We start from the raw sequence: 273,890 nt of genomic DNA, 5'->3' as shown, positions 1-273,890 counted from the left end.
CAAAGCGGTGCTAGCCCTTTCAGGAAGAGCTGTAAGATCCGAGTCTGAATAGATAGTATCCAAAACAGTCTCAGCATTTTCCAGATCAGACTTCATAAAAAGTCCATGCCTTACCAAAGACAGTGTATGACTCCACAAAGAAATACAGAGGTTAGCACTAGAGGGAGGTATTTCCCCATGTACCAGGGATTCAAGGCAGCTGAAAAACAGCAAAATCTAGCAGCAGAGAAAGGGTATCTGTAATATTAAACTATGTTAATCAACTGCAATTAATAAGAGAGAGCTGCAACTCATCGTAATCAGCTCCCATCAGTTGCCAGTGATAAAGATATTACCGAGCAACAGATAATGAACTGATATTTAAACTGAATTACATTATTTAATGTATAGAAAGTTTCACAGACTCTTACAGTGCAGATTGTTTATATGTTTATTCTAATGAGCAAAGGAGCTTCAGAGCAAGATCCAAGGAGCAGGAGCTGGGAGAGGAAAATCCTGTCTCCTAAGGTGGAGGGGAGTGTTAAAGAGTCCTGGCACAGCAGCAGCACCTGATACTTTGGGTTAAGACGTGTCTGAATGTACAAGTTGCAGCGACTTACTGAATGCCCTAATTACATAGCTACCAAAGAGCGATCAGTGGCAATGATCTGTGCAGCGGCTGCCAATACTTCAGCGCCCGTGCGTTTCTGACGTAGATGAGAAGGGCTTTTAATTTCTCTTCCAAGCCTGGAAGAAACTCCTTCTAAAATCTGTAACATAAGAGGAAAATAAAAAAATTCCAGCAGCTTGTTCCCGTGCCCACCCGAAGCTGCAATACTGCGTGGATGTCTCACAGCCTGGCATTTCCTAGGACGTCCATCAGCTCCTGGAAGAAAGGAATGCGCTAACTAACGATGGTAATTCCAGGTTAGCAGGGGGGCAGTGGTGGAGCAGGGCACAGGGCAGCACCTTCCGCTGCTCTCATCGTAGCCACCCTGCGCTGGGATGAGGGAGGAGGTGGGAGCAATGGAGAGCTGGCACTTCAGAGCAAGAGCACTGCCGTGGGAAGTTCCATAAGGGTTTTTGTCCCACGGCCACGCTTGATGAAGGGCGGTCCTGCCCTGTGCAACACGTGCTCAGATCCCAACGGCCTCAAAACGGGGGCCTGCAAGGGGGTCCTGCAGCGGGAAGCTGGGCACAGAGCTGAGGAGCTCTGGGGAGTGGGGGGGGGGGGGGGGGGCGGTTGTGGCTGGCCATGAGCCCACAAACGCTGTTGGTGACGTACACTGAAAGCAGGCTAAAACCAGCGCCTGGTCCCGCAGCGATGCTGACCACGCTCGGCAGCCCTGGGGGATGTTGTGGATGTGAGCCCAGTGCCGGTGATCGCTCAGCTCGCAAACAAAGTAATTAAAGATCGGAGTCCCCGAGCGTTGTGCACGCGCAGTCCCCAGGAGCCGCAGGGCCGCAGGCTGTGACAATAGCGCGGGGCCACCTGGCTAACCTGTGACACGAGGCAGGCGGATCAATCGCTTGATCTCCAGTACAAACAGTGTGTGAGGGCGAGAAAAACTGAGGCTCTAAAAATATGCAGATATTGGTGAATTAAGAAGGACACGTGGCTCCGGCTGGGTGAGAACTGACAAAGAAGAAATGGAAGTGCTGGCTATTGATTACAAACACTAATTTATTAGTAAAATTATTTAAAGTAAAACATATTACATGTTACTCTCTCTACCCACTTCTGGTTTTCAGACAAGTCGGTCACTAGCAGGTGTTCAGCCCGTCTCAGCACGACCCTGAGCAGGACGGGAGGGAGCACCCTCTGACCTCGGCATGGACATACCCGCAGCACAGCGCTTGTTTGTACTGGCCTGGTACCTGCGATGCTAGCTCTGTACTTAACACGTCTCTGCTATGTTCATCTATTCAAGTTCACCTACTCAAACTTCAAAATGGCTCAAAATTGTTTTTCTTGCAAATGATTAAATATTTCCCAGGAAAATGCGGTCTGCTGACAGTCATCTTGAAGGACAACAACTGTTTTATGGTAAAAGAGTGGATGGAGAAAGCTTGATCGTTGGAGTTTTATTACTCTGTAGACTTGCACCTGCCTGGCTGTACAGTCTTGGTCTAAAGGCTGCAAGTTGTGTTTGCTGAGACTGAAGACTCGCTAGCCTTTGTCAACCTTCTCTGAGTTAGTTAAGGGCAGGAATAAAATATTGTAGGGAAGGAAAGGTTCTGGTTTGAGAAACAGCTGCAAAATTGAACCAAGTCCAAATCTGTAGCAAAGATTGATGTTCACATAAACAATTACAGCTGTAGCTTAAGTGTTCCGTGATAAGCAATGGTACATATCAGCCTTTCACTTGCTGTTTCTGTAATAAAGTTGTTATAGCTACATTAATTAATCTAAGGGCACTTCTAAGCATCATTTTATCCATCCACCTCTCTGAGGAAGCAGTACCTCTGGAGTTCTTAATAAAATAATAAATAATAGCAGTATAAACTCCTGGCTGCTCCCAGCTCCTCCAAGACTGCCAAGAGAAGTCACCGTAGCCCCCACAAACACCACTCTGGCTGCGTCCTTGCCCTGACCTCAGCATGGATTAATAGAGCCGATGATTTATTCCTTCAAAGAATATTCTTTTAAATAACACTGCCACGCACTCAGCTTCGGCTGCTTTTCAGGAGAGTGCTCCAGAGGATGTTTTGATGCATTCGCATCACCTCTGTAGGGATGATTTGCACAACGTTCACTTGGAGAGTTCATCGGCAGTGCGTGGACACACGCAAGCGGCAGGAATTTGGACAGAGTTGACGAACTGTTATTATTTACTGCACTAATCAGGGGGGTTATTTTTTTTTTTAATGGAGCTTTTTTTTTTTTTTTTTTTTTTTTCCAACAGAAAAATGCCATCTGGATGGAACCAAGACGTCTTGCAGGGACCTGCTGGTTTTGCTACCCCTTTCTGACAGAAGCCAGGCGCGTTTCCCAGGGCAGCCTGCCCCACTCTGCCACCACCCAGCCCAGCGCGCCCGCAGTGGCAGCCCCATCCCAGGTCCCACTCGGTGCCCCCACGTAGCGCCCGGCCTGCAGCGGGGCTGGGATGGGGCCTGGCACCAGCGCCCGGCACTGAAACGAGGCGAACAACTGCCTTTGTTTGCTGGGCATTGAAAAGTGCTTGGCATTACAGGCCTTCCTGAGATGAACAATATATTTCAGCTGTGCCAGAGTGATCGCTTCAGATGATACAGATTTAGGCTAAAAAAAAACCAACAACAACAACAAAAAACACAACAACAACAAAACAACTATGCTATTTGTTCACATTTTCAAGACCACTATCATAACTTCTTGAAATAAATAAATAAATAAATAAAATGCACAAGTGAAAGCTTGGGTTTTCACCCAAGCCCCAGCTCAGCCCAGCCCGGTCGGTTTCCTAACCAGACCCAGAGCAGTGCGGAGGCCTGTGCTGCGTGGCCTCGCTGTTGGTGATGGGCATGCCCCTGTCAGATGAGAGGGTGCACCAAGTCACCCTGCTTCAGCAGCATTAGCTATGCATTGTTAATGTGTAAACAATCATTAAAACAATTAAAATGGCAAAAGTGACACAGGTCCGGATGTGTACTGCAGGCTGCTGCTTCTCTCTTCACTCCTGTTCATGCTTGCGCCTGTGGAGGATTTTCTCTTCCATTTCCATGGAGGGTTTTGCACAGCTCACCTTGGATAAAGTGCAGACACCCAGGTCTGCACCGTGCATGAGTGTTGGAGCTGGTGGCTCAGTGGCAGAGCTGCTCCAAGCAGCCCGTGGGACAGCAGGGTCTCCTAGGGGGAAAAAGCCTCCTCAGGAGCTGCTCCCAAGGCTGGGAAGCCTGCAGATTCTGTCTTACAATCAACAGAACTGAGTGGGACCCAAAAAAAAAAAAAAAAGAGGAGATTAAGGATTTTTATTATTATTATTATTATTTTAATCATTAAAATGCTAACCAAAGGAAAGCTGCACACTGCTATGCAGCTCCTATTCTCAGCTATTAGCACTATCAGCCACCTTTTCCTTACTTCTGATGGTAATTCTTCCCTTCGGGTCCCAGATCTCTCTCCTGGCAAACACCAGTGGTGCTTGAATGCAAGTGCTGCACACGCAGGGAGAAGTAAGAGCATCCATGCAAATTGCGCTTAAACCACTGTTTCACCTTCTTTTGAAACTCCTGATTTTAGAGAATTACTTTACATCGTACTGATCTACAAGGACAAAAATGTTGGGCTCGACTGTTGGACTGTATTTCTCCCAAGTGGGAATCTTGCCCCAAAACCAGGTCTGTGGAAGCTGTGGTTTGTTTCTCTGCGGGGTGAGCAGAGCGCAGCCTGGTCGGGCGCAGCTGGGGCTCCACGCGGACGGAGCGCACTGGGCCGGCACAGGGACACTCATGGGGGCAGGAATGGGCATTTTGGGGCATTTGGGATCCTTTTGGGGTGTTGTGGGGGCGGCTGGCCGGGCGAGGAGCCCCGCGGGGCCGCACAGCGCTAGATGGCATTGTTACACCAGCGCTGCGCCACGCCGGCCGCTGTGAGACCCAAATTAGTAGACAATTATCCCTCTTCCACTCCTCCTTTTATGTGATGAAACTGGTTACTTATAGCCTGCAGGATAAATTCTATAGGGTGCCTGACTCAGTCAGGGCTGTTTCTTCACAGGCTCTCTCTTCCCAGCTTTCACCTCAATCTGTCATACAGATTTGACACTGCATCGTTCCAACAGTGCTCAGAAATGACATGTATATAATGTGGAATATTGTGCACATTTACAGCCAGGATTTTTTCCCCTTAAAACATTGCTTGCTATATTCTGGCAGTCGTTGTTCTGGAAATAAAATAAAATTTGAAAAAAAAAAAAAAAAAAGCAGAGGGTTCTTTTCTTTCTGTGTATCAGTGACCATATTAAAGAAAAAACTTTTATTCAGATGCTAATGCTATGCAGGACGGTGTGCATTTGATTTTTAGTGGAGGCTGTCAGGACTTGCAATTGTCCGGTAGTTCCACGCTAATTAAAAAGACGACGACGCTGTGCAACAGCACACACTGCGTGCACCCGACGCAGGATGTTTTTATGATTCTGTTCCATTAATGCCTGATATTATAAATCAAATTAACTGGCATTTCTATTAAGAAAAAATCCTTTAAAAAAAACAACAAGACCAGCTCAGTAAGTCTGAGAACCCTTTTCCTCGAGTGAATTAAATACATAACAGCAGCTTTGTTTTCCTGTGCTGCCTCTATAATCATCCTTTTCCTGCCCTATAATAATAATCAGAGACTGAGTTCAATTATTTCATTCAAGAAAACAAAACAAAAAATCACAATTGCATTTGAATGACTTCACAATTCAGTTCCATTTGTGAGTGAACATTGCTCTAATTCTACATCTGGTTAAAAGCAAAATTTCAGCAACACTCCTTTCACGGTGCGTGCATATGGCAAAAACACAAATATGTACATACACACTCCTGTGATGTACAGAAACACACGCAGGTGGCAGAGATACTGACAATAATTGCAAATCCCTCCGAACAACATTTCCTGTAAGATTTTGAAAAGCAAGTTATTTTGGCACCCACTGAGTAACTCAAGATGCAGCTTTACTCCGGCTGTTGATTTATTGGGGTTGCTGGTTTTTTTTTTTTCCTCCCCCGTTCAATATCTTTTGTTCCCCAGGCTGTGATTTGTCGCCTGAACTCCGGCGGTCCTGCAGCCCGGCTGCGCCAGCCTTTCGCCCGGGCTCCCAAGCAGACGCTGCGCATCGGCACCTCCGCTGTCACAGCAGGAACAAACCCGGGGGCCGGGGGGCTCCAGGGAGGGCGAGCAAGGAGTTAAACCTTTGGAGCGAACTTTTAAATGATGCAGTGTGTGCTGGAGAGAGGGATTTCTCGTTAATGCTACTCACGTGAAGGCAAACAAGGGCTGCGCACGGGCTCAGCTTCGTGCGCCGGTGGCCGAGGGCCGGCACGTGGAGCAGCTCGGGAGGGATGGAGCCAGGCCAGCCTCGGGAGCGGGAAGCCCTTGTGGGTGAGGTTTATTTGTCACCATCAGAAGGCAAGAGAAAAGAAGGAAAAAAAAAAGGCTGCTGATCAGGGTCCTTATTCTGGTGGATTTTTAGCACACGTTTTGTGCCAGCCCAAATAGGACTGGGAAGATCCCTGCAGAGCTCAGCCAGGTTTGAAAGCTTTTGAAATAAAGTGCATTATTAAATTCCATCTTTTAATCCCTATTTTTAGCACTCAGTGCAGAGCCACAGGCCCGGTACAGCACACGGCTTTGCACTGTCAGGATCCTCCGCGGCGTTTGCAAACACCACGAGAAGCGAGGTGGGTGCTCAATGCTGCTGCGAGGCAAACGCTGCCCCAGCGGGGCTGGTGGGCCAGGAGCAAAACCGTGCGCTGCTCGCCATAACTCGCTGCTATCTGTACCTGATTTTATTGTTGTTTACATACAACTTGTGGTCCTACCCTGAACTTGCACAGCTGTGATTTTTGCTTTCTGTTTTTAAAGGGTCATCCAGGATTTAAAATCCTGGGTATACTATATCCCCATGCATATATATGGGGAGAACTTTTTCCTTTTCTTTAAGAATACTGCCTTTCTCCCTACAGAAAAAATAAATCTACTGCTTGCCTTTAGCATCATCCTGATCTCCTGCTCCCACACCCTACACTTTAATTTCACTCTTAAAAGCATGAGGAAAACAAATCTTCCCGAGCAAGACTGATCAGCGTGGTGGCTTCATGCAGACTGTTGTACAATAAAAATCCCAAAGTATGTCAATAGAAGGCTCACAAAATCATAACAAAAACCAAACGCTATGCAAATAGCTGCACGCTCCGAAGGCACGCGGTGCAAAGCCCTCCGACACAGCCACCACAGCCGAGGCTGCTGCTTCAATAAAACCCTTTCAGCGCCTCCGCCAAACTTTGTCCATTATTTTTAAAGAAATCATCACCGCTGCGGCTGCGGCTATTATTAGCCCGGGCACGTGCCCCATGCTCACACGACTCGCCGGCACTGCTGCAGAAGTCAGGCTGAGAAATGGGAGCGCGGGGAGCCCGCTGCGGGCTGCTCACCGGGGAGGGGGCGAGCTGCCTGCCGCAGCCCGGCCGGCAAGCCGGGAAGGCTCGGAGGGGAAAGGGATCCGTGCATTATTTATCGATGGCTGCTCGCGGCCGTCACACAAGTTAATCAGCTCTGATAGCACGGATGAAGCCAGCTGCAGTTCTTGCAGGCTGATGGGGCTTGCTCTGCTAAACGCTGCGCGCTGCAAATCAAAGTTTTCATTGCTGTGTTCAAAGAGGGAACATCATTTAGTGTCACTTTATTAATCGCCGTTTATCTCTGGATAAACACAAGTTTTGTTCGGGCACTCCGAGTGTGTTTATTTTTACTTCCAGTCTTGTCATGGTCTGCAGAAATCTAAAAGCCAGATATAGACCTAAGTTCTGCTGAACCACGCAGGGAATACTTTTAACTGTAATTGTAGAAGAAATGCTCTGTCATTCTGTTTGCTTTTCCTTAGAAACTTCATTCTGCTTAAAAATAATGTTCTGCCTTAGAGGAATGAAGCGAGGGAATGAGAGATCACACAGAGAAATCTCCGCTTATGAGAACTAACACTTTAAGTTCTGCTGCTTGATGATTTCCATGTGCAGCCCCAAACACTTTTCTGACGCAGGAGGCTTCAAGCATTTGGAGACTGCCCCCACACCTGCAAGCACCCCCCTGTGCTCACTGCCAGCACCCCAGGGGAACAGGGGCAGCACACAGAGCCAAACAAAGTAAACTAGCCCGTCTCCATCAGCTGGCCAGCCGGTTGTGCTGATGCTGGCGCATCAATTCAGCAACTCTGGGACAGCTGGAGGCGGGGAGCCCCGCACGCAGCCCTGACCGAGGGGCTGGCTGTGCAGCCACATCCGTGGCAGGCTTTGTACCTGCGGCAGCGAGCGGCAGCCGGGCCATTTGTGCTCTGACGGCAGCTGTCAACACGCGGTGTGTCTCTCAGCGCTCGGCACAAGGTGCGGGTAAATGCTGGGTTTCTGACGGGCTGCTGCACGCTCGCCGTGATGATACGCGTACGGGTAAACATCTCCCATCCATCAGAGGCATCTCTGGAGCGCCCACCAATCACCATAGTAACTGAGAACCAATTACAGTAATTAAGATTCACAGGGAGTTGTCCCTTATAATCAGGAGCTATTCTAATTTTTAATTTATTTATTTATAGGCCTCTCTGGCGCTCGCAGCATCCTCATGCCCGGTGAAGCTCCGGCGTGCTTCCCTCCGAGGCACCGCGACCTTGCGCATTTACTGGGCACGGGGAAGGCTGCGGTGGGACGGGGAGGCACCCGGAGCACCCATAAAACACCCAGCCACCTGCAGCAGTCGCTGGGGGACGAGGAGGGGGCACCAGGATGGGTGGTGCCACACGCCTGGAGCTGGTGGCACCACACTGCCAAGGCAGCAGGCACAGGCAGCTGCCAGGCGGCAGGAGCGCGCCGGTGGCTTGGCAGGGACCGCATGCGGTGGCCCTGCCAAGCCAGAGGAGCCCTGGTTGCTGGGCTGAAGCAAGGCGCCTGTGCAAAACCCCATGCTGAAGCCAACATGCTGAAGCCAATATGCCTTTTTTCCTTTTTTTTCTAAATACACACTATAACTGCGGCAGCAGCGCTATTCGGGCTGAGGCAGCGCAACACATGGGAGGCCGTGGCAGCATCTTCCCTTGGATTCGAAGCGTGCATATGGTGGGGAAAATGCAAGGTTAGCGTGTGCTTTCCTTCCTGACTGCCTAAATCTGCTGGTGTCATCAGGTGGTGTGATGGCATCAGACACAAAATGACAAAAAAAATAGATTTACGAAAAAGACTGTCTTAGTCTCGTTTTTTTTTTTTTAATTATTATTATTTTTTTCTATAATATTTGTTAATGGTATCAGAACACTGTTAGGTAATTTGACCCCACTTCCCTGAGCCAGACACAAATTAGATAGGGAGATAAAACAAAAATATAAAGCTACTGAGCTTATTCTGCACACTGAATATATCAATAAAAAGCCTTTAAGAATCCTATGCATAAGTAACAATGCATACCGTAAGTCAAATAGCTTTTATTTCCCATTAAAAAAGGTGGGTGCTCCAAAATCCCCATCTAAGATCCCGTTCAAAGCCCCAAACCTCTCCTTCCCCAGCTCAGCTCTCTTCAGTGACTGGCACCAGAGACGTTCCTGTTGCGTAGAGTCAAGTGGGGTTGTGCTGGGTTACATTGCATCACTAGGCACAAGACATAACCACATGTAAAATGACATAATGCAAATTTCAACAAGATGTGGGTTTCTTCCTACACACTGAAATGCTTTCCAGAACTTGTACACCGCTGACTTTCTGGATGACGACTGAGGACGGGAGGTGCTTTGGGGGAGCACCACGCGCAGCAGAGCCTCCACCTCTCTCGGGGGCATCACTGCGAAGGCGCCTTTATCACAGACTTTCCCTTTCCCTCAGTTACATCACTTACCTCGTCTGCTCTTCACCTGGCTCCAAACAGCTCCAAACCTGGATAAGACCACAAGCCATGTGAGTACAGACCAGCAGATCTATACGTCTGGAAATGTGCATTGCAGGTGGGATACCCATTTTCAAAACCTACTCCTACGTAGGTGCAAAGGAGGATGCTCCTAGACGCTCAAAGAGCTGCCATTAGAAAGCCATCTCTCTTACCCTTTTGGGGTAAGGGAGTTTCTTTAAGAGAGTTTCTTCTAAGAGGGTTTCTTTATTTTCCTTAAATAAATCAAATAATTCTGAGAAGGATCAGCTTAGCTCTGGGGAATATCAAAGCTTTTTATAATTATTAATATACTTACTAATTATAATTATCTTTTATAGTTTCTTCAAGATTCTTTCATATCTAACTGAAGCCATTATTTGACTGGTAGCTCAAAATCTAATCACAGTTTTTGTATCACCGAACGTTAGTAAAAATGTGGAATTTTTCACTGCTTTGGCTACCTTGACTCTGTTGATATAATTTAAGCAAAAACAAATAAGTAGAAAAAAGCTTGTCACCTTTAGACAGTATATAATATCTGTCTGAGAAGGCAATCAAAAGAAAACAGCATGTTATTTACAAGAAGTGAAATATCAGGCTTTGATCTGGCCTAGCATGTCAGGTATTCCTCTAGAAAGTTGTTACATACATTTCTCTTGTTCTTTTGCCAGGGTTGGGAGGTTGTTAAATACCTTTTATACATCACTTGTCTGTACTTGAGGGAAGAGTAATAGGGTGCCTGAGATTACTCCTACATAGCCCTTTCGTTGTTCATCATCCAGGATCTAGTTTGTGGGAAGAAAAAACACAAACTGCACCGAAATCCTGGAGACACATGGGTGAAAGAGAAGCAGACTTCTGACAGGTGCACCAGGAATGCCTTTTAGGCCATTTTAACACACACCTGAGTGGAAGGTCTCAAGACCGCACTGCAACCAAACCCCAATGTGTTCACAAAATAAGACCAAGGTTCGGAAATAACAATTCTCGAGGTGTTCCAGCTCTGTTTTCTGCTTTAAAACTAGCACAGAAACATGCTGTTAAACAGCAAGGGCACATCTCACATAAAATCTTCTCATGTGAGATATTAAAAAGCTCACGTGGTAAAGGTCAGGTCGTTCCTGGCCACCCACAGCCACCGTGGGAATGAACCCAAGGCAGTACCTTTCATCCGGCACTGGGACAAGCGCCAGGATCTGCAATCTTACTTCGATTATCCAGGATATTGTGTCTGCAACATTTATAGCGCACCTGGCACCGCACTGGGCTATGCGCAGTCAGCAGTGGGAGGTGCATCTCCTTGCCTATCTGCCCAGCTTAGTGGTTAACCCTGGAGGAAAAAACCAGCATCTAAAGAACTGAACATCACTGGTGGCTTTTATTTCATTTCTCTTTATTTGGGATTCTTCACAGAAATAGAAAATTTTGGCTTATAGTTCCAGTCACAAAGTTCATCTAATCTACACTCATTTTATAATGTTTTGGGGTTTGTTTGTTTGTTTTTTGAAAATAAAAATAAGGCTTAGAAATTCATACTTAACACCATTCTTATTTTTTTTTCATGCTTTAGGGTCCCAAAATAATGACTTCGTCTATTTTTAATGGGTCATGCAACTAAGATGACAACACTTTCTCTACCAAGCCTTGTTGGGAGAAAGGACTCCACCGGGTAGAACATGAACACCGTGAACATTCACATGAAATATAAAAGTGGTGAGATGCAAACCAAACCTGCAGCCGGTGCTTCAGCTGGTATAGGTTGAATTGCTGAAGGCTGTGGAGCTGCTGTACCCCGCGTCAGCAGTGCAGCTGGCCTTTGTGCCTCGCTGCTGGTATCGCTGCGGAGGAAGGGCTGCGAGGGCGAGTCCTGCACTTTTCGTGCCTGATGCACAGTCCGCAGCTGCCTGGGCCCTTCTCAGCAAGGAGCTAATTGCAGAGTCCTCCAGCAAGTTCTCATGTTAGTAAAACTTCATTATTTCATCAAAACATACAAAAGAACATTTCCTGGTCTATGCTGAACTGCTATAAATAATTATACCAGAGTATTCCTGGCAAATCAGTGAACAAAGCAGATCTTTACTCATTCGCTGGGCTTGTGGTCTTGAATTTCTGCATGCTACACATTCCTCCCCTTGGTGCACAGACTGTCCTGGATACCTGTATGCTGAGCAAATAAGCAAGACAGACTATTTGTCCACCTACTCATTATTTTCAACATGTAATTTACAAAGCGTGAAACAATGAGACTACGTTACTGATTAAAAACTGTTCCTGGAGATTCACCTGAATGCAGACATGAGTCAAGACCTCATTTCCTCCCTTTCCTTGTTGTGTGTGCACGTCTATGAGAAGGGAACCAGGGGATAAAGGTGACTGGACTCAGGATATTAATGTTTTGGCTGAAATCTTGATATCGAAGTGTACTCTGCAGTGTTGCTTTGGATGCAGAGACGTATGGCCCTGTACTTCAGTAGGTCTATGGCAGTAAACTTGATCAGAGAAAATAAATATTTCTGATGGATACATGGGCAAAGTGTTAGACTGATCAAACCCGTGAACTGGCCATAATTCATAGGGTCATAGAATCATCTTGGTCACAAAACACTTTCAAGAGCATCAAGTCCAAACCTCTATCCACTGATAAGGCCAAAAAATGTATCTTTTCTGTCTGCAGAACACATTTTTCACGTGTTTTGTTTGTTTGGGCTGCTGCTCACTGGCTTGGTAGGAGCCACATCTGCCTGGAGGAACAGTGCTGCGACAGAGCGCTGGGGGTGAGCGTTGTGGTGCGTGCAAGGTAGCAGCTCTTCCACGGTAATTTCAGTAGTTTAAGCAAGGAGCATTTAAGACCCTGGATAAAAACTGCAAACAGGACTTGTCTCAGCGTGTGAAATGCAATAGTTCTGTGCTCCTCCACACCAGAGGAGCCTGAAGTTAGCAAAATAAATGCCAGGGCTGCTCATCTAGTTCAATGTGTCTGCATGTCTGAAACCCTCAGATCTTAGTAGCTTGATTTGATTATCTTGATTATCAGCATCTGCTTTAGTGGCTTACACTATCAAACAGAAGACATCAGTTTAAATTATGGCTTCTGTCTTTTACCTCCTGACAGAGCTGCCGTGCTCATACTGCGGAGGAGGATTGTAAAAGCAAAAGAGAGAGGATAAAACTGCATGTGTGTTAGGCCATCCAAAACAGGAGGGAAAGGAGGGGAAGCCCTCAGAAACTGTGGCTTCAGGTCCCTGCCCCAGGAGAACCTACCTGGAAAGGTAATTTCCTGCACAATGTCAGCACGTGGGAGCTCCTCTGCTCCTCCAGAGGCTGGTGGAAACCTAACCATGGTGGTGAGATGTCCCAGCAAACGTTCGGCCACACCAGTAGCCATTCATTTCTCATCTGGATGCATTTGGATGCCTTTGGAGCCCTTCCCCAGGCTTAGAGAATGTCAGGATTCCCTACGGCAGGATCTCTCCTTTTAGCTTTAATGGCTTTGCTACATTATTGATCCTTCTTTCCAGTCTTTTCAAATCTGCTGGGATCTAGGAAAAGTTATTTATGGAGAAGCAGTTGTGACCCAGCTTGGAATCAGACTTCTGTTGGCAGAGGTGGCAATGTTCAGTCTGGCATGTGGAGAAGGGCTGAAGAGAGGGAAAATTTGTAGGTAGGACCTGGTTCTTTCTCATATATTTTGTAACAAAGAATATTTGCCTCACTGGAGTTGGGGTGTTACTGTAAAGGAAATGTCAAATATTAATATTTGCAAAAGCTCTTTTTCTGGTCCACAGATCACTGCGTCCAACCCAGAACATTGTGAATAGGCAGATCTGGAGCTGGAGTTATTTCTGATGTTCCCTGGGGTTTTCTTTTTTTTTTTTTTTTCTGGGCCCCTCAGTCTTATCTCCTTTTCTTTTTCACTTTTTTAAGATATCCACAACTCTTCATTTTACTCAAGGTTTTTTCCTCTAACCCATTCTCCTTTTGATTTCCTTTTCTTCATTTTCCCAAGCTCCCTGCCCTTTCTTCTCATATCATACCATTCTATTTTTCACATGCATGAAAATAGGTGTGTTTCCTTTCCTCAATGCTAAAGGAGTTGGCTGTCATTAAAATCACCAAGCAAATTTCATGTAGGAATGACACTGATACTTCAAGGATCTTTGTCTTTTATTACTCCAATAATCACTCCTTTAACAAATGCCATACCCTTACTACAATGTTTATCAGCGCTCATTTTGTGGCCTTAATTCCAGTTTGTACCATTCCCTGATCCTTCCTTCCTCCTTCCCCAGGGCATCCAAAGCTCACCAACCTCCTTGGGCCAGACTCTTATCTCCAGTATTAAAGACAAGCAGTTGGTGTGTAGTCACTTGGGTGATCATTCACACAAATCAAAAATATTTAGTTTGAAACATCAAACATGCAATGTCATGTTCGTTAAAAAAATAAATAAATAAATAGACCAACTGCATAACCTCTACTCCTTCAGGTGTGGTCCTTTAAAAAACTCTAACAATTATGAAGAATGATCAATTTTATTGATAGTTTGTGAATGGACAAAAGAGCTAAATCTGACAAATCACTAGTGATGGATAGTTCAGTGTATAAATGAAAGAAAAAATGTAAGGGAATGATTTGTATTAGATTTTCAAACAGCCAAGAGGTTTTTAAATATTGTGTGTTTTTGTTGTCATTGTTTTGTTTTTTGTTTCTAAAGAACTTAGAAATAAGCTGCTTATCTCAGGCTCTGGGACTTGTTGTCACACCTAACAAACAAGCAAGCCAACAAACACAACCGGCAGCAGAAGAGGCAGGACACAACGTCTCTCAGCTGAAGTGCTCACGGTCCTGAGCTGCTCCCGTAGCAGCCAGGCAGAGGAGGGGTCAGGGCACACCTCTGCCTCTGCAGACCACTGCTGGCATGGTGAAGGTGGGTTCAGGTTGTGATTACTTGTTCGGTGGGGCTGCTTTGTGCCCTTCTCCACCTGGGTCAGCCCCCAAAGGTGCAGGAGCATGGGGTGACCAGAGCTAGCAGCAGGGCCAGGGGTCTGCGGTGAGAGGGAACGACTTCAACTCCAACCATTTCCACATGCTAGAAAGCAGTCCTAGACATAGCCAGCATTTCTTCATGACATAAGGACCTAAGATATGAAGCTTATGTACAAGAGAAAGAGATTCTGGATTGTTTCATGAACTTTAAATAATAAATTTTCATTCCGAGTACTTTGACTAAGATGGTATGGACTATGGCTTAAAGTGTACATTGAAAGTCAGAACTATTTCTTTGAGTCTTGAAACTGTCTATTTCAGAAATATAGAAGATAAAATTTGTAGTATGCAACATAAGATGTTTGGTAAAACTGTACCATATTCAGAAAAATGAACCTGGATTTATTTTCCCTGAATTTTGCCAACATTAATGGAACTGTAAATGAAAGGTTAGGTCTTCCCGTCACATAACCGGACAAATCTGCGCCAGTCACACTCCCCGCTGTCCCCTCTAGCTGCACGTGCTGTTCCCAGTGTCAGATGTCGATGCACATTTCAAAGAGCTTATGATCCCTTTTGGTGCACAAGCCAAAGGAACTGGTGGAATAAAAGGGAATACTGTGAGTACAAAATTGACTCGCGTACTGGGAGCCCCACTCGACAGCAAAGCTGCAGTGCTGCTACTTCCATTCCAAGGGTTTAAAAGGAGAAAAAAGATACAACTGAGCTGGTACTTGAAGATACTTGATGATCCTAGACATTGTTAGTGTGAGATACACCGGAGAGGAAATTTGCAGCATCTCTGACACCTCATCAGAGACGTGAGAAGCTGCTGAAGACAGCAGTACAGGTGTTTAACAAAGGTTTCAGTTTCAAAACATCCTTATAAACCCTCCTGTGTGTTTTGTTACAAGAGCAACTGGACGTGCTTCCACCTGGTGCTGGCAGGAGCCAAGGGTGGGGCAGCCCTGCAGACGCAGCCCCTTGCCTCAGAAAAAGGAGCAATATCATGGGTGCTGAACAGTCTCCAAAAAGCCATGGTGCCCTGACACACAGACAAACCATGTCACAGCATCCCACATAAGCATGGTGCATTTTCAGCTCATGGGTGTTTAAGGGCATTTCTAACAAAGCCAGCCTGAGAACAGCAAGATGGACAGTGTATTTCAGACCATGTACGTAGATATATAAGTATTTCAGTGAATTGTCTCTACCACTGGAAATCAGAACACCACGACAGCCCAATTTCCGTACTTGCAGTACTGTACAGCGCCGGCGAGCGTTATGTGAGCGGCGAGCAGGTAGGTAAGTCCAGTTAACAGAGGGTGCCAAGAGCTGAGAAACGAAGGTGGCCTCATCTCCCTCCTTGGTGCCCCGCTGCCATCAGTGAAACATTTTCTGCATTTCCACAAGCTCTTCCTGAGCTCATGCCCATGCAGCAGCCCCTGGGGAGCCCCCGGTGCCCAGGCACACGTGGGACCTGCCCACCTCTCCCCATCCTTGTTGGATGACCCTGAAACTCAGTGCAGTCAAAGCTCACCTGGCTCCCTGCCGAACCCCGGGGCTGCTCTTGGCACCCGCCCTCCTGGCAGCGCTTTCTGGGGCACTGGGGCAGCTGAACACCACGGTGCAGCCCTAAAAAACTTGGTAGAGGCAAACAAGGCACAAACACTTGGCAAACAGAAATCCCTCCTGCAGGAACCTGATCCAGACGCGTGCTCATTTGCTTCAAAAGAGAGTTCTGCTTTAAAGAGGGGGGAACTGCATGAGGGGATGGGAAGGCTTCAGTCATGTAGAACAGTCTCCGAGAGGTACCTGCTGCTCATTAAGAGGTAGACTTCTCTCGGGCTGTGTGTCATGTCAATCACTGCTTTTTTTGCAGACCCAAAGCCTTCTCTTCCTCTGTTAGAAGCTGTTATCATCTTCAAAGCCATATCAAAACAGCGTTTGTTCTGCACTTTGATTTCCCCCACACAGAGAATTCAAAGAGTACAGGTCTATTGGAGAGAGGGAAGGAGAGGAAGCGTTTCAGATGCTGTGTGTTTCCTCTGCATGTCGGCGAGTTGGGTGCCCGGTGATTAGCACAGCACCAAGGGCACTGGTTGGGGCAGCAATTTGCTCTCTCTTACTCAAAGTCACATTTGTTTGGGAACAGAAAATGGTCACAAGGCACGAACTCAGTATATCTGACACAAACCATGACAGTTGTTCAAGTTTTGTAAAAGGAAGTTAATATATAAATGATCCCAGTGTGTGGAGTTAAAGCCTAAAGGCATCATGCATCAGTGGCACATTACCTAAAGGTGCACGTGTTCATGTGACTGCCACAGTCAAAAAACAAACAAACAAACCACACACACACAAAAAAACCAACCAACCAAACAAACAAACAAAAAACAAACAAACAAACAAAAAATTCACATTAAAGAAAGGCAAATGAGAAATTTTATTTCCTGACATTGTGGAGTTAGATATCCAATGCCCACTGATTTTCAAGGTAAACCAGACCATGTTGCCTAAGTGTGCTGTGGCACTTCCACAAGCACCAGCCTGGTGGTACTGATCATTAGAAACACAAACAAAAACACAAATAAGTAATAGCAAAAGGTTAGGTTTCTATACACAAAAGCAAGCACACAGAAATACAAGGAACAAAAGAAATAATAATAAAAAAGCTCCACCCAACTTCATAAAAATTTAGATAACGTGCCTTGAAATAACAGAAAAACCTGGCTTTGCTAACACCAAACTATATTTTCCTTAGGTCAATTCAAGCCAACATAAAATTACCAAATTCCTTATTCCATGGCTATTGGTTGTTTTGCAAAGAAGAACAGATATCTGAAAGATTAATAAACAGTAAACAATCAAAAGAGAACTAAACAGTAAATGTGTATAACTGTCTGCATGTTGCTGGCCGTACTTTAGGAGACAGCCAGGGAGATAGAAATGCCTTTGAAACTCCCCCTTGGGGAGCTCGGTCCTTTAGCAGCTCCCTATCACCACAGACCATCACGTTACAAGAGCTTAGTCTTTCCCCCCCCCCCCCAAATGAATAACACAAAGATTCAACATGGGTCCAGAAGCATTGCAGGCCGTTGTCACCCCACCAAATATCCCCTTTAACAACATTCTACCATCTGCTGGTAGCCACCGTTCCTGGGGCTAGTGGGGGCATGCTTTTCGTGGGCAGGTGCAGTGCTTTCAGTGTTAACCAGGAAAACCAGGCTTTGGTTCTCCTGCCTTCTTCCAAAGCTCTTCACGGTCTCATCCTCACCACCTTCCTTCTTCCTTAAATGCACCACTCCAGCCTCATTCCAGTCCAATCAGCCTGTAATTCTTCCTTTTGATCTCTCTTTCTGTCTTCATCAAACCTTGTTCGCACCGATTATGGTCACCACTGTTTCTTTGCAATATGCTCAGCATGCTGTTAAAAGTTTATTTACAGACCTATTGATGAATGCATCATGTGTACAGGCCTATTGACGAATGCATAACAACGGGAACTGAGGCGCATCAGAAAGTTTATATCTTCCTATTTTATTTGCCCTTGTTAAATTGAGGAAACAATTATTTTGGACAAAATACTTGTACACAGACATTTCTTTTACATTTGTACGTTAATCGCTCAGAATTATATGGTCTTTATTTTGCTCTTTACCTGCACAAAGTAGTTCTTAGCAGTTTTCTATAATTCATCGAGAGCTTTGCTGCAGTGCTGCTGCGTTCTGAGAGCCGCGTGGCTGAGCAGAGCGATGCAAAGTTTGAGGTTTTCCCCCAGAAGCTGATGAACATAGTGTCACGCAAAGATCGCACTGTGGTAGGTGCGACTTGCCATTGCGCATGTAGGTAAAACACAGACGAGAGCAGTGGGTTGTACCTGGTTTTGCAGCACCCACAGGGCTGAAATCCGATTTTAGCTCTCTGACTTTGCCATGGTCCGGGTCTGCACACACGCTACAGAAACACACAGCTGTCAGATGAGAGAGCCGCTCGCGAGCACGACCAATAAGTCCGCCTGAAACAAGAATCCAGAAACTTTATACAAGGCTGCGTCCCATGGTGGGTTTCATAAATCCCCCTAAAACACTACTCTTTTTGGTTTGGGTGTTGTTGTTTTGGTTGTGGGTGTTTTTTTTGTCGTTGTTGTTTTTGTTTTTTATTTTTATTTTTCTAAAATAAATAATTATTGGCAGATTATTATTTTTTAACCTAAAGAATTAACAGACTTGAATCCTGAGTGTGCACATTCCACTGCTTTCTTACTCAGAGAGAGGTGGGTTTATTTAGTTATTAGAGGATTTATTTATGTACTTTCACTATATAGCCCAATTAAACTTGACAGCTTATTCACAATGGATTCCAGCCCGATGGCAGCTGAGACACACTACATTAAGAAAGACAGCATAATAAAGGATATAACTAGCTGAATTAGCTATCGGTATATTTTGTGCTCCTTTGTTTATGATTCTTGCCATCTGATAATCACAAATCTTACATTTGGGTACAGGGAGGCGTGTTCTGTGCATGGCACATAACTTGATGTTTAACCAGCTGGCACCACTCCATACTGTATGTGGTAGAAACCCACAGAGCCACACGCATGCCTTATTAATATTGACACGTCTTTATTACGAATAGTTGGTGCTCCCTCCCTCCCTCCCCCCCCAGGCTGCCCACGGTGGCTGCAGCCAGCACCGTTTACGGAAGGGTTTGACTACATGGGGGCTGTGGGCTCACTCACTTACTTCTGTGCAATTCTTTTATTTTTTTGTATTTTTTATTTTTTTATCCAAAATGATGCAATTTTGCAATAAGGAAATGTAAAGTTTACCTACAAATAAGTAAATAAGGGCCTGGCTGCTGCTCAGGGAGCTGCTGCTCCACTTAATGCTGCTGGGTGTACCCACAGGAGAGAACAGCCTGGCTTCAGAAACTGCAAACAAATAGAGCATGGATGAGGGAGCTCAGAGAAGAGCATTGTGAACACTTCTGAAATAATATTAATTTAAATAGCTATTCATGCTGAAGGAAAATCTGCTGCGCACGCTGGATATTCTCCCCCATAACAATGCTCATATGGAAGAACTTTGAGATTCGAAAGCAAGGTGCTCGATCTTTCCATGTTTTTTAAATCTAGATGCACTCACTGCAAAAATATCATTACTCCTAAAAACTTTGCTTCCTCCTAAAGCAGCTCTTCAATGCGAAGCTCAGCCCTTGTCCTGCAGCTCTGCAGGGCCCTCACGCTTGTCCCAGCCTCCCTGGAGCATCGGGTGAGGATCCCTGGGGTGATCCCAACTCCTGACACCTCTGGCCTCCTCAACAGCGCCAGGAGAGCACCTCTGCTATGGGCCAAGCCTCTCGCTTTATCCACCCGCACTTTGAATTCATCATATTTACATCTGTTAATGCTTCTCCTTCAGGGTAATCACAGGGGGGGATTAATTGTACTCATCAGTTTAATTATGTCAGCTCTGAATTGCTTCACTTTTTAGCCTAGGCTGTAGTGTCCAGCACAACTCTTACCCCAAGGAGTGAGCACATGCATTTCAAAGAGGCTTTCTGCTTTTCCTTAAAATATGAGCCTTGAGCACCTTTGATGTGTAACTTTCCATCTTCTTTGCATTCATGGTCTGAAAAGGAGCTTATTTCCTTTTTCCATATGTACTTTCAGTTTACCAGCACTGTACTGATCGCGCTGGTCTTTCACCATGAGGCTTCTCCTCTGCGCCTGGATTTTCCCTGCTTGTCTCTGAGACTTGCTTTTCCAAAGACCTTAATGATTTCTCTGCATCTTGTCACCTTCTGCTTACATTTAAAGGCAATCTTCTCGAAGCACGCAGCCCTTGCTCTGTGGTTCCCCAGCAGAAATCCCTCTAAACCCCAGACCAGTCAGGTTTTCTAATTAACAAACGTGCAGCACAGGTAACCCAGCCACCAGCTTGTTTCCCCCCGCAGGGAAGCTCCCTGGCTCTGCCAAGGACCAGGAGCTATGCTAGTTACACAATTCATGCTTGGAGGATGCTACAGACACCACACAGACATTGCATGAATGCAACACTTCTGTGTGTGTTAGTTACTCCGTCAGCTCCTCTAGGTACAGAAAAGAACTTTCTCCTAAGCATGGTTCATGAACAAGCATGGGAGACTTAAATCTTTTCATCACTCTTCTTCATTTTGCAAACTATTTAGCTCTCAGGGCAGAATATTCATTTTTGAGGTAATTTCTGACTGCCTTATTTTGCCCAGGACGCCCAGCCCTGGATGTGTTGGCTGCTGGAGCGGGTGGCAGCCACCCACAGCCCACATCGGGGTCCCCAGCAGGGGCAGGTGCTGGCAGCATGAGGTGGTGGTGCAGGGGAGTTTGGCTCTAAATTAGTGCAAAGTCAAGGTTTTTCTACAATAGCACACCTGGGCATGTTTACAGCAAGCAGCCTTTCCAAGAGTTAAACAAGTTCCCTCAAAACCTATCGGCCATGGGGAGAGGGAGAGAGGGCTTGGGTGGCGGCTGGTGGCCCTCCTCCCAGCAAACCCCAACATCCCTCTGCTTGCTGCGGACCTGGACCATGGGGTAGGGCTTATATATGTATATAATTATGTTATTCATTTCAGCTCTCTTTGCAGTAAATAATATTTGTCGTACAGAGATATTTGAACCCCATACTCCTGGATCCAGGGCTGGAAAGCTCCAGAGAGGATCCCTAATTCTCTGCCAGTTCAACATGTTTAAGTTTAGGTTCATTTTCTCGGTGTGTGAATATAAGCTGTATGCACTTTCTGACCTCAATGATAATAATTAGAACTCACCTCCAAAAAGAAAAAGAAAAAAAAAAAAAAAGAAAAAAAGAAAAATTAAACCAAATTTGGCTATTCTTGAGGTTTCCAATTCAAACATCAAAGTACTTCCAAATAATCATGCTGTTTTATAAGCTAAAAATATTGGCCGCTTCAAGGAGAGTTGTTGTTTGAACACATCCAGAAGAAATACAAAACAGGCAAGGAAAGCTTATGCTACATAAATTTGATTTTTCAACAACCCACACTGTGTAAGCCACTTACAATGTATGTGGACATAGTACAGAAAATGGGAATAATGATACTTCCTCTCTTTTGTGAAGTACTTTTTTATAAAAGCATTATGTAGGGCTTAGCCATATTAAGAATGTTTATAGAGAAATAAATTGAAAATCATGAATTATTTCAGTCCCTTGCAGTGCCCCAAATTGAATGTGGTTTCTATTAAAGCATTTCTCTGGAAAAAAATTTCTGTAAAAGCTGGTTATCTACCAGATATTTATTAGAAGCATGCTTCTAGGAATTAATTCTCTTTTCTATAAACCCTACAAATTCTTATAGGACTCAGTGGATCGTTTGCTCTGATGTGCTCAGCCTTGACTAGTTGACAGTAGCCAAGCCTTGTGTCTGTTTCCATTTCTGTAGTAATAGGGTAATTTTAACTACAGTGCTTGTTCACAGTAGAAAATGTTCCTGTGGCATACAGCACTAAAACCTCCTACTGGGAAGAATTGGCACTTAGGCTATCACCATTAAAATCTTATTAATTCTAATTATTATGCCATTCCCTGAAGAATAAACCATGTTGCATCTTCATAAAGTGCGTAACGGGTACCTATTTCCCTGCTCTCCTTAATTCTAACACATGGTATTTGCTTTCACTCCCACTTTCTAACTCCCTTTATTCCAGCTAGCTCTCACAGCTAACGTGAGCTGAAGATGGCTTTCTGCTGAATGACTTCCAGCCCTTAGGCCATTGCTGGATTTATTAATGTTTATGCACATTCCCACAGCCTGCTCTGGAAGAGGGTTTGGTGGTGGTGTGGTTTTTTTTGTTGTTGTTTTTTTCAGTATCTCTGAGCATAATAGTATCCGTGCCACACATTACGAGACAGATTTTCTGTGTTTTTCCCAGCTAAGGGTGAGATGCGAGGATCCGGTGTCCCATTAGCCTGACAGGCGCTCGCAGGGGAGGAAGCTGTCAGGTGTAATTTTGCAAGCACCTGATTCCTGCGGGCCAGCGCCACACCACAGCACCGCAGACATCAGGGGCCAGGCTCCAGGCACTGGGAAATTGCCCCAATTTCAGGCAATGGGCTCTCTCCTCCTGAGCAGGCAGCACCTGCCCGCTGCAGCTCTGGTGGAGCAGAGCAGCCCTGAGCCCTGCCTCTGGTCCAGGCCCTGCAGCTGGGACTTGGTCCCACCACGGGCAGCTGTGAGGAACCTGCTTGGGAACTTAGCCTGGCGCTGAAAAAGGGAGTTTTGATCATGAGATACCAGCAAATCTTGCTGTAAACTGCACAGTCTCCACAGACCTACAAAAGACTCCCATGTTATATGTTTAAATATGAAAGTATAAAACATATATAGTTTATATTATTTTATATGTATTTTATACATTCTTTCTAAACAGGCAAATTCTGCATTTACCAATTCTTCATCCACCATTTCTCTGTATAACGTCAGGTGCATGAATAGCCCCAGTGAAACCAGTGCATGCAGTTCGGAACAAGTTCAGTTCCTGTCCCAGCTCAGGCTTACTGGGCACAGTATAAACTTAGCTGCTGTCACTGCTCTGTATGCAATTCCCTGAACTTCAAGTCATATAAAACCATCAGAGTTTCTTAAGTCGGGGGGGTTTGTTGCAGCCAAGGGTGTGTTTCCACTCGTGAGGCAGAGGACAGACAGAGACAGTGTCTCTGTCCTGGCTGCCTCCATGCTATCCTGGCACTGCCTTCCCGTGGTACCCAGCAGCACCCGACTGGGCTCCCAAACCCTGCCTCCGCGCCCAGAGTCCACACGGACCAACACAAGGTCGGGCTTTGCACCTATCCGAAGCAGGTCTCAGCCTCCTACTGTAAAATATGCATATAAAACACACGATATTTCTAAATCATCCCGTTTTTATGTAGATGTAACACTCTGTCACACAATACACTTCCATACAATATTCGTCTATACAGTGAATTAACAACACCTTTTGACAAAGTGCTATCTACTGCCACCATCACCATGTGATAAAGGTACTTCTACATTTTTCATTATTCAAGCACACTCCCAAGCACCCAGAATGAGCAGTGAAATACTTAATGAGACATTTATCTAGTCTATGTATTTTACATTTTGCTGATAGTATAATGAGGCAGAGGTACTGAAATGAAACATCCCTAACATTTCACATAATTTTCCACTTCCACTCCACCATTTTTAGTATTGCTTTTGGGTTTTTCACTGTTCGATGTTTTGAACTTTATCATCACTATCAATAATCACTATGTCAAATGCAACACTCTGCTACGCTTTTTTGGCTGAAAGAATGCCTCACCATTTATCTTCAAGCATATTAGGAAGATGATTGCAGTCTAATAAATAAAGCATCAATTTCTCATTCAGTTTCAGTTCCTCATGTAGATTTTTCCCAGTATTGTTGCTGCATTTTTAGTTACCCAAACCTTTATCAAAGCTATTAAAAACATATTCTCCACTGTTCCTGAGAAGCTTTTAAATCCTATTTCTGCCATCTCTGTTTTCCATAGAACCCAACGCCCTTGACCACCAGAAATTCAGATTTTTTTTATTTTTATTTTTTTTGTCTATTTTTTCAGTGATGTCCTAATTAAAGAGAAATAAGATTTATGGGAAGATACAGTTTATTAGACTAATTTATATAGCTGTAAAGCAGCCAACTTCTTAGGCACCCAAGTCCTCATTTAAATCGCTGTCGTTAATGTAACTGTTTATGAATTGGTATTTTCTTTGACTACTTCTTAATATTATTTATATTGATTGTGCAGTTTATTTGTGCAGCAATCCTAAAGAAGGTCAGAGAATATCCATACAACCATATATTTTATTTATACGATACTCTTGTCTATACAAAGAGCACTGAAGATTTCCTTCATGTGAAAAATTGTATTGAGTACTAACTGTATTTAAATCTTTCTGAAACTGGTAGAATCTTTCAAAATAGAAGGGACCACCATCTGCTTTTCCAACAAATTCCAGGATACGTTTTTATTTATTACAGATGTATTCTCTGTATGTAGTCTCCGACAGGATATGCAGGTAACTCATCTGTGTGCCCTGTAAAACCCAATGCAGTCTTCTAATTTTTAAAAAGCTATTCTAAAATTTCTGAATATGTGCAAAACCTTTTTTTTTTTTTTTTTCTAGCTGTTATTTGGAATTAATTTATCTGTCAGACTAGTAATTTTTGTGGCCAATACCCAAAATCTAATGACCTGCTGAATCCCATGGCCATGGCAAAGGCAACCAGGAGTATCACAATGATGAAAACCAGGTGCTTCTTAGAGTGGTTGAGACCATGGGGACCACAAGAGCTTAACACATCCCCTTCTCTGAGTCCAACACAAAGCTTTTTCATCCTTGTTATAAAGGAAATGCAGCTCAGAGGCCCTGCACCCATCATGCCCACAGAAAAAGCATAAGAAAAAATATATGTGCACTGGAACAAGAGGTCAAAAGTGTTCTGCTTATGTCCCAAAAACAAAGGAGATTTGAATATATATATATATTATAATTCATGTATTACTCGTGTACAGGAACATTCCTACCATACTCATTCTTCATTTGAAAATAATTAGAATAAAATAGCTTTCAACAAAAAGATTATACATAACACCTCTGATAAAATATATATATATATATATAAATACAAAACCCAACTTGTTTAGAATATTGCATTTATTTTCTATTATCTTTGTTGTTTTGCAGTATTTCTCATCCTTGTCCCCCCATCTCCTGATATAAAGTACATTAGTCTCCCTTTCCATTTCTATACTACTGGTACAAATGTCAGACTTAAGAAAACGATTGCTTTTGCACATGGGAGGCCTTCATAAGCCTGATGTCAGCCTATGGATTAGCTCGTTTCCCAAATGCAGTCCCACCTGGCCATAAAGCCCACCCAGTTTGATCCCATCCACCCTTCAGGATGAAGAGAATTGGTGAGGGTTCTGGTGGGGGCTGCTCATCCCCGTGACAGCACTACAGAGTGATGGGACAACCTCAAACTCCATCACACACCGCAAAAGGCAATTACCAGGATAATATTTTTTTCTGTCCTCAGTCTTCTTAAGGTACAACGCAGCCTAGACACGCAGGGGCCCACTGTCACCTTCCTGTGGGCCAGGGAGCGCGTTGGCAGCAGGGAAACGTCCCGCCACCCCCGGCAGCCGACCGCCCCCTGGGAGCCCCTGGCCCCTGTGCCCCTGTGCCGCGGTGCTCACGCAGCACGGCAAGGGTAGCTCAAGCAAATCTGAGCATGGACATCCTCCCGCATAGGGCGGATGGGTTTCCAAAAGCACAGTTGCAGGCAGCTCCAAAACAGCCTAGTTATTAGGCATGCCTTTAAAACCTTGAGTATTTAAACTGCAGAGAGCTCGTACAAGCCAGTCTTAAAAGATGGTCAGGTGTCTTTCCTGAAGCACCAGCTGTATGATACAGTCCTGCAAGTAATTTTCTATCTACATAGAAGTGCCCCACTCTAATTTCTGGGCACTATATTTCCTCAAGAACTACTATTCTTTCCTATAATAAGATCTGCAGCTAACCAAAAATCATGGAATATGGCTTTGGCCAATATCAACATCCTTCTGCAAAAGGTGTACTTGAAAAAGGGAAATACTCTAGATGAATGAGATTTACAAAATCTGCCCTCAACCAGTGATGAACTGGAACTTTTCAAAGGCTTCCTCATGTGCCACATACAAAGTGGCAACATTCAAAATTATTTTTTAAAGCATTTGACACTTTCAACAAACAGATTTTACTATTTTTCTCATCATACATTTTCCACGTACTGTGTTTGTACTTTCCATTCCAGTAAATAGATTATTAATCTTACTACCATATAAAGGATAGGTTTTGTAGCCTTTTTTCAATATGTTCCAATATAATGAATTATAACTAAAAACCCCGAAGCCTCCAGTTGAGAGGCAAAGATTACCACATCTGACAGGTTCTGGTTATAAAAAATGCAAGTTAATTTGCTGGAGTGTTATGTATTTAAGCACACTGCTCATGTTTAAGTTTATTTGGTTACATCCGAGTAATTTAGGTCAACCGAGTCAAATAATACAATGACACAGAACTGAAGTCTAGAAGATTTTTTGCCTCCTGTCTTAGCCCTTCATCTTCAATTGTCAACATACTCCAAACTTCACTATCTCTGTCAGAATTGACATTGGAATCTGCAGCAGTATTTGTCTTAATCCAATATTTGCCTCATTCCCACTTCTTACTCTCAGTATTTGCCTTATTCCCGAGTGTTTTAATTTTTGTGTTTGTCATATGCCTTCCCTGTTCCCAAAGACTCATCTGATCTGGTTTCCTCTCATTGCATCTGTAAATGACGGTGCGGTGCGTGCATGTGTAATGCAGGACGCGGCACACGTCCAGGACGAGGACCCGAAGGCCAGGCCGGTGCACCCGGAGCTGCTCCGCGCCCCTCGGTCAGGCAGGGATGAGTTTTTTGTTCTCAGCGCCCACTTGATGTATTCTCCACATGCAGAGTGCGTGCACATGGGCGATTCGCTACCCGGCCCCTAATGAAACGTCCCGGAGGCAACTGGGCCCCTCTCCCGAAGGACTTGGCAGTCCCAGCGGTGTTGTGGGCACAGAGGGGAAGGGGGAGCAGCTGGGTGACTCGGTCGACAGCTGCACAGAGAGGCCACCATTTCCTAACGGCTGTGATCAACAACGGCTCGACATGCCTCTGTGTAGTCTTCTCCTTCCTACATCTCCATCAGTCCACTGAGGACATGGCATTTGTCGTGCAAATCCACCATGTGAGCCAGGAAGGGGAAGAAAGAAAGAAAGGGGTCTTTAGCCTCAGGTCAGGGTTGAGATTGAAAGAAAGGGAGAAAGAAAGTGATTGAGAGAGACGCACACAAATCACCTGCAAAAGGAAATCTCTGGGTTTACATGCCAAAGACAGCCCAGCAGCGGGCGGGCAGAGAAACCCAAGGACCAGGCACGCACCTCGGTCTGGGCTGGGCAGCACTGGCGGTGGCTGCAGGGCTCCCCGGCTCCCCAGGCAGCACTGCTGACTCAACTGGGGGCGTGCAGCCACAAGAAGGGGTCGCTTACACAGGTCTGAACCTCCCAAAGCAGGCAGTGGACTCATCACAGTCAGCACCACGGGGTAGAGGAGCTTTGCTCCCTCTCAACCCCTAACATTACTCTGATGCCCAAAGTCCATTGACCCAGGCAAAAAGCAGAACTTGTCATCTCACTGGTTCTTCACATAAACCCATCTAGTGAAAAGCTGACTTTTTCACAAGGTTTGAAATATTAAAGTTATTTAATATCTGAGATGTTTACTTTACAAAACACAGTTATGCATCGCTGACGTGACTCATGTTCACACATTTCTTGTGGGAATTGGTTCCTATGGGATCTGCTTCCCGTGGGTCTAATTCTGCTTCAAATCTTCTGCAAAAGGAATCTGCCAGATTCCTCCACACAGCACTTTGCTGACACCATGCTGAAAGGAACAGAGATTATGAATTTTATGCCAGAAGGCTATTAATTCCAGGTCTCCTACTATGTTAAATCTGTGTCAGTGCTGCAGTAGTGATGTAGAGTATAGACTTTCAGTGCAAATAAAAGGATCTTTGCTACCATTTCTGTGATACATGTTCTTGGTAAACCTGTCTATACATCCAATTAATTCCATCATAATTATCAGTTGTTTTATTATTATTCTCTTGCAATTATTATTTCAGAACTCTCTAATGTCTTCAAGAGAATGAATATTCCCTTGACTAAGACAGTTACAGAATGAAAAGAAAAAGCAAGAGAATGAGGGAATGGAGAAAAAGCAAAAGGAAATAAAGAGTAAGAGGAATGGACATTAGCCAGTAATTGTTCATATCATAAAAAGAGACAGAATTTTACCAGACCATTATACACGTCTCATTGTCTTTGAGATGCATACATACAAGCACAGCAGACCTGTAGTACATTTTAACCCTACTAGACACAGGAACAGCAGAGGGGGTAAATGTGGAGAGGGCCTTGTTCAGTGCTTGAGTAAGATCTGATAGAAAGTACCTGGCTGTGGCAAAAGCGTACAGGAGATGGGAAATGCAAGGTGGAATAAGGCACTTGCAGTCATTTATGCCACCTCAATAAAAGATACATATCCAAAGTAGTCAGTCTCCAAGCCTAGTAGTCCTTGCTCCTGCTCAGAGTTTTCAGGGTGCTCTAGGGTTTTTTGAGTGTTTATGGTCTTGTATGACCTGAGACTACTGTGGGTGGTCCACAGCATGTTCCTGAATCCAACACACATGTAACACCTTAGAGGAAAGCCATCCAGCTGGAAGTTGATTTTCTTTGGGGCCAGCTCAGTACTGCAAACGCTCTGTTTTCACTTGTTTACACTTTGTCAAGATTGCAGACTTTCTTGAAGAAAATTCTGCCTGAGCTCTAAATATTAAAATTACTTTCCCAAAGCCTAATTCCATCTAGTATAGTCAGTTTTGTTGTTGTCAGTGTTAATTTAATGGAATGAGCATTAATCCCTTACACCCTTACAGTATATAATGCACAGAGCCTCCCTGTCCTCCCCCTGCCTGCTGCTACCAGACTCACTTTAACCATTGCTATCATTATAAGCAAATAACAGGGATGGTGCTAGTGTGTTGAGTTCTCTCTCTGAATTAGGCAGATTTTTACTGCAGCTTTTTGGATTACTGAGCCCAAATGCTGCAGTAATAATAAAGAAGTATTAATGTTATTAGCTAGTATTTTTCCCTTTGGATGTTATTTAATACTCTTGTCTCTCATCCTCTCATCTCTTATTACAAATCATAGCTTGCTTTACATACTAAAAGGCATGCTGACAAGCTTGACAGTGAAAATTAATTGATAGAAATGACAATAGACTTTTCTTTCTATAACGAAAGTACACAATACACTAAAATATCTAAAATACTTCCAAACTGGAAGATCCTTTATGAGGTTTTTCTTTTCTTGTTCTTTTTTTTTTTTTTTAAATCAGAAATAACCTTAACAACCCAAGGAAATTCTGCACATCACGCCATCTCCTCCTATTGAGGGAAGTAGCACTGCCAGAATACACAGTACAATACGTCATGAATTCACATGCATAAGCATTTTGAAAATCCTTCTTGGACAAGGTTTCTATTTAATTGGCTTAAAAAGCCACTCTTCTCCCACACAGTCTTATGCAGAGCCATCTGTGCAGGGAATTAGCAATCTGGATAAATAGTCTGTGAAGGAATTCGCCCTGCCTGGCGCGGCTGGACGTTGGGGAGCTGAATTCCAGCAGCTGTGCTGACCGCTGCGCCGAGCTCACTGAGGGGCTGAGCAAATAAATTATGATGGAATAAAGGGCTCAGAAATGCACTCAAAATTCAAGCCATACTTGAAAAGACCTGTTAGATGCTGGGGCTGAAGGGAAGAGTGAGAGCGAAGGAGCACAGGGGCTGTTGGGGAGCAGAAGTCAGGCTTTCCTATAGTTATTTTTGTGTGGACATGAGAGCTCTCGTGGTCTACGCTTCTTTGTTTGCTAATAGAAGGAATTTAGAGACTTTAGTGCCTTTCTAATTACAAATGAGATAAGGAAAAGACCACACAGACACTGCTATTGGGCACATAACATTGCTGTTGCTGTCTAAGAAAACAGATGCCACTGGGCACCGCTGCCTTTGGGCAATTGCACCGTGGCTCCCAACAGCCCCAGCACTGTAATGCCGACAAGCAAGCCCAGCCTACAGAGGGAAGCTCCTGCTCTGGCACATGCACATTCTGGTTGTGAAACATAAGCGATAAAAGAAAAAGAATATAACCAAAACAAATTTAAAGGGCATTCATGGCGCATTTTGCAAGCCATGAGGCCTTTAATCAGAGAACCAAAACTCGCCAGCAGGAAGCGTGCTGGATGTTGGATTCATGGTTATTAAATTTGCACACAGATAACTAACAAAGCCAAGATTTCAGCTTCTCCCTCCGCACCCCTCCTAATTCTTACACGGACAGTTGGGAAATCATTTTCTCCTGACTGTTGAGGCTGTAATAGAAGAATTCGGTTGCTCTGAAGCTCCTGTCACTTTGCGAGTGAGACGTTCCCATCCAGCCGCGAGACTCCGCCGGCTCCCACAGGGACCATATGGAGTTTTCTTGCAGAAGAAAGAAAGCAGCATCTTACCCTAGTTTTAGTATGTCACATATTTAAATGCTTCTGAGCAAAATCCAGTGGGCATGCCCTAGGGATTATTCCTCAGATTTAGGATGAGAGGAAGCTACCACGCAGCCCAGGCTGGTGCAGGAATGCTGCCAGCATCACCCTACACATTGACAAAGGTGTGGCGGCACCTCCAGGGCTCCTGGAGCAACAATAAATATCTTCTTCACGTGGGGCACATTAACACAGCCTGTGCCCAAGCTGTTTGATGCCCGTGCAATGGACCAGAACTTTCTCTGGACACTGGCATTGTTGCCATTGCAGTAGAATAATGCTTGAGCTGGCACTGCAGTGGGACACTTCTTGAACACCCTTTTTGAAGCAAGACTTCCAGGTGTACTCTTAATATTTTTCCCTGCCAAACACCAGCCCCAGGCCTGCTGGAAGTGGCAGCGGTGCCTGGGGGTCCTGGAGCTGCACAGCCCCCCACGACATCACAGCCTGCAGCCTGCGCTCCCTTCCCGGCAGCCAACGCAGTGCCCGTGTGCCATTTCCTCGTCGGCGTGCTCCTTCTCCATCTCAGTCCAAGGGAGTAAAAGTATCAGGCGCCTGCTATCCAATCCAGTCTCCCCAGCGGACACTAAAAGGATAATAAAAGGATAATTTACTAGTATTCATTCAGATAATCCATCTTGAGCAGATTTTGAGCTATCTGCATATGCCTAATTAAGATTCACTGCAGAGCGTCTGCTGGCGGTGCCACGGCGGCTCCCGGCGCTGCGCCTGCCGGGGCCCTCGCCCTGCTCCGCGGCCCCTCCGCGCCCAGAGGCTCCCCTGGTGGGACAGAGGGCTGCAGGCAGGGCAGGGCCGCCGCCAGCCGAGAATTTGCAGAATTTCTCTACTTCATTGACGGGAAAAAATCTTTCCTGTGTTAGCAACAGTTTCAAAGAATATACCCCTAAGGGAGTCATCCCTTCAGCAATATAAATTACTTTAAAGGGGGAATCAGCCCAGGCAATTAGACCTTTTAGAACAGGTGACCACCCTCCTACGTATTAAATCTTTGAAGGCAAAACTGCCTCTCCCATCCCCAGCGATGCAAGGTGCTTGAAGTGTCAGTAAACATACAACCATAATTACATGAGCTGCCTCATTTCACCAGAATCTTTTCAAGATTCATCATCTGTGCATTGATTTTGGATCATAGGACTACATGCTTTTCTCTTTTGTTAACACATTTTTAAGCAAGATTTAACCACACAAAGATAATTTGCTCCTGAAGATTTTGTCCGTATTGCAATGACAAACTCTGCCGGTGTTGGGAATGCGACCTCCTCATCATTACCACCTCCTGATCTGCCCTTCTCCTGCAGCACAGCTTCAGCTGAAGGCTGGAGAGCTCTCTTACACCTCCTCTACCTACAAACCACCCTCCCTGTCGCTCCCGTGGCGCTGTGACCCGTTGCGGAGCGGCTCATGGACCTCCGCACTGCACCGTGTCGCTGAAGCACCAGGGCTCAGTGGTATATGGCATCTCAAAGTCTCTTCAGCCCTGGTTCAGTGATGATTTGAGAACTGACAAAGAGAAAAAAAAAGAAAAAAGAAAAAAGAGATTATGGGCTGAAATTAACAGGGAACAACATGTATTTTGATAAATATTTTAGCAAAAATAGCTAGCAAAGAGTTCGGTTCTCTTGCTCCTAGGGTTCTCCAGCTGAGGCTGCACCGCCAGCTCACTGCCCCTCCGAGCGCGTCGGTGGGACAGCCCCCAGGCAGCCTTTTCCTTACCCTTTTCCTTCTCTGGCTCTGGGGCTCGCACAGACAACTGTTATTCTTCCAGCATACCGTATCTGTGCAACATCATGAAGAGGAAATAAGTAAATACATTTTTGTTAGAAGGATCAGGCCCTGTGGATGAGCACTCACTTAAGTGGTTGAGCCTCAGTTAGAAGGAGATTACAATTACTAGCAAGTCATTACTTAAAACCGGGATAATTTTTCAAGCAAGCATGAATGCATCCGCACATTTCCAGCCAGCAAATAGGTTTGAAAACTCCCTGAACTGGAAAAAAAAACATGGTGAGTCTTGACCATATGCTTTTCTCTGATCGTATTTAAAAATATATATATATATTTGGTTAGACTTATAATCTAAAAAGTGAAACACGATTTTAAGTTTAACTGTATATCAATGCTTAGATGTTTAGCCTGTGGCTAAACAACATTTTCCTGTTCACAGTTATGATTTCATGTTTGGCTATAATAAAAAGCCTTGATAAAATTATAGGCATTCACAGTGCAAGTACTGTCATACCATTGGTTTATAGCTAAGCATGCGTTACACCAAAAAACCTTCGGCACGCTACTAATCTCCCAGCGCAACATTTCACAATAACCAGGCTGCCACCGGTGCGTTTTGAGGTGACGGTAGGGCCCTCCCTCCCGTGCAGGGCCCACGCGACCAAGCACTCCTCCCAGAGCTCAAGGCGTTGCAGGACTAAGTGCAGTGCTGGCTGACGGAGCAGGCTCCCTCCCGCCCTCACGCACCGGCTGCAGGGTTTTTGCTGTTTTTGCTTCACCCCTGCCACCCCTACCGGGCAGGCAGCCCCAGAGCTCCTGTCTCCCCCCGGGGTCAGTCCCTCCTCTGCCTGCAGAAGCATCTCAGGTCGCCTTTGGCCAACTCTTTTCTCCTGCTGGAACAGTCCCAGCAGAGGTGCAGGGCCGGCTTCAAGGTTTCTCTCTTCCCAGCAGAAATCCGTCCCTCGTATCGCCCCGGCAGCGTGTTGGGTGCTCTCTGCTCCTCGCTCCTTTCTCTAGGAGCCGCCCTTGGTTCCCGTGCTTCCCCAGCGCCACAGAACGACGGGTCGCTCCACTCCGAGGTGCCAGTAAACGGCAGCGCCATGGCGAAGCTAAGTATGCTGTAACCGGGAAAAAAAAATCTCTAATCAAAGTCTTTCAAATTATATGGAATACTGACAGCTTTTTACGCTGTTTTAATTAAGTACACTGTAATTTAAACCACTGAACCATAACAACCCAACGTTTAGTGTTATATCCCTAGGAGAACTTTAAAAATATGCATAATTCTGCCCGGAAGGTAATTGAGGGATATTTTTGGGGTGGTGGGGGTAATTAAAGGTTATACAGGAGAGTAATAGGAATTTTACTTGGGTACTGATAGTGTTAGCAACTGTGCTAAAACCTCCTCGGGAGGTGATTCACGTTGCAGGCTGAGCGCTCCTCCTGTTATTTTTGAAGGCGGCGAGCGCTGGCGCCGAGGTCTGTCCGCCCCCGTGTCCGACGGAGGAATTTTCACCGCGTCCTGGCCAAAACCACGCCAGGCTTTAAGAGAGACGAGAGGAATTAAATCACCTCCAGCCCACCGGCAGGTAGGAGAGGTGCTGCTCAGGCGGCCGCGTCAGGGCCCTGCTGTCCTGGAGGAGAGGAAGAGCAGGCGCCCGTTTCGGGGACGGGGCTGGCACAGGCGCGAGGTGGGCCGGGGGGCAGCTGCGTGGCCCCAGACCCCACAAACCGACGCTGCTCGTGGCGAACCCAGCCCCGAGCCCTGTGTGGGGATGGCCGGTGCAGAGCTTTCACATCAGCTCCACGGCAGGGAGGAAAAGCATTATGTGAGGGGTGTTTAAAGCCTCATTCCTAAAAGTGCATCCCAAAGCACTCGCAATACATCATTTTAGGGGCAATATTTGCTATACATTAAGCAGAAAAAGGTGCTCGCAGCCCCCGAAACCTGACGGGCTGCATAGATATAACTGCCATAGTATGTACAGGGAGATTCAATGTGAAAAGTGGAAGATAATGTGCTCACACACTAATGGGCACTGAACTAGACACAGGCTCATTTTTCACATCATGTCATCTCTAAGGTTTGAATAAAAAGTAATGGCTAGAATGAGCCTGGATCTATCTCAGACATTATCATTTGCCTCCTCAGTTTTATTTGTGTTGACTTGTACAGTCTAAAAAGATGACAGTCTCCGGGCCCCTGGATCAGTCTGAGTGATAATACACAGCACATTACACTGCTGGTGACAGGTTCTGTTCTCCTCGCTGGCATATGAGCGCGGCGCATCTCCCTCCGTCATCTCAAATGCTATAAACTGACAGAATAAAGAATCTTGCAGAGGGGACATCACAAACCCTGTCTGTTATGATTTTATGAGATAAACTGGAGTTTCTAGGGTATCTTGTTCAGGAAATTAGTGTCAGTCAAACTTTAGGGGATTTTTTCTTTTTCTTTCTTTTTTTTTTTTTTCCAAAAAAAAAAAAGATAAATAGCAGGCTCTAGAAAAGTGGCTCTCTCTATTTATATCACCACACAATCAAAGCCTAATTTCAAATCATGGAAAAAAATTACCCATTTTTAAAATAATAATCCTATTATTCTGGTGAGGATGAAGGAAACGTTTCTGATTTCATCTGAGCGTGAGTAAACAGCCATGTATTCTTATCATACTTTTAACCAAGCTACACAACAGAATCTTTTTTTTTAGGTTATAACAGTATTTTTTACTCTTAAAATGCCTTAAATATCCTCAAATACCAACGGCCCTAATCCTAGAAGTTGCTCAAGCCATTACATTCAACTATAAATTCATATAACCTGAGACTTCTCGGCTGAACCTTGCACGTTCAGCCCCGTGGGCATAATGCTTAATTAAGTGTAATATCCTTATTTAAGACAGGCGTTCTCAGTAACTCTGAGAAGTGTTCCAGAAATTATTTTCAGAGATTTTTACTTACAGGAACACATAGGGAAAAAATATTACCGAGATAATCTACAATCTGTAGAGGCTTACTGCTTTACAGAGATATATGAAAAATCTAATTCTTTTGTTTAACCTGGAAGATAATTCTAAGCCTGCAGCTAATGAATCCCAGCAGGTTAGAGGGGTTTGGGATTAATCTCTGCTTTGCTAATCCTGCTGCGGCAGGGGGAGGGTCCCCGCGTCCCACCGCTCCCTCTGGCCGCCTCGGCGTGGTGCCTCCCGGGGGGTCCCCACCCGGTCCGTGGGGGGACAGGGGGACGGGGGCACGGGGGCACGGGGGCTGCTGCCATCTGCATCCCAGCGAGGGCAGCAGCAGGAGCCCCACGGGTCCTGAGGTGCTCCTGCCGGGCTGCCGTGAGGCACAACCGGGCAGGATTTTAGAGCTGCTGCTGCTCCCTAAACCCACCGAGATGCTTCTCTTACACTTTCAAAAAATATACATTTCAGAGTCATAAAAATTTACAAGTACTTGAACCATAATCTGCCAATTGTGGCAGCTGTTTCCCATGTAATTTCAGATACTTCTGTTATAATGAATGTGTCTCACTTGGCTGAAGTTCCTGTGAGTACTTAACTCAGACTGTACATGGTCCTTTCCAGACCAGTTTCCTGCTCTGAATTTCCTCTGCTGTCTGGATGAAAAGATGTCACAAAACATGCAAAATGTATAAGATATACAACACTGACTCCCATCTCTGGTTTAGTAGGATTTCTCTTCTAAGGCTGCTTCCGTTTACCGCCAGGCAGATTTCTCACACCACATTCACGTACAAGTGTTACATGTATTTTATAAGGAATAGGAATAAAATCATAACAAAAGTAAAAACCATGGGGAAAAAATGAAGAAACGGAGGAAGCAGCAGGAAGCATAGGATTTATTTATTTTTTCTTCTACAAACAGTAGACAAAGTGGACTTAAAACATTTTTGCACAGTCACATTTGTAAGACCCAAATCCATAGCGAGTGCTGGCCTCCCAGGTAAATCGTTCTGCTGCAACATGAAAGTGCTGCTTTGGGGAGCTTCTGACAAACCTCAGAATCTGATTTTTGTTAGTTATTTCCTTAGGAAAACAAACTATCATACATAAGTGTGCATGTGAGTAAGCCAGGTTGGAAAGCACCAGAGAATGTGCACAAGTGACAAGAACATGTGCCTCGTTAATACCAGCAGACGGTTCGGAGCCCTCCGTTGTGCTCAGCCCATGTTTCACATCCCAGCGGGTTCCCTGATGGCACCCTCCCGCGTCCCCAAAATTGGGGATATTTTTTTTTCCATACCTCATCTTTGAGGCCGTTTGGTCTACATTCGGCTGAGTAACAGCCCGTCTGTAAATAACTCTTTGCTGTGTCTCGGGCAAAGGAGCGGCGTTTCTGGGTGCCTTCCAGCAACACAACCAGGCTGCAGCGCTAGGGCAGGGCTGAGCTTTCCGACCCCACTTTGCTCCAAGGGTGTCCCAGGGCATTGGCCACAGATCTGAAAACCAAGGAAGCTGCAAATAGGTCTCTGGGTCCATCCGGCACCTGAAGAATCAAGCTGCGAAAAACGTCATGTTTTAAATGTGATGGGACACAGGGCTTTTGGTGACAGCACCTACTTGGCTACCCAGCCCCTGGCTCTCATTTGGGGGTTGTTCTGGGGGTCTGCTCTGACACTGTGGGCTGGCACAAAAGCAGGCACAGCAGAGGGGCAGCACCATGGTGGCCAGGGGATGCACACAGCGTGAGCTTCCCAGGAAGGGCTGCCCCAAATCTGCCCCATGCTCCGGCCACACGCCTGGGACAGAGATCTGGGACAGAGCCCCCTGAAGCGCTGGCTTTGTCCCCCACGGGGACCTGGCCATGGCACCCACCAGCACGTGCACAGGCAGTGACGGTGACCGTGGTGAGACCCAAAGCTTTTCCTCCGCTGTAGACTTTTTTACATCAACTGCTCGGCCCACCAAAAGACAAGCTCTGGAAAGGCACGTGCTCCCTAAAATGAGCAAGGAAAGCAAGAACCTACCTGAGACAAAAGGTCTACGTGTGGGTCCCCGGCCGAGCGGCCGTGCTGCAGATCCTGGAGGTGGCACGGTGACAGTGCCACGGTGACCGGCTGCCTGCAGAGACACATGGCGTGCGTGCCCCAGCACCAAACGGGCGGCTCCTCAGGTCACCGGGCGAGGACAGCAATTAATGGAAGGGAACTATTAGACAGCACCTGCGAGCAATTCTATTTTAGAACTTGACCTTAATTTCATTCACTACTGAAACCGGCTTTTTAATCTTTACCAAAAAAGTAAACTGTGCTTTCTTAAATTTTCTTACAGATTTTGGTGGCCTGAGCCGTGCCCGTGTTTCACTCCCCCAGACAGGGAGCGGGGCAGAGCCGCCGGGGGCAGCACAATGGCAGGTGTGTCCACCGATCTAGTGCGTTTTGAAGGGAGAATTTTAGCAAAGGGTGTCCTCAAAAGCTAGCATTGCTATAGCAACAGTCCTGCAGTTGGTAGCACCAGCTGCAAGAGGGATGCACGCTGGCAGGTTGATCTGTTTGGTTGCTGCCCCCGTGCCGCACCACGAAGGGAGACGTCCCAGCTGCAGGACCTCAGGACCCTTCCCACGCCCCCCGAGCAGATGAGGGCTGTCCCGTGTGCTGCAGGGCCAGCACGCACACCCTGCCGTGCCTTTCCCCTAGCCAAATGGCTTTGTGCACCCATGCCCTGCAATATACTGCACACTGGAGAATGATAGAAAAATGCAGAAAACTCTGAAGCTGCTTACCCCGGGAGCAGGTTCACCTAGTTCGGCACCACAACCCCGTGCAGGTACCTGGCAGAGGCTCGCTTCCCCCAGGCTGGCTTTCGCTAGACAAAGAGGAACCTGCCCAAAACAATCCGGTGTGGGATTACATAAGGCCCTTTCCCTTGGGGAACCTCTGCTGCTATTTAGCTGATTGCAATTTCTCATCACAGCAATTCTCAACATCATCATTATCAGAACAGCAATCAAACACAAACAGGAGCTGGTTCTAAATGAGAGATGGATGGGTAATGAAATAATTGCTTTGCTTCGAAGCCCAGGGACACCCCCCAGCCCCCAAATACCTGACCTTCTCACGGGTATGTCAGGTACCAGGGTTTCCATGCTTTACATCACTCCTAGATAGATTACACCCATAACTCTGCCTTGCCCAAGGCATGGTGGAAACCCCAGCTAATCTCTAACTCAGAAAATTTCCTTTGTAATTTCCAATTTGGAAATATATACTATTAAAAAAATGTATTGCTTTATTGTTATTTCCCTGTGTGCTGCCCAGTGCATCAGCTGCACAGTGGCTTCCTGTTGCTGCCCACTGACGTGGCTTTTGGCACAGTCCCGTCCGTGCGTTCCTCACACCTGCACACGTGCTGCGTTACACGCCGAGCAGCTTCTCAGGTGTGCTAACTGTTGCACTGGGAAGCGTGAGGTCCTGAAAAGTTAAAGATAATTTATCACCCAAGGAAAAGCCACCATTCCATGCCCCCACCAACTACAAAGGTGTATCCATTTAGTGCAGTACCAGTCACACCTCCGCTGGCCAAAAAAACCAGTCCTGGCTAGAATTAAATATCCTTCCCTTACCCAAACGGAGACTGTCCACCAGTTTTTGAAATTAGGCATGCTAAGCACCCAAACATCCTGGAAATGTGATCATTTTAGGAAAAAAAGGTTAATCTTCCTGGAGACTTTTTAAGCTGTACGGTGTTTAGATTTACAGATATATCTTTAAGTACATTTCTAATGACCCCTGTATGCCAGAAGTCTTCATTCACTGCTCCTCCCCAAAGAACCTGCTTTTGTGGCATGTTCCAGTGTCCACGTACACCTTTGTAAATCAAATAGCTTTGCCCAAGGTACGGTCATCTCTGGGGGCTGACTGCAGGCTCTGGTACCGCTGCCATCTCCGTATCACTGTTTGTTGTGGCTTACCCCAACATTTCCACCCACACCCCTAACTCAAAACCTGTACGTGTCCATCGAGATTCCTAGGACAAGTTCCTTTTTTTCTTTTCTTCTTTTTCATTTCTTTTTTTTTTTCTCTCTCTCTCTCTTTCTCTTTTAAAACCCAATCCTGTCTGGAGGAGCAGGGAAATGCTGACAGGTGACTTGCCACTTGCCACAGGTGCATTTTCTTGACACAGCAGAAGTTAAAGCATTGCAATAAACTTCCATTTACTCTGTGCCACCTTGTCTCTGCCAGGCTTCATCAAGGAGCCCTCAAAGATCAGTGAGGGGTAAGAAGTACTCTTCTGACTTAAGGTTTTGCTCCAAATTTAATATCCCAGCCAGGTGTTTATAAAGACCCTCCTAAAGCAATGGCAATGGGCCCTGCTCAAGTTTTCTTTCCATGTTCCAGCTCGGGTGGTGGTGGCGGTGCCTGGTGTCAGCAGGAATGCAGGGTGGGTGCCTAGGGGTGAGAATTTGGGTCAGCGGGCTGCTGTCTGGGGGGTCAGACCAGCTCTGAGCTCTGCTGAGCTGGAAAGGGGCCGAGAGAGCTGGAGCCAGGCAGGGACGTCGCCCCGCTGCTGTGCAGGAAATTCGTGGAGGCTCAGATCAACAAAGCACTTGAGCACATGCTGCACTCCAGGCGTGCAAGGGCTCCCGGGGGGATCCATCTCCTCCTCCACGTCAGGCACTTGCTCAAGTGCCCTGCTGAACTGGGATCCTGCGCCTGGGATGCTTGAGCTTCACCAGCAAGCCTCTGCGTTCGGCTACCTGCTGTACGATGAATTCTTTTCACAAAGAGATAAAATCAGGAAATGCTGAAAGTTTGACTTCCTGGGAGTGATAGAAAGCATTGACTGGTTACTGGGAGCTTATTTGGTGGCTTTGGATCACTTCCTAAATCAGTAATGCCCCTGGCTTTGATACCAGAAACCAGCATCTGCCCAAGCAGAGATTGGGCGTTTCCACGGGGGCCGTGCATGTATATTTAGATGTATATATATGCCCTCAGATACCTGTATACACATATATGTATGCACATTTATAACCCAACAGTCAGGGGGATTTCTTTCTCCTGAATTTGAGAAGAAATTAGCAGAATTCACTGTAAACTTTCCAACGTGCACCCCAGCCTAACAAGTGAGAAAACACCCGTCTTTGGCACCAGTCCTCGATCCCCTTGCAGCTGGGTCCCTGCCCCGCCAGCGAGCACAGCAAGCCCGCGCTGCAGCCCTGGGAGCAGTGCCACCACGGGATTTTGTTTCCTGAGCAAAAAGGAGAAGCAGGCAGGCGGTGCCACACTGCCCTGGAGATGGGAAAGAGCACGGTGCATCGTAAGGCAGCGTGAATGTAAATATAGATACCCACATCCTGCAAACATAATGCTGCACGGCAGGCATCTCGGGCAAAAAAACTGTAAAAAGCCATCAAATGTCACAACGGAGCTGTGATAGCCGTCCTCCCTCCATCCTGCAGCAAATTTTAAACACCGAGATTTGCAGCAAACGCAAAGCTCTCCGTATCCAGCTGCAAATAAAGCCCAGGTTAAACGAACGGCGTCCTGGCTGAAGGGCCCCGGCTCTTTCATCCCCTTATCAGCCTCACATGGGCAGCTGCAAGGTAAACATGAAACAGTGCCGCCGGTAAATTCTGGTTTTGAATCCTGACAGCGTATTTCCAGACGTATCACATCTTAATCAAATTTTAAAATAAAACATCCCAGCACCAGGCTCCGTCATAAACCTAAAATTATATAACACACATGTTTTTATGCTTTGTCAATTACATTTGAAATAGGGACTGTTTGTTTCAGCCCCTCTAAAAATGAGACGAGGATGAGAAAACAACCTATTTCCTTATTAGGTTCAGGAGTCAAAGGACTCAGCCAGGAGCCGCAGGCTTCAAGAGCATAGAAGATTAAGACATATATTGGATTCATGATGGAGGGCACAAAGTTCATTTTCAAAATAAAACAGAATTTTATTCATATTCCTTTTAAAATTCAGATTGCCATTTGCCAGCTGACCTGTGACATGGCAGCAGTGTATTACATTTTCAATGAGCAGTCTGTCTGGAGCTGGCAGGAGAGGAAACTGCTTCCTGGTCGCATTTTTTCACCACCCTTAAATACTAAGAATTTGTCAGAATTGTTGTTGGAATTGTAGCTGGTGCAAACAGGGACAGGGTAGCATATTTATTTTTAATAAGGAGACATGCAGAATAGCAAAGTGGCTGGCATTGTGCACTGAATAGGGCTAATGGAAAAAAAAAAGAAATCAGAGCTCAGTTGCAAGTTGTATGTGGAAATCAGGGGTGGAAATACTTGGCAGCTACACTGAAAATAAAAACAAAAGCAGACTAGGGGAAAAAATACATCTATATTTAAAAAATAAAATGCAAAAGCAGCTTAAAGCAAGTTTTAAGAGTGCGCAAGTCAAGCCAAGGTTTTCTATAGCGAGGAGCTAGATTTATCTAGCTCACCATCTGTCAAAATTATATCACAAAAGGCACATATGCAAAGATACAAGACTACTGATTTTCATATATATTAAAACCCACAACTACTGTGGAAAATGAGAGTCTGCACACCGCGATGCCCAAAAGCTCCCACTTAAAACTTTTGGGGGCTTTGCTCTAATTCAGCTGCTTCTGCCACGCCGGAACAAAGGGGGATATTCTGCGAGGACCTATGGATGCAAACATACGTAGCTGTTAATAACACTACCGAAATCCTCCGTGCCCTGGATGTCCAGCCATCTGGGAACACCCAGCAATATTGCATTTGCACCGCGCGTGCTCGGTGCAGCAAGGGAGAAGAGGAGGAGGAGGTAGAGGAGGAGGAGGAAGACAAGGAGGAGGAGGAGGAGGAGGGCCATGGGCGGGTGCCCCCTCCGAGCCACCGGCTGGCTCCTGCCACTATCAAGTGGCCTGAGCAAGCAGTGAAGAGGATGAGATGCCCCAGCCAGGCTCCCGTGGCAGGGCTCTGCGCCCACCGCTGGGGGTGGTGGGGCCCGGAGGGAGCCCTGTGTCCCTTCCCGTCCCATGGCCCCGTGCCCCTTCCCATCCCACGGGCCCCGTGCCCCTTCCCATCCCACAGGACCCGTGTCCCTTCCCAACCCACAGGACCTGTGTCCCTTCCCATCCCACAGGCCCCGTGTCCCTTCCCATCCCACGGGCCCCGTGTCCCTTCCCAACCCACAGGACCCGTGTCCCTTCCCATCCCACGGGCCCCGTGTCCCTTCCCATCCCACGGGCCCCGTGTCCCTTCCCATCCCACCGCCAATTACAGGCGCGTCAGGCGGCTTTTGTCACCGCAATCAAAGGCGCAGAACAAACTGCGCTGCTCTCTGATAACTTAATCAAGAACTCTCTGCTTCAATCTACCTGTGGATAAAATTCAGTGTGTATTTTGACACGGAGAAACAAATCCACTTACCGCAGGTGAATTAGCTAATCATATATCAGTAAAAATACATCTCGTGCACAGCGTAAAGATGATGATGATGAATATAAATTCTCCACACGCTGAATTTTAAAATTTTCCTAGCCTAGGCTCTCTCATGTAAGCCATGTTAACCCGCAATCTGTAAATACTTATATGTTGACAATGTATAAGCAGTATAAGCAATTTTGCTGGCAATCTATTTTACTTTATGAACAGCTGAGCTCTAAAGCAGAGCGCTCCCGCGTTAGTGCAGAATTCATGGCAGAAAAGCATGAGGGATGGCTTCTCCCTGCTGCTCCCAAATGTGTTTGCATACTTGATCATTGTGGGTATTGCAGCATTATTTTTGATATTACAGCCTGAGTTATGAGCGATGCAAGGAATGTCACCCCACCAGAGCTCCTCCGTGGGTACATGCAGGGAGGAATGACATACGACTGCTCACATTTCTCATCCGTGAGTCAGATTACATCACCTTCACCATAACATATTTTTACCCGATGCAAGAGGACTTAATTGACCACAATGCCACTTTACAGATATTCATGAAGTACAGCCAGCCGGTATAACCACTGATTTTCAAAAGTCCGAATCTGATAAAAGTGCAAATAGAAAAAAAAAACACTTTTACTTTTTGCTACACCAATGCATTTCAGATCCTAGTTTTTAAGTACTGATGCTCATCATTTAAAGTTTGGGTTCGATTTAGAATATAAAGGATTTTAAAATGCCAATGTGCAAAACCATGCATTTACTTCATGTTAATGAATAAAACTATGTCTGGTGGAAGCAGGAGGTGTTAAGACTAGTTATATATTAATATTAACTGTGTTATACTACAGGTATATACCACTGCTGCATTTCGGAGGAATCGCAATAAAAATGTCTAACTGCTGGACAGCTGGCAGCATTTAAATAGCTGGAGCTGCCTGGGAGAGGCGCGGTGCCTGTGGTCCCGGCACGGCGTGGTGCTCGGGGGCAGCACCTCGGGGTGCAGCAAGGCACCCATCCTGCCGCACAGAAGGGTGCTGGAGAGCCTCCACCCAGGCCAAAACAAGGGAGCTGAGCTGCTCCCCTCAGCTATTTCTCCCAAACCCGGCGCTCGCCTCCTCGTCGGTGCAAAATACAGAATCCTTAATTGGTGTGCGCTTCTCCAACATGTTTTTAATGAAAACACAGCACATAACTCTTGGTTTGTTGGCTGGCAGAGCCCAATTTACAAAAGTGGGAGTGCAAGATAAGAAAAGAGTACATCTGCAAAGCAGGCTGTGCAATGAATCACACAGTGCCAGAGTTGAGCAGAATATAATTGAGTCCAACATCTCTGAGCACTTTCACCATAATTAATGATAATCTGTAACAGAGGAATCTGAGATTCCAGTTCAGAGAACTGTTTAATTAGGCCAAGTAATGAAAGCAGAAGCAGTACAAGAATATGGCCTGCCTCATGATTAATGATTCATGCTACTGAACACAAAAGTGCCGCACCGTTAACTCTAACGGATGCTGCATCTCTCTGGCATTTACAAAATAGTGAAATGCATGCATTTTTGTATTTTAAAGATGTAACTGGCAGTATCCTTTTCTGAGCTATTTACATGATAAATATGGTTGCAAAGGTAACCGTCTTCCTCTCGGGTTCTTTGCTCTGGGGTACTTCAAGATAAATATGGTATCTGCCTGAGCACTGGCATTAAGGTAAGGTCTCCTCTACTGCTCAATAATTAATATCTTCACTTTTAAAGTTAGTCAAACACTGATGTTTTTCTTTTGTACTTTGATAACACAGATGAGCCCCAGTGAAATGATGTGCTCGCAGTGCAGCTACAGAGAGACATTGAGTTCTCTGGAATGGAAAAAATAGTTCAGTTCATAAGGTACAAAATGTAAAAGAAGAAGGAAAAGATGACGAGATGGTAAGTTTTTTTGCGGGTTTCCACTTTTGCTGGGTCAGGGTGCAAAATGTAGAGCAATTTGACACGGAATTGCCCTAGAAGTGTAAGGGACATGACAAAAGAAGTGATAAGACTGCCTGGGGCTTTAACTTACAAGCCAGCAAATTATATGGGTTTTATGTGACTATTTACTCCGCCATTCAATGAAACAAGGAGTACTACTTATCATGGGCATTGCAGAAGCCCACGGTACATATGCAAGGTCTGAGATAAGAACACTTTTACAAAGAAGCATGTTCACTAATGTCTCCATTCACCACCAGATTAGGTCTCCTTGGGTGCCTGCTTCAGAAGCTGCCACGCTTCAGCACCCACCGCGACTAATGCTGGTGCCGGGGACATTATCTGCTCTCTGGCATAATGGACCAACATTTCTGTCCTGCCGCTGTCCTCGCCTTGGCGGGGGGACCTGCACCCTGCCCTGGCTCTGTCCCCTTGCCTGCTCCCCGTGCATGCAGCCCCGGCCCTGCCCAATGTGGGGGCAGCCCTCGGCATCGCAGCACAGGGTCGGTGGGAGTGTGGACGGGGTGAGGGGCAACTGGGGCTCACTGGAGGTGGTCCTGTGCTCCCCCCAGCCCCCTGCACTGCTCAGAGTGGCCTAGGGCATTGCACAGCCCCGTGTCCCCCCCCCCCCAGCTGCCTGCCTCGGTGCCCCAGCAGCGAGAAGCCAGTCGGCGCGCTGCCCCAAAGAAGGGGAGCTTAAAAACCTCGCACCTGGAATGAGAGAAGAATGGATGTGCTTCCATTGTAGTATCAAACTGTGAGCAGGGTAATTTGTGAATCTTTAACGGGCAGTTTTAAAGAGCCCGTAAACTTCTGTGTGAGATCACAGAGGCTCTGAGTCTGACGGGTGTGCTCTGAAGACGAGCTGCCAGCCGCGGGGCAGGCGGGCTCGCGCCTGGGGGAGCGAGGGTGGCACGGAGGAGATTGGTGGTGAGGGGCAGCGGTGGGCCAGGTCGTGCTTAACGAAGATATGACAGCCACAGAAAGTAAGGGAAATCCAGCAGGTGGGGCATACTCACATTTTCAAAGGGGCGTTCAACAAGGCTTCACCGTGCAGGTTAATGCCAAGCTACAGGAGCAGAACTGGCTCAGGAGCAGGCCTCAGCTCGCAGCGGGCCTGCCTCGATGGGATGGGATGGGATGGGATGGGATGGGATGGGATGGGATGGGATGGGATGGGATGGGATGGGATGGGATGGGATGGCGGTTTCCAGCCCCACTGGCTCTAAGAGCCTTGCACTGACGTGCTCGTCATGCTGCTGGCTGCCCCGCGCCCCCTCCTTGGGGAACATGTCCCATCCCTAGTGAAACACTTTGGGTGGCGGATAGCTCAGCCCATCTGTCTGTGAGAGGTACCGATGGCTTATGCTTACCAATAGCTAATTAAAACTGTGATCACTGCATCATGTCAGAATCTTGGAAATTAAGCTGTTTCATCCTGAAATCATCTTCAAAGCTGCCATGATCTGTCCCATCCTGTAATTTATTCTGCATTTCATCTGCAGGTGATTTTAATATTTAAATTACAGAGGGCTTTTTCCCCACCAAAAGATATAGGTAACTCTGTGCTCATCATTATCTGTCACTGGTGATCTCTGCGTTATCTGCAAATTCGCAATGAATGTTTTTGCAAATGAAACTCAACTGCTCGGGAGCTTAGAAAGGAAATGTAGAAATGATACAGCCAGAGAAGTATTTTTAAAACTCAAGTTAGCATCCTTATTTTTTTCCCATCATTAACCCAAGAAAAATTAGCACGATGACGTCTGGCCTCACTGAGAAAATAAACAGAAAAGGAAGTGTTGAAATCAGCCAGAGTTTTTCACTTTCTGATGCCAAATACTGACTTATTTTAGGTTTCTTAAAAAGTATTAAACAGAGTTCAAAGCTTATGCCACTGGGAGATGAATGCAGTGAGCCTGACTTAGCCGCCTGTGAGAATTACAGTGCAAATATGGCCAGGGTTTCCTGGAGTTTGTTCCTGTGAAAGTTACTCAGACAGGAGAAGCTGTAATTCACAAAAACCCATCCCTGGAGTTGTTTTTGCAGAGCCCCGTAGCACGGGAGGGAGGGGACAGTTCTCTCTAAATACCTGCAAGGGCTGCCCCCAGAATGAGAACTCCCGCACCGAGGCCTGAAAGGCTCAGGAATATCTCCACGCATATCACTGAAAACACAGAGCCCAAGAAAAAACAGTGATTGTAGAATCTGGTTCGTTGTATGTCTACTTGTTTGCACTTGGCCTCCAATGGCTTGTTCGGGGAGACAAAACATTGCTGTGCTGCTCCCGTGTCGGCGGGACATCCATTCAGCCCAACCCGAACCTTCACCAGCAGGTCGGTGGTGGCACCCCCATGTTCTCTGTGCACAAAATGGGTTGCTCGGTGTTTGCCCTGTGGCTCAAAGGCTCCTGTGGACAGGGAGAGATGAGGCAGCTCCTCGTACCCACGGGCCAGGAGAGCTGCACAGTCTGTGGGTGGATCTGCAGAGTGCCAAAGAAGCTCAACCAGTCCCTTCCACTGGCTAACGCTATCATTTGAACAGCTGGATTTATTGACTTTGCAAAATCAATAGCTATTTTTATTAATCATCTTTAGATAGCATGATGCTCCTACTATATCTCTTTCAGTGACTAATACAATAAATTTCCCCTTTTGATGTTCCCTGACATTTGAGCAAATTAAATGGAGCATTAAATATGATCCTCTTTGGGACAAAAGTGGGCAGAATCATTTGTGACTACTTTATTAACTGCTAGGAGAATACTGGCAGCACCTTCAAAAATGTTGTTCAGCAAGCAATATTTATTATTATTTAAATTTTTCAGAGCAGTGCTATATTACTATGGATCAAACGGTTTTAGTTTTGCCCAAATGGAAATATTTCCATATTTACTTTTAGTTTGAACATGACAGCAGCCAAGGAATCATGGTCCATCTTTTCCATGTGTATTACAGGAAATATTTATAAAGTATGCTTTGTTGTTAAAAAGGATGATATCATTTAAAAATTTCACATCTAAGTAATCTCACTATATATATATATATATATATATAAAGTTTAATTGATCTTTCTGAAATGCAATTGTCCTATAATTTTTTTTATTTTATTTTTTATTCTGGAAAAGTGACGCCAGCCTGCACACTTTGTACAAAGAAGAAATGGTCCATTAAATTCTGTGGCTTTGGAAAACTGCTGGGGACAATTCGCTGAGCAGGGCTCCCTGACCCCCAGCCGCAGCCCACGCAGGTCCGCAGGGATCCTGGCGCTGTGTCAGTATTCCGCCAAGCTTGCCCTCTGTGTATTTTCCACCAGCTATTCCTGGTATTTGAATTTGAATTTCCAAATCACATTAAAAAAATAAATAAAAAGAACAAATTACACCACTTAAACATTCACTTTATCACCACCTTACAGGGGAGGTATTTTGGGAAGAAAGATGGCAAGAAGTAAATTACACAGCACTCACTGCGGGTCAGAGCAGCAGAAGCAAGATTCAGCTATTTCTGTCCATCTACTGTTTATCAATTTTTGCACAAAACATCCATTCAGCACCTAGATGTGCCTAGATTATGTCTTGATATGAGATTATTGTTACACAGCTTTCTTCTACTTCCACTAAAATTGAAAGTAAAATTCCCATCATCTCCCGCAGAAGCACAAGTCCTTTCATAATCGCTAGCTGCTTCTGCCGGGCAAACATTGAAGTTTCAGATTAGGGAGATAAGAACCAATTGACATAAAATAAGAACTGTCCTGAATTTTATTCCTGGGCCCAGAGTGAACCCAGACATGAACTTCGATTGAATCTGGAGTATGAAAAGAAATTACCGCTGACCTCCGTCCAGACAAACTGCCTCCGCGTGTAGAAGTGATACAGGTGTGTTAGCACAGCACTCAGCTTGAGCTAATTAGCCCCGCATAGAAACTAATTAACCTGGGATGAGCATTGTCTGGGTAGGACCATGCCCCTTGCAGTGCCCAGGAGGCAGAGAAGGGCAGTGGGTGCGTTCCTGCCCCTCGAGCTCCCTCCCCGGTGCAGCGGCTGCTCAGCCTCTGTGCCTGGGCCTCTCCCCCGTGCCTCAGGCCTCCCGCACCCCGCAGCCTCTTCCCAGAGCCTCGTGTCCTGCTCGGCTGTGGATTTGGGCAGAGATGCCTTGTGGCCCTGTATTTCCTCCTGCGCATCCTCCCTGCAGCCCTGACTCCTCTTCCAGCGCCCAGGCTCCTTTGCTCAAAACTGCAGCTTTCCCTCTGCCTCATACCTTTAAGCGTAAAATAAAGGCTTTGCCCGCTTAATTGCTATTTATTGTTGAACAGTTGGCTTTCTATGCTTTTGCTAAGGCTTCTAGCCCTTCCCCTTTGTCACCTGCACTGGGTGAAATACAAAAATGACAGCAATAGCCTTAACACGCTAATAGCCAGCCTCAGGCAGCTGTAATGTGTGTGATTTAAAAGTGTGAAAAAGAATTTTAAAAAGTGGACGAAGTATTGAGGCTGCTGCACCCCATGAGGAGAGGAGAGGACAGAGCCCAGGACAGGACAGCGCAGGACAGGACAGGATAGGACAAGACAGGATAGGACAGGACAGCCCCTTCCTGGGCTCCCCTCCCTCGCCACAGGTTAATTTGCAGCCTGCTCTGGAACTGGAACCTCCTGTGCCCAAATTTTTCCCACTCTCCCTAACAGCGCTATTCTTTGCTGTCTCTGCTGCAATTAAAGTTACCTGGACAGAAGTAAAACGATGTGTCTGTGGCACGTGTTAGTGACAGGTTCTTAAAGCTTGTCTCAAATTAATTTAACATGGGGCAATACCAGGAGGTTTGAGCAGAAAGCTGTGGTGCTGCAGCCTCTGCTTCCCAGCTGCAGGACCCCACGCAGTCAGCACCAAGGCCGTGCCACCAGCCGGTGCCTCTCCTCCGCCTGCAGCGCGAGCAGCAGCTGCCCCAGGGCTCTGCCTCTCACGACTGCGGTGATGGCCACCACCGAGCAGCATGGTACCTCTGGGTTTTATGATTTCCGTTTTATTTTCTAGCTTTTAGTTTCCAAGCCTACATGCGTAAAAATCAATAGTAGAATCTTATACATATAGGAACTTTAATCTTTTTCTCCTAGCCTTGTATCAGCAGTGGTGTGAATCGGGAAGCTACTGAAAGTTCTGATTTATTCTATAAAGAGCTGAGCTCCTGGAAGCTCAGGTTAACAGCACACTCTTTGCCATCTCAGTTACATCTGGAAACACCTGTGTGCAGGTGCCACTGCCACCTCTGCACCCCAAGTGCACCTTGATGCCAGTCACTGTATTTGGGCTTCAAGTGAAGTTCACAGCAGAAATTCATCGGTTTTCCCTTTCTTTTCTCTTGACTGGTTTAATTCCCAACTGCAAGCTAGCCGTTACTAAAGCCTTGTTAATCATGTGATACAAAATGAACACCGTAATTCTGAATTCAGCACTTGCAGAGATTCACGAGGCGGTGTAAAACATCCGGGTGTGAAGTGCGGCCAGTACAGCGCATCTCTGTGCCGTCCCCTCAGCCCCAAGGAAACCACAGCGCCAGAGCAAGCCCGCAGCGCTGGCCTCGGGCGCTCAGGCTGATGGGCTGTGCAGGCTATATAAATGCTGACAGGTTTTACGTTGTTTTATACCGCAGTAGGTATTTTAGGTTCAGCTACTAAAATGTTTAAACCTCCTGAAGCTTTACGCCTTCATTTTCTTTACCTGTCAGAGACAGAGCCTCGTGTTGTGCTGTGAAGCAGGGGGGTCTGTAGGACGCGAGGTGCCAGCAGCGCTGCCTCTCCCTCCCCAGGCACGGCTCTCAGCAGCAGCCCCCGAGCCAGCCCGGGGCTCCCTGCTTGAGCAGGCCTGAAGTGGTGGTGGGATGGGATCAGAGCGCATTGCCCTGGCCAGGAAAAAAGGTCTATTTTACCCCAAGTCAGTAGCCTGCACACAGCCCCCCCTGTTCCTCATTCCCCATGGAGATGCCAAGGGGTCAGTGCATCCACCAGAGCAGGGCGGGCTGAGCAGGGCGATGTGCACACCTCTCACGCAAACCCACCAGGACTCACACTGCGCCGTTAAACTGTCAATCCCCCCGGCCCACTGATGAAACATAATTTCAGGAAACAGTAACAAGAAGTGATTTGTCAACTTTTGTCATGAATTCAGAAATATGCTGAGAAAAGGTGCCGCAAGGCGATGTGAGGTGAGTATGCAGGCACCATCAGCTTTCACCAAGAGCAAAGTTACTTCCAAAGTCTTTCCTTTGCTGATTACTTTCTCTTCAAAGCGTCCCTGAAACACCGATATTAATACACTAATACATTACAACCTCTGCTCTCTCCTGCTGCAGTTTCTTCCCGTGGACAATGCCTTCCTGCAAGGCAGGCCGCCCGCAGCTGCAGGGAGCCGTGCTCCTGTCCTCGCCCAGCTCCAAGGGGTGTTACAGCAGCAGAAGTGGCCTCATTTTCCAGCAGGCAACAAGATGGCACTGCCTAAGTGCCCCGAGTACTAGCTGAACTGTCCCTCACCCCAGAAAAAGGCAAAACAGCTGTGTACAACACTTCAAAAGGGTAAAAAAGTGCTTAGCCATGTCTGCTAGGGGGGGTTATTTAGGTAATTTTAAATGTTTTAACATTGTGAAAAGAAGAAAGAAAAAAAAAAAGATCGTGAGCGAGAGCCCATTTCTGCTTCCTAGAGCAGGACGGTGCGAAGGACTTGAGGATCTTCACAATATCACAAGAGTCACTGAAATTAGCTTTCTGCAATAAGCCCAGTCATGTCACCAGGCTCCTTTTAGACGATCTAAAGATTAAAGGCTCTATTCCTGGAGGGTTCCTGTGGCATTTACTCAGGGATTTTTATCAAGCTTTATGTGATGGGCTACCTAACACACCTCTTCCAACCTTAACAGCTAACAGGAATTTGGTATCTCTCAACATGGATTTCTTGCTGTACTGCAGAATATTTGGCAAACATCTTGAGACTGTAACTAGTCAACGGAAGGGAGATAAAATGAAAGAAGGGGAGAAAAGTGGCAAAAGATTCAGAGCAAACATTTAGATTCGGAAGCAAAGTATGTATGTATACAAAGCCAGTACGTACACTAAATCCACAGCTTTAGCTACGGCGGCGTAATTCCCCATGCCAGGCTCACGCCCAGACTGGGTTTCTCAGCCACGGCTGGGGCTGTGCGACGCAGCCCGCGGCCCCACACTCTGCGAGCCCAGGGCTGGGGGCTGCCCGAGCGGGGCCGCCGGGCCCAGAAGCTCCCGGCAGGCTCAAAGGAAGCAAAAGCACAGCAGAAACGCGAGTTTACTGGGACGTGTGGCTGGCTGCATGTAGGGTGCCTGTGGTGCCCCACGTCCTCTCAAGGAGGTTTACAAACAGCCCCATAGGCTTCTGCAGAGGACACTGCTGGTGATTCTCTGTTGATCATACCCAAACTCTATTATTCTCTAGCCAAAGGCTATTCATCCTAGCCAACAACTAGGAACTGTTCCATGAGCATATAGAAAACGCAGTGATTTTCCAGGACTTATCCATCACCCTGCTGCAAGGGCTTCTCACAGGCTCCTCTCCGTGGCCAGCAGCACCGGCCCCATCCCAGGGAGGACACTTTCGCTCCGTTATGGCAGTGAGAAGTCCCGCTGCGTGCAACTGTGCTGCTCAGCACTGGTGTACAAGCAAGGAAAGGCCAATCCATCTTGAATAAAGAATAAATTGACTGAAGAATCAGCATTTCCAGCAGGAGAACATTTTATGGGCAGTATTGCTTCTGTGCAACAAACTGCCTAGCTCCTGTGCATTGATGGAGACTCTCTTTGCAGGTAAATGCTGTGTTTTTCTCAGGCTTCTCACCACGGCAATGAAAAACCAGTAAGACTGTAAGCTGCTTCGATTTTCAATCCCCTTCCAAACAGGACCACAAAGTACCAGAAGTACAGGCACACACAGTCCTCCTGAAGGCTCTGGAAACAGCTATTTCTTCAAAGTCACCAGTGCAGGTTTGAGGTGCTTTCAGATTGGAGCAGAAGAGGCCATGAAAGTACTTAAACACTGGTGAGCAAAGTACATATACATATGTATATGTATATATATGGTAAAGCTACTTGCTTAGTAAGCTTTGAGAGCTGGAAAAAAAATGATGAGAGGTATGAAAAGTATTAAAAAACAGTCTTGATTCAGGCCCAACCTGGGTTCCTTGGGAGAATTTCTTGTAAGACCTCACTGCGGTGCTGAGAAGACAGACAGCCTGCAGAATGAGTGCGGAGCCTCCGCCGCAGCCTCTCCCCTTGTGCCTGCTGGCAGCTCGGCCCCACGGCAGCCCAGAGCTCTGTGATGGTGCTGGGGAAGGAGTCCCCATGGAGGAGGGCAAGCTGCCCCGTGTTTCTGCAACGGCCGCCACCAACCCATGAGGAAAGCACCCGAAACGTTCGCCCATGAAGTGCCAGCTGGCAGTGTGACAGGCGAGTGGCAATCTGCACAGCCCAGGGCGTGACAACATCCAGTGCCAGGGGACAAAATGAGCGGTGATGCTCGCCACCAGGTATGCAGGGCTTTGGGGGAAAGGAAAGCACGTGGGGCTGCAAATCCCAGCCACGGGGAGAGGCGCGGGGCCCCTCGGCGCTGCCCACCCCGTGCCGCTGGTGCCAGCCGGGGCTGAGCCCCTTCCTCGACCCCAGCCGAAGGCACGGGGCCGGCGGCCGCTTAATTCCTCACTGCGGATTTGCTCGGCTCCCATTATGAAATGGTGCAATTACTGCAGGTCATGAACATCAAATGCCACTAACGCTTCCAGCTGTGCCTCCGCAATAGCCTCCCGACAGAAGTACTGCAACATGGTAATAATAATATCCCAGCTGCAGCCACAATCACTGAAATCACTGACGGTGTCAATAATGTATAAAACCCCATGGAAACTCAACTGTACTTGCCAAAAGGCATTCATCAATTTCACCGCATTTTATCTACCATTCAGAATGGACTGGTTTTATTGTCGGACTTTTAAATAAATGGGGAGGGTAAATAGGCCCTGGCTGAATTGCTCTATCTCCAGTAAAAGGTATTATATAAAGTTTTACCTTAATACTTGAGCGCTCAGGAGCCCCAGCAGAGGGGCAGAGCGCGTGCTGGCGAGAAGGGGAGGCCGAAGGGGATGGAGTGGCCTCTGCGGGTGGCCCCCAGCAGCTCCAGGCAGGTTTTTGGGGCAGAGGGCTGCCAAGAGCCTCTGCAGGGACAGCGTGGCCCAGAGAGGGAGAGCAGCTGGAAATGGCTGGGAGAGAGCGGGGAAGAGCTCACCCAGATCAAAGGGAAGCATCAGCCCTGGGGACTCGCACGAGCTTTTATTTAAGTCTTTTCTAAAAAGAAAAAAAAAATCAATTTAATTAACAAAATGGTTTACATTAGAATTCATCAAAAATGCCCTTCAAAGGAAAAAAAAAAAAAAAGGCTTTAAATTGTGTGGTATTTTTATAAATACCTCCACCATACCTGACACGTTCTCACGACTCCAGCGAAGGCAGTGAGAAACCATTTCCTTTTTTCTGGCCAGCACTTAGCCAGAGCTTGCACCAAGCCCACAGGAAACACTGCCTCTAATCCTCTGGGAGACCCTCAGAGAGCGAGCAGGAACGTTGGGCAGGATTTCATCCCGACAAGCCTTCTCCCCGACCCAACTTTGCAGGTTCGGGCAGCTTTCGGGGCTCCGTCGCAGGCTGGGCGCAGCTCCCTCCCGGCTCCTGCCCTCGCGCACAGGCAGACTGAAGGAAGCAGCTCCAGGTTGTTTCCTCTTTTTTGTTTGTTTTTGGGGGGGTTGTTTGTTTGTTTAATACGTCTGTTAAATACCTCTAATACCTCTAATAAGCCCTATCTAGTATTCTCTATAACTCTAATTTATTGTTGCGGTACAGGTTTTCACTACAAAGCATCTTAATGATTTTTCTCTCAGAGTTAAATTGAGGACCAGTTTCCCAAAATATGTGTGCGTGCAACGCTCTGGGTTATGATTAGAGAGATGGAGGGAGAGAGAGGGAAAAAAACCTGTAATTATCAGTGATAGCTATTTCACTGCTTTTATTAATGCAAGTGCTAAATGAGACTATACATTAGTGCCGATTTACATTAGCCTTCTTAAACTGTGTGGACAGGTGTACAGGGGAGCAGTGAATTAAAAACAGAGGAGAATGTAATTTAACATGCAATACCATTTATATCCACACATACCTAAAAGAAAGGAGTTAAATCTAAAAATATCTATGAAACACTTTCCTCACATTTCAGCTTGGTGTTTCACAGCAGAAATGTGAAAAAAAAAAAACACATAGATTTTTTTGTATTGACTTGAAAGAAATTTGCCCATTTAAAAAGCTATCTGAATAGGGGATGACACACTCTACCCGAAACGTGATTAGATGTATCACTTATAATCATCCTTCCTTCTCTGTGTAAGCACCGTGTGCCCCAACAGTGCCAACGGGCCGCCCTGCAGTCAACAGCAGCTTTGGCTGGGCAAGGAAAACATTTGCCAGCCTCCTTTTATTTTGGCTTTTCTAACCCAAAACCCAGCGTGGTGAATAGGAACATCTTCAAATGAAAAGGCTGAGGAACAGTTGCAATTTTTTTTCCGTGTCCACATGCCATCATATCCACGGGCTGATTCAGCCCTCAGGGATGGAAGCGTTCTTTGGGCATTAAAGCAGATGCTTGGAAGTGGCAACCTCCTTCAAACACCTTAAATAAATCTTCTTCTTTCTTTTTTTTTCTCTCTTTCTTTCTTTTCTGACCTGGATCTGGCTGCCAGTGCACATGAAAGAAATTACGAGAGCTTCTCAGTCACTGCTACTCTGGTTCCTTTTGCACTACAGCATTTGTCATTGCCAAAACAGCAGAGTTTAATTAAGTGTTGTGAGCAGCCTAGTGAGAAACACACTTTAAATTAAACCTCTGTACATGCAGCTATTGGTTCTTTACCTCCTGAACAATCAGCGGGGTGTTCGGCATAAATTCCTCCTCTCAAGGGAAAGGCAGCTGTACGCACCTCTAGCAATTCATAAACGATCCTGCTTTCCCAGAACCATATCTTATTAAAGCGCATTTAATTATTTCTTAGTTTTAAACACCAGTAGATGAAGGCGATAATTAATGTGCCTACCACTAAACATTTTATTTACTCTTGATATATTAATGGTATTATCAAGAAAATACGCTACAGTTTCAGGTTTAACAAAATTACATGGCAAATTATCTTTTGATGCATCAAACAATCGTTAATATAATGGAATAAATTATTTTAACACCTCAGTAGTAACGAATGGGTACAAGAGCGTAAGGACTTTAATTTTTCAAAACGTTTTTACACTTACCGATTCCAGAGGATACTTAAATCAACAATATAGGAGTTAAGAATAAGATGGGGAAAAAATATCAACAACAAAACAAACCTCAGAAGGTATTGACTTTTTTTTTTTTTTCCTACAGGAGATAAATATTTCAGTTTCACTGGTCTTTCCAGGAGAAAACACCCTACTGTATAATGATCATACTAAAAATAATAATTGTTAGTAGCAGGTAAGGAATATTTCAGTGACATTTAGGCATTTTTCTTGCCATCTGCAAACATGCATTTATCTCAGGAAACCCGAGCCTGTGCTTGACACAGACACGTACAAACGCGCTCGCTGCGTGCAGCTCCCAGGTGCGTGTGCGTGCGCCGCCCGGCCCCACGCATGCCCGGAGTCCCGCGTGGAAGGGGCAGGGGGGGCCACGCGCCCGGCCCTCCTCCTGCACTCCTGCTTGGCTCAAAGGGGAGGGAAACGGGTGGCATCGCTTTATTCTCCGCCGTAATTTCAAATCTATTTTTAGCAACCCCCTTGATGATTTCTTCCGGAATAAACGTGTGCCTCAACACCAAAATGAATTTTCCTTAAAAAAAAAAAATTCAGGAAATTATTCCAGTTGATAAGGCAGTGGCATTTTTGCTAAAACATTTCATAGAGATCTTGAAATTGAAATACGGATATGAATCTTTCAGGCTGCCTGAGCCCAAGGTCTGCAGGACCAGGGGAGCTCAGCTCTTCCCCTGGCCTGAGCAGCTCTGCTGGGGCACTGGGTGTTCTTCAGCTGCAAGCAAAAATGCATGCATTTGTGCTCATGTGTGTTTTCTGACTATTCCAAGTAAAACATGTTTTCTAGAGACAGCTGCCCATGTACTTTGAAAGTGGAGGCTGCTCACGTTTCCTGCTCTTCTTTGTTTTGCAGACGGGAGCTGCCAGGCACCTTCTGCACATCACGTCATCGGGTGTGAAATTAGGAAGACCAGTTTGTTTTAAGCACCGCGTTGAACAGCAAAGCAGCGCTATTTCCACAAATACTTCTGCCCAGTGAAACAGCGAGGACGGGCAGAGACGGGGGTCTTTTGTCCTGGGGCCTGAGGCCATGCTGATGGGCAGTGCTGGCTGCCTTGCACCGCGACAAGCCCCTGGATGTCGCACGATGTCACGGTGACAACTCTTGCCTCCTTCAGAGCCTGTTTTCTCTGGTGCTCTAGGAAAATAGGAGATAGAATAATTAAAAGCCAATATAATTAGCCCTTAAGGGAAGATGGCCTTCTTTGGGGTTTAGTTTGTCTAAAAGATAATGGCCATTAAAAGGAAAACAGACTGGCTAAAATTGCATTTAACAAGAAGCAATGGGGAGTGCATGAGGATGTCGAGGAATCTGGAGGAAAACTAGCTAGGGCGTACGGCTCCACCCGCTGCCTCCTCCACAAGTAAGCAAATACAGCCGGCGGTACCAGCCGAGCTCCACTCCAGCAAAATGCTGTTTTTAAAAGCCCCGAAGCATTTTTCTAACTCATCCCCAGGGACTTACACTTAAAAACTGGTGTATGTGCAGAGGTTTCCTTCGCACACCTAAAGCACAGCGGGGCCGGCAGCCCGGGGCCTGCGCCGGCACCTCCGCCTGCTGCCGCAGCAGGGCAGTGCCCCGCGTGGGGCTTCAGCACTCCCGGCGTGGATTTAAGGGGGGTGCGGTTAAAGTGACTGGAGAAAATAAAAGTGATGAAGAGGCAGTGATTTATACGGCTGTGCAGCTGTTGACCACTTTGTTTAGGCACTTATATCTATATTTCCTCTTATTGTGTCTCTCTCAAGTGTTTGCTAGACTAAGATGGAGGCATTAATTGAATTCAAGTGTAGAGACCTGAAGTATTTTTATTATTATTTTTAGTTCTCTCACCTTTTATTTCCATTAGCAAAGAAACATAATCACTGTGGGGATTTATGGCTAAAGGATGCAAACAGAGCTGGTAACAGTTATTAAAATAAAGCTACTTACCAGGAAAAATCAAGCCCCCAAAACATTTAAACTGAAAAAATATAGCAGCACAAAACCTCGATAGTCTCCCAGCTCTCAGAGCCACAACGGTGTTTGAAGTCCTTTCTCTGTGCGCATCCTGTACCACCGTACCAGTCTGTTTTCCTCGGAGCTGCTCCTGCTCAGCCCGCAGCAGATCAGCTGCCTTCACCCTGCTCATGGGGCAAACGCTCTGGGGATGCTTTAACAACAGCGTCCGGGGCAGGCACTGCCGGGCACCCCATGGCTGGAGGCTTCACATGGGGGTCCAGGGTGCGTATGCCCGAGACAGAGCCGCCCCTCGCTGCGCCCCTGCCTGCTGGAGGAGCAGGAGGGGTGGGAACACCATGGTCCCACCTGCCTGGGGCTCCGTTTGGCCACGTAATGCACGTATTTGGTGTGCTCGTAACACTGAGGTTAAAATAGCAAAGGGGAGTGTAGAGCACTGCCATTGCATACGGAGCAAAATGGGGCTTCCCGGTCCCAACAGCCGTTCCTGGTCCAAGTGATGCCCTGGGTGCCCCATGGGGGTCCTGGGCACACAGATGGGGGCTCAAGTGGTTTCAGCTCACACATAACTGGTTTACCTCCTCAGAGAGGGATGGGCAAGAAGTGGGGACCTGCATCTGCTGGGGGGCTGCATCTGCTGGGGAGCCAGGCAGCTCCAGGACCTGCTGCTGCCAGCGCCCTACCCGTGTGGGGCAGCTGGAGAGCTCTGTCTGGCCATGCGTACCGACGGGGTTCCACTGTTCTGAGCAGACAGATGGGAAAAGGAGCTGCTGATGGGAGAGGGGAAGCGGGAAGGAGGTGACAGCACGCGTGTCACCATGCAGGGCCCCACCACACGCTGCTGCTCTGCCCTGCCGAGCCAGCTGCCCCCTCCGAGGTGCGCACACACTCCGGCGGTCCCTCCCTCAGAGAAAACAGAGCAGGCAGCTCTCTTAAATATATATGTGTGTAGACACTTATATACACGTATTCTACAAATTTCTGTGAAAATAGTCCTCTTTTAGTTTTTCCCCAGCCTCACCTTACTGAACCACCCGGCCCATGAGGACGGCTGTACAGGAGGATGGCGGAGGAGCCCCGAACATCAAACAAGGCTGTGTACTCTGCAAAGCAAACCTCGTGCCTGCTCCCACCCACTCCTGGGGAGCATAACCTTTACTGCACCAGCACCTCGGCCGCCGCTGGCTCGTGGTTGTATCCAGGCTCTCCCGGTGCAGGCACAGCAGCAAAGCCATCTGTGTTGGAGAAAATCAGCAAACAGTTTAAGGACTTCATCTAAAATAGTGTTTTCTAGTCTGTGTTAATGGCTTTGTGGCAGGTTTCTGAGCAGAAGACAAAATTTTAGTAGCATAAGTAAAATGCAGCTATAGAAACTGGAAAAATTGCTGCATTTCATGCTGCACACATTGCATCGTTAGAGTCTGAAATTTGTATGTGATTCATCAAAGGGGATTTCATATTGAAATGCACAAACATATGTTGCATGTCCATAAACATGGAATCCTCTAACATAACTTTAAAAAATAGGATATCATTAGATTACTAAGAAATAATAGGAAGGGAACACGTTTTTCGGTCTTACGCTGAACTGCCTCCTACTGCTATTGATTTCAGTTAAACTATTCAGAGGAACAGACAGGTGCCTCCAGAGGGCAACTCCGAGAATCTCAACTAGAAAGCCCCCAGCTTGGCTGTTTAAAGAATGGGTATCCGCTGCATGAAAGCAAAAAGCTCCTACACCTTTGTGAATATATATTCCTTAGCTCTAAAATGACATATTCTGTTGTTATCTTTCTATTATTTAACACTACTAATTTCTTTTTCTGTTAGTCTAGAATGTAATGTAGAGGCTGTTGAGATTTTTTTTTTCCTTGAGAATGTTTTTGACCTCCTGGGATGAGTTGTGAGCCCTTCCCTGTGCCAAATAAGTGGACACTGTCAGACTACTTCAAGCATAATGTTTTTACAAAAAAAAAAAAAAAAAAAAAGTGGATTGGCAGGTCTATTATTAGGTATTTTCTGATGTAATTCCCAAAAGATGATTTCTTTAAAGAGACTTCCTTGGAAAGAGAAAATAAAAAGTGTCAGGGGGTGGAGGAAAGAAAAGAGCAGTGGAAGTGGCAGAATTATGACTGGCCCCGTCCCAGCAACAAAGACGCGGGATGGAAGGACACAGGAAGAACTGGCACCCACACTTTTGCATCCTCTTGGTTTGTAGAGTTCTGGTGGCATCCAGGTTGGAATTAGCACAGGACAGGCATCTGGAAAGCAACGCCGCGTGTGCCCAGCAGACGGAGGCTATCGCCATGCAGGAGGCATCGCACTCAGATTTTGATGAGCTGAAAACGAAAACCTCCCAGAGCATGTGGCAGCTCTGGGGACAGGAGCACTGATCATACCAGACACAACTGGAGAGCTTTGAGGACTAAATTCTGTGGAGGAACTTGAGGTGAAAGAAATAAACCCACGGTGTCTAAGACCTGTCCTTTTGTCTGCTCTCTGCTGATGCCACTGACCTCAGACCAAGGTCCAGGCCCCTCTGAGCCACACAACGAAAATGCTGAGTTTTCCCAAGGGATGTCTACACCCTTTCTCTCTCTTTCCCAGCACACGCCGGCTGTTTGCAGCACGAAAAGATTTCCAATTACTTTGCAGCCCAGCTAAGGCTGGTGCCAGCAGGACACAGCGCTCGGCCACAGAGCGGGCAGGTACTGACCCCGCTCCGTTAGCTGCGCTGAGCGACAGCAGTGCTGCCCTGGGTGCTGGTGGCAACGGATGGTGTTTAAAGAATGCAAGCAAAAGGCTGCCAAGTAAACTGGTCAAAATGCATGGCTTGCATAGCCACCGTGGATGTAAAGATCAGGGGCTGTGCCAGACAGGCTTCTCCTCTTCTACTCAGTTCTGTAGGGGCATGCAATACATAGTTTTCTCAAACCTTATATATTCTCTTTGGTATATATATATTTTTTTTTTTTTCAGATTGATGCTTGGCTCCGATTTTTAAATAAAAATGCAAATACTCAAAACCAGCGATAAGTGTCCTGCTGTGTCATGGAAGTGTTACTGGTATCATAAATACAGCATGTCTATCTGACTGTTATCCAAAAGAAAAAAAAAAAAAAAAGGGGGAGAAGAAAAAAAAAGGAAAGCAAAGAGGTGTGCAGGGTTTAGGTGTGGCAGAAGCTCCTCTTTGTAAAATGGCCCCAGAGCAGCCCCATGTTCTGCCACGACACAAGCACTGCCGCTGCTCTACGTTTGTCCTTCCAGTGTTAGACCTCCTTCTGAACAGCAAGCAGCGGTGTAATCTTTACACAGCAAATCTGTCCCTTTATTTATTTATTTATTTAATTTGCTCGCAGTGTTAATTACTGATTCTCCAGTCCATATTGCCAGCTTGATTATTCTGGCTTGCTTCAATTCAGTGAAATGAGTTATGCCATGGCACTTAAAAAGTCGCGAACACTCACCCTTTTTAGTGGTGTTAGGCTCACACGTCGTAAATGTAAGCTGACACGAGGACTTTGCTCGCCGTGAAATAAGAAGACAGGGCCACCACGATGGGGAGAGATGGCCAAAGCCTTTATCGCAGCTGACAAATCCTGGGGTAACCTAAAATGGAGTTTCATCCGCAGCTTGCACATGGAGACGCATTTAGCTTGACAGCCAAGTCTTCGGTAGACTCGGGGTTAAATAAAAAAGCACAGCCGTTTACATGAACCTTAAACAAACTTACAGCAGCATTTTTCTTTTAGTCGACTGACATTTTTCTTTATGTTTCGTCAGTCATATCTGAGCGATCAGACAGCCACTACACGTGGTACACCCACCAGGATTATTATCTAGACCAAAGGCCCAGAGCTCATTGTAGCAGGCATGTAATTCTTTACAATGTATGCCACGTTAACTGTGTTGGGTTATCTATTCAACAGCTGACTGAGCCGGGCTCTCAAGCTCTTCTCAACAACCATGTAAGAAGCGATGACAATTGTACTACTTCATAACCGCTGCATGCAACTCTGACACACACTTCACAGCAACCAGTCATCTATATAAACCAATTTCAAGAGCAAAATTGCATGGTGCCTCCACTCTGTTATAAACACAATGATATCCACTCACAGCTGATAAATGCACTGCATTTCTCCGGAGCTTTAAAGAGCGAGTTCCCTGCGCCCGCCAGCTCTGCGCAGTGCCTGGGTGCTGCCTGGGGCAGCTCGGCAGGGCTGGCGGCCTGCGTGCTCAGCAGCAGTGTTCTGAGCGCTCAGTGGCAACGCGCGGTGTGCTGGGCGGCGATGTGATCCGTGCTGGGTGGCGATGTGATCCGTGCTGGGCGGCGATGTGATCCGTGCTGGGTGGCGATGTGGTCCGTGCTGGGTGGCGATGTGATCCGTGCTGGGTGGCGAGGCGATCCGTGCTGGGTGGCGATGTGATCCGTGCTGGGTGGCGATGTGATCCGTGCTGGGTGGCAAGGCGATGCGTGCCCAGCGGAGCTGCGAGGCGCGCTCGGTGGCGATGCACCCAGCCCCTCAAAGGCACGGCCTGATGGCTGGATGAGAAAACAAGGTTACACATAATTAAGGCTTTAAATACTTATCGACTCCTCAGCAATTTTCAAATTAATTACTGTATCTTTTCATAGGATTACATGCCATATAATCCTTATTATGGAATAAAATATCTATAGCAACCACAAAGTCCTTGAAAAAATACTTCAATACCAAAGACTGTAACAAAGGGGTAGATTAATGACTGTCAAACAAATTAAAAACATTTTACCAGCTATTATAGCTGTGTAACATGGTTCTGTGGAACCTCAATCCATTTTCCAGCACACCTCATTGAGGTGACGTTGCCGTGGCTTTACCAGGGATGTGGAAGCTCTCAGTTTGGGAGCAGTTTTTATGGCAGCATCCCACCCGTTCCAGGCAGCAAACGGTATTCCTCTGCTGCAGGCAACGAGACAGCCTCTTAGCTTTTGCATCATGTGCCGTGAACAAAACACATACCACAATATCATATTCCAAAGAAAAGATGAAATATAGCTATAGGAATCTTTATTTAATGAACCCTGTAATTGAATACCAAAACAAATAGGTGTCCTGATAAAACACAGAAATGGTTATTTTTAATTCAGAAAAAGGATACAATCAATCCCTGTTTGTTTACAGCTAAAAACAGCAATATGGAAAAACACAGAGGTAATACTGTCTTGCCATATATTGCATAATAATGTTAATATGTCAACATTGATCCTTGTTATCAGTCTGCCACATTTTCCAGCCTTCCCCATGGAAAACAGACCTGAACTGGGACTTTCCAAGCCTCTGGGTGCTGGCACGCAGGGCGTTTGGGTGGCAGCTGCATGTGGGTGCTCACGGCCGGGGCTGGCAGAGCCGGGGGTGCTGGGCTGCCCCAGCCCCAGGCCTTGGCAGCAGGAGAGGTGAATCTGGACCCGTGGATCAGGAGATGCGGCTTGGGCTGATTTGGCGTCCTGCAAGAAGGAGGAGGAGGATGCACGGGTGTGAGGGTGGGCCTTACAACCGGGCATTAGCTTTGCTGTACTTCCTTTACAAAGCGCTGGGCAGCTTTAAAAACACAGTTTTAGACAGGAGGTACACTGCCCTTCGGGGTGAGCTCAGAGCCTTAACTCAGCCTCCTGTACCAGAATTTGTTTTTAAGGAAACAATTATCGACGACCCCCGTGTAACCGACTCCTCATCCCGAGCCGCTGCATGGCGGGATGCAGCGCAGCAGACAGGATTAACTTTGCTTCATAGATTTGTCTGCAATCCTCATTTTACTCTAATTTAACCTTTCCTGGTTAATTTACATCGGTTCAGCTTGCCAGCCTGTACCTGCCAAAGTGATCATCCTCCATCAAGTGTCTGGGCGTGGAAAGGGCTGCTCTCTGTCGTCTCCCTAACCGGTATACCTAATTAAAGTCCTTAAAAACCTTTAATATGACAAGACGAGACAGGGATCGGAAAGGAAAATAAGAGAGGCTCTTTCAATGACTAATCACGCCAGCTTTCAAACCCGTACCACAACACAGCATGGGCTCCAACTTCCCGCACCCGTCCCTCGCCGTGCCCTTCTCTGCCCTTCCCGGCCGCGGGGCCGGGCTCCGCGCGTCCCGCCGCTAATGAGCACAGCGCTTCCGAGGGAGGGGAAGCAACGTAAACATATAAAGTGCTCGCAATAAATGATTAAATTGTCCTCCGGGCACATTTTGCATATGAATATAAAAGTTGTGATTAATAGGTTCTAGCACATTAACAAAGGCTTTAGCAAACACCGTCCGGCGTTCCCGTATTTGCCAGCCCTTTCTGTTTTAAATAGAGCTGTAGCAGGCTGTTTGCTGGAGGCCCAGACTCCGGCCAACAAGGCCATCAAAGCTGGGGAGATTGCCGCTTTCTCACCCAGTAGGATTTTTCTTCTTTGTGAACCTAAATGCCCCCACTAGGCTCGCGATTAAGAGCGATTTTAAAAAATATGCAGAAAACAGCGTCCCGTGCCAATGAGAAATTGGAATTGCTCTGTGCGGGGAAACAATGCGGCCGGAACAAAGGTGACATCTGGAGCGTGGCGCTGCGAGCCCCCTGCCCCGTGCCACCCGCGCGGGGACACCGCGAGCCCCCCGCTCCTGCACGGGGGGACCGTGCTCGGGCAGCAGTGCTCTGCTCCCCCCTCCCCAAAACTCCTGGGCGAGCCCCCCCCGGGGCTGGGACAAGTCCTGCTGCCAGCACCCACGGCCCCTGCCCGGCTGGAGCGATGGACAACGGAGAGGAAAGGTTGGCAGAGCACCCACCCGGCCATCCGCTGGAGCGCTACGGGGAAATGAAGAGAAAACGTGCTTTCGGACAGAGAAAATCCTGCTGCAGCAACAACTACTGCGTATACTTCCCGTTTTTTCTTGATCGGAGGTTTTTAATCCTCTCCTAAGCACTTTTAAAGTGCCCAATTTTTGTCTCATTTGAATTTAAATCAGCCTGTATGGAGAACTCGGAGAACTTTTATTTTTTAAGCACGCTTGTTTGGCAGGCACATTTTCCCAAGATCACCCAGCTTTAATTTTAAATTTCAAAAGCCTTGTGTTTAATCCCTTGAGCTGGCCTGGTACCTTGCACCATCTGTTCTGGGGTTTTGTTATAACAGAGAGCACCTGCAGAGTTTTGCAACATTTCAAGCTGTCTGTGGACAAAAATCAAAATAATTATAATTTTCATAAACTAAAGACTACGATTCAGATGCCGCAGCCCCACCTAACAGATACTTTCCCAACGCGGCCCTGCAGTGGGAGCATTTCTCGTGGACGGGGTGCGCTGTCCCTCCTGCCCTGGTGGCGTGGCACCAGGAGGAGCCGGGCAGCCCTGGATGGCGCCGAGCATCCCCGCGGCACAGCCGGAGCTGCCCGCCCCACACGGGCAGCGGCGCCCGACGGCCGCGGTCTGGAGGTGCCACCACCGCGCGCTGGGGGGAAAGAAGATTTGCCGCTGCCTTGGACAAACAAAAACTCTATTACTAAGACGGTGTTTGTTTAGACTTCATTATCCAGAGCTCTTTCTTATGGATAAATCCCTCCTCAGGGCACGCTGGCCAAGTTTTTCTGGAGTGCGCATACCTCACTGTGGGCAAAGCGAACTTCCACTCCCAGCTCTGCACAAACGGACCGCCACATGGCAGAGTTGCAGCATCACCACTGCGCTCGGACAGCTGCCGAGTGGCATCTGACGAGAGCAGGAGGTGAAGCACTACTGACACTGCAGATGGCCCCCAAGACCTCTGGCTGGCGTCCGTGTCCGAGGCGAGGTGTCAGCCCTTGAGCTGTGTTTCTAACAAGGACGATCGCAGCTGAACTGGGAGTCGTCTGCTGTTCGGGCCTGGCTGAGCAGTGGGTGAAAAAGGAGTGGAGAAGGGCTGGAATAACAGCGCAAATGTTGTCATTGCACAGCTGCGAGCGGCACTGTGCCATGCTGGTGCAGAGGCGCTCCAGTAGAGCCACACATTAGGCCACGTACTCAAACCGATTGCCTAAAATACCTGTTGGTTTCCAGCCTCACCAAGCCAAGGGGTGCAGAGGGGTTCGGCGGCCACCTCTGCCAACGGTTCCCAGTTCAGCCCAGGGTTAGCTCGGGAACCTCGCCCATAAAAGCCACACGTTCCCCATCCTCTTCACCACAGTTCAGCAGTTTTGTGCAGTGCCTTGAAATACCGCAGGGAGCTCTCCAGGCTTTCTTACCTACGTGGCTCAGACGTGCCATTGAAAGACCTCTTCCCTGCTTAGGCTGATGTCTGAAGCCTTCTGTCCTCTTGCACCAGCGCAGGAGGGAGCTGGCAGGAAGGGCTGGTTCCTGCTGAAAGCACCACTGGTCGCCCTGGCACGGCTGCTCCACGGCAGCACTCCTGGGCAGAGCCACCGCTGAGCCCCAGCACCCTGGCAGGCAGCCTCACAAGTGTATAAATACATAAAATAACAGAAAACAACAAACTAAACTAAACTAAAAAAATAAAATAATAAAATAAAATAAAATAAAATAATAAAATAAAATAATAAAATAAAATAAAATAAAATAAAATAAAATAAAATAAAATAAAATAAAATAAAATAAAATAAAATAAAATTAATGTACCCTACTATAAAATAATACAATACAATACAATAAAAATCTTGATCCTTCTGTAAATTCAGTCTAATTTTCCCCGGCAGCTGGTGCAGCAGGAGCGGGTCGCCCCGAGCAGCCCGTGGCTCCCCAGGAGGAGAGCGCCTCTGGGGCTGGCTGTGCACAGCAGGACACGCCACCCATCAGTCAGTGCTCGTCCCACACGTGTGACAGTAAAATCACAAGTGACGTAGCTGTACCTGCACCAGAAGAGTTTGATACGGCAGCCTCTTCCAGCACATGAATGGAGGGTCCCTGGGTGACCTGCTGGGACAGACGGACCTGCCTTGCTCAGCGGCGCTCCCAAAGCTCGGGTCCTGCCAGGACAGAGCCCCCTTCCTGACGCGGGTACTGCGTGCAGCTGGAGAAAACGTGGTAGCGATGCCCAGCTTCCAAATCCTGTGAGAACTCAAATTAAACAAGGGCTGAGTCCTATGTCCAAAACACTAGCAATATTGTAGAGCTGATAGCAGCTTTGCAGACCTGTGGCAGAGGCAGCACATCACCTTTCAGTTTTCTGCCCCCAGAAAATAAACTACTATTTTCCCCGTTGCACCTCTTATTCCTTAATTCACACCTTCACCTCCAAACAGAAGGAAGAATTTCCTCTGCTCTGAAGACTAAAATCCACGTGAATGCTTTTTTTATGCTTAACTCTCTAAGCTTATGGTCTTTTTTTCGTTTTTTGTTTTTGTTTTTTGTTTTTGGGGGTGGTGGTGGGGGAGGAAGGAAAGGGGAATCAATCTCCAAACATTGAAAAATTAAAAAAAAATGATGAAAAGTACCAAGAACCTCATCATTAAATTTTCATGAAAGAGACTGAATATTGTATTATCCCTCTTGTGATTTTGTTGTTTTTTTATAGTCACATTGAGGAACGTTAGGAAATATAACCAAATAGGATTATGATATCAAATGTTGGTGATGTTTTATGCATTTTATCTATTTTGCAATGGACTAGTAATAATGAGGGGCTAATGGAAACTGTAGACCCAAAATTTATAGCAGCTTCTTCAAAGGAAAATTCTTTTGCTACGTGGATCTTATTTGTGTGGGAAAACCCAATTACTCTAAGGTTCTTGTACCGTACTATTTTCTTTTATGATGCTTTTTGCTGTAAGTGCTTATTATGATTAGATAACCCAGTTACAAATAAACTGTGACCCTCCGCTCTTATCTCCAAATTCGCAGCTTTCCAATTTGTCACAGCTAGTTGAGAACTTGACTTCTTATTAATTACTACCATGGGGTCCTACAGGGAGTTGCAGGGCTACAGCATCATCTCTGCTCCCATGAGGTATCATCTTTGAACATCTCTGAAATCTAAATCTTTGTAGAGGCAGCTGGCTTCTCACTGGGGAAAAAAAAAAAAAAAAAAAAAAAACTCTGAAAGATTTTGGACGTATATTTTCAGTAGATTTGAAGAGCCAGTAGGTGCCAAACCGTGGCTTACAAGGTGCAGGAACCTTAGCTACATACATGTAGAAAACAAATGGTATTCATGGCCTCAGGAACATCAGGACGCTACAGTGAAAAGTCTCAGGAATCAGAAGACCTCATGTACGGCCCAGCAAGGCGCGGTGAGGAGCACTCACATGCTCAGATACCATTTCAGCCCTGCTGAAGTGCTGGAACCCATCCTCTTCCAAGGGCAGCTTCGTCCTTTGTGTGGCCACGAACAGCGGCCTTCCTGCACCCATCAGCCAGAAGAGCTGCCTGTCACCTTCTTCTCTCCCCCGCACTCCGCTGCCGCTGGCTGCGCACATCTGCCTTGCAGGGCACCCTGCGGAACGGGCGCCAGGCTCTGCAGCAGGCCCTGAGGCGGGGGGAGACAAGGGGATTTGGAAAACAGGAGACATTTACTTACAGCTGCTTAACAGAAAATAATTCCAGCAATGTAAAAATTGCATAAAGTCTTCTAACTACGAAGACTTGACAAAGAAACCCATCTGATTATTCCTAACACCTGCTAATGGTCAGCAGCATTTCTAAAGTTAACAGTGAGACGATAAATACTCAACTACCCTCTAACACAACTCACTAAGCCCCAATTTCCAAGTCAAACAAATAAAACCTGATTTGCAAGATACACTATTAAATATTTTATCCATTAGGCACTGATTAGACACATTATTAGAATAAAATCATTCTGCTGTCCAAACTGAGCACCTTCTATTTGTACTATTTCCAGTGCACTCAAAGAATAATATTCAACATCAGTTAATGACCAGTTCTCATCCTGAACTCACAATGTTCGTTTGTGATGTCTAGAACATATTCTTGTTGCATCCTGAATGATAGATGAACTGGAATCCAAGCTAAGTTATGGCAGCTCCTTTATTTCGTTAGTTTGTTTATTTTAATTAATGTCATCAACAAGAATATATCGATTTAGTTAGTTGTTTTTAAGGAATTATCATAGCTGAAGGTTGCGGCTTTTTAAAAATCTTTGCTACTGTGTGCAAGAAGACTTTGCCTTAAAAAGAAAGGAAAAAAAAAAAAGGACGAAAAAAAAAGACAACAGAAAGAAAAAGGAAGGCTTCAATCAGTTCTAATGCTACCAAAATCCATAGTGCTTAATTTATCGAATCTCCTGTTAGTGAATGAACAAAGGTAAAAATAACAGGCTAGTTATAAACTAGTACTATGATGATGACATTGTGAATTATTTAAAAAGGGCATATTCAGTGTGACCATAGAGCCATCAATCATAATAGACATTGATGAGAAAAAGAGGTTTCAGTCACTTCCTATCTGCCAGGAGAACAATTCTATCTCACAGGTAGCTGTGAAGTGCCGCTGACCCGATGTCACTCGCATTGTTGCTCTACCCTTTGAACGGGGAGAGCAGATTCTCTCAATATTAGAATCGAATGAGTAAATAAATTCTCAGTTCACTGCCACACTCCTTCAGAGTGCACACTTCAATTTGTCTAACAATGGAGAGGACAGAAAAGCAGAAATCTCTTAAAGCACGGATGAATTTTTTATGGCTGCTCAAATCCAGCTGCAAAGAATGGGGTTTTAAATGGTAGCGGCTCTGCTTTTAGCAGGAGCCCCTAGAGACAAAGTCTTCTGGAAGCGTTTTGTGTTGAATTCAGCCCTTCCCGAGCACGCCTTTTGCTCTCCCTTCCTGGCGGAGCCGCTTCCACCAAATTGTTCCATTGTGGCGCCCGCATTGATCCCTGGAGGTGAGGCGAAGACACCCCCTCCGCCTCCCCTCGCTTCCAGCGCTTGGGTTCTGTAAACAGCCAGCAAGAAACCTGGTTTAATCACCCCGAATGCGCCGATGGCTTTAAAGTGAAGCAAATATTGCCGCTGAAAAGATGACTGTTGAGCAAGAAGGGAGAGAAAAAAGCACTCCAACTTTTAATTTGCGCTGGATTAATCTAGAAGAGACTCCTTCACCTGATGCCCCACATAATTACATCCGAAACTTTCCCGCAGATCGCATGCTCCGCCGTAGCTGGTTACTCTAATTAGCCCGCGCATCTCTGCAGCCGTGAGGAAGAGGCAGGAGAGGGAAGAAATGGCACGGGGCTCCGGCCTCGCCGAGCAGGCGCACCCCGGGGACACCTCCCTGCTGCTCCGGCACCGGCCACCTCCGGCACCCCCGGGGCACCCCAGGCACCCACGGCAGCTGCGGGGTCACCTCCTGCCCAGCCCCGAGCACCCCAAGCCCCCCAGTCCCCCATCTACACCCCTGCCTCCCCCCGCCCCGCCGTGCCCCCAAGGCGTCCACGCGGCCCTGCGCCGCCTGGCACGGCCGCGTAATTGTTACCGACAGGTAAATCAGAGGTAAAAGGGAGCTAATTAATTTTCCAGCTCGGTTTTATTTTACTGTTACTGTTTTGAGAAAATATAACTAAACCCCATTAGTGTTAAGGTAAGACCATGAAACAACATAATATAATGCAAGAAAGACATTTAATAGCGTAGAGGAATGTTAAATTACTAATTAACTCCAAGTTACTGTATAAAAAAGCATAGTAATTTACAGGATTATTGCAATATGCAGCTTAGATTGCCACAAGGGTCAGCTAGGGAGCATTTCGTTCTATTTCTTTCAGTGTGGTGGTTATTGTAAAATTCTTCTCACATTAAAATGTACTGTCCTTACCCACAGTTCATTGCTGCTAATTAGCGGCAGTTGAGATTTCCCTAGCAGTCATTTTTTCTATGTTAAGCTGCCAAATGTTACCAACTGCTCAAGATGCTCCATGCACAGTGTCCGGCTGCCCACCCCGCTCCGCAGCGCCGGCTCCGTGTCAGGTTCAGCACCTGTGCAAGGAAAACACTAATCAAATTATTTGTACTGCTTTTTGTTATATAAAGGCAGGTTAGCTGAACTGCTCTGGTGGCTTTGGCTAAGCTACGGAGCTCAGAAATGTGTATTTTTTTCCTCCTTTTTCCTAAACACACAATATACTGCTCAAACGCGCCAAACTGGAAGCTCTCCAATATGTGTGTTTTTTTTTCAAAAGCGAGTATTTCCGCATTCTATTTAAACTTTTATTTAAACAAGAAAGCGAGAAAAGGCATCTTTTAGTTTTTACCTAAATATATAAGAAGAATGCTATAACTTTGATTAATAATTGATTAAATAAACCATCCACACATCAAAGGCAGGAAGAAGAGCTGTTCCACAGAAAGGCTAGACTATCAAATAGCACTTTGTTGTCTTAAACACTGCTCAGATCTGCAGCATTACATAGCTCGTTGCACATTAATGTTTGAGGGTATAAATGGCAAAGTTTTCCAAAAGGTTTTTTATTATTATTATTATTTTAAGAAGCAAAAGAATTTATCTATTCTTGGTTTTTGTTTTGTTGGGTTTCTTTTCTTTTTTTTTTTTTTCCTAATTAAACACTAACAGTTTGAAAACAGAAATTTGGATGGAAATTGTATAGATTCATCTTCTCCTCTCTCTTTTGTTAGCTTTATGACTAATTTATGTTTAACCTTCTTGAGAATCCATGGTTGCAATACACTTTCTAAAAAAATTCAAAGCAACTTTCACTGGTGTCCAATACCAGGGCAAAAGGTCTTGAGAGCTATGAAGCGGTTCAGAATTGAAAGAGGTGACACGATCTTCTTCACCTCCTCTTCACAGTAGTAAGAGCAATCAGGAAACAACTACTAATTGCTTCATCAAAATTAAGCTTCTCCATCTTTGTACCAATTATTTCACCATTGCTTTTCGTGTTTCATGTGCCTACTATCCACGCTAAAAACAAATCAGGCCTCTGAATTGCAGTGCGCTTCCTGGAATTGCTTAATAAAAGAGGGTTTCAGATTTCAGCTCTCATCTCTTCTATACACTGGCACTCTTTTCTTTACATTTCCAAAGTTGGTTGAAACAGAGAGCACCTGAATATACTTGTACTTCATTTACACATGAGAAAGGATTGTAAAATTTACTTACGACAAGAGTGAAAAATTCATTCTGCTGACAAGAATAAATCCATTCAGTCAGTGATCAAAACAGTAGCCCAAGGGCAACAAAGAACAAGTGTCAGCCACATTTGCTCTGAAGTTCCACAAAAATCTCCCCTGGGAATTCCAATCACGATGCTCTATATCTATATTTATATAAGAGGTCCAAAAAAAAATTATATATATATATATTTATGAAGGGATTACAAAGGTCAAAGAGACTAGATTTTGAGTACCTTAATTAGATTCAGAATTTTTTAACTGTTTTATTTTTTTTCTCCAAAATATCATGGCCACAGTATTTCAAAATGAAGTGCATTACTCTCTGCTAAGGATATCTTTTTTTTTTTTTCTTTGTGAAGTGCAGGGATCTGCATCTAGTGCCTATAGTACACATATATACGCATATTTATTTGATGTGTCTCTGTCCTGTAATTTCAGTGATATTCCTAGAATTCTACTTCATTCTGGTAGTAAAATTAAAAATATATTCTTGTACATCACAAAGAGAGCAAGAGATGAAAGACCGAAGCTAACGCTGTAGATGAGCGGTATTTCTTTCACCGAGCCTGGCCAGCAGCTCACACCTTAACAAAGCACTTGGATGTGTTCAACATCGAGCGTGTGCTTAAACACACTTCTACCTGACAAAAAGCGGAGGCGAGCACCCAGGTGATCTCCGAAGCCGGGGGAACACGGGCAGGTGGTGGCAGCTACGGGCAGGCTCCCGCCGTGCGTGGGGAAGCTCCTGGCAGGGCGAGATGTCCCCGCGGAGACACTTGCTCTGGGATTCCGCCCCACGACGGCTGGTGGCCCAGCACAGCACAGCATCACACCAGCGCCACACGTGAATGCTCTGGGGCTTCTCCCTTTTACCCTACACTTTATACTACAGCATTGGTTTCAAATGCCTCAATCTTTTGCCAGAATCTTGGGGGGAAAAAGAAAAAAAAAAAGTTAGATAAGTAACAGGATTATAACAAAAATATTCAGATATATGTTTAATATAAGCATTATATTTGTGTGTTGATGGGGAAGTTTCAACGCATGTGGGCAGAGAAGGTAACTATTCTCTGTGAGACTCCAAAAATTCCTGGGTGCAGCTGATAATCTTTGATTATTTTTCCAAAAATGAGATTTTTTCATGCTATCTAGCTAGCAGATACAGCCAATGACAAGCCCATTTCCATACTGGCAAGGTTTCTTATTACTTTGAATTATTAAATCCAGCCCATGGTTACAGATACTGTACGCGTTCATGGAGAGAAAGTACACACGCACATTCACAAACTTTACATGAAGATTGAAAAGCAAGGCAGAAGAATAAATAGACCAGTGGGGAAAAATAAAATATTTAGTACCTACTTTTCATTTATAGGTGGTACAATAGGTCACAGTTCTCCACTTTTTCCGCACTAAAAAGTAAAACTGCTTTGAAAGACAAGAAACAGGGGGTGCCTAGAATTTGACAAGGCTTTATATGTTTCTATGAGCTTAGATTGCCCCAAAGCATCCCATAGGTGTTGTCACCAGGGCAGTGTCAGCCAAAAAAAATAAAGAAAACAGAATCAGTTATATGCTTTTCAGGGGCTTTTCTTTTTTTTTTTTTTTTTTTTAACTTCTTTATCCCCACCTCTGTGACACAACCCAAGATCCTGGGTTTCCCTGGGTTGTGCCCACTCTCGGGAAGTCGCCCCCAGGGGGACCATGGTGCGGCCCCGCTCCTCTCCCCAGGGTGCTGGGGATGGACTGGGTGCAGCAGCAGCCACGCACGCTAAGCCCGGTGCCGGCCGTAATTGAACTGGCAGAGACGTCACCATCCATCTATAGCACCCGCTCCTCGCCGCGGCAGCCCCGGCGCAGATAACTCCAAAAATAATCATACTGATGCTGCACACTGTTACCAGTCAATTAGATCTAGCGATTTGAGCCCAAGCGTTCGGTAAACAAGCTCAGGAAAATGCCTAGGACCGGCATACTTATCTGCTTCTACACACTCAAAATGATTTTCCACTTCCCATATGGAAAAATGATAATGTATAAAGAAGAGGATGATAGTGAGTTTCCAGAGCGAGTCCATACGAGCGGCATTGTTATTCATAACATTCGTCATTAATGCGTTAGCATCTCCAATAATGGAGAAGCAAGCATCTCCCATGGCAGCAACACCTCCTGCAAAACGCTGAAACCTTACCCGAAATGTGACAGGAGTCACTGGATATATTACCTAGTTAACACAGGCCTGATTAACCAGCACTAGTCAGAATTACACATGCAGCAGTGAAAAAATCACACGAAGAAACGGAAAACGATTTGTCTTCCTGAGCGAGTACATGACTCGCTGTGGGTTTCCACTTGGTGCATTTTTCTGTTCTCTGCTTGCTCGGGAAAACTTATAGTTTCAAGTAAACTCTTATTCATGAATGAAATGCACAGCAACTGTACAGAACATACAAACGAGGCATATGTGGTTAGAATTAAAAAATGAATGAGAGTGGAGGATGACACGATCCATTCATTTCTGCCACATGTGCCTTAGCACACCAGGATTATTTTCACATCGTGTTTTTTTGTGTCAACAGCCGTCTGCACCACGGCCTCACCACTGCTCCACGGCCGCACCTGGCTTGGGAACGGAGGGCTCGATCCCTGCTGCCTCCAGCGGAGCAGCCAGCAAAGGGAGCGGAAGGAGCAACACTGGCAAAGCTGGCGAGAGTTGATTTCCAGTGATGTGGCAATGTAAAATTCGTATTTTAAATTTTCTACAAAAATGCTGGGTTCAAACCATACTGAGAACTTCAAAGCATCATTTTCTGTTTTTATTTCAACTAGTTTGAGTTTATTTAAGGCATGATTGCTCTAAAGTAAAGTTGTATGTAAGCTATCGATGGGAGCAAAATGTTTCCTTCCTATAATGACAAATTAATATATGCACAATAGAGAGAAAGAAAATTCTTCAAATCACAGAAATTCTTTGTGAAGATAAAATCTGTGTGTTATTGGAAGGGATTATCTAACCCAATGCACAATTTGTTATTTTGACTTTTTAAAATGTTAGAATAGTGTATATGGGGACTGCCTGCATAGCTTATGAGTATACATTTCGTGTGCATTTACTAAAAGGGAAATATATTAATACCAGCAATGTACAAAACTGATATATATTTTATTCTGGAAATTTTGAAACTGTTATTTCCTAAATGTGGATTCTTCATGCAAAATGAATCTGTGAGTGTATTTCAAAGGTTTCTCATCTAGTGAATGTGAAGATCTGTGCTTTCAGGAAACACTTCCAGAGTAGCAGGACAGCCCTCGGGAGAACAAGCTAACGCAGTTAAATGAGCTAATCAAGTGTTATGCCGGAGGTACACATTTACATGTATTGCACTAAATAAAAAAATGCAATTCATTACACTTTAAACAAACAACTTGCCAAGTCTTAGGAAACTTAGAAATAGTTATAAAATTGCTCACTTGATTTGAACATACTAAGAATATATTAGCATGATTATAAAAGATTTGGTTGTGTTTTTGTTTGGTTGGTTTTGTTGGTTTTTGTATTGCATGACTTAACTGTGACTCAAAACATGCAAGAATCATAGCCAGATAAAGTTTGAAAGGAAACTGATCTCAAATCCCAGCTAACAGCCAGTATATTCTAGGAGCTGCAGGATTTTAATTTCACTGTTGGATCAGAAAATCAAGTGTCTGCACTACTGTAATTACTAATTAATGCACTAGTTGGTCTGTGCTAGATAGACCAGGACAACATATTTTTGGGGTTTCCTGTCTTTTTTCTTTTTTCTTTTTTTTTTGTATTTCAGAAATTACAATCACTTTTTAAAATGATTTGAGCCCACCTCCTACGCTTACACTAAAATTCAGGTTTTTGCTTCCAACTAAAGAAGAAAGTTAATTTCACTGTAAAGAACTAAGTTAATTTCATTGCAGGACAGCAATCACAAACGGCACCCAGTTCTTTTTTCTGACCATGCTCCAGGTTCATAGATCATACCTGCTCCTCTTGCCCTTCCAGAAGAAGTTACAGAAGCTCTGACTAATGGTTTAGACAATTTATGCTTTGAGCTTCAATGACCTTTTACCTTGATGCTCTGAGACACCACCATAGCACTTACTGCAACGAGACGCTGCTCCGCGCAGAACCCGTTACCTGGTTGGAAACTTCAGTATCCTGACTCACGTCAAATTTCTTTTGATTATAAGTTTCTTTTACTAATAATTAATAATCTCCTCTTTCTTTCCCCCCTCCCTCCTAAAGCACTTAAATACAGGATTATTGGATGCTGTGCCTCAAGATACATTTTTTGGGTGATTGCTATCTTCATAAATCATTATTTGCTAATGAATTGCTAGCTCGTTCTCTACACTGATCAAAGTAATCCCTCAATATTCAACATTACTTTCCTTTCAGCTTAGATCTGCTGTTCTTACCAGCTTTCACTGGAGATCACAGAATCACAGAATGATTAAGGTTGGAAGGGATCTCTTGTCCAACCCCCCTGCCAAGGGAGGCTGAGCATATACATAAAATGTATCTCAGATTTTTGCTAACTGTTGTAACCACACTTCTCTTGAAGGTGGCTTTGGGGCACCTCTCAGATGTAGCACTGTCCTTTTTATTAGATCTCTCTAATTTTGCACTGTGTAAAATGGAAGTTCTGGTATTTTTAGCAAATAGTGTTGCTCTTTAAGAACTGTGAGGAGATGGAGATCTTTATCAATGCATGCAGAAGATGATTATTACCTTCATGAGTAATGATATCAGAATGTCTGAATATCTCTATTTAATGGTACTTCAAAACTATGTTGACAGCTTTGCTGACATACTAGAGTTTTAGAGGTGCTATATAAAAATTATCTAAACACAGCCAAATATTAGGATTTTCAAACCAATCCTGGATCACAAAGTGATACACACGCATTTCTGTCATTATTGTTAATGAGGCCTCCACCGTAACGCTAAGAGAATACAGACATTCAAAATCTCATCAAAATTTTAAACTATCATACCTCACCCTTTTAGGATTATGCTTTTTCTCTTAAGAAAAATCTGTAGCCCATTTCACACATGCACTTTGTGAAATAATTTCTAGCCAGACTTTCACCTGAAATCCTGAAGTGCACAAGGCCACAATGTTTCTCCTGACATCACTCATATGCTTTGTGACCAGCACCACCAGCCTCAGCTCTTGCCACTTCATTTCTCTTCCATCTCTTCCCAGCTTGAAACAGCGCGTAGCTCACCCTCAGAGGAAGCTCCCTTTCCTTGCAATCTCATAAGCAATCCTGAGGCTGCTTCTCCCACTGCAGCAGGGAGGCTTACCCACCTCAGCACCAGCCCCCGGATTAGTTGGTTTTGTTCTACTCGTGACATCCAGTTCATGCCCTGGAATCTTTTTAAAATCCTTCATGCCAAATCGATGAACTTGGGCTCTGAATTTGTGCTCTTCTCTTCTCTTCCCTTCCCTTCTCTTCTCTTCAAGTAATGGATTTTAACAATTACATTTTAACTCTTGATTCACAAAAAGAAAATTGAAAAAATGAAATGTTTTGAATTTATTCCCTGAAAGAGGAGAGAGTAGGGAAGGAGTTGGACTCTTTACCTCTTTTCTTATCTGTGACTGGAATTTCCTGCAACTCTGCTCCAGAAAATTCCTCCTAAATTTTCAGTAAACCTCCAAACACATCTTTTTTGGGGGAGGAAAAAAAAAAAAAAAAGTACAAATGAACTTTGGCATTATTACCATTCATTATCATTCAGCACCTTAGATTTAAAGGTGCTGAGCATGGAGGTCAGTGCGGAGGAGCGCCTGCAGCCCCGCAGCCCCCAGCAAAGGGCCCGGGGTTCAGGCTGTGCCAGGGCTCACTGCAGAAGCACTGAAATGCCTTTGGGAGTGGATTTTGTTCCCTCAGCACCAAGCGCTGGTGCGGGTTCTGGTCCTTTTCTCTTTTATACAGATGTTTGTTGTGTTTTCTGGGCTGTTGCCCACCCACACAGACAGATCTTGTGACTTCCTTCTGCACGGTTTCACAAGTGATGAGAACAAGAGAAAGGGAAGGGGAAAAAGGGAAGCAGTGAGAGCCCACTCCCCCCATCATGTCTCCGTGTGCCTCAGCTGCGCATCATACATGCGGAACATTGAACCGTCCTCTTAAATATTACGACATGGAGAAAATCACATTGTGCTTTAACCTATCAACAAAGGAGCAAAGCAATTACAGAGCTAAACACAGTCGAGGAAGACCCAATAAAGAGAAATCCAAGAAAATTTGGTGAAAATTCTTAAGGGGCCTTACAATGTTTAATCATGCTTCAGGCCTAAATTAATATTCTGCTTCTAATTCAAAAGACTGAACCACAAAGGTACATCTTTTGGGTATTTTTAATAACCATAGTACAACACTCTGTGAATTAGCAGCTGGTCTGACCGGTATTTTACTTTTTCTTTGCTTACTCAAGTAAAGCAGTTAATATTAGTATAATCATCAAACTAACATTAGTCAGACAGAAGGACAGATTTTTTTTCTGTATTGTAATGCAGAATAAAAAAATTAAACTAAGATTTATAAATTCCTTTGTGTGTTAGTTTAAATAATTTTTCTCATGCAGTTTCAATAAAACAAAAAATCTTTGTTGTATTCAGCCATTTCATAAAACAAACAATAGATTAAAGAGTACCTAAACACATGGAAGATGGGAACCTGCCGCCCACTGGGTGAGAACAAAGAGCCGATCACATGCTACTACCCACGGCTACCAGAGTGGCATGAAAAATATTTATGAAAATAAGTCTGTCCTGTTCAGTGCTGGTAGAACGATGCGCTCCACTATGCTGGAAGTGCAGGTCAGCAGCATTTACTTCTGTCTTTTAAAACAGACCTAAACTTCTGGTTGCCATGCCTCCTGCTTCAAGCCCAGCTATTTTTAAATCTGGCATTAGGTCAGATGCTTGGTTTTACATCTGATTTGTGGAATAACCACTCTAACTAATATTTATTCACCTAAGTTTTAGATGGATTTGAATAATCACATGCAGTTGTCAAGGAGAGAGAGAATTTCCCTTAAATAAATAAGAGTCAGAGACTGGAAACACAAAATTGTTAAACAAAATTCCATTGTAACTCTAATTAGTGAACGTGTCTCTGCCATTGAGGAATGCACCGCGACACCAAGATCAGCTCGCAGACAACCCAAAGCTGGCCCCACCTGCAGTTTGGGGGTTTCTAGTCTGGACACTGATGACGAGCCATGAACTTTGGCACGCAGTCCCCATTTTCATACAATTCCTCCTTGATAATCCCTTAAAATTGCAGCCAAAGGCTCCTGAAGCTGTCTGTGATAAGAAAGCAGTATAAACACTGGCTTATGCTGTTTCTCCTGTAAATCTCAAGTCATATTTTTACTGTATATAGTCACCTTGATCCTGCTGGAATGGTAACCGGCTTTACTGGAGTAGAGCAGGGCGACCACATGCAACATCTAACGTAGTTCATATTTCTGCTCATCTCATATTGTCTTGCATCTGCTGCAGATAGAAGAAAATAACAAATGTATGTAAATGGCAAGGTGGACAGACAAGAGTGGATGGGATCTATCATTTTGAATCTATGTGAATCCCTTAGTGTTAGTGCCCTCACTTAATGCTTGCACGCACTTGTACCTCTGCAGCTCTGTATATGTTATGCCACCCTATGTCAAAAAATGGTCTAGCATATTTTTTCTAGAGAAAAAAATTTCGCAGATGCTCCAGACCTCTTCAGAGCACATCCCCAGCGGGCAGCTGCCCTGGACCCCACACAGACACGGAGACCCACGCGAGCATAGGAGGCAACGGGTCAGGGACAGGCTCTCGCTCCCTTATCCCCCACTGTGTCCTGAGAACACACCATGCTGAGAGGGATGTTTGCTCCCTGCAGCAATGGCAGCACAAGCCCCAGCACAAAGCCAAGTGAGCCAAGCTCAATCCCTGCTGTAGGCAACCACTGGCTGAGAAACTTTGCACCAGCCCTGCAGAGTAGAGAGCGACCAGTTTGCAGTTAGACCTCTGTGGTGTGCTGGGAGACGTGCCGCAGGTAACAACTTCAATATCTTCATGGATTAATGCGCCAGTGAAGCACAGCTTATGCTCGTGTTTACACATAGTCTTAGCCAGAGTCCCACGCTCTGTGCCATACTGATTCCCTCTGCATGGTGCCATCTGCTTCCAGGGAAAACAAAGAGAGACCCAGCACCAGCCACGGGAGCCCCTGCCCATCCCAACCCTGGTAAGGAAACCCCCTGATCACTTGCCAGCCTTCAGCAAATCCTTTTTTTTATTTCAAGGAAAAAGCTACACTTCTACACTACTTCATACCCACACCTGGCTCAGCAAGGTATACTCTGCCTGCCTTTTGTTGCACGGGCAGAGAACAGAAGCGATGGGCCACGATCTCAGCCAGCTACGAGCGGGGCTCCGTGTCGGTGTTGGACCAGTCTGCGCTGGGAGGGGCTGACGTGTAAGGAGAGATGGGTTTGACAGAGGAGAGAAAGACTTAGTTATGCAAAGGGTGATGAAAAGAGACCAAAATAGCAATGAGAAAATTCAGAAAAGATCTAAAGTGTAACATTGCAATAAGCCCTTTTGTGCACCCAAGTGTGCAGAAACATTCAGACCTCTCAGCCTTTGCAGGCTCACTCACCAGTATTCCCAGTAAAATTCAGGCAGATTTAAAGGACCATATCACTTTGTCACGTTTACTTCATATCTACTTGAAAACATGGTTCATGCTGTAAAAGGATGACCTGAAAAATCAGGCTTAGTTAAAACAAACGATTAAATTAATGTATACATGGGGAAAAAAGGGAAGGTCATAAGAAACTCTTTGCAAATAATCAACATCTGATGATCTGAAAATCCTAATCTGAGCTCGATTAAGGCAGAAAAGATATTTTGTGTCGATAAATAGGCCATAAGGAAGGTATAGGTACCCTGCTTAAGGGCCTGGGGTGCTCTCTGCATGCGTTTGGAACAGATCCCCCGTGCAGCGCGACGGCTCCGGAGGCGCAGGTGGGGCGCGGCGGTGGGGAGCGAGGCGAGGCCCCCACCCCGGTCACCGGCAGCTGCTGCAGGGCAGAAGCCCCGCGAGATGGACCAGCACTCTGATCCAGCATGGCAAATCCTCTGCTCCCCAGTAATATCTGCAGACAACATAATTTAAGGTGTCCCTTCCATTATTCAAATGCATAAATTGCTACGGGGTGAGAAGACAGCGAACGCGGCGTGGAGCAGAAATAGGAGGATGCTGGCGAAATCGAAGGAGAAGGGGCTAACGGTTTGCGTGGGTCTGAGAAGGCAGCCCCCAGAAGGATACCATATGGGAATATGTTGGATTTGGTGACCTGCTAAGGCACCAGATGGCCTGGGCACCACATCGAGGTGGATCACACAAGAGAGATCCACACAAGGGGAGTCAAATCTCATGAACAAGACCATCTTTTCTGGGCCAAAGCATCCCAAGCCAAGGGTCTCACAACCTGACCCTGCTTTGCAGCACTTCACCCTTCCCCACTCAGCACACAACAGCTTCCTCCTTCCACTTTGTTCTGGACAGACGAAGGTCTTGGTCACTGCTTCTCAGACTTGTCCCATCTCCTGCTGCCTGGATTCTGCAGACAGGAGCCATCTCTCTGAAAATCATGTCCTGTTTGACTGGCTTGTCAAATATATTCCAATGAGTACTGCTGTAAGCACGGAAAAGTCTGACAAAGCAGCATGAGTGGGAACCCACTTAAGTTGTGAGATACATTTTGAAACACAAGATTCTGAAAAAATAGCGCAGCACTAGTGGTTATCTCTGCCATCCTTCACTTGCACAGCTCAGACCTCAACCTGAGAATCTAGAAACCTACCCGTATCTCAGGTGAAAATCTGATTTTTGTTGTTGGTTTTGTTTGTTTGTTTGTTTTTTGTTTGTTTTTGCTCTTCAGGAACTTCAAACACTTCAAGTTAGGAAATGCTGCAAAGCCCACACCACAAACACTGGCTTTGCTGCTGACCAGCATCACCCACCGCTGTCCTTGAGGCCTTTTATCTGCTGATTGCCTGCAGCCCCACGCTTACAAGGTACATCCCAGGGTCTCCTCCGCATCCTTGCATTGCATCTCACACAACCTATCTCACAATCCCCAGTACCACCACAAAAAAAAAAAAAAAAAAAAAAGGATAAAAAGTAATGGCTGGAAAGAAGCAGAGACTTCAGAGACTGAAAGACACTAAAAGACAGCCAGAGAAAATTAAAGGAAAACACTTTGCTAGCATTAGCCAAGGGAGGACGGCCAGCCCACCAGTCTGAACACATTCATCTCTCTCTGTTGCAAATATTGGAAGGGATTTTGAGCAGAGATGGTCATTAAACAGATTTTAAAAATCTCACTGAACTAAAACTGTAGGTTGGACCCCTCCTTCTGAAAGTTTTTTTCATGGCAGAGGAAACCTGAAGCCAATTATCTGTCTCTTGAAATCCCCTTCAAAGAGTCCAAAGCAATACTAACCATCTAGTCACACGTTTGAAGCATTTTGCCTTAAATGTGATACCTTTAATACTGTATCTGCAAGTGGTTCCTTCGTTAGATGGAGCAGAAGTGAGGAGAGCCCACGGTGCCTGGCACTCTGTGCCCGGAGCTGTCCCCCCACCACCCCGGCACAGCGCAGCGGGTGCTGCCCCTCGGCACGAGCAGGCTTCAGGCAGGACTCCACACGGCGGGGAAACCCCCTGAAAAAAAGTCATCTTCAGAAAAATAAGGTTTGGCTCACACAGGAAATAATGCAGGATGAAAGTGCATTAGTAAGTCAGGGGTCTAAATCCCATTGAAAAGACAGGTGCTAAAGGAATGCACATGACGCTGACTTCTTGGAAACGTAGCTCGTACTGTCTGTATTTTAATGGAGCAGGGCAGGAACTACAGCCCCAATCGAAATGAGACGCTGGCCGGCAGCCTGCGGGGATGCCACGGGCCGTACCACTCCTCCAAATTGCCTTTCACGTGGCAAATTTCCTACTGGCTCCTAGTGATGTAACTTTCCAGGATCAGCCCTTCATGGAATGACATGAGAAACAGCAAACACAAAATCAGGTGTAAGTCACACGTGGCGTGGTGTAGTTATGTTCAACAGCCGATTTAAGGCAGCCGGAGGAGCCCAGCCTGCTATGAGCAACGTCGCATGGCTTTAGCAACCCAGGAGGTGCAGAAGACGTTTTCCCAGCAGCTGGCCCTCCCTAGGTCTCGCTGCCCTGGGCCAGGCTGGTGGCTGCCCTGCAGCTCCCAACCCCTGCTGGGACCCTTTCCACCTGCACCCCACCTGCAGAAGGCTTGGCTATTACCACCACGATGTTCTCATGCCACTCTCTGCTGTTCCTTGGCCTGGTATATTTGACCACATTAATTATAAACCACACCCCAGGTTACTTCTCTTACATTTTATCTTCTCCGCACTCAGTTTCATGCTCTTGGCACTTCCAATTCCTCAAACATTGCGTCGGTATAAATAGTTTGAACTATTTAAAGAGATTTCTAACATATACGCATACAACGTTACTATACTTAGTTTCCACTCTTCAAGTCTTCTTCACTGTGATTTTATGTGGTTTGCTGTTATATAGGAAAAAAAAAAAAAGTATGGCAAATCAAATCCCCTATATTTCACAGTACATCTTCACAATTACAAGCCTGGCTTGTGTCTGTGTTCCACTTTGCCTGCCCACCCAAGATGAAGATACGATGCTGTGGATGATTATTTAGTGCATGCACACACACTTTGCAGTGCACATGCACTTTGATACAATGCATATGCATTTCATATTGTACCGGAACACATACACAAGTACTCATATAAAGCAAAAAAGCAAAAAACTATTTGTAAAATTCGCCGTAAAAGAATGTAAGTAGCAATGGATTATGGTGTGCTTTCATTCTCTAACTGTCATCAAAACCCAACAAGAAAATCTTCAAGCAATGTTTTCAAGCTTATTTTGGTCTACTTTTTACAGCAGGGAATTTAAAAATAAGAAATAGAGAGCCTTTGTAGTATTGATAACGTGACTGTTTTCAAGGTGAACTCATTACTATCTTTCATTATGTACATTAATACTTTGGCTTCGTGCCGGAACGCAGTGAAACTGTTGTAAATCATTGGCATAGGTTTTAATACTGGGTGAATCAGTTTATGAAAATATCCTTGAATGTCTTCCTACCCCTTTTCTCCACAAATCTTGAAATGAAAAACACCTTTTCAAGGGATTTTGGAATCTACTCTTTTTTCACTACTGCACATTGCTGCATATTCACCACAACGGCCAAGGAAAGCTGACCTCACAAGCTTCTGACCTAACCAGGAGACAGAACTATAAAAGAAATCTGGTGAGAGGCAGTTTTCACAGCCATTTCAGCCTAATTTTGCCAACGTTACATTAGAGAAATGAGTTGTAAAGCATGTTTTAAGTAGAAGAACTGTAAATATCTCACCAATCTTTCCCTGCACCGATTGAATGCATCTCACTGCAGCTCTTGCAGCTGCTGGAAGGAGCAAGCCTGGTCCCCGCCAGTGAGCAGAGCTGCTTGGGGGCTGCGCTGCCCTGCAGCTGCAAGACCGGAGCTGCAATGGCCTCGAGCAAACCTGCTCCTGCTGTGTTCAGCCCTGCTAGCGAGGGTGCTTCGCCTTATCTCCCAGCCTCAAATCAGGGGCAGTTCTACTGGTTATCAAGCAAAGAGGCTAATGTTGCAAAAGCACATCTTACCACCTGCAAAATCTGACCCCTTTGGAGCTCTCCCACTGCCTGCACGTTATGCAGCAGGTCAGCGATGTGGCACCATGGGGGTAAACTGCCAGGGGAAGAGCCCAGCCCCGAGGGAGAGCCGAGGCAGGGAGAGCCGGGCGCTTTGGGGCAGGGACGGGCAGCCCAGCCCCTGCCGGGAGAGCTTGGTTAAACCCAACAACCTGCCGGCATTTTTCATTTCAGACAGTATTTGTAAAATGTTCAAACCTTGCATATAATGCGTAATGCTATTAAGTAGAATATCTAAAGTACTTAAACTAATTATGCCTATTTTGTAAGATTAATTATAATTAATAATTTAACATATTTTATCATTTAAGTCAGTATCCGTTCTGATCTTTAACTTTAGAGAGCACACTGTATACGTACCACATAATTAGGGCTTATGTATCACATAATTAGGGCTAAATACTAGGAAATCAGGCTAATTAGACCAAATCAAACTGAATTATTTAAGCTTTTTTTTTTATTTTAGATGTAGAATATTTAGTAATTAAATACTGATTTCATTTTCTTGCACTCACACCTCTCACTTGTCTCTCAGTCGCGTGCTGTAATGAAGCATTATAAAAGTGTTTGTCACGGAAGTGCGGGGCCGGCAGCGTTCAGCCAGCAGCAGGGGAAGCGCCTCGTGCCTCAGCAGCGTGCAGCGGGAACATCGTGTGTCCTCATAAACCCAAAGCTTTGCCCCCGGTCCATGCTTTTCCCCAACTGGCAGTGTTCACCCAACACCAGCACCCTCTCTGGCAGGGGCTGGCACCAGCCTGGTGCTGCCTGCAACGGCACCTCACGGGAGGGAACAACATTTTGGCAATGGCTCAAAGCTGCTCCATTAAAAAGTGCTTCGGACATACGCTGCTGGCCATATTACACGGGCATAAAGGGTCGTATAATAAAGTCTTTCAAACAGAGCGCGTTGCTGCCAAAAAAAAGCGTGGAACATAAGTGAACAATAACAGGGCTGTACACAAAACCCTCAGTGCAAGAAAGCACCTGCCCTAAAATAGTCTCAGCAAATTTGTAGCTCATTTCAGATACACGTTTACAGCTATAAAAACTTCTACTTTTCTATGGAGATTAATTCATTTCATTAGAATTCATCAAAAAAGACAATAAAGACCAGTTACGGTTTATCGTCCTTCTCTGCCAGATGATCTAAACCGAGTATTTCTTCTTATGCTGAGCCATTGGCGAGTGTTGCATGCAGCCCAGGAAACACAGGTGTGGGCATAATAATGTCCAATTATATTCTGGCATCGTACTCAAAAGATTGGCTCCTAAACGATCTTTTATGGAAGAGCTTCGGTGATAGCTAAGATTGGCTAAGTGCTGGGGGAAAAAAAGCATTATTTTGTTAGTGCGTTTATCAATTTTAACCAACTATGGGATTGATCTGAAAAGAAAATACGTCGATAGACGGGAAAAACAGCAAACCTGAACACAGCCGTGGGCGAAGGGGCGAATTACTGCAGAGCAAGCAGGGGCTGGCCACGCATGGCCACGACAGCGCGGGCACCGCTGTGCCCCAGTCCCACCGTGCCCCAGAGCTTGTCCCCGCGCCCCTGCTCCAGGTATAAATATTTAAGGATTAATATGCCTCTGGTGCGAGCAACTGAAAATATTTCTTACATCAAGGTAAATGTTAAGGGAATCCATACGAGATCAAAGGGCCATGAAATTGAAAACAATCATATGCCAAGTAGTAGGGGTCCCTCTGTATGTGTGGCGTTCGCGTCTGCTGCCTTATCCAGCGCTCAGCGGAGTCAATAAAAGGAATCCCATGGACTTCAAGGGGCTTAGACGGAGCCCGGAGTTTCGTTGCGTTTTGTTTTGAAAAATCAGTGTTCTTCTTGTTTAAAGTGCTTAAGACAAGATTTGCACACTGACTTTTTCCAGCATTGGCTCTCGAATCAAAATAAGAGGGTCTTTGGATGTTTTTTTAAAACCCCACACCGGGGCAAGCACGGGAGCACGAGGAAGGCGGAGGCATGGCAGGACCACACCAGCAGGCAGCAGGCCCGACGGAGCCAGTCCCCGAAAGCACAAGGCAGGGGTGAAACGTTACTGAGGATGTGTCAGACGGCGATGTTCTCTGGGGAAAGCAGCAATATGCATTTAACTTTGCAGGACAGACCGGGGGCCGTGCCGTGGCCCCTCGCTGCGTGGCCGCAGCACCTCCCTCAGCACGGGGCACCACGCGCTGCCCGCTCCATCGCCACCAGCACCCAGCACGACGTGCCGCCTCCACGGGCAGCACGGCAGGGGAGCAGCGGGCCTGCAGGAAAGCAGAGCTGCGGCAGCCCCCTGCCCGCTCCGCAAGGCGCGGGGGGACCCTCGCAGCACCGCGAGCACCAGGGGCGGCGCGCAGAGGAGCTGTGCGGCCGTGAGGCCCGAGTGGAACAGCGAGAGGCAGCGAGAAAGGCTTTCCACCTGGCCTAGCTTCTTATCCTCTACATTCTCCATCCACCCAGACTCTGCGTCTAATTTGCCCCAGCAGAAGGGCTCCTGCTCTACCCTGTTTTCCCTGGGTTGCAATCACAGAATAACTTCATCTTTAGGTAGCAAACCTCAAAAAAAAATAAATGTATTGTCGAAGTACAAATAAACAATTAATATAATTGATTTTATGGATTTACGCTCTATTCATAGCCCCGTAGAAATAACTTCAGTGTACAATTCGTGAAATTAAGCTATTTTGACTTTTAAATAGTGGGCTTTTTTAATCATTATTTTATTTGTAATTTCTTACACATTTCAAATCAGCCTGGAGACATCCCCTCGCAGGATCGGCCACACAAAATTAAACAAAGAGTCAATTTCCATTTACTCATATGAAAGGAAAAAAACTGTGGTTTTTTAATACTTTTTCCAATCTTTTTTTTTTTTTTTTAATACTCACTTTGACAGAGATCTAGACAAAAGTGTACAATTTCAGCTTGATGAGGGATTATTTAGAAAACCTCAAACATATGAGAACAGGTAGATCTCCTTGAAACTGCAATATAGTCAGTTGTATTTTTGGCTATTAAATTAATTTGATAAATCCATACCATTTGAAGATGCTTTATATGTCAATACACTCAATCCAGATACTACTATGCAAAAATTTTAACTTTTTAACTTTTTTAATTAAGAAAGTATCCCACAGAAAAGGCAGACCAAAGAACTGTGAAAAAACAATGAAACTTTTAGATCTTAACTAAACAGACCCCGACCACAGTTCAGAAAATACAAAAGAAGGTTTTCAGATTTAAAGCGTTTCAGAGCGATTCCCGCAATGATAGCAGCTTTATAACTTCATGTGCAGCCCAGCCGCAAAGAATAATTTAACACCCATTAATAAAGGAATTTTCAGAGGAACTGAAGCTCAAATTATATCAATCTTCTACTGTTCCAAAATAAACGCATCAGGTGGCATTTAAATGCAGGTGGCTAACCATTTTATCAGTGCACATATTTAAGCTATTAGAAATATAATTAGAAAAATTAAATTAAACACACTTAATGCAGATTCTAATTCCAGCAACACTGTCCTTATCATTATGCCATTTTTATAGCAAATTATAAAGTATGTCTAAATTGTACAGGTTTGTTTCTGACTGATAGCTGAACTCAGATAATTAAGTTGTTAACCGTGTACTTCAGTGGTCAACATGGTTATATATCTTTGTCTTATCACTACCCCTCCTCCTTGTTTCCACAGATCTCAGGGGAAGCAGATGAATGGCACTTGACACTACCCACCTACACAGACGGCTGATTAGACACAGCCCTGTACCACAGGTACACTCAATTATATGCTTTTCTGAGACTCAAGCGTTTCCTGAGGCTGAGAGAGTCGAAACTGTTTATTTGATGCATTTTGCAGCCGAGGAAAGCTGCAATGAATCGGATGCAAAACTTCCGATACTGGTTTATTACCCTGAGCCCTCCACGCAGACGGAGTGAGAAGGGACTTACTAATTAGGGCAGAAGGTAACGCGTGCCCTCTACCACCGGCAACCAAACTGCTGCACACCAGGCTCGTGCCCGAAGCATGCCGAGGGGGCTGGCCGTGCCCTGGGGCTGCCCCACCAGCACCCCAGCCTGGGGGGCTCCCACCGCCTGGGTGCAATGGGGCCAGGACCCCACTCCACCACCCACCCCATGTCCCCAGGGACCCCGGGCACCGCAGTGCCGAGCACAGACACGGCAACGCCGCCTGGCTCTGGCCCAGCTTCGCTCCTCAGCCAGCCACGGGCAGCCAAGGGAAAGCCTGCTTTCCGTGAGTAACTCAGGTAACCACAGGGAAATAACAGTACAGCTAATTTTTCCAGTGGGCTCAATCAATAAATAACAAAATATAGACAGAAATAAAAAAAAATAACAGAAAAATCTGAATTGCAATTCTCCTAGCAAAACAATCGATATTCAGATAATTTAAATGCAGCTCAGTAGAGACTGAGGATTTGATTTCTAATATTAGAGATTATTTATATTTGATATATATATATATATATAAAAAGATAGCTTCAATGCCAAATTTATATAAGTGAAATTTTGTGCATGTAAGCTTTCCCATGAAGTTAACAGAAATCACGTAGGTCTTACTGTCTCTGGATGGCCTGGTATCCTGTTTTCATAAGAATATGAATTAAATAACTTCCTGAATTATAAATGTCTTATTCCAAACTAAGTTGGAATAGTTCCCTTCATCCCATTGGAAACACTTGGATACACCGGGTTGGTTGGTACTTTTTCAACATACAATGTAAACACGTGGAAAATTTACAGAGAATTAACTAAGCAGCCTGCTTTGCCTATGGCCATTATAGTGATTATTACAAATGCGAGAGCTGGGTTAATTACACTAGATAGACTTTTCTATAAGATAGTTGCAGTCATTTCTTTTTCCATTTAACCTGCCTCTACGCTGAGCACCATCTACGCTGAGCATCAGTGCAGCTACATCGGAACAGCCATGGACCTAATGGAGTTCCACTTCATTGCTCCTAAATGATTACAAACTAAATATCCTCAGTTCAGAAGAAGAATATGCGTTTCTTCCCGTTTGCACACGAAAGAGTAACAAAGGGGGGTTATTTTTGCAATGTGTCATCAATAAAGGGTTTGACTTGTAACTTGCTTAAAAAAGGTGTTCTGTCTTTTATTTGGGGTTAGTTTTTTTTGAGTCTGGTTTGGCTGTTGTTTTTTTAGCTCCCATTGCAGATCATTTTGTGGAGAAAAAAAATCCCCCCTGTTCTCCATATTTATTAGCAAATTCAATAGTATCTGGTGGCTCTCCTTTAAACTTCCAAACACAGGAAATATTTCAAAAGATGCCTCCTGAAAGGAAAAGGAAGCTCTTCTGCCTGGTGGGGGGTGTCAGTCCCTCCCTAGAGATCTTTCTAGGAGAGAAAAAACACACACACATACATATAGGCTAGGCAAGTGGGATTAAAGAAAATCCTTTCCACAATGCATTTTACTGCTTTTCATTCTACGTGCTCAGACTGATTTGAACTATTCATTCTAACAAATACGTAATTATTAGCATATAAATTTAATGCCTAGCTATGCTATAAAGACTACATTTCTTTTGTTATTTCCTTTTCTTATTTAATATGGAAAGTTATTTGTCTGACTTTATTGTTTTCTGTTTGTTTTGTGGTTGTGTGGGATTTTTTTAGATTTTAATTCTATTTACTTCTCAAAATATTTTTATCTTTCAGATCTATGCAGACCTTCATTTTTAATATTTTTAAAATAATGATACAGGAGATTGAAGATAATAGTCAAGATCAATTTTTTGATGCCTTGCTCTTACATATTTAAATACCCATAGCTTCTTTCAGTTTATGGGAGAGCAGTATTGGATGTATCACAGTCAGTTGTAAGACTGCGTGGTCTCCTGGCTGAGCACCACTCTAAGAGCAAGAATTGAATTTTAGTCTGGCAAGAACATTGTTTTGGTAAAAAATTTATATCTTGCCTAATTACGAACTTTTGAGGACACAAATTCTGTTTGCCTACCACAAGGAGATCCTGAGCACGCTTAGATGTTCTAGCTGCTGGTGTACTACAGACAAAAATAAGGGGAAGCTCAACTGGCAGCTGGAAAGAGAACTTCCAGCAGTTGCTTGATCAGTGTCCACAGTTCCCTGCCAAGGAGAACTCTTTAGGTAGTTGTTATATATTTACAGGTTTGAATCCAAGATAATAAAGCTTAAATTAATGAGTCTTGAAAGAAACATTGCATGGAAATGCATGGAGCTAGTATGGCCTGTTTTGGGTGTCTGGGCAGGGTCCAGGGGCTCCTGTTCAGGTTTCAGATTGGACTGGGCTGGATTCAGGAAGAGGGCTTTTCCTTCTTACTATTAGGAGCAGCAGCAGCAGCACTATTTTACCATTTTATAAACCTCTGTGAAAGTCTGAAAAATATCATTTAAAGTTAGAACTAGAAAAAATGTTAAATTAAATGCCCAGTACCCGGAAAAGTTGTTCTTTTTCTCCAGAAGCTGAAGTTTGAGGGGAAAAAATAGTGGCCATTATTGACACTGTGAGAATTTATTTAGGAAGATAAAAGGAAAAGCTTATGTGTGAGCAGAAGGGGAACAAAAGAGATAAGATTGAGAAGGAAGGGGTGAGAGCAGATCAGAGAAAAGAAGGGGGAACCGGAGGAGGATGGAAATTTCAAAACAGATACAGGAGAAAAATTAACCTTTCAGAAACCTAAGATTTGTGGAAATAAAAACACAGAAGAAAAACAGATGCTCTACATTTCGCAGGTTAATTTTCCCCTATTCTAGTTTTACTTTAAAGGCCATTTCTTGCCTTCATTCGGTGATGTCAGTCCAGACTGTCCACTGTGATGGATGGAGAACCACCTCCTGTGAACCCCACTCCAACTGCACCAGCCACAACCACTGCAGGACCTTCTCAGACACTCCAAGCAGACAGACATCACAGACACCTAAAAACTTTAATGCACGGCTGGTGCAAATATGTGATCGTCTTTGAAGAGTCATTCTGATCTCCAGATTAAAATACCGTTTCATTGAACACAGCCTAAAACGAAGTGCACGTGTTCCAAACGTCACGTCCCACGTGCTTCAGACTTTGAGAATTAATCATTCCATCACGTCAAGCCTGTTGTATCACACAGAAGATGGCTAGGGCCAGCTTACAGATTGCCTTTTGAAAACGAAAACATTTGCCAAGCTTACAGATTGCCTTTTGAAAACGAAAACATTTGCCACTATACAAAAATTAGAGTCCACAACCAGCACTAACCCAGCACTATTTGAAAACTTCTCTAAAACAACAGGGAGAGATTTCTGTTTCCATCACCTAAAATAGGAGGATTTCTGTTTACAATACATTGCCTAATTTTACTGAAAGTTTTATAAACTATTCTGTTTTCAAATGTAATGTATTTTAATTTTATACCAAGAGAAAAAAAATAATTAGGGCAGTATGGGGATGCCAGGTAATTACTCTGCCGGGTAACATTCTTTCCTCAGCAATCAGAGTTTACATTGCACTTACTGCTGCTATGTAATGCTGATGCTTATCAGTGAGCACTGTCCTGAGGAGAAATCTGTTTAACGATGTAAGAGGCCAGACAACAGACATATGTCAATATTTGCTTTTTATTCCCCAAGTACTACGCATTTTGCATCCAGCTGTATAAAAAAAAAAAAGTTGCTTTATCTAGCTAAAGTTTCAAAGAGATGACACAATGAGCAGAGCATAGGATTTTCTGTGAATTTGCCCTTTTCTTTTAGAAAAGCAGTTGCTGTGCTATGAAGTCTAGAAGAATGCCTTTCCTGTTTCTATGATCTGTGTAAAATTATTTGATTTTTTATGGGTTTTAAGATGCATACTTAAAACATTCTAAAGCGTTATCCTGTCATATTCTAAACACTAATTGCATGGAAATAAAAATTAAAAAGACACGCAGGCCTGTCAATCTGATAATTCTGTGAAGATCGCGTAATCCTAAAAAAGCAAAAGCCACAGAAGCAAAGAATGAGAAAAACACAGATTTGCAGTTAATTTTATAATGCATTTGCAATTGCTAATAAACAGAATTATTGCTGCACAAGAGAAGTCTTGTGGTCTCTACTACATCACTACAGAGGGCAGCAACAGACAACAGAGCTCTTTAGCATTACAGAGGAAATGTTAAACATTCCCAGTAAACAAGGCAGCCGAGGAGATGCAGGTCCTGCAGGCAGACTGGGAATCTCTGCTGGTCTGAGTTTGTTTATGGCACATTTCAGCCTCCGTTGGATGCTGACAGCCAAGCGGATTTGCAAAGCGTTAAGGCAGCCCGGGCTGTTTAACAAGTTAAGCCTACCTTCCTCCGACCGTGTATCAAGCCCAGATATTAAAAATAAGCACAAACCATGAGTCACAATATATGAGTTGGACCATATGGTAGCAAGTGAAATTCATTTCGTGTTTTCTTTCCCTTTTACACTCAAAATCATTTGCTTTGTTTTTTGTTACATCTCTTCCTAGATGTCAAGCAAAAAGGCAAAGAGCTGGGAGCTGTGTCCTCTGCAGCCCGAGCCCCGCGTCCTGAAGTGCCGCGTGAAGACATTTACCGTGAAGACATAAAAGTCCAAATGAGTTGAAAGTTACTTAGTTAACTACATTCGAAGACTTTCTATAGGATTTTGGTTCAGCAGCAGAGCCTGGCTGGGGGAGGGGGCGAGGAGCCCGGCACAGTTATTAGCAGTGGTCACACACTCCTCGGGCTCCGGCAGCACATGCAAAGGAGGGCAGCAAAGGTCTTATGATCAAAAGGGAAGAAAATGACTGACAACACTAAGCTAGTTCAAAGGAACTAATGGAATAATTAGTTCCAAAAAGACTAAAAAGACTGAAGAATTCATGATGTCATAAAAAGCAGAGCTACTTAAATTGGATTAGAAAATAAAAATGACACGAACATTGTAAATATTCACAGATCACATCATTGACGTGTAATGTGCCGTTAAATGATGTCAAATTAAAGGGGAAATTACATGTGTAAGAACTAGGAAGAATAAAGGGAAGACATTTTAAAGATGCACAGTCCTTCAAGTGAAAATCCTTATCGTATATCAGGGCTGATCACTGCATGGATGAGGAAACTATCAGAGAAGAATAAAATAAAATATGGGAAAGAAAACACAGGGTAAAAACATCTCAATTTAAACGCTGTAGGGAAAGGCTGTTAACTCCAGAGCCTGCATGGCTTCTCCTCACCGTCTTTGTCAGGCTACTCCTCGCCAGGGTGATGCCCAGAACCTCACACTTCCATCACTTAAATCGTATTAAAATTGGCCTAAACTATTACACTAATGCCAGCAGTCAAGTGTGTTGTCACAGGGGAGGTTACCCTGTGTGGCGAAAAGGGTCTTGATCAAATGGTACTTTCAAATTTTCTAAATTGCATTTCAATTAATGCAGTGCTACATGAGCAAATGGGGATGTGCATGTGGCACTTCCCAATCCTCCGACCTTCTTCCAAACTAGAAGAGCTATCGTGGATTCCCTTAACAGTGCTCCCCCAGAAGCTTACATGCCCTAAGTTACAGCCCGACAGCATTTCATCCAGGGCAGATAGCCATGTTGTGGCAATTAATTTACCTCTACTGTACTCCTTCCAATGGGCTTGAAATGAAGATCCTCCTAATTTTTCTCTCTTCCCTTCACGTGCCATCTGAATCTTGTGCTCCAGCAATGGCATTTAAAGCTCCTGCAAAGTACCTGCATAAGAAAGGGTAAAAGATATTATGCACACATATATATATATATATATATTCTTTCGTGGTCCTTTCCATCTCTGCAAGGTGTTAAAAACACTATGCACATAACCAGGAAACTTAAGATAATCAGCATTATCTCATCTGCTTTGCCTGGTGATAAGATGATCTGGTACGCACATGGCTGCGATAACAGGCACCAGCTCCACTCCTCTCCACAGCACTGCTGAGTGCCTTATCCCTACTGATCTGGGCTGTCCTCATAGGAGATTATTGCCTCCTGTAATTTAGGCTGATCCCAAACTGGAGCAAACCCTCGTTTGCCCCCAGCTGAAGTTGGCCACCTGGCTCCCAATGGCTGCACGGGGCCGGGCAAGTGCTCAGCCAGCAGCGGGATCGCTTACTCTGTAATTACCCACATTTGCACCGAGTTAAGACATAAAGGTTAACACCTGTGCTGCTATAAAAATGTCATGCAATCTTTAATGATCAAGACGTCAGTTTGGTCTTATAGCCAAAAGATGTGTATTTACGTTGTGGTGACTTATAGGAACATACACATCCATGCAGAAATACAAAGATATGCAACAGAAAAAGAGCAACTTTTTTGTACATTTCCATGCTAAATGAAATAGTAACGCGTGTATCCTTCAAAGAGGTCAGTGATGTCTCTGTGCACACCAGGGCATTGAGCAGCCCTCCCGTACAACCCGTGCTGCTGTTTACACAGCCAGGTGTGCACACATACGTATTACATGTGTGCCCCGAATATATATCATGCATATGTTAACTATGCTCAGAGGTATGTGAATAAATAAAGTGGGATGGTATTGTCTTTAAACCCATCAGCATGGCCCCAAATCAAAAGGAGTAACTGCAGAGAAAACCACAGTTTGCTGTAGAGCGCCGTACACTGGTAAAAGGAAATTCCATATCTGTTTAATTTATTTCCCTCCCCTTCCTTTGTGAGGGATCAAAACCAAATTGTGAACCCGCCCCTTCCTCCTGGCAGCACCTCCCCAGCCCACATGGAGGGAATGCCAGAGGCACGAGGGCCAGAAGGATGCTGAAAGCTCGGAGAGGCAAGCAAGAGCTGAATTTGTAGAAAGTAACTAAAATACCTCAACCACTTTTTAAAGCATAGTGTGATTAATCACTTCTGAGTGCGCATTTTTGTGTTGTTAACATCAGCTGTCACCGAGATGTGAGGATCTGCACAGAAAGGAACGGAGAGATGCCCGCACAGCCAGCAGAAGGGAAGAGTTTCTCTGCCATACCTGGTTATTGTCTGTGTCTTGTCTGGAGGGTCAGCATTAAAACATATACTCAGAGAACCAAGGGAAAGACAAAAGGGGCACTTTTATGTTTTGTTACTGTACCTTTATATAAGAAAACATTTGTTCTGGAGATCACAACGATTTAAAAAAATAGACATGAGAGTTATTTTTTACCTCAATGGATTACTCAGATGCCTCTTATCTCGCTCTTTATATATTTATTTATTTATTTATTTATTTTTAGCTGACTTTTATAATGTTGTAAGTACATGCGTGAAACAGGTTTCCCAAAACAAAGGCATTTATCAGGGAAAACTTCACACACATGTCCTGAAATACCTCAGACAAGAAACGTCAACAGAGAAGTAGATCTGTCAGAAATGAGTGCTCAAGATATTACAGGTCTCCAGCAAAAATAGAGCACAGCTAAATAACTTGGGAAATATTATACTTATAATGGGATTGCAGAGTCAATCAATTTAAACGTAATAAAGAAGAAGACAGACAATGAATAGAAAGTTCAAGGACTTTTCACCTAGGGCTTTGCTCGGGCTGGAAGTCAACCTACTGAAGTCTGAAGCAGTCTATAGACTCTACAAGTCAGCTCCAGGGTTCAGAGTCACGCACAGGAACAAAGGACACCTTTGATTTCAGGGAACAATGTTCCAAAATATAGGCATAAGCCTGAGAAAAGCAACCTGATTTGTAACATTTTTGAAGTCAAGGGTAAATGTTCATTATATATTCACGCCAGGAGATACTGTAACTTATCTTTTCATGCTTTGGCTTCATTGGCTAACTTATCACACAGTATCACAGGCTGAACTGAACAACTGCACTGACTTTCCTCTGTGCATTCACTGCTTTTGAAAGGTTAATATTCTGTATCAGTTGCACGTGTAATTCCTGGATTTATTATTTTTACACACATTTATTTCCCAATCTATTGCTTATTCTTCATCATAATATAGCAACAATGCAGAATACACGCCAAAGCTTAACACCAGTTGTGATTTTGAACATGCAACAGTGGAAACCATTAAAAATTTTAAAAGTAGGTGTTGATTTGTGTTCACACACCATTTATATTGGAGCCTTCACTGGGACATCACAGAGCATAGGCTTTCTATGGAAATGATGTTGTTTGCTGCCTTCGCTAAGAATGTAGAGCGAACCGCAGATTGCAATTGGGATTCAGTGCAAGATGAAGCTTGGAAGCGTGAGGTGGAAAAATTGCATCTCATTTCTTCTTGCCAGGTGGTAAGAAGCTGGCTTAGGATTTAGCAAAGTCTCAGACTTTGTCCCCATTTCATCCTTTGGAAGATAAAACTGAACTTTGGTCTTGCTCCAAGAGTTCATGGGAATTGAAAGGCAGGTTTCCAGGATGCACAGAGGCTGTGCATAAAAGCACGTGAAAGGCCAAAGAGACGAATGTGAATGGGCTGTGTGGTGACACACAGAAGAAATCTCAAAAAGCAATATTTGGGTAAAGGAAAGCAAGAAAAAACCAACAATGAAAGGCAAGTCTGTGACAAAACTAGAAAGAGAAAGATTATTGTATTTGAACGACAAGGAAAAAAAATGCAAAATCAGAATAGCAGAGTACAAAGAATAACGTACACAGGAGGATGAGGAGAGTGAACCAATGGGCCTTCTCCCATATTGTCTGTCACAGCCACCTTGAACAATAAGAAGGGCCAGAATATTCTGGAGAAGTTAGGTCAGAGAAAAGGGCTAAAGATAAGGTGAGCTGCAGTTAGCGATTTGCCTTCACAGTTTGTGTAGCTGAAGTGTAAATAAATATGTGAATGTGAATTTGGAAAGCTTCAGAGAAGGATGATGGTCTTTTCTACCAAGATCTAAACCACGTTAGCTCTGTAGTTGGATCCTCCACAATCTGCCTTCTGGGAAGGCAGAACCTACTAGTTTCATTTGGCCGGGGGTTGGAGCTGGATGATCTTTGAGGTCCCTTCCAACCCAGGCCATCCCATGATTTCTGCGATTCCTTGGAGAAGCAGTGACCTCTTCCAGTCACCCAAAATTCAAGATGCATGCTTTAGTGAAACCCCGATTATGGAGACGGTCATACCAAATAAGATGCTGCTCACAGAGGTACGAAATAAATCTTGGAGCTTTTGCACCCCAACCTATCTGGGGCAATTTCTATTTTTAAAAATTATACAATTATCACATAAACTGCCAATATCCTTGCAAGTGCACAATGACATCATTAATATTCTCAACAAGGAATGTACACTAATGTCATACACTGGAGCATTAATATCACTGCGCAAAATGATTCAGCATACAGTTTAATTAAAGTATGCAAAGTATTTTTGTTTATGTAAAGCACAGCAGACACCATAGGCATCATTCACTGGCAGAGTACCCACCATCTGCTCTGGGTCTGGACCATGCACTTACAGGTACAAAGGCACTTCTACTGAACGTGAGACCTGTGTCCAAAACTCTTTTCCTAACACACGGCTTATTCCCAAACTCTTGTACTGTTTTATTTTGTTTTATTTTATGATTATTATTATTAATCATAAGCCCTCATATCCTGGATAACAAAGCCCTAACTCTGCACTGGAAGTGAGCAGACACTCCTGCAAAGAGCATAAACCATCAGTGGATCAGCACCCCTGGGAGGGGGGATCTCTTACCAGTGCCAACCAACGCTGCCCTCGTTTGTTTTTAAATTAAAAATAACGGTTAGATTTAAGGCTCTCTCATTTTCAGGCATTTTCTGGGCTCTGCATCTAATACATTGACGTGACACATCCACGCCAAAACACTGGTCTGCAGGGCCTGGGTAAGGAGGGATGAGAGCATTTGTTTAATTTCTACTATTAACGGCAAAACCGCTTTTCCTCTTCCCTTTTTTCCAGCCTATCATCACTTAGCATTTTCACCAAGACCTGGTTTCAGAGCAGAGCTGACAGCCACGCCGTGCCCCTTGGTGGCCAGGCAGCCTGGACGAGCCCCCCTCGGTGGGTGACCGGTGGCCAGGCGAGACCCCAGTCCACTGCCAGGCCCCGCGGCGCGGCAGGAGAGCACGTGGCATATCCCTGGTGTCCCTCCTCTCGGATGGAGAAATCGGGACGGGTGACAGGAAATCCCTGCGTGGCCAACGTGATGTGATGCACCCATGTGTGCAGCAGCTTCTCCTCGGGGCTGGGAGCACCACCTCGTGCACAGCGTCCCGGGGGCTCGTGGTATTTCACAGAGGCAATCGAGACGGAGGTAATGTCACAGTGCTGGTGATCGGCACAGTACTCCTTGCAATATAAGAGATGGAGACCAGATGCACTCGAGGCAGGCACCTTGCTTGCATCTGCAGTGCCAACTCAGTAGGCGCGTTTAATATATAGGCAGATAAAAAAACATTGGTACCCCAAGTAATAAATTTAAGCCAGATGCTTTATTAGAATTAAACCACTAACTGGTAAATCAGTTGCTGAGTAGCCCATATTCCTTTTAGCACTAGATTCTTAATGCGAGATTTAAACAGTAATACCTATCAGATAAAAGCTTGTTCAAAATGCTGGAGCGACCAGGGGTGCGGGGAGGGGCTCACATCTGATGCTTGCTGAAGTTTGTCTGAGACCAAGTCGAACCGCGCTACAAACAAAGACTGCAACAGGAGCCATTTGTTGACTCTCTGCATCACGTGTCGCATATTAAATGATTCATCAAATGCTGTGTCACAACCTGGATAAAGGCTTTTAAAAATGGATCCTTCCTCATTTCATCAGATTTTAGCAGCATGGGCTATCTGGATAAACCTTCCTCAAACAACCTTTCTTTTCCTAAACCACACCCCCTTTAATTCAAACGTTCAACCCAAACAGTTATTAAAAGGAGCACCAGTCATTAAATTTCAGTAAACAGTACGTTAGTATATTTGGGCGGTTTGGGGCAGGCTGACGGAGTTCTGCCGTAAGGGCTCCCTGAATTTTATGAATAAAATTTATATAGAACATTTTGGAAAACTAAATAATAGATGAGTAAATAATTTTATTGGCCGATATGGAAAGGCAATGTGTTATTGTAACCCGCCTTGTATGCTCCTTGTAAAGTAGTGTAAATTATGATTTTAAATTATGATGTTAGATTAGGTTTTCTGCAGCTTAATATATTATAATATAATATAATTGCTAAATGCAAATGAGATACTGTACAGCTTTTCCATAGAGGTGTTCGTGAAAGCCAAGCATTTTACATATTACAGTGAAGTGCATGTTATTAAGAAACAAATTATAATGAAGCTTAATTTAGTTGGGAGACAAGATAGTGTAGCCTTATCACGGCTGACAATGTAGGAAGGTATCTTATAGAGCTATTATAACAACTTGTGTGCGGCTCAAGTATCTCAGCACAAATGTACACAGGCAACAGCACCGTACCTTTTAAGACTCGCATGTGATCTCATTACCTTAAAGTCAAGTAATACTATAAAGTCATCAATTTGGCTTCAAATACACTCTGTGATCATGAGTGACAAATGCTCTTTTCAAAATAACAAATACAAAGCTGATTAGTATTCAAATAATGCGCACTCGGAGCGAAGTTTGGGCAGAAGGCACATTCAAACTGCTGCAGACACGGCGCAGGATAAAGTGCAGAGCCGGAGTCAGCAGCGGAGTTAAACCCAACAAACTGGGTCGCCTCGCGGTGCCGCGTGCCGAGCGCTGCCGCCTGCCATGCTGCGGGCACGCTGCCTTCTGTACCCGCAGCCCTGCAAGCCACCCGGACGGGACGCAGCCCGTGCTGCTCTGTCTTCATTTTCCCCAGCCGGTCACCAAACACAATAGTTACTGGCACACGTGCCGCGAGAACGCACCCTCCGAAAATAGATTGACTTGCAAATTGCCGGTCAGATCGCACGTTTCCAAAGGCAAACTGAAAGGTGTTGGTTCAGCGTGTTCCGAGCGGCGCTGGCTGCACACAGAGCACTCGGCACAATCCCCACGTCCCCCCAAAAGCTCAGGCGCCAGTGGGTATGTTGCAGAGCAGGAGAAACCTGCTCAAAAGCAATTCATTATTAATGCCAGAATATTCTTGCTAAACAGTTCTGATTATTTCACAAGAAAGAGGTCAAGGTATTGGAGAAAGGGATTTAATCAAATAAACTCTCAATCTCTCTCCAAATAGCATTTTCATCCGGCCGCATGTAAATTCATCAGTTGACTAGCCTCAAAAAGCACAGGCAAGGTTAATCTGCTATGACTGTTAAAACTTCTAGGATATGCCTATTGAATAAAGATTTAAAATAGGATGAACTGTGCAAGTTACCCCAAATTGTTTTCTATCTCTTCTGTTCTTTAAAGTTTTGCCATGCATCACAAAATCTCCACTGTTAGAGCACAAGCTGAAAATCCCCCACTTCGGTTACACTTTGGGAACTCCACAAAGAACTCTTTGTCTGGCTATCGACAGCGTTTGCTGCTCAACTGTCAGGGTTTTGACGACTATCAACAGCTTATTTCGAGCTATCCCACAGCGAATAATCTGCCCCGAGCCAGGCACGCTGGGGGACCCTGGGCTGCAGGAAGCATTTAATACAGCGCCGCAGCTTCCGTGCTGGAAAACAAAGCAGAGGTGCCCTTACCAGGGAGGAAACCGAATTTCTGCTTGGAGCCTTCTTTTATTCTGAATCCCATATAGTGCTTCTTTGCTTAAATAAGGAGCCAGGAATTTATCACAGTCATATCCCAAGGTAAATTTAGTGGCAAACACTAATAATCCCTCCTGGACAGCCAGCACTTACCAGACAAACCCTGCCTTCTAGCAGCGTAAATCAACGTTTGTTTTTAAAAAGGATCTTTGTCTTTGTGAACTTAGTGTTCACACATAGGTGTATGATATGGCTGCAAACAACATATCCAGTCATACACGAAGAATTGCAACTGCGTTTTCTTTGGGGTTGGTCTTGTTTATATATATACATATATATGTGTGTGTGTATTCCCAAATACCCACTGAAATAGGGTAAGGAGAAAAAAAGAAAAGTAAGAAAGGAGACAGAAATATAGCAGGCAGTCAGCATTAGTTCTGCTAATAATTTTTGCTTTCTTTAACCTAAGTCTGGCTGCAGAACCCATATTTAGTGGAATGTGCTGTAAATATCTTTACGAAGTCAGGACAGATTTATGAGACTGAGAAACTGTGCTTGATAAGAGCCACGGCTTTATGCAAACAAGCCCTTCTAGCCTAATACCAGCACAAATGACCCAAGTGCAGCCTTCAGATGCTTAACAATCTCTAAGTAAGCTAATGACACACTTTTTTTCCTTTATTTTTTTTTTCCGGTGGACATTCTGATTTATTTTACTGCACAGGCAGCATGCACCTAAATATCCTACACCCAGGCAGTCCTGTTGCCTTCTTCTCCAGGAAGTCCAGGCGACATTTCCTCTGTGCAGCCAGAGAGGATTTCTAATGGTACACAATTTATATACCTCATTTAGAAGTCACGCAGCAGTTAAAAACTCTGCTTCTTGCAGATAAAAAGTGTTGTGATGCTGGTATTCTCTGCCCCCTTTGCTCCAAGCACCTTTCTTGAATCTCAGACACCATTTTACGTGAGGATGCTTTCTAAAAAGCAAAATGTAACTGTCTAATTAAGAGCGGAATGATTGGCTAGTTCATGGACTCTGTGACAGTTATGACAAATACACATATTGGCATAGCCCTAACCTCACTTCACAGTTTGCAACACAAAGATGGTATTTTCAGAAATGTGCAGAACACTCTGATACAAAGCTTCACCTTGTCTAGTGCTATTCCATTTAATTTTTTATTAACTGCCTGAACATATGCCATTCTAGAAGAGGGTAATAGTTACAAAATGTCAGCAGAAACATTTAAACTGCTAAAATGTAAATGATTTTATAAATTTGTAATGAAAGGTAATTGTCATGTGGGAAAAGTAACAGAAAAACAGATATGTGTAAATGTAAAACTGGTAAAAATAAATCTTATTGGTCGAAGGTAGCAAAATTTAAGTATATTTTAATGATCATTGTAAGTAGTATTTAAATAAAATTAGATGCATAATCAGAAAATGTGAATTCTATAATATTTTATTTTCTAACATTAGTAAAGTTCATAATAATGAAAAGACCTCATGGAACTTTAATGTGCCTAAATTCATTAAACAGTAGGACATAAAGATTCCTCACCTCATATTAAAAAAAAAAAAAAAAAGAATAACAACAACAACAAAAACAAATAAATCAAGTTAGATAAAATAAATACAGAGCATTTTTCAGCATCAGAGCAGCTCGGCTTTAAAAGAACAATATTAGAATGCGGTTAGTTAGTTTCTTTGCTTTCCACTAAAATGAAAAACAATTTAGTGATTAATCCCTTCAGCAATAAAGTGCTGGGTCAGTGCTCTCAGATATGTCAAGAAGGAGAAGACTACGGCGAAGAATGGAGTTTTTCTTCAGCCACCACACAGAGCAACCACCTTCCAGTTAGGTTTGCGGGCAACCATCTTTAAATGCTTGAGCTGTTCTGCGTGGCCATGACAAGATTTGCAATTCTCCACGTTTATTTACACACCATCACCCCAACTAGACATCACATCGAAGTGGCATGGTCGCAGCTGACCCCAGGGTAGTCCCTGTCTCTGCCGATCCAATTTTATCGTGCTCTGCAATTGAACTGCAGTCATACTGCGCAGGATGTATGCACAGTACTCCACACCACAATAAAATTAGCAGAAGCTTGTCAGGGTATATTTTCTAGTTTTACAGTGACAGACACTGGACAAATATGTCTGCTTTTCAGAAATCCATAGAGGTTTGTACTCTCCTGAAATGTATATCAGTCCGTTGGATTTGCAAGTCTGAGTCTTCCTATATGGTAAAAACCTGCAAGTGCTAGCTGTGGGTTGGCATGGCATTCTCTGTACGCTTCTAATTTTTTTTCCTCCTCCCCAGACTATGTAAAACCCTAAGCTACCGGTCATTTATATTTTTATTGTGTTTCCTACAACTGCTCCTGCTTAGGATTGGACACACAGAATGAGCTCTTCAACCAGAAATTAATAGAACATAAATCCATCATATTTTGAAAGCAAAAGTTAGGGGGAGGAACGGCTATTTGCAGTGCGCAATACGTATACAAATCACCTTCCAGAGGAGATATTACCTACAGTTCACACAAGCTCTCACCTGCAAAACTGCTGGCTTCGTGAGTAAAATCTGTTTTAATTTTTTTTAAACACCTCTGCAAATGAACTAAAAAATGATCGTTTGTTTCAAAACCTACAATCAAGGGAGGCTAACACGGTAAATAGGAGAAATTTACCATCTGTAATGGGACCATTTTTAAGTAAAACCACCTAATATGTTTTGTAATCTACACCAATGTAATTTTATTAGATATTCAGTGCAGTTCTTACATCAAACAGCCTCAGAAGCCCCAGGATCATTTTATATTCACTGGAAGACAGAAAGAAATCCAAAACCTAGTTAAATAAATTGTTCATTTATTCCTTTCCTTTTATGCACCAAGATCTACATGTGGTCATTAATTATAAAGAGACTATTATAGCACCATATTTTCATTCAATACGATGTCCTGGTATATATCAAAGAAGTCCCATAATTAAAACAGAAGGGCCACAATGACAATTAAAATTACAATCTATATGGGGAAAGAAAGTACAGTTCTGCAATTTTTCACCCTGTCACTGTCAGCACCGTGGGATATTCAAGTCACGTCTCTTGTAAAGCAGCCTAAATTCTTCTTCACCAATGCAACCTCAAAAGCATTATCAGCACCTAAGCAAAAGCCTATGCAAGTATAATTTAATACCAAGCCACAGTTTGCAAGTAATAGCGTATAAAGTGATATTTAAGTGGTGTTTTAAGCACACTTCTGATGGCTACAGCCGCTTTTTACTGGTAAATGCGTTTTCCTTTGAGTAGTGATTATGAGTCCTGGGTGAAGAGGTCCTGTGTGCAGGTCTGCCTGTAAGCCTTACTTCCAGCTGCCAATCTTTACTTCACAGTGAAGAAAAAGCCACATAGCACCTTGTTCTTACTCTTGTATGCTGTCATCCCCTGAGCCTGATAACTGCAAAATCATTTCCACATAACACTTTTCTGCTTCTGCCTCTTAAACCCCGAGACCTACACATTGTGCATGCACTTGCACCCTTGGCAACCAGCCCCCCAGAAGCAGCTTCCTTTCAACCACCCTCCTCTTCCCACCGACTATTTTTAGCACTTATCTTGGTAAATATCTGCATTAATGGAGTACAATGCTTTTTTTTTTTGCAGCAATATGTATTTGCTACAATTTATTGTCTATAAAAGTCACGAGCAGTGAATTATTACTGTTAAAACTGTGTTTTTCTTTATAATAACTTTAAACTGAGCACTCATATATGAAGCATGCAATGGAGATTGAGAAGGTTTTGTATAATAAAACTGTGACATGGTCATTTTTTCCAGTTTTGCATTACACAGACACACTCATGCATGGTGCTTTTTAAATTCTTATTATATGTGAGGTCAGGGGGTCGAATGTCAGAAAGTACTGTTAATTTCACGGGGTTAGGGGAAAGTAAATTCAGAGGGAATACAGATCACTTAGCACAGAAAAGCAGCTCCTCTGAAGTTTGGTTTTACATTTGTTAACCATATCCTTCAGCTGACGAACCATTGAGACCGGTGTGACATTCTGGTCCCCGGTATAATGGCTTGACACGCTGCAGGCAGAGCGCGGAGCGGCGCCCGCGTGGGTGCCACCGCCTCCCCGCGCAGCCCCGCGCTGCGGCTCCACGCAACTGGAACCGAGCAAGGCGTGTTGCCATTTGGGCTGTGATGTTTGAATTATTGCAAAAGCACTCGAGATGTCTTAAAGTTCAATCTGAAAAGAAATGTAAAATATATTTCTGTCTTCATTCCCCGGGAAGGTAGCTCCTCGCAGTGTGCGCTACCGCTACCCAGAGCCCTTTGAAAGCACTTTGTAACGTACCGTCAAAGTCCGCGCAGCCTGCGAGCAGGTGGAGGACGTGGGCAGGCTTTGTTTTGCCCTACACTGCGCTGGTGGGGTTTGGCATTTTTTGGTGGTGTGGTGGTTGGTTTGGGCTGGGGGATCTTTTGTTCCCAGCTCTGCCGGTGGTAAAACAAAACTGTGGAAAACGCACAATGCCTCTTGCTCTCACAAATAACAGAGGAGAGGCGATAAAACATGGTGAGACACCTGCTCTTTTGCCAGGACAAATCCCAAATCTGCTTTTTTACCATTTGCTTGATGCAAGCCACTTTAATTAAATGCTATCTGAAGTAACAAACGCTTTAAAAATGTAAGGATACTCTACCTCAAATATGTTAAAGACCTTTTTGTCATTGTCTCCATCGCAAATTCAACTTAAAAAGAGCATCGCGATTTGATCCACGCTATACATCCATGAAATGTACAAAACAAAACAACTTTTAATCAAATGACTGCAAAGAGCCGTTTTAAAAGACAGAACAAGTTATTTTCTTTCAGCAGGCCACCAGTGGGCCTGAGAGCTAGGAGGAGGCTTGGGTGGGTGGTTTGGGTTTTTATGCACTGGTTTCTTTTGCAGGATTCCTCTGAGTCAAAACTCAAAACAGGCTCAGCTGCCCCCTCATAATTACATTCTAATGACTTAGGCAGGGTGTTTGTGTTTTGGCAGCATATTTAATAGTGTTAGCATTTAAATGGTCACAACCGGACTCCGAAGGGCAGCGCTCGCTGCCGCGGAGGGGTGAAGTTCACCCTCTGGTGCGGCTGTTTGTCAGAGGAGCCTGGCCAGGCAGGGCACAGAGGAATTCAGCCCTGGGTGCTGATTTCTCCCCAAACTCTGCTCACAAATGTAAGGTCTAAGGAATATAAGAGGATCTGCAGAAATTCTTTGAATCCATGGGCGTTGTGGGTTTTCCAGATGCCAAGATTTGGAAGCAGAGCACACTACATGCCTGGCTTTTACATTTGCTGTTACCAAAAGATGCCGATGACAGAAGACTGTATTTACCACTTCTTCCAAAGAAATGCTCTCTAAAACTATTCAGGCAAACAGTGAACTGACAACTGTGACATATTTATATTTTATTAAAGATGCATTGTTAACTTTGTAGTGGTATATTTCACTAGCTGCCGTTTATAATTAAAAACTTTTTCTCAAATCCCCTTTCCTGCAAGTAGCCTGTTGCCTGAAGATTTAATCCTTCATTACCAGTTAAAACAAAATCACCAATTAGGCACATGAACACGTCTGTATTAATCTCATTAAGGTGATGGCACCAAATAAATTGGAACTATTTTTGTGCTTTTACTGTGTTCCTATGGCTTTATCAGGCCCTGTGGTCATATACAAAGACCTTGCAGCTTAGTCATTTAGAGTCATTCGGTTGTGGACTAAATGTGGCATTACCATCTATGGCTGAAAATTGCTTTCAGCTTTTAAACTGCACTGACTAGTCTGTAGTTAATCTTAGATCATTCACTCGCAAAATTAAATGAGCCAGAACGATGGTCTTTTTTTTTTTTTTTGTAAAATAATACATCACAAAACACTTATTTGCCCTGCCCAAAAGAGAGATCAAATTCATTTAAAATCCCATAAACCAGAGTTGTGAATTTTTAATTTTATTTAGTAGCACAGAAATAGAGGGTAAGCTATCTTTCCACAGCACATCATTGCTATAAATTTACATATAGAACATAGTTTGATGCCTAACCAACCTTTAATCTACCTTTGATGTATACTCCTACTTCAGTATGGATCATGTGATACACCTTATTAATGCAAATGTAAGAAGGACTGTTTTGGATCTCTGATGTAATTAGCCATAAACCACGTTTAAAAGGAAAAAAAAAAAAAAAAGAAGGGAAAAAAAAAAAAAAGCAGCACTTCCTTTGTCACTACAGCTGCGCACAAGCTGGCACACCCGCACGTGGGGACGAAGTGCCCCAGGAAGGGAACTGCTCCACGGGGCCGTCCTGCCAGCGCTGCGGGCTCCCCCCGCCACCAGCCAGGATCTCCTACTTGCCTCCAAGAGTGCTACACTGGAAGAAAGCAAAGGTGATGCAAAGTCTGCTTAGTCCCGAACTGTCCGAAGAGTGCAAATAACAAGACAATTACTGCCATGGAAATCGATGGAAATTTTGCATTTCAACTTTCTAGAGCCAATATTCAGGCCACCTTCATTAAGTTCCCCTGAGGACCTGCCCTTGCCCTGGTGGACACAGCTGCTCTCCACTTTGCTCTTTCGTTACTGTTCCTGCGTTGCAGGTGAGGGCTGTAACCACAAGCCTGGCTGACGCCTTTCCCAAGGCAGGGGCTTGAGGGGCTGGGAGCGCTCGTGCACTGGCTCCGTGCTGCCCCAGAACTTCCCGCAGCTCCGAGGCTACGCCCAGGCAGCATAAACCAGTAGGGCACTGGATTTTCACTCCCTAACAGGCCATATAGTAGCTCATTCCTCTCTTTAACGGCACCGTGAGATCTGGATTCTGTTCTACCATCACGAACCACTATCAGTTCTATGGGACAGCGATGTAACAGGACCGTTGCCCAGCCTACCCGCAGCACTGCTCATGTTTCACTCCTAGCACACAAACTGTCTCTGTTATTTCACTGCATCATGTTTTTAGGTTAGCCGTAGCGGTCTGCTTTATGCCACGTGCGTGTGCAAGTTAGGGTACTGACGGGGAGGACACACAAAACCAGGCATGTGTTTTGCATTTGGTCCAGCACAGCTTCTGAGAACTTTCCCAGCACAACGGACGGCCGAGCACCAGGCAGCAGCCAGCCCCTGCCCTGGCCGGGGGCTTCTCTCCCCTTCCAGCCAAGGACGCACGCAGGGGCCTTCTGCGGTCTGTGCGTGCAGCCTTGTCTGCCTGGCCTCCTCCGGCAGCCCCCGGCTCCACCACGAGCAAGCCTCCCAAACTTCATCACCTGCTTGTCTTAAAAACAAATATTAAGATCACATCCCTCAGTAATTTTGCAGTGATTTTTTTTTTTTTCTAAATCAAAGTTTACTCCAATCATATTGCTCTCTCTCGGGAAGGGCATCTAGAAATGAAGACATATTTGCAAAAAAGTGCATTCTAGCTCAAAATTGCTCTTTCATTCCCATAAAAATATATTTGTCTGGTAGTTTTTACTCTTCAGAAGAAAATCTGCATATTTTGTTTATTCTCCAAAAAAAAATCTTTTTTTTTTTAATAGCCTGAACCGAATAATTTCTCATTTTTACAGGCTTCACTTCACTTTTCTCACAGTGAATAAATTGCAACTTATTTCCATGAAATTCGCAGATGACACAGATCTTTATTTTGCATAAAGGCATAGAGAAGTGTCTAATACCCTCAATATTCCTCCGCTAAGTGGACATTTGCATGGGGTGAGGAGGGAGGAGGCGCCCCGGCCCTCCCGCGGTGACAGCTGTAGGGAGGGATGACATCTGACAGCTGTGACAGCGCTGACGGCGGGCTGGGATGGCTCCCGCACCCGATCCAATTACGGCGCACATCCCCCTGACAGACCAGCCGCCCGGCGCGTGGGGAGGACAGTATTGATCTCTTGTCAGGGGCTGCCCGCCATGCTGCGCCGCTCAACTTCGCAAGGCCGCGGCGCCCTCGGAAACGAGGGGGGCGGCCAGGTTACGGGGTGCGGGGGCAAAGCCAGGCGCACGGGGTCTCCGCTAACCGCGCCGGCCACGAGCGGGCCGCGGCGATGTGACAGCCCAATCACACCCGCGCCGCCCGGCCCACCGAGCGCTAACGGCGAGACAGCTCTTTGTGGTTAGCCGGGCGAGCTCGCGTGATGAAAAGGCCACCGCAATTAGCGCAGGCGGGTCGGCCGTGCCGGTGACAGCAGGCCGGGTGCAGGAATGGCAGCTGCCAATAACGCTAACTCCCCGAAAACAGACAATTAGGCCTGGGCTCCACACGGCCCTGCTGCTCCAGCCTCGCCACGAGCCAGCCAGGTGCACACGGCAGCACCTCGCCCCATGGAAGTGGCCTGGAGACAGGCCTCGTCCTCCTCCTCCTCATCATCATCAACCTCCTCCTCCTCCTTCCCCTTCCCTCCTCCTTCTCCTCCTCCCACCCCACGCAGGTTACAGAGATACAGCCAGTGTTCAACCAGAGGTTAAGAAATGGCTGGAAACCAGCCAGCAACATCCACAGCCCATCAGCCTGGAGTGCGCGGAGCGTCTTTTTTGGGCCATTATTTCATTGCACATTGTAATTAAAAACTAACAGTGGTTTGCTTTCGTTGTTTTGTTTAAAAGTTTCTGTGTGATTTCTAATGGTTACAAGTCAAAATTATTTTTAAGAGGTTTTTTATGCTACTATTTTGTCCACGCAGCGGTCCAAGGCCTCCAAGCCTGACCCAGCAGCCGACATATTCCAGACTAAGCTGAGACTGACTTTATCCAGCACTGAAGGAGCAGACCAAGAACAGTAACACAGAGAGGACCAAGGTGCATGGGGATGCTGCAAAATCTTTTGACAATAATATAGACAATAGTGTAGAAGTCCCCTGGAAGCAACCAAAAAGCTTCATGGATGGTGACCCATGGATGGAACCACCAGGGAAGTGGGATGGACAGCTGTGTCATCACAAGAGGACAGGGACGTCATTCTTCAGAAGTATCAGAAAGAGTTGCAAAATTAGGCCCTTCATTTTCGAGCGTATTAGGAAGCCGTCGTACCTGTGCTTCTTCCGATTCTGTCCCAGTATTTTACCTCAATCTGCATGGGAATAGACCATGCTCAGTCCCATATGGTAATTCAAATATCATTATTACTCAGTCCAACTTTTTTTTGATACGGCTTTTCAGCAGCAAGCACACATTGCCAGCTAGATGTCATTATAAACAAAGTTATTGATCACCTCACTAGAGCTGGATTTGAACCTGCAGATGAACCGCGACTTGCTACCATGCTATAATGTTATTGATCAGAGCAATCCAGCTGCCAGGGCTTTCTAGAAAGCAAATTAAAAAATAAAAAAGCAAAATGGAAGCCTGAAAACATCTTCCCTTTACACACACATAAAACAAGATACAATTTTTAAGCCTGAAGTACAAATCTTTTTTTTTTTCTTTTTTTTTTTTTTTTCCCCAAACTATTTAATGATAAAGTCATGTATTTCCTCATCTCACACCAAAACCTTCAGGTCTGCCAGCTTTGGGAACAGACTGCAACAATTTCCCACCATTCTATGTCCAAATTAAAAAAAAAATCCTCAATTCTCATTTATTAAGTTTAGAGCTCTTAAGAAACAAAGGTGTGAGGTTTGCACACCCTGCTCACTGCTCCAAACCTGTGCTCGGACAACACCAGTTGAAGCGTACGCCTTTGGCCCCTGCCTCCAGCCAGGCTGTTTCACAGAATTTCACAAAGAAATATGAAGAATCTCATTCAAATGTCTCTTCCTACAGCAGCTCAGTTCTCCTTTCCTTTGCTGCTATGAATTACATCTCCTGGTGAGTTTCAGGCACTTTTGGAGATGTGTGTTATTCAGTCACTAAAATTGTCCATTCTTACAATTTAACCCACCACTGTCTCACCAAATTAAGAGAAATTGGAATGAAAATGCCAGGTCTGAGGCCCCAGTCCTTCCCCTGATCTAGAGGAGGGAACCAAGATGCCTCAGCACCACCACTTTCCAGCCCACCATAGGCTGACCAGAAGCTCAGGAGCACAAGCCGCAAATCTTCACAGAAATTCATTAAGTAAAGAGTTTTTCTAAAAATACTATTTCCTTTCCTGAGATCATTTGCTCCTGAGAGGAATGCTTACCTAACAGATAAACATAGATCTGAGCAACATGCAACACAAAGGCAAATGTGAAGGAAATAAAAAATTCTGCAAGGTGTTAACCAGAAAGCAAGGCAAAATGTGTATACATGAATTTGAAAAACAAACTGCTTCAAATCTGTTTGAAAATGCTATTCACACCTTTCAAGCAAAACAGTCAGTGTTTTTTATCTTGTTGTTTGTGTTTTGTTTTTTTTCTGCTGACACAGTTTTACCCTGAAACAAAAATATTTCAAGGTAGAAAATGTTGCTTTAGCAGCCTCCCAGGGCGAGTGGGATCTGAATCCTGCTCTTCACCAGGAAAAGGTTTTTGGATGTTGTTTTCAGGACTAGTGGATGTGGAATTCCACATAAAATGGCAAAAATACTCCAGAATTTTATTTTATTTTATTTAAGAATAGGAATTAAGCATTACACTTGAATTACTGAAGTGTCATCTAAAAGAGAAACCTCACACGTTCAGTTCTACAGACAAGACCACAGAGACCCTAATGTTTACAGGAACTATGAAGACTACAGTGGCAATACCCTGACTGTCCATAAATCAATAAAAGCGTTGCACTTGACTCAAGATTTTACCATAGATGCCATAATTGATTTTAATTTTCTGATTGCTGAATCAGCCAAGGTAGTTGCTTCTGTGGGCTATACTTCATCAGCATCCACCTCATTGTAGTCTCTTCAGTGCTACTCATCCTCTGTGCACCTGGCTGGTCACACATGAAAAGTCCGTAACGTGGCCACCACGTTAACAGGTTTGGACATGTGTGTTCTGTATGTATGCATCCATATCCATATTGCCAGCATATTACCTATGTATACTTTTTAGCTTTACAGTAATACCCGAATAATTTCATTTAAAGTCATTAAGAGCAACTACAGTGGTTACAGGTGGCTTTACTAGAGAAGAGGAAAAAAAGCTTGTCTCAAGGAACTTGAAAACGTGGTAGGGGTTTTAGTGTACCTCATTAATTTGTCCTGAATTGCAGACATTCTTTGATTGTGATACTCTTTAATGGCAATTCTTAATTGTTGACATTAAAAAATATGCTGAGCTGAGCATAGAGAGGAATTCTGGCTACAGTGCAGACGTTACTTCCTATTCTCAAAAATTAAGCATAACGGGCACAGTGGCTTAATAACCTCTCTCAAGAACCATAGTTCAATCCCAAGTGCCATCAGAAAGGTTAGATATTTAAATCTTGGCAAATAGGCAGTTTATGAATTTCAGTGCACATTGGCAACTTAGTCGAGTCTTGAGACAATGGAAAATCTAGAAGAGAAGAAGAGGACTTCTCTCCTAAGCAAAAGCAAAGGCACAGACTCAGATATGCTTCTTCCAACATACAGCTTCAATTAGTATTATTCATCAAAGTGCTATGTGCATCCAGAGATTCAGTCCAACTTTTTGAACATGTAGGAAGGAGTCCAGTTGTACTGAGCTCAGTTGCTGCTGCAACCAGCTCTAGTGCCGTGCTATGGCATTGAACCATGTTCTCACATGTGGGACGTATGCTCTCTTGACCAACCTGAAAATATTGAAATTGTCTTTTGAGGGAAAAGGATAATAGGATAAATAGAGGCTGCTGAGGACAACACAAATTGCACTGTCTCGGAAGTCCAGCTCTGTTCACTGTATTTGGACCAGGAAAGTACCCACCTTATTCTGCTTATGAGAAACCAAAAACAAACAAACAAAAAAAAAACACCAAACAAACAAACAAAAAGAACTCTTGTTACTGCTATCACTGCTATCATTGCCATGTTCAGGAACTGTTTGCTAAGTTAAAGTTTTGTTCAGGATATTATTCTTGCCTTGAGAAATTGAAAGTTATAAACTCTTTCAGATCATGCTATATAAATAACTCAGGTCTGAATTAATCTACAAAGTTTGTTAGAAATGAAGGTCAGGACTTGAGTTCACAGCAATTAGAATCATTGATATTTTCATGGTATCAGCCGTCTTTTCCTGATTATCAGCTTCTGTCTTGATAGCACCTAAAAAGTTTGCCCCTCTGACCCTGCTTGAGTTTAGATGTTGATACTATAAAGTTGAGAATATGTTTCTGCATTACTTTTTGTAAGTCAAAGGAAATTTGTTTTAGAAAACATCATGAAAAACAGAAAATATGCATGCAGTAATATATAATTTTACATATTTTAATTGAATACTATAACCAAGTAAAATACTGATCTGGATTCTGCCTTCTCCAACCTTTGCCTCAACACTTAATGCAATTTATTAATGGTGTTCTGACCTACAAGATAACTAACTAGGAGATCAACTTCCAGCACAAACCTCTGCAAATAAGCTTGTCAGTATTCAGCTATTTTTTTGGAGAGCAAGGACAGAATGTTGATCTGCTGGTGGGAGGCTTGAAAAGAAAAGAAACTCCATTGCCCGGGATCCCTTCAAAAAGAAAGTCATGATGGTCATCAAGAGATCCTCGATTAAAGGTATTTGTCGACCCTTCTTCTAGCACAAAAAAAAAGCATCCTGCAACAATACTGACAAACATGAAATCCCTCTGCAAATCCACAGACAAATCCACCCTTCCAAATAATGTTTAATACCACCTAATTTCATTCCAACTCAATGGAACAGTAGACAACAGAAAGTGTTTTACATCAGCCATGTTTATGAACCTAGTTGTCTAGATATTCTTTTTTCCCAAAAGCTGATTATTTGACCTTCTAACAGGCATCAGAAAATCAACATGGGAAACAGATTGGGAAAATAGAGATCTGTTGCTCATAAACAGCTTGAATTTCTATGATTTCCTCTTCAAAACCCAGCTTCCACTAATGTAAATTGCAGAAAAGATAGCTCAGCACTTCTTCAAAACAGATCAAAGTCACGTGCCCATAAAAACAGTTGCCAATTAAAGGTTTAGTTAATGTGAGATGATTTATCAGATAATGCATATCTAATGTACATAAGAACATAGTCACCGTCGTTGTCCATTACTAGGAATGCTGTACTCGGTGGAGAGGGTGTCTAATTGTGTGTGAGATTACACCTGGAGAGGAGGGCTGCTAACACGATGAGGGGACTGGAGCACCTGGCACACAAGGACAGGCCGAGAGAGCTGGGCCTGTTCAGCCTGGAGAAGAGAAGACTGAGGGGAGCCCTCATCCATGGCTATAACTATCTGAGGGGAGGGTGTCACGAGGATGGAAGAGGGCTCTTTTCAGTTGTGCTCAGCAAGAGGATGAGAGGCAACAGGCACAAACTGAAGCACAGGAGGTTCCAGCTGAATATGGGCACTTCTTTACTGTGAGGTGACAGAGCACTGGCAAAGGTTGCCCAGAGAGGTTGCGGAGTCTCCTTCTCTGCAGATACTCAAAACCCTCCTGAGATCCTGCTTGGCAGGAGGGTTGGACCAGATGGTCTTCAGAGGTCCCTTCCAACCTCAGCCGTTCTGGGATTCTGTGATTCTATAATTCTAAAGCACAGTGATCAGGAAAAATTAATTCTAAATGGGATAACTATGAAGATGCTCAGGAAAGAAAAGAAAAAAGAAAGCAAAAAGAAGTAAAAGAGCTTGGCCAGTTTAATGAGCAAAATGAAGACTGAAAAGGGATGTGATCTTCCTCTTCTTTTTCTCTCCCTTTTCATTTTCCTTTTTCTTTTCCTTAAATATACTAGGTGCTAGTAAATAGCAAGGAAGAAGAACATTTATCCAGCTTTAAAAATGTTGCTATCATAAGAAAAGTTGGAGAAACCTGGTCATTAAAATATTTTGGTTTAAATGAAAGATGATTTCCTACAGTCAGAATAAAGTTCTGAAACAGCATTTCAGTAAGGCTCAGTTCAAGAGAGAGAGCTAGTAAATTTTTACACAGTTCTACGATGTGGCTGTTTGAAATAACAGAAGACCGGGCATTACAGTCCTTCCGCTCTTACGTTGCTATGACTGGCATCATACTGCAAATAAATCCCAGACACATTTGTGAAGAAGAGATATGCAGGAAGAGATTCAGCTTTAGCTACCCACATCTCTTGCCTCAGAAATCCTTTCTACATTTGCAACAAATAACACAAGAGGCAGCAGTCTTCTCCATTACACAATCTCAAGTCATCCTCTAAGTAGCTCAACCTTCTGAATTAAATAAAGCAAGGGTCCTATGACTTTGCTACTGTAATAATAATCTTTGCCAGAGTCTTCTGAGTAAAACACTCTAGCATATGCATAGTCAAACACACTTCATTGAACTTAATAACATACAGTCCTTTCCCCTTGAAAGGAAACTGCAGGTGCATGATTTTTGTACACAGTAGTTTTCTTATGGTCTTGAAGTTACCAGAAAAAGAAAAGAAAAGAAAAGAAAAGAAAAGAAAAGAAAAGAAAAGAAAAGAAAAGAAAAGAAAAGAAAAGAAAAGAAAAGAAAAGAAAAGAAAAGAAAAGAAAAGAAAAGAAAAGAAAAGAAAAGAAAAGAAAAGAAAAGAAAAGAAAAGAAAAGAAAAGAAAAGAAAAGAAAAGAAAAGAAAAGAAAAGAAAAGAAAAGAAAAGAAAAGAAAAGAAAAGAATAGAAAAGAATAGAAAAGAATAGAAAAGAATAGAAAAGAATAGAAAAGAATAGAAAAGAATAGAAAAGAATAGAAAAGAAAAGAAAAGAAAAGAAAAGAAAAGAAAAGAAAAGAAAAGAAAAGAAAAGAAAAGAAAAGAAAAGAAAAGAAAAGAAAAGAAAAGAAAAGAAAAGAAAAGAAAAGAAAAGAAAAGAAAAGAAAAGAAAAGAAAAGAAAAGAAAAGAAAAGAAAAGAAAAGAAAAGAAAAGAAAAGAAAAGAAAAGAAAAGAAAAGAAAAGAAAAGAAAAGAAAAAAAGGAGAAAAAAAGAGAAAAAAGATAGTGAGAGATAGAGATGGTAAGTGGGAATTTTCCATACTCTAGATGCCTAGTTAAAAGATAGAATGGTATAACCTTATTTTTTCTTGCTAATACACCTCAACTCTGACCTTCCTGAAAACCTGGACCTCCTGGGTAATATGGTAATTTAATGTGAGCGCTTATATGCTGATTTCTATGGAGTGGGTTGGCTTTGTGAAATACGACGTGGTTTACTTTTAAATAGAGCTCAGCTGAGACCTAAAATGGAACTGGAAACAGGCCTCCAATGGAGAGAGATAAATGCCTAATTTACTATCCCACTTAATCCAGCACTTTTTCCTTAAGTCATTATCTCCTATTCCTCATTATTGTGGCAGCACAGTCATGAAAGACATGTGCAGTGAGACCATGATTTGAGTACTTCTGTTTACAATAGCCACCACTTATCATTAAAAAAAAAATAGTATAGCTGAGCTGCCGCATCCAAAATCAAAGATAAATAGGATAAGGTCTATGAATCTACGCGCCAACCCAGATATATCCTTACCTGGAGAGTATCATACACAACTTTAGCTGTAAAATCACAAAGCATCGTTTATGGTAACATGGATTACACAGGAGATAAGCAGTGCATCGGATAGCAGCTACCACACATTTCAACGTCCTTTTCTACAGGCTGCATTTTTGACATATTTGCAAGAGCTGGCATGGCACACACAGGGAGTCAGGACTGCTCTAGGTAAGCAAAGCAACTCCCCTGTTCCCTCAGGTGGTCAGCCACTGCAGCGGGGCGCCGGGGAGCACCACATGCATCACCTCCCACCAGCTCCAGCTGGTTGCTGCCAAACCAGTCCCACCGCTGGTGCTTCATCCCTGCTCAGCTGCCCGAAATCTAAATCCACTCTGAAAGGCTGCAGGGATGCTGGAGCTCACGCAGAGGATGAACGGAGGTGGCAGAGCCTGCAAGGAGGCAGTGCTGCTCTGCGGGGTCCAGCTGCCCCGGGGCGCTGCCGGAGCCCTGCGAGGCTGAGCCCACAGAGCCCTGCCCTGCTGCTGCGGTGGTGGTGGTGGTGTGGCCACCTGGACTCCGGCACACGTCTCTGGCTTGTCTTTGCGCCTCAGCACGAGATTAGAATACCAGCTAGAAAAGGATGTCGTGTGTCCTAACATTTCAAGTATGCATATAAATTAAAATGTTCTCAAATTAAAAAAAAATAGGATCTGTAAGTTCGGAACGCCTCAGGGCAACAGTAACTGACTTGTCATGTGCCCATTAAATTTAGTATTCATTAAGGACAATGTCTTTTTAGTGCTTTAACAAACCTGCACAGCTCCTACCTCACTACAGCACACACTGCCTGGTCCCTCGCATGTAAAGATCGGCTCCCCGTCAACGTGCGAGTTAATTTATGTCATATAAATTTCTTCACTTTATACATTTTAAAGGAGAAAAAAATATTCATTTACCAAATGGCTTTGCAAAATGACAGGTTGCAAGGCACAAATTGTTTAAACACTGGAAAATGTCTTGAGGGTGCCCTCATACTGTGAAACCTGCACAGAAAAGCTCTCCGCGACAACCTTCCACCCGCCCAGGAGGTCGGAGGTACACAAACAAAAGCCATACTTTATCACTTTCCGAAATGGCACAATCTGAAAATGCAAATGAGCTAGTTAATTTCTTGCAAGTTTCACATTAATTATTACTCTTTATCAGTTTAAATATTAGTGTCATATGTATGATTATGGGACTACTTGTCTGCATATTTAGAACAGATGTTTCAAGAAATGTGGAGTGTAAATATTTATGGGTTAAAAGCAGAGACTTTGTAATTTAAAGAGCTCTATTAATGGTTCTCACACTGCCTTATTTCATACTACGGAGAACCACTTCTCCATGGCTTTGCTTAGAAGACGCTCAAATGCTTTGTATATACATGTGAACTGCCACTTGTAAATTCTGCTTGTCCAGCTCACAATATCTAATATTCAACACATGCAGGCCCAGAAAAAAAAAAAAAATCGTTTCCCAGAGAGAGTTTTTCCTCTCTCTTTATTTTTTTCCCCAGGTCTCACACCTCTTTTCCTTTCCTTCTACTATTTCCACAAAGTAGGTACTGGGCACCTTTCAAAACCCTGGCCAAAATCTTTGAGCTGGGAAAACTAGAAATGAAGATATCCAAAGCGAGCTATCACTTGGCAGCCTGGGCTGACATTTTTCAGATCACATAATCCTAACCCAGCGTAAGGGCTATTCCTCCTGCAATCAGACGGAAGGAATTGCAACCGATCACGGGAGGGATTTGTGGTTACCAGCTCTTCAGCAAAGCCCCAGGCACAGCGGGGAGAGCTGCACGGGCGCGCCTGGCTCGGTGTTTCATGTGGCTGAAGCAACGGAGATGCCGCTCCTCCCACCGCACCCTCCGAACATCCCCCCTGTTCTACACATCATTACACCTAACCTGTTTATCAAAAATTCATGACATGTAAATTTGATAGATAGTTCTCAATCTAGTAACGAAAAAGCTAAGTAAATTAACATCAAGCTCAGATTTGGCGCAAATTACCCCATCGTTCAAAGCAGACGCAAAATGCAGAACGCATGGTTTCCGCGCAGAACATGGCACAGCTCAGCCCGCGGGCAGGCAGGACCAGAGCGGTGGCACCGCTGGTGCCACCAAACCTGGGTGATTGTTTGTTTTTGTTGTTTTTGTTTGTTTGGTAGTGTTGTTTGGTTTCTTTTGGGGGGGGGGAGAACCACCCTATCAACAAAGTCGAGAACTGAACTCTCAAGGAAGTTTGGAGTCTCCAGCTTCAAATCCTTTCTTCTGTAACTTTGTAAACAACAGAGAGAGAATTTTGCATGGTGAAGGTAAAAAGAAAAAAAAAATCCAACAGGCTTTTGCACTGAATAACATCTAGAACTACCTCTCAGATAGGGAGATGTCAGAGACAGTTGCTAGCACAGGAAAACAAGGGCAGGATGAGGACTGCGGACTCAGCACTGCGAGGGGCAGGTCTCTGTACGCATATGCTCCATTAGTGCCAGTACAGCTGGACCGATCTCCCGTAGAAACCAGGAGGCCACAGGGAAGAAGGTGACTTAATGCAACATGATTTGTTTAATGTTTTTAGAACTTCTTCTGGAAAAAAAAAAAAGTCAGGAATTGTTGTGTTTTGTTTTTTTTTCCTTATGAAAGAGGAAGCTACAGCTTCACTTGTGTTTTCATAAGAGAAATTTCATATATTAAGAGCCACCAGCCAAGAGTCCAAGATTATTTCTTTTAGCCTGGGATCTGATTTCTTTGGGATTTCCTTATCTCCTTATAGAAGCCATGGCAAAAAGTAGAGGAAAACACAGGGCCGTGGAGCCACTTGCCTTACCCACAGAACAGGTGGCCAGGCAGAGGAAGGTGCCCCAGGACCTGTGTCCTGTGGCATTCAGTGCTCCTCACGCTGCTCCTGTTGCTGCAGTGGTTGTAACATTGCCCTACTCAATTCTTTTAACAGGCTGCCAGCGTTTTACAAATGAAAGAAGAGGCACAGTTACCTAGAAATAGGCAAGCATTACATTCTGGAGGGGAAGGAATTATGGATTGAATTACAGAGGAGAAGAGGAGATGAAGATTATTTTACTTTTGTTGAATCAAAAGTGCTTTGCTCAACTCAAAGCAAATAAAAATTTGTTTCAGTTTCACTTGATACTTTTGTTGAAAAATATCCTAGAGTATTTCCAAAGAGGATGAAAACACTTTTTAAATAAGTTGTATAACCGAAGAAATAAAACAAATCATTTTACTTTAGGACCAGGAAATATTTTGATTTTTAAAAAATCAAAAGCTGAAGAGAGTAGAAAATATACCCAACCCTGTCATTTGGGTTCCTACTCCATTTGTCTCCTTTCCCTCTGATTTTCAGGTTGCCACCAATGTGGGAAAAACAAGATTCACCCATTCACCCTACTCTTTAGGATTTATTTTCTGAATATCAAATTTATCACGAAGTTAATAAAATTATTAAATCTTCTAAAATTAAAAAAAAATAAGCATTTGTCACAACAGCACATAATGAAATGCTGAGATCGCACCTGACCCTCCCTCTCTTCTCTGTCCCTCTTCCCGTTGGGAAGCTCAAATGGTTTATTAGAAATGGATGAGTTAATCCCCAAGACATTACAGCAGGAAAAGATTGTTACCCCTGTTTTTTAAAAGAGAAAAAAATGAGCAACCAGAGTATATGTTCCTGGGAGTGGCATACAGTGTGCCAGTGCAAAGAGCAATAAGATTTGCTGGCAAGGTAAGCCATTACCATTACAGAACATTGTAGAGGTATTAGTACTGTGTTTTGAATGTAGCACAGTATTTGCAGCTCAGTACCCTGCAGTTTCCGTCCCTACTGAAAGACTATCAGGAATAGCAGGTATTGGCAGCGGTCTATAACGTTTTCATTAATTACAGAATGAGCCAGACATTCTAATCATCAGAAAGTCTATTTGGTCCACGACTGTCAGCTCTCCTTTCAACCTACTTAAGTCTCTGACAGATATTTGATGCAGAAACATACTTAAAGCCCTTCACAATTTTACAGGGCAATCAAAATTTCCTATCTGGCAAGTTTAAATTACTCTAAGTACCAAAATCAGAACACTACACAACCTTTTATCATTTCTTTCCATGACTTAAGGTTTTCGCCGCTCTTTTGGTAAAGTCAATGTATAAACAATGGTATGACCGCATGAACAACTTCTAAGGCATTTGTCTGGATGCCTGCATGCAGCAAGTCCAGTTCATCAGAATTAAGGGTCACTTGAACAGTTTGCTAATGCCAGAGTCTAACAAGTTTCAGAGCAGAACAAGTATCTACATTTGATTTAATTGTTGCCACTTATTTAGTCTTCTTACAGTTTCAACCTCATGTTTGTAAGTATTATGCAATTGCTCAGCTGCTACGTCAATCGACATATTGTAAAATGATTAAACGAATAAATATTCGGCTATATGTATAAATGACCTATCCTAGGGGACAAGAGCCATTATTCACTGAGCATAATGCATCTCAAGGAAAGCAATGAAATTAATCAGAGGTCTGGGAAACCTGACATATGAGAAAAGATTAGAAGAGTTGGGGCTGTTTATCCTAAAAAAGAACAGTCAGTAGAGGACATGATAACAATTTTCAAGTGCGTCGACAGTTGTAAAAAAGATGGAAGGAAAATCAGGTTTTTGTGTTTACAGTGAATGGGCAAAAGAACTAAGGGATTTAAATTGCAGCAAGGGAGATCCAGGTCTTATGGTAGGGAAAAAGAAAAAAAAAAAGAACAAGGGAGAGTGAAGCACTGGAATAGGTTTCCTGGGGAATTTCTAACACAGGAGAGTAGGCAGCATGTACGCCTTGTCAGCACTGAGACGGGTAAGGTGAACTGTGCCGGCAACATGGCCCTGATGACATCCCCTGGTGCTTTTCCAGCCAGGTTTTCCTGTGAGCCACACAAAAGCTCACTCTATTGGAGAGGAGTAGAATGTCTTGCTAATTGAATGTCAAAGCAATTAAAGTGGGTATAGACTTCTCTCAACATTATCTTGACTTGATAAAATAAAGTTGTTTTGACAATGCACACTGACAATTCCTGATTTTCAACTGCGGCTATTTTTCTTGAGGCAAGACATGGAAAATGTTGAGACTTTAGAGTGAATTCTCAAAATATATGCAGAAACATTATTTTCAGAATATGCCTATTAGACAAAACTAATCAGCAATTTTCAAGGTATTTCCATGATCATAGCTCTTTGTAACTTAAAGATTACTTCCCTCTCGCCATCCCCACAAACGCCACCCGACTACTACGTGTAAAGCATTCTTAATAGAGTTTAATAGGTTTGCCTTCCAGACATGCTCAAGCTGATGGTCCAGCCCGGATGACGATACCTATAGCGTTAAACATTAAAATTCAAATATCTCTTTATTTGCTAATAATCTCATGTTCACTTTTATTTTAACCGCACACGCTATATGCACAAATACACAACTTCCAATAGATATAATTTTGTCCGTACTTGCATTTTCTCTTTTTCATCATCTTCTACTCAGACTGAGTTCTGTATCACCGCTCACGGTTTGAACGTGAGCTCACTGAAGTTTGACCTGGTCAGGGAGACTCCAACAGGACAAAACAAAAGGGAAGAGGACATTGCCTTCCAACAGCTCACCCTCACCTGGGAGTGCAAGGAAACACACCCAGAGCCCACTTCAGCTGTGCACAATTTCCACTGAAGTCAGTTGCCAGGAACAGATACATAAGCCTCGAACAAAGCGCAGGAATGGCTGTCCCGGCTTATCCAAAGAGCCATCTATCTCAGAGAAGAGTTTAAGCACAGAGCAAACATCCAGTGATATTTCCCCAGAACACTTTCCCAGCAATTTGACTATTTGCAGCTGAGGGATTTCCTGAGGCAGAGGTCAGTCCTTTGTATTTAATAGCCCTCATCTCATCAGCGATCCTGCTCCGCTGCCATTTGAACCCGCACAAACTTTTGGCAGCGAGGAGGTGCACAGTTTAGCTACCTCTTGCGTGAGGGAAGCACTTTGTGCCTGCTTGCCCTGAGCCCTGCCTTCTGCAGGCGTGGTGCCCTCTGGTCCTTGCATAGGAACAGGCGGTGAATAATTGACTCCTGAAAGGCACCTGGAGGCCAGAGCTGGCTTCCACCTGCGACCTCTGTTACAGCCCTCAGCGGCCTCCCTGCCAGCCTGGAGGACCGAACCCACTTGGTCGTTTCCCATACCCAGCATCTTTTATCACCTTTCAGTGACCGGCCTCCAGCTCTCCTGGCCGTTCGGAGACGAGAGGACCACAGCAGTACACACAAGTCCAGACGTGAGCGTGCCAGGGTCTGCCTGCGCCCAGTGGGACAGCGGTGTCTGCAGATGTCTTCTCCATCCCTTTCCTAACATTATTTACTGCCATTTGCTGATGTCCTTAGGCACTGCCTATTATAAAAACCCCAAGGTATGCTTAAATGCTTTTCTGAATGAGAGCACTAGACTTCAGTTGTCCTGTCTCCTCTCTTTTAGATCTTAATTTCCTTAGACCGTGTAACGGAACACCCACAGAAGAACCTGTAGCCTTGCAACAAACTGCCCAGTAGAGTTTTCTACCTCCACATGCAGTGTGGGCATCCATCACAGCTTGATGTGCCCATCTCCTCCAGGGCCATGGATCATGTAAGTATTTCCAGTTGTCAGAAATGCCCTCCAAAAAGCACTGGCGTAAAAGAGAGTATATTCAGAAGAATAAATGTTGATGCTTGGATTCATCCTTCAAATTTCTATTTAAAAAAAAAAAAAAAAGAAGGAGAGGAAAGTTCTACTGGGAGGCTGTTGTTTGTCCCAGGCCACTTTAGGAACAAAAGCCCATGAGAGCTAAAGCAGTGCTTTGAAGAGGGCTGCACGTACAAGGCAGTGGGCTACAAGCCCATCAGCTTAGCAAGCTGGACAGGAAAAGTAAAGTTTTGATAAGCGAGTAGCCTCTCTATCCATAAACTAGTGCATCTGAGGTGGGAGAATATCCAGTACAGTGCCTGAAGCAGAATTCATCTATCCAGTTTCCCCTGATGCAAGAAGTGCAAAATTCACTCTGTTCATAACCACCTCACTGTTTATTCCCGCTTCCTCTTCCAGGTGAGGGTTTTAAACTACCCTGTGAACAAAAGTCTTTCAGAAGGTAAAGTTGCTTTGCAGAAGACAGAGAAATCTGAGAAAAACGACAGACTGAGTCTGCTAAGAATTGGATTTTTCCAGTAGCTAATAATTTGTCTGACGCAAGATGCAAAAGTGTTTGGTAAGTTACTTACAGAGAATAATTGGCCAGTTCTGTTAAGTAGGGGCAGTTATGAATGCTGCTATCAGTCTTTGACCTTTACAGATCCAGAGCTCTGGTTGCACACCTTTCCACAGCATGGACTATGTGTGATAAAAAATGAATGCATTTATTTATTGTCATGCTTTTTCCTGTCCTTTGCATAAGTAGTGTATGAAATGCAGCTCGCTCTTTCTAATGCCTGCACTCACTGAGCTCTTTCCGCGGTGCTTGATGGCACAAGTTCCATTGCAAAGATAACTCACCCAGTACTTTATTGCATTCCCGCCATGCTCTGCCTCATGCTTCCATCACAAAGTACAAATCCAGAGCCCAGGTTTAACAGAGCAGCAGCTTGGTGGCTGTGATTTTATGCCACTAATGAGTGACTGCTGGAGCCTGAGGCTGCCAGCACTCAGCTCAGCCTCTGGTATGTGCCAGTTCACCATATCCAAAATAGCCCCTCCATACCCCCACAGATATTCATATCAATAGCAGTTCCATAACAGATGTATATTTACTATGTCTATTTGACAAAATTAAAATATAGGAATCCACATATAATTTGCATTAAAGCTATCATTAAAGCTAGCACTCAATAAACATTTATTCCTGATCCTGTTTTCCAAGGAATGGCTACTTTAAACCCAGCGACCTTCCAAAACTGCACTTACAAGAAGGGCATTACTGCAGACACATCAAACCAGCTTTATCTTTGGCTCCATCAAACTCTGTAAAGACCAGGGAACTGCATACATCTGCACGATACTCTGTTCTAAAAAATGAGTCATTCCAAATTGCAGGCTGTTTTCCATCCTTTCCTTTCACAAGCTGTACAACATGCAAGGAAAAAAAAAAATAATAACTTCCTCACTCTTTTCTGCTATTACTCCGTGGAGCAAGCTGTCCCACAGCCTCCGGAGAAGACCTCCGTGCTCTGATCTTGTCCGCACTTTGACAAATCCAGAGCGGCCGCACTGATATTAAATGTATTGGTCCAGATTTACACCAGAGCAAATGAGCACACAGTCTGACCTTTTCTCTCCTTCCTTTCAGACCTCCTAATGGTTTTTTTTTTAATAGAAAAGATAAAGTATTTGTAAAACAAAGGAAATCCCTCAAATACCATGTAAATTCCCCTTCTAATTTTCCCAGATTCATTTTCAAACTCCTTAAAAAAAAAAATCCTGCAGAGAGAAATCGGCAACGCTTTCCCCTTGGGCTCCACCTGCCCACTGCACCCGCCCACCCGGCCCCAGCCCACCACCCAAGCTCTCCACCCGGTGCTGCGCCCAGAAGGAGGTGGTGACATCAACTTTGCTGCGAACCTGCCCTCGCATTTCAGCTGGCCCCTTCCACTCACACATCAGCACACACCGCAATTTTTTGCAGCCTCAGTGATACGGCCTTGCTTTTCCCTCTGAAGGTTTCTGCTAATGAAATCTTAAGGACCTCATTCAGCCGAGGACAGACAGCGCATGGATTCCCTTTGGTTACAGCGTCTCAGCCAATTCAGTAAAAGACAGCGTCATTTCTTTACTTAACATATTTTCCCCGTCCTTAACTTTGCTTTTGACTCACTATTCCCCAAAGCTCCTAAGGTTTGTTGATTTGCATTTACTTGTTCATTTTGTTAGAAGTACACTAAGTGGATTGATATAGTTTAAGATTCATTGTGTCTTTTAAAGTTAGTAGGAAGCACAGCTCTTCTGAAGTGAGTGAAAGATAATGATAAAAAATACTTTTGTTCTTCGCCTCACACAAAGTACTTTTGCTGAAATCAGAAAGTCCCACTTTCATTTGTATCATTTTTTTAAACCTAGTAATCACAGCAAAGCAGCATTACTAACTTTTGAGTCATCAGCAGCACAAATAAAGCTTTCATGAATTACAATAATTTCTCATCAAGGCTTTCCCACAGAGAAAAAAAAAATCACACAATGCCACGTATCAAAAATCAAAGGCTGAAGTTTTGGTACACAACGTTTTTAGGAATAAAAAAGATTGCAGAAAACATAAGCAGAAAATCAGAAACAGGCTGGAGTGATGCCTCTGCGACAGCTCCATGCACTTCAACATACCCTTCGCTATTCACAAATGCAGCCTTCCCTGTGAGAAAAAAAAATGGGGCAAAAATCCTACTGAGCAGCATGCTCCAAACTTGCTCTTTTTGTAACCTTGAGGGAGAGCTCTCCACCTTCTGCAATGCCAAAGAAGAAATCAGAGCCTCCTCCTCTCCAGGCTGAACATCCCAGCTCTCTCAGCCTCTCCTCGCAGGAGAGGTGCTGCAGCCCCTTCAGCATCCGTGTGGTCCTTTGGTGGGATCTCCACACTTTGTCCAGGCCTCTCTCGTACCAGGGGCCCAGAACTGACCCAGGACACCAGCTGCGGCCTCTCCCGTGCCGAGCAGAAGGGCAGGATTGCTCCCTTGGCCTGCTGTGACACCTCCCAGGGCAGCCCAGGGTGCTGGTGGCCTTCTTAGTGCCAAGGGAACGTTGCTGGCTCGTGTTCAGCTTGGTGGCCTCCAGGACCTAACGCTACTTGTTTCCTGTAGCAGCATTTTTCATGCCAGCACCACGTTTTCTCCTGTAGTGGTCCTCTCTGCTGTTTATAAAGGCTCCCTGGAGCACTGTAGCCATTAGCTCACTCACTGCACAGGAGATTCTCTTTTTCCACATCCAGAAACTAAGAATTCACAAACCTAAATTCAATTTACGGTGATACAACCCATCGTTGTCCTATAACCCTGACAGAAAAGGACGGCTCTCCAGGATGGGCAAGCTGCATGGGCCCCAGTTTAACTAAAAGTCTACAGGAGTCATCGATCCACAGTCACACCCTTTGGTATTTTTGCTGCAACTCCTTGAGGAATCTGGATTGTATTTAGAAATCCATTTTGACATTCAGCACAGGATTACGCTTCCCCTTATCACAAGCCTTTTTTACTGCTCAGTCTCACTTCCTAAACCATCGGCACGCTATCAACTTCGCATTGCTCGGAACCTTCTGGATAGACCAGGACCAGTGATTAACAGCAGCACTGACTCAGCAAGGGCCATTGCAGCAGCTCACTAACCACAGACCCCACTGCTGGACAGTGTTTGCTTTCAGTCCATCCTCTATCCACTACATAAAACTTTTAGTTCCTTTATGTGTAGAATGGTTGTCCTAAAAACGCAGCTTTCCAAGTCCCAGGACCCATTTCACACGGAAATGTTGAAACACCTCAGGTGTCTGTCTGAGCAAATCTCCTTCCCGGGATGGGATAGCTGAGTCTTTGACATTGAACACATTCTGTATTTTTTCTACTACTACCTTATTTTCTTTCCTCCTCTTAAAATACAGTGTGTCTGTTAAGGATTATAGGACAGAGAATGGATTTTATTAAATATTAAATTTTCTACAGTATATGTAATTTGGAGTTTGTCAGATCTGAGTCTCTGTAAGTTATGAGCTCAAAATTTGTAGACTAGAATAGATTATGTATTTTATTGGATCTCCACTGGGCAGCATCCATCATGTACTTTCTTTTATCTCTGTCAGTAAGTAACAATTAAGGTGAATTTATGACAACAATCCTTATAACAGATACATACAGAAGTTTACGAACACTTACTCTATTACACCAGCAGCCCACCTCCACAAACTGCACAACCGAGAGCACGCAGGTCTTCCTGAAGGCTTCCGGAAGCCAGAGGTGGCACAATGCAATTTGTGAGTTGTGCTAAAATTTAATCCTAACTGGGATTAATCCTTAAGAGACAAACAAACTGGACTTTAAAGCAAGAAAATTCATAAATAGGAGTTCAGGTTCAGGAGGTGATTCGCAAGGTGGGAAGGCAAACAGTTGTGGGACCCCTGCAAAGCCAGCTCCGCTCATCTAGGCCGCAACTCAACCCACCAAAGAGACTTCAGTCTTGAAAGAGACTTTTGGCCATGCCCCAAACTCTCCAGTTCCACCTCTGCAGTCCCCTCTAACATGTCCTTACCCATAAGCAGCAATTTGCAAATGTGAAGGGAGAAAAACAGGCTTTTCACGTCCTTAAAAATGAAACCTTGTACTTAATGCTTTGCTATGTTATCTGCAAAATGTCAATTCTTTCAGGAGTTATTGTTGCAAAAGAGAAAATCAAGATCATTTACATCTATTTTATGCCCCATCCAGCCTGGAACCCAAAGCCGCTGAGTTACTTCTGTATTTACTGCTTTTATGAGGTGTGAATACGAAAAGGTCTTTCTCTTCCTCATGAACCTGAACAACCAGAGGGAGTAATCCAAAATCCACGAGAGGAAAAGAATTCCTCAAAGTGACTCTGTCTGTGTGTCCTTTGAGGATCTCGGGTACCTAATCTCACAAGCAAAACAGGTAATTAGCAATTTCAGTACTCAGACATTTCGTGATGTCTCTGAGAGGTGCAGTACACAGCAGCGTCAAAAATGCTCACATTTGTCACCAGAATAGACCCTGCTGCAGCAGAGCACAGATCTGACGTTAGTCAATGACAAGCACTGATTCAACAGACAACTCCACTCCTCAATGTTAAACGCAGGGCAGATTTGCTTTTTATATATTTATTTCCGTGTGTATTTTGCAGAACTTGAGACCAGCGAGTTAATCCTAAATACCACGAACACATCAGTAAAAGCCAAAGTACGCATTCAAGGCTTATTTTTTAAAACAAATTAAGCTAAACAGCCTCATCACCAATTTTTTATTTTTAATCTTAGAAGTGGCTCTTTTCATCCGTAACACATGCTGCCAGAGCACCAGACGTAGCAGCACTGTGGCAGCAGGAGATGCTGAACAGGTAATCAGCTACAAAAGGAAAGTGCAGTAGGCAAACTAGCTGATTTTTGATACTCCATCTGGGGAAAATGGAGAAATTTGTCAGAAGTGAATAAAAATAATTCTGTTTGATTTACTTCACCTTTAGTAACGCAAAATGGTGGTAGCATGTTTGGTTTCTTTTAATTCCAGAGATACTTTTCAATAGGCAGCAGGAATTAAAATAAGCAACTAGTATGTCTAAAATTAAAATGGTAAACTTAATATTAAATTATAAACTACAAAAGAAATTGCCACCAGGAGCTTACAGGTTTCACACTGTACGTGAAACTCGCCCCCACACCACGAGAGAACAAACACAGCCTCACGGTCACACCGTGGTGGAGCACCCAAAATGACAAGGAAAAAAAATCTTAAATAGTCACAATTATGGTGCAGTTGTATTTTCCTGATTCCTGCAATACTTTTGAATTAGAAGGGTGATTACAATTTTTTTATAATACAAGATCCATATCCACCATCAAATCTCTATGGAGAATGAGAGTGTAATTACCTATTTTAATGCACTTGTGCATGCCTACTGTACATTGAAATATCTCTTTCTTTAGGGTTATGGGTGAGTACATTACACACATACAAATGTACACAACTAGGAAGAAGCGACACGAATTAGCAATAAATAAAACATGCACAAGTATAGTCAGAAATCCTCAATAATATTTCAAGCCAGAAGCTTCAACAAATTTACCAGTGGGGAATAAAGTACAACTTCTGCTCAAAGACAAGCTGAAGTGGTTTTCCTCTTCAAACAGATGAAATAAACTTAGAAAAAAGCATCACTATTTTTCTTTTAATTTTCCCCATCTACTTTTTTTCCTTTATATACTCTAGCTGTGACTGGTACCACAGGCAGTGACATATAGACAGGGAAGGGACATGACATACATAAAGCAAACAGAAGCTGAACAAAACACAAGACGACGGCATTTACAACCCAGCTGACAAAGCCAGTCACTTCACTTTAAATAATGTGGCAGGCAGCAAAAATATAGTAATTACAAGAATTTCATTTTCATTAACTAATAAACCAAGGAAAACAATTTAAGTATCTGAATGTCATTTTTCAAATGAAAATAAACTGTAAACATTTGAATAACATCACAGCAGGGATAATATACCTAAGGAAACCTATTGAAATATGCTAGTGAATTCATCCTCTTTTATCACATTAAAACTGCAATTGACTGTAAACCTCCTACCACTCTCCACTGAGACTTTAATTGTAAAGATTCCTGTTACATATCATATTAGAATTTAGTTAAAATTGTAGAACACATTATTTCCAATCAGACAGCCAACCATCACTCACAAAGATTTTTAAAAAGGTGATTAATAATTCATCTCAGATAAGGAAAAGATCTATATTTATACCATCTTCTCAGCCACCATAAACTACCTGACAATTGTTCAGTAATGATGCCCAGTAAATTCTTTAAAATGGTAATTTGTCATTCTGTCACTTCATTTGTGACCTAAAATTCCTCACTTGAGGCATCATCAAATAAATTAATCACTTTCCAGGATCCATTTCTCTGTTCTGCACGTTATTATGCCCAGGCTCTCTTGTGTTTCTCTTCATTTACATATATTTAATGGCTCAGCAGTGGTTCACTATGGCACATAACGCACACATCTCATTACAGGTGAAATATTCTAACTGCCACTATCACTGGGAAAGAAAATAACTCTCCCAATTTAATTTTCCTGATGTAACAAAACCATGATTCTTCACTATGAAATGTTGATGCCATCCATCAGTCACAATCAATAAAATCATCATAGAAGTACGCCTTCTTTAGCATCATTCCTTCATACTGGTATTATTTGAGGGAGGTAATTAAACTCATAATATGTAATGAATGTAAATGAAGAAAAAACCCTCATGTTCTCCCTCTAACTATGCTTATTTTACTGCTTTGATTTAAAGTATTTTTACATCTTACAATCTATGAAATACACAAAGCCCTGAAGGAAAGGCATCAGAAGTACAGTAAGCATCAATCAATACATATAATGACTAATTAAAAAGGAACATATTTTAACATTAAAAAAAAAAACACCAAATGCTGTTATTTATGGATTTTTCACTTAAAATGATGCATTCCCTCTGGACTAATATATTTGCTGTCTTTCTGAAATATAGATTGCAATACACTAGTTTTAGATACTGTTGCTTGCATGCATCAAAAACAAAGTGATTTTATGGGTATCAGGTCCACCACAATCATTTAAAAACCATATATATAGATAAATATATATATGCAATCTACTCTAATACTAGAGAGAAAACCTTAATATTTTCAGTCTCTCATATATATGCCTGTGCTCATATCAGTCAAGAAAGAGAACAGTCTCTTAGACATGATAACTTTAAAACACATTTAAAGAAGTCCACACACACACAAAAAAAAACTGCTTAGAGCAGTAAGTTTTTCCATAAGCAGCAAAAAGACACTGCCTCCTTTCGCTCTTGTTCTCCCCTGCAAGTATTCACCTGCCTTTGCTTCGAGCCTCGCCGGCTCGCACGCAGCGTGCACCCAGCCTTTGGTGGCTTGTCTTAAAGAGAGGGCTTGCGCCAAGCTGCTCGCCTTAGCACTGCCTGTGCCCCACCGTGCAGGAGGTCAGATCTGCGTGCTGGCGATAGTCTGAAACCAGCCTGCGCAGTAGCCGGTGGAAAGCATGTCCTGGGCTGTGAAATGTGCAGTAAGGGTAGGAGAGCAACTGGAAAGAGAACGCACAACAGAAAAATGTATTTTTGCTAACTTTGTTCACAGCTCCGAATGAAACTTCTGCACTACAGAACGGAAGAGATGGCATGGGCTTTGTTTAATTATTATTATTTTAATGTCCAAGGCAATTTTCCACCAGAAAGGAAGATCAAGGAGGTGGGGTGGCCACCCTGGGGTGAGCAGGAAAGGGGCCGTGCCCTGCCAGGGGCTGCCCTTGTCCCAGCAGCCAAACCCAGCTGCAGGGAACGCTGTAACAGGAGAGCAAGCCACCAGTTACCAACAGCCCAAACAATCCAGGCCTTCGCAGGCATCAGTTAGTGGGGATTTCTATTTTCTCAGATTTCCCTCGCCAGCGTTTCACAGCGCACAGACACCTGCTGCAGCACCGCTGCCATCCCGTGCCACCTCTCAGCCCGCCTGCATCCCACCGCTGTGCTGGGCTCTGTCTCGGGGAATAATGCTGGTCTCCCCCCTCCAGGCAGCAGCTCCTTGTGCTTCAGCATTTTTTCCCCAGCAGCGTCTAGCACACGCGTGAGCACCGCACCGCCGGCACCTCCCGGCACCGTGCCTCCGCGCAGGCTGCCCCAGCGCTCGGTGACAGCAGCCTTGGGGTGGGGGCATGAACAGCACAGGCATGACAACGTATTTAAAACACGGCTGCATTTACCAGGCAATCAAAGGTAAATTACAAAAAAAAAAAAAAAAAAAGTACTAGTTGTCTATTTCTTGGCACTTCTTTGCTAATAGACATATCAGAGTGAAATGCTCCTGTTAACCCCTTGATGCTGGGACCTGCTGCCTTCCCCTGCGCCCGCGCTAGGGAGCAAAACAGGTTACAAGTGTATCACCAAGAAAGAGAAATATCTTCTGGTAATTACATTCTGCCACCATGCAGTGACCTGGTAGCTATCAGCTCCTGCAGGCTGCGGCGTTACTCACACGTGTACGTGTACACCAACCCGCACACGCTTCTGTCCTGTCTGCTGCTGCTTTGTTGCGTGCAGCTAGGAGCTGTCATGTTTCCCTCCAGAGGTGGCTGTATTTCTGCTCAGGGTGAAGCAAACTCTCCTTGTAGGCCCCTTCTGCAGAGGTTGCACAGCTGCATTCTGAGCACACTGTAACCAGGTAGGAGCAGGGCACGGCACAAGGCCCTCGGCACTGCTGCTCTCACTGCTGCTTCTGTACAGCACTTGCACGTGCCGTAGAGGCTACCATATATCACATCAGGGCAGGCACTATGGGTTCAAGGCAGATTTCAGTCCAAACTTTTGCAAATTATACAAATAGAAACTTACATGTTAGACTCCAGCTTGGATGTCTGTTTAGTTTTGACAGATAATTTCAACAGTGTAAGAGTGGTAAATATTCAACTCTGAAGTTAGCTGCTCAAAATACCACGGTTCAAGATTTGATGCTACAGTTGAAAACTTGGCTTAAATCCTCACCTCCATTTTCTGTTTGCAGACTGATTGATTTAGCACAGGAAAATATTCCAAGAACTTATTAAAATAAGGGTCTGTTTACCAAATTTGCCACATACAGGCTCAGTGCTACTCTGAAACCACTCCTGTTCGTTCAAGTGCTCAAAAAAAAAAAAAAAAAAGCATTTCAGATCATATTTCAAGTTCACTGGGTATTATTTATTTGCATACTGCTAATTTGGATTATTTGTAACCTAAAAGTTATGACTTGTTGAATAACACTAACACACCTCTAGTGACGCTCTCCTTGTTATCTAATCTGGCAATTCCCAGCTCGTGTGTTGAGGCCACCAAACTACCAAAGGAGCCTTTAGTCCCAGTTTAACTTTGACTATTTAATTTCATCTAACATACCAACTTTTATGATTTTCATTATGTCTAGCAATCCTAGCAGCACTGAAGTAAACAGCAGAACTCCCACTGATTTTCACAGGACCAGGACTTCCCTAGTACAGTAATTCCCAATGACAGAAAAGAGGAAATATTACTTCAATGTATTTCTGTTTTTCTCCTTTTTTCAATAACTGTTATCATTGCTGCTTGTATGTGAGGCCCATGAGATACGGCAGAACTGGCTAGGTTCTCTTCACAGCCATTATAATACTTGTGCATAATATGTCTTGAGAGAGGACTATGATTCATTTTTACTACCCATTAGGTGGCTTTGTTGGTATGCTATGAATATTGCAGTTTATGCATGAAAAGTATGCTACTTGCAATATTTGTAATTCTTAAATTCTTTAATAACTACCGAGGTATCTAACGGATGCAGGAGTGCACATCAGGGTGAATACGTTATGTAATGGAACCACTATTACATTCAGTCGAGTAACTTCGGTCTCGTACTCGTCATGTAAATGAGTTTGTTACCAAATGGGAGAGGCACGTTTTAATATTTTGCACGTTTTTTTCTACAGACCTTGGAATTACACCAGTTTTGTATTCAGAAAATTATTTCTGATAATTTTGAACCAATCTGCCACAAAAGCAATACAGCACGTAAGTGCTGCTGAGGGCTTACAGCACGCAGCCTGTCACAGTCCCAGTCATCCTAGCGCGCTTATCAAAACATTTGCATGGCAAGGACACATACAAGGTTAAAGGCAATTTTAAAAGATAATAATTTGGACTTAAGACAAATTTACTTTCCTTCTAAGCCTTTGTATCCTGGGTTTTAATGATAGCTGGCTGTTCACAAAACATTTCAAGGTACTAAATTCTAGAGTTTGAATTGCCCGTTGTAGGTCCTGAAGATGAAATTTGCTCTAGTGTAACTACTTCACTGTCGTGGTTACACTGAGTCAAATACCTTCAGCTCGGCCCTGGCTGCACGTTTATGGGCAGTTCTGGACGGAGCACTTTGCAATCCTGCAGTCTGGGCTATGACTTTGTGTAGGTAAAACCAAACAGGTGTCTGCTCCATCAGACACAAAGGAACTGCAGGGATGCCCGGAAGGCTGCGGTCAGCATCTAGGACAGACGGCTTTAACTTTCCTACCGGCTGGGAAAAGCACTCCTCTGGGCCACTGCTGCCCCGCCATCCACACGTTCATTACAACTCCTGGCTGTGAGGCGGTACCAAAGGATGGGAACTGCTCTCCAGAGGCACTTCCCACACTTCTGTGGCCCCACGGCACCACCGACCCCCGGCTGAGCGCCCTCAGCCGCCCAGGGGCCTGCAAGCGCCGGCCTCGCCCCAGCACAGGCCAGGCCCCGGCTGCGCCCCGCAGGCGGGAGGGCACGGGGGGCACACCGTAGGGCTGTCAGGCCACAGGGGACCACAGGCCTCGCAGGAACCGGCCCCAGACCCTCCTGACTTCCCCGTGCCTGCCTGGCCGTGGCTGTAACCCCACCTTTCCCGCAGAAAGCGAGATGTTCGTGGCCCGCCCGCGTGCGCAGCCGGCTGTCTGAGGACGGCGATCCATACATCTGCAAGTACATTAGGAGCTGACACCCTCTAAAACGCTGGCAGCATCAACATCTAATCGATATGCATGTTCACCAGCAAAGCTGACTAGTACATCTGTTCTGTGAAAAAACATACATTCTGCCTCTAGTACAATCAGTGTAATTAAAAATTAACATGCATTAATTGTTGGAGCTGATGTAAACAGCTGATGTTCCACTTAGCCCTGTCTTCTGTACATATCATTAGGCAAAGCCAAATATTGTTAAGTAAACAGGCAACACTTACAAAAAGAAATAGAAAACTAATTCCAACTAAATAAATTGACAACACAGTGCAAGTCGTATTAAAACAGTTGAGATAATTATTAGGCTACCGGACTAACAGAGAGAAAATCATAGAAGACATACTTAATTGTTTGAATCTCATTTCAGTAAATGTATTTAGGCACAGTGTGAAATATAATTTAACTTGAATGTGTGTGCAGTGTTTTCCCAGAAGCAGGATGTGCAATATGCTGTTGAAATAAAAATATAAGTTGGAGTTTGATACGCAGGTAAAACAAATAACTTCTCAAATGCAGCAATCTCAACCAACTGCTTCAGCATCCGACAGTCTCAGGAGAAAGCCAGGTAGGTTATGCAATGCTAAAGGTTTTTTCTGCCTCAGATACATCTGCAAAACTCCCGTCAATACCGGTGGGAGCCACGCGCAGACACCGAGAGCGGAACATACTCCTAAGGAGTTACATCCCACTTTTTATCGTTGTTATTTAAATGTCATAGCAAAATAATTTCTCCAATTTGTATACAAATAAAACCCCAGCAAATCTGCTCGGTACCACACATCCAGGGCCGCTGCTGCAGATCACAGCGGTGCCGCTGCACATTGCCTGGGGGGCGGCAGCTGCCTGTACCCCCAGGCTGCTGGAGCTGGGTGCCTCCAATGTCAATCTGCTGTCCTCCTGCGGGAGGGAAGGGAAGGGAAGGGAAGGGAAGGGAAGGGAAGGGAAGGGAAGGGAAGGGAAGGGAAGGGAAGGGAAGGGAAGGGAAGGGAAGGGAAGGGAAGGGAAGGGAAGGGAAGGGAAGGGAAGGGAAGGGAAGGGAAGGGAAGGGAAGGGAAGGGAAGGGAAGGGAAGGGAAGGGAAGGGAAGGGCTTACTAATTACTGAAAAGTGAACCCCACAGCTTGAGCCGTGCACCTAGGTGTTATCCATGAAATTTCACAGAATTCCCTAGTGATTTCTTTAAAAGTTCAGTAATTAAAGACATGGAAAGCACGTGGGGAAAGAACGCCTTACAACAGTTTCTCTGCAATTGCATTTGGTTGTTATATTAACACTCCAGAAAGTCAGTCACAGAACGAGCTGTCCCTCCTACTAGCTGTGGATGACCATAAATGATGTGAACTAAACAAAGTTGGAAAATAAGCTGAATAAGCATTCTCAATAAAACACCCCAGAACAGGGTGGATCTGGATGTTTAAATGCTGTATTCTAGTTTTGTTATGGCTTTGTTGGTCTGTTAGCGTTTGCCTTATTACTGCTGGTAAAACATTTCAGTTTTTGAGGACCAGTTACAGACATTCATCCAGTTACAGAAATTCCTCCGGTATGCCAGTTTTTAAGGACCGCCACGCCCTGCAGACAAAGTTCCCACCCCACTCCATGCCCTGAAACCCACCGAAGGTTCACAGCACTGCTCAGCTGTTTCATAACAATATCAGGCTCATGATGAACCAAATGAGTTCTGATTTGTGCTATTTAATGTCCTAATGGCTTGACTAGTTAGGTAGATAATTACACAGTATGATTTATCCAACCCATTTATAAATATTTATAATAATGGATAGATTAACCTTTGGGATTGCTCTCCGGCAGTCCCTTTGGTGGGGAGGGATCGCCCCACCACAGCCGGCAGTGCTGCTGCCCGTGCATGAGCCACGGTGCCGGTGGGTGCCCAGGGACACGGTTTGGTCCCTGGGGAGCCCTGGCCAGCACCCGCAGCCAGGGGACACGGCCAGCAACCGTGGCTCTGTCCCACGCACCCTGCCCTCGTCTCGCTTCCCCAGGCAGCCCCGCCGGAGGAGGAGAGCCTCCCCAGCCTCATTTCCTCGTTTCATTGAACCGGAGAAAAAGAAACCACAAGAGGTCAGGAATCTCAGGCTTGCGCTGCCCAACAATACCAACACAACCCACAACGCGGGAGGAAACGGCTCGGCGTTCAGGCCTCCCAAACATCCTTTGTCGAGCGGAGCTCCAGATGAAAGCCTGGGCTGGTGGAAAACCTCCCTTGAATGAGTTTGTTCATGGTCAGCGCTGCAGGAAGGCGCGGTGGCTGGCGAGCAGACGTGCCCCCGTGGCACGGCCGTGAGTCACGGCAGCCCACGGCAGCCCACCCGCGGGCACAAGCGGCACATTGTCGTCGGCGCCGCGCCACAATCGCCGCAGCCAGAGCGGGACCGCGGGGACCGGCGGCCTTCGTCATCCCGGGACGTCAACGCCAACGCTCTGCTCCCCCGTGACAAAGGGCCAGTGTTCGCTGCACCGCGGCCGGAGAAAGGCGCTCCCTGCAAAGAGCGAACAGCAGCTGGGGGAACTGGGGGTGCCCGTGGCGGCGTGCTGCAAGAGCCCTCCGGGGAAACCAGCGCGTTCTGAAAAACCCTGCTCCAAATCCTCTTCTTGGAAAGTTAAAAACATCCTAGTACGGAAAGAGACAGATCCAGCACTTTCGATCTGGCAGCACTAGTTCTTAAGATCGGCGAAAATATGCTCAATGCACATTAGACAGAAACAAAGAACTGAATTTGGTCTCTTATGGTAATTATCTTTTTGGATGTCTCTGACTTTGTTGGAGCAGTTCCAAACCAATGCCTATCACATTCTGAATTTTGATACAGCACAAGCTTTCCAAATGACGGCTTCTGCATCCCAGCAGTATACGGAAAAGAGACAGTCTAGTCCTTGGCCAATGCTGCTGAAAGTCAATGGAAACAAGACACAAATCTTTGCATACGCTTTGGAAAAGTCTTCCTGACATCATTAAAATACTGTAATGCTGATTGTTATTGTATCCTCTAATTGCTACTACCTTGTAACATATCCTTTGCTTAGGAAGAACACCACAATGTTTGTGTATTACATTATTAAAATTAATGTTTAAATAAAACTCTTCTGGCAACAAAATGAAAATACATGGGAATAATTACAAGAAGACAAATAGTCAGAATTTTTACTTCTAGAATTCGGCTTAAGAGGAAACCGCTTTTATTCTCTGAGATTGAACTGTGGCACTTAGCTTTCATACCGTTTGTGTTGAACAGACATCCATTGTATAAGTCATTAAACCTTAAACAGTCAAAAAAAAAAGAAGGGGATCCAAAACAAAATATTTTAAGAGATTTGTTTTTATCACAGAATTTAAAAAATTTGATTAGAATACATTTTGGGCTTAAGACCTCATTTTTTCCATGCAATCTATTGTACCTATGAAAAGATATTTGTGAGGTGTATCTGTATCCTAAACCAGTTTTCCATAACCATGCAATAGCATGAATACGCTTCCATTTCCACAGGAGGTAAATCCCCATTTCAACTTCCCTAATTTTTCTGTTTCAAAGTGGTTCTGAGGCTGCCTGCAAGAATGTCAGCTGCTGCCCTGGTGCCTGTTTGCATTAGCACATCCACGCTGCTCTCTGACGTCTGTGTTGAGCCAGAGCCTCTCAACGGAGGAGAGGACAACCAGGAACGTGTGGAGTAGCCAAGTTGTGGGAGAGAAGGGAAGATGAGCTAAACTGTGCTCTCAGATAATACACGCTACTTAAAAGAAATGATCAGGGGATTAGATCAGGCTCCTTTGGGGTCTGATATAAGGGTCATAAGAGACCAATACTACCAGAATGATGAGGATACCTACAATGTTGTGGGAAAAGAAGAAAGAGTCACAGAAGACATCTACTTAAAGAAATTATTGTTAGATTAAAGCAAACACTCCACCTTTGGGAAAGCTTCATTTTATTGGCAAAGCTGGCAATATGTTGGAGAGTATTTGAGTACACAACAAACTCTGACTTATTAAGGTGTCAATGCATTGTTTTGTTATTCTTAAAAAATACGTTGGAGAGGGGCTTTCAGACCACAGAGAGTGGGGCTGCCCTAGGGGGTTCACTGACACCCATCCTAGCAGGGTGATCCTGAGAGGAAATCAAGGGCTAGAAGTCAGGACTTGCACAATTTCTTCCCACCTCTGCCACCTAATTTAAATATCTAAAGCTTCCAAACATTTCAGATCATCCCTAAACTTGGTCTAGAATCAATAATGCTATCCCACAAGAAGGCAGGGGGAGGAATTCTTTTCTAAAGACAATACTGTCAAAGTTAGTAACAGACAGAACTCCCTCTAGATCTGTTAATGTTGCTGGCTATTGAGACAGTGAAATAATTAATTGCAAAATTCAACACCAGAAGGAAAAAAAAAATGCAGCGCTAGACCTTGCCTTCTGAGCTTCCGACACCAGAAGCGGAGCTCCATCAGTGAGAAGTGCGTGTGTGTTTACACGTCTATCACGTGTGACAGTTCCTCCTCCTGTGCTGGCCGCTGCAGAGGCAGGGATGCCCAGCTCCCAGCCAGCCCCGACTCCCCAGCACACGGGGCAGGATGCAACGTCCCACCCGCTGCCAAGATGCGCCATGTCTGCATGGTTTGCAGGGTGGTGACAAGCATGAACATCCTTGCTAGATATGGATTTGTCACAATATTGCAGAGTGTGGCATCAGATCTGGACGGCTGTTTTAGAAGCACTTGTTTGCTTGGCTGTTTGTTGTGAGTTGCCGGCTCCTCGTGTTGCCCGGGCTGCTCCTCGTGCAGAGCGCTGTTTGGAGCTCCGAGCGCTCTGCCAAGACCAGGGTGCTCACGTGATGCGAGCCGTGATATAATTCCTATATACTCCGAATGTGGCTTTCTGCATGGAACCGTTCCAATGCTAAGAGCAACGCTAAGAAGAAGCAGTAGACAAAATTTGCCTCCAACAAATTAAAAAACCCCTCCCCAGTATGCATACAAGTTCACACCAGTCAGACTGTGTAGATTAGCAACAAAGTGAAGGGACCTGCTTAGCAATGGACACACATGTCGTACCACAATCTGGCAGCAGCATTTTATGCAAAGCGAGCTTTCAGAGTGGCATGGAACTGCATTTTTTTCCACCTGCTGCTCTCGTCTCTGCCCATTGGCAGTTTTGACATGCATCATAATTTCGCAGTCTGCTCGTGATGTTGGAATCTGGTCAGGGAGCGAACAGGGATCCTAAATCAGTCCTTGTGATTTGTGCTGCAGCGAGCGAGTGCACGAACCTTGAGGCTTGGCATCGCTGCCGAGATGCCGCTTATGCACCGACGGCAGGCTCAGCCCCCGGGGAGAGGAACGATACAAATGAGCCCTGGGAGACCTCCTCCAGCTGTACGGCACATTTGCAAGGGCAGAAGAGCGCTTTCCTGTGAATTGTGGCTTCCTTTGTGCCCGCGTTGCTTTAGGCAATAACGCACTCGGCAGGCTGGGGAGCCCCAGGGGTGGCAGCGCCTTGCTGGGAGGACAGGGCGTGAGCGTGGGGCACGCTGACACAGAGCTGTCCAGCAGCCCTGCCCCACGCAGCACTTCCCAACGGAGCAGGCAGCACCCGCCTTCGCACGGCCGGATCCAAAAGCACACCCAGCACCTTCCCTGTCCTAGCACATGCATCCGGAACAGCAAACGTGACTTAGAAAGGAGCGAGGCTTTTTGGTCGCTTCATGACAAGATACTCCACCGGTAGCCAACACCACAGAATAGGGGAAAATCCTCCCCCGAAGGATCCCACCTTGGAAATCCCACCACGGCACCCCGGCAGCCCCGGGTGGCAGTGGCACAAGGGTGATGCGGACAGACCCCGGTGGGACTGGGCGCGATGCCCCTCGCGGCGCCGCGGCTGCGGGGAGCTCCCTCCTGCTCCCATGGAAGGCAGAGTACAGGGCCCAGGAGAGACTTATGGCCATTTAAAGTAAATAAATCCTTGAAAACCTAATAGCCTCCAGTGTGGCTATATTCTCTGATAAAGCATTAAATGAAAGACGCCATTCCCAGTACAAATAATTGCCTTTGTTTTCATCATTTTGTCTAGTGCATTGCGGGAGGCTGTAGAACAGTGTGAGTTTTTCTGATCTATAATCAGACAGTTCATAAAAATCCTAATGGAAATGAAGATTTTGCTATTTGGAGTGGTCAAATTTCCATTTTCAAACACATCACATTTTAAAACCCAGGTTGGCATTTTGGTTTGCTGAGAGTTTTAGGATAATAGCAAATTACACAGAAAATCTACCAATTCTTTGTCAAGTGAACTATGCAAAAAAGAACCATTAGTTCATAGTTCATCTGTGAGATGGGAAGACATCCTGAATAATAATTTTGTGAGACTACGAAGGGCATTTATTCGCAAATAACGCTCACATCTACAGAATTAAGACTGCCCCTGCTGTCTGTAAGACCGCTGTGCTCAGATTTCACGGAAGGGATGTTTGAACACATTTGTCTTCCTCACTAGGAGGGCAGGGGAACGCAGCCGCCCCATACGAGAGAGGCTCACAACACACCAAGTGAGGGATGGGGAACACCACGAGGTGGTGACCACAGTCAGCGTCCCTTGGCGGTGGCAGGGCTGAGCACCCCGAGGTCCCCAGGGTGCTGAGCCTGCGGCGGCAGCGAGCCCGGGCGCCGGGAACCAGGGCTCCTTCCAGCCCCTCACCCTGCCCACGCTGCAAGCAAGGTGCTTGCAGTTGTTCTCAAAACAGAGCTTCTGCACCAATTTCCTTTCGTACTTACTGGCTGGTCTGCGGTTTGCTAGGACTGTAATCTTTACTTCTGTTGAGAATTTAAAAAAAAAAATACAAAAAAAAACCCAAAACCTCAAAGACAAAAGAATGCATTCTTTTGTTCTGTGTTCTGTGCCAAAGTTAAATTCTGTAGCACTGAGGAGACTCCCAACCCAGAGCTTTGGGTCCTGTTATTTAGAAAATGAAAATCTACCTAGAGCAGGCTACGAAGAAAAGGTATAAAAGATTGGTTAACTAAATTAATCCACTTTTTCTTTCCCTTAATAACAGTGCCCTGAGGCATAACCCATACAGAAAATTGTCTGTGACTCGTGCTTTGAAGCGAGCACGGAAAAGGAATCCCATCGGGAATTTGCTACATTTGTTACAGCACTGGGAAATATTCATCTGTAAATAAATATATTTTGGCTTTGGGGATCTCAAATGATCTTAAATGTGAAGTTTGTAATAAGACTGAGCTAAGAGTATTCCTGTAACACAGAGAATTGAAATGCTATCAATACTTTCCTGTAAGTTTGTTGTAAAACATGAGAATTCACTCTTATCTCCATTTTACGATCCTATGACCTATTCAGGAGTCCACTAGGAATTTGTTTTTCTTTTTTATAGAAATCTGAAGAAAACCAGTAATTAGCAGTGACAATATCACTGCAGATCCCCTCTAGCACAGCAGTTTTGCATCCAGCACCATCAGCAGAGGCCAGCCCTGTCCTGCAGCACCCAACAGCACCTTGCCCCTAGTCGTAGCACAACCTTGGGCTGTCAAACTGTGCTCAGTGTTGGGATACTGATCAGCTGAGCCTGGCAAAAATGCTAGCATACTCCTCTCAGTCACAGATGTGTAAATCGAGTGTATCAATACCACACGCAACCCCCCTTCCAAAAAAAAAAAAAAAATTAAAAGAATAGCTGTTCTTGGGTGCTCACAATATTCCTTAATGATCAAAATCAGGCACCAAGGCTCCCAGTGCTATCAGGTGTGTGATGCAGATGAGGTTCCAAATACCAAGTTTGTAGACAAGATCTTTCTAGATTTTTAACAAAAAACACAAATCTAATTACAGGGGCACTTCCCCTGCAGTCCGACTGGCACAGAAAAAGGTGAATACGGAGGGGTTCCATGACCTACTCTGGAAGCAGATATTTTATTCTACCCTATTAAACAAGCTTCCTTTCTCTGAGTTTTTCACTGGATAACAGCCAAATCTTGGAAGACAAAAAGCGTTTCCTTGGACAGTGTGACCTTTCCCTTAACTTCGATGGCATCCGACAGCCTCTCAAAATCCTGGCAAGCACCAGACTCGAGGGCTTTGCCCTAGGAGACAACATGAGCCTCCCAGAAGGCTCCCCAGGAGGTCCCACATGAGCATCCCATAAAAATATTTGCAAAAAGTGCCCCGAATATTATGTCATTAAAAGGCAGCGTCAGTTCAACTTGGGCCTGAAACAATGTTGGAAAACAGAAGAGGTGCATTTGTCTAGAGCCTATTTTGCCACTAAAAGAACTTCAGAGGATCCCATGCTCTACCAAACAGTTTCAGTTTCCCTCCCCTTGTCCCCAGTTTAATGATTCAGTAACTAACAGTAACGACTCTTAAAAGATGAGAGGGCAGAGGCACACGTGGCATTTTTATCAGCTTTCTTCCACTTTGACTGACAGAGCTCACCTACACTCCCTCATCCTGGGACTCCACTGAAGCACATCACTTTATGTCCCCAAGAGCCACCTTGCTCCGGCCCCACTAGCTAACGAAGGGACTTGTCGGGGAATTTGGGTAGGGATGCTGCCTGTTTAAATACACCTTGCACCCTCTCTGGAATAGAGGTGCTTCATTATCCAGGACAGCCCCAAACTTAAGTCCAGGTGCCTAAAAGAGGACTTGGCACCATCCACTCCAGGTCCTATTTCTTCCTTAGGGGCCAGAGCAAAACGCTATAGACTAGACTAGACTAGTTCAGTTGGAAGGGACCTTCAAAGATCACACAGTCCAACTGCCAACGTGTGTTTTTCTGCAACATTTCTTGCTTCTGAGAACAAATATCACACTTGATTGCACCCCGTGGCGGTGGGGCAGCCCACCCCTCGGCACATTTGCGTCCCCTCTCCCCCAGGACAGAAGCCCACCGCCTCCCAGCGCCGAGCGGCTGACGTTCGCACTGCTGCAAAGGGATGGCGAACCCAGGGCGCCGGGCCCGTGACCAGAGAGCACTACCATGCTGCACTTCCAGAGAGAAAAGGTGTCGGGGCTTTGTAAGGACAGCTAACAAACTGTGTAATTTTGCCAGTAAAGGCAGAAACATTCCTTGGAAGCTGAGCTGCTTGCAGGCGAAGCTCGCTGGTATTTCACAGCCCCTTTCAGGCCAGCGCTCAGGACGGCACATCCGTACCATCTGTGGGTTTTCTTCAGGCATCGGGCGCTGGATTTCCCTTCCCACCTAGCAATCAGATCAGGTTACCCAGTGCCTCGTTGTAAAAATCAAGTGTCTTACTGTTTTTTTGCCAGCAGAGCCTTCTCATTTATCCCTTGTATTAAAGATTCAGCTGCCGTGCATTAAATGAACCCATTTCACTGGCAGGTGCTTGCCGGTTTTTAGGCTTTAAACGGTACCATTACTATCATTTATAAGGATAACATCACAATTAAGAATGTATGAATAATTTAAAAATGAGCAAGTAGCATTTAGTTTCACACTCTGCCTGCTGAAGAGGTTTTAAAATGCAGGGTCTTTATTTTATTGCAAAACACTGGCTTGTCTTGGTAAAAGGGATGAAAAGTTACTAATTTCAGGCTTTAGTTCAAACCCTTTAATCTTACAAATAAGTGCCTTCGGTGAGTACTTTGTTATCTCCTAAAGCCTCGGCAGGGCTGTTCGCAGCCTTTGTCTCGTTCTGAGATTCTTACCTTATCCTAGGTGAGCCAAATGAGACAAAGGGGATGCCACCAGAGAGAATTGTGACTTAATGGAGCTTTTCTTTTTAAATCCTAAGTTGTACTCCTGGCAAACACTATGGAACAAGCCTGTTTCATTGCAATAAATAATGGTATATAATTAAAATTCCATTCTGTTGTTGAGAACAGTGTGATAAACTGTTTGTGAATTGGTAATTCTATTTATTAAAAACAGGGGCATTAATTTTGACACGTTGAATTATAACGCAGACAAACAGATCTTGTGTTTTAATTAAATGCTTCTATTTGATGAGGGTTTTTATATTAAGATTTAATACCAGATTCCACAAGCCACGCGTTACGTGGTGGGCTACGATCCCAGTGGGGTGCCGGGGGTCGCGCTCACGCCCGTGCGCGGGGCTCGGGGGGCTCCAGGCAGACCCCACCGCCACCGGGGCCCCGCCAGGGCACCCAGCCCGCACCTGGCCGTGCCTTGCCGGTGCCTGCACCCGCTCCTCCTGCCTACCCTGTGCTTTAAGGATGCTTCCGGGCTGCTACTACATTTCTGATTTTCTAATGCTGAAGCAGAGCTGAATATTTAAAAAAAAATAACAACCATACTGCTTTGAGGTTTCTTTCACATTAAGCTACATTTAATATTCATTTCACATTTTTTTTCTATTAATTAAAAGTAAACCGTGTATTGTATGGTACATTATCCCTCTAACAGCCCCATGTGGAGATCATGAAGTGGAAGACTAATGGTGTAGACTTTAGCATTTAGTTTTAACCAGAATAATTTACATATCTGTGAGAAGAGTCCAAGGCATGTGTAAATAAGCAGAACTCTGAGATATCGAGACCCTTGCTTAGTTTACTATGGACTGGAGAGCCATGGGCTGTGCATTTATTCCATCAGTCAGCTAATTTAATGAGACTTTATACAGCATCTATTTCTGCAGAAGACACAAAACTTATTATTAAGGAGAGGCATGTGGCAGTAAGAAAAATGTGTTTGTTTGCTTTTTTATTCTATTACCCCCAAGTAGCAAAGGTGATTCTATTCACTGTTCATTAAAGTTTACCTTTATAATTTATCAAAGGGGACCGATATCAACAGCTTTATGCTGAGATTTCAAAATTCAAGACTGATTAAAATTTAATGTAAAAGGCCACAGATTTGGGGTGGGTTTTCAAGAAAAATAGCTTCCCACCTAAAACGTATAGATTTCACTAATGCGCATCTCTATTAGAAGGCACTATCATACACATTAGAGGCACGGCCTGAGCACACAAGTGGCATTTTCACTTCAAAATCCATGTGGGCCTTTCAGCCTAAGTTTCGAGAAGAGGAGAGTTCTGTCAGAAAGCTGAGAAAAGCGCACAAGGCAGGCCTTGCACACAGCCTCCACGGCCGCAGCCATCGCACGTCGCTGACCTGCTGCGCGCTTCTGCACTGGTCTCAGCCCCAACGCAGGCATCCTGCAACAGCAGCAGGAGTGCTGCAACAGCAACAGAAACACCAAATTCGCAAATTTGGCTGCACCTGAAGAATAATTTCTACTGAAAAAATATATTTATTTTATATGAGTATTTCAAAGGTAGACATTCCAATTTTTTATCTTAAAACATTTTCTTTCCCAATTTGCTTACTATTTTAGCCTTTAAAATCTTATGAAAATGGAACAGGAAGAGTTTCCATCCAGATGATGCAACTGTATGGAACTGAAATGACTTTTTTCCCTTCCTAGTTTGGTCAGCAATTGAGAGACGAGGCATTGATATCGCCGCCCTACTCCTCCTGTCAGAGCAGCACCCCTATGGCATTTGCTGTGCCAACGACTCCCCAGGTTTCCTGTGAAAGAACCACAACATGTCCTACTCCAGGTAATTTAGAGAAGGCTTTGGGGTTTTTCTTCACTGCTGGTTAACAAGAATGTGCACAACTACCGTCAGGGATTAGAACAACATAAATAATTTTCCCAACCAATTTACTTGCTTTATTTTTTAATGCTGAAGCATTTTTTTAAATAATAATAAAAAAAAAATTTAAAACAGAGGACACTGAAAGGAAAGGTTGCCTTTTGAACACTGAAAATGCCTACCACTTGAAATGTAGTTGATTTTTCCAAATACGTATTTCAGAAAATATGAAATTGCACAAATCCCCCCCCAAAACATAACAACAATCTGTGCTCTCTAAGGAAGCGAGGTGAAGAGTGAGAAGTCAATCCGCAGTCCGGCCGTAAATTCTGCTCCCCGAGCCGCGTGTTGGCCATGCTCTGCCCTGCTGAACACAGCACGAAGGGCTCCCCGCCGTGTCGTGAAGACAAACACAGCAGCCCCTACTTGCAGTTCCATACAACTCGCCGCAATGCCTTTATTTCCTAACCGCCCCCATGCTATCTGCAGAGGGCATTGACGCGAGCAGCCGCTGTGCGATCCTGGCCGCTGGAGGTGCCCGCAGGACCCCAGTGCTCCCAGTGCCCCCAGTGCCCCAGCCTCCCCCCACGGTCGGCATTAATCGGAACTACATTTAGGGAAGGCACGTGTCTCCTCAACCTGCGCAAGTCTTCCAGTAGCCTGACTGTGCATGGCAGTGAGCTCCACCAGCCAGCAGCACAGATCCGTCCCAAAGCACTTTTCTCCAAAGGCCTGAGCACCAGTTACCTATCGTTATCCTCACTTTGTTCCCGGGCAAAAAGCGAAGGGACCAGAGGTTCCCACTCTGTCTCTTTTACGTGATTAGTCCCATGAATCTCATTAGAATAACAAAAATACGGCCTGCTTAGGAAACATGTAATTGAAGCCATAAGTGAAAAATAATTAAGGATTGCAGAGTCTGGTCTATGAGTGAAGAGAAAATCCAGGCCCTGCTCCGCCTGCTGACAGCACAGATCCGTGGAGCAGAGCAAGGAGCCTGGCAGCAGGCTCCGGCCTCCCTCTGCACGGGCTCCAAGACACCCTCAGCCCTTTCACCTCGCGTATTCCCAAACTTAAATGTAAGACATATGTTTTGCTAGATACCATAATGACAGATTTTGAAATGATAGAAACTGATTTTTAAAAAACACATACATGCAGAGGAAACTACGTGTATTGAAATGTTTTCTGCAGCTCCCTGATAGTTTCGCTGCGTTGATCTGCAGTAGTGCTTGCAACAGTAAATGCCTTGAAAACTAAGCGTTTATGATCCAAATAAGAGGGTCAAATTAAAGCCAAACTAGGCTAGGTGAGACAAAGTTTTTCTATAAAGAAAGGTTATTTAGCTGAAAAGGAAGAAAACAAATAATTGCAAAAATATTAAATACTAAGTAGTTTTAACAACCAGTAGTTTGAATCTAAAGAAGCAGCATCCCCTTCGAGTAAGAACTGTGGTTGTTCTCTAGTATTTTAGAGTAATATTTTAGAAATCCTGGTAGTCTGGGATTTTGCCTTCTGGAGATAACAGGATGCAGGAATACCAGTTCCTGTTTTATAGTGTATTCATAAAAGCTTTCTGAACATGCTTTTTCAGTTTCAGATTTTTAAGCAATTAGTTTGCAGATGTCACTAAATAAATGGCATTCATTCCTTAAGCAGGAACCATACCTGTTAACCATCTCCGCATATTCTAGCTTTAAAGCTGAGCTTGATGTGCACAGCATGCTCAAAAACTGTACTCACAGTTCAAATGAGCTGGATTACAGACCATGACCACTGAGACCCTCACATGACAAAGCCTTTGTGTAATTAATATGCAGGGTAAAATGCTCCCTGGACGGCTGCTAAAGCGATTTAAATCATGCACATAAAAAATGTAATCACAAATTTAGCATGGTGGACATTGTAGTCACACTGTGCTTGATTGCATAGAAGGTTCCAAGTGTGTTTTAAATGTCCTTTAAGATTGAGATTAGGACTTGTACTTACAAGATGCATATTAATCTAAAACTCAACATTTTTCAGTGTGGGATCACAGTAGGAGAACATTATGGGCAATAGAGGTTCATTCTAATCCCAGTAGGTAATTACACTTTGAAATAATATTCTTTAATTAAATCTTGTTTGCAGTTGATTGATTTAAACACTAAATCTAAAAACCTAAATTTGAGTTTTTATCAATTTTTGATGCTTATTGCACAGAACTTGGGCTTTAATTGATGTTTCTGAAGTTTTTAAAGCTCTTGTCCACCGTATCCTAGCTGAATTTATTGTAATTACCAGCATCATTCTTTTGCACTGTAGACAACTTTCACTAGAAGCATGACGATTTTAAGTACTTTTAAACCGTAAAATGTGCGATACGTACTTGGTATGTAAGAAGGCCAGCATTTTTCCCAGGTTCTTTCATAAAGCCTCCAGTTTACACCATGCTAACTGTTTTCAAAGCTTTGGGGAAGGGGTCCTGCTTCCCAAACACCCACCCTTTGCTGTTCCGTGCAGCGCTGCCGATGGCACGCAGCACGCGGCTTACAGCTCCGGGGCAACATCCACGGACCTCAGACACCAGGGCTAACCTCCCCTGCCACAGGCTTGTTCGTTCCCTGTTTTAAGCCCTCTGCAGGGCTGGACTACATCCCTCAGTGGGGACATGGTGCTTTTGTCAAGGACAGGGTTTCTGCCACCAGGGCAAAGGGTTTGAAGCTGGGTACTGTGCAAAGACCATTTATCCACTAAGATTTTCTCTAAGTGATCGGGCATGCAGAAAGCTTACTGATACCCTAATCAGCTGCGAGCTTACTTGAGTGCTTACAACACATGGTATGCTTACTTGGTTGGTGTTTTACGTGCTAGTGTCCATCACAACAAACGTGACACAGTGAACTGCATGAGCATATAGCTGTGTCTGATACATCCTATTAACATCATGGTTTTAAAGAAGCGTAGGCATACCAGGACAACCCTTTGCTGTGCTGCTGGAGCTGTAGCAAAGACACCTAAAGGCTAACGTAAACGTACAGAAATACTCAGCACTTAGCAGAAGGCCAGAGCTGGTGCTCTCTCATTGCCCCTGCCGGGGCTGGGTGCGGGAGCCCAGCGCTTTCCACACCTCAGCCCCAGTTCTGGGGCACCTCCCCAGGCCACCTCCCCAGGCCACCTCCCCAGGCCACATGCAGAGACATAATCCTGGAACTATGTCACTGAAATTTAACCATTAAGCCCATGATGGTGGTTATGAAGCAGAACAATTAAGAAATTAAATGAGAGGCCAGCGAAGCCACGAGGAGGCGTGCGGCAGTGGCTGGACCCCAGGACGCCCTGCAGCAGCCCCTGACCCGTGCAGAAGGGTGGTGGGAACCGTCCCAAGCAGCCCGAGGAGCCCAACTTAGCTGGGACATTTCATGCCCGAGAGCTGCCCATTACCCATGGCAGCAAGAACAGAACCACTGCAGAGACCTGCTGAGCATCCCCAGTTCAAAAGAGAAGCAGAGAAAGAGAAAATGCAGTCCTGCGAGCCCGGGGATGCAGCTGAGTGAGCATGCGTGCCTATCGCAGGAAATTACATGTGGAACTCTAAATGTGCCTCTGCAGGGCTGACCTTTTCCAGCATGTAAAATTCCACATCCAAAACTTTAGGAATAAGCCTGTTGTGCTGGGAAATGAACTTTAAACATACACTGTTTTACCCTGGTCTTCCTTTCAGGCCCACACGGGCTCGGAGCAATGGGCTTGAATTCAAATTTCACCCTGCTACATAATGATATCATGTACGCGTCTTAGAGTAAATTAAATTCATGATACTATACATTTAATAACAGAAAATTCACATCTTACTGCAGCTGCATTTGTCATATCTGAGAAAAAGCAAACTACTGTATGGAATGTTTTATTAAGATGACTTCGCTCTTGTGAGAAATGATTAAGTCACTATAAGAGCAAAGTAAGACCACAGGACCTCATTCATTGTACCACTAATATTAATCACACAAATAATATAAGTGTCTTACAGTAATCCACATTCCCCTAAAATATATATTATACATCCTGAGGGCAAACAGTAACACAACTGACTTGGAATAAATCCCTCAAGCCATAGTGGCCAGAAGAAAACCATTTATATTCTGACAGATTAATGTATATTTTGTTATGCGTAACAAATGAAAATATTTACAACGCTATCAGAGCTAAAGAAAAATTAAGTCTCACTAATCAATATGTTTCAAGCATGAATTTAAATTCTTTCCAAATCTTTAAATGACCTCAAAAATCAGTATAAAATAAACAAGCATGTTTCCATAAGTTTAGCTGTGGTTACTTGTTATCATTATGTTTAATCTTAAATTTCCTACATTAATTAAATCCTTCTGCTGGCATAAAGGTGAGAAAAAATAAAGAACCATCAGGTGCTTGATGAATTTGTTGACAAGGAAGTGATCCAAAAGCAAGTTAATTTTCTCTAAATAATATTCTCTGATAAATTATTACAACAATATGGGAAAACAAAAACAGATGAAAAAATAATTGTGTAAATGACAGCAGTCTGTACAAGTGGAAAAATTAGCCCATACCATGAAAGCAAGTCTACTGTTCCCCTGGTGAGGGTCCTTGGCACCTGGATGTGTGAACCAGGTACCATTTTCCCTAATGTCAAAACTGTCTTTATGTACTAGCTCACAAGAATAAGGTAAGGCATGCTAAGCCACTTGCCATTTGCAAGTGCACATCAAATACCTAAAACAAACAAACAGACAAACAACAAACCAAAAAAAAAATTAAGAGTAAAATTATGCTGATGTTATTTTGAACTTCCCTAAGAACAGAGTTCTACCTGGAGGTCATTAAAGTAGTAAATGCGCTTAATAAATGGTATTAAACATACTAACTTCTTTTTACCTGGTCCTTCACTTTTTGCACACAGACAGATTAGGTTCCTACACCGGAGTAACATGAGTTTTCCTTAGAACCTGTTCTTCTCACCCCATTCCTTGTCCATACACAGCTCCTCCTGTTGCCCACCCATACCACCAGTGCAGATTTCCACAGACACCAGCACGGGGCTGGGAGCACAAAGGTGTGACCTCGGCCGCCCTCCGGCAGCCTGTCCCCCACCCCCTGAAACACGCTGTTGGCATATACAGTTTTCTCTCACGACCAGGTATCTCATGAACCAGGATCACGACGCCCTGTTCCCGTAGCTTCCCAGAGCTGGTTCTGCTAACCCCTCTCACACACCCAATATCTCTCTCATAGCCCTGGCACAAACTCTGCTCTTTCCGTGAGCTGTGCTATTCCTGCTCTATCAAAGAGAGGAGAAAACATTACCACTTCTAACACGACTTGAGGTTGACTGTCCTTCTACTTAACCTATTCGTCCCCATCTCCTCCTCCTATTATTCCCAAGAAATTTTGCAAGGTGCTTATTATGCAAATGCTACAATAAAAATCTTATTTTCTCCTTCCTTTTCAGGGCTTTGTTCTATTTACCTCCATTCACTCTCTGCTGGACTTCTCCGACAAAAAGGTGAGAGCAAATGTGTCCATTATTGACCTGGGTCTGAGGAAACTCAGCATGAGGTCAGCCACTGCAACAGAGCTTTATGAAACCCCCTCCCACTCAATTTCCCTGTTGCATCTCCAGTATTAATTCCAATGCTGCTGGACCCAATACACGGCTTCCTTAACAAGTTCAACCATTTTCATCTGGACTTCCAAATAACAGTTTCTTATTGCTCTCTGTCACATGAGCTCTCCTAAACCTTGAACAAGTAACGCTGGTGCAAAACACAGGCTTCCTGCTTGTATATTGGAGCTACTGCCCAAGACCAGTTCATCATTTGAAGAATATCACCCCCTTAATGCTGCAAGACAGTTGAAATTGTTTTTCATGAAATTTTGAGAATCTTTTCATTGATACCCAATATGCAAACCTATACAGAAATATCTGCTATCCAAGCATGTCTTCACATGCTGCAGATACGTTGCAGACACTGCTTTGTCTATGGGAAATGCAAAAATACCAGCCTGAACAGTCACACTCTGAGTTCTACCTGTTCTCCAGCCAAATGGTAATTACAACTAATTACTATAGCTTGGGATGCATTAATTAATGTAAATGAATGCATTAGTTGGTTTTAAAGGGAAGTTTATTTAAAGTTAGTATAAGGAGTATTTTACTCTGCCTCATCATTCTGAAACACGCAGCACGGGCTTAGGTTGTCTTTCCCTGCGGGGGACACAGGACCAGAACCGTCTCCCCTTCTCCCCGTGAACGCAGACAAGGAGCTGTTTCATTCCTACAGCCTGCTCTTCTCATTGCATTGGCTTTTGCATTACAATAAAGACCCAAGGAACAAATGCTAGAAGGGACCCCTGGAAGGATTTGTGTTGTTCTGTCTGTAAACAGCATGGGCAGCAGCAAGCAAGGATAACTTTGTGCCAGAAACTGAGATCTATAAACATATGAGAGACACAAAGGGTCAGCAAAAGTTTGAGCATAATGGCTATAAAGAAATTTTTGTCCTGTAAACATTGCATGGCTATGTTCCTTTAGAAACGATTATTAAATAGTCCCAACTTGTAACTGCTCCGAGCCCTCGGTTCCAGAAAGATTAAACACAGCAGCAGACAATAACCTGGGCAGAGCTATTTAAGAAACACACAGGATTTATAATTTCAAAAGTGCCCCAGCACTTCTGAAATTGGCTGGAGAAGGCTCATCTGGAGAACAGAGAGCCGCCAGGGAGCCCGTTCTTGCCAGGGGCTGCGGAAGCATTATTTGTACCAGGCTGTGAGCAGCAGCCCCAAAGGGCGGCGTGCGCAGAGCCGGCCGCAGGGCTTGTCCGGCAAAGGACAGGGAGCAGGGAGGGAGGAAGAGGTGTAACAAAATTCACCGCTATTTAAGCAGCTGACCCATTTCCTTAATCCCAGCCGGCTGGCACCTGCATTCAGCACAGGGCTGTGCCCACGATGGTGAGGACCAGTGTCCCCAGCCCAGTGCGCCCCATGCCCGCAGCGAGGTGCGCTCCTGTGCCTGCGGACTGTGTGCTCAACAGCCACAGGCAGCTAAACCTGCTGGGAATTGCACTGCTGGAGCTCAGAGCCCAAGTTACTAACGCCACTGAAGCCTACGGGCCCCATCCAGTGCCTGTATCATCTGTTCTTGGGAGAACCGAACCAGGAAAGTTCATCCCACAACTTCAGGTAGAGGGAACAGCCAGGTACACAGAGCAGAGCATCTTCGCCAGTGCGATTCTCATACGTACAGCAAGCTACTTCACATTTTCTAATGTATTTTTAATAGGCAGATAGGAGTTTGGGGTTGGACTTGCAGTGCGACACAAAATGGTGACAGCCAGATCAGTTCTTAACAGAGAAAACCTCCTCACTGCCTCCTGGCCTGGGCGGTCACTGCCTCTGCCACAACAGAAATGAGCTACTTTGAGTCATTCAACCTGATCCAGCTGGGACGAAGTAAGTAGGATCTGGGGGACTTTGCATTTGGGTTCTGAGAGCAGCACTGAGCACAATACCCACGCCTCGCTCCAGCAGATGTGCGGGTGCTGAGCGAGGCCCATCAGAGACCCCCAAATACACCTCTGACCACCCAGGGGACAGCAAGGACCAGTTATGCCCACGGGAAAAATAACAAAAAAAAAAAAAGGAAGGAAGAAGTAAAACCCCACCACTCCCTCTGCTATGACAGCCCAGAACAGATGATGGGGTTCAGGAACGGGGCAGCAACAGGCAAGGAGGTGAGCCAGAAGTTACCTTCCAGGCACAACATTCGCTTTTCCTGGCAGCAAGCAGAAGTGGCAGCCGGGACTCGCACCCACACCAGCTCAGGACCATGTCTCCATCTGTAAAACAGGTCTGATGGTACCCACCCACCTCCACACCTCGCACAGGCAGCGCGTTACAGGTGTAAAGAATCTCCAGTATGATTGCCTTCAGGTGCAGGTTACTTCCCAAAACCTTGGGCCCCTCCGAGGTGCCTCAGTCAAGAGGCTCGGTGGGAGCGCAGGGTGGCACGCTGCCCCACACGGCACCGGAGCAGGGTCTCCGGAGACATGTCTCGTGCTTGTGCATGGAAGGCTAACCACTGGGTTTTCAATTAGGCTATGTTTTAGGGATACAAAATTGCATATTCCTTTTCTACACGTTCTCTGCACTTACAGAGCAACCCATTATTAAGCTATTAATCACCTCTTTCAATTAATTGTTCTAAAATGACCCAGGCTTTAGTAGTTGTGTTGCAATTGAAAAGCTCACTTATTTTTGGAAAGGTAAAGTTGCAGGCGGTAGTAATTTGAGACAGCCAAGCTATTAGCCACTGTTTAGAATCTCAATTACTCTAAAGAAGGATAATTACAAATAAAACAAACTTGTGATCCCACATCAGTAAGAACAGTTCTTTCCTGCTTTATGGAATATACAAGCAGTTTTTCATCCACTGGATTTAATTTCCACATGAAAAATTGACCTTAACAGTATGAAGTATGGCTACAAGTAAAAACTGTGTTTTCATTGAAGAGAATAAATGCATTTCCTGAACGCTGGCTGTTAAAGCTAATTGATTTATTGGCTCTCTATATAGTGTTCTATTGTCTTTGTACTCATGGGACAAGGAAGCTCTTGAGAACAGAACTAAATTCTGCCACAGTAGCGTGACAGCTGAAGAGGGCTTTTTTTTTTAATATAATGTGCAAGTTTCGCAGAGCTAAAAGAAACCTTTCTAGGACTAGCAGAAACTAACTGGACATGCCCATTAGCTTACTGGATGGAGTTTTCCAATACCATAATATTATTGGGAAGCTAACAGCACTGGCAGCAGATTAATTCCTTTTAATCGGATTGCTTTCGTCATAAAATATTTATGTTCAAGAAAATGTAAAATTCTTGTCAGAAGAAGAGAGAGAAAATTCCTTTCCCTCCCCCTCCTTTTTTTTTTTTTTTTTTTTACTTTACACACAGCAGTCAAAAATTCAGTAGGAAGTAATATTTCTCCCTGATGAAAAAAATAACGTTAAAATTCATGAAATAGCCAAATATTTGTTATTATCTCTTGCTTTTAGGAGTTATGTAAATTAGTGCCTATAAGATGAAAGAAAGCGCTTGGTAGCAGGTGGGAGCAAACTCATATAATCATACCAATAAAAAAGCCCCGAGGAAAAACAAAATAAAATGAAAAATCAATACAGGATGTTGTTCTCCGGATATACTATTAAAATGTAGTATTCCAGAGCCACACCATTGTCCTCCGTAACGGATGATCCTTTTACTCCGAGGTAAGCTAAGGGACAAATTCTCCCCGCTCATATATATAAAAATCCTACCGCGTCTAGAGGAAGCCGAGCCCACACGTAAGAGCCCAGCCTGAAGAGGTGGTGCTTTGCCAAGACAGGTGCCTACGCGGGTGTGAATCGAAGCTGAAATGTCTTAAGGAAAGTCTCTCTGTGCCACCGGATTCACAGTGTCAATGAAAAACACCCAAGAGTTTCCTAAGATTCTGTGACTACTGCACAAGTGAAAGCCCAGAACACAAACCTGGCACGGCATCTCATCGGTTTCAACCTTCCTACAAGAATTATCTTACTCCGGTAGCCAGCAGCGTGGCTACAAATTATGTTTTTCTCATCTTCTTCCTGTTGCTTTTTTTTCAGTTTGGTTCTTATTGCTAACTGCGAGTGAGATTGATATTCAGCATTTGGAAAACAAGAAATTTATTTTGTCTTTCTGGATTTCTAAAAACATCAGGGAGCGGGAGGCTGCGGTTTGTGTTCTGGGGAGCGTTTTCCTCCTTATCAAGGGAAGACAAGGTGTGGAAAAAAAATCTTCTCAGGAGGGAGAAAGCGTAGGAAAAAAAAATCCCCGACCCAGAGCCAATAAAGGACAGGATGCAGGGATTGTTTCGTTCCTCCTTTTTCTTAAGTTATCTCCCCACTGCACGGACTTCGAAAACAGCCCCTAAATTGCATGGATTAAGAAAGAAAATCTTTAAGGAGATCGATAAACGCCTCTCTGCCGGGTGTCCGCAGCCTGCCTTTACAACGTCCCGCGAGAAGCGGACCCCCCAGCGGTGCTGCTTCCACGTGGGGAGCAAAGAGAGGGGGGACCTGAGGCTAAGGCGAGGAGGAGGCAGCTCCAGGCCATGCTGTGGCAGGACGGCAGGACGGCAGGACAGCAGGACGGCAGGACAGCAGGACAGCAGGACGGGTTCCCCACCCACGGGACACCCGCGGCCCAGAGCGGCTCGCCGGCGGGGCTGGCTGTCTCTGAGACAGGCAGCTCCTTTTCTTTGGGGGAACAAAAGCACCCAGCAGAAAGAATAGCTGCTCACCTACTGGAAGGAAGACTGAAGGTGCTGACCAACTCCTTTTTAAGATAAAAATAAACGTGGACACGTCTATCACCTCTTCATCTGGCCAGAGCGTTACAGAACCGAAGGTATCCTCATTGCTAGAGAATTTCTAGTGCTACCCGCTTGCCTCTCTTGATGCAGAGGTGCCAAAAGGCAAATGTACCTGGAAAACTGGCTTCCTCCAGCTGGAAAGGTGGAACAGCCACTGCCACCCAAGGACAGCTGGAAGGGAGGAAGTTCAGGGAAGCAAAAATCCTGAACAAACTGTATTTATAGGCAAGGAAGAAGAAGCTTTAGAAAAAGGGGTAGAAAATGACAACTATCATCAAAACAGCAAATATGTGCTACTAATTCAGAAATGTAAAAATTACACATTGGCAAATGTAATGTTCTTTTAGAGTGTGAACAAATTTAAAGAGCTGTATTCTGACAAAGAAAGCGTTGTGACAGCAATCTAGCAAAAAGCTGAATTTTCAGCTCTGTCTGAGGTTTAATACACAACACCTTGAAACTGGCATAGCCAAAATTTGCTTTGTTTGTTTCCTTCAGTGCCCCAAGGACCACTGACATCTGCATTTTCCTGCACTGTTTCGTCACGTTTATGCAGAGAACACTGCCCTACCTACGGGTTTCTTCAGCCCGTACCCAGCGTCACAGCCACCACCACCTACACGGCCACCAGTAAGGGCTATCCAGAACGATTTCCTCTGCTCCATTTCCACTCCACGGGCTCACTTAGCACCACTGGCCCTCAGGACCAGACCCAGTCCTTCTCCTCATGCTCGCTGTATGGGGTGCCCTCGCAGTGACAGACGAGAGTTTCCATTTCCGACTAGGCAGAAACGGCTGCTACCTCCCAATGTTGCACACCACATCTTTCTAATGGTTCGGAGCCTGTAAAGTAACATTTCTGTAGCACCAGATGCAGGCACGGCCAAGGCAGGGTCTCTACCGAGCTGTACCGTGCCGGTGGCTGGGCTCACAGCCAGCCTTCCCCACCCGTCTCCACGCGCGCACTGCCACCTCCTCCCTGACCCACGCGGCGCTGCTCAGCCACGATGACAAATTACCAGGCGCGTTCTGCAGGGAGAGGCGAGCGAATTAGGAAATGAATAATTAAACTAAAAGAAATAGGTGAGGAGATCCTGGGGGGAAGCCTGAATTACAAGAAGCCCGGAGCCGGGTCGTCTCAGGGTGCTCTGGAGGGCGCCCGGGCCTGCTGCCACCCGGGGCCAGCGATGCTCGTGCCGTGCGCCAGCCGCCCTGGCAGACCAGGAGCTGCCGAGGAGACGGGGAGGTGTCAAAAATGGATGGGACGTGCAGGAGCCCTCCCGCCACCGGGCCACATGGCCCAGGATCGCCCGCTCCACGGTTCTGAACGTCAACGGCTCGGCACACGGGAAATCACGCCCAGGGGACAGGCACCAACACGGCTTTGCAACACCAAAACACCTCCGCAAGCAGTGCTGCCGCTGCACAACCCCTCCTTCCCCTCTCTTTGGTTGTCCGTCTTCCCCAGGACAACAAACCGGTCGTTCTGTCTAAAAGGAGGTAACACGTGCACGAGGTTTTGCTATAGCAACATAGCACACACGAACAGAGAATTTCCTCTAGTAACCATTAGCGCTTTTACCTATTAATTCCTTAAACCATCAACATTTAATCAAAACCAAGTTTTAAAATCCCAGCTCTTATCACAGTTAGTACTCATAATCCTTTTTTCCAGACTAGATGTTTCCAAATCATGTTAAATCTTTCATCTTCCTTCTGATTAATTTCAAGGTCTTTACTGAATCAAATGAGATATTTTTTAAACCTCTCTGTTCTAGTTCTTCAGGCTTTTAGTCAATTCTACTAGTTCAGAGCAACCATCAAAATTACATGAGCATTTTGTGTTCAGTCACATCAGTAACTCCGAGTTTTAGGAGATTATCATAATGACAACTATTTTATTATTTTAATGCATGCAATAATTTAAATTATAAGGACTGCAAAAGTCAGGCTATTTTGTTTTATGGATTATCAACAGCCTTATGACCTTGAAAATAGTCGAGTTGACTCACTGATTTTTACAACTTAACAAAATAGCACATATAGCATAATTTTATCAACTTTGTCTAATCTGGTGAAAGTGCAGTGCTCTAAATATAGATAAATGTCCATTTCAGACCCACTTTACAGCATAAGGAAAGTTTATTCTAGGAAGTGAAATTATCTGAGAACAGCTATTGAACTGCCAAAATGGCATGTTAAAAACTTTTAAGCGTTTGTTTTGCTGCAGCGTTAAATGAACTTCTTTAATATACAAATGACGGAGAACAGCATTGACCCTCATTTAATTCTCCCCTAAAAAATGTGGAACCGAAGAAAAGGTAAAGAGGAAGAACAGTTAACCTCTGGTGACCAAAGGTGCACTTGATCTGTTATTTTGTATTCTATACTCTTCAAAGAGCAATATAAACAGAATTATTTATGCCCAGCAAAATGTTGCTTAATTACTTATGCACCACTGTTTGCTTGTATTTTAAGCTCTCTCTACCACCCACAGGCAGACGTTAAACAGCTGCTAAAAGCTAGCTTTAGTCTTGCCTGTTTGAAATTAGCATACTTGAGCTTTGAAAAAACTTTGTTGCCAATTTACATATGCATAGAGACTGATATTTAGACTCACCATATGATATGTCCCTCAAGAGCTTTTCTTATTGCCTCCATCCTCAGGTCTCAACCTAGAGACTGTAAATCTAGCAGGTGATTAATTCTATACCCTTGAGAAACTAGCAATTAGCACTTGCAACCAGTAAAAAATTGTCATTTCAAAACCCTGTTTACTATGCCCATGTATTTTCTATGAACTCACAGTTAACTCTAAATAGATGTATATGGCGATAGATTTGCAGTCACTTCTGTCTCTTTATGTAAAAATATAATATAGTTTCCAGCTAATCAACCTATTAAATACACTGAAAAGGATTAAATAATTGGCATTCCTTTTTTATATATAAAATGGGAAGATGTAGCAAGCATGAAAACACTATACATGATGTTTTATGTTACCAGACCTTAATCAGCTCATTTCAACATGATGACTTTGTAGGGTTTACCTGTTTTGTGTCAATTCTTATCTCTGATAGCTGAAATTACCGTACTTCCAGATGTTCTTATGCATTATTGAGGTCTTCTGCAGTAGATGCTGGAAAAGGTAAGATAAGGTTTTATTTCTTTGTAGTAGTCACAACACTGAGATCAAAGGCAGTAAAGTGCAGTGCTTAGTATTGAAAACTATGATGAACTTAACATTTATTTTCAAGTAGAAAATCTATCATAAAACTGCTCATCAATCTTCAGTTAACTGTTTCAAGTGTAATCCACTGGACCATTGCAGAGCATTTTAAAGATTTGGGGGTGTTTCTCCTAAAAAGAATGCTCTAATGCTCATTCAGCGTGTGCTAATCACCAGCGTGCATAACAAAACATAGCACATTGTAAAACTGTGCTTTACCAAACGCCCCACTGAAAACCTGCCTTGAAGGAAAAGGAATGAAGGAAAGGAATCAGGGGGCAGAAGCGGGGTGGCTGGTTGTGGATAAACTGCAACACAGCGTCTTATGCCACATGCAAATGTGACTTAAAGGGAAAAAAAGATTAAAAAATAAAACCTTGCTGGTCTGAACAAAAATTGGTTATACAGTGCATGGCAGTGAAAGAAAAATGTAAGTCCCTTTTATAGAATAATTCCACTTGAATATTTCCACTGACCTGCACAGATCTATACTAAACGACACCCTTCTAATAGAGGAAAATATTGCTGCTCCATCCCAATTTTAGGGTGACTTTTGAAATTTTTGAAGTACATCAAGGCATATTTGGTCTAAAATGCCTGAAGCCATGTTTTTCTAATATTCTTTGTAAAACAAAAAAACAAGAAATTAGTGGTGAATGCAAAAAAAGTCACTAATACAAGGATTTCTTATTTTTCTGAGATGCACAGTCATTAAGGGGTCTGCTGCAAAAGCCTGCTAGACTTTCTTTCCTCTAATTACATCATCAGACCATCATACTGTTAAAATCAGTTGCAGAGTACTTGTACACAACTAAATCCCTGCTTCTAATTACTATTTTAGTCTCTTTTTCCTTGTGACATGTTGGTGATAGATCATTATTTTTTCAGCAATTTGTTCGCATTTATATGCAATATAATTGGATCTGATTAATTATTATGATTAATGACTGCAGAATTTCCTTGCAAAGCTATTAATACTGGTAGTATCAAATGAAAGACATGGACAAATTAAAGCCAATGGAGTCCTGTTGCTTATACTTACAATGGCTGGGCTAAAGTAACCCTTTGCTGTTCTCAGCTCTACAATAAATATGAAGGTTTAACTGGTATTTCCCTACATATCTGCGTGTTTTCAAGGGGTATTAAAAAATAACTACGGGGTGAGAGATACAGATTTAATTTTAAGGTGAACTACTGTACTCTCAATTATATATCTTTGGGTATATTTTAAATGAGCTCAACAGAATTATTTTATAGCTACATTGATTTAAAGTCAAGGAACTCTGCCAAAAAGAAAAGACTGGGAAATATTTCTAAATAATATGAAGTAGGTTTATCCGTTTTTCAGGTTGGGGGTGCAACAAAACTTGACAATAAAAGCAGTTAATTTCCATTAAATGTCAAATTACAAAATTTCCAAAGGATGTATTTATGTAGTGTGTGTTGTATTTTAAATTACACTCTGGCTTAGAAATAGGATATTACATGTAAAAAAGCAAACAATGACTGAGTAGCTTAGGGGATCGACTTTCCTGCTACCTCTGGGACCTGACTTTAAATCTGTCTTTGAGCAAACTGAAGAAAAATCATTTCAGTCTAATGGCAGTAGCATATAAAAAAAAATCAGATAGCAGGAGTTCCACGCAGGTGCCAAAAAGCTTTAGAAAAAAAAGGGGGTGCAGAATCAGATGAGTGATGGTGATTTTGCCCGGATTACTGTAAAGCTCAAAACGCAAAGACTTTGAATGTGATTTTAATCTGTAATAAGTGACAGCAGTCCTAATCATACCTGAGTCAAAATAAGGGCATTGATATTTTGGGAGCAAAGCTACTGAGAAATTTTGAAAGTGTCTCTGTTAGTCCAACATCAGAAATACTGAAAAAAATGCCTGCCTACAGCAGGAATCAAACACCTAATGGGAGATTTTTAAAGCATACTAGCTCTTCATATTTGGAGGAAACAGAAAAGATTGTCTACTTTTAAGTTCTAGGAATTTCCCGGTAAATAAAAGATGACAAAAAGATGACATACATTGCAAAATGAGAAACTGTGGGCCACCAAATATTTTAAAAGAATAATCTATTTTTTATAAAGCTGATTAAAAATATCTCCTTAAGAAAACAAACACAAAGAAATCCAGCCATAATAGGTGTAATATTTGCGGCCAGGTGCACAGAAATACCCATTTGTCAAAGAGCAAATAAGTCAAACTCACACCTATAATGCCAAGAAATTCCAACATATTTCCATGCAAGATACGAGTCACACTGTACAGTTACCTGTAACTACCTATGTGTTTTCTGATGTAAGTGCATCCTGATTTCATCATTTTGCAGCTTATACGCTATGGACTACTTCTGCTTTATTTGCAGGGGCATATTAGAAATGCACTATTGAAACTGCGCTTTTCATGAAACATCTGTGGCAAGTCATTCAGTGACTGCAGGTCACTGCAAATCAGAAGCAAGAGTAAAAAATGAACTTCACTTCTGTGTTAAGCTGCACCCTGGTACAAATTTGTCCCAGAAGAGAGAGCAGGAGATAATACAGAACATCCGCATGCAGTAGTTAGAAGATGTTAAAAAATTTAGTTCTGGAGAGTTTGGTAGTTCCATTACATTTAACATCTTTGTGATCCATTAAGCAAGTCACGGTCTCAGATGAAATGTTCAGCATGCAGCAAGAGGAAACAATTACAACTAGCAACAGGCAGCAAGGTGTGGGCAGTGCGGGGACTGCCGAGAAGGCTGAGCCATCCCAGCGGCTGCCCAGAGCAGGGGGCTGCGGGGAGCTGGGGCTGCCCTCCAGTCTGACCACTGCCGGTGCCACCGAACCAGGGGAACGCAGCGCTGCCGGAGCTTGTCTTGGTGACGGCCCAAGGCACAGCAGGGAGACCTGCCCGTGCTGCTCAGGTGGCAGTCCCCATGGACCTCCCTGCGGCAGAACAAAAGGGTTCGAGGCTAAGCTGGGATAGAGCAGAGGGCCTCTGTAACAATACCAAAGGATTTTGTCCCTGCAAAATTACTGACATTTTTTCCCGTGAATTTCACATCCGATTTTTTAAACTCACAGACTCACATCTGGGTGACAGTTTTGGAGATACGAAAGATCTTATGGAGTCCTGCAGTTACTCTGCATGGACTTACACTGGGGAAAACAAAAGTGCTGTGAGGTCAGACCTGGGCTAACAACCACCAGGTTGCTCACGTGGTGCGGGGAGGCAGTGTAACGCTAGAGAAGAGTCTTAGCAACAGATTCCAGAACTGGACGGATTTCATAGCAAGCAACACGGAGAAAGAAAGCCATATTTAATCAATTTCATTTTAAAAGTTTGGTTGGTTTTGATTGCTATTTGTTGCAATATTTTGTTCCTGTATCAGTGGCATATTACTTCCTCTCCACACTCAACTTTGTATTTGGGCAGTTGTTCAAAGGTCTTGAGGTGTTTTCCTCCACTTTTTAACATCAGTCACTCATGTTTGTTGCAGAAAAACAATTAATTTCACAAATGATTGACCCAACAAATAGCCCAAATAAGCCCAGTCTTCACATAGGAGTATTTCTGAAACAGGAAATAAGTTTTCCATACATTTATCCAGAAATCAAATGTAGTTTCAATTACTTTCCAGCATTTCATCAGGACTACCCAACATCACTGTCCTCTGCTCTGTCTGTTCTGACTCAGAAATGGTGCTAAGAGTTATCATCGTTCTTCTGCCCAAATCATCACCATCATTGTTCCTCAATATGTGCTCACCAAACTGTCAACAGGGCTGAACTCCGCTACCTAATGCACTAAATGCGCAGCAGAGATCGTTGGCGACCCCAAAGAGCTAACAAAGCAAAAGACACACAAAACAGCAGGTGCAAAGGACGTGGTGCAGGTTTCTTACTCACCAGCCAGATGATCACAGAGGTGCCTCTCACTTAGGTACCCCCGGCCACTGACAATGTTACAGGAACAACTGACTCATTTTCCAAGCTACAACCAAACAAAACCCTTTCTACACCTGGCTGGCCCAGTGTCCTCATCAATAAAAAGGTGACTTGAATAAATCTTGAATACAGTAGCTGATGTGGTTGTTATACTCATGGAAGCCCAAATTCCCTTCATTAAAAGGAAACAATGATGAAAAAGATGTAAGCGTAGTGCCTAATGACCTGACGTTGCTATTTGCGTGCTCCCAAACCAGTGTCTTGAAGAGCATTTGCATGGGGACGGGAGAAAGGAAACAGCAGAACATGCAACACAGCCAGCGATGAGATGCTGAAAAGTGAAAGGGCGTAAATTCAAAGCATCCCATTCACTTGTAATGAGTTTTCCTTCCAAGAGGACTGCTATTGCTCAGCAAGCCCCTGGGGCTCAGCAGCGGGGATGAGGGGTGCAATAAGACATGGCACGCGAGGAAGCAGCTGCACGTGGGCAATCCCTGAAGGGCAACTGACCCACAGAAACCTGGAGCAGAGGGAAACAACACAGAAAACCACAGGAAAACAGAACATTGGCTGCTCTGAGCTGAAGGTTGGTAAGTGAAGACTGTCCAACCACAGCAAGCAAAGTCTCTCTTGCAGTGGGTGACCCACAAGTCCTGTCCTCCCCAGGATCAGGTAACTGAAAAGCTCCCAACAACTGAGAAACAAGTAATGTTTGCAAAATACCAACCCAAATTAGCACTTATGGGTCTTCTAGCCATTGTGCATTTTGCAGAACCTAGATTACAGTCATCAGGAAATAAATGACATGTGAGCTTTATTATAATCCACTACTGCTAATCAAACGACTTTGCTCACCTTGCGAGCAAAACGACTTGCTTACATTTAAAATCTATTTTTAAATGTTTTTACTTGACCTTGTCCACAGGAAACTTACAGACAATAATGCATTGTTGTCCAATTAAAAGCACATCAAAACCTTGATTTTACTAGTTGACTTCCTATCTTCAGGCTCCCTTATGCACCTTGGTCGGTAGCATTAGCCCATCATGTATGCAGAAGAGATTATCTGAAGGAGCACACGTCTCTAATCTGAAGATGAAAAACAATGTCCTGAGAGCCTTTAAAATGGTTTCATAGAAAATGAGGGTGAGATTATTTTGTTCTCCTGTTTTCATTTTTCTTGGGGGGCTTTAATCATTTTTTTAATAAAGACAGTTGAGATAAGTGAAATATCAGTCAGAAGTCACTGAGGAAACAACATTTAGACCACAGTAATAGAACAGGCAAATGTGAGCGTCATAATCTTTTAGCATCTTTTGCATTGTATTAGCAAAACACAGTATCATCAATCTCCCAGTGTTGTTTTTCACCTGACTACCACCTTTTGCCTTGCACACCCCGAGGAGCGTAATTACAGTCACATAACATATGTACAGCGAGTTTGAAAAGAAGGGAATAAAAATGATTTTCATACAGATGGCTTTGGTAAATAGGCAAAGTCCTGCGTTTTTCTTCCTGCAACTTTCTGGAAGTTCTAACCGTTTCTTTGGGTGTATTTTAAAATTTAGGAGAGTGTTAGAGTTCAATGTCTTGAAGAATCTACACATAACACATGCATCCTGAATATGAACCTCTATATTTCTGCATAACTCTAGAATGAATAAATAGTGACTTCAGACAAAGAACTTCTTATTTATATGCATTTTCATGGTAAAAATATTTTTGAAAGCAAAAAATGCCTAGAAAAAAAGAGTTTTATATATATATACACATATAAATCCATACTTGGAAACACCTATCAACCAAAATTTGAAGAGGAGAAACAGATTTATACCTTTACTTTTTTTTCAGCCATGAAAGATAAGAGGTTAAGTGCATGGCAAGAAGTAAAAATCCAACAAAAAATAAATATTCCAGAATGCTGAAGAAATCTGAACTATACATCCATTATTTCTGAAAACCTAACACAAACAGAGTCCTTAGACCTTAATCTTATCCTAATTTAAGATAAGGGAAGCTCGCAGAACATCGTTTTGGCTGTAATTATTATCTCCTGAAAAGCAGTGCTGCATTCTCTAGGGCATGTGCAACTGAGGAAGATTAGAGTTCAGTAAGAGGCTCCATTTATTTCCACCTTCCAATTTAAGTATGGATAACATATTACACTTACAGAAGGAAAAAAAATATAAGCAGGACATATTAACACAGTCACGTCTCTACTGCTCTCTGCTGAACAGGTTCTGATTGCAACTCAATCACTCATTAGAAACTCAGGCCATAAGCTTATTTTATAGGTGCTCTCAAGGCGACTTTAAACCGCGGCAGAAAGGCTTTAGCTGTGAAATACACAAAATGTTCACATTCCAGCACCCAAATGGAAAGAGAAAAGCCAGAAACCCAGTGCTGCTAGGGATACAAACATGACAACGCGGATCCGAATCTGCATTATTTTGTTGTGTACATTTCTTGCTAAGGACGATAAAAGCAGATGCCCACGTGCACGGCAATGACTACGTTCCAGTGGGGACCGATAGCGTCTGAAAACGGGAAGGCAAGATTTAATGTAGAGGTGCACTCAGAATCAATTTACAGCAGTGAGTAGAGCTTCTAATGTGCGTGATTCAAAACAAAGTGGGCACTGCCTACCCCAGGGAGCCTCAGCCGCTATTTTCTCATCCTAAAGCTCTTGTAGCTGATTTCCACAGAGCAGGGAAGGGAACGTGTGTTTCTCGATGGTTAAGTATACTGCAATGATCAAAAAGGCTGCATTGTATCTAAAACTAACACGTTTCTGAGATTTAAAGAGCTATTTCAGATATATTGCTGTGCTTTCTTCTACTATGAAACTTGTTCAAGATATCAATACATTTTATCTGTGCAGTATACAAAAGTCTTCTTAAGTCGTGATCTACTTTTACGTAGTATGTAGAGGGGTATTAGCCAATTAGGGATGGCTGGGTAACTGAGCATATTTATACATTTTTAATGCATGTCTTTTCATCTTTAGCTTGTATGAAGCAGTAAGACCTAAAAATCAAACACTGGATGAGTTTAGATGATTGGGTATTTAATTGAAGATATCCATCTTAGCTTTTGAAAACCTTACAAATGAAGTGTGCATGTTTTAAAAATTGACCATAACCAGTAGCTACTAAGTCTGTTCTGTAATCTGTTCTTGGTTATGAAAAGAAACCACTTACTGAAATTCAAGTACATGCTTAAGGCCAGTTAATGGCTATTTTTCCCTCATTTATACAACAAACACAGCTGATACAAAAGGTAGCTGCTCTCTTGCACTAACAAAATTGCAAGAAATATTTTTTTTTTATTCTCTCCCTACTTCTTAAACTAGTATGTCAGTTACAGAAAACTGAGTATCAAGTGGAAATAGGAAGGTGATTTTATCAATGTGTGTGGCATTAGCAAGACCATTAATGGGACAATCTATCCTCCACTACGGTCATGATTTCAAAAACAATGTCAGAAAATGTAACTTCCTGAAAAGCGCTACAGGAATGACTACGTTCTGCAGAACGTGCTGTACAGTGAGAGACGTGAGAAGTTCACTATGCTTAGTTTATTCGAAAGAAGGTTAAGAATTGATTTGATCATAATTTAAGTTACTTGTATGGGTTACAAATCTGTGATACCAAAGCATTCCCTAATTTATTAGGCAAAGACCAAAAAGATCCACAGATTCACAGATTCACAGATTTCTCTAGGTTGGAAGAGACCTCAAGATCATCGAGTCCAACCTCCGACCTAACACTAAGTACTCCACTAAACCATATCCCTAAGCTCTACATCTAAACGTCTTTTAAAGACCTCCAGGGATGGTGACTCCACCACCTCCCTGGGCAGCCCGTTCCAATGCTTAATAACCCTTTCGGTAAAGAAGTACTTCCTAACATCCAACCTAAAACTCCCCTGTCGCAACTTTAGCCCATTCCCCCTCGTCCTGTCACCAGGCACGTGGGAGAATAGACCAACCCCCACCTCTCTACAGCCTCCTTTCAGGTAACTGTAGAGAGCGATGAGGTCTCCCCTGAGCCTCCTCTTCTCCAGGCTGAACAAGCCCAGCTCCCTCAGCCGCTCCTCGTAAGACTTGTTCTCCAGACCCCTCACCAGCTTGGTCGCCCTTCTCTGGACTCGCTCGAGCACGTCCATGTCCTTCCTGTAGCGAGGGGCCCAAAACTGAACACAGTACTCGAGGTGCGGCCTCACCAGAGCCGAGTACAGGGGCACAATCACTTCCCTCGACCTGCTGGCCACACTGCTTCTTATACAGGCCAGGATGCCGTTGGCCTTCTTGGCCACCTGAGCACACTGCTGGCTCATATTCAGCCGACTATCCACCAATACTCCCAGGTCCTTCTCGGCCAGGCAGCTTTCCAGCCACTCATCTCCCAGCCTGTAGCTCTGCTTGGGGTTGTTGCAGCCCAGGTGCAGGACCCGGCACTTGGCCTTGTTGAACTTCATGCAGTTGACCCCAGCCCATCGCTCCAGCCTATCCAGCACCAGGTGGAAGTTTTAGGATATTTTTGCACTAGAAATACCTCTCCTCTCTAAGTACAGGTAACTGGTTAGCAGGAAAGCTGTCCTGGTGGCACAGCAGAGTCCCCAGCACACGTGTGTCTGTGGGGTTGGGTGGGGGGAAGCAGCAGAATTCCCACCCCTTGCTAAAATTCCAGTATAATTTGTGTTAGCCTTAAGTTAATTTGAAACAATGGAAATATTGCATATCCATAGATCTTATATATAGTGTTATGAAGCAGATTGTAAATTATAAATTTATAAAATTAGATAGAAAAGTACAATTGCATAAAAACTTCAGGCATTCCACGGCATTTTATCCCCTCCCTGCAGCGACCACCATGGGAGTGGGAAACGAGGTGGTTCGGGCTGAGCTTTAGATCTGTTTGGGCTGGTTTTTGTAACGATGCCATTCCAGAGCTTACCATTGTAACGATGCCGTTACAAGAGATCTCCATCATCTCCAGCACACCCCAGGACTCCTGGTCGTGCTCTTCCTATGTGTTCATAATGAAACTAATGCACGTTCACACCGCGCACCCCTTCAGCTTTGTGAAGCACCGAAACAACGATGGAAATTGGTCATGAAGTCAGAAATGTAATAATCTTCCAAATTCCATATAAAAGCATTTTTATTTCTCCAGATTGATATTGTGAGTTTCTCTGAAAGGTAACCTGTTTTCTCAGCAGCTTCAAGAGTGACCACACGTGAAATGGTTGGGAATATAGCAACTCGCTAGTCCAGGGCACCAGAAGCCTGAAATGAGCTGTACTGCCAGCAAAACTTGCAGCACCATGTGCTTCGTGGCAGCTACGCAGCCACCACGGACTATTTACAAAGAAACAAATTGAAACCAGCTCTGAGGGGTTACTGAGTGAAGTTCAAGCACATTGCTTTCAAATTTCCTTGTAAATAAAAATACATGGGAAAGAGAGGAGCTCGAAGTACCTCAGTGCATCCCTTGAGCATGGTTCAGAGCCCCCAACATACTGTTCTGGTTTTATAAATTAGAAATCTTGTCATCTTATCATAGAGACCGAGAAAATTGTGGCAAACTTTATCTGCTAAGTGAACCTTAATAACCTCAACTTTAACTTCAAGAAAATTACACTAGGAAACATTTCCCAGCCTTGCAGGTTGTGGGAGACATAAAATTCTTTCTTTTCTCCCATCTCTCCGGGAGTTATTAACCCTCCCTGCAGAGCCTCCGAGACCTCCGGCAAGCCATCACTTCCACAGCCTACAGGCAACAGCAGTGACGAGCACACCAGTTGTTTTGGCAACACATTTGCAGCAAAAGCTTACATCTCACAGTGCAATTAAAACCTTTACCAGGTAATTGAAAGAATGTAAAGAAAATCACAGCCTTTGAAATAAAAAATGTTATGTTGCTGTGACGGTTTCTCGTGCAACAATTCACAAATGATTTTTTCCGATCACATGGAAGGGACCATTTAATTACAGCACTGTACTGAATGCCCTTGGCCATCCGAAAGCAGCAACAGCAGCTATTTCATTTCATGGTAAGGCCTGTCCCAGACACATTTGCTGATACAGATTTGCTGCGCCATTGCAGCTGGGTGCCGGGTGCAATGCTGGCACCTCCACAGTGCAGACAACTCGACGGCGAGTCGGGGATTTACTGGTGCTTAGCAGTTCCACTGCTACTGATTTTTAAACACGAGCCTAGGACCATTGCATGGCTTTTGATGCTTCCAGAGCTACAAGAATATGACAAATTACAAGTATATTCTGGGCTCGTTTTTGCAAAAGAAGTTTGAAGAAACCTATCAAGGCTTGGAAAGCTAAATGGAAATAATAAAATATATTATTATTTAGCATATCATAAAATCATAGAATGGCCTGGGTTGGAAGCGACATTAAAGATCACCTAGTTCCAACCCCCCTGACGAATGTGGGGGGGTCATCCCATAATGCTTTTTAACAACTGACTTGGTGATGCTGCAGCTCTGCACCTGCACAAACACTGGGCCAAAACACACTGAGGGAATGGTGTTGAAAAGATTGTATCAGAAAACAGACCAACAACCCTGATCGTGCCATTGACCTTCAACCATTTGTCCAAGAAACCTCGCCATTTAAGATCGCCAGAGCCCGTGTATCTTTAACGTACATGAAGAAAGTTTCCTGAACACAGTTGGCCAGACACCAACTCTCCGAGACTACAAGGGAGAGGGTTTTAGGTTTTTTTTCTCTCTTTTTTTTTCCCAAATGTTCTCAGATCTTAGGGACACAGCATTCTGAATCTGTTTCCTTTCAGAAGTCTTATTAAATCCGCTCTTTGCTATTGGGGAATTCCAGACTTTTCAATCTTTTTAATTATCATTAATAAACTTGAGCTTTGACTTTGAGCACAAAGAACACAGGTTACAGCTCTTACAGGCTCACTGGAATACTTTCTACCAAGCCAAGAGCCATGCCTTCGTTTTTAGGTTCAGAACATACTTTTTCTCATGCCAGACAAAATTAAAATTTCACCCACAATTTCTCCTGGACTGTCACTATCTCATTTGGTGACCTCAAGTCAAACACTGTCTCGGTACACACATTAGAAAGATTGTGAAGGTGTGAACAGAGTATTAAGCAAGTTGTCAAAAATACAATGCTGCTTGATCAAGCTCTCAAAGGCACATGGCAAATCCTGCTGCGAGGGAGTCGCGTGCATCTCAAAGCCTAAATGGGATTTCTGAAAACACTCATGGAGTGTCTTCAGAAAACATCCTCTCACGTTTATTGAAGAAGCAAATTCCGATCTATCTAGCAAAATACTTCACATTTAATTTGATGAAATTGCAGAGAAAAATACAAGTTTGTTGACCTCTCTACCTCAGGCTGACATACTTTCAATGTATGTTCCTCCACCGCAGCAAGCAGCACAAGAACTGCTCACCTCCAGCCATTCACGCCGACCCCAGCTCAGGCAACGAGCTCCCGCTGCTTTCCCTTGCAAGGAACGTGCAGCCTGGCTCCCGGGCACTGCTCCTCCCCAGCGAGCTGTGCCGGAGGCCATGGCATGGGACTACCAAAGCGCATTAAAGACGGCACGGCCACTGGAAACCCCCTTGAAGAGGACTGTGCCCCGACCCCTGTGGCTGCCGGCACCCAGGGGCTGAAGCCTCACCTGGGAGGACAGCTCTGCTGCGGAGTGCTGCCGAGCGGAGGGTTGGTAAATATAGCTTCTGGGGGGTGGAAGAGGAGAGAAATCGAAGTTAAGAGTGAGTTCACACCGGCTGGCCAGACTGTTAGCAAGAAACATATAATAAAGGCCTGTTTAAACAAGCTGAGTTTCTAAATTCGCACACATACTGCTAAAGCGATACATTGGTCACATCAGGAACCTCGTACGTCACGACAAGAAGCAAAGGAAGAAGACCATCCAGCAGCTTATTTTCTCAAGAAACGCTGGCTGCCAAGCAGCCTTCAGCGCTCCCTGACGGGGCGGCTCTAAGCCCCCGTGGCAGGCACAGTTACGGGGGCTGTCCCCGTGCCACCCATCCTGCCCGCGGTGCGGAGCTCACCCCGCCTGTGCCAGCAGCACCTGGCTGCGGGTTCGCAGCACAAAGCCCTCGAGGTGCGTCTGGGCGCACAAAGCTGCTGCCCTGGGCGTGGACTGAGAGGGCCCGTTATTAAAGGAGGGAGCGAAACAGGCTGCAATTATGCCCAGTTAATCCTCTTATAACAGCGAGGTATTTCTTCACCACAGTAATTATTTGCACGGGGTGGAAATAACAACCATATAGAACAAATTAAAACTTTACCTTCAGATGCTACCTCAATTGTTATGCAGATTTCATCATTTTCATTCAGCCAAAAAGGACCCTTAATACCAGCCCCTCTTCCAATAATCAAAATAAAAATGTGACATCATCGCTAAATTAATTACAAGTTTATTGGATTTATTTTGCCATACGCAGTTTCCTCCGACCGGCCTCATGTGCTCAAAGCAGACACGGTCGGAAATCTCTCTGATTAAAAGGGTGAGCAATACATCAAGAGCCCTGGGAATTTCTGTATGCCGTACCTGGGTGCGGGAGGAAAGACACATCAAATGACCAACGCAGTGCACAAACTGCTTGTTGAGGCTTTTTTAAATACAACCATCACACGTTTAAATGTCATGCTGGGATTTAGTTAACTAAGGTGGCAGGTTCTTAAAATGTAGAATTTATTACGTTGAAATTTTCCAAATGCAAGACTGAAAAGGGAAAAATATGTCAACTTTTATTTATTTCCTATATAAATATAGGCAATTTAGTCCTTCCCCCAAATACAGGCAGATTAGATGAGTTAGACAGTAGTCAATTCATTTTGCATAGGAATGGCTCATTAAAAAAAAAAAAAAAAGAGCCCCACATTTGTATTAAGCTCCGATTGGACAGTGCACAAAATGAATTTACAGTGTCACTCAGAGATGTAGCAGGACTAATGAGGGAGGGATATAGTATGGTGGTGTGGGTAAATCTACGCTATATTCATTCCCTCAGCTGGTATAGCTCATGAAATGGAGGTGTCCCTCATTATGTATGTGTCTCAGGAGCTTTCTTTAATATTTTAATAAATAACAACATCAGCCCAACAAGAAATTAATGAATAGTATCATTAATAATGAGCTAGAGTCTTGTAGTGATAGGACAGATATTAAATTGAACCACAGTGGTGCTATCTCTGGAGACTTGGGAATTTTCCAGCGGCAAACAAGGCCACTGAATGAAGCAGCCATCGCTCTGTGCCAACAGCTTTTACAACAGGTTGGGAGTAATAAAAGAGGATTTTCTGCACGATAAAGTTAAGCCTTAGAAAATCTGCTGGTGTAGATCGGTGTGAAAAGTACTGCCAAACGTGATCCTTAATTAAACTTTAATTAAGATAAAGCTCTTTCCTTTAAAGAGGAGGGGGGAGCAGCAGCAAAAAGAGTGTCAGCTATTTCCCTTCCAGTTTCTGATCTGAAATAATTCATATTAAATCACAGAAAATTGTGTTCAAATACGTTAAATCCACAAAACCCAGGAAATTCAGACTCACGGAAGAAACAGCACCCTGAGCTCAGCCCCATGCCTGTGTGTATCTGAGCCCGTGCCCTGCGGGACCGGTCCCCATGCGGGAACAAAGGCACGAGCCCGCAGCGAGGTGCAGCCATCGCCAGCTTCTGGTGGACCAGCAGTACCCCTCTGACAGGCTTCTCTTAAGGTTTACGATTCTTTTGTTTTACAGTAATAGGAACTAAATAATACATACAGTATATATACAGCCTAGAAAATGACATGCGCTGTATTTGTGTATGGGAAACCTTCTCACAAACGAAAACATATTTTCACTTTGAAGCCCAGGACAAAACCTCTCAGACATGAGCAGCCCACATTTGCCACAGCAAAGGGGATGGGGAATATTAATAAGAATCATCAAATTACTTCGTAGCCAGTTTCCCAACAAAGTAAATTCTAAACACTCCCCAAAACTGAATTTTCTATGAGTCAGTGGCATGGTTCTTTTTGAAAAAAAAAAGGGGGTTTATGACCAAGTTGTCAGCCACATCAGGATGGCTGAGCAGCCTGCAAAAGGCTTTCCACCACAAATTGCTTTGCAGGGGCTGTTCTGTACTCAGAAGGCCACCCTGTAACCCAGCACACACAATGTCTGTGTGCGTATAGACCCTATATGTACCACGTGGAACGGGGACCGATCATCTCTGGAAGCTTAAATCAGCTGCTTTTTGAGTATCTAGAACTGCTTCTGAGTTTGCACACTTGATTTCATTTTAAAATACACAAGACGACCTCACCAAAAACAACTGTTCTCCGTCTTTTTGAAGCCATATTTAATCCTGGCTCCTGCTGATATTTTGAAATTTTCGAACTGCACCACACTGGTCCTTCCTCAATCCTTACTTGGGGCAGCGCTGACCTGCACTTACACATCCAGTTACACATCCATCCATCAGTAACTCTCTGAATTACACCTGTGAGACATGCACATTGCTCCTCTGGCTACACAACGACAGTTCGCTGACTTGGCATGTTCCAGATCACAGAATCACAGAATCATTTGGGTTGGAAAAGCCCTCCAAGATCATCTGGTCCACCCATCGCCCTACCACCAATGTCACCCACTAAACCACATCCCTAAGCGCCACGTCCAACCTTTAAGATCAAAGCACGCCACCTAGTCTAATCCAGACAGCATAAATACCACTCTGGAGAGGACTTCCAATAGCCTGTGTGGATCTTCCGGTGTTTGAATAAGAACTGAAAGGAATCAGGTAGGTACTCAGCTTTTGGCTAATACTCAACCCTAACTATCACTATAATTCCGACAATAAACAGACTAAAATCTTCCGTTTTAACAGGACTTCTGCCAAGTCCCAAGTCCCAAGTACGAAGCTCTACATCAGGATTGAGAGTGACTTCTCATTCCTTCACTCCTTCTTTCCTTCTGCTGCTTTAATTGACACAAGCAAAAATCCAGCCCAAGCACCGCACGTCACACCCACGCCTGGTAACAGCACGGCCCCGCACGAGTCCCTCCCGGGGTGTCAGGCAGGGTCCCCCCAGCCCTGCGTGCCCGAGCACTGGGAAAAGGCCTGGGAAAAGCACTGGGAAAAAGCACTGGGCCTGGGAAAGGGCAAGGGTTTGGGCGCACCGCTTGCAGTGTCGCTGACCATCAGTGATAATAGCATGTTTTTGTTTTTTAAATACCAGGATTCTGTTCCATAATTCCATAAGTTCTGTTCTAAAAATACATATATATATTATAATAATTTTTTAAAAATCTATATTCTTCTCTAAATTCAATAGCAATAAAACTTCGTTATGCTTTTTTAAAAAAACTGAATCAAGGAAAGTTTATTAAATATTTTTCTTAAACGATGATTGCAATGACTAACAATTCTGGGATAGATAGGAAATACTTCTAACAGGGAGAGGAAAGGGGATGCTGGGGCTGAAATACACATTTCATGCCTACAGAGCAGGATAACCATTTTATGGAATACTGAAAAAGGAATTTTATAGGCACTGATTTTTTCATCTTTCCATTTTTTCATTCCCATTGGGTATGCTGTAAGTTTAATTTACTTGGTAACGCAATAGTGTAATATAGCACTCTGGAAAATGCAGGTTCTAGGTAATGTGTGAAATTCATGGGACACTGCCAATGAATTTTTTTTAACAACAGTTTAAAAAAAATAAAATAAAAGCAATAGGGGTATTGAGATACAGAGCAGATTGACTCTTTATATATGTTATGAAACATTTTTTTAATCTGTTTACAGCAGCCATGGTTGCAGAGATCAAGCGTTAGAAATGATGGCTTGCTTTGTTTCTGTGTAGGCTTGAACTTCATTTTGAAGGAGCTTGATCTGAACTTTGGTTGTCAACATCACCGTGAGATGTAATCAACACAATTTCAGATTGGAAAAAATGCCTGATATGGGAGGACAGCCCAACACAGCTTTGACAAAACCAAGGCTCCTTCCAAGCCACCACTTTATTTTGCTCATCTATACTTTCATTAAACATATTAATATTTTCTCCTAAAAGCCTCAAAACACCATATGCAGAGGGACATTCACACACAAACAAAACTTCATGATGCTTTGCCTCAAACCTAGCTGAGATAGGTAAAACTGTATCACAGATACAGATACAGTATTCAGAGGTAAAGCAAATAATTTGTACAAAGTAAAAAGAAGAGGCAGCCATAAGAGCAATTTGTGTGTGTGCGTTTTTTATTTTTTTAAACACCTGGCTCCCTTTGAGAATATTTCTTCATTTCAGTGTCTTTAAGGGTCTGTACATTCAGGGGTACTTAACCTTCACAAACTCTTAGCATTGATAAAACTTTTTACTTAAGCTTCAGAAAGTGAGTCAAGCATGGATTCTTTTCCAATTCAAATTTTAAACCTGCTTGTTTGAGTTAAATCAGAGACTGGACAGACACATTAGAGAGAGAGAGATCTGATACATGCACAGAGGAAAGGGAAAGTGAGGGTTAGGGCATCTATTATCCTCTCAATTAAATGATATTTTGTTATCTAGTGGCTGTTTTAATGTTTAGTGATAAATTAATAATTGGGGAACAATGAAATAGCCAGCTGATCTACCCATCTGTCAGCCAGGAGTTCGAACCCCAGCGAGCTGCTCCTCGCTCTCCACAAGCAGCATTACCCTGTCTTGGTTGGGATTTTGGAAAGGAGAAGCCGCCCGATATTTTTGGCAACTCACTGTCACTAGTATTTCTGATTTTGAAGCTCAGCCCCTCATCCTCCTTCCAGACCAGGTTCAGACGTCTCCCCTGACACTGTTGGGAGATTTACCTGGGCCCTTCCGACTGTTCCTGACTTTAGGGGCTCTCTGGACTAAGCTGCCCGAGGTGGCCACACAAGAACCCGCGCCCCATCTGCAGCACCCCTGGGCACCGGCCGTCACCCTCCTCCTCCCCACGCTGGGGGGGGGGCACACATTACCCACCTCAAGTGCTTCCTCCCACCCAGGGCAAAGAGCTGAGCGGGGTCCCGGAGCCGAGAGGCATCTTCACATCAACACTTGATCCTCACATGCAGCCAAAGGCACGTGCACCGCCGTCCACTCCCACAAAATCATTAATCACGTGAATTGGAGTCACTGCAGAACGAGCTATTTTTTATTTACCGCATGAAAGAGACCGTAAGAGTAACTGTACGTTTTGACGTGCTCACACCATAAATTATCTTATGTCCATATTTTATCAGGATGCTATTACCCTGGCAGATAATGGTTCATTTTTAGGTTGTTATAGCAGAGATCATAAGGTTCCACCCTCAGCAGCTATGTCTCGTAACTGCCTTTCACTGTCTGAAAGCACAGGCAATTTTTCCATAATAAAAACTGGATTAGCATGTATCAAGAAGAGGTTCCACCAGCTGTCACTTTGAAATCAGGCTACTCTATCCGATGTTCGAGATGATAATGGATAAACCCATAAATGACAAGCAGTTTTCCTGTATTTATCTAATAAGTGGCTAATACAGGCTAGCATCTTCTCTAATAAAACAATATAACAGAAGGAAGGAACAGGCTTAGGCTCTATTTGAATTAAATATGAACTGAGCAATATTGGCACGTGAAATTATAGCATGACAATTTTATTTTATTTTTTTAAATTTTTCACCTGTTGCTGCTTTCTGGTATTATGATTCATTTTCATGCAGTATTCACACAATTCGGTAAGAATAATTTTTAATAGGATCAGACAAAGTTTTCTGAAATCCAACCAATTTTCATTTCCTTATAGCCCCAGTCTTTGTGCATGTATATACGTCAAATAGAGAAAACGCTGCCTACAAACGAATGGGTTCTGCAAGTATGTTTAAAACAGCAGCATTGTGCTGGATGAATTGGCAATAGTAGCAACAGCTTCCAAAAATAAGCAAAAAAAAATCCTATTCATTTCTTATGCAGAATATCAACGAACATATCTGCTAACCTTTTTATTATTAGGAATGACACAACACCAAAATTACAGCTAAAAATATATCAAGATTTAAACTTTCAGCAGAAAAAAAATATCAGTTTACTGAAGGTAAGGCAAAAATTGGGGTTAACTTGGCTATACTAACACAGCTCACAACAAAAGAGATCATCACCCAAAGACTGATGACTGGCTGATGATGAAAAGAGAAAAGAGCTGTCCTGATGCAAGACCGCACCTTCATCTTGCTTGGAAACCACATTTTACACTTTTGCTATCCAGCCGCAGAGGAAGGCGCGGAGGAGCGGCGAAGGCTCTCGCACCTGCCCGCGAGCAGCTGAGCAGCGCGGCCCCTCCAGCAGCCGGGCTTCTGCCGCCCGGCGCAGGCGAGCTGCGGGCAGAGCAGCGCCTCGGGCACGGCGGGTGTGTGAGCGCAGCGCCCGGCGCCCATGCAGGAGGGGACGGGTCCCCTGTCCTGGCACCAGGCTCCAAATGGAGAACGGCCTTCCTCAGCGCCCGGCACTGGTCTCTCCCGTTTTCTGGAGCCCTTTTCTAACTTTCTCTACTCCTCCGTCCAAACCTCCTCGTACATGCCTGCACAGTACTGATAAAGCAGCATCACACGGGAAGAACTTCTGTCTCGTGATGAGAGGAACTTTTTAAGAGGTTTTCCTTTTCAAGATGTTGCTGAGGTTTTTCAGAGCGCCACAGCCCGATTTTACAGAAGGGTCGTGACATGCTCCTTGCAGCACACATGCCTGCAAAGCCACGGGAGTTCAGAATGGGAATGTGCTGTGGCAACAGTCCTCGAGTGTTTGCAAAGGACACGGGGAGGGGGGATGCTGAACGTCACAGGGACAGAGAGCAGAACTAGGACCCAGACCAGGAGGTGCTGCACCTCCCGCACGTGCTTCCCAGGGAAATATCAGCAATGCCATTAGATCACCAGCTCCTCCTCCAGTAGAGGAAGCTCGCATGCCTTTAGCTCAGGATACTGATTCCTACATTCACTAATAAATTAACACAGTCAAATACCTTTCAAACTTTGTCAAATTTTGCCTCCTGCGCTGTGCTGTATATATGGGATACTGTTCTTTCCCTGATTTTCACTGTCTATCAGCTTATATTTTGATGCATGAGACTTAATTACCATTATTATTACTTTACTTTGTGTAGCTACAAATGTTATTAGAGGCCATAAAAGTAACTGAGCCTTTTTCTAAATCCCACCACAACATCTGACGATAACCCTCTGCAGCAGGCATGGAAGCAGGCATCGCCTTTTGCTCACGGAAAAGCGGAGACAACGTCTGGGTGAGCTGGGAGGGGATTTGGGAATAATTGGTTGTGTCCATCTGCAGAGGAAAATGGTATGCCTTGCTTTTTCTCTGGCTCCACAGAAGACGGAGGCGTGAAGGAAACTTGTCACTGGCTCAGAACCAAGTGTCTGCAGCGAGCTAAAAGCAGCTTTCACCAGCACAAGGGAAAACAGGAGAAAACAATACTGTTGGTCACAGGAGAGGGGGAGCTGAAGGCCATAGGGCAAATTCCACTTGCAACATGCAACATATTTTCGTGGGCTGAATCAATACTCTGACGATCGGCAAGGCTTCAGCTGGAGAGAGGGGCATTTGACAACAGAGTAAGCAAGTTCATGTAGGTGTGGATGAGAAACTACGGAAATGTACGGAACGAGTAGCTGAAGAGTAAAGAAAATGCACGACATTGCCTCACTTTCAGTGGGTTCTGTTTTTGTTGTCCCGCTTTGGGAAAGCAGCTTCTCATTTTTTTCTTTGTTTAGCCAGGCATGTGGGAAGGAAAGCAGGGTGTGATGAAGTGGAGGCCTATAAATGCATTTGTTTATTGCATTTTTGTGATTTGTGATACTGTTTTTCTTATTGTTTAGGAGAAACATTTAAAAAAAAAATCACAGATGAGACAGAAAAGGGGAATTGTTAGCAAGAAACCGCAGGCACCAAAGTTCTTGGTACTTCCAAGACATCTCCTATGCAAAGGCTGTAAAATTCCTCACTCTAACCAACTGATAAGCGTTGTTTGTTTTATAAACACTGATCCACACAAAGATTAAGAGACTTTCCAAATGTTTGGCAGGGGCAAAAACTAACAGTACGTCATAGACATCAAGTGCTTCTCTGCACAAACTTGATAACATTTATGTCCTAAACAAATTAAATCTGATATTAAAACAAAAACAATAAAAAAAAACTTTTCCTGCCATCAATTTAATTTTTCCTTACAAATGCACTTCAAGAAAAATAACACTTGGTATGTCTTTAACAGCACTGCAAATCATGAATTAAACTCACCTTCAAGTATTCATTGGATGATCCACTTGAATACCTCCTGTCCAACAGTTCCATTTGGTATAAAATTTCTATCTTTGTGTTCCCTTGGAAAACCTTAGGGGAGGAAGAAAAAGCTGGACTAGATAAATAGCATTCATAAAGCAAAACTGTCCCACAAAACAATGTGGGTCTGGTAATGCTGAAATCAGCTTGCAATTTTAATAGATTTGGTTATTTAGCAACAACCTGTTTGAAAAAAGAAATAAATAAATAAACAGACCATGTGGAGAAGGAGTAAGTTGCTGTTGTTATTCTGTTTCATATTTAAGGCAAGATCACGGCCAGATTTCTATATGTGGTCTAATACAGGGGCCAAAGTCCCTTCTACAACCAATTTTAGCTGAGCTATTTTGTTCGCAACTGTCATACTTTCACAGCAGAAGAAATTGCATTGGGTGGAAGGTGATTTGCATTAATGGGAAATAATGCACAGAGCAGGTGTGTTTGTGAGCACACACAGGAGCTTGCTCGCTGCAGCCTGGCCTTGCCTGGAAACCTTTGCAAAAGCAGGCCCGCAGTATGTCCCCAGCCCAGCCGTACCTCTGCTTTTGGAGGACTTGTGACTTCCCGCGGTGGGCAGCCTGCCTTCAGACTTCCAGACAGCATTTGACGAAGTTCCACATCAGAGATTAAGGTCTTTGTACAGAGATTGAGGTCTAAAGAAAGAAAGGAAGCGGAATAGACATAAATGTAACATAAAATGGATTGACATCGGCTAAAGGGCAGAGGGGGGAGGGAGGCATAGTCATAAATACAAACTTTTCTTTAGGGGAGAAGCAACTAGAAAGACATCATTGGCTCGCATGAAGAGTCCCGCGGTGTGTCACCTAAGCGGAAGAAGGTACAAAAAGTAAATATAAATTGATAGTAACAGTTGAAATCTACAGTTGCTAAATCCCTGTGAGACCGATGACAGGCCACTTGGATCTCCTTTTCAGCAAATTAACGAAGTAGGAAATATTCATCGACACAGTTTGTCATGCAGTAACATGGTTCTGCTGCTCACAGAAGGTTGTTAGACTGCTTCGAGTGCTTACACAAAGTAAGAAGAGGGACGTAGCTGGCCCAGAAGAGTGGCTTGGAGGCCTGATGATGCTGGTGAGCCCTGGCAGACAGGGGTTCAGCAGGGTTCAGCAGAAGTCCCTGCCCCGACAGCCCGGCTCTGCCCGGCTCAGGCACCAGTGACCAGGTGTCCAGAGTCATCTGTGCGCCTGCTGCCGGCAAGGGAAGGCTGCTCACGCTCATCTCAAGGCATTTTGGGGGGATAGCGCTGAGCTCCAGTGACTGTGGAAGGCACTCTGTCACTAGTTTAGCCCAAGAAGCTCCTGTCACATACTTAAAAATAAAAAGTAAATAAATATTTTAAGTTTTGTGTGCTTAAAGAATACAGAACAAGGTTTACTCCATTATGAAGATGAGCACTGCAGTAACCTGCTGCGAGTGTGAAGAATTAAGTGTGGCAGTAACACATGACTTTGAACTTATCTGGGCATGCTTTATTTATTTTAGTTTGCGTTGTTTTCTGGGATATCGTGCCGACGTAAATTGAGATTGTAATTAAACACATGATTATAGATTAATTTAGCTCTATGCAGCATTTTAAATCCGATTATAATTTTTAAATGCTCTTACAAGAACATGATCTATGCAGTGGATTTTGTGCACGCAATTTGTTTTTGCTTTTTTCTTTTCCCCCTAAAAGCTGCTTCTGCAGAATGTGCTGCACTAAATGTATTTGCTTTATTTTACAATCTAAAATAATTCTGGTGTCAAATATGCATTTTTTTTAAGTAAGCAGCACTTTTAAATATGACTAGACCCTTAAATATACTATAGATCATTATAATGAAAACATGAATCTCCCACCACTGCAAAAAGGAGCAAGCAAGATTTCAGTCCTGAAACAGGGGAGCTTCTTACCTTTATGAATACTTCCATTATGCTCATGACAGCAACGGTAAGCTACCTTCTAGATTCTGACTTTTAGAAAATGATACCCTTGAAAGATTATTTATGTTTTCTTCTGTTCTTGTTCTAGCAATTAATGCAATGGCTTTTGAGGAGGATGTGTGATTTTATGCAAGATGAGCTAGTACAAATTATAAGACTTTATTTATACCCCAAACAGATATCATTAGAGCACATGCACACACATACACATATATACATATAAATGAGTGTGGCTGCATATCTATAAATGTGTGCATGTTGAGAGGTGATCTATCTTCTCTGCTAATGTTTTTTGCTAATCTTTTTTTTTAAATTAGATATATAGATAATTATATAAAACTATGCAATTATTTTGCTAACATGCAGACATAAGTTGTATCAATTATGCACAAATATAACATCTATAAATGCTGAAGAAGAAATATTTCCATCAAATTTGGCAAACGTTGGACAAAGCTTGAGAAAAATGATTATATTTCCTTAAGAGTTTTTAAAAATAAAACCCCTTTTCTTATATCAAGTGTTAGCAAATGTCCACTCGGTCTGAATATTTAAAAGGATGCTATGAATGGATAAAAATGATGTGAAAAAAAAACAACAGTGAAAAATACCTTCTCCTTTCACAAATCCCGGTGGTAATTGCATTGCACAAGGAGTTTTGCCTATAACAGCGAGGGAATGTGAATTATTTCTCGTTAGAATTGTGGCTGTTCAGACCCAGACACCCCACTAATACTGCCTTAACAGATCATATTAAAGCTTGGCAAGCCCACCAGGCTTTTAACGTTATCAGGTCAAGCATGCACCCACTTCTGTCTGTGAAACCTACAATAAAAATAATACTTCGCACTTCTGTGGAGTCTTTCATCTGCAGATCTCAAGGTGCTTTGCAGATACTAAATAATTAAGCCTTGAACCGTTCCAGGAGTTGGGTGACAGAAATGGATAACTGTAACACGCACAGCACTGTTACCAGTTTAGGACAGAAGCCAGGAGTTATTTCATTGTCAGCAGAAAACATGGGAGGTTTGGGCAGACTGAATACTGCTGCCCAGAGCAGGAGTACTGTCCCCTTTTTTCAGACTGCCTGGGGAGATGGCACTGGGCTCGGGATGCACCCTCCTCCACAGTTCCTGCCGCATCCCTGGTGTGCATGGGCTAGACTGGGCTGAGTCAAGCGCAGTTATCAAAAATAACCACAGAACAAGCCAAAAACCGCAGCTGTCTCGGTGGGTACCCAGACATGAACACAACTAAACATTGACAGGAGTCAACAGGAGAAGCAGCAGGTTAGGAAAGTAAATTTCTCTGGCACACGAAGAGTTGCACAGCCTGCAACACCTACCCAGTGGTTTTCATTTTTCAGGAACTGCGACTTCCTGGCTTGAGCACAAGGTCGTCTTAGTGAGTGTTTCCCTTTGCCACAGCCTGGACAGTCTCTGTGGTGCCAAAGCTCAAAGTTTGAGCATGTGAAGTGTGAAAGAGTCCTTTGGGGGCAGCGCCTGATAAGCGTGACGGGCGGATGCCTGCATGGAAAAGCGGGCGTTTGGCAGCCGTGTCCAGTGGAGCTGAGGCAGGGGGAGCCCACCCTGGGGCACGGCCAGGGAACCCCTTCGTGGTTCTGGCCCCAGACTGAATGCTTTGGATCTCCTAGCTGGCAATTTGGAGGTTTAGTGAAATGGTACAGCAACACAGATATCCCAAGCAGCATGCGGAGTAGAGAACATACTTCTACACTGCTTCTAGGTTTTGTCTTTTCTTTAAAAAAAAAAAAAGATGAAATTTGTATATACTTTCATTACCTTTCAGAGCCAGATTTGGATGGGCATAAATTACTATAACTTTACTGTAAACAAGAAAGCTTTAAGAACTTTGGGACTTCCTGTTCTTTATTTATGCTCAATCAATATTTTGCAAATATCATTATTTCAAATCAGGAGCCACATGTGAGCTAACAAGCTGGGCTTCCTGAAACACAGGCAAAGCACAGAATGAATTCTCAGGTTAGGCACCGAGCAGACTTTCACCCCTGCTCTAGCATCTGGCATAAAGTGACTGAGACCCTCTGGGCCCTCACATTCATTCAAAAGCATCCCTTTGATTTCTAATCTAACTGACAGTGCATTTGATTGCAGCCCTGCCACCTCCCTGTTTCCTCAGGAGTCTCAAAATTGAAACAAAAAGTAAGACTTCTCACTTCATGAATTTTTTAAAAAGGCCCTTGCATATGTCAACAGGCCCACACTGATATCAACAACAGTACATGTCAGTCACTGCTGGTTTTATGCTCCCCAAAGTATTTGCTTAATCTTTTACTGATGTTTAAAGGTACATGGCTTACATTAAAAGCGTGTTTTACACTTTACAAGTAAGGGAAAGTAGACTGAGAGTTGAGTATTTTTGAACAGTCTCGTGATTGCTGTCCTTATGTGTTTACATCAACACCAAAACAAAGACCAGTAAAAATGTTGCTGCTGAACGTGGCAGGGGACATGGTGGCAAAGGACATGGAAATGACTGTGGCAGTCAATGCCTTCTGTGCCTCGGTCTTTACCAGTCAGTCTCGCCTCCAGCAGCCCGAAGTCCCCAGGACCGAGCCTTACCCTGGGAGGAGGAGCGCCAGGTCAGGGAACATCTCCGCGACCTGACCAGAGACGGCTCTGTGCGCCCTGACAGGGGGCACCCACCAGTGCTGAGGGGGCTGGACAGCGTCATCACAAGATCTCTCTCTACAACCTTTGAAAGATCTCAGTGACTGGGGAGGTTCCTGAACTGGAAGACAGCAAACGTCACTCCTGCCTTGGAGAAGGAGGCCAGGCTTCTGACACAGGCTCCCATGAAAGCCTCGTTAACAAAGCGATGGAGTAAGGACGACACGTGACAGTGAGGTGTACTGAGAGCTGTCTGAGCGGCTGGGGTCCAAGGGCTGTGAGTAGCGGCACAAAGTCCAGCTGGAGGCCAACCGCCAGCAGCGCACCTCAGGGTCAGTACAGGGCCAATGCTATTTAACACCTTCATTAGCGACCTGGATGATGGGGGTGCCTGACGGAGGGGCAGATTTGCAGAAACACAAAATGAGGAGGAGAACTTGACACTGGAGAGTTGCGTGGATGATGAGTAGCATCTTTCCTACAGGAAAGGCTGAGAGAGGCTGGGACTCTTCAGCCTAGGGCAGAGAAGGCTCAGGGGAATCTGATCCATGTGATAAACACGTGACGGGAGGGAACGAAGAAGATGGATCGAGGCTCTGAACAACAAGAGAGTGAGAAGCAATGGGAACAAATTAAAATAAAGGAAATTTCATTTAAACCTAACAAAAACTTTTTATTATGAGAGGGGTCATACACTGGCATGAATTGCCCTGAGAGGATGTGGAGCCTCCATTCTCGGAGATATTCAAAACCAGTCTAAAAGTCTAAATTAAAGTCCCATGAATGCTTATATGAAAAGTGAAATCTTATTATATACTTCCAGAGATACCGCATCTGTGTTGTGTGTCAATCTCAGGTGACCGTGATCATTCCTGGTGGCCCTTCAAACAGGGCTATCTGTTTTTTTTTCAGTGACTGGTTTTTTGTTTTTAGCACAATGCAGAATATATATTTTTAAAAAATAATAGGATAGGGAAATAAATGTCTTATTATCTAAAAAAGTGAGCAATGACATCTCCAATTAACTGTCAGTATCTCCTGCACCGACAATCAAGAAATGCAGTATACCACGGAAAAGTAGACACCGGTATAACAGAACTACCAGTCATGGTCTCAGGCTGGTCTAACTAGATGAAAGCATGGCTGCAGTTAGCCTGAAGTCACATTAGATTGAAAGAAGTAAAAATATCAAGACTGCTATGCCATGTTGGAGTCATGCTGGAGAAGTTGGTCCATACCTACCTGAACACCCACTTTATGGATATTCATGTTAGATGTTTCACCGAAATGTTTCCCTGGATTGGAAGCTCCTTGTTCACTAAATAGAGCCAACAGCTTCGCTATCAGAACCTCTCCTGCAGGAAGGTATATCCAATCCTGGTAAAAATATTTTAGGCTAATAATCTAAATAGGATTCAAAGCAATCTAAGATGTACAGAAACACTCTCTCTTTTCAGTTGTTTCCCCTATTATTTATGTTTTTATATTTTTGTATGCATTCTTTACTTTGTATCAATATAGTAGCATGAATTTAAAATTTAATACATCATCATTTATCAGAGATAACAGGGCATGAGCGCTGCCCTAATGCTCTATCTCCCGCCTTCACCAGGCAGTCGGTGACACCCATCAGGCAGGATCGGCACCCACCCCAGCACACTGTTCACTGGACAGTTGAATTTTGTCACTGTTACAAAATGCCTCAGAAGAGATCTGTATATATATTTATCTCAGAACATGTTTATTTTAAACAATGAAGTTGTAACATAGAGAACTAGCTCTAAAATAGTATGTTTGCCTAATAAGAGGCATTTTTCTCTTGTAAAACCCTCTATTAAAGCCACTTTGCTTTGTTAACTTTCATAGCATGTATCCTCACTATAGCCTTCAACACCTGAAAAATTAGTGGAAGAATTTGACTGATTATAGAGGCTGTTTTCCTTGTTCCACTGCTTGTTCTAAAAGGGATACTCAGCAGAACTTGCATTTTTTTTTTTCATTTTGTGCTGTCTGCATGAGTAATTACCTCCCTGATTTCTGAGATGCAATTGAGTAGCTTCCACATTAGAAAAATCCAAAGATTGATAGAGCCATCTCTCCTAAAGGATTAGTTTGCTGCTGTAATTCCACTGAGTAGGTCATTCAAATAGCAAAATGCTACAAAGTTTAATTTCTCTTGTTTGTAAAAGCCAGGTATTGATACCTATTTAAAAGAATCTGAAAAGGGCTGGTTAGCCTTTTGAGGGGAAAAGTGTTTTCACATTCCTGCTGCGCCTGCAGAAGGGCAGGGGGAGGAAGAAGATGCTTGCATTTGCAGAACGGATCAGCTCAGGGGCTAGCGATGTGCAATGCCAGAGACCAAAGGAAAGACAACTGTGCAAAGATTTTGAGAAATAGTGCACCCTCTTATAAATTGGTGTGCAGGTTTCTCCCATGGCTTAAAGGGCAAGTTAGTTGTCTTGGTAACTTCAGGATGTCAAGGGAACCGAGTGCTAAGTACCCAGCACACCTGTAACCTTACCGAATGGAGGAGAGCAATGCCCGATGGACGGATTTGGAAACGGTCAGAGGCAAAGAGATTTTAAATGTTTTCACATACAGGTAATCAGCCCCTGCTCCATTCAGGCCTGACAATTTGTGTAAGGTCACAAAAAGGGGAAGAAAGGATAGAGTTAGCCAATCTGGTATTACAACATGACTTACATTCAAAGCATTTCATGCATATGAGAAAAACAGCAACATGAGTCTATTTCTAAACTTTCCACGTTATTTAATATATAGCATTTATGTATCAGGTAATTTAATTTACTGGAGAAATTCTGGGAAAAGTTTGGAAATCTTTCAGTATTAGAATGCCTTTTCATAAAAATCTATTTTCCAAATATTTGAATAATGATGGAAGACATAACAGGTAATAAGGCAGGAATTCATCTAAACATCATGATATAACCTTAAGTGGTGTAGACTGTAGCTATGATTCTGATTAATAATTGTGCCAACATCATTTTACCAGAAAAATATTACTGACTTCCTCTATGACTCTAATAAGTGTTTTTTTTTTAATCTAGTTTAAAGAAAAAAAAAACTAAAAACATGTTAATCTCTTGCACTCACAAAGATACAGCTTATTATGGTCCTGGGGAAAATACTAAGAAATTATATGTAATAAATAACACTTCTCAGCTTCTCAAGTAAATAAACATTTTATTTCTGTTTAACTACTACAGCATCCACATACTACTTGGGATCATACAAAGCCTATTTCTCTGTCATGATCCATATCCCTATTTGGTGTAAACTGAGCTCTACTGATGTCAAGAGAAGCTCAACAATTTATATCAGCTAAGGATCTAGCAGTTAATTTAAAAGGCAAGAATAAATCGTAGGTCTGCTCTGAAGTCAGTTTAACTGAAATGCAAAAGATCTTTGCAGGTTAGGTGCACATTTAATTAATTGAAATTCAACCTCCCTAGACAAACCACAGATGCTCTACTTATTTAGCACAGCGTCTCCTAACCAGCTGCACTAATCTATTCAGTAATACTACCCTGTAGCTAAACATCTGGAGAAACCTAGGAAAGAGAATAATAAATACTGCTGAAATCCTACTAGGCAGACACCTGAAAGTGACTTTACAGAAAACGGGGGTGTGATTGGGCGTGTGGGTGGGAAACAAGGACTGAAACCTAACACAGCCTCAGAGGGAGGAAAGTACTATAACCGACATAGATAATGTAGGTCAGTCTGGTACTGTCTCAGCACCCACAGTTATCAGCCCGGTGATTCAGATTGTACATTTTCCATTTGTACTCTTTTTTTACTTGGAAACTGCCAGCTGAAATACTAACACAGCGTTCTTAAACTCAGATGGAGATATATCATCACAATTGCACAGACTGAGCATAAATATTTTTTCAATTATTTCTGGCCACCTCTCCTTTGGACATACACCCAAACGTAACGACATGTCTCACCGTGATGTCGTCTCCTGGGTTGCCGCCCTCCCACAAAGATGCTGCTGTGTGTCTCTTCAGCAAGGCCGCCAGCAGGATGCTGAGCGGCGCTCCCGTGCCACCACCCAGCGCGCTCCGCACTGCAGCCCGTCGGGTGCAGCCCCACTGCCCTGCACACGTGCGCCTCCGCATCAGGACCTGGGGACAGAATACAGATATTTGTAAAAATTCAGAGATCTTACATGAAAATGGCACACATGGTGAAAGAGGAACGGCTGCAAGAATGACATAAATAATCTAGTTCACTGTGTCTTATTCTGAGTGCAAACAGTTTGGGCCTTTAATTCATGTTCAGCTCAGTCACCTAATCAGGGAAGCCGGAAAAACAGCAAGGGAGTAAATCTACAAAATTTCACCTCTGTGCATAATACTTATGCAGCACGGAAGCGTTACCAGAATTTGAGCTCAGTTTCAGTTTTCACAGGATCAGAACCGAAGATAAATAGACAGGTATGAGAGGAAGAACCTTCCCAGCAAGTTGCTCATTTTTGAATAGAAACACTCATATTTAAAGGGCATTCTCTAGGAAATCTTTTTTTTTTTTTTTTCCTTTCTGAATGAAGAAAAAGAAAACTTTAAAAAATGACTAGATTTGGTAAAATTCTCCAATGTGTCATTATCGATATATTTCCTCATTTGATTTCATTTTAAGTGACAGTTTGTGACTGGTAAGTAAGCCATACCGGACACTGCTCTTTTTGGGAATGTTCCTCGTTGAGCAGACAATCCCAAGCACTGTTTAAATTATGTCATATTTACGTTACACAGAATCTCAGAATAGTTTGGGTTGGAAGGGACCTTATAAAGATGATATAATCCCAACCCCTTGCCATGGGCAAGGACACCTTCCACTAGACCAGGTTGCTCTGGTTTATGTAAACCAGAAAAAAAATTAGTTTTCTTTTTGCATTAGCACTGTGGTAACTTTCCGGGGCAATGTATGGGATTTCTTAAACCACAGAATTATTACCGTCCATTTTTGAAGCTATGGGGTAGGAACACGGTGTTTTCCAAAGAAAGACAATGAGAATTTTGCCTCACTCTCCGTTGCAGGTTAGGATTCTAAACAACACGTCTTGCCCAGGTCTCAGCTCAGCACCTGTGGCATGTTAGCTGCCCTGGTGGGGTTCTTCCTAGGCTGAATAAAATTCATGTTTCATGTTTTCCACATGTCACTAGAAAACTTCCTAATTTTATAAGAGGATAAATAGCCAAAAGGCAGAGCACAGTAAGTTAAATAATCTCCTCCCTGCAGTACTAATTCTAGGACTTGCTATCTCGGCATCTGATGTCGTGACACCAACGATACCTGAGCGATTGGCAAGTGGTCAGAAGGCATTATTATGAAAAGGAAAAGAGATGAAGTTGGAAAACCTCTCTATCAATCTGCCAAGCTGTCAGAGATGCTTGTTCTGAAACAATTCCTCTCGTTTCCAATAGATTATGTCAGAACTGCATAAAAGGCATAGACAGTGAGTCTGGAGACAGCCACCTCCTCTCCTGAGCTTTGTTCAAACAATTTGGGGTAAATCTAACATCAGTTCCAGATGACAGTAAGTCTGGCACCATTAATTCAGGAAGCCTGATGCACCTGAGCAGAACCCAAGGGCATGAGGATGCCCATCCCAGTCCCTCCCTCCCTACCCAGGAAAAGTCTCTCGCCTAGGGGATGGGTTCTTCATTTTGAACTGATAATGCCTGATGAAAAGACGGTGTTTGACAAAACAGAAATTAAACACAAATGGTAAACTCCACATCCATTCTGTGCACCAATAAATGCACTGCAGTACGTCCCACAGAGGCAATTAAAATATAAAAACAAAGGATTATTAGGAAATTAATGAAATTAAGGAAAAAAATTATCAAGCACCTAATCTGAAAAAAATCAGTAAGAGCAGACTGAAGCACTCAATGCTAACCACAGAGCTCACGCTCAGGAAGGTATCAAAGGACATTTGGGGATGTCAGAAGGGAAGAAAGGCAGAGCGCTAACTGTCTGAGGACTGCAGAAACACATACAGACAGTGCAAAAGAAACCGTAGGTATTACAGAGCATCAGAAAGGTACGACAGACATACGTGAGGATGGTGTTGGTCAAACTAAAAGCATCCCAGCGGTTCAGGGTGTTCCTTTACCCAGACTTCACAGGCACCCAGCGTCAGCAGGAACAGCGAGCAGGCTCTGGGTGCTCGGGTGAGAAGCCACCAAGGCGGCTCCAGGCTACATGGGCAAGGGCAGCACATTAACTGCAAATTTTCGAACAGTTCTCTGGATATTCATCAAGGGGGGAAAAATGGTGTCAGTCATGCCCAGACAATCACGGCAACAATCACGGGAACCCCAGGAAAAAAAATATGAGCTGGTGATCACTGCTGGTTGCACGAGACTGGAACAAAAGAACTTTGCACTGCCCCAGTCCCTGAATTAAAATCACGGCCAGCACGTGCTGAAGCCTGTTACAGCACAGCATGCCAGGCTGAAACACACAGGTAAGAGGCAGCCACGCCGCGTGGGAGCTTAACAAGTGCACCTTATCATTTACTGTGTCATAAAACAAGTACTAGGAAGGGAACTGTGAGGCACAGAGATTTCACATGGAAGAGTAAAATTCTGTTCTCTGGGGTCAGGGAGGGAAACCTCCGGAACAGCTAAACCTTGCCTGCAGCAGGTGGTTACCAGATGTTAATGAAGCAATAACTGAACCACCCTTTAGTATTCACCAGCAACAACACAGGGGTCCTAAAAAATGCCGCGCCTTCCTCTCACACACCCAGACAGCATCGCCCGTGCCTCAACCCCACCAGGCAACGTCTGTCTCGAGTGCCCCTAGTAATGAAACCTGTGTGCTCCGCACGCTGAACCCATTTCCGTGCTTGCCTCTTCTTACAGACTGGAACCTTGTAACACCGGCAGCAGCTCTCCCTTCCTGCAATTCGATTTACCATTTCCCATCCTACCCAAGCGAATGTGAAAGCAGATCACCCGCCCCCTTTTGGCGGCGGTGTCTCTATGTATTTCAAGACTGTTAATACACTTTCCTTTAGAATCCTGTAGAACAGGCAATGCCTCCTCTCTCAACATTTCTTCACGGTCACAGTTGCTACAGTTGTCATCACACACAGGTTTGCTTTTGTCTGCCACAGTTCCTAACTCTCTCAAAACAGGCTGCCCAAAGCCGGGTACTGCACTTCAGCTGAGCTCTTACCCATGGTAAGCAAGTGGCACAGGCAGCCCATGATCTTAGGGTCCTTTTCCTTTTTACACAATCCTGCGTGAAGTCGGCCTTTTTCAGAGAAACACCACAGTGCTGACAGTGGCTCAGTTCGCAAAGCACTGCAGTATGGTCTGTAACTCATAAGCACCGAAAGCTACTATGATTCACATCATTCATAGCAAAACCTAACAAACACATCTCAGCGGCTCTGGTTCTAGAGCGCACACCGAAACAGTACAGCACCCCGATCACCTGCAAAGCATCGGACATCAACACCGGCTAGGTTCTTCTTCTCAGTCCCTCAAACCAGCCCTACATCCTGTTCCTTGCCCCAACAGACACCCCGGGAACTCCTTCTGTTCCCCTCCCCTACCCAGCCATTTCCTTGCCTCTTGAGCTGCTGGTAGCTTGGTCGGGAAGATTTTCTTAGGCATTGGTGAGTGCCTTGCACGATAAATTATTATATTGTACTGTAGAAAATAAACTAATAGTCTCTCTTCACTTCATTATTTCATTTTTAAAAAGATACTCCCACAGTATGACTTCAGTCTCCATTCAGTCTCTCCTTCTATAGCTTTTCATCTTCTTGCAAGTTTCACACTTCCGAAACTCCATATATCACACTTGTTTCCTAAATTCAAGTGTACGGCATTTCTGAACACAGGAGCGTGTTACCCCTGCCCCACCTCTGATCACTTCAGGCAGGGAGAACTCCTGATACTCTGCTTAACAGATCTTTTTGTGCTGTTCCAATTAGTTCCATTGTTTATCTTAATGGAGAAAAAACTACCACTTGAATGCCGTAAAATCAGTAAGACATTTATGTTAGTTTAATAATTGCTACGTGGAGTTTTTCTATATTTACATTAGAAGCATTTAAGATGTTTAGACAGAGTTGTTCACAGACACACATTGCAATAGAGTCCCTGCGGTGTCAACTGTAGATAAAAAAACACCCACAGCACACATAGCTTGAGAATAGCCTACGTAAGTAAATACAAAACCTGTTTGGCATTATCTGGAATACATAAAAGAATATAATTGGGTAGATATCTGTTTCTGAATCTGCAACTCATTCTCTGTAACATGGGTTAAGCAGCGGTTGTTTAAAGGTGACGGGAAAGCATAATTGAAAATTGAGCTAATCAGAGATTTCTGTGCTGAATTACCTCCGTAGCAAGCTGCAAGTGTGGGAGGAAGAGGGAAGACAAAGCAAAGAGGATTCCTTGCTTGCTCTCAACATTGTAATGTTCTCTTCCCCTTCTCCGAGTCTCCAATAAGACAATACATCTTTGAGATGATTAAAATAAAATGTAAAAACATCACACATTTGTTTTATGCAACTACATTTCCAAATATTAACCATCACTGCCCTTATTTGTTCATGAGATGATAAGATACTATTGCCAGATTTTATATTTTTAAAATTTTCTCTGTGCTAGCTTTCAAATTATTTTACATTCTTTGCTTCAGGGTGCCAATGGGGACTGGAACGAGAAGTGGCTGAACGGTCATTGCGTTCCTGGCCCCAGCATGCGCTAACCGCAGCCGAAGCACCACGGTGTCTCCCAGGGCCTCCTGGACACACATGCCAACCCAAGGGGTCCACGTACGAGTTAGCACTGCTACACACTTCCTAATTGTCCAAATCTCAGAGCGTGAAGGTATTTCTGAGGCCCTGCCCGTCCATGTTCTCCTAGACTTCGTGACTACACTTCTCCAATCGCTCACCAAAAGGCCAGGTTGACAAGCAGTGCGGGGAGCACTGCCTGTGAGGTAGCCTATAGGGCACCATGAGGTACGTATGAGTGCTGAACGGCTGCGGAAGCTGGGCACAGATGAATTTTTGGGATGAGGAATAGCTAGATACCAGGTGAGTTTCCATCGGAGAGGAGGAAATGGAAATTACGAGCAGTTAGATTAGCTGATTGCAAAGGAAAACCCGGAGCTAATGCTGGCTCCAACTCCCTTGCTATCCCCGCTGCTATCTGCCCCTTCGCTCCGACGAAGAAGAGAGCAGAAGCCACGGGCTGCTGTTTACCAGGAGCCATAGCAACTTCCAAGACCATTAGCTGCAATCACAGGCTGCTCCACTACCTGACTGAAGGGCTGGATGTGTGATATTTAGTCTGACCTATAAAAATATCTCTGGAGCAACCTGCGTGCATAAGTGTCACATCAAATGTTTGTCATACAAAGTATGTGACACTAGGCACCTGATGGAGCATCACTGCAACTGAAGGGGGATCTGCCCCCGCAGGAGGCTTACAATATTCAGCTCAGATCCTACAAAAATCAGCTGGTGACAGTAATCATAGGCCGTGACAAACAGATCCCCCTCTCGGCTTTACTTACAGGATCCCTGTACCCTCAGTTACCAAGCCCTTCCATTAAAGATGCACCTTATTACAAGCGCTGACCCAGAGTTCTCCTTAAATGCCACAAAAGCTGGCAAAATGTCACCTGATGAAACCCTTGGCACGAGGACAGAGCTCTGGACACGGACAATGAGCAATGTTTGCAGGTGTGGGCGCTCCTGAAGCACAGTGGCTGGGCAGGCGAGCCCTCGGGTGGCTGAGGGAGCGCGGCCGCACCCGCACCCCCAGGGGAGCAGTGGGATGCGGTGCTCCCCGGGGGTCACAAACAGCACGAGATGCCCTCAGAAACCTATCTGTCAGAGATAAGCTTCAAACCTCTGGGTGGGTGTTCAGCCAGAGCAACGGAGCCTACTGCACTTACAGATCTCCTCACAGAAGGTGCTCCTACCGAACAGCACCTCCGTCACCCGTGCGGTTCCATTCAGACCGCCATCCATCTGTCGTCCATTACTTTAAATTCACTGGTACCCTTCTCACATCAAGCTAGCCTTTGCAAGCAGGTATTAGGAGCCACCTCGAAACCCCAAGAACGCTACCAGAGATCCACCAGGTCTCAGCAAAGAGCCGAAGTTTCTGGGCCTGGGCTCTTGGTGGCTGCGCCCCGCACGCGCGCGGTCTCAGGCCTGCTGGCAGTCCGCCTGCAGCACCCCACAGGATCGCAGCTGTCCTGTCTGTGTGCCTGGACTGCAAGTTACTGTAGCACATCTCACGAGGGTTATAATAACTAGAAGAAGCTGTACAGATTTGCCATATTGTAATCATGACATAATTATAAATATTACAGTTTTAGCTGAAAACCCCTCTGTCATTTCCACGCACTGCCATTTCACAGACGCAGCTCCGGGGCACAGTAAACTGCTCTCTCCCAAATTTAAAAAGCTGCTGTGTTTCCTTCTTCTTCAGACACAGTCACAATTTCAAGTTCCACCGGTTTATTAATATTCATAGCATATTATGAATTACTTATCCTGAGTTACAGAGGCTACTGCAAAATCGAAATGCAGGGTTTGTAATACTGCATCCTGCTACAAGGAGCTGTTTGCGCACTTCTCATTTCTTTTAAACTGCCACCTAAACGGAGATATTACGGTCTACTGATACAAGGCCCAGAGTAAGACTATTTATTTTAGTGGCTGAAACAGTGATTTAGGGAGTGTTGGTCCTCTTAAATTCAAGCTCTTACATTCTTTAGATGCTTTTAAATATCTCATTTGAAGAGCCTGCCTGACTTCACACATGACTTCTGCAAAACCACCCAAGAAGTATGGTTTTTATTCACTTATGTACATATTTGTTTATTTTATGTAGAGTTAAGATTCTAGATGAAGCATATTTGCAACACCTGTCTTAGCAAGATCACATAGACTAGCTCCCCCATGTGAGGAATGATCTGGCTATTTTTGACCTCAATACAAAACAATCTACAAAAATACCTCCTCCTGACATAGTTGGGAGAAATGCCACGTTACGTGGCCATGGCGTCTGGGTGAGTTATATGGAGCATCTTCTAGGCTCCCTTTGGACAATGGGCCCTTGGGAACACAGCCACAGAGCCACACAAACTTTTTGCAGTTCATTTGCCTTTATTTAGGGAAAAAAAAAAAAAAAAAGAAATTGTTGTAGATTGTAAATAATTACAGGAGCTGTTTGAGGGTATTCTGTCTGTTAACAGGCAACGGGCAATAAGAGGCCTCACAAAGTATATGGAGTCTAAAATACAGTACATATAAGAATTTCAACAAATTATTTGCTGTAATGAAAAAATGTTGTTGTTTTTGAAGGCTAATAAAAAGAACAAGGTTTCATCCAAATTTAAGACATCACTCTGCTCTCACCAAACATCTTGCCTGTATCAGGCATTTGACCTCTATATCATCTGACCTTTATTTTGTAGTATGTAGAATTGAAAATGAATTAATATTAATTTTCCCTTTTTTTTCTCTCTCAAAAGTAGGCTATTTATTCTCACAACAACGTTACAGGGCATTAATTAATGTGGCTCTTTTAGAATTGGTGCTTGGGGACTTGAACATAAAGCACTACCAGTGTATGAAATCATGCCTTTGGCACTCCTTGATACTAGAACCAGTTGGAGAATGTATATTCATTAACTTGAGGTCTCCTTCGGAATTACCAAGACCTACAGAAAGAATGAACTGAAGCTATTCCTTTAAGAAATATGGCTCTAAGCAAGTGTTTACTTGATTGTTGCCAACATTTTTGAAAGCCCAGCAGTACACGAATATGATGTTCTTGCATAAGAATAGTTTTATGAAAAGAAATAATATTTACTGGGAGTTATTATGGCCCATCAAAAACAATGGAAACATTATATTACCACCTCTTCAAAACAAAACAAAAAAAAAGATTCCTAGTACAGTACTGGAGAAGACAGGGAAGACTTAATACATATGTTCCTTGTGTTTGTCAGAAATCCATATCTTTTTCCGATAACTGGCACCTTTTAGAACTGTGTAATTCGCTAAGTCTATAAACATTGTCATATGATCTTAAACACCTGCTGGAGAGACAGGAATAGCTCACGGCCACAGAAACTATTAAGCCTGGTGATTTATAAATGATTTTTAAAAGGTAAACTAAATCTAAAAATACTTAAAACACAGAATCACTTAAGCAATTCAGTATTAATCTAGTGTTTCCAATAAATTCACTTTTGAAGTATATGATCAGCTCTGGTGACATCAAGAAAGTTTACTCCACTTCTTTTAGGCTAAATGCATTTTATGTTTTGATCATGCCAGTAATGTTTTAAGTTTCCTCATATGTACTGTTGTTTCTTTTTTGTACTTCCCAACTACATATAGCAAATTCCTGTGTTCCTGTAAAAGACAAGACACTTAAAAATATCAAACTCTATAGGCTGGCTGGTCACGTTTCTACTTGGGAAACAACGGTTTTCCCAAAACCTTCCTTGCCTGCCTCACAGCGGGATGGCCAGGCGCTTTGTACAGAAACACGGAGAGGCCATGTCCCACTTGCCACTCCTCGATCACACCGCGTTTGAAATTGGTGTGCACGCAGTCATGTTCTCAGGACTTGAGATGGCTATAGGAATTACAGCCTGCTAGGTGCTTCCTGAGAGTGAAAACGTGGAAGAGCTCAGGCTGAGTAACACATTCAAATGGTGGGATTACGTGCTTGGCAAACCTGCATCATCTAAGCGGTTCAGGAGAGCCGTTCGGGATCACAGCAAACTGCAGCAAAATAAGGTACAGTTAGAAAAGCAATGCCTGCACTTGCTGGTCTCACTTGGCATTCACAGCTATCAAACACCACAAAAGGATTAAGTATAGAGGAAAAAATTCTAATAAACTGAAAAAAAAGTGGTGGGTACTCCTATGGTATTCCCAACAAGGATAAATTCTGCATTACGATTTACTCAAAAATATTGCAAAAATAGGCAAAACTGCCTTTCCGTCACTTTTTCTCAAACCAATGCCGAGATAAATGTACAAAAGGATGGCTTTCCTTTGCGAGCATAAGCCTTGTAAGGAAGGGCGGTAGCATCCTGTTGCAATGTCACTTAAGAGTAAACAGAGGTGTAGCTATAGGGGGGACTTCTGAATGAGCCAGTGGGGAGCATGCATCTCTGGTCCACTTCTCCCATATATCCCCAGTTATTTGATTCATCACCTGCCCTCCCAGCGATAAAAATTAATAATAAACTTCACTTTACGATAGCTCGTGTCTGAAGAAAGTCACCCGTACGCAGCAACTCCTGCACGTTACCCACCAAGCACCGTGGGTGCCCGGGAAGGGCTGTGCTGCTGAGACCGCTCGCTGTGCACGTGCCGTGCCGCACGCCCCTGATACCAAAGCTGGAGACAAATCTGACAGAGGTTTTCGTGGTGCATCATTGCTTGAAAATGCCATGCGGAAGTGTCAAAAGAAACACAGTCATGGGGTTCCCGCTGCATGGCAAGGACCTGTTAAGATGCTGAGATGCGCTGACGGATACAGATCCCAAGCAGTCGGCAGCCAGGGTCAGGCTAAATAACCCAGGTATTATCAAATTTCTTTTTCACAGGTATTCAGGTATTAAAATGACAAACTGCAGGGATGACTGCTAGCCTGGAGACACTGCTGTTCCATAATTTAATGTCTATTTTTTTAAGTGCCTGAGATTTCTCTGTAAAAAAATAATGAACTTTACAAAATGTCACTTTTACTAACAGAAATTATGGCTTAAATACCTGAATATGAATATTAAATACAAAAAAAAAAGTTCATTTAAATAATGCTAAGGCTGTGACACAAACTGACAAAAGCTGGGAAATGCAGAGTCACAGCTGACATTGTCCTTAATTCACACAACTGTTGGGAAGGGCAGCAGGGCAAGAGTGTAACTCCAGGCATGGTCTTAAGTCTGAAGACTTTGATTTCTGTCATTTTGTAATCATGCCTTAATATAGTTTAAAGAAATTTTTAATCCCCCTATTTAGCAGAAGAAAACATTTTCACAGAAATTACCAATTACTTTTAATGCAGTTTCTATGCTTGCTTCACGGGTTGCTCTTTTCCTCACCTAAAACAGGAGTTAATAGCATTATCCAGAGGTAAATATATTGCCCAGAAGCACTACCCAAGATACCGTCTACAAAAGCTGAATCCCTTATCACTCTTGGCTTGATCAAAGCGGAAAAACTACGGAGAAATGGCATGAAGGGCTTGTAGCGAGCTGCCCTGGGCTGCAAATCCAGGCAGGGCTGCTAGTGGGATGCCCCAAAGCGGTCTCGTGGAGCAGCAGGGCCCCCCAGGCCCAGCCTCCCAGGGCACGCGCTCCAGCCCCGGGCCACCTCGGTGAATGTACCGGCAGGTCACAGTGACGAAAAAGCACATATACACGCTGCTACATCTCGTTTTGGCCATGCAGTTACAAATTATCTTATCGTTTGTATTTTGTAAGTAGAAAGGTTAGAGCACCTGGTGAAGTCTGAGTTTTGTGCAAAACGACGTGTCCACCTGCCTGCTGCCCAGAGGTCTGCAGCAGAGCAGATCACTGCTCCATCCAGGGAGAGGGAAAAACCTGAACATCCTGAAGTGTTCGCCCTGTAAAGGAATTCATTACGCCAGTTTTATTGTGGAAATTGCATACTGCTACTAATGAGAATGCTAGTGTGGGATAGAATGTATGACTTTAACATCGCTGTGCCTTGTGAATGTTATAAAGAAATGAAAAATGAAATCTCCCACAAAGAAATACAATATAATCAAAATACTATCTGCAAGCTGGGCTTAAGAACTTCAACAAGAAGACAACAAAGCATCAACCCAAAGAAAAGGCCGTATTTTCCTGGTTATTTACAAGTTAGTATACTCTACCACCTACTCATTTCTTAAAAATGAAACTAAAACAATACCTTTGATTCTTTACCAGTTACATAGTCAAGGTTCCCCAAGCCAAAACCACTTACTCTCGCTGCAGTATTTACTTCATTTAGCAATTTTATTTGTTTTAATGGGATGCTGTGCAATAATTTATGCAGTTTTCTGGGTAGGATCCACAGATGATCCACTATGTTTTGGTGTAATGAAACAGTGAAATGGAGCCTACACATTTTTTGTGTCGTTAGCTTTTCCGTGTTCTAGTTTTGTTTTCTCTCTTTTTAATAAATCTCTCAGAAACAGTAAGGACTAACAGGAAACATGGGAGCTTCCAATTATGGATCTGCTCAGTCAATCCTCCCCTAAGTCCTCAAAGAGCAGTATTTGGGTTCGGGGCTGGTGCTTCCGTGAGAGCCAACTCAGCAGAGGAGAGGTGTTTCTGCTTAGTGCCACCCCTCCCAAGGTGCACTGTAAAGCTCCAAGCACTGTTACCTTCTCTGCATGCAAGTATTTGCTGCCGTTATTTCTGCAGGAATTATGCATAATTAGAAAAAATTTTCAGCACAAGCTGAAAAAAAGCTAGCTGGAGCTGTGTATGAAACTCCTTTCTTCTGCACTACTTTCTCCCGCAACAGCATGTCAGAACCACCACATAGCCCATGCAGTTCTCCCAAGACCAATGGTTAATAATAAGCACAAAAATAAAATCACATATATGGCAATGTTTTACTACTTCTCCCAGTGCTGAAATTCAGATACGCCTGCCATGATTTGCTGAAAAACAGTAAAAATAGTAGAAATTTAATTGATATTTTTTCACTTGGAATCAGAGGATAACAAAACTACAATGTGGAAAGCTTTTCTGCTTGTGTTGTTTATTGATTCACAGCTGTAATTTGCAGTTTAATTGAGAACACCAATGGAGTAAAAGAAGCTGTACAACTCCATTAGAAAATAAGTTTTTTCACTTTTAAAGATTTTTGACAATAAACTGCCAAGACCTTGGAATGTTTAAATAGAAAAGACTACGAAGAAGAAATACTCTGAAAGAAAGACAAAATTAGGTTAAAATCAGCCAGGAAATCTGGCCTACATTTGTATTTTCCATGCCAAAGTCAAAGGCATCTCTAACCTAACAGAAGACAGCTCAGTTATCACTTGGCTCTCCTGCAGAGCAAACTGCTTCTCGAGTTCAGTCGCGAAGTCACCCAGTTACGCCTCCGTATAGATCACGGATACTCACTTACGGTCCCCATCCTGCTTTTCACAGTTCTGGGTTACACAAAACAATTGCAGTGTACGTAAAAATAGAAAGAAAATAAAAAGACTTTATAGAGCAATAATAACGAACACCCATACCATATTTTTAAGAAGACTTTACCTTACCAAATCTATGTCCTGCACCTCAGCAAGCATTCGCCACACCTGTGACACCACAAGGCGGTGCCTGGTAGCGCCATGCCAAGGGAAAAGCCGTGGGAGAAGCCAATGGTCAGCACCAGGAAGAACACCAAAAATTGTGTTCTTGGCCATGAAACACTCAGGTGTTTATCAGGGAGAGAAAGAATATATGGAGGATACTCAGCATATCTCGGTGCAGTGACAAATCAATGTGTTTGGTGATTACCTTTGCAGGGCACTTTCTAATGCAACTATCTATCAAATTTCCTTCCATTCTTTCAAAATTAAGCAGAAAGAAAAAGAGATTTTAGTTTCCTTTTCTTAGCTTATTTTTAACAGAGGCACTACAGAATTATGATGGTGTCCTTTTGGTAAACCAAAATGTCAGACACATATTATTCTTTTAAACATCTCCTGGCCTTTCTCTGAAAGGTTAAGGTGGTTTAAATAAATTTAGTCAAAGTAAATGACAGCTGAGGAAGAGTATTAGAAAACTATACTTATCAACAACCTCTTTTCCTTAAATTTAAACAAGTCATTTACCAAACTGCAGTTTAAGGAGATCATGGTAATATATGCTTTTCCTCAGAAAGATGAAAGCAATTTTAAATGGTAAAGAAATGCTGGGTGGGAGAAATTACACACAAGTTAACAAATGTTAATGTATGGTCTTAACTCCGTGAAAGTTACAAACCATGTTTTTCAAAATAATCATGCAGCAATCTGGTCTTTCACATGAAACCTTAAATAGGAGTTGTCCATTTCATGCTTTTACATCACCTTAATGACAGGAGCTTAAATGGAACAGGCAGGAAAACTGAGAGTCCACAAATCATTTGCAATAGAGTCAGATGTACTACATTAATGTTATACAATTGGCTTGCAATTATTGTTATTAGTCATGGGAATACTGTTTAAAGCCGAGGATTTTATATGTATTTATACACTAGGAGATGTAACTTTAAAAGCAGTTCTAACACATCTGAATGTTGTAGACTGCACATGTGCAAAATATTCTTCTAAGTGGCAAAAAAAAAAAATCTGCTAGTACATCCAAAGATTCTGCAAGATAACCTAGCAGAACATTATTTAGGAATTAGCAGTAAGAATTTGGATCTTGCACTCAACTCCCAAATAAAATAACTATCAGAATAAGCTACTTCAATGCATGCAGAAATATGCCAAGACTTTCAGGATGGGAAAGGAGGAATCGGAACGATTCACCCTCTCTGGGCTTACCCAAAGTGTTTTTCAGGTCCTACCTTTTTTACAGAGAAGCTGACAAGGGAGCGTGGCAAAGACATAACCCCAAAACAACCTTTATCTGAAGGGATAAGCCCAAAACTTGAATGCAACATCAGTGCATGACTGCGAGACAAAGCACCGGCAGGGCTGGGTTTCTGCCTGCGCAGACAGGTAAGCGTGGCCCTGCTCGGCTTCTCCAAGCAGCCTTTTGCCCTCTTGGGGGCAAAGAGAGAAGGCCGAGCCCACCCTCCAGCAGAAACCAGCCTGGAACCCCAAGAAGCGCTTGCCTCGTGCTCCTGCACCAAGCTCGCTGGCGGGGCCGCCCTGCCTGCCCCACTCCACGCGCGGTGGAGGAGCAGCACCAGCTTCCAGCGCTCCTTGCTGCCAGGCGGCACGTTCCCTCTGGCGGGGCAGCAGTAAAGTGCCAGTGACCTGCTAATGGTCAGAGTTTTGTTTTCCTGCTTGTGGGTGAGGTTCTTTAAAGAAAAAATCAAACAGCTACATGGTCCCAGGGGAAATCAGGGCCAATTGCTAAGGGCAGCATCAGCACTCCAGGAAACCTTCCAGAATAGGACAAGGTACAACAATTCTGATTTATTGTGCCATATACATTCAGTTAATAGCCAGCATAGCAGACCATAAAGTTGCTATATTTACACACAGTATCTTACCAGGTACTGTTTGGTGCCAGCTCACAGGTAATGAACGCTCAGGTATCAACAACTGAACCGTTACTTCTAAAGAACACAGCTCTCACCAGCCCATTGGAAAGGAATTGCTTACCTTGCTGCTAACAGATCAATGACAGGTGTTGACAGAGCAGAGCAAAATACCATGTGAATAATACAGCTAGCAGAGTATAGTCGGAGGACACTCAGGGGCTCCCAATGGAACAAGGAAAAGTAGTTTTACTTACAAACGGGATGGAATAGTTACAGAAATAACATGCCTCAAGTTACCCTTTCCTACTTTGTCTTCCAAAATAGCACAGTCAGATTTTTCTACACATCAACAGAGCGTTTTCCCCAGTCAAACCTACTGAAAAGCTACCCCAAGTGGGTAGATCCTGCCGCATCACTGAAATGCAGAGGCAGCACCTGTACCGCATTTTACTGACAAGGTCGTCTGCCACCATCTCGGTCACCTGTACCTTCCTACCAACAGCGAACACATTGCAATTCAGGGGCTTAGCTCAGCAAGTTTTTCCACTTTAACAAATTACAATCTCTCCATCGTACATCACCTTACTTATTTCCCATGCAGACAAGTGAAAAAAGGGGTTATTTATTTGGGCCTCGGTTTAAGCGCATTTTCAGACCTGCACCGAACTACCACCAGTACCTCTGGCAAGGCACCCTCCCGGGGCAGCAGGGGCAGCAGCCCCGACAGCCCCTGTGCCATGGCAGAAGGGGGCCCAGCAGCAGCGGGCAGGACACGGCGCGTCCTGCTCAGGCTTCTGCAGTCGGGGTGCTGAGGCGAAGCACTGCCTCGTGGCGCTTTGCTCTTCTGCTTTTCCTACCTGCTCCTCTCTCTCGCTTCTCCCTTGCGCACAGAGCGCGGAGCGGACCTGCTACTGCCTGCCTCAAGCCAGGGAAACTCGGACGTGGGAGCCGAGCTGCTCTGTGGTCACGGTGGAAGCGGAGGGAAGAGTTCTCTGGGCCTTCCCTCCCGTAGTGTCCTGCGTCGCCTCGCACTTGTACGAGGTCAGCTCACAGTCCTGTACCTGCTACAGAAACACGCTGAACTTGAGTTCATCAGTACACAGCAAAGACTGAATGTCCAAATATTTGGTGCAGAAATCATTGTTTTAATTACCACACCATCAGAGAACCCTGCTTAAACATTTCCTTTCAAATTCGTCAAAAAATATTATCTAACTTGTTGTAATTAAACAAAAGCACAGCTATGATGGAAGTATTGCTTTCGGTACTCAGTCACAGAAATTTTATTTTTATTTTTTTATAAAAAAACAGCACGATCTGTTCACTGGCCCAGCAAGGAGGTCTTACAAATTTCTCCCAAGTTTCCATAGAAATGCATTGATTAGAGCATAATTTCAGTTAATATTGTCTCCTTTCAGCATGCTATGCTTGCTTACACTAACTGTGCACCTTCCCCTTGCAGTCGTTTTCACCTTTTGTTCGGCTCAGTAGGTTTCCTAACTGGTGGATTTTATTGAGTTAAATCAAGCTGTCACTTCATCTGCCTGAAGGATGACTCAAATACAACACATAATAATAAAAGAAAAGTAGGATAAAATAATCTTGTCAAGCCAGAAAAACTGATTGCTTGAAGTTGTAGCCTTCAATCAATACACTAATTCCACAATTTATACCTCTTTCAATTGGAGAGGAAAGAAACCCTGATATGGTATTTCTTGGCTCACTGACCAACTTTGACCTTCTATCTATGTGAATGTAGGATTAGCAAGTGCTTCTGCTTAGTGAAATCACCTATGAAAATAGGAAAGCAAATAAGTGACATTTGAGGTTCAAACTAACTTTATTAATTTCAGAAATGCAAGGGTTGCTTATTGCTCAACCGGTATGGTTTCCAAACAAGAGACTGCCGTGCAGCTCGCGATTTGTGTATTTGCTTGTTTGCAAGGCGATGAAGCAGAGGCTTTTGACTGTGGCACCAGAGCCTTCAGCACGGGGTCACCCCCAAACCCACGCGCACTGCTAAGACAACTGTCGGCAGTCCAAGCAAAACCATTTTACCTCTCAGAAAAATGAAGCTGCTACCGTTTGTATATCATTTCACACTTCCTTAGATTAAAAAGCTCGCGATCTAACCGAGCTTTGCTACTTGCAATCTGCTGACTAGAATCAAGCGGATGAAGCCAGTTTATTCAGGCAGCTTCAGAAACCAATTTCTTAGAGTATAATGAACCATTTTGTCATTTGTTAATTTTTTTTTAACGGTCCATCATCGCAAAAGCCTCTTTTATTTGTAAATTGTAATTAATCTGCATAGCTTTATAAAAGAACAATAAAACAGTTCATTTAAAAATTCTGGATGCTCTTCGGCTGTCAGATTTCTGCTCTGCTTTCATAATTCCTCCCCTGCAGGCACAAACCAGGAAATAAAAATTCTTTGTTTAGCAAGCCTTTTATACTTCACCCTGCCACCTGCTTAACTCAAGTTGTGGCACGCTATCAAACAGGCCCTGGAATGGGAGCTGTCTTCCTGCCCTGTGCCTTAAAAAGAAAAAGAAAAGCCTGTGTAGACCGCTATATTAGCCGTGATGTTAGAAGTGCCAGTCCATACTGCTTGAAATAATAAATATAATTAAGATAGTGTAAAGGTTTATAGCGTTCCTTTGACTGGGAACAATTAGCTTTTAAGTTACAATTTCTCCCGCTTTCCTGGGATATTCCCAGTGACTTCAGTGATACATTCATACCTGAGAAATAAAAGTTGAAGACAGAAGCGTGCCTAACCTGGGAAGGTGTCGTTGCTCTGCGTGCAGCCTGGGCCGAGGCACGCGCAGAGCAGCCGGCTCTCAGGCCTGCATCCGAAGGGGCAACTGCCGCACGGCAACGCGCGGCAAAGCGAGGCCACCCGGCGGGATGGATGCCTGCTGCCTCTTTTGCCTCTCCTTCATCTTGCAAACACAGGTCAGAAACAGAACAGCGGTTTTCCTAAACAGATTCAAACACCTCAAACCACTTCAAAGACGAGACAAAGAAAACTATTGTCCGTGCATCACCGGGGGTGCTGTAGCCTGGAGAAGCCACTGGCACACGGTGGTCTAGAGAGTAGGCCCCGCGTGTGCTTCAGGTCTCACACCACGTGTCCCAGCACTGCCTCAGAAGGCCAGCTGGAGAGTTACTGCCAAAAAATTGGTGTTTAAAGGAGAGCCGCACACTTTACAAGGGGTCTGCAAGGCAGCAGTTGGTGGCAGATAGCAGGGGCAGGTGTTGCCGCTGAAGGACTTGTTCGCTGTTTCACAGATGTTTGTGTACAGCAGCTTGACTCTCCGAGTCTTTATCTCCTGTACGAACAGAGAACTCATTTTCTCATTTAGACTCCTTAGACATTTATGCTGATCCTCTCAACCTGAGAGGGCTTAGCTGAAAGCTAAACTTTGTACCAGTTCTGTTCAATGCAGGTCAATCTTCAGCAGCTGAGGACATCTCATCCTCATGCTCTCCCACGCCATGCTATTATTGCAAACTCAATTCCCACCGCATTTCTTTCATACTTGACCATCACAATCTGGACTGAGATGCTCCTGCACTTACAACTGAAGTGTTGTACTAGTGAGTTAGCAAGAGCGTTTTTTGCAAGAGGCAAAATGGTGAGACAGGTTTATTAAACACTGCGTCGTGGGACCAGGTCTTCCAAGAAATACTTGTGTCCTGAGGCCAGGAGTGAGACCTGGGCATCTCTGACAAGCCCCTCATTGCGAGGCAGGTAGGACAGACCTGGGATGCAGCTGACCCACAGGGCTGTCTGAAGAGTAGCTGGAAGTATCACTAAGCAGCTGGAAACTGACTCCACTGTTTAAAAACAAATAGCGACAAACGTGGTCACTTTAATACTTGCAATATTACTGATTGTTGTTGGATTTATGCTGCCTCTGGCCACATATGCAAGGAGCACAATTAAGCTTTCTACTTCCTTTTAGCAAGACACAACTTTTATTAACCTTTACTTTATACTCAGAGTTTGCTTAGAGTGTAACATGCTGCGAGAGACATTTCCTCTTTTTTCAAGGGAGTAAATGGTATTTCCCCAGGCACCAGCCCTAGCAACACAAAACACCTCCGTGGAATATTAAGTAAATTCGAGAAAGTTCCCTTAATGTAACTTCATTTCCAAGCAGCATCACCCCCATCCCAGGAAAGTACCAGTCCCCTTCATTGCTCCACATTAACACTGCAGTCGGACAGACTGTAAACATGGTGCTGCTGTTCCTCTGCTTTGTCACTACCTCTGGCGAATTATAGCATTTCTTTTTAATGGGGTAACAGAGTTAATGATGCAGTGTTAATGAAAAGAAATAAAGCACAAAAGTATTAGGTGGTCATCCTACACTCTGAACATCCTGATTTGGAGACGCTAAATTATTTAAATCTGGCACTGCTTTAACGTTGTTCTTTATGGGTAATTTTCACAGCAAAAATTGAAAGCAGCAGAGGAAAATAAATAAAAACTCAAAAAGAGGAAAAGGTTATTGGTTATCAAAAAATTCCCCTTCTAAGCAAAATAAGCAATAAGCAATACTATAAGCAACACAGAAAATAAATGCAAATATATATACATACGTATACGTATATATGTATATATATACTCTCCAGATGAGATGCTATTCATTTTCACATAAGCAATTTGGGTCTGCTTTATCACAGGTATAATACTTGCAGATAGTAAGGGGATACACCAAAATACTATCTTCCTTCTCTTTACTTTTTAAGAGAAGGAGAGTAAAAGAACCCATTTCCAGAAAAGGAGGCACAGCCCCTGAGCCCACTGATCATATTGTCCTCGGATTTCTGCGGCTATGAGGGATGAAGATGCATCTCATGCTGATCCTTTGAAGCTCATGGAGATGAAGGTTAAGAGGCATTTGAAGTTGTTAGTTTGTTTGTGGCCAGGGAAGAAGATGGGTGAGAATTGGGTGCCCTCAATTCTCAAGGCTGAAGGATGTCACCGTGACTAACCTATTGACATTAAGTCCAGTGCTCAAGAACAAAGATCGCAGCCAGGGTCAGCCAGTGCCAGCCCAATTTCACTCAAGTTTTATTGCTGACACCATTGTTCAGCTGTTTGCTCCTGAACACTAACTTATAAATGTTTATATTTTGTCTTATTTTCAGTCATTGTTTAAATTTCTGTCAACTGAGCAAATACTAGTTTAGAAAGTACTGTGTACTTGAAAAAGTAGGAAAAAATATCAGAAATAAAAGAAACTGTTCACGGAGTAAGCAAATAAAGGTGATGGGATCTGCAATGGATATCCGGGATTTGTGATGGTCTAGAAAGAAGCAATAAGCAGCTGAATATTCCAGCAACAAATGCCAAATAATCTTTTTATCTGAATTCTCAGCTTCTGCCGACCAAAAATAAAAAGCAAACATTGTCAGTTTATTATACATTAATGATTTAAGCCATGGAAGTAATGCCATTTTAAAAGACTATCAGGATCATGGCTCTACTGCCATAGAGTCCATTGTCCTAATCACCTTTGAAACATACTGCAGGGATCAACTTCTAATCAACTCCTATCTTTCCAATACAGCTAATAAAAACCTCAAACAGTTCTGCAGCTCTCAGGAAACAAAAAGATGATGAGCAAAAGTAACCACAAAAAAAAAAATAGAAATGAGCTGATGAGTAAGCCACAAAGGCTTGACAAAGGCACCACGGCAACATGACTCCTGAACCCCTACTCAAGTAATTTCATAAGTAAGCATCACACACGGTCTTAATCCAGGCCTCTGAACTAACTGGCACGGCCGTCAATGGCACACCAAATACATCCTGAAAGCCTTTTTCTGAAACTTCAGACATTTTACCATGGGAGACAGAGAGTGAAGAAAAGGTTGAGAAATGGCAGGCTTTGAGGCTTCAGTGCGGGAGGACATGAAGCACGTTACGGTGCGTAAGGATGGATCCCGTCACCCAGGTCAAACATCAAATTCCAGTGTTAAGTTTCAAATTTAGCTGAGGTGCTTCACTTTCAGGGGTGATGCACAACTCAATTACTCTTGTAAATAATTTGAAGCAAAGGCAAGGAACACAGGACCAATTTGCATCCGATGTTATCAGGACCTACCCATTACGTGTCTGTGTTTCAGTAGCGAGAGGGCTGAGCTCTCCAGCGCGAGGCAGCGCATGAACCATGTCCCAAAAAGCACCGGCCCCCAAAACCTGCCAACCTGAACACCAGGCGATGCAGCGGGGAGGGGTCGCAGCGCGGAGCTGGTTGCGATCAATGCAGTAGCGGTGGTCTCGGCGCAGGAGCTGCCTCAGCACTGTCAGTTTTTCTGCAGGAATCGTGGCAGAGGTGACCTTTAAGGAGGGATTTGAAGGAAGACAATACGGTACTTCTGGGTTGTACAGGAGCTACTCCTGTGCGCCCGGGGCAGCCAGGAAGGAGCACAAAGGTGCGGGGGCGACTCATCGAGGCACAGCCCGGCCCCGTGCTGCCCGCAGGACGGGGCCGTGGGGTCTTCCCACCACAGGGAAACCAGAGACGCACCTGGTACGGTGCAACCAGGAACGGCCCCAAAGGCCAGGACCAGAAATCCGCTGCCGGTGACCACCAGTGCCTTTTACACCAGGGCCAGCTGTGGGCCCTGCGTTCCGGACCGGCCCCCGTCAGCCCAGACCAGGCCCAAGGCACATCCACCACCGCCTCCCTCTCTGCAGGGATGGACGCAGCCCCGTGCTCACGGCCACTTCAGGCAGCTCGGTGATGGTGTGGAGACTTTCAAGCCAAATGTTAACTCTTAGGGTTGATCACCTGAGCTTCAGCGGATTGTTTCATTATATCAGTTAAATGTTATGTCGTTTTCTCTTTTGGTGCTAGTACTTTTAATTTAAAGAGAGAGAGAGTGACAGAGACAGAGAATATATACAGCAGGGCAAATATTTGTTGTATAAGATAAACATACAATTATCTAAAATGTAATCTTAATATGACTTATTAAAATAGATTACATTTTAATGTGCGCTGCAATTTGCACATTATACAGCACACTCTATATATGCAGCTTCTACTGTGTGACTACCCTGACAACCTGCACAACTGAAGATATATAGTGGGGAGAAAAAAATACTGCTATCTTTCTCTAAATGGATGTATTTGGTGTTGATAGTCAGATACAGTTTTCACCTTTATCCCAGCTTGTTTCTGACCCACTGAGTTAGTGTTAATCACCCCTGTAGGCACCAATAATTTCCCCATATGTGGAATTTGATAACTTAGAGCACCCACTTCATTTCAAGAAGATTCCAGCTGACTATCCAGTTATCGCTATGGACAGCTTCAAGCACTTCCATGCCGGTCCTTGTATTCTTAGCTTTATCAAGTGCTTTGCACTTTTTGTCTTTTATCTCTTAATTGAGACCTGACTGCAAGAAATGCCTATCTCTTAGAGTGTGTTGCATTAAGTATTAACTTTAACTGCTTTGGCTACTTGTGGTACAGAAAACCTTAAGAAGCCGGGAAAAAGGTGAAAAATCTCCCCAAATCTCTATTTAGAAAATCTGTATAAATGCTACAGTGCAATAATAAAAGAAAAATAAAATGTTTTTCTTCTTCCTCTAACTCTCCCATCTCAAGTGAAAGAAAAAGCGTGTTGCAAGCAGAAGTAAACTTTGCGTACACATTGTCTTACCTAGCAATGCACTAGAATGCAAAGGTTCTGGAAAAGTAATGGGAGATAGTATTAAGAAATTAATGATGTATGAATAAGAAATTATTTAGCAATTAAAGGTGATAAAGAATTCATTTTATCTCACTGTAATGATCTGTTTAGTCCATTCAGTTGTGAAGAACAGTGGCTGAATCCTCCTCATGGAGGAATCTGGCATGCATAATTGCCAGCACAGTCATCCTTTGAAGAGAAGTGCTTTTATTTTTTGAAACATTCTTTCTCAGGATGATTGTGACCGTGGAGTGTAGAGTCTGTCATTGTTAAGACACAGCTGTAAAAGGTGTGGGTTCTGTCTCTCTGCTCCGTTACAGGCTTAGCGTCCATATGTAGGTGCCTTGCATCCCAGCAGAAGTCAGAAGAGCAGATTCAGTCTCTGGTGATGTGCATCTATACTGAAAAGCCCAGAACCTCATTTGAGCTCATGATATTCACAGCTTTACTTGGAACACTGGTAAACAATATCCCTGAAAATCAGACTCAAACCATCTGAGGCTGCACAGAAAATTCAGAGTACTTTTGAAAAAGATGGCAAGAATGTCCTTCTGACTCAATTGCACCCTGTATAAAACAGGGTTAAAAATTGCAGTGCCAGCTTGCAGTCTTTGGACTGACACTGGTACAAACTGTGCTGGCCAAGCAATCAACTTTGATCCGTTACATTATTCTTAATGAACAATTGTGTTTGTTTTTTTTATTATTATTCTTAAAAATAAAATAATTTTTTTTAAAAAAAGCATTATCTACTTTTTCTAGTTCAAATCCTATTTCTCAGGAGGACCAAGCAATATTTTTTCTGCCAATTAACTTGCAACACATGAAAGTAGTAGAAAAGCAGCACTAGTCCCTCCCAGAAGTCCATTAACTCGGAAGGAGCTCTGCATTCATGACTATAGGTGTCACTTGCAAGCCAGCAGTATGGCAATATGCAATGTTCCTTTGCATCGGTATATGTACCCATTTGATTTTTCTGAATGTTAAAAAAAAATAATACTTCAAAGGCTGTTTGCCTATTATACAGGCAAATTCAGATCTTGCCCTAGCCCAAGTTTGTTACCCCTTCTGCAGCAGTGCTGTATTCCTTTACAGATGCATGGGGATATCTGTTTGATGCCCCCCCAAAAAAGCCACAAGTAAGGCACACAAGATCAGGACTGTGTGCATGACAGATCAGGAAAAGGAAACACTGATAAACCAAAAGAATTTTTTCTTTCCAAGATAAAGGCACAGGTAACCAGGGTCACATTACGATGAGTGAGTAGTATTCTCACCTCCCCATCTACAGGATAATACTGAAATAAGAGAAGTAGAGCAAGGGCCATAAAAATGAAGTAGAAACTCATTACACACAACAGCTACTCAAAAGGAGTTAGAGAATGTTAACTAAGGTATTTGACAGGCAGAAGGCCTTCTCATGGAGCACAGAACTCTAGTGGGAAATAAAGATAGTTATGAGGATATTTTGGCTGGTTAGGTGTAGAAGAGGAACAAAAGCATCAAAGGAGTACAGGGTAGAAAAGGAGCGTATTGGAATCTTTTTATATGGCTAACACTGGATAAGTGAACTAATATACTTTGAACAATAGAAATACAAGTTAACGTAAGTGCTACTAGAGAAGTAAAATTTCTGTATCTAAGCAGCCTGTAACTGTGCAGGTGCCAGGAGTGTTTGGGGTGGGAAGAGACCACTGATTCCTGTGACTGGTGTGACCAGGATATCAGCACCGTACTGTCCTGCTGCAGCACCGCCACGAGCAGACGCATGCCCCAGCATCATCCCCTGCTGCACTGGGGACCAGTCCTGCCCTTTGAGGCCTGCAGGGGTGATTCTCACTCCAGCCATGCTCCCGGGCAGGACTGTCCCCAGTCCCCAACATGCCCCAGCAGCACCTGAGCTTTCCTTCATGGCCATAGCCTTCCTGCTGTCTTGGCTAAAATCCATAGTCCCTCCTGTCAGACATATTCACAGATAGACATGATTCAACTGCAAGAACTCTTGAAATCGGAAGCTTTGCTATGGCACAACACTTCTAGCAGCGTTCCCACAACATCAGAACCAGTCCCAGACACAGACGCCCTGCCTACAAGTGTTCTGCACTAAGATTCTTTGAGAATATTCAGGAGGGGCGAGTTTTTCGCGCTTAAAAGAAATCTTTAAACCAAAAGAAAGGAAGATGTGAAAAACCTGTTATTTTTCACTGTTTTCTTACAAGGTCATAAAATCTTAGCTTTGTGTTACTTTTTGGAAGACTTTGTTAAACTTGATACACGAGGCTGGTCGGCTGCCACAAGCTCACAGAAATCCCTTCAGGGAATCACTGCACCGCACGCAGACTGAAGGGCTGTACTTAAGAGACTAGCTAATAGCTCAGACCACAGAAAATGCAAAGTCTGGTAAGAGAGAAATTCCTCCCCAGCACATAATCGCAAAGAACACAAGTGAGCATAAGTTAAATCTCAGAGAGATCACCTTAACTTTTAAAACTCAGTTTTCCTAAGCAATGCACTACAGTGTAGAACAGGTTATGAACTATGCTGAGAAATGTCTCTGCGTTTTGTACATAAGCACACACAGATGCAGGCACTGTATTCCCCTAAAACTTGCAAACCATTTGACTACGAAGACGCTTGTGTTACTGTCAGTTTCAAGAGTTAAATATTCCAGGAGGAATTTGTTACTGCACAGTGATACATAATGCCTGAAAACCCCCTGCACCAATATTGCTCTCAAATTGGCAGCAAGTGAACAAGGGACATGAAGGATGCTTCAGCACAGTAACCTATCCTTCCTTCTCTCTTGGGAGCCACTTGGCCAGCTTTCATCCTCATAATTATAATAAATTTGACATTTCATAGATAATATTGATTTCTGTATTTTAGCATTTCACCATAGGTGACAGTCTAGCGTCAAGAATGAAATTTCTATTGATCTCCAGCGCATTAATCTCTCATGTGTATGTGATCATTTTTATAAGACCTTTTACTGCACATAAATCAATATTTCATATTTCCAGCTATGCCAGAGGAGATGTCATATTTGTAAACTGTGAGTTGACACCTGCAATTCCTTCCTGTTCAGCTTCAACTGTTCGGTAACAGTCGATTCAGGGTTGGGAAAGGATCAAGCTCCAGAAACAAGCTAGATGAAAAAGAGGAATGTAGAATACAGTAATTAGCTTAATGAACAAAGCAGCAGAGTAAGTGAAATAAAGCTATGCTTCTTTTGCTTACAGTTGCCTCATGAATACAAACATCTTAAGGCAGGTTTGCTAACCGACTGATAATGCATTTTAATACGCTTAGACTACACGATAGAATAAATGTATTAAGAAAATAGAAGCAGTTAGAGAATTATTAATCAAACTCTTACATTAACTGCCTTGCTTGATACATCTTCCTAACCATCTTAAATTATGCATTTACATACAGTATTATGAACTATTTTAACTTTGACACGGTACAAGAACTACTTAGTTATCACTCAAACAACTGTGAGCAACTTTGTATTTTAGCAAGCAGTAATTAGAGTAATAAAATTCTCCTCTTTAAATCAAAATATTAACTTTCCAAAAAACAGCCGATAGAACCAGAAAATGTGAGAAACTATATTATGAGAACTGTAGCTTCTCTTTGGAGAGATTTAAATGAACGTGTTTAAAATCACATGAATAAAACATTTTTAAATAATATAGAATCTACATCTAAATAAATAAAATTCTCCAGGTGCTTTGGGATTTGTTAAATTAGTTAAATGAGCAATTACAGCATGATGTCCAGTGATCACATTCTGGCAGCAAACCCTTTTGAAGCGTTCTGCACTTTTAATTATTTGCTAAATTAATAGTGACCTTCTATAAATAGTTTGGATAGTTTAATAGTTTGGGATAGCAATGGATAATCTGTGATTTAATAAATGCAGTCACTTAAAATTACATCTATAATACATATTCAGACATACATCATGATAAAAGCACCGTGTAAGTTAAGTACTGGATACGTATATATAATCATAACTGCAAGCTTTTACACCTAATCTGAAACAACCATTCACTCAATCATTTTGAAATTATGTAATATTACCAGTCAAAAGGTATGCAATTAGAAGTCGGTCTGGTGCTGCGCAGCGTTAACTGCTGCTGCCGACAACATTGCAGCTCCACTAATGGCACCACATAAAAACCAAGCGCACCAGCTCTGCGCACCAAACGCTTTCAGGACCATGTCCAGATAAGGGGCTGCTTTAGAGAGCACCACAATCCTGCTGCCCAGTTAAAGGCTGATTTTGAAATCCCCATTTTACAACAATTTCCTATAAGCACTATTGACATACTATTATTTCAAATTATATGTCTTTTCACTGCAAGGAAATGCTACCCTTGCTTCTTTTTAAAGGCCAATCCTTTTTGTTCATCTCTAAAACATGTTCGTGCCCATAAAGTATGTCACCGTATGACTGTTTTAACACAATGACAGACACATTATCAAAGTATGACTGACCACCGTATGAGTGACTAGATTTCCAAAGTCCTGTCAGGTGTTGACTGAAGGGGCAGGATTAAAAAGGCCTCTCGACAGAACAGGAGGGTGTCACAGGAAAAAAGTCAGTGGGTGACAGGTATCTTTACAAATAGTTTAGTCTTCCAAGTGTCAAGAGGAGTGAGTCTGGAGAGAGCTTTCTCTGCTGTCAAATTTATTTTGTTTGGCAGTGAATTAATACCGTGTACTCGAAGCCCTGCACAACGCAGCAGAACGGCAATGCTTTGTACACTCGAGTTGGGCAGGCACAGTATTTGTGCTGCCCAGCCTAATCCCGGCACGTTTGCAGTTGGCTGCAATTCGCTATAGGGTTTTCCTTAGGAGCAACACCAAACCATCAAGAACAGCTCACCAGCAAACGTCTCACGGTCGGTGATCGCAACCAGGAGCCAGACTCCCAGCCCAGGAGCTGCCGTCCCCTGTTCCCTGGGGGTGGTGAAGAAGTCGCAGCAGATACACCAGCTGCTCACACAGCCACGTCTGTACACCTGCAATCGGCAGGGACTCTGCAGCTATGGGCGATGCACTTGCACTGACCAGGCCTCATAAAGAAACAAGCATCGGACGTGTCACTTACAGAGCACCATGGCCAGAGAGCTGTGTCACGGCCACGTCTCCACGAAGATGCACAACAGATCCCTCCCTTCAGGAACAGCTGGAAAGCTTTCACCAGAATTAAAGAAAGGAAGGGAGGTGAGAATCTCTAAGCAGAGCTGAGAATGCTAAAGCAGAAGATTCCCGTGTGGGCGGAGGGTTACAAACCCATGCTCCAGGCCATCTGAAGCCCCTCCGTACCCAGCCCCACGGCTTGCCCGGGTGCTGCGCAGCCACCTGCACGGGGCCAGACCTTCCCCGGAGCCTGAGGCTCCACTGCTGCGGCCCTGGGCTCTGGTCACACAACCACTGCCGGGTTGCGGTGCCTACGGGCACGGGGCCTCTCCGGGGGCCGACGACTGTGAGGAAGAGACGGGATCCACCTCAGCAACAGGGGTAAAAGCTTCTTTCCCTACAGCCTGGACAACCCAGTGAGGAGAGATTTAAAGCAGGACTGACAAGGGAGGGCGATATGACACCTAGTCCTGTGAGGAACATGGGGACCGTGTGGGCACGCAAAGCGTGTGTGGTGACGTGGACGAGAGAGACCCTGTAATCGAGAGATTACAGAACTACACTGAATTTAATTTTTTTAAAAAAAAGGTGCACTTCAAATGCCAATAAAATTCAGCAAGTTCAAACCTGAAAGAACTTCTATACGTGGTTGTCTCATACAGCACTAATTTAATGCATCAAAACATCAGGTTCAAACTTAAAGAAGCTTAAACAGCAACCTCTAGGTATAGAATAGATGTAATAAACATCTTACAGCTCTCCATACTGCTACTCCAATCCAGAAGTATAATGAAATAAAGTGAACTGTGTAGGAAGGAAAGAATGTGCTTGCATGTAGTTTCTTGGGTTGTCTTTAATGCTCTAAGAATAACTCAATGCATACCCAAACTTTCAGTACTGGGGTGGTAATATTTATTTATTCTGTTATTCTTACTAGTGCTGACATATACTGCATAAACATTGTGATAAAAACAACATTTTAAACTGAAAATACCCATCTCTGAACAGAACTTGTGTCATCTGGATGCAATAAAGTATGATGACAGTGTCTAGTCTCAGAGAACACTGAGACGGTTTCATATGAGCTCTGTGCAGAACATATACTCTGAATGAAATTACCCATGTGGTGTCAACATAGGCTATTATTAACACACTAGGTGAGGAAAAAAAACCAACACATTTTGCATTATTAAATTAGTGAGAATATAATTCATATTGTGGTCGGACTTTGCCTCATGATTTATGAATAGTAAATAGTCAAATACTGCTGTGGTTGAATTAACTATTCATCAGCAAGAGGGAGCACCAGACAAAAGCAACAGTTTCAGTCCTTCCTAATCAATGTAAGCAAAGTGACAAGACTTCAGAGCAAAGCTTGAGATTCACAACAAATGCCATGATACGTTACGCCTGCCATTCCAAGGATCCGGCACCGGTCAGTGGCTCCATCAAACTCAGAAGTGGTACGCTGGCATGAGACCACCAAACACACTCCTACATTAAACAAGGCCACATCCCCATCTCACTATAATCACTGGGCCAAGCGGTCACAGAGCTCAGCTGGTTCAGCATCTTGTCTGATTCCTGCAGTTCTGACCCAGAATAATCTCTGTTGGATCCACGAAGGACTGTTTTTAAAGCAGGGGACGATCATCAGGAGATTCTATGATTGTATGCCTACTCACTGGAAAGAAAACCGCAGCGATTCAGCATCAATTCTGTCACTGAAGAACCTGGGTCACGGAAGGACCTTCCCCAGAAACTCACTGTGGGATTAGCGGGAGTACAGGGGGTAAAATCGAGACCTTCCACCTCCGAGGAGCCCCTGGCTCATCCAGCTGTTGGCTCTGGTTCCGTCCCCAGCCCAGAGTATCAACGCGTGCACAGGGGCAGGAAGGAACAAAGAAGGATTCACAAGTTAACTAGGGAAATTTTATAAAAGTAAGTTTCTTTCATACTTTCCCCAGTTTACAGTTTATGTACAACACTACCATCCACAAAGCAAGTAACACAGTACCAGGAATTCCCTACCAGAGAAACTGGGAATGATTAAGCCAAGCAAGAAGAAAGCATATCCTATTTACAAGCTATTCAGAAAGGGGGGAGGCAGTCTATGTGCTGCAACTTGTGCAATGCAATTTGTCTGTTCAACTCTAATGTCAACAACATTAGAAATTAAAACTGCAGATAAATATCTCAAAAAGACAAAACGATGGCAAAGTATAAGAAGAAGAAAATACATTCACTTGTCATAGGAATAGGAAAATTCCTCTTCAAAGCGAACCGCTGTCAGCATACTGGGACAGTTTATCCCAACAGCTCACGGAAGTGTGATGCTCCAGGAAGATCAGAATGAAATGTGCCTGGGTCCATCAGCAGTTTGATTTACTTACTGTCTTCCATTAATATGAAAACTGAAATTTTGCATAGTTTCAGCATGCAACCAGTTTGAAGAAGAATTTCAGGAAAGGAAACGTGGAGACATCCAGGCACCAGATCTCCCGATCAAACAGCCATGAACTGAAAGCAGCAGATTAAAATCAGTCTAAACCCAGACTCTGCCACTCTTCCAGACTGTCAGATTTAAATTTCCATGAAGAAAGCATTCTGGACTCTAATAAGCCAAATCATCATTATCAATCACACTGCTTTTTATAGTTAGCGCTCCCAGCCTGACTACAGCCGAAATAAATGTGACCATTTGTGGAATAAGGCACAAGGACACCAGCATTTGGCCCGCAGTGATTTAACTTTGCAGCGCGACGGAAGAGCCTGTTCTGCTCACCAACAGGCGAGCACAGGCCTCCTCCAGAGCACACAGGCACAGCACCTGAGCTCAAACCACAAGTGAGAACCCAGGGGAGCTCCCTCCTTGCTCACATGGCGGGACCGACTCCCTGCGCTCAGACACAGGCCAGCAAGCACGCCTCTCACGCACGCTCCGTGCCGGCACCCTGCTGCTGGCACACGTGTCTGGAAGGCCTACAGCGGGCGGGGAGCTCCGCACTGCGAGCAGTGACCAGCCCCAATCCCCTAACCTTCACGCACTGCTCCCACAGCCCGGAGGATTTCACCCTGCGGCACACCTGAGCGAACCTGATTTTAGAAGCTGGACCAATTTAAAAAGGGAGGAGAAGAAGCGTTTGTTTCGGGGTTTGTTGTTGTGTTCAGAAAGCAAAGCCATTTGAGATGAAGCTGAAATCTTTTCACTACTATAAAATATGTCATATAATGTTCATATCCTTTAATTCCTTTATTAAATGTTTCTCACTTCATTTTGGTCAGGGTTAAATGAGAATAGAGGTCATTTTGAAATGAAAAGTGAAAAGTTCCACTTGGAAAACTTTGAAAGAAAATTTCAAATTTATTTTTTTTGTCTTTGTCTTTCAAAATGTCTATTTTTTTCTATCAAACCAATTATCTGCAGTACCTCAGATTTTGTTTACTCTCAAAGCACCTTCAGAACTATTCTGTTTAAATCCAGCAAATATTTAATTTACACAACTGTGATGAACTCAAGAACACTAAAACAGATGAGCATGTACTGTTAGAGCAAGTAAAGCTATGCTTAAGCGTCTGTGCATATCAGATATGCTCAAAAAAGGGGGGTTGGGGTGGGGAGGGAGCGGGGGGCTGTTCACGCTAGCGGTAATACTTCACAGGAATCTAGTAACGAGAACATCCACCAGCACACCACCTAGTGCAGCATCCAACATGTGAAGAGGTTAAAAAATGCACCTGAGTCTTGCATTTCATTCCTTAAACATATCCGGTTTTAGGGGAGACAAAATCTGCAGCTTACAAGATACAGGCAAAACCAGGTTTAATTTTAAAAGTCTCTTTTTTTTTTCTAATGTTTTTGAGCCATCTCAACATTTAATGAAGTAGTTGATTTTCCAATTTGATACAATATTATGTCTCTATTTTCAAAGCTTGGAAATCAAAGAAATATTCAACCAGATAAGAAGCTCTGATAAGCTGGTAGTACAGGTGTGCTGAAGCCCACATAAGGACAGCCCCAGCAGGAGGTACCTGATTCAGCAGCGCTCTGTATTACACCCGCCCTGAGTCCCAGTGATGAATGTTCTTGTTTTCTCTGAATAGAAAAGGAAAATATTTAACAAACTGAGTAAAATGTAAACCAGTGAATATAGAGGGGAAAAAATGAATAAAGCCGTCAATTTATGAGATAAACACAGTGAAAAATAAGTAAGTTTTCAGTAGGCGTCATCTTGGTAGTACCATGTTGTCCTTTCACACAACAGAACATTAATAGTTACCATTCTGTTCAAGAGTGGCCTCTTATATAGCATGCACTCATACCTGCAGCTTCAAGGGGGAAGGGGAGCAATCACGGCAGGGCTCCCGCACTTGTGCAAGGAACCAGCCGCATCCATGCACCGCTTGCTCAGCCCAGTCCTTTCACTGGCTTATTGTACCACAAAATGTGTAATATGTACCCATTATCCAAAAGGCTTGGAGTGACATCAGTCAAACCCAGGAACGATGTTTTAAAAATCTGGGGGAGGCAGAAGACTGGAGAAGGAATATTTGCCTGGGTTATCTGAATAACTGCCATGTAATCCACACAGAAATGTAAAATAAAAAAAAAAAAACACCCCAGTCTGTAATCTGATATAAAGCTGTACTTAATATGGGTCATCTGCAAAAAAAACAGCTCTTTAAGAATTAAAAAAATATTTTTACTCTCTGGAGAGGGACGCATATGTAGGAATGGTCAGAGCCTGCACTGGGACATTGAGACAGAAACGTTGGCACATAAATACCTCTGAAGTGCACAAACCACCAAGTTTACAGACCAAACAGCAAAGGATTTTTGTGTCACACACAGCATTCTGCTTTGGAAATGGCGCATTTAGAGATCTAAAAATACATTTAGAGGTTCATTTAGAGAAATATAATGAAAGTCTCTTGGTACCTGGTATATCAATTCATCATTTGGGAATTTTAAAACTATTTTAAATATCCCTGGAGAGGAAGCCTCAGAGCTGCTGCTGCTTTGAGCAGGAGGTTGATGATCTCTTGAGGTCCCTTCCAACCTGAATTATCCCATGACCTTACGAAACCTGCCTGCTCCTGAAGAAAACCAACCTGGTGCTGTTGGAGAAACGTTCCACTAGAAGGCTTAAACAGAAATGGGCCCAAGTTCTCTGAGCAGCCTTTCCTGCTGAGAACAAATCCCCTGAAGTCACGGAAGGTGCTGCCGAGAACCTACCCAGCTGAGAAAGGCTTTGCAGGTTCAGACCTTTGGTTTTAAAAATCAGTTTTGATGTGACCTAATGGCTTTTGTTGTTTTGAAAAGAATATGAAAGAATGACAGCAATATTGAATTTTTAAAATCGTGCTCTGTCCACCTGCAGAGCTTTTTTTGCATACTTTAGTAAGGACTTTTAACGTGTCATTATACCTTTTAATTACACTGCTAAATGTCACAATCACACATGGTAATGACATCATTACACCTATTTACACCAATTATGTCATTTGATGCAATTACAGTAATTCTGCCAATACACACAAATCAATAAAAAGGTTTTGTTTGCATTTTTAAATGAGCAATCACAGAAGAATAACCCTCTAACCCTCCACTTTCTAAGAAATGCAGGGCGAGTGCTTGGATACTAAAATTTAAAAAGTGACTTCTGAGGCCTGAGTCTTTCTCCCACCGCTAGGAACAGGCAATAACTTCTCGTAAGGCAGTTAAGTCAGGTGAGACTAGTAAGCAAATTGTGAATCAGACAATTTCTAACTGCTTACACTTCCTAAATGCATAAACACATAAATTGTGTATTTAAAAGAGATTAAGCATGCCTGTGGCTAATTCGGGAAGTCTGGCCTGAGCACCCTGCTGTCAGCAGCGACTGAGAACACAGTCGTTTTCAGTGTATCCCAAGAAATAGGGTCCACCAGTACGCACGACAAGCAGCATACATCAGCTACGAACCGGGATGAAGAAATGGCTTCTGTAACCATACTCAGCCAGGCGGGGTGGATCTCACCTACACGGCTCACAGCTGGGTAGATACAAGTATGTAGCGCAAATAGAGGCTGAGAACGCAAGTTGCTATAAATTGAGAAAGAGAGAAGGAAATAAATCCAGACCCAGAAGGTGACACGTTCCCACAGATTTCTGGTGACAGATTTCTGGGAGTGTACTTCGCCGAGGTGGCCGCAAGCCAGCAGGACTTCTCCACGCCTCGGGAGAGCTCCCGGGGCCCGGCAGCTCCCACCACGGAGGCAGGCCGTGCAGCGGCTCCGCCACGTCACCCGCAACAGGAGCGCGTGCTGGGAGAGCAAGAGCGAGCGTGGAAGTGACACTTCCACATCCATCTACAAAACGACCTCTGTTAATGGGCTCGTCAGTCTAAGAAAGTTTGACCTTCATAAGGACCTCTGGGTTTTGATCAAATAATTCCTTAACCATGTCTTCACTCAGATAGGCAGGTGAACTTCTACAGTCTTTCAGTATAAATCATGGGAGCTAAAAATCATGGGGCTCCCTTACTCCTTTAATCTTTCAGAGCATTCTGAAATTCATTAGCATCCATCTCACCACAGCACAACTGGACGTGGCACTTCAGTACATCACTGTGATGATTGAGCCTTTTTCAGAGAGACTGATTCCTAGGATGATGCCTTCCTCCGTGCGTTCAATCCTCGAATACGTTTTATTCCTGGATGTGTAGTCTAAATACATCTGGTAAGTAAAAATTAAGTCTCTATTCCAGAGATCTGTCCTATTCAATATTTGCTAATCATTTAGTCTTGGTATCACCTGCAGACTCTGCCAGTATTTATTTTACACTTTCATCCAGATCATCAACAGAAATATTAAATTGCAGAAGTCCACACCACCCACATTTGATTTTTAAACTAAAACGAACAGCCCAGGAATGCTATAACTATACTATAATTCCTTTCTCAACATAGTTCGACTTTGCTGCCACATAAACTAAATATTTTATGCAAAATGAACAGAAAATAATCTTATTTATCAAGTTGCTCTGGTTTTGCTTATGCAGGAAAATTAAGTTCTTCCATGTTTAATGTATATACGCTAGTCAGGACTATGATTTATCCTGGGGGGATTAAAAAAAAAAAACTTTGTGGAAGCCATTTTTCAGATAGCAGTTAAACATCACAAAGGAGAGATACTTTCAGGAGTTGTCCTGCTACTTCCTACAACTAAATAATTGCCCTTTGATTAATAGCATGCTACTGTACAAACTATGAGCTTATAGCAAACAGTTGCAATAATGTTTACCAGGTTTTAAAACTTCCATTCAGAACATGGGCTTGTATCAAGGGGAAAAAAAAAAGAAAAAAAGGAAACCCAGCAAAATTTGAATATATCTTTCAAAAAGCAGGGAGGAGGGACTGAAATACGAAGTTAATGTTGATTTTCCATTTCTAATAGAGTTTGAAACTGATCGGTTTTGTTCAGTCATACACCACTTTATCTGCCCAAGCACAAGAGCTAATTCATCTATCAAGTTACTGATGGCTCTAGGGAAATAAATGGAAGCATCCAGTGAAAAGGAACAAATCGAGAGAAAATAAAACAAAACAACAGGCCCCTGGACATCAGACAAACTTACGATAGGCTGGAATAAAGGCCCAAATATCTGTAACCAACACTGCTGCTGTGCATGTATGGTCACTGCAACCCTGTGGATACGTGTCATTTGTTTCCAAGAACCCGTGCATGCAGACATAAAGGAAACTACTGTAGGATTTAACTATATGGACACTAGGCACTGGGGGAAGAGAGAAGGCCAATCAGCTGGAGCTTCGTTAGGACCAGATGCCTCTGTTGGAGCTGTATGAACAACCTGTCCACTAAGATTAGTGGTAGAAGAAAGAAAAAAAAAAAAACAAACAGACGAGCAGCTTTGCTCCCACCAACCAGTTCAGTACTGCTGGTTGGCTCAATATTCAGGGCAAAAGGGTATGGTATCAATCAAGCAAGCTACAAAACACCCTCACACAAAGTTTATACAGCTAAAAGATGAACAAATAATTAGCTCCTCAATTTTGAAGAGAATTTTTATAACCATTTCAACAAGGTTTCATGTCACTGTGCAAAAGAACTAGTTCTGAAACTCATCATGGTCTTGAACTCCGTAAATGAGATGCTAAAAAGAATTCTTTTTCCCCAGATTAAAAAAAAAAAAGTCCCCAGACAATGAAAACTCCAACAGAAGTAAGAAACACTAACGCTAGCTAAAAAAATTGATGACCTTATCCTAGAAGAGTTGAAATCTAGAGAGAGGTTTCACCTCTAGAGAGGTGAAACAAGCTTTTTTGAGGGCAAATTAGTTTCCTAATAACAAGATTTCATCATATATTTTGTCTTTGGTGGGTATTCCCTCAAGAGAGCCCAAGAACTATGGAGCTGGAGCAGACCTCTTCAGAGCGGCCTCCTTGCTCAGGCCGGGCAGCCAGAGCTTGCTGCCCAGGAGCAGTTCAGGCAGGCTGCAGTAACACACAGCCCTCCGCTCACCCCGTGCCTTCACAGTAAAGGTGTTTTCCTCTTGCCTTGTTATTGTGCTTTACCAAGAACAGCCTGGGTCCTTCTTCTTCGTTCCCTCCCGTCAGGTGTTTATCACATGGATCAGATTCCCCTGAGCCTTCTCTGCCCTAGGCTGAGGAGTGCCAGCCTCCCTCAGCCCTGCCTTGTAGGAGAGATGCTCCTGGCGGTCGGCCTCCAGCTGGACTTTGTGGCACTGCTCAAGATGAAGAAGATGAGAAACAAACGAGATTTCAGTTTTGATGAGGAGGGCAATTCAGTAGCCCCGAATACACTGTTCCCAGACTCGGACCCTGGGCACGCTGCTGACAGCCAGCCTCCTGCACCCTTCAGGAGGGCAGCTTACACCGCGGGCCAACCCAGCCGGGCTCTGCCCGGCAGGCGGGCACACCACTCACACGGGCACAGCTTCAGGGCTCTCTGCACAGAACCTGCTCTGGCCCAGCCGCGAGGGTGTCTGCGCGCACAAAACCCCTACGTGGCCGATCTGAAGTCAAAGACCTCAGCCTGCACAAGCAAGAACTGGTTCTCTCCTGTCTTACACAAAGGCTGTCGAGGCCACTGATGGACTGGGGCGCTGACAGGCCTTTGGTGACTGTCTTCATCACAGTGATGGTATTTTAATCAAACGCGAGTCCAAATAATGCTTCACAATATCAATAATTTAGCACACCTAAGCTAACACTTACCTGGGCACTGGAAGCAGTGCAGTCACCCAGGCTAATGATATTCAGCTCAGGCCAAAGCAACAATGATAAAAATTCTTCTTACATCTGCTTACAGACTCCAAAATACTCTTTAACCTACATGTAAATGAAGACCGTGAATTACATTTCATTTCCACTGAAAAAAAAAAAAAAAAGGTTCTGTTTTTCTGAAATACTGCTGGCAGCCTACTGAAGAACTTTCATTAAGGGTTTTACCCAAGCCTGCTCCTCTCCTCTCCTCTCTCTCTACTGCTGAAAAAACAGTATTCAGAGATTTCATTTTTTCTTAGTATTTAACGTGATCAGTTTCTGTGTCTGGATGGTTTGAAATATGTTCTTCATTGGACAGATAAGTCCTGGGCAAATGACTGACCTTTTGAAATAATATTTATAATTTTAGAAATGTAAAACTTAACATTCTTTAGTAATCCAATATTAAAATACATTTAAGTTGATCTATTAAATGCTATGATTCAAACTTTTAAAAAAATGTGCAATAGAAAAACATTAACAACATGTGTGGTTTAGAAAAATTCATTTATATAGCAGTTTGCAATGTCATGATGTATTTTAAATAAAAGAGCTACAGACAAAGGTATTGATTTTAGAGACTTAACTAAATAAACAGTATGTAAATTCTGTCTTTTTCTATAAAATTAGATCAGAACGCACATATTACACTGTCTTTTTCTAAGGGAATGACAGCTATTGAATTTGGCAGACATTGGAATTTGGTTAAAGAGTTAAAGACCTTTGATCTTTGGTTTACAATTAAATGATACCACTGTAAAAGGACAGTAGCGTAGTGGGCCAGACAGTATTTATGAGACTCGGCTGCAAGTAGGAGGTGTTATTGCTTAGGGCTCTCAGGAAAGCACTGCCGGGTCTTGCTGTGCTTTACTAACGTAATGTCATCTCAGAGGACGATAATGAAGATCACAGTGACCCAGGCTAGGCTCAGGGAAACACTTTGGGTGCCTTTCTTGGTTTTCAGAGAACCCCTTTGTAACGCTGCCTTTTCCAACCTGCACCAGGGCATCAGGAGCAATGATGTGATTTCCAGAAAGACCTTTCTTGGGGATCATTCTGGGGGTGAGGGCCACACATAAATAGGAACGTACACTTTGTCTTGGAGACAAAATCAGCCCAAACTGCTCCAATGGATCTTCTTTATCACCTCTGTGTGGAGCAGCCTGCTGGCCTCCACATGGCACCCAGGCAAAGCTTTCCCAGTCCTGCCTCGCTGCGTTGTATCTCCCAGTCTACAGCTTGACTAATGGCAATGCTGGCTATCGTTATATCTATAGACGTATAAATAAAAAAAAAAAAGGAAGATTTATTGATAACCTTTCTAACAAAGGGAAGATCATTCCCCAAGTTCCTTATTAATTTATGCTTCTCTATAATTATCACTTAGAGTAACCACTGGAGCTCTAATAAATGTATAATGAAAGCAGTAACATAGCAAGCTGCAGTGCTTAATCTGAGATTACATATTTATGATAACAAAATATGCAATTCAAGCCTAGTTTAGGGCTTTCTATTGCAGCCCACCCTCCCCGAGGGTGTTTTTTTTTCTTCCTTCTTTGTTATGTCATTCTGCAGACAGATCCCAGGCTGTTTCCTGTCACCCACCGGAGCAAACTGCTCAACAGAAAGCACAGTTGGACAGCCCTTAATTAGTGCTACTTGGGATAGTCAGGATGAGAGCCTGTGTCAGCATCTCACGTAGATCCCAATCCTGCCCGGTTCTGAGCGCCGCCGGACGCTGCCAAAGCCCACGGCAGCGCTGAGCAGCGCGGGCACACTCAGCACCGGCCGCGATCTGGCCTCTCGACAGGCAGGGAGCAGGCAGAACCAGACGACAGCCTGAAACGCAGGACACCGGGTCCTGTCCACTCCCACCAACAGAAATACAATGCATGCTGCGTGACTGATAACGTTAAGGGAACGGCATGAAATAACGTTCTCTATGTTAAACGGCCTCAAGTTATTCTGTTACATTTTACAAAGCGTTTATTTCTTCAAGCCAAAGCTACGCACGTTAGCTGCACTATCAAACCAGTACTGGAGATTTTAGGACATGCAGATAAATACCAAAATCACTTTTGAGATCATTAAAAACTCAGAATCAAAATCAAAATAGTATTATGCAACTGTTTGAATAGGAAATCCTAATTTCTTATTCAAAAACAAAGAGGAATCATGTTAAAGTATTGGATTGCTTGCACATATTAGGAATATACTGTAGTACTCCATGGTGATTTACCAATTTGAAAAAGAAGTAAAATTATAACCCCTGTTGCAATGATTTTGACTGGAAGTTTGCCAGCAAATTTTTCAAGACATTATGTAAAGGCATGCTGAATTTCACATTTTAATTCTTATTATTTTAACAATTTTACTTTCCGTTTAAATTAGGTGGAAATGTCAGCTTGTTGCCAGAATCAAGTTTCATCAAGCACTGTCATCCAAAATACTGTATCACTCACATATTCACACCCAAACAAATTGTGCTTTCATTTTATTATGATCAACATTACACCCAAACTGGAGCTGACGGCGTTTTGTATTGCAAATTTATCATTGTTTATGAAAGATTCATAAACTGAGCTGGGCATCTGCTAATGTCTTCATAATCTGTGTAAACTTGAATAGTTCAGATAATTTTCAGCTCACAATTTCTTCCAAATTATTTGCTTTGAATATTCAGTATTCATGGTCTGTTCAGACAAGACCAGCCACATGCCCTACTTCTGCTTCCAAATTGGAGGAACCACGATTCCTAAAGCAAAACTGCAAACGATGCCTGGAGAACAGCAGAACACACACACGCTTCCATTTGTATGAAAACATGCAAAATTGTGCGACCCGTGCGCATTTCACAAATGTCTTGCAGATTTCCCCATTCAAATAATTAAAGCACTGATCACGAGAGAACAAAACAAAAACAAACAGGGGCTTCATTTGTGTGTCATTCTTCTCTCTAATGCTCTACCAGCTATGCTCCGAGTTCAAGTAGTAAACAGGATGATTGATTGTCTTGGATGTACAAGTAGCAAAAACTGGAGATTCAGCTTGTTCTCTCTCTCCATTTTTCTTTTACTGCTACACCATTAGAGCTGGATGCCATCAATTTAAGCAGGTACAGGATCATACCCTAAAAATAACTTGCCTGATCTCTCCATTTCTTGTTAAAGGAGACGGAATTGGGGGCTTTGGCTACTGTATAATGTCCTTGTAACCACTTTCCACTGTACTATCAGTTGTCGAAATACCCTGTTGCTCACCACATGCCAACAGCCGTGCCAGCGTTAGGCGGTACTACCCACCCCTCCGTAGGTGTCCCACACACCCACCCGCCCCGCAGGAATCAGCTGCTGTTTTCATGCCATACACGTCTTTAGCAACTGCTTGCCTTGCCGCTGCAGCGCAGAAGCATGGTGGCTTTCAAGGCTGGTGGCAGCGCAGCCTTCTTTATAAGGATGAATGAAGATGAAAAGGAAGACAAATAGAAGTGAATGAGGCACTGCTTTATGTGATTCATGATAGCTTGCAGTAAGCCTGTTAGCCTCCGCCTGGCTCCCTTCTCCGAGAATAATGGATAGTTACAGTGTGTATAGTGACATTGTCAAACCATCAGGAATTGCTGATTATAGTGCTAAATATTGATCTCTGCTTCACATGTGTCAAAATTCTTTCTTCCCTTAATTAGAACTTCCCTAAGCACCATACAAGAACAAACCGAATATATCAGATCTCTGTGAAAGGGAGTGTGATACTAGAATATAATTGTGACCTCTTGTCTTCTTCTTTTCTCTTGAGTTTTGAGATGACTTCAGCTGTCTATCCTGCCCTTCCCAGCACATGTGATAATCATACTCATTTTTCCCAATCTAACCATAGGAAGATTTTTCCAAGGCTATGCTTTTCATCATTTCAAACCACCGGGGCTGCAGTCAGATGGCAGGGAAACTTAAAGTGCCAGAAGGTGCCTTTTTCTATTTGTTTGTTTCATGGTACACTGCACCAGGCAATGACCTGTGGCAGCAGTGTCACACAAAACGGAGACAGGTTCACCCAATCAAAGGGAGCTTTAAAATTAACACAGATCCCTTCATTTCTTCATGCAGGATCAGGGAAGGGCAATTTAATGGATGTCATAGTCTTCTGATTATCACCCTGCAATCACTAGCTATAAAAAAATAACTTTTGTTATAATGATTACTCCGCATTATTTATGTTAAAAGCACATATTTCCTCATCAACAGCGTCATGACAATTAATACTAATTTTGCATTACTGTTCAATCATCTTTCCTACTCTTTACAGTATTTATAATATAAAATAATGAAAGCCTGTGATGTATGGTTTCAATTTACTCCACAAACTGAGCACTTAAGTCATTTATCTTAGTTTACCTGTAATATACTGGGGCTCGGGGTTTTTCGTATTGTTTTTTTTAAACATGACACAACGGTACATTTACCTTTAGTTTGATGTCCTTGATAAAAATCAATACTTCATTAAAAGATTCCCCCAAAATGTTAAGACTAATTTGAGTACAGGAGGGGCAGTGGGGAGGAAAGATGGTGATTATATTTAAAAAAAACTTTAACATTTGTATAATCACACATACACTGTGCTATCCACTGCCAGCTTATAAGATAAAAGGGATAAAGATGTGCAATTTGTGGAAATCCTGAAGAAGGCAAAAAGGAGGAGTGTGTCCCCATTCTCTCTCCACTCGCTAGGAAACCAGAAGAAACAACAGTACAATACTACACAATAGCAGAGAAATAACTACACGACAGTGTCACTTCCCTGGATGAAGCTTCTGGGGAAGAGCTACAACAAGTGGTTCACTTTAACCACTCTTCTCATCGCCTCCAGCCCAGTGCACAACAGCCGAAAAAGTCACCGATAAAATTCATTTTCAGGTTGCTCTGTTTTAACCTTCCTAATGGAGCTCCCAACTATACTATCAATGCGCTATTCTGTGCTCAATTTAGGGTGGTCTCCGTCAGCAGAGCGGCAGTAACCAACTCACAACAGTAACACTGTGCTGGAGTTCCCGAACTATGAAACCCGAGGGACACCTGTGAGGAGAGCGGCACGGGGAAGACCACAACTGCCTCTCGGGAACTGAAGGAGCACCGCGCATCCGCTGGGGTCTGTGAGCCGTGACACCATTTCTCGGAGTGGGCACGTGCTTTTGGTTCTGGCGTAAAGGTTTGGTTACGTGATCTTACCCCGATCTCAGCGCGTCCCAAAACAAGGTGCAGTCCCCGTGCTAACCCCTTGCCCTCACACAGGGCTCCGTGCGGCGAGCACTGCTGTGTGCTGTCCTGAGAGGGGTGTCTGTCAGCACCCCTGCTCTGCACAAAGAGAGGCAGCGATACAGACAGTCATCCTGATGGCACAGGTCATGCAGGAAATCATTGTCAGGTAGCATTACATCTCCGACTTGCAAACTCCTTTTCTTTGCTCAGCCGGCAGCCTGTGCTGACCAACAAGACGAGCCCGCGCACCGCAGCAGGCTGTGGCCGTACCCACCGCAAAGAACGGGCGCTGCTTAATGACCTGCCTTACAAACTCACAGCTATTATCAAGCAGACAACTGATGCTTACGGATGGCTGTTGTTTCCGTGAAGGAAATACAGAGAGTATCTGTTACCACCCAGCTGCCAAGTATTGAAGCACACTATTTCTTTGTTTTTAATTTAAATTCATGTTTATGCATTTTTACTTTTCTATGTTGCCTTTTTGCAGTAAGGAGTGATAAGAATTTGATTCTGCTCAGTACAGATCCCAGTCCTAACAAACAAGGACACACAAATCGACAAGTCTCTGCCCTTCCTCTGGCAAACTAGGCAGCGTGCAATCCTCTTCGATACAAAGGGTGTCCTGCACTTGTACGGCCTCAAAATAGCAAGACAAAAGAGCTTTATAAAAGCATACTCATCACATATAACTTACACTCATTAAGCTTCTAAAACAACACGAAAATGTTTTATGAGGTAAACAGGAGTTAGCACCCCCGTGCACACAAAGCTCCTCGATCTGGGTCCTACAGCTCGGGTCCTCCACACACCCGGAGGAAGCGAGCTCCGCTGCTGATGAGGCAGAACAACGCGCCGTACTTAAGCTTTTAAAAACACTGCACCTGGAGATCACCAGTAACCGAGAAGAAAACATATCATTCCTTTATCCGTTGCGCATATTTAGAGTAATTCAGCAGAGGCAAATATGATCTGATCAATAAAGAAGCTTCTTGTCTTCCACACTTACGTCCTCCTCATGAATCTTAACCAAGAGAAATAATAATAAGTGACAGATAAGGTTTGTAGTACTTTAAATAAGCAAGTGAGCCTCCTAAAGCTACGAGCAACATTCTCTGGATATCAAAAATAATAACTGGTTTTGCAGCAGTGCAGCATGGAAACACAAGGGTATAAGATATACTGTACTTTAAGCTCTGTTTGATGAATCTGAGCACAGTTCCTGGGGGATAGATTACTTTAAACCATGCTCTTTTACTTTCTAATCCTGACTTGATTTGATTTGTACTTTAATACAGCTGCCTGGCAATTCAACAGCAAATAGAGACTATTTATGTAATCATATTGTAAGTAGTGGGACAAGAAGAAACTCTCTAGAACCTTTTTGGAAAATAGTTTGTTGTACTTTTTTATTTATTGAACAGCAGGGCTTCGGGCTTTTCAGTGCTCATTATAATTGGTTTTCTGCTTGAACTTTCAAAAACTGTCATGTCAATACTCAAACAGAATTTTTTTGCTTACTATATGGCTGTGGGCTCTATTTTCTCATGTGCTACTTGACAAAGTTCTTGTAATATCTTAGAGGCAAGTTCTAGAGTTTTAGTTGCTATTTAAGAAACTGGAAGTCAGAGTCATTTTATCTTCTCTATTGTTCGTGTTCACCTTCCCATAATTCTCTACTGCGATTTATTGGTATTTAATAAACTGCAGAGGAAGTTGTCGGCCTGCTTCATGCTAAATATTAGCTCTGGAAATCTTGGTGTACCAACGTTGTAGTTTCTGCTGTTAAAAATGAATATATGACTCACCACTGAATATGTAACTTAAAAGAACAAATATTTCCAGTGCAAACAGCCACCAAATTCAGTGAACAACAAGAAAATCTACAGGGCACCAATTAAAGGCCCACTGGCTAATTTCAGGAATCTTCACGTACTCCCCAGTTCTGTCCCTTCAGCTGCCGCAGGCTAGCAGCAGAGCTCTGCTAGCGCGTTTCGCCATTTCCCCAGCAGTACCAAACGACACGAAGCCTAGCTACCTGGTCAGCTTCCTGCAGGGAACGGAGCTGCAGTGATGCTGCACTTTCAGTTCTCAGCCCTGTCCTGAAACGGTCTTGGCAAAGATCTGTGTTTCTAAAGAACTTTGCCTTGCCCCTTCATTTGTCCTTTCATAAACAGCCTGCACAATTATCGTAATACTTTCCTAAGATGTTACAAAGACTGCAGAATAAAAAATTAAAATGAAAAGTTCCTTGTACTTCAAAAAAATCTGACTTGTAAAAAGTGTAAAAGGCTGTCATCTGCTATGCCTGCTATATTTCACTACTTAGATGCTCTAACATCTGGTTACACACTGCTAAAATGATGGCATGGACAATAAAATTTTGATTATTTTAGCACTTTAACAAAAAAGAACTGCGTTTGCAGTTAGTTACTGGATTTATTTTTTTATCTTAACAAATAAATCTACTATATACATTGCAAAATTGAAATAAAAATACAGCCCCAAACCTCTCATTCTTTTGATGCTGATCTTTCTAACTAAACAGTAGAAAAATGACGTGAGATCTCTTTTCTTAAACCTAGATAATGCTAAAGCATTTTTTAGGATAAGTGCTTTTAGTTTTTAAGGTAGCTGTAAAAATGATTTTCACTTACAGCACATAGCTATACTGTAACATGGGCTGTACTAAAGATGTAGGAGTCTAAGCTTTGCTTGAATGAAGAACAGGGAAGGGAAATGTACAGATAAATGGGACTATATATAATTGAAAATCTGCTTGCTCGAACAGCATTGTGACTAAACATAAATATTATTATTAAAATTCAGCAAGTGATTTTTCTTTTAACTTACACGGAAAAGGAAAAACAGATTTCTGTGCTTTATAAATTCCTATTAGATTACAGATGAATGACAAAATGCATCTGTTTAGAACGTACTAAAAATTTTTAAGTTTTTAACATGGTTAATAGAAGAAATCAGACTGCAATATCTTAAGTTTCAAAAGATGCATGCATATGCAATGAACACATAACTAACTCCATGGAAATTCAGTGAATGGGAGGAAAAAAAGGCTCCATATAACAGCAAATGCTATTTAAAACTACAATACAATATGCAGGACATTAATATATACTATTTACGTCAAATATTAAGCCAACACAGATGTGTAAATATATGCTTCTGTGTGGTTTTATGTTAACCAAAATCTGGCATGTACTGCTGGGCTCTGAAAATACAAAAGTGAAATTATATAGCATAACTTAAGTGACCAAAATTCATATAAAATAATATTTAAACTTAGAGCAAATTTGTATGGAAATACTGTTAATAACAGGCTGGATAACACCTTCAAAGATTAAAAAGAAAAAATTACAGTGCATTTTATATTAAAAAGGCATTCAATATAGAGCTCTCACTATAGAATTTACATTTGCTTTTTCATTTCTTTATTAACTCATGTTTTCTCTATGCTTGATTTATGAAATACTCATACTGTAGCCCATTTTTTAAAAACTCTATTCAGTTGATTACAAAATCAACTGAAAATATAGTTTGCCATTTTCTGCAGGATTTCAGAGACAATAGAGGGTCAATAGTTTGGCAGAATCAAAAGAGATCATGGTTTATCCAATACGCTTGCTGAAAAGGGAAAGCATATATGATATTGCAGTTTTGGTTCCTAAAACTATATCAAGGCTACTCTTTTAGTCAACTTGGAAATTTATATACTATACACTAACCCTCCTTTAATATCCTCTCTCTCTCTTTCCTCTGGGCATTTATTGCTGTTCTTTCTAGTTCAGTAACCAGTGAGCAGAAGGTTCATTAAAACTAATTGAATTGGAAACTTGTCTGCCCTGGGAAATGTTAACTCTTTGTTGTTATCTCCAGGAAATTCCTTTTGTTATTTTCCTTTGAATTTTATCATTAGACTTTAACGTAGCCAACACCACCTTGAAAATATTTTCATTGCACAGATTGTCTAGGCAGCAACTTCAGAAAGGCTCTTCTCTCGATCTGTCTTTTTGCAGCAGAATGTGATATTTTTTGCGGGTGAATCTGAGCATGGTACTCACTGACAGCAACGCCACCGCCAGTTTAACTCTTGGAGTTCTCGATCCCACCCATCTCATCAGGTAGAAATAAAGTGTGTGGTAGGTGTCTACTACAGCTCCTTCCAAAACGGTAAAGGCATAACAAGTACAGGTTTAGGAACCCTAACTGCTCTAATGGAGATTAGCACGGACCAACAAACCCAGAGTGGATGTTACATTAAATATGAGTGACTAAATGTTGCAGGAAAACGATTGGGATGATTAGTCTGCATGGTATAGTGAATCTTATTTTAACTACCCTCTTTTAATCTTTTGTGAGCAATACTTACAAAACAGACAGGAAATAGTTTCAGGACAGTGTTTCATCCAGCTCTTTGTAGCTTGAAAATATTGATTAAATAAAACACTTGATAATAGTCACAGTGGTAGATTTTTGACAGCTTTAAAAATCAATTGAAAATAACAGGCAACCCACTGTTGCTAATAAAAGTAAATATTTATGACTGATTTGACTGAGCTTCAATACCAGTCAATCACTTTCTAAAGGATCTTTGCAATTCATTAACCTCTTTTTACTGGTCTTGTCCCTGTTGGTATTAGCCATTAAAAGAGAATAAGGGAGGGGGGCTTGATTTTTCTATTCTCATCATTCATAGCTTATTTGTTCATTCCCTCCATTCCCATACGTTGCTGTTAAATTGATTGTCTGTTTAGTCATATGAATGATAAAGTAGCTCTGCCAGGAAGAATGAAAGCATCCATTAATTTCTGAGAAGGGTGGGTTTCTTTGATTCAGCCTCAATCTAAACCAAAACTACTTCCCATAGTTTCCTATAACATCAGTAACTAAATTTAGCCCGTAACATACTGCTGATAATAAGTGCCATAATTCTCCTCACAAACTTTTTGATGTCAAAACTTCAGGGAAAATTACATTTATTAATATCTGTTAAAGACTGTTGTTATTAGTCTGGTACCCTTAATCTGTAACATGACACAGGAGAAAAAATAAAAGATAACTATCTTAATTTTATAATGTAGACATGATTTCTAAAAAACGATGTTTGTATGCAACGGTGAAAAAAGAGAACAGTTGTTCCTTTAAATAGTGAAGACGAAGATGGGAGGTCTGATTTAGTGACCTACATTAATCCCATATTATTGGTTTTGTTTTAAACTGATGAACTACATTATTCTAAACACAGTGTTAAAATAGAGAAATTATATAGTACCTAATCCCTTTAATATATCCTAAGAGATACAGGAGATTATGTACGTAGACAGAATATTTACACTGATACCCTCAATGTTGCAGCAAAAGGGACTTCTAATTGCACACCACTCGCTTTGTTATTGAAGAACTAATTGTAGATCTGTAGGATCTGAAAGCTGTAGGATCTGAATTCAAGTCCACTTTGGTGCAAGTTTGTATTCTGCACCTCCTCTACAAACCCCTTTTTCTTTTAAACTCGTCACATAATCAGGGTAAAACGACGGAGAAAGCCTGTCCCACACCACAGTAACTCTTGACAGCTATCACCTCCAGCAGTTTAAGGTGCATATGATATAAGTGCTTTTGCCAAAACCACCAGTTTCCTGGGCTTTCTTCTTTTACACAGAGCACTGCTAAAACAAAATATTGTACAAGTATTTTCTTATCTATGAGACCACGAAAGCCAGAGGCTTGCTTTAGTGTCTGTGCCTGACACAGCCCCTCACATTTACTGTATTAGATAAGGTGCATATTAAATACCTCTATTCTGGCCCATGCCGCGTATAGTGGGATCAGCGTATCCCGGTGCAACTTATCCAAACAAACCATGTTCATTCAGAGTGGGGAACATCTACAATCCTCTTCCTTGAGCACCATGGTAATTAGACTAAGTTTTCATCTGGTCCCGTGGCACAATGCATTAGTGATGCACCTTTTACTCCTAACAGTTCTGAGGCAAATCTCCATTGTCCAAAGTTTTGGCTGCTGCACAAAAAACCCTGAGGACGCAAAAATGCAGGCAGACGATGTGGCTTCCAGAAGCTATGGAAGTGGGATGTCATCGAACCAAGCAGCGGTGTCCTTGGAGAACTCTCCGGCTCTGCAGAGCAGTATTTATTACGTGACAGGGGTTCAGCTGCATTCGCGTACTGCATCACGATGTTCCAGAGCACCCACCGCAGCAGCACACGAGCAGCTACAAACGCTGCCCTTCAAAATGGTGAAGGGAAAATTCAAATAAAGAATGTTATAAATAACTTCAGAGCTTAAATAACTTTGAGACTACCACGGAGAAGCCAGAAGCAAATCTTTCAGTTCCTTCCCTACACTTCAGGCCTTAGCTACAGGTCCCGCTTTAATGGCACTTTGTTACCTATGGTGGGACAAAAAGGGGACTTGCCAAGGGACCATCCGACAGCAGGGTGGAAGCAGTCCCAAAGCACTGTGCTCACTGGCCTCCTTAAAAAAGACACCTCCAGGCAGAGAACGGCAGGAGGAAGGACACCCAGGGCTCTGCCTGCCATCCTGGGTCCGGCACGTCGCCGCACAGCTCTCCCGGATCAGGTCCTCACAGCAGGCATTCATCCCTCCATCACCTTCAGACCAGATTACTGCAGGGGCCATAACAGGAGGCTATGCCGAAAGGTCGCTCGCTCTCCATCTGGTGCAGAAGGTGGCAATGGGATTACTGAAGGCCATCAGCTGAGGACAAAGTATCTTTGTATCAGGATGGCAGAGGCCATACTAATTCCTTACTCATCACCAGGACCAATTCAAGGTGATGATCAGAGTAATAGATGAATTATGTGCACTGAACATTTTTTTGACAAATGTACCGCCCTCTTCTGCTTATGAATTATCCCTATATAAACTTCTGTTGATACTCATTTATAAAAGTTACTTTGATTTATTCAACGACTCATTTACCATAACAAGGATAACTAAAGATTGCCCTCAGACTATTCTTGAGCCTGTTGGCTTGGGCATTTATTTTCCTGTCTGATTAGTTGTTGAAGTCACACGGTGTTGTTTCTAGCCCTTGATAGTTATCCTACAACTTTCAGAACGGCTTGTGTATCCCCAGCGGGTGGAACTTGGTCTGGGTGTAAATGCCTTAAACAGTTTGGCAGGGTATTTTCAATTAAAGAACCTTCCTTCTGGTTTTCTTTTTATTGAAACACATCCCAGGATGAGCTTCAGAGAAGGAGGCACTACTTTGTTTCTGAACGATTTCCTGTAATGTACAGATGAGAATGTATTTTCATCTGCTAGTCAAGGTATTCATTTGCTGCAAATTTTTGGATTTAAAGTCACCCTTTCCTTTGCTCCGAGATCCAACATAAAACGAAGAAGCAAGTTTTACAAATAACAAAACAACGGCTTCTGATTTTTAACAAGCAAGTTCCTACACCTTCCCTTTAGGATTCATCAGCACCACCTGGTCAATGCGATGCTGCATTACCACGTTATATGAGGAATATACGGATTGAAGGTAGGAGTCAGCATCACGCCTGTTGCCTGCACAAGTGGCTTCCAGAAGCTTCTAAGTCACAGCTGTCGTGACTTTGGCTCTTGGCACAGAAGCACAGAACCCATCGAACTTCTCTCTAGAGTTCACGGGGGAAGACAGCATCTACGTAGGGTTAGACAATGTAAATTCTATTTAGATAGCAAGTCAGACAATAAGATAAAGATCCCAAAATCCATTGTATCATCCTCTTTCACTGAGGATCAATGAAATCCTCTTTCATTGTTTGCAGTGGGTAAGAAAGCCATACAAAACCTATGGAGGGGTGCGCGCAACACGGACTAGGACATTAATATCTATTTCTCCTTTCACAACACGTCATCTGCTGATTTTGTTCAGGCCATTATTCGGATCCAGCACAAAAAACGCAAGCGTGACGGTAACCCCCGGAAAATTCTTGTTCTCGGGCTCCCCGTGTGACTGTGGCAGTGAAGGCGCAGTGCTGTGGTGCTTGGCACCCCACAGCAGCGCCCGCCCAGCCCTCCGGGCCCCCGGTGCTCGCAGGTGCTGCAGCCTGCAGCGTTCCCCAGGCTTGCCCTGCAGGGATTGCTGACCCTCTGCATTCACACCCCAATTCTGCTGCAAAAGTTGCGTTTGCAACTGGTCTCCGTGACAGTAAGTGTTGTGGAGCATTTTATAAAAAGCCCATATAACGTCCGTTGGGTTTCACAGTTAATGGTCCATACATATAACCCTTCTGAGGACAACTGTATCTAAAGAAAATGCTTGGGAACCACGCATTCAGACCCCTTACTGCTCAATAAAAGTTCTGCTGACTGTAAGGGGCTCTTAACTCGATTTCTTGTAGATAAATACAGAACATATTTACAGCTGCCAATGACAGATGTTCAGTGCAAATATTATTCCAGCAAATTTTTTAATCAGATGGTGTAATGCATGATAGTGTCATTTAAAAAAAAAAAAGATATGAATACAGTGAAAAAATTACCATTTGAAAGGCAAAACTATTTTTGCAGAATTCATAAGGAACTAATTTTTCTCTTCAACAAAAATGATGCTACAAGATATACAAAACTTCTTTCTTAGTTGTAAGAAACCAAGTAATTAAAAATTATATACATGTTCACCTTTATGTTCAGGTGCAGAGAAGTCCCCCACACTGTGACCTGTATTTGTTCAGCACCATGGAAACCATTTCACTCCATTATCCAAACATTATTTACATAAAACCGAGGGGGAAAAGGTAAGAGAAAATAAAAGTGACACAGGCAGAAATAATAACAGCAATCAGATTCATAGTGGAGAAGTGGGCAAGGAACCAAGAGGGCTTTAATGAAATTTACATTCACGGAGGGTATCAGTTTATGAGGAGCTGATTGCATCAAAATGGGATAAAAAGGAAAAGTCAAGGCTACGTGGAGTAAGATTTTCTTCCTCCTGCAATAGCACTTGTACAACTACTTTATCAAAGTGATAAATCTTACTTAAACAGAACAGGGGAAACTTGGCAGGGAAAACATAATGGTACAACAGGTAAATGCGCAGTAACTTGGTGATCACGTTGTGTTTGTAATGGGCAATCAAACAATGGTCTAGGAGTGAGATACACGCCTCTAATGGGGAGAAGCATTTTCTCCTGAAGGCTGCAGAGAGCTACTTGATAATCATGTGTTGGTTGAAACATTTTAAGATTGCTGCTTTGAGACTGCTCCTTTGTGCAGCCTTGCCAGGCTGCTGCTGGGGGCGACTGCCTCTTTCCTTTCTAACCTGCTGAAGTTTCCCAAGCATCACTTCCTCTCTAAAGAGAAAAAGTATTCAGGATAACCACAGAACTGGGAGACGCGAGCGTATCGCTAGGAGCTGTAGTTAGCATAGACACTTCCCTGTTTGTCCAAAGGCTGCCGAAGCCAAGAATTCCGTAAATAGAGGAAGAAAAAAAATAAAAAAAGTCAAGCAACCCAAGAACTGCCTCATCCAGTTTTTCTGCCTTGGGTCTGAGTAAGACACACCTCAGTGGCAACCGTGAGCCTCTCCCAGGCCGAGAGCTCTGGCCGTGACATCAGCATCCCTGACCATGGCAGGGCACACACAAAGACCGAGTTACTGTAATGACTTCTAAAGAAATTTACAACCAACTGCTGGAACACTGAATGTTTAACGCCACTTGATTAAAATAATTTAATTTTAATGTCTTTCATACATTTTGAGCCAAACAATGCAAGGTACTAAGTACTCACAATTCAGCCTAGATCGGCTAAGGATGATCAGCGATTCACTAGATGGACTTTTTCTGACTGGACAAGGGGTGTGAGGTCTCAGCTGGGATCTAGAAGCATGCTGCCAAGCATCCTTCTTCAAGACGGGAAATCAGAGAGAGTCAGGAGAATTAAAGACCTCCTCTCTCAGCAAGCACATGCAGGACGTGACTGTTCATCCCACTGCTACCTCAAAATTCAAGGGAGAATTCCGCACACACACACAGAAGTGCGATTTCCTTCGCAGGAGACTTTTGGGAACAGGGAGATGGACTTGTATTAACATCAGAGGTTGCTTCTGGAACACGACGACTCCCAAACCAGCAGGATACAAGGAGGCCAGGACAAGTCCTGAGTAGTGGTAGGAGAAAGGTACCCCAGTCCCATCCCATCTCGGTACTTTGTAACTGACCCAAAGCCATGCTAAACTATACCACGGTCCTTTTGATCTCAGGAGCAGGACAGAGCCGAGCCTTTTCTGCAGAGACCACGCACAGGACAGCTGGAGCAGGGCAGTACTCCGCCTGTCTGAAGGCACTGATGAACCGATCAGCACCTCAGAGACACTCCAAAGCTCGTCAGGCTTCTCAAAACTCACAGCCCAGCACAGCAGCGAGAAGTTTCTATCTCATTTTCACAACAGAAGGAGGATTCCAGCACTAGGACGGACCTACTCTGCCTTGAAATACTCAGAAATCCCATTTGTTTCTTTCATTTAGGACTACTCAAGCTCCAATGTAAATCTCGCCAGGTGCAATTTTACAGACCTGCTCTTGTTCAGTATTTCTTTTGTGGCTGATGCAGTACTGTCTCCTTCCTTTCCTTTCTAACTTTGATCTCTCTTCTCCACAGCTTTTCATGCATCAGTTCACGAGAGGAGCATACACCCCAACAGGAAAATGTGTACCGATCTTCACTGTTACATACATGAATGCATCCCATAATTGCAGACATCCAAAATTATCTCAACCAACCTGAGATAAAAAATAAAAAAATCAAATAAAAAGGGGTCACTCCAAAACATACTACTGTATCTATTAATTAGCAACAATCCAACTAAAGCATAGTAGTGTTTTTTTTTCTTACTCAATTTTAAAATAAATTTTTGATGTGATTCCCAGAAATGACCCTTCTCACCCTTAAGCAGAGGAGGAGCAAGGCTGGTGTTTGCAGTAAGGCAGACCCCACCCATTTTGTCACTGGCCTTCCAGGAACAAAAAGGGCAAGCTAATTGTATGGAAAATTTCTGGAAATGAGACTACCTAGGAAAGATCCCACAAGGAGCACTTTCACTCTCTCAAAAAGTTGAACGGAGAGGAACCGCAGCGTGAATGAAGTGGCACATCTGGCCTGACCTCCTCTGCCGCCGTGGCTTTTGTTTGGAGAGGTCTCAGCGAATGCGTCCGTATCTTCTCGGAATGTTCCAATCAATACAAAAAATGAACCACACTTGGTAAACACTGTGATCACATCAATTGCTATTGTATTTGTAATTACGTTCATTTATCAAATGTGCTACTAGGATGATCATAATAATCTCAACATATCCATAAAAACTATCTAACTAACATTATCTCAAGGTGTGCACGCATCCCCAAGCCATGAATCATCCACCTGGGGTTATGAATCTACTACCAGTTACAGATGAGTATTTGTGAAAAATTCTGAAATCTTTAGAGACCTTATTTTCATGAAATATCATCTTCCTGTTCACCTGTGATACTGATGGCTGAGAAAAAAAAGATGAGGATTAAAAACTCTTAATTTCACTTCTAGAAGAGCGTATTTTTTTCCTATAATGCTGGTGCCAGAGGGTACAGCTGACCAAGCAGACAGTAGAAAACAGCAGTAGTACAAAGAACATCAGTGTTTACTAAACGCACCTCCCAAGTACTGCATTGGTCAGGGGTTATTTTGAGAAAATGGGAGGTGACTGACATCAAATTCTCGAATATAACACAGAACGAGAACAGTGTATAAAAACTGTTTTTCCGCTCCCCGGCTACCCTCTAATCTGATATAATCTACATTTCTCACTAAGCCATCAGACAGCTGCTAAACGCATGTATTAAAATAAGAGGTTTATAGACAATAAAATTGAGTGTCCGTTGGCTAAATGAGTGGAGAAAAGGACAAAGGTAAAAGGTGACCAGCCTATACCTTTAAGAATCTACTTTCTACTTTCAGCCCAAGAGCTGTTTTACATTTCTGTGGTCTTTCCCTGCGTGCATCCATACGATGCACTCCATTGCTCATGCTCAGACAAATCCCAGCGTAGATTCAACGGTAGAAACACCTGAGCCATCAGCTGAGGACATACACTAGGAAGACTGAAAATTAAACTCGCATTTTTGAAGGATATTAACAATTTTGCTGCTTGCCAATTGCTTCCAGAGTGCCGGCATCATAAAGAGCAGTCACATGCAAACGCTGGTCTGACTGCCGAACCTAACACAATAAAAGGTATCTGTGGTCCTAAATAGCAGAAGACTTCAAATTTTGTGCTACATGGAGAAGAAAATCAAAGATGAGATTGTCCAGTTCTGGATTCTTAAACACAACTACCTACCACTACACAGGTAGCCCCGTATTTTCAATACAAAGTCATTCTGGTCCTATTTTCCATTCAGTCACTGATGTTGTGGGGCAGAGTGATCTACAAAGCCACTTGGAAGCCGTTGGAAGAAAAATGTAACCCATCAATAACGGTATAAATTAGTCATGGGGCACTTGCTTACCCAGCGTAATGCAGAACGCAGACGTTCAGCAACGTGACACGGAGTACGCCGGGAGAGCTGTTCTGCACCTAGCATGTACGAAGCCGCTTTATTTTAAAAATGGCATGGACTAAATCACACACAGAGTGAGCATTGTACGTGCTTGGGGCTAGTGAGAGGTTTAAGGGTTGCCAAATGCGGCCCGCACATGGCTGTATGGAAAGGTGACCCAGAAGATGCACCGACAGGCGTGAGCGGAGCCCGCTGGCTCCAGCCCAAAGACTTCGGATGGGTGAGTGTGCCTGCTGCTCCTAGCTATAAGGCTGCGGCCCGAGGAAAAAGGGTTTCTCTCGCATGACACGGAGGCCATAAGCATTCAGAGTTTGATCATTGGTAAGCAACACCCTCGGCCCCTACCAGGCGGTACTGCATACACCTCTGGCCAGCTCTGGCGCTCTGCGCCAGCCTCACCCCCTGTGTTCGGATTACATTCCCCTCACACCACGAGAGCGGATTTTAGAGATTTCTAAACAGGGAACAAATCACGATCATGTCAAGAGCACATGAAAGTACGAGAACCTGGCCCTGTAAATCTTAGCTTTACTTATTTTACAAGGCTTGGCTATTTCTTTTAGCGTGTATCTCTGGAAAAATAACACAGGAAGTACAGCACGTTGAGCTTCACTGTCAAACACAAATATTTCCCAGATGGTCAGAGAAAACCAGAAGTTCTCGAAAAGGTCCGACCCTGACTTCTGCCTGTTTCCTGCATGTACGGCAATGCTGACGTTGATGATCCAATGCCCACTGAAGTCAGTGGAGATTTTTTCTCTCTTACGAATAGATTTTGGATTACGTCCTACAAGAGCCAGGAGTGTTGTGACAAGACCTAAACCACATGCTCATTAGAGATGATTTTATCTGTGGTTACAGAACAGGCCCTTAATCTTAATTTACATATTTATTTGTGAAACAAAGGAATGTTGGTAAATCAGATAAATAACTGATTTCTGAAATTAAAGGATATCCCCGAAACGCTACATTTCCACTATTTTTTTAAACATGTTAGTTTCCTACCCAAATTTTATCAAGCATCAACAAATGTACAGAAGACATTAAAAAGATAAGTTTAGGTACTCATTGATAAAAATCCACTAAAAGAGGATTGGCAGTATAATCTCAGCTATTATGATTGATTTGTTAGTTAAATCTGTGTTTATAATCAATTGCCCTCCAGATAAATAGGTGGTTTAGCCCGGGTGGTACGTTAGATCACTAACGAAAGATCTAGGGTAATCCCTGAACAATTATGTAGTCCCGCGCTTACAAAACAGGCTCATATACTGAATCCATTAACAAAATTTAGGTATTTAAGCACTGTCTTTTGGATGTCCTAGAATATTAATTATACCTGATGTATAAAATGTATTTAATTACAGCTAAATGTGAATCTAGATGAATTAGCTACACACATAAAAAATTACACACGTCCTCTTCTCTGTTATGAACAATTTAGCATCAGCTCTGAAGCATAAGCTCTGTAACGTAAAAGATGTCTGTAGTGAGAAATCAGCTGTGACGGGACTTCAGAAGAAACAGAGGGGTCAGAGCAGGAGCGACCTCTTTGGCAATTGCTCCACGAGCCTGGGATGCTGGCCAGAAGCATCCTCTACTGTCTCACCAGTCTGCGACTGGGATCATCAACACGTCCCGGGTACAGGCAATTTAATTGGGCAGGGGAAAGTGCTCACTTTCAGCTTTATGAATCGCTCTCCGATATCTTCTTTTGAAACCCCTGAGTGAAGGCACTGATGGGAGGCAGGCCACCCCGAGAGCTGTGCAGACTGAAATCCCCCATTTTCACTGTGATACCACCCCACAGACCCTGAGCTGCTAGCTTCCCCACGGCAATGCTGCCCTGTGCTTTGCCAGCACACATCCACACCCATTCCACCTCGATCCCACTGAATTTGCCCGCACACCTGTCAATTACCGTGAGGCTGTTTTCAAATGCAGACAGCTGTCAACCAGAGCAAAGCTACACTACCATTAATGATAAAAACTGAAAATACGAGCACACGAAGGAGAAAAACATATTCTAAATAGTTTTAGTTTTCATTGTCTTCCATTAACTATGAAGACTTTAGCACGCCCTCATTCATTCATTGTCTGCAAGTAGAGCAGAAGTTCATGAAACCGTACTTCAGCCTAGAGAGATTACATGCAGCACTGTCTGCTAGCAGTGAACGTGGTGACCAGGCACGGCAGCATCTGCACCAATATGAAATGTTTCCCAATCCAAAGAGATTTCAAAGTGATACGCGACTTGTCCAATACTAATGTGCATGGATGTACACGTGCTTTCAACATGCTTTGCTTGTGAGCAACTCGGTATGAAAGTTCTTGGAAAAGGGTTGAGAATGGTGAATACCTTCAAATGAACAGAAGGCTGAGAAATGTTAACGTTATCAGCTCGACTCAGCTACTTCTAATTTCTTCTGGTCAACAGACTTAAAGTTTAAAAAGTAAACAGTTATCCATCTTTTGACCAATGTGCTAAACAACTTTTCACCATCCTGCCATCACTGGCAATTTACACTGAAAATATAGTTAGCATGTTTTACTGTGACTACCTTGAGCAGCAAAAGGAGTTTCAAGTACTGGGTTTAAAATATATAGATTTTCTGAACTGAAAAATTAAATTCCAGAGCCACTTCCCTCATTTCTTCTTTTGAAAGGAAATTCATTCATTTCCATGCAGTTTACTAAGTCAGGAAGCTTTTGGACAAAACCTTCAGAAAAAGAGGCCCCACTTCTGTATGGCTATTCAGGGCCAGATTTTCTCACCTCCCCTCCTGAACACCTTTACTGTGTAAAATCCCAGTTTACTACCTCTGCCTCAGTCGCACCGTGTGCACGGTGACCCAAACTACATAAGTATTAACAAAGAAGATTGCGAGACCAAGAACCAAAAGATGTGAAACAAGCAGTTAACTGGAATAATTCTGAGCCCGAACTAATGGCTCAGGAGGACTGGTAAAGTACTGTTAGTAAATAAATGCTTCTACAGCTGAGTCACAGCAGCACTCTGTCGTACGTGACGTGGGAAGCCAAGTTACGTACAATGAATAACACAAATCTTCAAGTTCACATCGCTTATATACACTAGGCATGGGATATCACCTGCGTGTAAATAGCAGGCATCAGGAAACACCCCAGTCGGCCCAGCACAGAAAAGCTGTTCACTCTATCTTCAGGCAAACCAGCTCTAAAAAACTGCGGGTAACTTTACTTCATTTCTCACCTTACCATGGGGTTCATTTAATGCAAGGGGAGAGGGGTTGAGTTGGATTGTTGTGGGGTGTTTTTGGTGTCGTTTTTGTTTGGGGGGGGGGCTTTGTGGTGTTTTTTTAATATTAGACTTTGACAATATACATATTTTAAATAGCTCAATGCATCGTATTTTTAAAACATTTTAACACATAACCTTGCCTCTATGCATGGATCCCCCTGATCTGCATGGACAAAGCACAGTCGCTCTGCAGCTCCACTGCTCTGCTCCTGAAACTAGTAAGATCAAAACAAACAATCTAATAGGACTCGCTTGGCTGCATCGCAGTTGTTTATAAAAATGGCCTGTATATTACCGGTACATAAAAACCAGGCAGCTGGGCATCGCGGGTGATCCTGGCGCAGGTTACAAAGACAAGGGAGACGCCGCACATATATTGTAATGGAGCATGAGCACCACGTCATACGGTATTTCTGAATAAATAGCACATCAACAGGTTTCTGCATTCTTAGGCATACCCTTAGCCTCAAATTTAAATAAATACATAAATAAAGCAAAAAAGAGCCTCCCAGCAGCTGGTGCCTGCCTGCCCCACCTCAGCACCGTGTGGGCCCCTGCTGCGGCCATTTGCCCCCGGGCCGGCGGGGGGGCGCTGGGTGCCGGGGGCTCTTATCAGTGCTCAAAAACTGTAACTAGTAAGCGAAAACAAAACAGTTCTACTTTGATTACCAATCATTACATTAAAAAAAAAATAAAAATAAAAAGGATGTTTCTCTCTTAAAGCAAACACCAAACGCGCAGAGCCGCTCTGCCCCAGCCGTGCACGCCAGACTGACCGGAATCCTGCGAGCAGCAGCTCCGGCAGCCGCAACCGGCCGAGCTCCGGCCGTCCCAGCACCGCCCGCCACCGGCCCCGGGACCCCCGGCCCCGGGACCCCCGGCCCCGGGACCCCCGGCCCCGGGACCCCCGGCCCCGGGACCCCCGGCCCCGGGACCCCCGGCCCCGGGACCCCCGGCCCCGGGACCCCCGGCCCCGGGACCCCCGGCCCCGGGACCCCCGGCCCCGGGACCCCCGGCCCCGGGACCCCCGGCCGCCGGCAGAGGGCGGCAGAGGGCGGCGCCGGCCCCGCCGGCCCGGGGGCTGCGCTGGGGATGCGGAGCGGCCCCGCCGCCTCCCCCGTGCCCCCTCGGCGGGCTGCCGGAGCGAGCGGCGCGGTCAGGCGGCACGGTGCTGCGAGCTCGGGGGACAGGCTTGGGCCGGGCGCTGGGGAAGCGCAAATCTGTTTAACGTGAATAACCTGCGGAGAGCTGGGTGTGCCCGAAGGATGAGTCAGCCCCCAGGCAGAAAGGTACTGAGGGGACTGTTCCCCCGAAGTTGGACTGCCTTTGGGCGTCGCTCCTGGTTGTCAGACCAGAGCTGTTTTCCTCCCCCCCAAGAAAACTCAATAGATTTCATTACATAACGCTATTATTGTCTAATATTTCTTATCCAACATCCACATACCTTCAAAACTAATTATGTCATTGCAGGCATACATGTTTTGGAATGTGTCATCCAAAACAAACAAACAGGGACGCCCACGGCACGTGCTGATCTGCTGAAGGGAGGTCTGTGAGGGCCGAGCTCCAGCTCCGAGCAGATGGCCCTGATCGCTTAAAGATTGCTAAGGAGAAAACATTGTCTTACAGCGAGCAACAGAGATGCCAACACAACTCAGAAAAAGAACTCCGTGAAGGCATCCACTCTTCTGCAAATGTTCCCATAAAAGTCCACCAACTGAATTAATCTATGCCCTCAACAGCAACCAGAAGGCCTTCACCTCACTGCTCACCTAGGTACACGGGTAGACTGGTCACACAAAGGAGACTCAGCAAAAACTCTTCAAATGCCTGCAAACACATACTTACAGTTTGGACTAGGCCAGGAAAAGTTGACAGGAGTGCAGCATGAACGACCTCAAAATATCCCTAGGTTGGACTTAGTGATTCCAGCTCAGAGAGGGGCCAGCACGGGGGAAGATGAAGCACAGCCTTCACCTCGCAGAAACATCGGCCACAGGCCCTGCGCTCATTCACACATCCCCAGATTCCAGGCAGCCACAGAAAATGTCACCGATCTCCCCCACGCCACTTCAGAAAGACAAATGCCAGGCAAAATGTCTGTACGTGGACAATCCGTGCGGTCTGCAGTGCTCTGCAGGATTTGCCATGGCAGAAACGCTCACGCAGGGTGAAGCGCGCGGTATGGGCGACTGCAAATAGGCTGCTTTCAAGGTCCCACCTGTGTGGTAGTCTGATTTCTGAATACTGCTTGGCACAAATCTATGGATCAAACTGATTTTTAATTAACACCTGCATAAATAGGGACTTTGAAAGGAGATGATCTTGTAGGAAGCCCTGAAAGAACACCGATGATGCTTTAAGGGTGCAGTAACGTTGCCCTTAAATGAACAGATCTCAGTAGAACTGCTCGCACAGAGGCAAAGAAAGTGGATACAGCACATGTGCTTCAATAAACCCTTAAACAGTGGCTCTCCTACTACAATCTTAAAATTACAAATAGCAAAACAAGAAAATGAACTGCTAAAGGAGAGGCGGAGAGCTGCTTCCAGTAGCAAAGAATGGTGTTCAAGTGCCGGTTATCCTAAACTTGCATGAGAGAAAAACATTCTAGGTTTAATAATATTCTAGCTACTCTTTTATATTCATTCTTCAAAACATGAAATTTGTCCCCCAAACCTTAAAAATTTTTCCTCTCTAATCAAAAGAATTTCAGAACTCTCCAGAAATATGAGAACTCCACCATACAGAAGCTGATTTAATGCAGCAGCCAAGTTGAAATCCTCATTGAATCTTCATCAAAAAATATGAGATCTGTGTTACTTTTTTCCAGCTTCAGGATCACCACTGTTTAATTTTAAAATGTGATACCATCTGCTGTCCTGTGTATTCACCTGGAAGAGCTCGCCTGCATAACTTCATTGTGTTCTAGTGCCACTCCTTCTCCACGCTGCATTCAATGCAAAGCACTGTCTTTTAAATAAGTACATCAAGTCCAAGCCCGTGTAAACCCATGAAATTTAGAACAGTTCAGGCTTCAGATTTATGCCTAAAGCACTTCTAAAGTTGTTCTGAATGAACGTAGCAGGTAGACTGAAGGTATTCTAACCCTCTCATAAAATGTAAGCTCATGCTTTGCCAGTTTAAGAACACTACATTAATAATATCACAGGGATTTTAAAGTAAAGTTTGAAATAGATGCAGACTGTGAGGAAAAGAGATGACATATTAAAAGATTTGTCATATACATATGTCCTAAGTCTAACAAATTCCATAACACTTCAGCCATATCTGATACAGAGGCCAGGCCTCATGAACACCATTTTAAAACTTAGATCTTTGATATCCTTTTCACCTTCCAAGGAATATATTTTACCGAAGATCCATGAGAGACACATTTAAATACAAAACCACACATTTTTCTGTCCCTGCTCCTCCCAAAGATGCCAGAATCACAGCAAGACGGGTAAAAGTATCTTACCTTTTTAAAACTCCCATTAAAGTATTTAATCTCAGAAAAAGAAATAATCATAAAGTGAGAAGCTATAAAATCCAAAAAGTTTCTGTAGAGTGTAGGATTTTTAAAAATGTCAAAGAGAAATGCAATAAATATATGCTAAGATAAAAGCATAAGTGGCAAATGATTAAAGTGTGAGTCCAATATTAGAAAATGCTTCCTATAAGTAAGTTGAGAAAATGCAATCATCCTGCCAATGAAAAGCAGTCAATTACAATAAATAGTGTATGAATGCATCTCATATGCTTTCTGTGCAATACACATACCAAAGTAGAATTGTTGAATTGTTATAATTTGCATGGGAGAATTACAAATGAGACATAAAATATTCTTTTGAAATGCAAGTTATTTTTATTTTGGAATTACCATGATCAACAGTGATCCCCTGCATGCAAATCACCAGGCAAGGCAATAACAAATCACAAATACTTACGCTGTATGCAGTACAGAGAACACAGGATCACTGACTGTTCTGCAGATTTATTATCAGACATACCTCCTACCCTAAGTATTCACAGAGCATTTTTTTCAAGTATTCAAGTTTACTCCAGCATCTGGATGTAAAAAATCACATACCAGAAGCTAGATATGAATCGCTTCTCTCCATCCTATTTCCAGCTCCTACTTTGTCATTGATACCTCTGAACTCCTAACTTATCACAGGCAGTTTGCTTGGTCTGAGTTGCATATAGTGATCTGGTGACCTCAGGTGCCTCAGTTAATGTAAGAGAAGGGAAAAAAAAGTGTAAATTGTTAGCATGGTATTTTTTGTGGCCCAGAAAAAGTAAGTCCATGTTCATACATCTCCTTATAATCAGGGAGCAGTAAGTCACTCCAATTCATAGCGCAGACAGGCACTTCACCAGGCACAATTCCCAGTTTGAGACTCCAGCTGTGCAGACACCTAAGAGTTACATCAATTAACTCTTGACCATTACATGCTTAAAAGCGAGGGCCCTTCCTCAGACCCTACTGAGAAACTCTAAAGATATTAATAGATGTAATTTGCCTACTGTTTCTAAACAATTGCATTTGCAAATATTTTTCTACTTCTAAGATCAAATCTTGTAGAATTTACTTAATACTTTCTATTACTAGTCGAGAAATTCATGCCAAAGATGATGCACAGGAAATTTTGGCTATTTGCCTTTGAATAAATATTCACAAATACTGTCAACCTATCCACACAAAGCAGATCTTACTAAACCAGTGGTCCCACTGGAATTAATGGAACATACTGTTTGGTTCTAGACTTAACAATTTGTTTGCCATATAGATACATCTTTTTAACTAAAATATTTTTTACTACTGCAAGGACAGCATTATAGTTAATGCCTAAAGAGTAATTAGTTATGAAAAACTCCTGTGAAAGTGACTCATCAGTTTGCTGTGCCAGTGCTAGCATTTCTGTGATCATATTCTCAGCGCTTGTTACCCTTGCGTGCTCTCTGGCTGTGGGTCAACACGGAAGCACTATCAGTCTAGGACGTGTGAAGTTCAGTAAAAGTTTTGTTGCAAAGTTACAATTTTGAATTTGCAAAATGCATATGAGAGGAATGAATGTATGTTTTGTGGAAGCACCATTTTGGTGACTATTTTCCCATTTGAAAGCCCAGCATTTTGCATTCCCTTTTCCAGTACTGTTCCTGAAGACATCCTCTGACACAGGACTCTAACCCACCATTTACAATTGCTACGACACTCCATATGACCTGAAAACCTGCCCCCCTTACTTTTTCCACAATCTCCATCTCTTCAAATTTCAGTATTTCCAATTCTGCAAAGTATCATTTCCTAAGCTCTCAGTCAGGCATCAAAGCTAGATTTACCGTTGGAAACTGGAGAAGTTGGGGCTTCAGGGTTAACCCTGTCTCAGGAGTACACAAATGCCATACTCACAGCCTCATATTGGCAAGAACACATATTTATAGGTGTTTCACTGGGATTTCACTGCTTTGGTGCCAATTCTAGTGCTAAAAATGTGTTGGTCAACACTGTGTATTTTGATCTTCAGCCTGGAACTTGTTGTTGGTCTAAAACCAGGGATGATTTGGGCCCATGAACAGGGCTGACACACTGCAGAAGACTACAGAAGACATTAGGGTCTAGCAGGGGAAAGGCCAGACCTGAAATGTTTAATAGGTAATCCTATGAACTATTTGCTAGACGTATGACGTGTCAGAAAGCATCACTAGCCTGGATTTTAGTTAAGAATTTCTGTGGGGAAACAGGGACTAGAAGTAACAACAGGACATTCAACATAGCATTGCACTTCAGATTTGTTTTCACTTGGAAGAAACAAGACATTTTTCCAAGGACTACAAATCCTTACAGATGAATAATAATTCATGGCCTGGTTTCAGAGGCAACAGGTAATCTTCTGTGGATGAAATGGCAACCACACGCAAGAAGCAGGTTTTCCACTGGTTAAATTCAGGTAGCTCCATTCACAACATTAGAGAGAGGCAGATCTATCCCAGATGAATATATGGTGATGGGGTCTTTCCAAACCAACCTGTCAAATTCTTCTACTTGGGAATTCTAATGATAACGACAGTTGTAGTCATGAGGAGAGCTGCTATATGGCAGTTAAAATTCCCAAAATATCCAATGTGTTGAAGAGTCTGTGATAAGAAAAGACTAGCTTCCTTAGCCTTCAAGCCTGATACCTGTATTGGCAGTCTCAAAACCTTCAGCCTTTATAAGCAACATTAAACAACCTTAGTGTTTCCACTGAATTTCTTTTGCTACCTTTCTTCTCAAGTAACTGGTTTAATTTGCCCAGAAAGAACATGCTTTTATCACACCTTTAAGCACTGTAGTCCTGTAAATTATGGCATAATGAGCAATAAAACTCACAGCTATCACATTTGGGTCAGGTGTGGGATATTTTGATTTCCTTTGTTATACACAGGAAGATAAAGCTCATGATACAGGAACAGATACAGGACAAGCAAAACAAGAAAAAGGACTACCTTCTTGCTGTTAATTTGGAGAAATTTTGTGAGCATATTTTTACTATAGCTTTCAGTTTGAGTACTCTTTTACCACTGAAGATTAGCAGCTCCAAAGGTAAGGCCTCTCACTTGGGTTTCTGAATTTTTCTCCTTTATAAAATAAAGGCAGGACAAAAAAAAATTTCTTCACTGCCATGGACTGCAGCTGATGATATGCCCATATTAAGGTGGGTAAATTTATGCAGTTACAGGTATGCCTGAGGAGAATCTACTTTGAGATACATCTACTCAGACCATGTTGATGTCTGCCATCCCTACGAATCAAAAAAAAAGAAAAAGTGGAGTGAATATAAGGGTGATAGTACAACCCTACAGCTGTTAAAAATTTTATGTACCCTTTGGGGTTCTTCTAGCTGGATGTAATTTTTTTTAATTACTTTTGAACCCTAGTGTATTCCAAAACAAATAAATACACTAAAAAAGAGGTATAGTGTTGGATTGCCACTAGGGTGGATTTTCCAGGGGCGTTGCTTAGTTGGGTGTTTTGTTCCCAACTACTTAAAAAGTCACAGGGATTACATTATTCCAGACAAATACTTCCTAATGTTTATGGCTGGAATGAAGTTGACTAGTTGATGGCCTGATCAAACAAAAACGCAACCCTGATTATTCAATACTGATGGCCATTATTTAATTTCCCTTCTGGTTTTTGTAAACTGAGAGTTTTGTGCTGCCAGAAATCCTTTATTTCTTTGTAGTCTCCATTTATAGTGTATTATTAAAAGTAACGAATTATTTTATTGGCCTCATTATCTCCATAAGAGGTATGCAAATGCTGTATGCTGCTCTGACTTCATCTTTGCCAATCAGCCTGTTTTGCAGAAAATGAATATCCAATCTGAAACACAAGCTCCAGATAAGGAACACATTATTAACAAGTCTATGTACATTTCCAGAAATACATAAATACATGAATAGATTTAATGTCTAAAAATTGTGAAGATCCATTTTTCTTCATCTGCTGATACTTCTTTAATTTACCATATCTAGCATACATTTGATGCCAGAGCTAAATAGAAAACTAACAAGATGTAAACTATATATTAATACTCCTGTAACCTTCCAATATCTGTCCAAAGTTCTCCCAAGGAGTCGGGAGTTTTCTATATACTGTTCTTGAGAAAACTCTATGTGTCTGAAAAGGACCAAACCGAAGAAAAATATCCTCTTCGTACTCAAGGGGCAGCAACAGGAATGCAGTTGTTTAGGAACTATCAGTGTGGTTGATTCACGGAATCAGAGAAAATGTGCTGTTCAGTGTAGAGTTGCTTGTGCAGATCAAGATAAACTTTTTTTTAATTTATACAATTGCTGTCACATGCACAACTCTAAAAATCCATTCTCCATCAAACAATAAATTTAAAAGAATATCTATAGCAGTTACTCTTTCTCCTTCTCATTTTGAATCAGCTCTGAATTAAGGGCACAGTTAGAAGCTGAGGTAAAAACAGACTTAAAACACCTGAAAATCTGGTGTTAGGAACATTTTAAAACATATAAAGTAAAACCTCCGCATTTTTTGTGCAATGCAATCCATAGGGTTCTATACAGTCATTGTAATCTAACTGTATGGCTGGGAAGTTTTTGGTATAATGTACTTACTGTCCTGACCAAAATCCTAGAATATTTTATTATGAATCCACTATAATAGACAGCAGTGGGCCAACAGTCATAAGTTCAACCTCGCAATAGTTTCACCTCGCATTTAAGTTCTATGTATGACATAAGAACAGCTTTGGCCCCCTAATTTAAGTAGCAATGGAAATAAGTCCTTCATCCTCACTGATACTTTGCTGATGTTAATTTCTGTTCCTCATTAACCCATCTCAAACCTCAACAGAATTTCCAGCATCTGTTCAGCTAAAGTTTCTTCCTCACAGTTTTATCAAGTGCTGCAATAAAAAGACTGTACTTTTTTCTTTTTTTTATATATAATTTTATTTCCCACAGGTACATCATTTAAATTGCTCCAACATCTCCTTTGACCACTTGGTTCTCCTCTTCCATCACCACTTGGAACGATCTCCACAGCCCTGCCACACGTCTCTGAAGGACTACAGATGCCTGCAGAAGTGGCCAGCTCCTAACAGAGGCTGCGGCACAGGCCTGAAGTGGAAGAAATTCCTCTTGCAAGGATTTTTATAACTTGTGTTGCTTGCATTCAAGGAACAAGCAAACGAACCAGATAAGGGAAGTTTTACTGCAAGGTAGGCATTTCCAATAAAGTAATGCCTGGATTCCTTCAAAATATTTTTTTTTAAAGTAAGAGGGCTCTTGTTTTATTGAAATTAATGTGCCTCATGTCTTTCTAATTGTTCCTCTAGTATCTCCCTATTTTCAGTAGCAGATTTTTTGTTAATTGATTACAATCAAATTTCTTCAATTTATTCCACATTCCTCAAAGTCTGCTAGTCCAAAGAACAATCCTTTTGAGCTACTACCTTTCATATCAACCCTCAGGTGGATTTCAAATATGATGATATGATTACTAGACCCTACATACTCACCAGTTTCCATCATATTTATCATACTTGCTTCATTTCCTAAGAGAAAAGGCCTGATTCATTAAAAATTATATGCCCCATTTAAGCAGTTTTTCTGCATATTTTACTCAGGAAAAATGCTGAATGCATTTTTTTCCACATAAAAGTATGTCTTTTTTTTGTGATTTCTCAACCTTTTATACCCTGTATATAAGTGGATGCCTCTTGGTGAGGTACCCTAGTGCTACATAACTCCTGGAAAGGGTAATGTTAGGTGGTAACAAGCATTTCCAACTTCCAGCTCAGAAACCACAACCTATTCAGACAGAACAAGGGTCATGTGTTTTTACTGTCGATGATATTTGTGTGTTTTTGTTCAGACACTGTGACTCAACTTGAATTTCCTGGAACAGTTAAATTCACACTAAGTTTCATTTCAGTTTTGAAAGATTCCTATCCAAGTATTTGTGGGTCAGATGCAATCCAAAGAATACTAGGGGATTTTTTTGCAGAAGCGCAGATTTTCATATTACTGTAATTTATCTATCTTTATTACTTTGGAGATTTAAGTGATCATTTGCTGTTAGCTGTGCCACAGTTAAGCACAGGAACTGTTAATAATATCTAGGATGAAATTCACTCTTGGGCACAGAACACAAACAAGGCTCTCTAGTCCGCTTGAAGGCTTCAACATGGAGTTTACACAGCGAGGCACCTTTGCATAACCTCTGTATTATGGCAAATTTCATAGCTGAGAGAGAAAGTCTTTTCAACGCTTACCTCATGAAACTGTTTCTTCCTTTTAATTCCTTTTTGGCTTGGGAGGGAGGGGTTATGGGCTGAGGAAAGGGTGTTTGAGGCAAAACAAGCATCAAGGGGCAGGTATCTCTAAAGAAACTGACAACCAGAAAGCATGAGAGAAGGTTGTTCTCTTATCAGCGCGCTGTTGTTTTGGAAATACTGAAGCTGATCACTGCATCAATACTTCAGTATCTCATAAATCAGAGATCTGAGACAGAAAGTTGGGTTTATAATGAATGCCTCAATAATGACTACCAGAAAGCTTAGACATGTTAATAATGACTTTTTTTTTTAGAGTATTAGTGGGTTAGAAAGCCACAGTGTATGTGAAAGTGTTTCCTACTTAATGACACCTTGTAGAATTCACCATTAACCAAAACACCCCAGTATTTACTAAGTCTCGCTTATATTCAGCTCACAGGAAGATGAAGGTGGCATCTGATAAACAGCAGTTCAGGAAGAATTAAAAAAGACTGCCTTTAAATAGCGAGTGACCAAGACCTGAGTATTTTCATAATAGAAGCTAGTACTGACTTCAAAGAACAACCACTGATGTTACATGTAAGTGTGACTGTATCCTTTCGTGGTTAGTACATTCAGGCATAAATAAACAAAGTATAGAGAGAAGAGAGGTTCACCTGTAGTTCAAACCAAAGAAGTCTAAAACATTTCCAGATTTCTCAAGTCTAGATGTTTATAACATTTATGACATAAGAGAAAATACCTCAACCAAAATGTCAGGAGGAGAATAAATGCAGAGACAAAGGGCAATTTTCAACATCACACGATTCACACAAATCTCAACAGATTTTCCACAGACACAGCAAGAAGCTCCCACCAACCAAATTTTGAGTTTCTCCTCAAAAATACAGAAATCACGGAGGTAAGAAGTTCGGGGTGGGAAGGTTTTGCAATACTCTCTGGGGCTGTCGTGGGTTTGTTCATGTTAGTCTTCTGCTATGTTAATCCAATAAGCTTCTGCAAAATCACTTCGCCTGCCATAGCAGGGAAAGTCTTGAAAGGTGACTTCCTAGGAGCAGTTAATTTCTAGTACAGAGTGAGACAATCCCTGGGCTTCTCCAAACTGTGCTACAAGCAGCATGATAACCTGTGAGTGCTACAGCTTGTTTCCTCCTCCACATTCTGTACAGTCTTGCTGGACTCCGTTTAAAAAAAATGATTAGTGAAATAACTTGTGGTTTCCTCTCTTTTCCTTGCTCTGCCTGTATCTCATTTGGCAGAGGAGACAAGTCCGAGACTTCTGCTGCTCATATCATTTCGATAGGGCTTTAAATCAGCATCACTAAACAAACCCTTCCTTTTCAGAATACCCAGGGTAAGAGTGTGTTCCAATCAGTGTGCTTTTTTCCAAAAAAAAGAGATAAATTGTCTTTTTTCCTGCAATCTGAAGCAACAAGGTTTGTTCTGAAACACAAATAATTTGTATTTCACATGACAAACACATCTAATATATCCAAATGTGTAATTCTAAGATTATATTAAATGATAAAAAGATTACCAAACTAAGTAAAACATTGCATCTCAATCTTGCCCATTTTTAAAATGCTGTACATTGTAAAATTCTCATTTTCAATAATTTAGGCTCAGCTTGAGAAAACAGAGATATGGTTAATACAGTACTATTTTACAACACTCTTCCACCAGGGAAAAAAAATAAAAAATTTTGCTTCCAATGCAAGGGGTATTTATCCTGTAATGCACTTTTACAATATCTTGATCTTTTATACCATAGAACCAATGATAGAATCAGACAGTTTCATGGATGTTCTTGCAGAAGACATTCACTTGCTAACCTTTACTAAAACTGTAGTAATAACAAAGAATCTGCAGTCTCAGTCTCTGTGGATGTCATCGAGTTTTACATGCATTAATTACTGATGAATTAGTGCCCAACAGAAAAGAAATGCACATACCAATAGGGAAATAAATTCTTATGTAGTTGTATCAAAAACTACCATATAGACATGCCTGGGATGTTAGTACGGAGAATAGGTTTAGGGGCTGACCAAATGTAGCTCCTCACAAAAGCTCACCCCTTCAGAATCGCAGTTGCTCAGAACTGCGCTATTTGCACTATTATGTGCATGTTTTCCAAAAGCAATCTATTTGACAGGCTGGCAAAAACAAAACAGTCATGACAAGCTTTTGCCTTGACAAATGCAAAATGTTTCCATTGTATCTAGCAAAAGTGTAAAAAAGGCCGATTTTGATTTTACATGGAATAATTAGATAAACTAAACTGCAACCAAATATAGTTAGACAAAAAGTAATAATAATAATAATACTGGGCACAAACATCTTCCATATGTAAGTGCCATGATAAGCTCTCATTTCCGCATGCTAATACCTTACATGGGTGGGGTTTTTAAACAATTTAACTAGATCCTCTTTTGTTAGATTTATAAATGAATATTTGTGCAAATGCTTTTGCAGGATTTGCCTCCTCTCAATTTAACATGCTCTTTTTGTGCATGTTTTCCACTTATTTTACTATCCAGAACACTGATGTCTCCCCTCAAAAAAAAATCTTATAATTTTGCAATTGTTCTCAGCGTCCCTACACTTTGATCTATACTGTTTATTTTGCTAAGCATGTCATAGTATAATACATCGTTATGCAGACACCTTTTCAGTCTGTACCTACCTGATAAGTCACATTTGTTCTTTTTTTTGTATTATTCTGCATGCATAGCTTTCCATTTGTGTGTTTTGGGTTATACCCTCAAAATATTTAATTATGCTTAGATGAAAGAAAGAAGCCACTTAAATGTCTACCGTATTTTTCCCTCCCTTATGCTGAACATGACATTCACCCCAGCCAAATCATGGAAGCAAGATTAAATTGTCCAGAGTGTTTATTGGGAGAAGTGCCTCTGACAGGGAATAAGATCCTGGAAGGCACGGGTGGGAGGAACTAGAAGAGCTTTAAAGATTAGAAGGCCTAATGGAGTTTGGAGGGGACGCATTTTGAATCTATCAAACTCTGACATTTGAGGTAGCTTTATATTTTGCTTTTAGAATAGTACAGACCCCAGTGAATTATATAATGGAATATGTCTCCCCGATGTAATCAAAGTTGACCTAACAGATTTGTCTTTCTGGCGATACAATCTACCGAAAATCTTTACTGTAAGGAAATCAGAACCAGATTCTAATGACAAAGAGAAAAATCACTTTTTAAAAACATAACAGGCCTAGAGAAAGCAATTCCTGCCAATTATCAACACCACAATGAAAAACACCATCAGGAAACCAGCAGCTCTCCTCTCCGTGACTTTTGAGGAACGCGTGAAATGGAGGACTTGTGATGTGCCTCCAGCCAGCAGAACTCACAGCCCCAGGGTGGGGCTGACAGGAGGAAAGCACAGAGTTACCTGCGGGACCTTACACGCTCTGAGCTACTGCCCACCGACCTACGAAGAGCGAGGACCAGTCAAATTCTTAAAAGGCTCCCAGTACAGCACCTGAGGAATTTGCTTTAATTCACCTTCAGTATTTACTTTCAGGTTATCAGAACGGCCAGCAGAAAAAGGGTGGCTCCTGGCTCTGGCAAGCTGAAGCACAGAGCGGAGAAGCCCATTTCTTTTCACTGCCTGTATTGCTCATGCACCTCAAATAAGCACTTGTGACAGGACACCTGATGGCAGGTGTCAGGAATGATGCTGGCACTGCTCTTGGAAAACCCTACAGCACTTACCTAAACATTGCATGGGGTGCTGAATTAGTACATCCAGTCTAAAAAGTGTATTTGTTAGACTTCAGAGCATGGCTCTTCTCACACAAAGGAATAAAAAGAATAAGCTTCAAGCTTGTATTGTAAGTGTATTTCAAGAGGCTCTTTTCTGGGTTTAAATGAAAAGACAGGGTTCTGATGATCCCTGTAGTAACAAATTAACTTTATAAACCCCTGCATAGAAAAACATGAATGATTCTTCCAAAAAAATCAACATGGTTTAATCATAACCAAAGTCAAGTTTACCTGCTGCTAAATAACGTGGATTATAAAACTGCTGTTAACTAATGAATGTAATGCTGGTATCTGAGAAGTTAAGAGCAAAGAATAAAATTCCAGAAGTGCAGAAATCCAAGTTTGTATGACCAAGTAACTGAGCATGGGAACCTAAATCAAAAGACAGAGCCACTGCTAGTCTCGTGAACATGCAAAATAAAGCCAGTCAGATTATATTTGTTAGAACATGTTATTCATTTTAATTTGCCTTCTTTACTGAAAAATCTACTCGATGAATTGATTCTTCTGGTAACTAACCACTTCTGGATCACATCAACATCTATGTGAGCAAAAGTGATTCTTCTTTTGGTACTAATGGTGTTTTGTACAAAAGCATAGGAAAAGGCGGCAGGGGTGGGTTGGCAGGTAAATTAAGGGAAAGCTAAAAGGGCATCTGGCACTGATGAATCAGTAGGTGACCAAGGGCCTCTTACAGTGTTCAGAGGTTTTGGTACTACAGGAAAGCAGGTAAGCAGGAAGCGTACAGGATGCGTCTTACAAGCCACGCGGAACATGGATGGATTTCTGCAGAGCGCAGCCCCCAGCTCCTGGACCTCTGCTGCCCCACAGAAGGCATCCTGATGCTGGGGAAGGACATCCTGCCTCGCTCTTCCACATTCCTTCACCTCTGCTGAGATGGCCACGGTGCAGGCAGCACCTGCCTCCACAGAGGGTGTAAGCCAAGATCAGCAAATCAGCAGGGCCTCAGAGTAACTCTGCTAACTTTCAGCTGCTAGTAACCTACACTAATTTAAAGCAGCAATATGGATGATGACGCACTTGTATGTTTCCCCTAGTTTGGTTAGTTACCAAGATCCCCCTTGGATATTAAATGTGAAATGGAAACTATTAAGGCCAAATTTTTATTTACAGATAGTTACATGACTAGTGAAAAATGTTAACATTTTTAAAAACGAGGCTTTCCTGTAAGCACCATCAATTTCCTTAAAATGTTTGCTGTGAAACCATTATCTCAGATAAAAGCTAAACACAAGGATACAGAGACAGAGAGGAGATATTTCTGCATCTATTTGAAGAAATCTCATCCATAAAGAAGCAAATTGCCATGGTAATTATCACCATCTTTCTTGTAATTGTAGGAATAACCGTACATGGTTTATACATATGGACCTTTCTCATTCCGTTTGCTTTAATTCTCCCTAGAAAGAAATGATCTTTTATGGAGCAGAAGTATTAAATGTGTTCTGGCAACCAGGAAGCCGTGGCTTATTAAGGTTCTTTGCCACGAAGCAAGCCTGGTTTGCAGATTTTGAAATGTTCCTGGTCGTGCTTCAGAGCAGTATTACCAAAGAGTAAAGCACTGGAGGTTCTAGGAACACCAATTCAATATTCACCAGAAAGCAGAGAACTGCCCGCATGTTTACGAGGACAGTACTGTCAAAAGAGTGACGGACACAATATGCATTATAGCAGGTTAGTTACCTTAGATCTCTTTTCAAAACTAATTACTACAAAACACGAAAGGGTCTGTATCTACCTTATGAATTAAATATCTAGGGGGTGAGTAGATCAGGGCGGTGAGTGTTGGGGTTATCTTGTTGGTTTTGTTTGCTTTTATTTTTTTAAAATGTGACAAAGCACCATGTAAGACTAAAACCCATATTTGCATTATAAAGCTACACATGGACTAATATTTAGTTCTGCTAGCCACTGCGGATAATCTATTCTGAATGGCCTACATGTACTTGTATTCCTAGCCCAATTGGTCAGCAGAAAGAAATAGTCAAATTCTAAGTGATAACCTACCAGGAATAACAACCACCCATCCATTGACATGGTCTTCAAACACAGCCGGTGATACGCACAAGCAAAGTCCTATCTCCAGTGTAATTAAATAATGCTTGGGTATTTATTTCCTAAATGTTTGTTAAACATTTGTAGGCAAGAGCTGGTTTAATTCAAAGAAGGACTTTTATACAATTAGCTGGAAAAAAACAGTTACGGTCTGGCAGAGCTGTGTATGGAAGCCCGAGGCTCCCAGGCAGCCTGAGCCGAGCCAGCAGAAGCAAGGCTCAGCAGCCCTGTGAACGGGGGGACGCGATGAGCACTTCCCACGGGTCAGCTCCGGAACCAAGCATCCTAGAGAGGGGTCGCATATGGCCTCCCGCAGCAACACGTGCCAGGCAGGAATCTGACACCAACGCCCGCCTCAGCTCATTTCCCCCGAATGGTGCAGGCTGAGTATTTTACCAACTAAGTAGGCTAGGAGCTCCTGGGTGCTCTACAAGACGCCACGAAGGAGGCCAGCACACCCACAGCACTGGCCTCTCCCCGTACACCCTCCTGCATCATGTCTGCACCCACCCTCGGAATATGTACTCCAGAAATTCAAATTTCTAATTACAGTCTAACTTTCGTGTAGTGTCTTATGAACTTCCTGCCACGTAGGTACAGTTTCCTCAGTATTCTTCCATAACTCTTTGCATCCTCAAATTAGATTCTAGGCAAAAAATATGCACTTTAATTTGTGCTTAAAGACAAGGAGTTAAGAACTACAACTAACTTTTTAAGAGCTTCTATCAAGCCAAAACAAAGACTTGACAAAAGGACACAAGACTATGGAAAAGTCAGCCTTTTTTCTTTTCTAGGATGCAGCTACAAATATAGCCATATATTAATTATTTAAAGGCTACTCTTTCACATTATATACAACTTTCTTGGAGGATGCTATCTCTAAATATATGGAATTTCAGTGAGTACATCTGTATTTCCAAACAGCATTAGCCAGGACAGAGATTACCATAAGGAATGAGTTGTTGAAAATAAATCCACCTGCTGTTGATGGAGGACAAAAGGAGAATCCAGGCCACTGAGGGAGGACCACCTCACCTCGTGATCAGGGTTTGTTGCAAAGGGGTACAGTTTATCACTTGCTAAGTTATCCCTGCTAAGGGGATCAGTCTACAGGGCTGAGAGACCAACTTTAATGAGTCCTTAGAGGAGAGCTGAGTGATGAGAAAGTGCCTGTAATAATTTAGAAATAACAAGACTGATGGTTAACTCCTCTGAAATTTTCAAATTTCAAGATCTGCACTAGAGAACTGGCATTTATGTCTAAAACTTAGTGATTTTGTGCTTATAATTTGTGCTCTTAAATTTGTATTTATTAGTCTCAGGTATTAATAAATTATTAATACTCCCCTGGAACAGAGCAAAATCAGACTCCAAAACTTCCATTTTAATTTATTCACTACTGGTGCCCATTCCTACTGAAGCCAAAGTCTGCCTGTGTTAAAAATTTAGTGTGTACTTCCTAATGTAACCAAGCACAGTACAATAAACCCAGAAAAAAAAGAATTTTAACTTTCATATTACTAGTTGCATCCCAGCTTTGCTCTCATTGATTTTCATTACTCATTTCAGATTGGTCCACAGCTTTGAACTTAATACATTCAGGAAAAAACAAGAGTATCTTGCCAAGTTAAGAGCAATATTTGCAAGGAAATTAGAGACAACTCCAGTCATTCATTAAGTGAAAACTTTGTATTTCACTTTGATATTTTTAAAGATGGTACTGGTGTATGTCTGATTTTTGAGCCAATAGCTACAGCGTATACAGGACATATAGAAGTGCTCATGTTATCTGTGACAACAGACAGAACAGAAAACATGTTTGTGTGCTTGCAGAGTAGATAGTACAAATGCTGACCATAAGGCAGGCCGCTGAGTGACAGTATCCGAAACGTCTGCAGTTAATTTTTGGATATTCTGCATGTACTGAGGAATTCCATCATTCCTGCAGACATCAAGGCTATGAGCAGAAACACCGTCCCTACCTACCTGCATGTGCCTAGAGCCACCTGCCATAGACTCATTTAGCTGCATCCAGCCCTGGGCTTGGCTTCATTAACACAAAACCTGAACTGCTTCCCCTTAAGATTGATAGCATTAGGATCCAACAAGCCACGCCTTGAGGAGCCTGTGTACGCACACACAGGTCTAAGGAGCCACACGTGCCCTTTAGTATCCAAAAGGCACATTCAGCAGACTCGTGCGTGCAGTCAGCAGAATCACTCACCGCTCTCCCAGAACCAGCCCCAGCTGTCAGGATGAAGTATCAGTTGTATCGGAAGGCAACTGCTACCAGTCCATCAGGTCCAGCAAAACTAGGCCAAACTTAATACACTGAGAAACTTTACAACCGGCATAGAATATCTATACCTTAACTTTCACTGCAGTTTTAAACAAATTGAGCATTGAAATTAAAAAAACATGAAAAAACTAAGATTCATTTTGTAATCTGTGCTTTTCTACTAAGATAAAGGAGGTGAGTAGGCCATATATTTGCCAGTCCCACTAGGGCAAAATTACTTCATCTTACTGATTCAATAATCCTAACACTGAAAGTACTGTCCAGGATTCTTGTTTATCTGTGCAGAGTGTTTCCTGGCTTCTCAGTCCAAAACCTTAAAGCACTCAGAAGTATAGTTTGCAATTTGTGTTTAATTATTTTTGACTCAGATATTTACAGCAATTGCCAGTAAGAAATCCCTAATTAGAAATCTCAGATTTTTCTCCTTCTGCATAGAAATGCAGTTGTTACTGTAGCATTATTTATGAGTAGTGAAAAAAGTAATTGATTTCACCTACATCATCAAAAAAGAAAGATTGTTATAATGACTACTGCAACAGATACCAGGTTGGAGGCTAGTGCAGGACTACAAAACATCAGTGCATCTGCAGTAATAGCACAGTTTTGATTTACAGAGAGCTTCCTGGGGAATGGAACCACATGAAATGGGGTTTTACCTGCATGATGCACCTCCAAGGGAAGTTTTCTTGCAGATGGACCTGGATGAGGGGTCTTGGTAGCAGTGTAAAACCCATCGGGCAACAGGTAACGGCAGCACTGCTCCTCAGTACCTCCAGTCACTCCCAGCATTCCCCAGCAGCAAGAAACCTCGGGCTGTGCTGCAGTCACACCCTGAAGTCTCTGCTGTCGTGGATGTCATGAGGCGGACAAGCAAAACATTTCACCTCCTGAGTTCGGGACACCATAACACCATGCCCTCCCCACCGCCATCACAGCCTGCCCCCGAAGCATCGCACTGTGGCTGCTCCCCAGGAGTACAGGGAGCAGCAGACAAATTGACACAACCTCACAACTCCCTGAATTTACACCAGGAGCCCTGACTACCCTAGAAATGCAGGGACTACAAAGGTATAAAACAAACCACACAGTGCACACACCGTACCTTGCATCCCTGATGCACATACATGCATTAGGAAAACAGACGCAAACTTATTTTAGAAGTTTTTGCTGAGATTTTTGGTTTCATGTTTACAGTATGTGTGTGTATATATATGGAGCCTCTAACTCTAATAATAAATACAATTTAGCTTCAAGCTAGAAAGTTAATTTTGAGTCAGAGATAGAATTAATCATAAATCTGTTTTTTCTCCAAAGACAAGACTAAGCTGTTCAAGAGAACCTGCGCACAACACTATAGCAGGCATCCAAAATCTAACAAATTTCATCATCCATGTCCTTTGTATCTTCACGTACCATAAAAGTTTTGAAAGCTTTTGAAGTTTTCTAATGGTGTCTCTCTATGACGGGATTGGGAAATCAGAATGTTACAAGAGAGACATAATTGCACTGCACTGTATCACTCAAGTAGTAAGTGTTCATCCAGTTACTGTCCAGGTAGGGAAACCAGTAAAAGAAAAAAATGTTCTTTCTGACCCTGAAACAAAATAGGCTTCCTTTACTAACATGCATACCATATGCTTCTCAGACACATTGCAACAGTGGGTAAACACAAATGACTTCAGGAGAGGCATCAGTTTTTCCCCTATAAATGCTTCAGGAACTGTGGCTTCCAATGTTTTGGGGTCCTCAGGGCACACTTCATATATTGTTTTTAAAGCTTATTATAGACCCTAGGGAGGAAAACTTAGATCAAATAAAGTTTGACAGGTAAAGGGCATTCTGAAGACTCCATAAGCATACCTGCTACAGGGGGAATGTGTTCACAATGTAGAAAACCCTTTCTATGCCATGCAGAAAGATGTCTCCCTTGCAAATGTTTTTTCAAGCATTCCTTACTACCTATCAGGAAAAATATCATTTCACTTTAAGTATAAGCACTACCTTACTCCTTTTGTGCTGTCTTCCTCATTGTCACTTAGTTACTGTGCAGATCAGCTGCAGAAACTGCAAACTAAGGAACACAAACAAATAAACAAACAGTATCACAATTCCTCATGTTTGAAATAGTGCACTTAAAAATAAATCCTTTCATACAAAAATCAAGGTACATAATAGTAGCTCCAGGAACATCTAGAAACATTTTAAAAAGTCCTTCTGCTTGCTCATCAATCCAGCCAAGATGAAAAGCTTACATTGTCTTGAACAGTGAGCATTTTTATTTACGCATGTAACTTCAGAACACCTTATGGGGAGGACTTCCTACAGCTCCTCCAAGAAACTAGCTTAATCTCTAGTGCGTCCAGATGCAAGTACCTGGAGTCTTTACTCACTTTCAAAAAAAAAGTCTAGGTCAACATATTTTAAGAGTTGCATTTAGTAATTTATTTATTTTTTTATTAACAATTCTCAACAAAAGCCTTTGTTATTTTCTTCAAGACAATATCTGTTAACAAGGCTAACAAGGGTTCGTGCAGTAATAGCTACAGTAATGAAAACATGCTGTAAAACAGTTAATGTTCTGAACGTTATTTTTTCAGATACATGAGATTATAAAGTACATAAACCTACTGCTGTAACAATTTCTGCTTCTACAATGCCACCTAAAAATCTCAGAACTTTCCACTCAATATTTGCAGTATTCATGCATATGTTCCATTTTTTTCACATGTTCGATGACAACTGTTCTTTAACAGCAGAAGTCAGACTTTTACTGAGATATTACTGAGGACATATATTATAGGAAAAGCTGTTGAAAGCAGTACTGAAAATAATTCAGAGGTCAAATTTATGTTATATATTAGTTTTATGTAACCAAACTCTGCTCAGCTGAAGTAAGCCAAGAAAATGTAACGCAGGAAGGACAGCCGCAGGCACTCAGCCTCCGCCGGCACCGCCACGCACCTCAGCGTCAGGGGAGCCTCCCTCAACCCCCAGGGGCCTCTGCCCCTCGGCAAGGCCACTGCCCCGTGCTCACACAGCGTCACGGCCACTGCCCCGTGCTCACACAGCGTCACGGCCACCAAGGCCTCTTTCCGTCTGCAGCAGCACTACCACTGCAGAAATCAGTTGCAAGGAAGATTTGAGGATGACTGACATCAGATCTGCTGCACATCCAAGAGATGTAGTACTAGATGCCAGACAGAACACCGCATGGAGTAAAGCAGCTAAGATTGGACATAATCTTACACCAACAACGAGGAGCTATGCAGGTGGCTATTTGGCAATGTGCTTTTCGATCAAAAGTCCACTGATGAAGAATTTCAGGTTCAAAAACTGACTATTCTACTTGCAGACTTACACCTAGCTTTGTCCTGGAGCAAACCTACCCGTCTTTTAATTACAGCCTTTTAAACCAATGTGCCCTTCCCACTGCTGCTCGTACTTATCCAAATGCTTCCTGAGCTGTGAGGTGACTCCCAAAATAGCGAGACATGGTTTCAAACAGCACCAGCCCTGTTCCCTGGTTCTTCTGACGGACGCAGCCTCTTATGCCATGTTTTACACCAGCCCATAAGTATTTTACACCATACCATAAGTAACAGAAGGCAAGAGGTTAACTCACCCCAAACACGCGTCCCTTCCCCAGGCCTCCTCGAGGCCGTGCCACATGAGGAGTGACCCGGGCCTTGCTGGCAGCTGTGCCCAGCCGGCAGGCCGAGGTGCTGCAGCCTGGTGCTCATCACACGCCAAAAGCTCACAGGGCTCTACTCACATACCTCACCTCAAACCAAAAGAAACAGGAAAAGGGTGGCTGGTTATATAGGGTGATGAAGGTAAACCAGCTGCAGCCTGCATGTTAATTAGGCTGATTCATCTAAACAGATGTGAAAAATTTAAAAAAAATTAAACTAGCAAACAAATAGGAAGCAGGCAATTACACAGTGATAACCAAGATAAATTCAATATTACCACCCACCAAATAAGCTTACCATTCAAGCCTCAGCAGTTCTTACATTCGTGACCTCCAGCTTAGTAGAAACAGGACAAATAGCACGTGTTCTTTCCTGAGATATTTTCTCAGGAGACAAAAAAAAAAAAAAAAAGCATTTTACTCTCTTAGTTAAAGTTACACTGGCTTTATACAACCAGAACCAGTGTAGTTACAAGGTACCCAAGTATACTGGAAAACATCTGATTTCAGTAATGCTTTATAAAGAAGGCACTCAAAGTGAAAACGTTCCATTTTCCTAGTTTACAAATATTTAGAACACAAGTTAACTAAACAGACAGTCCTCCTGTTAGTTCACTATCATGAGCCATGTGGTCCTAGTGAGGTTAATGTAAGTTATGATACGTTTAATTCACTGAAACCCAAAGTTCAAACACTGCTATGTCTGCTTTAAGAAGTTAACAAAATTTCAGGTTTCTCAGCCATTGCTGATTTGCTTAGCTTTATCGACAGTTGTTATTGACAGCTACGTAGCCTGACTGTAAGTAACTATCTAAATATGAGAGGGACCTAGTTGGGGAGCGGAGAATGAAGCGGGTCAACCCTTCTGGTCAGCTCGTCCCCAGGCTGGCTCTGGCTTTGGCAAGGTGTTACTCTTGCATTGAACTGAAAATATCAAGATGAAATCATTAAAGTCACTTTGCTTAGGTTGGTTCTCTGTTTTTTTGTTTTGTTTTGTTTTTTTAAATGAGCCTTCCTTAATATTCTGAATTCACTTGTGCCCAAATCAAGAGGCATTCACAGGTCATCTCAAAACTGAAGCCAAACTAGCTGGCTTTCACAAAGATTTACTGCTGATGCTTATGTCGATAAGCATTTTTTCCTGCTCCAGCTTTCCTTTCCCAACAAAGCTGATATTTTGCACAGCTTTAACCCAGGAAAATATAAAGGTTTTTTAGAGATATTTGATGGATTTTTTTCCACGCTGCTGTCTGTTAGGAATATATAATTTTTCCTTCAGAAAGTGTGCACATCTACAGGCGATATAGGGAAATGCCAAATGGTAAACTTAAATACAGATATACTCTCCCAAAACCTGAAATTAAGCTATTGTTATTACACCGTTCAAGGAATCGAATGACTACTAACCACAATTTAGCTAAGATCAAGTGTAAAATCTGTTTAATAATATCCGATACATCCTCTATCTAGGAGATTATACCCTGCATTTGCAGGGCATTGACTCAATAATCTAATAGGTCTTTTCCATCTCTGACTTCTATTAGCCTATGAATTATAACAAAAGGACCATTAGGCAAACCATAATTGTGGAAACAGCCTTTGACACATGAGACTAACTACTGCTGTGGTACAGGGGGGAAAAAAAATAAAATTAAAACATGGACAGACAATTGAAAGTAAAGCTTTCCCTTTATCCAAGTGTTAACTCACTTGATTAAAATCCTGAAAAAAGCTCGGTAAGTCACAGAGAAAACACTTTTTCTCCCCATCCTGCTAGGTAAAATGCCTTGCTTTCACAGCACAGCAAATGCTACTTTGTCACCGAAGGAGGAACTGGGACAAGGGGGTTACGTGGGGCATTTTCCTTAACTACTATGTCTGTCCAACCAAAGTTTCCTTAGTCGAAACCTATACTGGCAGCCTGCCTTTGTTCTGTTGAGGGAAGTCACATGTCTTATCTTTCAATGAGATTTATCTGAGAGAAAAAAAACGAAAAAAAAGAAAAGGTGCATAGCATAATGCTAAGGTTCACTATCTGTGAAGGATTTTGAAAATGCAGGCATCCTCTAACAGCAATGTCTATCACACATTCCTGTAAAGAAGGTCATCAGCTCTGAAAATATCTTAGAGAAAGTGTAACAAATGAAGTCACATTTTAATACATTAACAGGGAGCATAAACTTTACAATAGCCCAGCAATGTAGATACATGCAAAGAAGATAGCAAAAAATTAAGATTTTAGCTCCCTTCTGCTGGGGCTCGTTTAGATTTCTGAATTTAACCTGCTCGCTGTGTTAGCAGTGGTCGGTATCACTTTCCCTGGATGTTGCAGGAGCTGCCAAAATCAACGCAAGACAGAAGGGCTGTCTACACGGAAACATTATTTCTCCTGAGCATCTGCCCTCTCCTGACAGCACGTACAATACCAGGCATTCCACCTCAGCCACTGCCAGCACGTCCTCCTGCAGGGAAACACGGCACCATCGGTACCAGTAAGACTGACCGAAGACCCAGGATTCGCTCCGTGTTTGGGAACAGCTGAATTAATTGCAGCAGAGCGATTCACTGACATGAAGGCAACCAGAAGCCTACGTTTCTGTACGAAGGCCTTGATGCTACGCTTTTGACAGGTGCGTAGAGATTTAACGTCACAGATAAGGGAAAGAACACACCATTAAGCTAAGTCGCCTTGGCTCCACGCTTTTGTAGCCCACAACAGCAGGTATGTGGCCCCTCCATTCAGAAAAAGGGCTCGAGGAGCACATCGGCATTTGGCATTAACAAAGCTCCGCTGGCACTCGAAGTCAATCATCATCAATACACTTCTGACAAAAATCACAGCTTTCAGTTTTCCATAATTTTTTAAGTTTAATTAATAAGTACTTTTAGCATGAACAACTGTTCCTTTTTTTTCCATTACCTTCTAAGATGAATGCTTCTGCAAAACACATTCATTAAAGACAGTTCTACAGTATCATCTGTTTATGCTGTCGCTATTTGCAAATACTGCAAAGAAAAAGCACTGGCTAATATCTTACCTTTATGGATTCTACTGCTTACAAAAGCAAGAGGTCTAGCTGTAGGAACTGCAAACGGGAGCCAAGCCCATGCATTCATTTGTTGTACAGGCTTCCTCACACAGCTGTGCCACTGCACCATGGAGCAGACTTGCAACACATCTGCTCATCCAGTCCCAGCCCTCTGCTGTGCAGGAGCTGCCAATTGTGCCTCGCTGTGCCAAACCATGTGGCAGAGAGTTTTTATTATTATTTATGAAACAGAGGGATATCCAGTAGGGATTAGGAGGACTCTCAAGATCACTTCTGTTTGTGACTCGAGCAGGATTTGAAAACAGGTCTTTTCAAATGGCAGCGAGTAAAATTATACAGTTCTACAACAACATACTTATAGCTATATTAACACTTTCATTTAAAAATCAGTTTTCCAATGGTTTTATGAGTTGGCAGTAAATATTCTCCATGAGCTCATAGCAGCCTCACCTGAATTATTTTTCTCATTAAAATCGGATCCTATGAAATATCCGAGCAAAGAGTCTGTTGACTGAACAGAATCCATGAAAGAAAAGAAAAGAAAAAAAAAACATACAGGCAAAACCCACTTGGGTTAAACAGGAAAGTTTCACCAGTCCATGGTTATGGCAGGCTTGTTTTCATCACTTTCTGTACTTTATAGCCACTGGCTTCAGCAAACACAACCACAAACAGCACAGGAAACAATCCCGCACTAGCAGGAGCTCGACAGAGTATGAGTTTAACAGAAATGTTAATATTGACTCTATCTCAAATACAACACCCACGTTTAAACAGGTTTCTTGGTGTTTCATTCCACAGCTCTGCTGGACTTCCACTCCATCATATCGGGATTCATCACACTCCGAAAGAGAGGAACGGAGTGGTCTGGTCCATCTCGCCTTTCCGCCCCAAATCACACCTCCAATTTTAATTTTGCCTGTGCATCCCATGACAAACTCATTGAACTGTTACATTTCCTTCCAGCTCTGATTTAGCATTTTCTTTACAGTTGCTTCCTTCTCACCAGTATCTGTGCTCTGTGTGATTTCCATGCTACAAGGCAAAGCACGAGTTAATCCATCAAGGGAAAACAAAGTCATGCTGAGCCTGGCCCCAGCTCCCAGTCCCTGCTTGTCACAGGGGGAAGCCTCCCAGCTTCTGCAGGGCCCTGTATATGCTGGTCATCTCTAACCATCCCGATTCCTTGAAAAACATTCCATCTAGAAGCACGATGCACTCGCTGTTTGTCTTCCAAAGCACCTTGCTCAAACCCAGGGAGCTCGATGCCAGGCACAGCAGAAGCTCGCCCCAGACGCCCGACCCAAGGTCCGTGCCAACCAGCCTGCCCCAGCACCCTGGTATCGGCCCTTCAGCTGGCCCTCGGCCATGCCAGGCTGCTGCTGGCTCCCCAGCTTTAATGAATCTTTCAGGAAAGATTTCGTGAGGCACGGCATTAAACGTTCAAATGTATTGCTGTCTTCTGCTTTTTCATGCGCTGCCTTTGTGATTCAGACCACAACAATGATTGGATTTGATAGCGTAGTTGCTCTTACATTAAAACATAACCGTTCTTTTAACATTTCATGTTTGTCTGAAAAAGGAGCGCTGCTGTATTAAACCTAGCTAAATATTTGCTTAACTTTCAAGGGAATTGTGAATGTAAAAATAAAAACACCACAAGGTTTCTTTTTGAAATTGTGCTCAAGTGCAGTAACATCTGCAAGCGTTCTCGGGGACTGTACATCCCCTGCTCACCGCAGAGAATGAACCTGGTCAAAGTTCCCACAACAGGTA

The 273,890-nt window shown here is 43.4% G+C and overlaps 1 protein-coding gene and 2 long non-coding RNA genes across 3 annotated transcripts; 1 reads left to right on the top strand and 2 right to left on the bottom strand.

The window, feature by feature from the left end:
* The first annotated feature begins 43,259 nt into the window (after positions 1 to 43,259).
* LOC310901689 lies at positions 43,260 to 55,655 on the top strand. Its single transcript, XR_014586036.1, has 3 exons — positions 43,260 to 44,634; positions 44,726 to 44,852; positions 51,242 to 55,655. It is a non-coding gene; the product is annotated as an uncharacterized lncRNA (long non-coding RNA).
* Positions 55,656 to 56,046: 391 nt separating this feature from the next.
* Positions 56,047 to 190,460, bottom strand: LOC310901687 (uncharacterized protein). The gene is made up of 9 exons (XM_083841776.1): positions 189,853 to 190,460; positions 182,037 to 182,104; positions 181,818 to 181,933; positions 181,239 to 181,331; positions 160,797 to 160,885; positions 94,803 to 94,922; positions 67,112 to 68,727; positions 61,719 to 63,742; positions 56,047 to 59,486 (listed from the first exon to the last, which is right to left on the bottom strand). The coding sequence occupies exons 2-5, from the start codon at positions 182,080 to 182,082 to the stop codon at positions 160,814 to 160,816; spliced, it is 327 nt and encodes a 108-aa protein (XP_083697902.1). The 5' UTR covers positions 182,083 to 182,104; positions 189,853 to 190,460; the 3' UTR covers positions 56,047 to 59,486; positions 61,719 to 63,742; positions 67,112 to 68,727; positions 94,803 to 94,922; positions 160,797 to 160,813.
* Positions 190,461 to 220,682: 30,222 nt separating this feature from the next.
* LOC310901688 lies at positions 220,683 to 270,009 on the bottom strand. Its single transcript, XR_014586035.1, has 4 exons — positions 268,996 to 270,009; positions 227,387 to 227,566; positions 226,248 to 226,361; positions 220,683 to 225,754 (listed from the first exon to the last, which is right to left on the bottom strand). It is a non-coding gene; the product is annotated as an uncharacterized lncRNA (long non-coding RNA).
* Between the last annotated feature and the right edge of the window lie 3,881 nt (positions 270,010 to 273,890).

This window comes from Anser anser (assembly GCF_964211835.1).
Source record: "Anser anser genome assembly, chromosome: 6".
NCBI lineage: Eukaryota > Metazoa > Chordata > Aves > Anseriformes > Anatidae > Anser > Anser anser.
Note: the sequence above shows the minus strand (reverse complement) of the source record. Positions and strands in the feature narration are given on the sequence as shown.

Coding starts and splice junctions, on each gene's coding strand:
- LOC310901687 (XM_083841776.1), bottom strand. CDS start 182,082: ATGCGAGCCAATGATGTCTTTCTAGTTGCTTCTCCCCTAAAGAAAA. Junction 181,332..181,817: donor CAAGTCCTCCAAAAGCAGAG/GTACGGCTGGGC, acceptor TCCTCCCCTAAG/GTTTTCCAAGGGAACACAAA. Junction 160,886..181,238: donor CATCCAATGAATACTTGAAG/GTGAGTTTAATT, acceptor TACCTTTTCCAG/CATCTACTGCAGAAGACCTC.